Genomic DNA, 270,043 nt, shown 5'->3' on the forward strand with positions numbered 1-270,043 from the left:
TAAAATGCCCCGAACGTATTGGTGATCATAACCAAAATTGTATCGTACATGTTTGTTGTGGATGAGGTTCATCTCTTTTTTATGTACTACTGTACATTCAGTATCAACATCAGATAAGAGAATTGGCTGAAAACAGAAAAAAAATGACTTACATAAAATCGTAAGTAATGTCATGAAGAAAATGATACAATTATGAAACGATTATATGTTCAAACTAAAAAAATAGTCCAGTCGATTTCAGAATGAAAAATGCATGAAGATAAAGAACCAACAGCAACCCATGAACCTTCTTGTGTTTTTGTATTACACACCATTAAACATGTTACTGTTGACACATTCACACCCTCACACACACACACATCCTAATTTGTTTGTAGTTAGCAAGGCAATTTCTCCAGTCTCGTAACCGGGCAGATGGGAGCAGGTTGCCCCCCCCCCCGGCGGATTTCACTGGGAGAAAGAGGAAGAGAAAAGGGAAAAGAAAAGAAAAGGAAGAAAAAAGGGAGGAAAAGTGAAAGAAAAGGGGAATAGAGGAAGGGGAGAAAAGGGAAAGAAGAACGTAAAACAGGGAAAACAAAATGAAATTTGGGAAAAGGAAAGAAAAACTCATGAGAAAAAATAAATCGTCGTGAAATACTAATAGGCTGACCATGTGTGGTAAAAAAAGTCAAATAAATGACAAATTGAACATGAAAGAAAAAGAAAGAGGCAAAAAAAAGCGGAAACAAAGGTTAAATGGAATGAGCCAAAAGCTAAATTTGAAAATGAAGAAAAGGGACAAGAAAAAAAAAACAGACTTAAAACAAGACCGGTCTGCGGAGGATTAAAAACAAAGAAGGGAAGAATGTATGCCATATAAGTTATATTATTGTGTATGAAGTCTATTATAAACTTCATCAATTTAATGCAGTAATGGTCGAAACCAGGGCCTTGTAACACAAAGGCTAGCGATTAATCGCTAAATGAAATGGCCTATCAAGATCATCGTTGCATGCGCATTTTGCTCCCTAGACTGGCAGGAACCAATCAGAATTGTTCTTTCAAATTAGCGATTAATCGCTAATCTTTGTGTTACAGAGCCCTGGACAAATAAAGTCCTAGGCTAAGGTCTAGACACATCCTCCTATATATGTAATATATCCTTACCTATTAAGTAAAGCCTTACGCAGGCAAGAGTTACCGTAAAAAGTTTCTTAATGTCTTCAATCTCAAAAGCTACCGGGGACTTTGCCCCAGACCTCATGCAGCAGAGGCTGCATGAGGTCTGGAGGTTACCCTTTGGAGGTTACAGATGGAGATCTGTAAGCTAAAAGGGGCCCTATATAACGGGCCCCTGTATGGACCTTCCTGCATTGAGCTTTATGTTGAAGCACTGACGTATATGGGGTGCAGGGCTTGGTTCCACAGCCAAGGTTGGAAGAAAATAAAGATGACACGGACAGGAAATTAATCAGGGAAAAATGAAATAATTTTTTTTTCATTCATTTCATTTATTTCACCTTCATGTGTAAAACAAAAAAAGCATATATTTACAATCAAAATGTACAATTAAATTAGGAACTGATACATAAGGTGTGGACCCCTTAAGAAGCAAATAGCTTATCACCAGGGGCCCATAACAAGCATAAGATATGGAAAATAGTTACATAAAAGAGGAAAGAAATGGTACGTACAACTTAAACAATAAATGTTACAACTACAGTATGAGACAGGACATTTAAACAAACAACAAAAAGTTAAACAAAACATTAAAAATTAATTTATTTTGAAATTTCAAGGGTGCACCTATAATAAAGTAAATTGTTTATATTTATGAAAAAGTAAATCCTTTAGTTTTCTTGTAAAAGCAGTGGCTGTTGAGCATTCTTTAAAATCTTGTGATAAGTTATTCCATATTTTTGGACCATTAAATCGTAAGGATTGTTGAGATGTGGATTTACGTGCTAGAAATGAGCGATATTTTTTGCGGGTTAGATATGTATGGTGAGAGTCATTTGTTTTAAAGATGTTATTGAAAACGTCGGGAAGTGTATTCATTTTATAGTTGAACATAAATCTAGCAACACTCATATCTATCAAATAATTTATCTTTAAGATTTTTTAATTTAAAAACAGTTCATTAGTATAATTGAATGGAGCATTACAAATAATTCTTAACACTTTTTTCTGAGCAATAACTAACTTCTTTAAATGTGACTGAAATGTATTACCCCATATGACATTACAATACGTAAGATGTGGCAAAACAAGACTTTTATATAAAGTTATCATAGTATATTTTGGTAAAATAAATTTATCCTCAATTTGTGGTTTCCAAGAGAGAAAATCATTTATTTTTATTCCTAAAAATGATGTATTATCAACCATATTCAAATATATATTATTCATAAGGATTCTGGGAGGATTATCAGGTATTCTTTTGCCTCTTGATCGAAATATAATAAATTTTGTTTTATCAATATTCAAAGATAATTTTTTTGATTGTCACCATGAAATAACCTTTTTTAATTCAGAATTTAATAATGTGGCAAGGGAATTGTAGTTTTTATGTGATAAAAGTATATTTGTATCGTCTGCAAATGATAAAAATTTTAATAATGGAGAGCAAAATATAATATCATTTATATTATGATATATAATAAATAATTTTGATATATAATGTAAAAAAAAAAACTATCGCATAATTAGAATTTCATTTCAATTGGCAACAATTTCCCATATTTGCTATATGTGCCACCTCAAAATATTTGGTTTATTACGCCACTGCGTTGAAGTAATGTGTTGCGTCAATGGTATACCTGGGATTTTTTTTCTATAAGGTTTAAAATGGCTTTATATAAAGAGGTAACAAAGGGTCCGGCCCCGGATCCCACCCTCATATCACTAGCACACAGATTGAAGGGTTCTACAACTAAGAACAAAAAGAAAAGGATAGGAAAAGTAAGGATTTCATTCCAGCGTTCTAGTCCAATTTGGACGCCCCACATTGGGGTAGTCTGCCGAGGGGGGGGGGGGTGCCCGACTACTTAAAGTTTTTTATTTATGCACAAGTGAACTATTCAAAATGTTTTCCTGTTGACTTCAGTTGGTTACATTGCCAGCTGATCTAGCTAAATTTGGGAGGGGGCGGGGTTTTAGGGGCGTCTGCCGGGGGCGCCCCACCACTTAAAGTGTCAGTTAAGTGTCATTCATGTACAAGTGAACTATGCCGAACATTTTCCTGTTGGTTTCAAGTGGTTACCTTTCCAGCTGATCTAGCTCAATTTGGGGCCCCCAATTGGGGGCGTCTGCCGGGGGTGCCCCACCACTTACAGTGTCAGTTAAGTGTCATTCATGTACAAGTGAACTGTTCCAAACATTTTCCTGTTAGTTTCAGGTGGTTACCTTGCCAGCTGATCTAGCTAAATTTGGGAGGGGGCGGGGTTTTGGGGGCGTCTGCCGGGGGCGCCCCACCACTTAAAGTGTCAGTTAAGTGTCATTCATGTACAAGTGAACTATGCCGAACATTTTCCTGTTGGTTTTAAGTGGTTACCTTTCCAGCTGATCTAGCTCAATTTGGGGCCCCCAGTTGGGGGCGTCTGCCGGGGGTGCCCCACCACTTAAAGTGTCAGTTAAGTGTCATTCATGTACAAGTGAACTATGCCGAATATTTTCCTGTTGGTCTCAGGTGGTTACCTTTCCAGCTGAGCTAGCTCATTTTTTGGCCCTCTTTTAAGGGCCCCTACGGCCACACCCACCACTTAGGACACGGCAGACGCCCCATTCATTGCACTGTGTGATATAGGGAATAGCTTCATTAACATGAAAATTGTCTACCTTTTCAGCTATGCTGACCCCTCCTGGCTCCCGTACTATCAGTGCCAAAAGCGGATAATACCACAAACAATTTCCAAATAACTTGATCACTAGCCTACTATTCCAGTAAATATCACTATTTAAAAGTGTTAATGATCATCATAATGAAAAATAGGAAAGGTCATTTGAGAAAAGATGAGGCTAAAGAATGAACTGGTTTATATATCATGATGGTTTACTTCCTATTGGTCTAATGCCATTTCGTCCAATTGTCAACTTGTCTACTATCAATGGGTCTATCATCAAATCGTCCACTATCCACATGGTCTAAATTGCCAATTCGTCCCCTCACCATTTCGTCTAATAACCAGTCGGTCAAATAGCCATTTAATCCACATAACATTTGGTCTAATTGGGGTAGGTGTTATTTGTGCAAAATTAATGAAAATGAAATGGATATTAGGCCAACTGGTCATGAGATGAAATGGTCATAGACGAATGGTGATTGGAACAAATGGTTGTTAGACGAAATGTTGATGGGCAGAATGGCACTAGACTAAATGAAAGTAGACCATGTGATGAGTTGACGAGCTGGCAATAGACGAATTGGCAATTTACCATCATGATAACATTACAATGGATGAATGAGTGCTCTAACACTTGACAGGCTCATAACATTGAACATTTATAATAATTATAACACACATATTTTTTATAATAGCACATTCATGTGTACATGTACTACAATACAAAAGATGTAAGTACTTCCAAAGGGTTTGGCTAGCATTGCCATGTTATAGGTTCAGTAGCCATTTACATGTACATCAACTAGAACTGATATAGTTTTATTTGTATTTTAAAGGGATTTAAATAGATAAACTGAGAATGAAGCTGAGATATATTTCAATCAAGAACTATTATATTATAGTAAAGCTTGACTGGGAATAGTCAGATTTTAGTAGTTTAGTTACAATAGGTTAAGATGAAGACATGTACAACGTGAAAGTGTTGTATGATCCGTTCATCTAGTAATTTTTAAAACTGTAAATCAATCAGGGTAAAAAAACAAATGGTATACGACAAGAAGGAGGTATTTTGACTTATTTTTTGATAAAAAATATTCTTCATGATTGCCAGAAAATACATGAAACATTACAATTAAAAAAAACCTGAATGTCTAAAATGCAATAATTAGAGGTCTATTATTAAAAAAATACACCTTGGTAGCTTTTTAGAAATCTCAATAAAATAAAGATATTAAATATTTTAGTCCTCTTTTGAATGAAGAAACAGAAGAATTACACTGTGGACAGAATGCTTGATGGCGGGTTGTTTTGTTCTTTCGAAGATGTCGTCAATTTTAGCTCCAGGTATTGTTTTATACAATACTCTCTTTGACTTGGAGAGCTTGTTTGGTTGGATGGAGCGTACCATCAAGTCCCTAACGACGAGTATGTCTGCCTTGAACTTGTCATCGGCACTTATTTGTTTCTGTTTTCTTAATAAGCTCCTATCTGTTTGTTGTTGATTTGAGGTCTTTTTGAAGTTGACAAAACCTCTGTTGTTGGATCATTGGGTGGGTTTAGTGTAATGTTCTTATCCAGGCTATTCACAAATACCTCATCGATTGACTTAGTCAATGTTTGGAGTTGATTTTTCTTTGTGATTGCTCGATGACGTTCATTCTGCTTTCAATAGCGGGTAAGACGATCAGGAATTGCTACGCCACTCTCTGCATCTTTCTTGTATTGAAACTTGGGCTCCATCTCTATCTCGTACTCCTTCTTTTTGCTGTATGAACAGTAAAAAGAGAGACATGGGGGTAGAACATTCGGTGATTTCAAGTTCAGTGTTGACCTTTTTGGTGTTGGTGTTAAGGTCACTTTTCACATGAGCATAGAACCAAATTAAATGAAATTGGTCCCGAAAGTCACTCACTATATGTTGAGCCGTTATCTGTATCGTGTTTGGTTAACTCAGATTCTCAGAAAAGACAGAATAGGTTTTGGATGTAGGAAACACACTCCAAATTGTGCTTCCAACATCAACACCGGACTTGAAATCACTCATTCATTCAAAAATAACAATGTAAACATTAAAGGCCACAGTCCAACAAAATCGTGCTGAATGACACCCCTTAAAGAGCAAATAATCAGCCAGGTTGTTTGTCAAACTTCATATCATTATTGTTTATTTAGAATTCGTTTATTTTATAAACGCGGGTCTTTCAGTTTAATAGATGGCTTGTATGTTCATACTCACTAGCTCTACAGGTAGTTGGACTTTTCTAAGATATTTTCTTTGTCACATAGGACGTCAAACAGATGTGGTTTAACAATCAATTTGAAGAAATTGCCGTCTGGTCTGTAACACTATGTGAGTTTGTTAACCACTTTGTCTAATATTAGTGTAACTTCCAGCTGGTCTAATTCCTCTACATGTATATAAACATTTTTTTAGAAATCAATGCCATTTAAATTTCAATATCACTTGTATAATAAAGATCTATATCTGAATTATGTGATCAGGCAGACTGTTTGTCCTCATTTCTTGGTTTTCATTTGATTTTAATTCAAATATGCGTCACTTACAGGAAACAAATCAAATGAATTCCCGTAAAACCAAACACGATTATACCGATACATACATGTACAATAAAGAAATGGTATTTTCTAAAAAAAAAATGCAATATCTTACGTTCCAAGCAGTTCGCCTTCTTCTAGCGTCTCTGGTAGCTGCTCCCCACGAGTCTCGGGAAGGAGGAGGACAAGAACACCGGCAGCTATCGACAACACTCCAAAGATCAAAACAGGAATGGGTTTCCATGTTTTATCTAACAGAAGTATGATAGGGGCTAAGATCCCGGCAATACGAGCACTCATTGAACATATTCCAATACCTACACTCCTGTTAAAACAATCAGAAAAGAGAAATGACTTTTAACCTGTTTCGAGAATGTATACATGTATATCAGTGTACTAAGCTTGGTCACTAGTTCTCTGTTTGATTAGACAATGATAGATGGTAATGATTTCAAACCATTTTTTTTTCAAGTATGCTTTTGTCATTTTGCCATTCAAAACAAAATGTCGAAACATATAAAAGAAAAACTAAGTATCATCAAACAAATTGAGTTTTTAACTTTTGCGAAAAAAACATTTTGAGTACAAACAAAATCAATTGTATGGTGGTCAAAGAGATATTTGATAGGAAAATCGACACTGGTAAACACAATAACAATAAATGTAATGAAATTATAAATTTCTAAGGAGTCGATGAACTAGGGGGAAAAAATGAAATGGCTTGTTAGTTACCTGACAGGCGTGGGGAAAATCTCGGCGGAGAAGACATAGACGATCGCAAACGATGCTGAGATACCAAACTTTCCAATCATTGCTACTGTTGTACGCCATGGTCCAATAGCTAGAACGAATGGAAACATTCATTTTATATCAAATGGGGTTTTCTTGCATTGATTTATAATCATAATATGCACTCTATTGTATCGTTGAGTAGAAGTAGTGTAACGAGCAAAGCATATGTCTGGCAAATATGTTGGGAAGGAATTGGGGGAAAAACAGAAATATGAACAGTCAAGATTATAAATATTATGAAATGGTATTGTGTAGGTATTCCACGTCAAATATCCACGCAATAGCTAAATCAAATATCTACCCTGCAAATCAAAATAAAAATCGATAAATGAAATATTGCCGTAGGGAAGTCAAATGTCCGCTCAATAGAATAATGGGCATACTCTGCATTAACTCTGAATATAGTCAATGCTCTCGACAAATCTAGTCACCTTGTGGGTATTTTCCTGGACTACTCCAAGGCCTTCAATACCATCAATCATACCTACTTATATGGTGTGCGAAGGAAGGCCATTAAGTGGTGCAGGAGCTTACTTATTCAACAGACTACAATACGTATTTGTTAGAGATCACAACTCCAATTTGAAATATGTTAACTGTGGAGTCCCCCAGGGTAGCTTATTGGGCCCCGCTTCTTTTTACAATGTATATAAATGATTTATGTAGATCATCCAAAATCTTGTCCCTCATTCTCACCAGAATCCACAAACTTTAGTTGATGTTATCAATTCTGAACTTATTAATGTTACTGAATGAATAAGAGCCAATCGTTTATCATTGAACAAAACAAAATACATGTTATTTAGTAATTCCATAGACATGTTACCGATCATGCCGATGAATATTAGGTTTGATAATACCCCAGAAGAAATGGTACCAAACACCAAATTTCTTGGAATAACAGTTGACAGTAAACCTTCATGGAAACATCATATTGAAAATATTTCCAAAATAATTTAACGAAAGATACGTATTATTATTAGGCTAAAATTTTGCATTCCCTCCACATCATTAAAAATGCATTACTTATCTTAAATCTTGCCTTATTTTATTAGATAAATTGTTACTTTTGCAAAAGAAAGCACTTCGTATTATTCATAGTACAGCCAGGGAAGTGTTATGGTACAGCTTTCCGTCTCATACGGACCCACTCTTTCTAGATAGTAAACTGTTGAAAGTCAAAGACCTGTAGCTACTACACTTAGGGCATTTTATGTAGAGTTATAATAATAATGCACTTCCCCATATCTCTGATGTCATGTTCCCTAAAATCAATTTCATTATGACTACCCAACGAGACACTCTGACGAATTTCATATACCACTTTACAGAACTTTACTGGCCAAAAATATATCTCTATTCAACGATCCTAAATTCTGGAACTCCTATCAAATAATGTTAAACATGTTAAAGACAGTGTCTCTTTAAATTCATTCAAACGTAAACTCAAACTTGTCTCGCTTAATTCCTATAATTCTTCGCAATGGAACTAACACTTCATTATCTTAATTATCATCCTTACACTTTTTATTTTTATTGTTTTATCTTTTGTCATCTTATATTGTCCAGTTAACTCATCTTTTGTTATTTCACCAGATCAAGCTAGTTTGTGGTCAGACCTTTTGCTCCTTTAACATGTTTAAAATAATGTACTTATTGTGTTATTATCTTGTCTTGTACTGTCCTGTCTCTTGTCTTGTTTTGTCTTCTGTGTCTTGTCATTCCCTCTCTCTCTCTCTTTCTGCTATTTCTTCTGTCTTGCGCAAAATATCCTTCACAACGAAGACCTCTTTGTGTGAATAGCTTTGCATTAAGTAATGATGTTTATATATGATTTCGACCTTTTTGATTCTCTTTTTTCTTTCCTGTATGAAATATACGCATATAATGAATAAGTCAACTATATTTTCTTCATTTCCAAGGGGGATGCACACTTTACGAGCTTTGCTTTTTAGTGGACCCCCCCCCCCCTCATTTCAATTTATGCTCAATATTATCTTGGGTTTTTTTGCCATTTAAGAATGATCGTCTGTAAAATTGTACTTGGTTTGTATTACTTTATATTGCTTTGTAATATGTTTTGATTGGAAATTGGAAATTGAATTGAATTGCATTGATTTAAAATTAGATAACAAGCCGTCTACGTAATTCAAATAACGTACAGATGAATTATAATTCCTTTCCTAAATCATTCACCAAATATGCTATAAGAAAATTCAGATTGTATATACGAATTAAGATACCTGAGAGAAAAGTTATTGCTGATCAGGCATATTACTATGCAATGCCAATGAGTGGGTAAATCTTACCTGAATTGAACTAAGATTTTATGGGAAAGAAAGTGTTATCCGTGTGTGGATATACTATATACATATCCATGATATCGCAAAACAATCTTTAAGATTGTTTTAGATATTGTTTTTATTTTTATTATTTGTGATATTGTTGTTATTTATAAAGATGATGATGATGGTGCTGATGATGATTTGTTTTTCTTTTCTTAATTACGAACAATGAAGTAGGAGACTCACGTGTGAAAATGGTTAAGAGACACGCGATACCACCGCCGACCATGTAACCAAACATACTCCACTTTCGTCCAATATATTCAATAGCAAATATACAACTAAGATAGGCAGGAAACTCGACAGCGCCAGATATGAAGAAAGCAATGTAGACATTAACACCAAGGTCAGAGGTGCCCAGGGATAGTCCGTAATAAACCATAGTGTTAACGAACCTGAGAAAAATAGATTGTAAAGTAATAAGAACCAGTGTTAGATTAACACTACTTCCACCATTACCAACATCATCACCATTGCCACAATCGCCACCAACATGACCACAACCATGATCATTACCAATCACCACAAACATCCAACCACTACCACCAACCTCATACCCATCAGAATTAATATGATAGTGGACAGTCCAATATGGATGAATTATTTGCCCGGGGGGGGGGCAGTCAAATGTATTGTTGTACACATGCGTGACCACAAAAAACAGCGTGTTTTTCAGTTTTGGACGCGGGACGCGCGTGCACTCGTGCACTCGGTATCAAAAACACCATTTTTTTAAAGGTGGCTTTGAAAGACTGGTCCATCACTGTCCATGGTCAATCGCGGGCTCAAACGCATTTAGGGTAATTTTTTCCAAAGCTTTTTTTTAAAGACTAGTCTAGTCAAACGTGTTTAGGGTATGTTTTTTCCAAAAGATTTTTTTCTCCGGGGCTTCCTCCTCGTTTTTGAAAAGTGTTCGGGTTCTTCCCGATGGTAAGCAACGACCCTGGGAACTTGGCTGGGAAACGGAAAAAAGGTCGTGAAAGCAAGTAGACGAAACTTATTTCATGTATTTAGGGGTCATATTCTGATGATAACTTGTTCAGGAGCTAAAATTTGTTCAGGGGGTTATTTTGCATACAGAGAAAAACTAGTTTAGGGGGTGTTTGGAAATAATTTGGTCCCGCATTTGTACAGTAATACATTTGACTACCCCCCCCTCCCCCTCCCTGGATAATTTGTCACTGTTCCCTCTCAAAACCTGGGCTCCGTAACACAAAGACTAGCGATCAATCGCTAAATGAACTGACCAATCATTATCAATGTTACACGCGCACTAGGTTTAAAATTACTAACAAGGGACCAATCAGTACGGTTCTTTCATATTTGTAATTCATCGAAAACCTTCGTGCCACGGAGCCAAAATGTATTCATACCTTAACAATCCCAATTTCAAGTTATATTTTAAAAAAATGTAAATTGTTAAAAAAAATATATTGATATTGTACCACGTTAGAGATATTGTCTCTATGTATTCCACACACAAACTGCAATTGCGTTTCTTAATAACATTCATTAAGATTATGATAAATAATATTCCGCATTTATACAGCGCTTAACACAACGGAGCGATGCCTCTAATCGCTTTACAGATATATTATTACCCCGGTCATCGGATTCTTGCATGCCCTGGGGAGCATTCCAACAAGAGTTCCAAGACTCAATTGCTAGGCAATACTACATAGGCTTTCATATCCGACCGGGTACCCATTTAACAAGGTGGAGAGTGGCAAATTGTGGATTGACGTCTTGCCAAAGGACGCTAGACCGAGGTGGGATTCGAACACACGACCCTCTGATTACAAGGCGAGAGTCAGAACCGCTACACTACGGCGCTAACCACTGTCACACTACATGTAGAACTTTATATCATACCAATTAAACATGAGATTAAGTGTTCGAATCCTCAAGTTAGGAGTGCGGAAGAGATCGAGTGCTGTAGCCTGGGGACCACTTGCTGCTGTCTCCTGTAGAATGACGAATAAAAAAATTGGTTTGCAATTCCAAAATGAAATAAATGTAAAAGAAGATGTATGTAGTACATTTTGTTATTCAACACTTCATTGGCAAATCTGTACATTAAAGGAAATTATACGATACGCCATGGACACTTCCCTTTTGAGGTAAAAATGCAGGGCAATAAATTTCGTAAAATGGGGTTTATTAATGATATAAATATCTAAATATTTCATAGCGAGAGAGAGGGGGGGAGAGAAAGAAAAAAAGCCCCCCATAACATCGTTGCAAAAAAAAACTCAGCCGTTGTTTTAAGTTAAATGCTAAGCATCATCGTCATCTATTAGAAGTTAACTATATTTTCACGAAATGGTTTTATTTCGTGTGTAGAAAATTATCTTTGGTTGATTTATAATGTTTTTGTCGTAGCTGGCGATATTCCATGCATGCTTCGACCTTAATAATGACGTATATAAAAACATGAAAGTTTTGTACTTTGTATATTTTTTTGTGGAATAATTATTTCCTGGAAATGTTTAGCTGGTTAGTGTTGGACCACCAGCTTGAGCTAAATAAATGCTTTTATGATATGTCATTCACGAACATCCGATTTCGGAGAGCAAAGTTATCGCTGATCTAATGATTGTATCAAAGGTAAACTGTAACAGATATTATATAATTAATGCACGAGTACGGGGTGCATTGCACGCAAAGTATGCAGATCGATTTGGATTCGCTATCCAATTAATGAAGGCCCCCTCAAACCTGACTGAATGTAGGCGGACGAAGGGTGACGAATGGGGAAAAAATGCAGAAAATGTACGCTACGAATTCAAATTAAATGCTCATGCGATCAGTAACTATTGTCAAATTTTATCAACGAACGGTAAGCGAAGGATAAATATGACATGCGAAGGATCTCGATTTTTCAGTTCATTTCTTTGAGTAAATTGCAGCCGAAGGCGAACGAAAGGTAGATATATCAAACCATGGTTTGATATGGCTTGCGATTAGAAACGAAGAAGGAATACATCGGCAGATCCAGGGGGTGCGCAGGGTGCGCCCCCCCCCCTAATATTTGAGCGGCGCCAAAGGCGCCGCTCAAAATAAAAAAAATAAAAGAAAAGTAAAAGAAAGAAAAGGCGCCGCTTGAAAAATTAAAAATAAAGGAAAGAAAAATTATACACTGATATAACATTAGCAACAGTAAAGGAAAGTCTATCCCCAGCAAAGCGTAATCATATCATCTTCCTTATTTTTTCTTTTAACTACCCTTTTCCCAACAACTTCGCCGGTAGCAGTGCGCTGCCTGCATATAACTGGCGCCAATCAAGAATAATCAGCGCCACCTTAATCTAAATCGGCGCCGGACAAGAATAATCAGCGCTATTTAGTTATAAATCGGCGCCAGTCAAGAAAAATCGGCACTGCCAGAGTCTTAACCGGCGCCGATCAAGGATAATTAGCGCCACCTAAATCTAAATCGACGCTGGACAAGAACAATCGGCGCCGGTAAAGAAAAATCGGCGCTGCCTGAGTTCTTAACCGGCGCCGATCAAGGATAATCAGCGCCACCTATATCTAAATCGGGGCTGGTCAAGAATAATCAGCACCACCTGGTTAAAAATCGGCGCCAGTCAAGAATAATCAGCGCCTCCTGGTTCTAAATCGGCGCCAGTCGATTATGGATTGCCGCTGCCTGAATCTTACGTGACGTCGGTAAAAATAATCAGTACTACTTGTTTAAATCGGCGCCGGTCAAGACAAATCGGCGCTGCCTTTGTCTTAACCGGCGCCACCTAAATTTAAATCGGCGCCGGTCAAGAATGATCAGCGTCCCCTGATTCCAATAAATAAGCGCCGGTAGAATAATGAAGAAGGGCCTATTGCTAACCAAATCTAGATCGGCGCCGCGGTCAAGAATGATCAGCGGCATCTGGTTATACATTTTATTGTTGAATGGTCATAACGAATAGCAAAGCTTATCGCATGCCCTTACAGAGTGGACTGGGGCGGGACAGTTGCCCACAGATGTCATGAAATCTTTAATTTGTTATTTAATAAATCCCAGAATCATATTAAAGTGTAAATCAAATCCTTTAATTTTGATCTTATTTTCCAATGCTTTAGTAAGAAAACGTCAGTCACATTTCTTCTTTACACATTCCACATTGTGCCACCTCTTTGGCCTTTAGTGTAAGACAGCTACTATAGAGTTTTATGAAGATGATTCGATATTTTAGTCCAAAACTTCGCTAAACCCGTTGTTTTTACCGCGAGTGTATAATTCCGCAACCAGACGTATATTCGCTAAATATAATTTTCAATGTATAAATACAGTTTGTCAATACCTTTGTTTTAACGTTTAAATGTTTACGCCACAAAATTTGATTTATTTTCATCTTCCATTAAGTTAAATATTATTCCTCTGATCACTCTGGAAGTTTAAAACAAAGATAACGATACCTGCAAAAACTGGAGAACTATTTCCAAAGCTCTGTCTTGAAGGATCTCTTTCTGAATTCAATTCATAAGCATTGTATCCAGTTTCATCAAAGTAATTAGAAAAAAATTACTCATCATTTAGCATCACAATATACAAAAATACCAAATTCTGTATATAGGCCTATACATCATGTACATGAAAATGGAATGATGATATATAAACCTGGATTTGTGATGTATTCCAAATGATTCATGATGTAGCATCATTGTATATGCAGAGCCGTCGATCCTGGGGGGGGGGCTGGGGAATCGCCCCACCAATGAAAATATGGGGGGAGCACACATATCGTTTTGCCCTCCCCCAATAATTCCGCATGTGCAGAAATACAATAAGATGGTAATATTACACAGAAATCAGCAAACGAGATTGAGCTACACAACTCGTTCTTTATTTAAAATCGTGCTCAAATTATCCGCTTTTCAGATTGGAACATAAAAATTTTCTGCTCACGCTTCGCCCTCGCATCATTTCTGTAGCAAAACCCCATACTTTTCATGATTAAATAGGTGAATAGAATGTCCCGTTTTTAGTCCTGAACCTCAAAAGAATTCAATAATCTTATGTTGGATATAATCTTGTCCTTTATTAAAACGTACATTAAACTGTAATTTTTTCAGACCGAAATATCAAAATTTTAAGCTCGCGCTTCGCGCTCGCATTTTTTTTAGATACCCATCTTAATCATTGGTACCAAGAATGCTTAGTATATCAAGCTTTCTGGTCAGAATAGAAGTAAATTTCAGCTCGCCCTCGGCACTCGCATTATCTGTGTAGTGAGATATGTATCCTCCTCATGAGTTACTACAAACAGTCCTAAACAGGCACCTTTTTCCTGTTTTCAGGTCAGTATACACTCTAAATTACAGGGATTTAAAACAAGTCCACATGGACTGTAGTTAGGGACCAATCGAATTCCGGATTTAGTTTGAATCCTTAAGATTAATTTTTAAATTTCGAAAGATTTAAATTTAAATCATTTGAGATTTGAATGTAAGTCTTTAGGATTAAAACTAAATCCAGAAATCGATTGGTCCCTAACTACAGTCCATCTGGACTTATTTTAAATCCCTGTAATTTAGAGTGTACTTTAAAAATTTCAGCTCGCGCTTCGCGCTCGCATTAATTTGTCGGTGATATATATGCATGTGTGCGTGTGCGTGTTTTGACAGGGTCAGGCATTACCCCTTTTTCTTTTTCAACATTTTCTTTTATGGCGCCGGTGAAGTGCAAAAATATGTGCGCCGCTCGGCAGTGCGCCCCCCCCCCCCCTTTCGCCAAAAGCTGGATCTGCCTATGGAATAGATCGGGCGTTCTTGTACGTTTGTGTCATCGTGTTTCTTTCAAGATCGGTCCACTTTGACAAAAGCGCGTTAAGGGACTATGCGCGACAAGACGCTAAACGAACGATTACCGCAGACTATGAGAGATGCCAATTCAAACAGATGACCAACGATTTTTCAATTCGTCGGGAAATTTTAAACATGTTCAAAATTTTGGTAGGTGTACGAACCCAAACACGAAGGGTCAATATGGTTTACTGTCAGTTACCATTGAAAACGATTTTAAAAAATGTCTTTCGCCAGCCATCGCAAGGCATATTGTAGGCGATTTGGTTAGGTGTGAGGGGGCCATAACCTAATTACCTGAAATATGCCTTGCGATGGATGGCGGAAGTCATTTTTAAGAAGACGCTTTCAATGGTAACTGATAGTAAATCATATTTACCCTTCGTGTTTGGGTTCGTACACCTTCTGAACTTAAACGCTGCAATTATTCAAATTCGCGCGAAAAATTTCGACCATGTTTAAAATTTCCCGACGAATTGAGAAATCGTTGGTCATCTGTTTGAATTCGTATCTCTTATTTAGTCTGCAGTAATCGTTAGTTTATCGTTCGTGTGTTATTGTCACTCATAGTCCCTCATTGCGCTTTTGCCAAAGTGGACCGATCTCGAAAGAACCATTATAGGTCAATTAAGTCCACCCCAGGAAATGGTTGATTTGAATCACTAGAGAAAAATCAAACACAAATAATGTTGAAAGTAACGAAGCAACAGGATGACACACCCCGTCCCTTCATCAAGTTTCACGAAAAAAAAAAGAAAATTAAAGAAAAGGAAGAAAAAGAGAAGTGACAAATACTTTCTTAACATGTCAAAATCTATTATAAATTATAAAAGTTGCTCTCTCGGGACCTTAGAAAAGTATTCTATGTTTGCCCTCAACACCTTTATTGACACATTACGCCTCTGTACAAAAGGGGTTGTTCGTAATACCAATAGAAGACAAGAAGCAGATGTAGAAGCAGTTATGCAAAAGGGAATATTGCATGCGCTTGCGCAAAACAGATAGACCCTACTTCTTACGGCTATGCGCATGCGTTCCAAATCTAATTCATTCAATATCACCTTTAAATACCCCCTTACCTGTTCCTTGACGTCTTCTTGTGTGAATATTGGTTCAGGTAACTTAGCTTTGTTCACATCTGCTGCTTTCTTGATGATCCTAGTAGCTTCCTCAGTACGTCCCTTACTAATCAACCATCGAACAGACTCGGGAATAAACCTGGGTTAAAAATTACCGTCATGTAAGTGGTCATTGTAAGATGAAGATGATCGATACACGATTAATAAGGATGAAAGTACTTTAACAGATACATCATCATTTCTTATCATTACTATTTATATGCCATTTGTTTCATATTTAATAGATGTTATGTGGAGCGTAGTTTCCTTCAGCAAGAAATCTATGCACATTGTACTGCACATAACCCAGGTGAGGTGAATGGGTCCCTGGTAGGAATTCATTCCTTGAAATGCCGAGCGCTGGAAAGGCTGCTTAAGCTACAGCCGGGGTAAAAATATCCAAGTCCTTTAGAAGCGCATAGAGACGCTTTGTGCGCTATACAAGAACTTATAATTGTTATTATCATTACTATTATTGTTATTATTATTATTATCATCATTATTAATATAATGTATACAGTGGTGCTCAAAAGTTCGTGAATCCTACCAGAAAATGAACATATTTCAAGTGTTAACGTTCTGCCATGTTTTAGATATTTAGTTGTGAAGTCAGGTGATGATGATGATAATGATGGTGGTGGTGGTGGTGGTGGTGATGATGATGATGATGATGATTATGATGTAGATGCACAGCAATTTGTATATCGCTATATATCTGTCAAAGACATTCAAAGACTCTTTGGAGAAGCCAGCCAATCTGGTTCGCCGAGAAGGGCGCGCACACAGAACTGTGACCCGCAGGTCTCTCCTCCCGATATAACTGATTGGGAGAATGCAGGTGGACCACTACACCGGGGTTTCCCCCTACTCTTATTCGAATAGTGCAGTAGGTTGTTAACGTAAAAAGGTGGTGACTCTCCTCTACACGGGGCCTCCATTTAACATCCTATCCGAAGGACGGAGTGTTTTTCACTGTAGCATAGCACCCCCACTCAGTGTTATTTAGGGTACGCCTATGCTCGTTCCCTCCTTTGAAAGCACCCCCCTATCGAAGGTTTGCCAAAATTTCTGAACCCCCCTTTCGAGGGCTTTTCGCGGGCTTTTTCTGCCTTGTAGACCCCCCCCCCTTAAATCCTGAACACTGCTCAATGTATCCCCTATCTCAGATGAGCTCTCATTCCAACAAAATGTCTGTACTTTTCTTATCAAAATGAAATAATCCTGAATTATCTTTCAAAACTAGCAGGAATTTGTTCCCGGGATTATTTTTCTATGTTGTTCAAGATATTTCATAACCCCCTTTTAAAATTTCTGAGGAGTCCAAAGAGAGAGATAAAAACACCCCCTCTTCAAAGAAATCTCCGGGTGAAAATACAAATATACCCCCGTTTTTTACATTTCGCCGGTCGGACTTTTCCCGCGAAAAGTACCCCTTTACCGGACATTAAGGGAACACGCATGCGGCCCTCTCGACCCCGGAGGGGGGGGGGCATAGCATGCATCTATGAAACATTGGAAAGACGTTTACACACAACGCACTGGCTTCAGTCATCCGCTTGGGTTGAACTCGAACCCAAGATCTTTGGTTCGACAGGCAGACACTTTCATCAGGTGATGAAATATTACATAATATTTGATTTTGTGGGCTCTCCGAACATTGTAGTGTTGATGTTTACAGCATGAAGGAGTGCATGTTGTGGTGGGGTTTATTAACTTTTCATCACAACTGTATATTGTCTTATTCTGCACAGCGCATAGGGAGATGCTTCATCTATATACGCTAAAAATTGATCTTGATTATTATCATTATTTTTATTATTATTATCATTATTATCACTATTATCATAATTATTATAATGATCATCAACGTCACCATCATCATTCCTGGCTGTCCCTATTATAGTAAATATTGTATTGAAAGACGAGAAGAAAAATAACATGGGGAATATGTCATATACAAGGGCGGAGATCTCTCCCCCAAAGGTAGGGGTACCAGGGTCTAGAAAATTTGACAAGCTAAAAAACAGGGGGGAAAGGGTTATCACCCAAAATGTAAGGTCATTTCGACCATCAAAATAAATTTGACAAACAAAAAAAAAAGAAGAAGAAGGTTGTCACCCCAAATGTAATCATTTCGACCAAATAAATGGTTTATTATTTTCTATTTTGAACGATGTATTTCTTTCCATCATAAGAGACCAAACATAGTGTCCCCCCCTACTCAAAATAGTAGGGGGAAACACGTCCCCCCTGGGATTTCCGCCCATGATGTCATATAAAAAGAAGAGAAAACAAGTAAAATCGCTATATCTCAAATATAAGCACGCTAAGTGCAGGATAGATGCTGTGAAAATATTCCTATAAAGTTGTTCAACATAACGGGTAACAATACCACACTTTAAAGTAAAGTTTCAAGAGCATGTTTCATAACGACGCCGCTTGGTCGCTTCGCTGACTCACTCTAATTTTATTTCATCTGGCTTAAAAATGCGTATAGATCACTATGTTTGGGACAAACAAAGAATGTTACTGAATAAAAGTATCACTTACGGGAAGAGAGCAAACATGAGAAGAATAGGCGCAGTGATGACGAGTTGTAAGATCCACCAATCACGAATAAAATAAGCAAAAACAGCTAGAAGCATGTAACCAACGGAGAAGAACAACATTATCACAATACCTGCTATCACTCGCTTACTTGGACCAACAAACTCCGTTCCTAGATTGAAGCAAAATGTAAAAAATGAACATTGTGTTAATTGTTCTTTTATAGTTTATTGATAATGATTATTTGTATTATTTTTTTTTCCTCGTCAGCTATCAACCATTAGTTTTAGGCCTAGATTTGTGAGATTTGTCTTCAGGAGGAAAAAAAATATTCGTCTGTGCAGAAGAACTATTTCTTGGATTACATTAATGTTTTTCTGGCGAACTTGGTAGACTGTTTTAAACAGAATTTCATTATTTTACACGTTAATTCAATATCAAGCATGGACACTTTTATTTTTAACATTATCTTTATTGCCTATACTGTATATGGTGTCAAAAGTCTCTGCTTGCTTATTGAACACTAGGTTAGGCTGTTTTAGACGCGCTTATCTTCAACGTGTTTAACAATATACATTAACACTTTGACCATAACAATCTTTATCAATACTTAACATGTTTATTGTTTTATTAATAGTTAATACATTTAGAACACACTCCCATGCTAGTAGATTTCAAGAGATAACATCAACATCAGTATTTGTACACAATCATTTATTACCTTCCATTTCAGAGGAAGCTAGCTTGTTTTATTGTAAGGCATATATTGTACTTCTGGCATTATGCATGCATTGCATGGTGAAAATTAGTGACCTATCTAGCCTGTCTAGCTTAAAAGCCCCCTCACACCTGACTGAATGTCATGAATGTAGGCGGACGAACATGACGAAGGGTGACGAATGGGAAATGAACGAAATGCACGCGAATTCAACGAATTCAAATAACATTTCCGTCAAATCATGCGATCATTTACTATTGTCAAACTTTATCAACGAACGGTAAGCGAAGGATAAATATGACATTCGAAGGATAAATATGACATTAGAAGGATATCGAATTTTCAGTTGACATCTTTGAGAAAATTGCGGCCGAAGGCGAGCGCAGGGTTGACATGGTTGATAAGACCAACGAACAATGAGCAATGGTTTGATATGGCGTGCGATTAGAAACGAAGACGAGGGAATAGATTGGGCAATCTTGTTCGTTGTGTCATCGTGTTGCCGTAACGTTCGTTACGGGTTCTTTCGAGGTCGGTCCACTTTGGCAAAGGCGCGATCAGGGACTATGAGTGACAATAACACACGAACGATAAACTAACGATTACTGCAGACTAAATAAGAGATGCGAATTCGAACAGATGACCAACGATTTTTCAATTCGTCGGGAAATTTTAGACATGTTCAAAATTTCCGCGCGCCTTTGAATAATTGCAGCTGTTAGTTCAGAAGGTGTACGAACACACGAAGGTTAAATATGATTTCCTATCAGTTACCATCGAAAGCGATTTCTTAAAAATTGTTTTTCGCCAGCCATCGCAAGGCATATTTTTATGCAATTCGGTTAGGTGTGAGGGGGCCTTAATTGACGCATAGTCGAACCTTTGTCATACTGAAGCTTCAAAGTGTGATCGACTTGCGAGATGGCGAGAGTCAACTGTATGCAAGGTTGTATTCAACATGACATGGCATGCATATTGCGACAAAATATATTAGATATTTATCTACTAATTTATGGTTATGTGTATGTCAGGATGCATGTGTTTTACACGTCAATGATGCCAATAATGCCTTTTGTTCTAAAAAGCACATTTGCTCCAACAAAAGTGCTGATAATTTGAAACAGGCACATGATAAACCTCTATTTTTTATGTTTACACATTTAAAGTGTACCTTCTTTCTCTACAACCTGGCAAATTTTGATGAAAATGACATGGGTTTTGAATAAATTACAGCATTTATTGTATTTTTTGGAGATATGTTTTTGTCATTTTGACACCATTTTTTTTCTCGGATCTACTTCTGAATAAAAAAAATGTGGACATAAGGGTAATCAAGTATCACTGATCGTCTTGTTGATCACATGATCAAGATCAATGTCCTTTAGGGTTAATGAACATAGTATTTCATTTTCATAAGAATTGTGTTTTTTGTGAATAATTATTTTTCCATACTTGTTTTCAGAGTCAGCACTTTTACCATATTGAATCGCGTAATGCAGTCGAGACTGCCTTGGGCGTTCCATTTGTTAGGAATTGAAGGTGCTGCTATCCTTAAAAGTGCAAACGAATATGGATTATCCATCTTAAGTATACAATTCTGAACCACACTGTAAAAATTAGTGAAATTTACATGTATTTTTGACCGAGAAAAAGTGATCTCGTGAGCTCTAAAAATAATGTCAGATTCTTTGAATGCGCAATTCTTGAGAAATTCCAATTGGTTTAAGTAAAAAAAAAATCAAGCGGATGATCCCATGTTAATTTGTGCATATTAGGTGCTAAAGTTACTACCAGCAAAATTTTGTAAAAATGTCATGGATTTCATTGTAACTGTTTAACGTCTTTAATGCCAGCCACGCATGCGCATCCTCCCACTATTCTGTTAACCAGGCAAATAATAGTAAATGAAGTACACACATATATATCTGTATGAGAGTAAATAAGATGTAAATACCGATGACAAATGCAAGTAGAAAAACACCCGAATTTGCTGAAGCCAAGACTATCCGAAGTATGGTGTAAAACCAATAATTGGGTGAGAAGGCTACTGCCAACCCACACGCGAACTGCACCACCAATGCAACGAACAGAACCTTACGACGTCCAAATCTGTCAATCAATAAACATAAAAACATATGCAATATTCATTAACTTATTTACACATTCGTTCAACATAGAATCAGTTATTTTACCACGTGGGTGTTTCATAAAGCTCTAAAAATAATGTGAGATTCTTTTGAATGCCCAATTCTTGAGAACTTCCAATTGGTGAGAAGTGGTGAGAAGGAAACATTAATCATGTTCTGGGTGTCCTCAAGAGGGATATCCTAAAGTTCCAGCTAGATTAGAATATAAATAAAAATATGTCTAAATGATCCACAACAAATTTTCAAGCTTCATTTTTCTAAACGGTTTCCAATATTCTGATTTCGTTACATCTTTTATCTCATGCGTTATAAAGTTATTTATTTCAACTGTTTTCTCATTCTGGCACAATTATTTTAATCAAATATTTGTTCCTCCTGTTTTTCTATGGTTATGTCAAACGTAAGTTGATTCCTTTTTTGTGCAACCTACCTGTTTTATATTTTGTAACCCTATTATATGTAATGATCTTTTTTCACTCAATCGGGTGTGGGAGGGAAGGCCTGTGGGCCATGGCCATTAAGTTGACCTATTCCCTACCCAGGCTACCTGGTTGGTTGAGAAAGGGTCTAAAAACTATTTGTATTTTTGTAATATTTCTCAATCTTGCATTGTACATGCTGTCTTCTTTTCGATTAAGTGCCGAATAAAATGATAATAATAAAGCTGTTCGTAAGTTAAGAGCTACGCCATTATATGATGTGTTATAGCGCCACCTTGTGACGCTAGCCGGCTAGTTGATAAACACAATATTATTTCTCGCCCCTTTTCGGCGCCGTGTTGTAAAGACAATGTTTCCTCAATAAATGGTAGGCCCAAATGTAATTATTGTGATCGTTGTGTCATCCTTACTGTCGTGGTGGCAGCTGGATTGAATCCCTGTCATTCATACATAATATGTGCAGTAAAATGGCCACTGCTAAAACTGGCAAACGGTCGGTCGGGTATGACATTTCCCGTGATAGGTAATTGCTTTGGTGAATTGTTCTTTCTCACGGCTAATACAGTCCCACACATAGCCCATTATGTTGGCTTACCCGCGGTACTATTACCGCTATTGTCAACCTCGTCCCCAGGCCCGAGTGAATGGCCGCCCATTTTACGCCCGAGAGAGAGGCACAACCCCCAATAATTTCCCCTATCAGAATGGACTTGATATAGGTCCGACTCCTAGTCTAGGATCTGACATAGAATTTAGTTATACTCAAAGTGACAAATGCAAAACTGACACTAATTTCAGTCAAAATGAGTTTGAAAGAGAGTCAGAGAGCGATGATCATGCACACGATTTTGATGACATGAATCAAGAATGTGATGATGAAGAAGATGACCTGTGTTATTTTGATTACAAGCATGACAAGAATCATGGTGAAGGTACAGTTGGTTATGGTAATGTTAATGTAGACTCACAAGAATGTGTTGAAGGATATGAACATTATGAATCTGCTAGTTATTTTGATAACGGTAATCTAGAGGATAGTGATGGGAGTTGTGGTGATTACTGTAATAATGTAGACTTGCAGAAATTTAATGAAGAAGGATATGACATGAGTGATTATGATATTAGTAATCAAGATGATGAGAGTGTCGGTTATTGCAAAGATAACACAGACTCACAGGAATGTTATGATGAAGGAGATGAGTACATGTGGGATAGGGTTCAACCCAATTCTCTCTTCCATATATCACAACATACGCAATCAACATGCCAAACACAGACATATGCCGATACTACTAGTTCTGCCCATTCAAATCATGCAGATATAGATAACACAGATAAGTGTCCTCTGTGCTCTAGCGCAAGGGGTAACATTTCGTACCAACACCATATCAGTGTTTGCCCCTTCTTGCCCTTAGAAGATAGACTGTGTGTTATACAAGCCCGTCGTGTTGCAAAAATCCTTGGGCATGACGATATCCTTGATATAGACTTACAGGACCTAGACGGTTATTGTGATTCTGATCGTGACCTCTCAGATGATAAGTTGTCTGTCGTTGATGACGATATTCTTCCCACTGGATGCTACTCCTCCGCGTCGTCTTCAGACATTGATAGGCCTAGGACTCTTGGTCGTGCTGCTGACTTGTCAGAGATAGACAAGTCGCCTAGTTATTTGGGAGACACTCAAGGCTGCAGTGGTAGCTTGCCAGGGTCAGGTGAGCTCCACAGGATCAATTCTATGCCACTGTCTTCAAATGTGGCCAGTTCCTCTGGGGTGCCCAATCGGGCCAACATGACTCCTCAGGTCGAGTTTTCTTCTGGAAATGAGAAAGTCCTGGTTTCCTTTATCAGTGGTGCCATGAGGAATCTTATACGCTTCTCCACCGTCTGCAGACTTGGCGGCAGAGTCATATCTGCCAAAGACCACACTAATGGTGCTTCATTAGGTATTGTTGGTGAAACTTCCCTTGTCTTCACTATTGGTAGTAGCCAGTTTCTCTTCATTGGAACTGTTGTTGAGTCACTCGGTGTAGAGGTACAAGCAGGCATACCGTTTTTAGAGATGCATGATGTTACAATAAGACCTGCTAAGCGTCTGATTTGCCTCGGCAATGGACCTGCTCTTAAATATGGTCCATCCATGACGAATCGTCTGCTACGATCTCATACCAACGGTGAGATTGCGCCGGCACGAGAGCGCGACGTGTTTTCAATCGGCTCCGTAACCATAGCAACCAATACAAGACTCCAACCATCTCAGCCTCTCTCGTTGGCCCTGACACCTGATCAGCCTACGACCTATGCAGACTTGGGGGATCGTCGTTATCTTGGAGGATCCGAACACATCATCACTTTCACCCCGCTGCCCTCCGACAATGTCATGTTGTCCCCCTCTTCCAAGTCTGCTGCTGTACCATCCATACCTGAACTGCCGCCAGATATTCGCAATGATGTGTCATCCTCCAGTGTGGGTGCCCAGTCCGCTGTATCGTCTTCGGCAGTTACCCCTATTACATGCCCCATGCATGATAGCGCAGACATTGACCATCTTGACCCTACCGGATCTGACATGTTCACTACTCAGGACACAAGTTTGGGTATATCTAGTGAGGATCCTTGTTCCTACTTCGAACGTGAGAATCGGCCTGGTCCTTCCAATCGTTTAGTGCAATGCCCCACTGTTCTTGACACAAGGTCTTCGGTTCACCGGACCCAGGTTGCATCAGCCAACCCTGCCTACAGAACCTATCAGCGTCCTCACCACACTCTCGCTGACCCCATGTCGCCAACGGTTGTAGACAAGCTTGAAAGGACTTTGCCACTATCGCCTGTTGCAAATATTGATGATGACTACTGTTGCCCCCAGTCTGGGAAGTTGGACATACCTCCTAGCCGCCCTATAGGTGCCCAGATTGCTCCAGGTGTTATCTCCTCTAGAGTTCACGTGGGGCACACTCATCGCCATGGCAATAGACGAGCTACACCACCACCTGGTCGTCCCCCAGATGTCATGTCTTGTGTCCATGTTGTCTCTGCACACATACATCTGTCCTGGCAATGCCGTTCTTTCGTCACAAGATTATGGCCTCGTCCTGGTCGCCCCCCACGGTGCGTTTAGTATTGCTCAGTACTGTACCCGATGACCTCGATGGTGATGACGATTGGCATTCCTATGATGATGATGAACTCTGTTTACCATAGCTTTTGCTTTCCGGACTTGATATTTTATGTCCATATGTTTCTTTCCTCTTTCTGATCATGTCATTTTTTTTGCCTTTTGGTTATAATAATAGTATGAATTTTACAGATTTTTTATACCTTTTTATTTAATTTTGAATTATATTGAGGCATGTTCTTTTTTCAGCACCTATTTAGGATTGTCAGTCATTGCTGTATCATGTGATGTTTGTATTTTTTTTAATGAGCTATTTTTAGGTTGGTGCAGATTACTGTTAATTTTTGGACTGATTTTTATTTACTTTTTCATACACTTTGTAAATGAACAAAGACAAAGGTCTAGCACACATTTGTTTGTTGTGTTTATAATTGGGACAGTTACCTATTTTGTGAGTTATTGCCATGCAAAGAGCATTTGTTTTCTTTTCTCTTAAAGTGTGGTTTTAGTTATGTGTCGACAGTGTCATGATGATGATAGCTGAAATTTGCTTTTTGATTGCCATGCTTATCCAGATGATTTATTGATAGAATTGATTTGAGTGATGTGTTATAAATGATTATGTGTCAACCCACAATTTTGTTGTCATAAATTGGCAAGATTTTTATCATTATTCACATGTCACGTTTTTCTTTGTTTATAGTTAATTGAAATACTATTATGTTGAAGATGTTTTCTCACGTTTTGCATATATTACCATGTGAAATTATTGTATTTGGTTTTCTTGATCTAGTCTTTGTTTGCTGTTTGAATATGAGAAGGCTTTTTTTATACACTTTCTTATATCTCATTACATTTGGTAATTTCTCCACTTTGGTTATTAGAATTTATTCTGTATGTTGGCTTTGTTAGTCATTATTTACAGCCAGTGTAAATTTTCTAATACATGTACTGTGCTTACTTTAGTCTTTTTTTTGGATGTACCATATCATGTAAAGAAGTCAAAATCTTGTATATAACATTTTTATAGCTTTTTCTTAGAGCAATGATTGGGATGGGGGTCGTTATATGCATCACCTTTTTAACTTTTGATATGTGTTGTTATCATGTACCTTACTTGTGTCTACCTTTTTTTATTTACAGGAAATTGATATTTAGTTGTATTTACTATGTATTCCTTTTATTTAAGAGAAAAGGTTGAAGTAGTGTAATTACTAGAACAGTGTGGGTATATAATTTTATTAGTACAGAGTGCAGATGTTTAAATAGCATTGTGTGCTATTTTTGTTTTGAGTTATTTTTTGCATGTGTTAGTTAATGTAGATGCATGTTATAATTTTAGGGACTTTTGTTTACTGCTGATGATTTAGGCTTCTCCTGCATGTTTCATTGAATGTACAAACATGTTACAATTGTGAGGAACCTTTGTAATGGATGATGGTTTAGGCATACTTGTGTTGCTTTGCATTTTTTATTTTTACTTGATTGGTAGACTTGTTTCAAACAGAGAGATAAAGAAGGAAAGAAAGTGTCACGCCATTATATGATGTGTTATAGCGCCACCTTGTGACGCTAGCCGGCTAGTTGATAAACACAATATTATTTCTCGCCCCTTTTCGGCGCCGTGTTGTAAAGACAATGTTTCCTCAATAAATGGTAGGCCCAAATGTAATTATTGTGATCGTTGTGTCATCCTTACTGTCGCTACTTAAAGAAGCTGGTGATCCTTTCTTGTGGTAAATGGTGCACACCAAAGTGTTCATTGGCGTTGGTTTGGTGCTTAAGAAAGGTTACCCAGTCGCTCTTAAAGTCCATGAAACACTTCTGATCTTTTACAAAGAACTATCTAAGATTTAATTTATTTTTTAAAGTTTATAAAACAATTCGCTAGGAAACGAATGATGATTGTGGTAATGATAATGATATTATATAATAACAACAACAGTAATAATGATAATAATGAGAGTAGTAGCATTATATTAATAATACTAATAGCAATTACAATAATAATGATGATGATGATAGTAATTATAGCAACAAAAATAATAAGAAGAAAGAGAACGTAAATATAAAAGACAGGGGTACTTACATATCTGAAAGTCCGCCGTAGAGCGCAGAACCAATCAGAACTCCAGCAAAGAAAAGTGATTGTGCTAAACTATCACGATCTCCATAATTGCACACCAAGTCAAACTAGACGGAAAGAAAAGAAAAGAAAAATATGGTTTTATTCCAATGTTACAGGTAATAATAAGAATTGCATAAACGTAGTACGTTTAGAGCAGTTCTTACATAACTGCGGTATTGTTTAGGGTGTCTGTGCTGTTTTAAAACTAACAAGTTTGTAAAGTTATTACGATCCCCGAGTATTCAAATGTCGTGATTCATTTTGTTTCATTAGAAAGCGATATGTGTCCTTGTTATTCCGTTTCAATCTGGTTTACTTCTATATGTTACAAAATATAATCCAATGTAACATTCGACAAGAACGATCAATACATTAATAAAAAAAGTACATGATTCAATCGCAATAAGTCAGTAATGATAGCATATGATCATAGGCGGCGGAAGCGGGGGGACGTGTCCCCCAAAAAAAATTTAGGTGGGGGGGACGTTCCCCCCCCCCTAAATTTTTTTTTGATAACCTTTTTTTTTTTTTTTTTTTTTGCTTGTCAATTTCTTTTCCTGCGTCCCCCCTAAATTCACGTGGACCCCCCCCCCTGAAACGTGTGTTTCCCCCCCCCAAATTTAGGTTTAAGACTTTTTTTTTGTTTGTCAAATTTTTTTGGTTAGCAACCTGTGTCCATCCCAAAATTTCAGGTGGACACCCCCTAAATTTTTTGGCTTCCGCCGCCAATGCATATGATTATGCAGATTGGAGACGCAAACATGTGAAGCTATTTTAAAAGCACATCTTGTTCTTTACATGTAGTTTCCACATGAATGCCTCATAAATATAGTGAATTTGTTATTTAATCATCAATACACTGCAAAAACCCCGGTGTTGATTAACCTCCAGCCCGGAATCTATATGTCTACACCTGAGAAGTGTTTAACAACACCAATTTGGTTTTGGTCTAACACCCTGATAGGTGTGTATACAACACCAATTAGTTTTAAAACAGCATCGGTTTGATTCCAAACTATATATATATATTTTTTTTTTCTTTTTTTTTACATGACATTTATTAAATGGGTACCGGCAGGAAGTAATTCCTCAAAAAGCTGTGCGCACCAGAATCGGTAGAATAGCTTAGCCGGGTAATATAGGAGCGCCTTGAGCACCTAGCAAGGTGGATACGTGTGCTAAACAAATCCTATATTATTATTATCATTATATTATTATTATTTATCAGTGCAAAGTCACTCTTAAGAGTGAACGTCAAAATGTCAAAGAGAAAAATGTCAGGAACATCCAACATTTTTCTTTCTTTATACGTACGAAATCGTGAACATATTTAAGTTACGTAAAGTGCTTCCTAATCAATCTTATCAAATGTAATTAACTCTCTTTTTTAATCATTTTTGTAGACAACTTTTAGAAGGTGTCACGCGGATATTTCGTTATAACTTAAGTTTTGTCGAGCGAGGGAACCATTTCATATATTTCTCAGGGATCACTTACCAGCATGAAGATTGATTTAAAGTTTTGGGAAAAAACTTTAAAAAGGGTATATCGTTTGTTCTCCAAATGTCGGATCGCAAACAAATCGCGTGGTGTCCGCCTAGCAAGAAATAACGGGAATTATTTGGGTGTGCGTGTGGATGTGGGTAAGTGTGAAGGGATGGGTGGGTGTGTAACTGAGTATCTACATTACCTCAGAAATGATGGACGATTTGTACTGAGACGTATCATATACCCAACCATCGTTACAGCCAATCAGATCGGTGTCGTTATAATTCTCAGGATCTAGTCCTGGATGGAAGTCCAGTTCATCAGCGATAGCATATTTAGAACATTGGTAGATGCTACCATCTGCTTCAGTGTAGTTTAGACGTAAACTACTAGCGTTACGTTTTGCTTCCATGCATTGTTCCGCCGTGTAGTCCCATCTACTGCAATCCTCGTTCTCCCATCCAGCAACCTGAGTTAATCCAATTAATGAAAAGGAAAAAGCGTACTGAGTGTCACATACTCCAACTGCTACCCCCAGGTAGCGAGCCAACGTTGGATCAATGCTGGTACCCCAGAACCATTTGGCAGTTGAAATAATCGAGCAAGGATAAAACTAGTTTGTTGGAGCTTGCTCTATCTTGTAGCTTTTAAGGCAATCTGCGCGTTCCCTAACAGCTGCAAGTTAAGTAACGTATCCATATTCAAAGTATGAACTACGGGCCAATATCCCTGCTTTCCATCATTTCGAAAGTAATCAGCCACAGTACTTAAGAACTGTGCATGCACTTGAGCTTGCACCAGTCCTTTCAAAGCTATACCAGTTGTCCTTCAACAGAAAAACCATACCGTCTGAGTGGAAAACTGCCCATGCTGTAGCATTGCCCATGAAAGGGAACAAACAGGAAGCATAGAACTACGGGCCAATATCCCTGCTTTCCATCATCTCGAAAGTAATGGAGAGAATAATTGGTGACCGAATTCGAAAACATCTTGAAAGTCACCAACTTCTGAGCGATACACAATATGGGTTCAGGGAAAAGAGATCCACCGTCGACATACTTTCATATATCACTCAATGGTCATGATGGTGGAACGACTCCTTAGACTCTCAACAGGAAGTTAGGATCATAGCTCTAGACACGGGCCAAGACACCTAGAAAGCCTTTGATCTTGTTTGGCATCTCGGTCTTCTGTCCAAACTGTCATCCTTTGGCATACGTGGCGACATATATGGATGGATTTCTTCTTTCTTAGCCAATAGGCAGCAGGCTGTTGTTCTAGATGGATTCACTTCAAAATCTAAGACCATCACTGCTGAAGATGTACATCGACGATATGACTTCCCAAGTAGAACATCATCTTCACCCCTTTGCTGATGACTGAAACCTGCATATTGTTACTTTAAAAAAAATCTTGCGACAGAACCAGCAGTACTGAGTCTTCAATGCAACATGCTGAAAATTGGGAAATAGGCAACAGATTGGTGTATCACCTTCAATACAAGCAAGACAGAATAGATGATCATCAGCAGGAAGCGAAACCAGAATCACCCTCCCCTCTACTTTATGAATTCAGCCCCCAAACCAACAAAGAAAATCACCCTACTAATATCGCTGTCGCCAACATTTTGACCTGGGCTCCCTACGTCACATGCCTCGCCAAAAAGTTTGCAAAGAGGTTGTACATTCCAAACCGCTCAAGAGATATCCTTCCATTCAAGGCAAGAGTCACAATCTACAAAGCTTATATTAGGCCCTTAAAGGAGTATGCATGTCCGATTTGGGCCGGAGCTGGTGCCAGTGTACTCACCCTTCTTTAGGTTACAGCGGAAAGCACCCCGCCTCCTGAGAATTGAAGACCCTTCCAAAATTGGGCTTTATCCACTCGAGCACCGGAGAAATGTTGGATCTCTCTGTACCTTCTAACGTCACTTCTTTCTGAAACCATCTCTTGAGTTGTCTTGAATCCCCCCCCCCTGGCCCCGAATGTCCTTTTGACACGCTCTACTGCAGCTGTCCACCCCTACAGAGTCACTGTCCCAAAGTCAAATACTTCTCTTCATCAATCTTCTGTGGAATTAGCTCCCCTCCAACACATTCCCTTTAGCTCCCAACATGGACGGATTTAAGAATAGTGTTGATTCAAATTTGATTAGCTTAATGTAAAACCTTTTACTTTTAATTTGATTATAGTTTTTACGTAACAGTTATTGGCCACATTTCATCATTTTATGATGGCAACATCTGGCCCAAAGAACAATCTAAAAAATACTAATTACTAACTGTGTCTCACACAGTCATTAACTCGTACATTAGCTGGTGGTAAACTTTCATTGTGTTAACTTCAAAATAATGGAACGATTTGCCTTTAATAATAAGACAGTCTCTATCAATATTATTTTTCAAAAACGTGATCCTTGGGGGCACGCCAGGATAAATGATTGACTTGCAGGAAAGTTCTCTAATAATGGGAGTCCTACAAAAGTCCTTCTGATATGTAGCTATGGATGTATAACCATGATGTACCAGAAATTTCCAAAATTGCCTAATGAGATTGGTATTTTTTAGGCATCGGGAGAGTGGTAATAGGCGAAAACCATGTTAAAGAAATTGGGTGGGTGTCAAAAGAAATTCTAACGTTTCGGAAACCGAGGGTGTGTCATAATTTGAAGGAGAGGTTAGAAACTCTCATTGTCATCGTTACCGTCTTCGTAGATTTGGATAACCGTGAACCTTTTTCAATTGTGGTAAAACATAACACTTGACACAGATAGGTTGATGAAATAAGCAATATTTGATTTTCAAAATCCATGAAGCTCTTGAAGGTACAATTTCTTGTATTAATCAAGTTGTCTCTTATGTAATTTTATCGAGGCGCTAAGTAAGTGGACAACATGTATATTATAGAGAGTAAGTTGTGAAGCCATTGGCGGCGGAAGCAAAAAAATTAGGGGTGGTCCACCTGAAACCTGAAATTTTGAGATGGACAGGTAAAGAATTTTACAAGCAAAAAAAAAGGTTATCAACCAAAATTTTAGGGGGTATGCAGACAACTCAATAGATAAGGAAAAAAAGGGTCGTCAAACAAAATTTTAGGGGGAACCACCAAGTTTTTTTTAAAGCAAAAAATAGAATGTTATCAAAATCTTTTTGGGGAGGGGGTCGATCCCCCACCTCATATTCAGGGGGACAGGACCCCCCCCCCCCCCCCGCTTCCGCCGCCTATGTGTGAAGCACTATGTTCCTGCAACGACAACTGGACAAGGCGATAAACAAATACTCAATGAATTGGATTGGATTGGAAAGAGGCAGGTGAAAGCAAAAAATACCTCCAAAGTACTTCTCCCGGAAGCACTTCACTTAAATTCATCCCCAAGTCATCAATAGTCGACAATCTTACTAGATCCTCCGGAACACAGAGGTTACCGATTAGTTATAACAATTCTTATTGGTTCCTAGTCAGTCTACTTAGCGAAATGTGCATGCAAGGGTGATCCTGATTGGTCATTTAGCGGTTTATTGATAACCTTTGTGTTTCGGGGGCCCAGAAGATGAACTCGTACCACATGGCAAACTACCCCAAGAAAGCCTTATAAATAAAAATAAAACAAAATTGGATGTCATGTCTGCTCAAATCTTAGTGCTTCTCTTCGTCATACTTGATGCGATAATTCCTCTTGCAGCGGCTCCAAAAAGCCAAACTGGAATGAACTTTGCAATATGTCGTGAAAGATTGGTGTCATAGTGAAGATCTCAATTTTACAATAAAAGGAGAGTGCGATGTGCAAGTAAAAACCTGGATACATCATAAAGAACAAGAGATCCGGTTGGAGGCTGCAGATTTCTAATAATGGGAAGCAGTCATTTTGAATGCTGGTAGACCTGTTTTGTATACAACTTAGCCAGGCAGGTGGTTCCATATTCGGATTGTCTTTGGGAAGAAGGAGTATTTGTAGGAATGCTTCAGTTTGTCTTGTGCTTTTTATTTTCCTTCATTGCAAGTTCAATGACAATCATTGACTATTTTGGTTTACAACACTATTGTTCACTTCTATCAACAACGTAAAATAAATGATTCAAGTTATAAAGATTGTTTATGTATAAATTCTGTACTGTTTACTATCCGTGTATATTGTCGTTCAAATTGGGGTAATAAATTTACACAATCTCCCAATTCACATAAAATGATATATAAAATATTTAATATTGGTTTATATACCTATCATGTATTATGATTGTAAAAGTTTTCATGTCCGTTGCACTTTGTACCAGAGACGGGAATCCAGTCCGACTGTTGTAATAGGGCTCATCGAGGGGTCACTTAACGTGTAAATATACATCTGTTATCTTTTCCTTTTGTGATGTCATTTTATCGACAAAATATTTTTCTCGATCAATTATTTCACAGGTTTGGTTGGTTTTAAAATCGAGTTTTAATATCAATTTGCGAGGAAGAGAAAAAAGCTACCCAGATTGTAGTTTGGGTTTCAATATTGTCTGCCAAGTTCCATGAGTGTTGTAAGTATATGAGAGGCTAAACAGGCCATCATTTATAACTAAATGTTTGCAGGTGAACGATTGGAGAGATCGGGTATTTAGAGAAATTGCTTTGAATCGGTTTAGTTCACATGAGGAAAGTATTAAAGGGTCACATATCGATAACAAAATGGCTCTTTAGAAAAAGGATGCAAAATATGTTGTATTAATTCTCTTATATTATGTGGAAATGGAGGAATCCGCTTAAACTAAAACTTGAAATAACATTTTCTTTAGGTCAAAGGACAAATCTAGACCAATCAATCGTGCATTTTCCTCAATTTAATTTGTTGGCAACATTTGACCATTTCCATTTTAGCTCTATGGTATAACGTTTGACCATTTTCATTATTATCAGGATTATAAGTCAAGTTTTGTTGGTAAAGGTTTATCGTTATTTCTTGCAAAAAATCAAGCTCCTTAATTCGCTATACATAGATTATTCCCCTTCGACATCTCATATCAGATTGGGGCGATCTGACCTTTTGTCCTCGTCCTCTCCTAAAATCGCCGTACTGTTTATCTCCAAGACTTATTAGGTATATATGGGTATACTAGTGTTTCATGAAAGGATTTACCAGAAGTTTTATCCGAAAAGTCCTGTTTTATCTGACAGTTACTAAAGGAACTGTGCTTCTTAGATAAGATAAGATAAGATAAGATATTTATTCATCTTTCTGTCTGCACATACATTTATCTTACAAGTGTGATTTCACATTCTACAAATGAAAATCAATTAACCAATCAAAATCAAGGAAAGTTTTCACATCTGACGACTGATCAGACAATACAATTTGATGAAATGCTACCAGAATGGCGATATCATCGGTAACCAATTCCCCCCCCCCCCCATCTCTCCCTCTTTGTATCTCTCTCTCTCTGTCACACACACACACCTCTCTCTGTCTGTCTGTCTGTCTATCTGTTTACCCGGCTCCCTCTCACAGTCTCTCTCTCTCTCTTTCAAAGAATTATTCACGTTGATTTTCTTCCCGGATTTTTTTTTCTCCATTAGTACCTTATGATGTACATTAATTTAAAACATTTCTGGTTGTAAAGGGGAAAAACATATTCAAATAAACATTCATTTTCGTTCAACTTACATATTTCTACATTTTTCATAAACATTAATTCATACAAAAAACGTTTGGTTTATAGAAGAAGGTGTATACCCTAAAAGCATAGGCTTCTGGCGGGATACGCCTACAGACTTAGATACAATACAGTACACCGTGCAAAGAAAAGACGAAAGGCTAGAAAAGGGCAGAAAAATATTTAAAGAGAAGGGAATGGAACGAGAGAGGGAGAGGGGAGGCGGGCATAAATTATAATACCCCCATTACACCAACGCTACGTGCATGTAGTTCTCGCTACGTCAAAGAAAAATTGCCATGACGCAGTGGGAACTGCTGCAGCGTACTGAGAGCGTAGAGAGAACTGTTATTGACGTGGCAAAGTCTGCATGATCTCCGAAAACAAATTTTCCGCTACGTGGACTTTGAACATGTCCAAAGTCCGCGTAGCGGAAGCGCCGTCTAAACCGAGCGTAGTAATGACGCAGTAAAGACCTACCAACAGCTTCATAGACGTAGCGGACACCGAAAGAACGTGGCAACAACTCTGTCCATGTCTACTGTACTGCCACTACGCGGCCACCACGTAAACTCGGTTGGCTCTACGTCCAAATAGACGAAGGTACAGAAAGTCGCGCAATCTGCTGGATGTAGTCGGAACGTAGCGGGAACCGTTTCGACGCAGCATGGACCGGCTCTGCGCGCAGAATGAACTTTGTGGGCACACTACACACGCAGCATAAACGTCACATTAACGTGATGCGGACGTAGCACGCACGTGACAATTTCACATTTTTCGAGAAATTCAAACAAAGTTGGCGCCACGTCCCAGGGTTTCTTCTGAACTTCAAGAACGTAGCGGGAACTTCGTCTGGTGTAAAGGGGGTATAAAGTAAAATAGAGGGGGAATATAAATGCCGCAACGATAGTTGTAAATGGTTCATATTATCATGTTAAATTAAAGTCAAAAGGAAACGAAAGATAAAAGATATTCATATACAGGATGACAAAAGCATTTTTTATATACTTTAAGCTAGTTGTTGAGATTTTTTTATGTAACCCGGAATTTCGTCCCATATTCCAGATCATTTTTCTATGTTAGGGAATAAACATTTGATTATTTGTGCGGGTACAAAAGTGATGTATGTTTGAAACATACGTAAACAAACTTCACGAAATTTTGGTGGAAATTTTAGAATTTAAACACCTGTAGAGAAAATTACATTGTTAAAGTTTGTAGATGTCGTCTAATTTTAACAATTTTAGGGAATGAAACAAAACAAAATTTGCTAGTGGTATCTTGTCGTCTGGAGAAAAATACGTACAATTTCATTGTGAATGGAACATAATTTTGTAAGATGGATTTCGTCTGTGTAAGCCCAGACCAAATTACAGTACTAAAAATATGGCAAAATTAAAGAGCAATATAATGTACGCAATAAAGTTTTAGGCACGTGAAAACTAAGCCGATATATTATTCCATTTTTTTGCAACTTTGTTCTCAATTTCATTTATGTGATGCATGAAACCACTGGCGTAAATCTGTGTTGATGGGTGGGGGGATGACTGAAATATTTTGGCATTTTTTTTGCAATCCTGTTTTTAGATATGCAAGAAATTGTCATTGATATGTCCACAGTGGCGTACCATGGGTCACGGCAATGGGGGGGGGGGGCACCAGCAAAATTTTTTTATCACTGAGTGAGCGCGCTCAGTTGCCAGTTATTCTGACCTAGTAGAGACACTTTAAGGACAATGCCATTAAACGGATATGTATCTCACTAATCAAATAATGCGAGCGCGAAGCGCGAGCTGAAATTTTTTATATTTACACCGAAAAAGGGACATTATAATCAAATTTGTGTAATCATGATAGGTACCTGTCTCGCTAAACAATGCGAGCGCGAAGCGCGAGCTAAATTTTTCGTATATTTTGACCCCAAACAGCGAGATTTTAAGGAATTCATTTTAGAAATCCATTAAGAGTATGCATATCTCACCATAGTCATATAATGCGAGTGCCAAGCGCTTGCTGATTTTATTAGAATTACATCTAAACACATGAAACACTTTTTGTAGTCATTGCAATCATGATTATCATACGCATCTCACTAATCAAATATTGCGAGCGCGAAGTGCCAGCTGAAACTTTAGATAATTCAGACCTGAAGCGGGGCATTCTATGGTTTCTTTGTAGGAATTAACTAGGACCATACGTATTTCATTCACCAAATGATGCAGGAGCGCGAATCGCGAGCTGAAAATTTTTGATATTCAGATCAGAAGAAGGGACATTTTAAGGACTGATTTTAGGAATTCATGAAGAGCAGACATATCTCACCAATCCACTAATGCGAACGTAATCACGGACAGGAAATGTTTCATATATACGAAGACCCTAACATCCCTTTTTGAGTCATGAAAAAGAAGCATATGTCACTACATAACGGTGACTTGAAAACGGGATGTTTTAGTACAACAGGATTATGTATCTCATTAAACTGACAATGCGAGCACCAGGAACAATGAAGACGCGGGCCCTGGGCAAATTTTGTTTCATAAAGTTATGATAAAAATGTTTGATATGTAATGCAACATAACATAATTATAATATAATATTATAATGAATAACATTTTCTTCTTTCCCTTCTTTTCTTCATTCTCTTTCTTTCTCCCTCTTTTTTTCTTTTCCCCGGATTTTTTTTTCTTGGGGGGTGGGGGTCAGCCGATGGGGGGGGCACGTGCGTGCCCCGGGCCGGCCCCCCGTAGTTACGCCACTGTATGTCCATATGGCAAATACCTCTCCAATATTATTATCTTTTTTACCCCATGATGGTTTGATTAGGGATTACATTCAATTTTTATTGACATTCCATCTTAATCCCTTCCCAAAGACCCCAACATTGATGAATTGGAAGAAACGGGTGTTTCTCTTCAACGTTATGATAAGGACATAAGTATTTCGTTTGGAAATGGTGAACTGGCTCTTTATTTGCATTTTATGATTCAATAATATTGTTTTATTTGTTAAGCGGTAGGCTCCAATAAAACATTTATCTCTTGTGATTTTTTTTCATTTCTTTCGTAAAAAGAGGGGGATGTTTGTACATGCCACCCCCCCCCCCTCGTCGAAAAGTGGGAGAATATATCCCCCCCCCCCGGATTTACGCCAGTGTCATGCATCCGTGTTAAATTACTGTTTTCAACTCTGGGAATAATTCGGTTGTTTAAGTTAACCTCTACATATGCCTCATCAATATACCTTGTGGCGTTACGAAATATAATGTAATTGCATTTTTATAGTCTTGTTTGCCCAAAACGATTTACAAACATTAATTTTTTGTTAGTTCAGTATTTACAGCTATCTATCTATATACCTATCTATATATCTATTTATCTATCTATCTATATACCTTTCTATCTATCTATCTACCTACATAACTCTCTATCTATCTATCTATCTACCTATCTACTTATATATCTATCTGTCTGTCTGTCTATCTCTCCATCTATCTCTCCATCTATCTATCCATCTATCTATCCATCCATCTATCTATCTATCTTATCTATCTATCTATCTACTTATATATCTATATATCTATCTATCTGTCTGTCTATCTATCTATCTATCCATCCATCTATCTATCTTATCTATCTATCTATTTATCTATCTATCTATCTACATGTATCTATCTATATGTCTATCTATCTATCTGTCTACCTATTTATTGAATGGTGTTGATACTTACCTGACACCAGTGATTCATTTTACTTCCTATGAATACCTGAGCCATCTGATGCCATGCCACGGGTAATGACACAAAACAAACCAAGATATAAACCCATATTTGATAGCGACCAAACTCTCCAATAACTCCCAAAATATCATCAAGTTTCATCCTTGTAGCTTTTTATTACTTGGCTGTTGCTTGATCCGACTCTACCCACAGTAATAATTGATATGACTTAAACAGATATAACCTCAGCTATATAACAAGTCTGTCATGTCAGTCAACACTTTTCTTTTCTTCATTCCCATATTACAAACACATTGTGTAAACACAGTAAAAAAAACTTTTCAATTTAGTTCTTTTCACACCCCCGTGGCAAGGCATGAGGTTCACTTGTGTGTATGGACGGCAGACTGATGGGGCAAATATACCTGAAATTTGAATGGAATCAACCTAGAAATATCACGTTCGTGGATTCCAATGGAAATCTAAATTAATAAATAATCACTCCATAATTAATGTTACTTTCAGTGGCGTACCGTGGGTCACGGCATTGGGGGGGGGCACTAGCAAAAATTTGAGTCACTTAGTAAGCACAGAGATACGATCTTACGTATACGTAAGCTCCCGAAGGGAGCTAGAGAGGCAACTCTTTTCGCGCGTTTTTGATTTTCCATAGGTTTTGTACATAACAAACATGGCTGCCATTTGTCCAATTTGAAGGTTGATTTTGGAAGGTCAATGTTTAATTCATGAGTAATGACGTCAAAATACGCACAATGCACTTGTATGATTGGATAAAACGCTAATGTTTTATTCATGTCGTCATGCATTAAACATTTTTTTCCGTCCCACAATTCCCTACGATATCTGTGCGAAGTGTCGTTCTTTTTGATTCTGCGAAATTCAACTTTTTGAAATACAATAGCAAGTCTAATTATCTGTTTTTAGAATTGATGTTTGAAAACATGATTTCTGAGTGAACTTCAAAGGAGCAGAAAATCTTGGAGGAAACATTAATATCAATCTAATGACATTCCATAGGAATAAAAGTAAGTTAAGTTCAATTCCTTACTTTGATCTTAGTTGAAATTGTAATGTGTTTGCTGGGGTTCGGCGTCGCATGCATGGCTTTATGTGCAGTTTACAACGCAAACCACAATTTCCATATTTCCATTTCTTTTTCCTGTCCTGATCCTAAATAAGTCTGAAATATGACTGACATATTTTCTCAGAAAATAATATAGTTTTCGTAGAACTAAGTTGGTTAATTGAGATGCTTCATGTCCGCCCTTATTAAATCTGTATTTCAGTTCTAATTGTCAAATATCAGGGGTAGATGTGGACTTGTTTAACGGCAAAGCTGCATCAAAATTAAGCCAAATACCGATTACCGTACCGTATATAGCCAGAGCGGGATGCGGACTTTGATATCGCCGGTGCCAGCCGGCTGCGAAATTGCCGATGTAGGCTAGGTCATTAGGTGTTGGAAATTAATTGTCAGACAAGCTTGAGTTGAAATTTGAAGTTATAGGCCATGGGCCTAGTACTGATTTTTCGACACCGCTATTTCAATATAATTATCTGCATTTAAAATGAAATGAAATTAAATCTAAATGAACTGAATCTGTTTGGAATGATATTGGTAGATTTTTCCATGCTCATGCCATGGAATGATTTGAGACAGATGTTAACGTTTTTCTTTTTTTAAATAAAAGTAAGGCCCTAGGATAGGTCTAACTTAGATATAGATTTAAAAAAAATAAAATTCTAGATCTGTCTGGTTTGACTTCTTTTCTACAAAGATTTAAGTTAACTTTATTTTAGTTCCTGGCTGGACCATTGCCATTGGACTAAAATGTAATTAGCCTGGCAACGGAGTTTAATGATTCTTTTTTTTCGGGGGGGGGGCAACATTTCTTTGTCAGGGTTCAAACTGCTCAATTGTTTTTTGGAAGGGTTGAGAAAATTTATAGTGCCCTATTTTGTATTGTTTAAGTATAAGGCTAAGCAGAGAGAGCGGCTGATCCGATTGATTTATCTTTATTGTCCTCACTTGATGTTATTTGCGGTGAAAGGCAAAGGGTCATTTAAACCTGCCAGCAAGTGAGCTAACCCTTTTTTTAAATAAAAATCAAACTTAAAGAGGATATCACTTAACGTAGAGATTCAAATCAGACATGTTTATAGACGAGTGCAAAAAATTTAATGATTGTCTCGCACTGATGAATGAGCGAAAGCCATATTATCACACAAATGATAATTATCCTACATCTGTCAAAGCTGGCTTGGTGTATATATATATTGAAGATTGACAAAAGACCTCACTATAGTAGCACATGTATGCTTGAACCATTTAGTTTTTGGTCAAGACCTGCTTTTTTCTAGTTGGGAATTGTGAAAGCTGGAAACTCTGAAAAAATTGTTTTAAGAGAGGAATTTTGTTAATCACTTTTGAAATTTTTAACTGTAAAGTATTGTATGTATATCAAATTGCAGATCCAGTGGGAGTCAGAAGTACAAAGTCAATTACCATTTGCACATCACCAAGAGGTACAATCTGATGAGTAACATGAAATCTGATCTAAAAGCTTGCCAGGTATGCTTGTTTTCATAAAAATATAAAAAACCTATTTATTCTGAATCATGTTATCCCATAAAGTAAAGCTGCATGATGAGATAAAGAGCGTGTATAGTGACTGCACTTCGGAGTGCTGATTTGTCTAGTTCAAATTTGAACTAGACAAATCAGCACTCCGAAGTGCAGTCACTATACACGCTCTTTAAGAGCTAAATTAGCACTTCATTTTTTAGAGTGTATTCTTTTGGATTCAAATTCACCAGTATTTCCATTAATATCAATGCATACTTATTGTCCATGTCTCTTAGCTATATTAATCATACATAAAATCACTTTAAAACTCAGTTACTCTGAAGACAGAAATAAAAAAGGACAAAATATTTTGATATATATTTGAATGGGTTTTCACACTTAATAAAAAAAAGTTATATGAATAATGATCTATAATAGTGATCTATGATTTTTATCTGGCAACATAAGTTACTACATGTGCATTTTCTAAATAATATTGCATGGAAGAGTAGGGGCTCATAAAAAGTTTAAAACTTCTAAATAAATTGGACTAGATGAGTAAGAATAATTTATATCAGCAGCTCATTTTGTCCCTTTCTCTTTTTGTTTACTATGCAGGTTTCACAAGCTGTTTGAGTATCACCAGGGCAGATCAAGAAGAAATATGAAGGCCAGGTTCATAACAAGCAGTTTCTTCATTGCAATTACAGATTTAAAAACTTGAATGAATTTAAATAAATGTGTCAATACATATTGAATGCTGCTTAAACTACACATCTGTTGAAAAAAAAAATAATTGGAGTAGATGTTTAGGTCCATAGGTTTCACACAAGATTAAAATATTTTTCAAAGGGCACACTTATCCCCCCCCCCCTTATTAGTGTTCTAATCATCTACATGTAGTAATTATAGTAGTGAAAGCACTTTGAATAATATTAGTAGTTTTAAAGGGATAGGTTGTATTCTGGTAATCTAAACAATGCAGAATGTGCCTTTACTGAGGTCTTGGCTATGTAACATACATGCCTACAGACATATAAATGGTGATAAGAAATAATGGATTTTCATTGAATAAAATGTGCATAATAAAAAACAATGTGACAGAACAAAGGGCGAAGAAATCACTCTCAGTCCTGGACCCCAATTCATTAAAGGGGAAGTTCACCCTGAAGAAAACTTTTCAGGAAAATCCGTTAAAAAGTAAGAAAGTTATTAGAGTTCAAAGTTTTGGATTTGTGACGTCATAGACGAGCAGCTGCCCATGTGTTATGTGAAAACATGCATGAATTTCAAATTTTGTATGGTTTCTGATGACTTAATTTTGTTTTCTATTCATGATTGGGCATGAAATGATTTGTCTATTGATACACAAAAGGTAGGGTGAAAACCATTTTCAATTTTCTGAGAAAATGACATTTATTTGATTTTTTACCATTCGCTATGTGTGAATGCTGCTCGCATATGTCGTCACAAATCAAATAATTGAAATTCTAATAACTTTTAATTATTTGATGAATTTTTCTCAAACCTTTGGCAATATTTTTTATTATTTTTTCTGCTATTTTTACAATAAACTTTTGGTCAGGGTAAACTTCCCCTTTAAGACTAACCACTATTCTAACTTTGAAATTCTGGTAATTACTATGGAAACATTAAAGCAACAGATCAAAATTGGGGTTCCCATGCTAGTTGCTAGTTACATTTGGGGCCAATTTACCATAATTGAAGTTCTTATGAAACAAGAACCTCTATGTATTGCTGGACATTAAGCTGTTGAATTCATTTTCTGGGGGAAGTGAAAAGTTGCACTATTTTTTTTTTGTTTTTAATCTCTTTGTTTTTGTAACACTGTATTGTCGATGTCCCATATAATGAATTAGATTAGCTCTGCAAATAAAAGAATTTGCTGGAAATAGAACACAGCTCTAGCAGCACTTCACAACAATAGACAATAAGCAACTTTATTACTAATTTTCTAATGTGCAGATTTGGGAAGGCACTCTTTAGAGAAATGTGGCAATGTGCTCCCCTTTTTTATGAAGTGTCCCCAATTAGATTAGCATGCTATTTCTTGTCAGCAAATGCTGAAAAAAATTATTTGATATTTGAGTAACTGACTTTGAGAGAGAGGTATATCGATAATCTTTTTATTAATGGCATCCTTGATGCCCCCCTTATATTGACTATGTAAGGCTTATCAATAACTATGTAAGTGAATATACATACTTATTTTTTTCATTTTTTTTCTCTAGATTTTACAAAAAAATACATCCCCTCTCATGTAATATCCTTGCAATTTCTGTTGCACTCATTATAGGCATTTTGCCGATGTAATTTGATGCTTTGGTGAGAAAAAAGAGAAAAAATATTTTTATCATGTATTCAAAAATTTATTAATTAATAAACATTTTAATTTGAAATATTACTTTCTAATCTTGATATTCGTGATTTACTTAATCCACCAATTTATATTGCGTGAAAGATATGTGGTGATGATGTTATTGCTACCAAACTGTGTTGTGATGAAATGGCACTGAAGATTACTTCTATATGACTGGAATATGATGGTGCTACTGATTGATTGATTCTGTATGTCGGGTATCCATGGGTATAATACTAGTACAACAGGTATTTAGTATCAAAATAACATGCGTGGCAAGATAGCCCATAAAAGCCATTGCAACATGGCATACTGTGACATTCAGGTGCAGCCGAATTAAAGACATGAATGAGTTTGATTTAAAAGTGGGATAGAAATAAAAATGAAATGAGAATGATTGTTTGCTCGCAGATTATGTGGAATGTGTGTGTGTGGAAGAGAGAGGGGGGGGTGGAATCGATAGAGAAATATAGGGGGTGGGCAGGTACAAAATTTTTATTTTATTTGGAAGTGACCTTTAAGATAGCCTTGATGAGAGCAAATACATGGGGGGGGGGTACTGGGCTCTCTTTTGCTCCCATCCCAAACTCAGACTTTTAAAAAAAAATCTTCATAAGATTTGCACCAGATTGTTCATTTCAATTTCAAAATAAAGACAAAATGACCTGATTGCTCTCTTGCTCAGATTTTTCTAATCATTTTAAGTATTTACCCCACCCCCCAAAATAAACAAATATTTGTGGCTATTCATGATGTGTAATGAAAATAATGGGTAGTGATGAACACCTGATGAATAGAGCAAGCAGATCCCTAAGTTCAATCCTACTAATGAATCTCTTATAAGCTTCCAAAATGTCTTCCAGGGAAATATCTAGCAAATAAATAAGTGAATTAATTGATGTAGTAATAAGCGCGAAAGAATTAAAAATATAAGATGAATAAACAACTGAATACCTTGAGGGGGGGGGGTGAACGGGGGAATGATCAATGATATGAATTTACCAAAGACGCGCAGCGGCAGCTCTATGAATACCGGTACATTTCATATTCAATCACCTCGCGTATTATGCTAATTTGTGACAATTTGCTTATTTGCATATTTTTACGCTGTGCGCGCAGGCCAATTTATGACCACGCCTCTGTTTCGCTGGTGTGCCATGAAGTTGCGGTGTCCATAGCCTAGTACGCGAAAAATGGGAGCAGTGTGCACTTTTGACCTTCCAAAATTTCCCCATGTCTGACCGGATGCAGAAGCGGAGTTTCCACCCCCTGTTAGTAAGCGCGCAAAGTGCGCTCAGTTGCTAGGTATACTGACCTAATAGAGACATTTTAAGTACAGTGCATTAAACGGATATGTATGTCACTGATCAAATAATGCGAGGGCGAAGCGCGAGCTGAAAAGTTTGTATAATCAGGACCCAAAAGGGACATTATAAGCAATTTTTTTTATTATGATACGTACCTGTCTCGCTAAACAAACAATGCGAGCGCGAAGCGCGAGCTGAAAATTTTGTACATTTTCACCCCTTACAGGGATATTTCAAGGACTATCTTTTTAAGGAATCCATTAAGAGTATCTCACCATAGTCATCTAATGCGAGTGTCAAGCGCCTGCTGATTTTGTTAAAATTACATCTTAACACACGAAGCACTTTTTGTATTCCTAATCATGATTATCATACGCATCTCACTAATCAAATATTTCGAGCGCGAATGGCGAGCTGAATATTTAGGAAATTCAGACCTGAAGAGGGGCATTCTAAGGATTGTTTCTAAGACCATACGTATTTCACTAACCGAACAATGGGAGCGCGAAGCGCGAGCCAAAATTTTTTTATATTCAGATTTAGCTTAGAAAAAGGGACATTTTAAGGACTGATTTTAGAAATTAGAAATTCATGAAGAGCAGGCATATATCACCAATCCACTAATGCGAACGTAAGCGCGGACAGGAAATGTTTTATATTACGACCTTAAAATGGGGCAATCACTTTAAGTAGTCATGTCACTACACAAAACAATAATGACTCGAAGTGCGAGGAAATATATTTGGTGTATATTGACTTGAAAACGGAAGGTTTTAGTACAACAGGATTATATATCTCGCAATGCGACCACCAGTAACAATGAAGACATATGCCATGAGCAAATTATGTTTTATAAAGTTATGAAAAATATTTTTTATGCAATATAACATAATTATCATTATAATTAAAATGAATAATAATTTCTTCTTTCCCGCCACGTTTCTCTTCTTTGACAAGGGTATGCAGTATAAAAAAACAGTAAGTTATTGAATATCAACAAAATGATATTTAAATGAAAGTATTAACCAAAAGCATATCTACTATTATTTCTTCTATTTCATCTTATTTCTTTTTCACTTTATAAACAAATTTCATTATCAATTTGAGTTAGGTACATGTTAATATTTTCGAATATTTATTCAGATTTTGATTTCGTTCTGAAAGTGTTTGATTTGAAAGAGTCATTTTTGATTGAGTTTTTTTAAAATGAACTCTAGTTTTCAGTTTTTCTAAGACGTTTTGAATATTTAAAACATACAATTCATTTTGTCTTATGTCATGCACAGTCAGATCCGTTTAAACTAACTCCGGTTGATGAAAGCTATTTATGTTATTAAATCGGTTTGGGATCCATTTCGTTCCTATGACTCTAATGATTATTGTCCTTCAATGTTTTGTTTGTTCTCAATTTATTAAATATGGTACACTGTTTTTTGTTTTATTATTTATTTACTTTTGGATGAACTACATCGGTTGTCTCCTGATAGGCATTGCTTGGTTTAACCTGGATTAACATAGACCATACTTTGATGGGGGCCAGTTGAAAACCCCTCACCAATAAAAAAAACTAAAACTAATCAAATCCTGCTCCAAAAATATAAGAAAAATGAAATAAAATTGTGAGCAGGAAAATACAAAAAAAGTGAATTTTGCTTAGTTAATTGGTACATTATAATTGCTACGAATAATTATGGAACATGCATTATGAAGCCATTCTATGTAGAAGTGTGGTTTGAAATTTTAGCTTAGACTATAGGGTTAAACCTAGGTTTGATTTATCAGAATACAGTCTATTGTATTTGTAATTATTTTCATAAAGTTTGGTATACTTTTCATTGTTTTATAATGTATCGACTTTTTTTGGGGGGGGGGAATAGTTTCATTCTGATAACCATTCAGTAAATTATCACTAACACAAGTTGTTTAATTTTCATCATGATCATGTTTTTTAGGAACTTCCTAGATTTTAGCCGGAATGGTAGCCCATTTTCCTAATGAGTTAAACTGCTGTTTCATGACCTACATGAAAGATATGCTACACCGTGTGAAGATAATTAAAGAGATGGTCCGGGCTGAAAATATTTAGAGCTTGATAAATAGAGTAGAATTCACTGAGCAAAATGCCGAAAATGTTATCAAAATTGGATAACAAATAACAAAGTTATTGAATTTTAAAGTTTAGCAATATTTTGTGAAAATAGTCGTCATGAATATTCATTAGGTGGGCTGATGATGTCACATCTCCACTTGTTCTTTTGTATTTTATTACATGAAATTAGGTTTATTCAAAAATTTTCCTCCAAGAACTAGAAGAATTGGATTGACAACTGACTTAGTGCATTAGATATTTATTGCTGTAACTTATTTCATTATAAGGGAGACATGTTATTCACACAAGTATGAAATAATGAAAAAAAATTGATTTCATGTAATAACATAAGAAAACGGAAAGTGGAAATGTGACATCATCAGCCCATCTAATGAATATTCATTACGACTGTTTTCACAAAATATTGCTAAATTTTAAACTTCAATGACTTTATTATTTGTTATCCGATTTTGATGAAATTTTCGGCATGTTGCTCAGGGAATTCTACTCTATGTATTAAGATATAAATATTTTCAGCCCGGACCATCCCTTTAATCAATCGATTGTATTAATCTCCATATGGATGACCTTGGTCACTTCCATCTTACCATAAAATAAAAACGATACTGAATTTAAAGGGACAGGCCTATATACCATGCAGAAATTACTAATATTGAGGTAGAATAAAATTCAACGAGCTTATTAAACAACCCAATATTGTCAAAAATTTGATTACAAATATTGCAATATTCTGTGAACACAGATTGTGCATGCTGTCATGAATATGCAATTGGTAAGGAGACATTGCCATGCCCCTTCTTTTTTATCATTATCATGAAATCATAAATATTTCATATTTTTTAAACATGACTCGTGAAGAAAAAAAATGTCCCCATTGTAATAAAATCAGTGTCAGAAATAATTGCAAATACACATTAACTTATGTTTAGTTGACTACCTGTAATGTTTTTAAGAATGCAATTGTCTTTGACTACTACATTATTAAATTGACCATGCTATAGGGTATACTATTAACGCGTATCAATGGAAAATGATAATCTTAGAAGAAGGAAGGATTGTTCAGTTGGTAAAATTAATATGAGCAGAAGACAGGCTAACATGAAAGGGCTCGACTTTAAACAAACAGGAATGGCCTCAAGAAGAGACAAGATCATATGATACTATAAATGCTAATTCATTACCTCCTCAATATCAATGTTTAATTCCTTGTCCCTTCATTTAAAAACCTTATTCACCCTCTCTAGTTTTAAAAAAAAATCAAATCATACATTATGTCCAGCTTAATTTCAAATGTTACTGGTTCCTGTGTATTTTAATGACTCCGACTTGTAAGCCTTTCGGTTTTCTAATATGTATTATTTATATAATGTAATTACTTTGTCTATTTTTATCACTTGTATAGTTTTGTTTTTATGCTTTTAGTGCCCCTTTTAACACAAGCTTTTGCTTAAAGGGCACCCTATTGAAATACTGTTTAAATAAATAAAATGAATAGAAACTAAATAGAGGAACTATCTTTATTGGTGTCTCTGCACGACAAACATGGATCGCCATCACTGTATTCAATAATTACGTTGAGGGATAATTAAAAAAAACAATGAAAGACCTATTTCTATCAAATTATACATGTACTGGCTATTCAGCGATTCCATTAAGCCAGTGGATGATTAAGTATTGCTCAAAAGGGGTGCAAATTATTCACATTTTCCCCCCAATCGGCTGATCAGGAAACTAAACACACGGTGAAAAAAAACAAATTAAGAGATGAGAGATAGCACTGGTTTCAGTTTGAGAGTTGACAGAAGGCTGGCTTGAGTTGGAGAGATGAGAAAAGGCTGGCTAAAGTCAGCGAGTGGAGTTGTAGAACAGGAGCCGACTCATCTCTTTTACTCAACTTAAGCTTCTCAACTATTTCTGGTGTATAGTCCTTTAAAGGACTACAATCATTTCCTGAAGAAAATGGTAAATGGTAGATGATGATTTTTTTTTACCTGATTGCATGAATGCTTGGAAGCAAAGCAACAAGAGGACCGCCGTCTTAAAGTCCCCTGCTAGGTAAGTGGTAATGAGGATTAATGCCTTACCAAAGGGCACTGGCGCACCAATTAGTGGGAATCGAACCTGGATCACAGAATCTGAAACCCCAATCTACCGCGCTTCTACTTTCTAGCCTCTGCTTTCTAACCTCCACTTTCTCGCCTCTTCATTTCACTTTACATCTATCCAGGTGGGTGTTTCATAAAGCTGGTCGTAAGATACAAATGACTTTATGCACGACTGGTAGCCCTTTCTCAAGCCAAGTGATATATCCCTATGTAATTAGGACTTAAGATCAAGTTTCAGTTGTGCGTAACTTTACGATCAGCTTTATGAAAACACCCACCAGGTTTTAGTCCTTTCTATGACTTTACAACCACTTCCACGATTGATCATACACCATGTAACCCATCATTTCCACTCTTATTGCAATCTCTATTAAGAACCAGTCACAATGCTGTTCCAACTCATTCAAAGTTTAGTGACAGAAAGAGCATACTATTCACATATCATAAATACTCATTCAATGCTTTGGTGTTTATTTAAATAACTATTCTTGTTATTCACTTGAATAAACTCAAATTTATTTAGTTATTAATTGGAAACTAATATAGGTTCAGTTTGACTGATCATATTTGCTTCCACATGGTATTTTCCACAAGTATAAAATGACTGGACTATAGTTCATTTACAAGCCACTTCTTAATGAGCTCCAGATCAACTTCTTTAAAATGACCTTACATTTTTTTTAATTGGATAGACACAAGTAGTAATAAATTGTGATTTTTTAAAAGAAGATGCTATGTGGGTTTGCCTGGTATACCAATCTGCGATATTCAAGTCTTCTTAAAAAGTCATAGCACAGACTAGACAATAGGACTTGTAGCTTATATAAATCTACAATTGGGATATATTAACCACTTTCAAGTTCAAGTCGACCCCAGAAAAATGTTGATTTGAATCAATAGAGAAGAATAAAGCAAGCATAACACTGAAAATTTCATCAAAATTCAAATTCTACTCTGGAGGTGAATTCCAGTTAAGTTTCACTCAAATTACAGTACAAATTTTGCATGTAAAAGGCTTAACGTCCAAAACATCTTTTTTAGGGTGATCTTTGAAGCACTTTCGTAGATAATAATTGTCATGCACTCATCATAGTTTGTAGTTGCGATGCAGTGCTTTGACTGACAAGTCACCAATGACACATACCGCCTTCAAGCGAGTGTGTAAAAAGTCCAATGATTCTAAAGATGAATTGCAATCATCATTACAATGATGATTCAAAGTTTACATGTGAAAAGACCCTAAGTGTAATCAAACTAATTTGTGATTTGCAAATCTTTACATACAGTATGCTCCATGAATTTAAAACAATCAAGTTTGTAAAACAAAAAATCTTCCTGACCTAGATTTAATAATACATTTTTGCTATCAGAAAGTATAAACACATACACACAATGAAAATTGAACTGAATACAAACAGTAGCTTTTTAGTATTACACAAAAAATGTTATCTAAGCTGAATATCAATCAGGCTTTTACTCATTTTTAATTTGCCTTTGAACTGAATCATTGCATCCCATTTCTTAATGATCTTCTTCACCCCAACAATACATGTAATAAAGATAAAATTTTACAATATATAAATCTATAATACAAGTATCTACAAATTTCATTGAATGTATAAATACGGAAACAAATCCCATCAAGAGTACTGATAACATTAACAGGGTTTGCTAATTGCGATTCTGAAGGACTAATACATATTACTTAATGTAAGGCCATTTTAAGAAAACAAATAGCTGGGTGAAACAAAGTGCAACTATTATTTCTCCAGCTTTAGCCTAAGCTTCCACTTCATTCCAGTACTCTGTGCATTCAATGATTTAATAGAGCCAGGTAACCATTCAATTAACCTGCTAATCAATGCATACATGTACATCACACATTATCCTATAACTCACTAAATAAAACTTAAAATATAACTATCATTATATTTCTCTAACTTTTGAAGTGTTCATAACAAGTATAAATGAAACAATGGATTGTAACCAGTCTAAAACTGACTAATTTTGTCATTAATCGCTAGAGGGTATTCATTTGTCTCGCAATCTACTATGGTCAACAAGGAAATTCGTGATCACTCTCGCAAAAAGTGTTCACTGGCTTTCTAGGAAATTTGTGATCACTCTCGCAAAAAGTGTTCACTAGCTTACAAGTTCACGAGCTTTCGAGTGCCGCTGCAACTCTTTATCAAGTGAAGAAAATTGTCCGATATCGTACTCTATTTATACTAATCTCCAAGACCGTACGCACAAACGCGAGAACAATAGGTGGGCACTGATCCGTTGTGTGATTGGTCAGGAGTTATGCAAATAAGCCGGGGGTATATGCAAATACGCCGTGGGTCTTAATATGCAAATGAGACCAAAATTGGCGGGCTCGCTAGTTTCCCGTGGGCGGGGTTGATTTTATCATTATGTGAGAGTCATGATCTTCTATTTTTCTGGAAATACAATTTGGATTGGATCTGTCCTTAAAAATGTATGTCTTGGGAGAGTTTTTAGCTGACATATAAGTTAGTTTAAAATACTGCTGCACTTCAGAAAACCAATTTGGTCTTTAAAAAAGAAGGGCGGAGCTGAAAAGAAAGAATTCATGAGATGTCGCAACATGAGATTCCCGCTTCGAAATGATGAAAAAAAATAAACTGTAAGTTCATGACAATCATCTTGTTCGCACTATCACAATATTATCTCTACTCTGTCTGCATCATATGTCAATAATACCTGTATTGTTTCAATGAAACTTCATTTAATAGGCAATATTGTGTCGCGCCTATCACAATGAGTGTTAATGTGTCTCAGATAAATTAAACATTATTCCCATTACCATTCATATGAATCTTTGACCTTGCTTAAAACACTGCTTGGCCCTAATCTCTAAATGATGATGGTGTTTCATAAAGATGTTCAGAAGTTATGAATGACTTTGCGACTGGTGACCCTTCCTTAAGAACTAAATGTATACTCAACATCAATGAATATATTCAGATACAAAAAAGGATCACCAGTCATTCGTAAAATTACGTGTAACTTACAAATATGAAACACCCACAATGTGCGATAGTGTTCAAGGCATATAAACAAGGCATATTGTTTGTTATTTATCAATTACATAACATTTGGTAGCACAGAACTTTTTCATTTTTGTTGATTTTACTCAAAGAAAATACATTTATTTACAAATGATGCAGGTTATTCAGACTTGTGCCAATTTCAGCATTTTATTTTTAAAGTTAAACTCTCAAACTGTCATAATAAAGAAAATAATATCACGATTTGCAAGCCAGTTCCCAGTTAGCTTATGCACATGAGGAGTTAATGGTCATTTTGAGATAAACCATCAAGGTGATTTTCAAATTCACTGATACAGTGTAACTATCCATGATTTGATGATTCTTTATTTATTCCTTTAAAAAACATTTTGCTCATCACACCCACTGAAGAATAAAAAAGCATTAACAATCTTTGGTTTTGAAAAGTAATTCCATACACTAGTCAGTGCCAAAAGTTGGCAATACCAAAAACGATTTCCAAACTTGATCACTGGCCTACTATTCCAGCAAATATCACTATTTAAAAGTGTTTGTGATCATCATAATAAAAAATAGAAAAGGTCATTTGAGAAAAGATGAGCTAAAGAGTGAACTGGTTTATACATCATGATGGTTTACTTCCAATTGGTCTAATGCCAATTCGTCCAATTGTCAACTCGTCTTCTATCAATAGGTCTACCATCAGATTGTCCACTATCCACATGGTCTAATTGCCAATTCGTCCACTCACAATTTTGTCTTATAACAAGTTGGTCTAATTGGGCCAAGTGTTAATTGTGCCAAATTAATGAAAATGAAATGGATATTAGGCCAACTGGTTATGAGACGAAATTGGTCATAGATGACATGGTGATTAGACAAAGTCGCGATTGGACCAATGATTATTGGACCAAATTCTTGTAGGACAAAATGTTGATTAATAATAATATGCAACATTTATATAGCGCTTAATACAAATGTTTCTAAGTGCTGCATACTATTGGCAGAATGGCATTAGACTAAATGAAAGTAGACCATGTGGAGAGTGGACGAGCTGGCAGTAGACGAATTGGCAATTTACCATCATGATAACAGTGGATGAATGCGTGCTCTACCACTTAACAGGTTCATAAAATGGAATATTGATAATAATTATAACACACATTTCTTATAACACATTCATGTGTACATGCACTACAATACAATAAGTACTTCCAAAGGGCTTGGATATCATTACCATTTTATAGGCTCAGCAACCATATGTACATCACTCAAGCATTTCAAGGAATGAATCCTGCCAAGTCCCTATACATCATCTAGGTTGAGTGCAGCAGTATGGGTAATTTAACACAGAAAATGGAGGTATTGGTTAAGCAAGAAAAGTGGAAGATGGCGACTTCACCTTTGACATTCTAACCTCAAAATCAAAAGAATTCCTGGGATCTATGCTAGTATCATACACACCAAATTATATGAGCCTCGGCTATGTTAAACTGAAGTTGTCACATTTACAAGGACTGCAGAGGGGTAAGATGAAAACATGTCACTGTGACATTGACCTTTGACTTCAACATAAATAGGCTTCCTGGGATACATGTTTGTAACATACACACCAAATTATATGAGCCTGGGTTAAGTTAAAATGAAGTTATCGCATTTACAATGACTGCAGAAGGGTAAGATGAAAACATGTCACTGTGACCTTGACCTATGACTTTTGACCTCAAAATCAAAAGGCTTCCTGGGATCCATGCTAGTATTATACACACCAAATTATATGAGCTTAGGTTCGACGGACAGACGGACACCAAGCGTGATACCATAAAACGTCCCGTAGGACATGCGTATAAAAAATTGAGTGGAACCCCACCGCCCCCTTGCCCTAGTTTGGTGCGAACACGTATGTGCATTTGAATCCTAATGTGGCATAAGCATCTACGGCAAGACATCATTCTCCAGCCAGGTATTGTGTACCCGAACACCTTCATAATAGTGAAACACTCCCCAGAGAGTGGATGTGCATGTATTACTCTATGCAGATAGGTCCAAATACAATGACTGTGGTAATAATATACAGTACATGCATTAGTGAAGCACTTAGAGATATTCAGGTATGATACATGTGAGCATAATACGTGTGAAATATATTATAATCATTTTGCTATCAAATATTATTTGTTCTTTCTTTGACAGAGAAAAGTCCTGAGTCCACCAATAGTATCATTAAACTCTAGAAAGAAAAAAAATAATAATATAGCTTAGCCATTAGCCAATATTTTTAATATTCTGGTTTGGCAGATATTCTTGCTCACTTTCACATGAAACGGGCAGCACTGACAATGCAGATCAATGGTAATGGCAGTACACCTGAATACATTTTTCTTTGAAAGAGGCAACTTATTACATGTAGTTAATTTGTTGCCAGTTTTTATTCTACATCTTCAGGCTGGTTTCTATAGAATAAGCCAATTCACAGATACAATCTTAGCATAATGTATGCAAATGAACGGAAATTTTAATTTATAAAAAAAAAAGGAATTCAAACCTAGCTTAATCTTAGAATACACACAATTTTTAGTCCACTCTAATGGAATACTAGGTTTCATCTTATCTCTGCTACGATCATAGCAAAAATGATGCAACTAACAATTCATCAAAATTTGTGGTGTACATGTACTTGTATCACCATATTCCTCTTATTTCACAACATATTTATTTTTGGGCATAGTTTTGCCACAGTATTCAAATAATCTGTGCTTAGTGTTGACATCTGGCAATCCTTAAAAGTTTGACCAAATTTAACCACGTTTGAATCAAACCATTGGCTATTATACATTGACATGATACTGGATTGTGTGACATAGCAACACTCATGCAAACTGGATTCCAAACATCAAAAATTCATTGAGTATAAAAAGCATGAAATCATTATAGCTCATCTCTAGGTTCTCATAGCTGAAATGTGCATGCAGACATTGGTATGCTGTGCAAGAGTAGTCCATTGTTCACTCATAGTGCAATCCTTGTCATCCAGTGGGAGATATTCATTTTCACAAACAGGAATCACAAGTTATTCATGATGCACATCTGCTACATTGTGAGATCTACATGTAGGTGCACAAATAGAATTCTCCATGATTTAAATTTATCAGTGGCTATTACCGGTCGTTTTTATGACAAGATGAATACAAACTGCTCTGAACTGCTTGTTACTTTGCCATGATCTAGAAAATTCCATACAACCATCTCCAGTCTGCTGACATAAACAAATCTGTTAGGATGACCTCCAACAAAGATCTCCAAGAGTCTCTATTCTTACAACAGCTATCCACTACACAAGGTGTTCTAGTGTCCATTGCAGTACTTCCTACAGTTATCGGTTTGAATTCTTCAATTGATCTGTAGACAATATTTGGGAGAGGTAAGAGGGGAATAATTGAGATGATGTGTATGTGGTTTTACTACACACTAATTGAAATATTTTTGTAAACCATGACATGATATGTGTATAACCCTTTCAAACAGGGGCGTCATCCATATGATTTTCTTTTACATGTAAATGCATTAGATCTATACAAATTTTGAAAATATGACAAGACTGAGAGAAAAAAAAACAATGATATAGATAGAAGCAAGCTTGTCTAAAGCATTTATAGTAAAGGTTGAATGATATGATTCTGAAATTTATTGAACTATTATGCTATTATTCAAATAGTAAAGGACTTATCATTTTTCATCACTGATTCTGAGAGTAAAGCTATCAAGGTATACAGCCATGACATTATTATACATACCTGTTAGCCATTCAATACCTTCATGTAATCCCTCTCCAGTCAGTGCATTGCTAGCGCATATATGCCACGGACAATTGGCATTCTTTGATTCCATTTCCAGCAGTTTACAACACTGAACAGATGACAGGGAATCTCGTAAATCCATTTTATTGGCAAAGAACAGGATGGGTATTGATCTAGACTTGATGTCTGAAAAGGAAGAAAGGAATTATCAATATCAACTGCAAGAAGTAAACACATCCATTGTCCTTCCTAACAACTACATGTATCTGCAGTAACAGAGAAAAAAAATAGAATCTACAAAAAAGCTTAGACTTAAACAAGGTAGTTCCCATTAAAAGAATGAAAATGTTGAGAAACAATGCATAATATCGTCGCACGCACCGCCAACCGTCCTCTCTGCGCACTTCAATGAGAAAGTTAGTTTTGCAGAGAACGCATTTAAAAAAAAAAGGTTTTTAAAACCAGCAATAAGTGCACCTACAAGGAGAGCAAATCATTTACCGGTGTCTATGTTCGACAGTTCAGGTTCCATGGTTTCATCCCGTATCTTTACATTTTGTTGAAGTGAATTATTTACACCACAGTGGGCATCGTAACAGAGAGGACGGTTCGTGGTGCGTGCGAGGATATATTTATACAAATCATGCGAATGAAACAAGTTGTAATCTTAACAACAAAATGTACATCTACTAACAACAGCAAATATGTGAGGAAGGGGAAGGGGTAAAGTATATAGACATCTATTTCAACCTCATTTTGACAAATAAACCACCATTCACATACTCATTGAAATTCATTATAATTTGAAACATCTTCATCTGTTCGACCTACTAACAGCGTAGGAAACACTTGAGGGTGACGGGCGATTTCACCCTTAATGACAGTCCAAATAGCCCCTAAAATTCCTCGAAAATGCCTACTTTGAAGCGACTATTCTTTCTATAGTCACCCCAAGATCTGTCACAAGTAATATTCAAGATTATTAAGAAAATCAATATTCAAACTATGGCAGAATACTGTAATATTTGCTTTTCCTGCATAATTACTTGTTACATCTTAAATGTAGCCCTTAAAATCAAAGAATAGCCCCCAAAATTCTAAAATCACCTCGATGTGGAAGAATAAACTCTGAAAATAAAATCATTTTCTACCCTGCCTGCTAACATGCACAAATATGAAATACATGTAATGTACATGTAATTATTAAAACTAAGTTTCCATGGCTGTATTTATCTTTTCTTGTAGAATGTGTGTACATGTATGTGTGAAACAAAGTGAGAGTGTCGTGAAAGGAGATCAATTACCTGGATGGTTTAATAGCTCTTCCAGCTCTGATTTAGCCACCACCACTCTCAGCTTATCACTGCTGTCAATAACAAATATAATGCCTTGAGCATCTCTGCAATAAAACAAATGACAAATTGTGAGTCAACTTATCGTTTAATCCTGTATTCATTTTTAAAATAACTGCTTTTGGGAAAGGACCACACTGATACATTGATGACCATTTGCAAGTCAAAGACTATTATAAAGAGATAAGTCATTTTTAATGAAGACAGGTAAAGGGAGGATATAAATTCTTCTTTTTATTTTTGAAAGTCCATCGGGGGCATTATGCCCCACTCAATGCTTTGCATGAAAAAAATTGGTAAATATAAAAAGCATGCTCAGCATCCTCAATACATGAATAGATCTCAAATTGCTCAGTCCTTGTAGGGTTAAGGAATGAGGTTTTAATCACTGAGGTGAAAATAAGCTAAACAATGTAAACTCCCCATACTGGTTGTACAACAGAGCATAATAAAAGCCTGAAATTGAAAGTTACCTGGGCATGAAACCAGATAAAAACCTTACAACTGTCATCTATGATCTGTTTTATAGTCTGACACAACTATTGAGATGTCTAATATGGGATGCCAGATAATTCTACACTGTTCCTGCCAATACTGCACTCATTCAAGACTATATTTTCTTGTGAAATATCTCTGGTATCCCATTCTGAGTGATTCAATATAGTAGTATCATGAATAATATAATAATAATAGCAAATTTTTATATAGTGCTTTTCCCAGAATGGCCCTAAAGCCCCTTTTACACCTTCACGGAAGCAACACGGATCATCCCGGATTGTCAATCCGGGGTCATCCGTGTACAGTCCGGGACTACCGTGTACACTCCTGCTACTCATCCGGCGCCATCCTTGATGTACCGGCATGTCCGGGAGAAAAATTGAACATGTTCAATTTTTCATCCCAGAGTACATGGACTGATAATCATCCGTGTTCATCCTTGTAGCCTCCTTGTACATCCGTGTAGCTACCGAATGCACCCGGGAGGCTCCTTGTAAAAACCGTGTGATCCTTGTTGATACCGGCTTTATCCGGGGTCAAATGTTTGTATTGTTTGTAAGCCTGAGTCGAATCGATTTTAAAATCGGTGTTCGATCGATGTCATCGAACACCGGTGCAGATTTTGCAAAATCGGTGCATCGAAAAAAAATTACAAAAAATACGTCGGCCGGCCGATTCGTTTGGTTTACACAATCAATCATCAAAATATCAGTAATGTCCAACTTTACTACTACTTACTTAATTTCTATTGCCCCCAAAATGAAACCGATTGAGTAATTATGATGCTATTCACCATTAATTTTAAGTTTATTTCGATCATAGTTCGAGCTTACTCGTCTGCTCGTGCCGAGATAATTTATGCACGATGAATTCATGAATGGAAGTCATGGCCATCGATCGTGCATGCGCAGTACTGTTCTTTAATCAAACCAGAAAATGGCCGGAAATTGACGCGATCAACGTAAAATAAATCTTGCTTTCATGAACAATATTAATATCATGACCATAGAACATTATTTAATCGTAATATTTAACAATAATTTGCATATGATAATCATTAATATGAATTTAGAGCTTGATGTGAAACGTTTGTATTTCGTTTCAATTTTCAATGGCGGACATCTCATGACGATCGACTTGACTTCGAGCTATAGTGCACTTGTCTAAAAAAAATAATCATCACATCAGGATTGATTCTCGAACATTGTCTACATGCAAAAACTCTGTTCAAGTTCGTAATATCACCATATAATAACATTTTACATGAAAAAACAGAGAAAACTGCGTTTGGTTTTTTTTCCCATCAATTTGAAGCTAGTTTGTGCCCAACTTTGGGCTCTGATTTCATGAATGGGAAAATATGTCATACGTCATCGAACACGCATGTGCATTGTGCTTATTTTCTCGGAGCTTGGAGGAGACGTCCAGAGATGGAATAACAATAGAAATAATCCGGCCAGTATTAATTCTTCCATATGAACATAACATACTTTGCTGACATCGTCAATATTCTTAGTATGACCATAAAATCTTGTTAAATCGTAATAATTTAGATGAATTTAGGGCTCGATTCGAAACATTCGTATTTATTTTGATCGCATGCTCAATTGCGTCTAAAAAACTGGATTGTCATTATCAGGATTAATTCTCGAACATCGTCATAACTCATATTCCACAATCTTTCCTCACAATCGTTATATCAGCATTAAATAGCAATTCAAATGACCATCCAGAGAAAATTACGTATTTATTCCCATAAATTTATTTGGAGCTCATTTTGGATCCAACTACGCAATCTCAGGCAAGTTACAGCGCTCTCCGTTGATTGCACTTGTTTGCTGGCGCTGACGTCAAGCACGCCTGTCGTTTCGGGAGAGTGAGTGTACGGAGCTAGCTGCGGACGGGGCTGGTGAATGGACTGCGAATGCTAGTTGACCGAAAATCATTCGGATCGACTCTGCGTGATTCATGTCTTTATTATTGTTTCATTTTAAACTTATATGTTGTCATCTGCAAATATCATTGTTGAAGATGTTTGGGAAGAATTCTGCTTTGGTCCCCGGCCTTTTTTTGTGTGTTTTGTGATCATGGAAAATACAAACGAACTTTGCTGTCATCTGCTTGTGCAACGCTCACCCGGCCAACGCCAGCGCATACCGTCAGTGCGTAGTGCATATATGCAAAGCGCATCGCATCGACGCAAACACAAAAGACTAAATTTTCCCCGCCTTCAATATTCGATGCATCGATGTTCGATCGAATTAGAGCTGTCGAACACCGGTTTTCAAAATAATCGATATGACTCAGGCTTGTTTGCGTACATGAACAATAGTTCGTATTCATAACCAAGCACGAGCATGCTCCAGATGCTGCAAAAAGGGACGAAACTTCATTCTAGCCAGTACAGAATGTGAGCAACCGTTAAGGTCCGTGTAAAGACCCAGTAACATCCGTGATCATCCGGGTATTCCGTGTTGGCTCCGGGAGCATATCAAACAGGATCCCTATTGCTACCTTGCCTATCCTTGTAGACTCCGTACTTTTCCGTACATATCCGTGCTAATAACCAGTTAACTCCGTACTCACTCCGGGAATGCTAGGAAAATACAAATTTGGCACCCCGGATCATCACGGACTGAGATCCGTGATGATCCGTGTTGCATCCGTGAAGGTGTAAAAGGGGCCTAAGCGAATGGCCCAAACAGCATATTATTACCCCGGTCATTGGATTCATTTCAATCCCACACGAAAATTCACAATTTCCACTCCCTGGGGAACATTCCTTGCATTCATTCATGAATGAAAACATACATACATGTACTTACTTATAATAATGTGCCCATAGATCTCTATATCTTCCCTGACCAGACATATCAAAGACTGTAAAATGTACACTAGGCGAAGTAAACTTCTCAACCGTGAAACCAACTGTAGGTACTACATCTTCCGTTTTGGTCTAAAGTAAAAAAAAGACAGAAGGAAAAGTAACAAGTATTATGTAGTTATATTCAATGTATACAACAGGGAAAGGGCTATTTAGTCCCCAAAATTCTCAAAAGAGCCCTGGTTAATAAGGAGCCCTGGAGATCCCCATTCGTTGCAATGTTAAAGCTTATCCAATGCTGAAGATTTAAGCATTAAGTTGTGAAAAATAGCCCTGAAAAAGGAAAAAAAAGCTACTGGAGATACCTTTATTCAACTATTTGGAAATACATCACACAAACTATTGGGTTTTTTTATTTGTAAGAGAAAGAATGTGGTCACTTTGGGGATTGATGCCATTTTAAGCTTCTTGGATATCAAGCAATTTGCATCAAATTTTCATGGTATAATTCTTGAAGTTTGCACATATGGGTTCCCACAGAAATTTGAAAACAGAATTCCATGACTAAATTTCTGCTTTCCATGACTTCCTGTGATGTCCCTGGAGTTATGTAGAATTTGGGATGTGACAAAACTGGGAAAAATGGAAATCATGAACACCGATTATAATAGCCAAGAGGTAAATGCAATTCCATGAATTTTCACAAATTTTTCCAAATTCCCTGACTTTCCATACTGATGTATGCAATAATCTTCACTGAAACGGGAAACAGCATAACTTGTTTGACAACACTATAAACGGACAGGCTCTGCAATACATTTCCTGAAAAATTGTTTGCCAGATCATATGATTTTATAATTCTGTGCAAGTTTTGTTTAATTTTGTGAACGTTTCACCAGTACCAGATTTTATATTTAATTCTGATACATTTTACAAACCTCAGGAGACTTGAGTTGGTTGATAATTGTACTCTTTCCACTGTTGTCAAGTCCTACACAGAGAACATGAGCCTTCTTCTTACTGCTCCCAAACAACGATTTAAAAATATCAAACAGTCCCATAGTGACACCAAACTGGACTTCACTTTAATACAAGCCAATCTTGCTTTTTATCAGTCACTGGCCAATCTGAAAAGACAAACAAAAATAAATGAAGATGTAATGGGTGTTGGAGTGTATGGAAGGGGGTGCTATGTCTGCCCAACTAAAATTGGAATGAAGATTATTGCTTAATTTCTATGTAGCTTCACTCAATATAGGTCGACAACAATTTTGTTTGGATACTGCTTCTTAATCTTATGGTTATTTCTTTCTGGGAGCTTCAGGTATACCAAAGAAGATACATTACATTATTGAATAAGATAATGATCTACTGTACTTTGGAACCCCCCCCCCCCCTTAAATATGGCCACCAAGCTATACAAAAAAGTAGTTTATTTATATCAGTAAATGTGCCAATATCATCAAGTGCAAGAGCTAGTGCGATTTTAGCTGTCCCTATTCATTTTAACCCGCCCCCCCTCCCCCAAAGTACGTCGACATCCCATTACGAAATTACTACCCGTGCGTCAGCTTAAGACGGGAAAGACACAGTACTTAATTTGATGATAATGTGATGTGATGTACCGGTACCGTATCGTACTTGCAATGTACAAGAACGGCAGTGCTGTGTGTGAACACTGTGACTGTGAGGTGGGTGAGTGTGTAAGTGGCCAATATTGTCAGGACCTTTCTTTCTTGCTGTCATTTGTAGATGAATTGATCAAGAACAGCAGATTTCCTTATACCGGTTATCTCTTTTGATACTTTGAAATCTTTTTTTTTTCTTTTTAGTCCAAAGTTGGAAGTGCGGTTAATCCACGGATGCAGTTCATACATGTACATGTAGTCTGTTATTTATGGTAGCTAAAGAGGGCGCGCAAAATATCTTTATATTAAAGACATTTCAAGAGAAAGACAAGGCACAAAAACTATTTTACACAGAAATCGATGCAAAGCGTTACGCGAAGTCGGCAAAGTGTCCAGTCTTTTTACTGTATAGACTTTGGAGGAACATTTGTCAACGAACGGTAGCATTGTGGTCTTCATTCAAGGTACATAAAATTTTCAATTTTTTTTTATTTGTCATCGCTTTGAATGTTTTCCAAAACGTATTACCGTCAGCAAACATAATATAAAAAGTATATTTTTAAGTTATTGCATTTATTGGTGTCTATATTTTATCAAACAATCATGGGAATTGCGCATACAATGAATCAAGAATCTAGTTTTTTAAATACCCACAAGCTGAATTAAGGTTGTGAATCGTATTAGCGCCACTAACGACCTTCCTTTTATTTCCGTGGAAGAGACATGCGAAGCAACTTTTCAGATTTTCAGATTTTTCCGATTTGCGCGAGGTGTGGAAGGTGGGGTCGTATTAATCCAAATTATGTGTAAACAACCGAAGGACCCGTGACATAACAATAAAATATTAATGTGCTTGTTTAGGGGTTCAATTCAGGGAATATTTGCCAAGAGTATCCTTTTGTTTTCCAATATGGCAGTGAGTCCAAACTTCGCGCGTGTCCATACTTCGTGGACTGTCATTATCTAAAAAAACTAGCTAATATCCGAGCTAAAATTACCCTTTGGTGTAAGTTTCTTTAGGATGAGTTCAGTATTCATGAAAATATTGGCAAAAGATCAGCAAATCTGTCACGGTTAGCGCCCATTTTGAAGAAATCTGATATTCTCAACAAGCATCACAATATCACCATTTTGCAAGCAGAAATCATCAAAAATGTGAATTAAATGTGGTACTAACCAATTCTATAGCATTTCCCATCAATCTGATATATTTCACTTTTTTAGCTTGAGTTTTTGTTTAAATCTCCACAAAAACTTTGGTCAGCGAAGTTAGGTCACACTTTTTCTGAACTGTTTTCCAGCACAGCGCGCATTCGCCGATCGGAATAGAATTTTGAGATCGCGATACCGGCAAAACCCCTTGACCTACTTTACATTTTCGTCCATGATTTTATAGTTTATGATCTTGCCGTCAATGTGGTAACTATTTATTGAATTGGTTTTGTATAAATTATGAATATTTTGTGAAAAAAATAAAGCCTGATGAATATTTTTGAAAAGTGGACACCCCATCATACTTGTTAAAGGAGAATGAAACCATTGGAACAAGATAGCTTGTGTGAAAACAGAAAAATCAAAGAAACAGATCAACGAAAGTTTGAGAAAAATCGGACAAATAATGAGAAAGTTATGAGCATTTGAATATTGCGATCACTAATGCTATGGAGATAGCAAATTGGCAATGCGACAAAGATGTGTGATGTCACGTGTGAACAACTCTCCCCATTACTTTAGTATATATTTCACTAGAATTGCCTCTTTTATCACATCTATCCATAAATCATGTGTTCTGTTTACATGAGGGCATGTAATACATATTTTTAAGAATACATATGGATAACGAGTTTGTATCATCATAAGAAAAAGCAAAAAGAGACATTTTGAGGGTATTTTATAGTCCACCAAAGGGAAAGTTGTTCATCAGTGACATCACACATCCTTGTCGCATTGCCAATGTGAGGATCACCATAGCATTAGTGATTGCAATATTCAAATGCTCATAACTTTCTCACTATTTGTCCGATTTTTCTCAAACTTTCTTTATTCTTATTCTTTGATTTTTCTGTTTCTATACAAGCCTATTTGTTCCAAAGGTTTCATTCCCCTATAAGGGTAGAGTTTCACACGACTATACTTGTTAAGGGGTGCATTTTCAGAATATGGAAATTACCTGTTTAGGGTGCTTTTCGAGACCCCATGGTCATGCATGGTATCCACTTGTCAATGGAAGTGGCCCCCACTACATTCTAGGAGCTCAGCATTATTTTCTTGCTCGTTCAAACCACTTTCATCATCATCTTGTCAAAAGATGGCGTACTTTACCTATAAGTATATACATGAGATGCAACCTGTTGATTTTTGATTTCCTATTATGCGCCGATGACTTGAATCGAGACTGTTCGATAGGAAATGTTCGATAGGAAAAATTCGTATTTTGTTTGCGTAAATTCCACCGCAGTATTAAGGATCTGCTGACGGACCGGACGGAGTATCCTGGCCAAGATTTGGAGGTAAGCGTTAAAAATCATTTTTGTCTCACCTGCAAAGCAAAGTGAGACTATAGGCGCCGCTTTTCCGACGGCGGCGGCGGCGTCAACATCAAATCTTAACCTGAGGTTAAGTTTTTGAAATGACGTCATAACTTAGACAGTATATGGACCTAGTTAATAAAACTTGGCCATAAGGTTAATCAAGTATTACTGAACATCCTATTAGAGTTTCATGTCACATGACCATGGTCAAAGGTCATTTAGGGTCAATGAACTTAGACCATGTTGGAGGAATCAACATCGAAATCTTAACCTGAGGTTAAGTTTTTGAAATGTCATCATAACTTAGAAAATATATGGACCTAGTTCATGAAACTTGGACATAAGGTTAATCAAGTATCACTGAACATCCTACATGAGTTTCACGTCACATGACCACGGTCAAAGGTCATTTAGGGTCAATGAACTTTGGCCGAATTGGGGATATCTGTTGAATTCCCATCATAATTTTGAAAGTTTATGGATCTGATTCATGAAACTTGGACATAATAGTAATCAAGCATCACTGAACATTTTGTGCAAGTTTCAGGTCTCATGATTAAGGTCAAAGGTCATTTAGGGTCAATGAACTTTGGCCGAATCCGTTGAATTACCATCATAACTTTGAAAGTTTATTGGTCTAGTTCATTAAACTTGGACATTAGAGTAATCAAGTATCACTGAACATCCTGTGCGCGTTTCAGGTCACATACCAAGGTCAAAGGTCAATGAACTTTGGCCGAATTGGGTGTATCTGTTGAATTACCATCATAACTTTGAAAGTTTATGGATCTGATTCATGAAACTTGGACATAATAGTAATCAAGCATCACTGAACATTTTGTGCAAGTTTCAGGTCTCATGATTAAGGTCAAAGGTCATTTAGGGTCAATGAACTTTGGCCGAATCCGTTGAATTACCATCATAACTTTGAAAGTTTATGGATCTGATTCATGAAACTTGTACATAAGAGTAATCAAGTATCACTGAACATCCTGTTCGAGTTTCAGGTCACATGATCAAGGTCAAAGGTCATGTAAGGTCAATGAACTTTGGCCATGTTGGGGTTTTTTGTTGAATAACCATCATATCTCTGTTTATTGGTCTAGTTCATAAAAAGTGGACATACATGTAAGAGTAACCATGTATCACTGAACATCTTGTGCGAGTTAGAGAAGTATTCAAAGTCAGCACTGCTGCTACAATGTATATTGAACCGCGTGATGCAGGTGAGACGGCCAGAGGCATTCCACTTGTTAATAAATAATTTTGACTATATTTTTAAAATTAAGTCATTTTAGAAATTTTAAATTTACATAGTGAAGAAATAGTGAGAGTTTGAGAGTGTTTTATTCCCTCACATTCGTGTGATGAATATAAACGTCTAAATGCACTATGAAATCACATGCATTGTGCGAAGTTATACTAACCTCGCATGCTTGTGTGAGTGGGCCGAGGAAAGCGATTTTGCTTTTTTATGTGATTTTTAAATTTTATAAGGAAAAATATTTTTAAAATTGGAAATGAAACCCTTTTCACCAGAAAAAGCCCTGGGGGGTATTCTGAAAAGTCTTGTAAGTTTCCACTTAAATATCCTCATAAGTTACCCATTTAATGGAGCGCTAATGTACTTCCAAATTCGTATTCTGAAAACTCTATTAGTGCTCAATTAACTCCCTTTAGGCCACTCCCCTACTGAGCCGAATTAGCCAATCTTATTAAAATTGGGTGTACAAAAGTTATGACATTTGAGATTTTATAGTTGGGGAAAACGATGGCATCACTCCCTATTTTTTCTTATTTTGTATTTTATTCCATGAGGGAATATTAATTTAAATACTAAAAATAAAGGGGTTTATGCTTATTCTCTTATTGTTGGAAACAAGGTTTGATTCACCCCTGAACATTGATGCACCTACCGTAATTTGGCAATCTCACTATTGTCAAAATATTGTGCAAAAACAAAATACTTAATGATGCTAATAATTAAAAAAATATAGAAAAATAGTCGCACAATTCCTATTTCTTTTTCCCCTCTTTTCTAATTTCTTTATTACCAAATACACTCCCTATTCCTTATTTTACTTGTTTCTATATACTACCTTCTTCCCATTTATTCTATTCCCCTTTTGTACCTTTCTCCTTCATTCTCTACCTTCCTCCTAATTTTGGTCACAGTATTAAACCGATTTGATGATATTTACATGTATAAGAAATGAAAGCCACATTTAGCAAGAGGTGGTGATGAGACTGACCTCTTATCACAATTATCTTTACCCACTGGAAAGTCCGCTAATTGAGCGCTATGAGACTTTTCAGAATACCAAGTCTTGTAACTACTCAATGAAGTCTTTGCGCGGTCTATTGCAAGTGTGTGCAACGCAACCCTGCCAAATAAAGAATGGGCACTTACATTACATGTAAGTGATTTTTCAGAATACCAAAATGCTAATTGACCGCTAATTGAGCTTTCAGAATACCGCCCCTGGCCCACCCATGGGTTCAAAGCATCTCGCGTGAGAAGGAATATCAGTCGTATGCACGCGACACACACTACACTTCTTAAACTTTCTGGGCTTTTGCCCACCTAAAATATTACCTATAATTTTATATATCACATTCTGCTATGACACTTACCGAATCATTTAGATCCTTCCGTGACTTCTCCTTGAAGTTTCTTTTAAAAAACATGTATATTTTCTTGATCTTTAGTGAAGATTTTACGGAGATGAAAACTGATCAGCGTGGATATCAATTTTTGCCTAGAGGACGCGCGATTTATATTCATATCAAAGACACAAGGGAAAGACTAGGCACCTACACTATTTTACACGCAAATCGACGCAAGGCATTACGCGAAGTCCGTGAAGTGTCCAATCTTTTTATTGTATAGACTTTGGGATACCGTATACGTATTATTGACGTTCGTTAAAGCTTGTACTGCTAATTTCTTTCCAGCCACGTATATTATTTTCATTTTTTTTTATTAGTCATCTTTTTAAATTAATTACAAATACATGTTATCATCACCAATAATATTTAATTATGTTTTTGAAGGTATTTTATTTATTGGTGCCCATAATTAGTAAATTAATCATAAGGATTGCGCATTCAAAGAATTTAGATACAGTTATATAATTACCGAGGAGCTGAATCAAGGTTGTGAAATTATTAGCACCACCAACGGGCTTCCTTGTATTTTCGTAGAAGAGACAAGCGAAGTCACTTTTGAGGCCGTGGTAAGCGAAATTTGCCCTTTTTTAATGTTTATTATTTTTAGATTATTTTCATATTTATTTAATGTGTTGCTGCTTACTGGCAAGAGCCCCGGTGGGTAGTGAGGAGTTTCAGCAAATATTACTTCAGCAATGAAGCGATGTTTGCCGACTACTTCGAAATCCAGGGTCAAACACGGTCTATTGTACGAGTTCAGTACATATACTAACCTCGTACAATGTGTGAGTGCCCCTGGCCTGGTGACTAGCAGAATGAGCATGAGTTTCAGTTAACATTATTATGAAACGATAGTAACCGACAACTCTAGAATCCATTGCGTAAACACGTTGGTTGTGCGAGGTTTGTATTTCTAACTTCGCAATACGTGTGTACGGTGTAAGTGGCGACAGGTCTAACTTTTCCCTTTTTTTGAATTTGAGTGTCCGGTTTGCATGGTTTGTGCCTCGATCATCAGGATTCTGTGTCACTTTGACTTAGACTAAGTTAGAGTTCATCCATCATGTCCATATACCTGTAATCGAGGTAAGACTAACAGTAGAGGCGCAAAAACAATATTGGAGACTGTCTCCCATGAGAGAGATTATCTCCAATATCAGAGACTTTTGTAAAGAATTTGGGTATCCAATTTCAGAGACAGTCTCCAGTTTGGGAGACCAATTTCCTTTGTTTACATTTGCTGCAAAAGGATTACCTTGGTCTTGGCGGCAAATAAAAATGTGATAAGCAGATTCCTCATGAAAAATTAACCCTTTTCACTGTCTACTTTAAAAATTCACCGTCTACTTTTGTTTTGATAAGGATTTTTGTTGTCAATCACACACAAAACAAATGGGCTTCTGACCTCAGTCAGTGAGACAAAATTTGGGGTGGAAAAAATCATGTTTTCATACTTTTTGTTGGTGTTGTTTCTTTTGTCCTTTTGCAAAGCAAGTCTCCAATGTGGGAGATTGTCTCCCCTATTGAGTCTCCCATATTGGCCGTGCGCCTCTACTGACTAAGAGCATTAATTATTTGGAGTGCTAATGCAACCCCATTCTACCCCACTCCTTAGAGCACCCAGGCCATGTCTGCCTTGTCTTATGGTCAGTTCCCCCATGTCTGCGCGGTCTCCCAAGTCTGCGCACCCGCGTATCTGCGCGATTCTAGTAAGAGAAGATACGCAACGAGTACGAACTTTACACATGCAATACATAGACAGGTATTCATAAAAAAATCTGACTCAAAATGATGGGAAAATAATGAATTTCGGGCATTTCATGTGACGGCCTCAAAATGCAGCCTTTCTCAACAAAATCCCTGAATCGTGTGCAAAGTGAATGAGTGCGCAGACATGGGGTACCATTTTTTTTTTCAATCTGAAAATGACAGCCCGAAGTTTTTTCAAGAAAATCCTATATTTTCTTTCATTTTTTAATGAGAAATTTGGTACACTTACTCTTAATAATATAAGGAACATTATCAACTCAAAGATTTTGTGTAATAAGAAAAAAATCATGTTAAATCTGAACTCAAATTGTTAGGTGCGCAGACTTGGGGCCCACCATCATACTACTTTTTTTTTTTTTTTTTTTTTTTTTTTTTTTTACTTGCACAAACAGCACAATGTTTTATAAGCACCAACAAGTATGCACTGCAGATGAGCACCCAAGATATTTCCTCAGCACTACATCCTGACTTATGGATCCTGCTGAGTATCGTCGTAGAAGTAGAAGTACTAATACACAGACGCACTCACACAACAGGCGAGGTTAGTAAGATGAATCCTGCGGCCTGGCCCTGGGCACTCAGCTCAGGCAGCTCCGGGCCGCGAAGCGAAGCGCGCCGCCTGCCGGAGCTCCCTTCCTTACCTTGGTTAGTTAATTTGCAACGAGCCCATTTCAATTGCAATTGGCAATTCCCAAGCACGAACCCGGCGCCCTGAATTCCGCGGAACCATCATTTCACTTTCACTCACCTAAATAGTGGAACCGACGAATTCTTCAAAATTATACTGCTGGATCCAAAAATCAAGAAAATAGGCTTGGTACCAATAAATCTGTAAAATTGAAATGTGTCGAAAATAAAATGCAGTACAGTAAGTAGCTTCGAGTTGCTATGTGACGAATCAACGCTTAAGACGCGATGCTAAATCGCGATCGACGAGATCGACGGAGTACGTACACGTACCGACCTATAGACGATGCAAATTTTACCGTACTGATACATGTCGATGCTAATAAGAAATCATGCTAATTTCTGGTTGACAAAATCATTTGAGACAACCACCTCGGTCCCACGGGACCCGCCTTGCCTTTTAGTTTTAACCTTCTTTTTTGGGGGGGGGCAATGTCCCAAAATTGGAAAAAGAAAAAAAGGAAAGAATTAAATTACAGCCATTTTAAAGGCGAGGAGAGGAGAAACCAAGAAGAAAGAAAAGAGAAAGAAGAAATAAATGGAATAATTACGGGCAGGGAATAATAAAAAAGAAAAAAATCAGGTCACTTATTTGAAACCAAAAAATCCCCGCTTACTTCGTGCTCGAATCGGCCTGTTGAGTGATATAAGGATATTTTATTGCAAAAGTTTAAATTCTGCATTTTATTCACTGAAATCGATTTAAAATTGGCATCTTCATAAAATAACAAAGATATCAATGAATACATGTATACAGGTTTTTTTAAGTATTCTTTTATTGCTTCTTCCAGTGAATAAAACATAGACTTCATGTATTTCATAACAAAATTACAAAATGATAACTTCATCAATGTACCAGTAAACTCATGAATTCAACATGATTTTGCCAAGTTATACATAAATCTATAAATCAATTCAATTCAAAATTCACTGAAAGAAGTTAAAAATGATTATACAGAAAATAAAAATATAAAACTGACATCCCACACAAAAAATATAGTGGCGTAAACAGTGGTATATAATAAGTCTACTGAAACAGATTTAGCATGTGGGATAGTAACAGTTTAATATAACAAATATGTAGTAATAGCTCGAGTTATAGCCATATCCTTTTCATGTTAGTGTTCAATTAAAAAAAAATGCGCTTTTGCCCTCGCACATTGAAAAACAAAGTCAAATTATTGTTCGTATTGTGCTCGGGGCTCACATTGATAATTTTATTAGATATGTAGCACTTTACCAAAGGAAAAAAATGTTAAGAATGTCAGTTAATGTCGGAATATAAAAGAACATCACCTCACGATCATCTTATTTTTTATATTTTTTTTATTTTTCTTATTTTTTATATTCTTATTTATCTTGATCTTTAACTCGCTTTTAGAATGTTAAGTTCCTTGCAGGTCGGAATGTGTTTTTAATTTTAGCTCCCGCTTTAAAGTTTAATAGGTAATAACAAACATACCCTTTCCAAGTCCTTGCGCCTCTAACAAATAATTGTAGCTTTGCAAACAATCAGAATCAAATAGATTACTCAATGGATGACCATAAAGGGTAGAGGAAATGATTTTGAAGAGAGATGCTGCCTTGCTGGTTTTGGAAAAAAAAGTGAAAACCATTGTAATATGGGTTTTATTTATCTGTGTCGAGACAAGGAATTCAGTTTACTCTACCTCACTGCATATCTTATTTTTTGAGAAAAATAAAAAATAAAAGAAACCTAACCAACTCTGGAAAAAAATGGCCTCGAATTTCCGCAAGAGATAATATCCTGTATATTTTTACTGATCTTTGCTTCAGGAATTGAGTATCTGAATATAAAAACGGCCCATATCCAATTTTTGGAAAAATCGAGTTCGATAAAAGAAATTGTTCCTTAATTTTGACTCAGTGTATAAATAATAAATCCGAAATCATCTCAGAAATATGCCTTAAATAAAGGGAAGAAATGCTGGTCCCAAGTTTGGGCTTTTCTTACATCCAGGATTATTACCCTCTCTCATTACATTCAAATCTGTACAAACACTATGTGTTTGGGTGGGTGTGAGTCAATATAAATAAATAGCTCCTCAAAAAGAACAAAAAAATAATTCCTGCCATGATTTGCGTGTGTAGATGTGGGGCATGCAGGGACAGATTCAGGATTGATGTTTTCTAACAAAATTTGCTCAGCACAGATTTTTTCTTTTTGAGAATCCCCCCCCCCAAATAAAATATAAAAATAAAAGATATATAGGGACCATAGAACCCCCCCCCCCTATTCTTGAACTGTTGCATGTCTGCGCCTGGTGTGATGGATTGAGGAAGAAGAAGCACTATAAAACATGAATGAAACGTCATTTTGCAAAATCTGTTTTTTTTTTTTTTTTTATTAGTATTTGCAACACACACACGTCCTCACATTTAACATCCACACCGTCCCGCTCAATCGCTCATCCCAAAACACATCAGCTATGAAAAAATTCTTAATACAAAAAGATGAGGGGCACTTTTCGTCTGATATATAAAACAAATCTCTCGTGTATCATTTTTATACATTCGATCAGTACTTACTTTACCATGTATATGAATGTAAAAATGACCCAAGTCCACCAGAAAAAAGGCCCCGTCCACATTAGTAACGTAAATCTTCATCCGGGATGTTCATTGAAATATATACAAGAAGATGGTCCTGTGATGTCTTTTTTGCAAATTGCCAAAATATAAAAAAAAATCCCGATATTCGAATAGTGACCTTCTTTGGACTTGTGCCTTTTTTATATTCATATACTCATTTAAGATTCCGGGTTACATAAAACATTGTTTTTTTTTATTATTATTATTGTTTTAACAATTTTTTCTTTTCTTTTGGGGACTTGAAGCTTCGGCAACACCCTAATTTGCTGCCGTTGCTTGGAGAAGACAGACGCCATCCGTCAAAATAAGAGAATTTAAACCAATTTATTTTGTGCGTGTGTTGATTTGTTCAACATCAGAACGTCAGTGTTGAAATCATTGATTTTTCATGTAAGTAAATATGCATTTTCCTTTGTTTTTCCGGGTTCCAACGTGCCAATTTCAAACTAAAAGCCCAGGCACTAGCCACTAAAAGCACCGGCACTGCACTGCACATAATAACCCGGCCCAGGGTCAGGGAGCTCCGGCCCGCTTCGCGTGCCGGAGCCCAGGACTCGTCCGTGTTATACGAGGCGGACATATGCTCTCCAAAATGGGATAGAATGGGGTCGTAATAACACTCAAAGGGGGAAAATATAAATTATGCGTTTTCTATTGATTGAAGGTCGATCGTGAGACACAGACTTGACTGAATCCTGACATCGAGCCTCGAGGCACAAACTGGACCCTCAAAAAAAATGGAAAAGTTCTGTCTCGTTTGTTCTCCTTCTGTCAAAATTGAAAACAAAATGAATGGCTGATCGATACCGAGAACGAACGTGACAGAGGTCTAGCTTTTCCTTTTTTAGGGTCCAGTTACTGTTTCTGCCTCGATGTCTTCTGTGTCTCACGATAGACCTTCATTTATAGTGTTAAGTGCATAATTTATATTTATAATTATATGGCTTTATTCCATCAAATTTGGAGCAGAATCTAGTGCGTGTAATTGTCCATAGACATGATAGACATCAGTTTATTTAGTGAGTAGGGTCTGTGAGTCAAGACTAGTCAAAATCTCAGCTGGTAGATACTCCTTCTGGTGTCGGTGCTTCTCGCTAGCATAGCTGGAAGAGGTATTGACTAGTCTTGAGGACGCAATGATGATGTTTTTTATATACTGTCATATACTTCTTCATCATTGACATCTTGAATCCCTTTCCATAGAGCCTTAAGAGAACCAAGTAAATACAGATGGATTCCCCTTGGAAATCCATCTTTTTTATTAAAAATCACGTAATTGGTCGTGATTTAATTTATCTCTAGGCCTACACTAGAAAATGCGTAGGAAGGTTTTTAAAAAAAAGGTGAAAAACAAAGGTTTCTTACCAGACCGATGTCGTGTAGACCCCTCGATCCACATGTAATACCGATGTAAACAACGCAATGGCGTCGACCCTTGAACCGCTTATGTATTACTAGGTATGTTGCAAAAGCGCCCTCTAGGTGCATTCTGAATGAGGCATTGAGTGTGCTGGCTAGAAATGCAGGGCGACTGTGGGGGCATTGCTTTGTATTGTTTTTGCATGTGCAAGGAAAGGTTATTGCCCATGGCATCATTGTTTTTACGTAGTTGAATGTTTATAGCAGCACTCTAGACTTGAACAAAAAAAATCATTCGGTGATCTTGGGACTCTGTGTGCTACTGGAACTTTGGCCTTGCTTTCAACCTCTTGCTATTCACATTTACAGGTTTCATACCACTTTAAAAGGTATTCATACCGATAGAGCAACATTTTAACTATATTGTGGTGAAATTTTAATGAAATCTACCGACGCCAAGTGTGTTTTTTTATATCCCTGTTTCGGCGGCGGCTGTTATTTTTGGGAGTGTTTTGGGGCACTTCCATATGTAAATGCATGGGCATTGCCATTTTCTATTAGTGCACCTTGGTCCCTGTTAAGATCACAACTTTTGGTTTAAAAAACAAAGGAATACATAAGAATTGAATAGGCGATTTATATGACCTTAAAACTACAATAACTTTCTTATTTCTGGGGCTATTGAGATAAATGAGGTGTTAAGTTAAAGGTCTTGATGAGCCCTAAATGATGCCATGAAGAAAACACCTTATTTCTGAGATTTATTTTTTTTGCAACATACCTAGTATTATGTACTTCCGATGCACAATGCCTTTTTGAAGAACAATTTATAGATAAAAATATTATTTTACAAATAATAAAATATATTACGTGATTATAAATAATTAGCAGTATTATGTCAATTATTTCTAATCACGTAATATATTTTATTGTTTGTAAAATAATATTTCTATCTATAAATTGTTTTTCAAAAAGGCATTGGGCATCGGAAGTACGTAATACATAAGCGGTTCAAGGGTCGACGCCATTGTATTTGCGTTGTTTACATCGGTATTACATGTGGATCGAGGGGTCTACGTGACCTTGGTCTGGTAAGAAACCTTTATTTTTCACTTGTTTTTCCCCTTTTTTTTACCTTCCTATGCATTAGGTGTAGAAAGGTGTAGAGATAAATTAAATCACAACCAATTACGTGATTTTTAATAAAAAAGATGGATTTCCAAGGGGAATCCATCTGTATTTACTTGGTTCTCTTAAGGCTTTATGGAAAGGGATTCAAGACGTCAATGATGAAGAAGTATATGACAGTACTGTATATAAAAAACATCATCATTGCGTCCTCAAGACTAGGTCTTGACTGCAGATAAAACAAGGTGAGTTCGAGTCCCAACCAAGGTAAACAACAGTAAAAAAAAAGTGAATCTTAAGTGAATGAACCGGAAGTCTTCACAATCTTTCGTTATTTTTGGTGGGGGGTGCATATGGAACTCTTTCCGGATTGCGTCCCATTTGTATGCGTGTATCTCAAAAAGAACTGAAATTTTTGCCCCCGATATTTCTACTTCTAAAACATCTAGCCCAAAATCATGTAAATTGGATACAACTTCATTTCCAACATTTATGTGACATTGATTTCATTTTTAAACAAGAATTCATTAAAAAAAAACTAGCCTTGAGGACTCCATGATGATATTTAAAAATATTTTGACATATACTTCTTCAGCATGGAGCCTTGAACCGCTTCCCATATATGTATAAGAGACACATGTAAACAAAGATGGATTTCCCTAGGGAATCCATCTTTGAAGATAAAAATCATGTTAATGTTAGTGAGTTTATTCATTTTTACACCTTCATATGCTTAATGCGTATGAAGGTTTCAAAAATTGGTGAATAAAAAGGTGAAAAATTGAAGGTCTCTTACCAGACCGATCTTGTGTAGATCCCTCGATCCGTTTGTCAACAAAGCAAATACAATTGGTCAGACCCTTGAACCGCTTCGTTATGACGTACCTTGATTATCGATGTTACAAAATGCCGTTTTGAAGAACAATTTATAAATAAAAATTATTATTTAACAAATACTAAAATTCAAAGAGTGTTTGTGAATAATTATCATTATAATGATTATTTTTAATCAAGTTTCAAATTCTATTAAAAACTATATCTCTAATGTGAAATCTCTTTTTCATCTTTAGTCAAATACCGCCTACTAAGGAGCAATGAGCGATCCATCATCGAGTCTTAGAAAAAACAAGAAGACACCTTTGCCGGGTGTGAAGCAAGCGCATGGGTGAGTATATCTAATTTTGTTACTTGTAGATGGTGTACGTAATAGAACTTTATGTGTTGTAGTTTAAAAATGTGTTATAAGCAAAGTATGGTTGCATATAATGAAAAAAAAAATTATAATGGAAAATCAATTTGAACTAGTCTGGATCCACTAAAAAAAAGGAGTAAGGCCCTCCCTTTCCATTTCTCGGGGGTGGTATCCTGAAATGTAAGTTTCCTTTGGAGTAGGTTTTCCATTAATATGTCAAAATATCTGTCATTTCTTAAATATCTGTTGTGTTTCTTCTTTTTTTTACACCCACCCCCCCCCCTCGCCCTCTCAATCCCTTCTAGGCAAAGGGCTGTACCATTTAGGAGTCAACCAGCTGACTTTCTGGGTAAGTTATAATGATGATGGTGATGATGATGATAATGGCAATAAAAAATCTTTGTTTCAAGCAAGAAGTTTTTTATAACTGGTGTAATGATAAGGCTAATATTTGATTCAAGCAGGTTTCTATTTGCAACAAAATTTGTTTAAAGGTCAAGTCCACCCCAGAAAAATTTTGCATTGACTAAATAGAGAAAATTCAAACCAGCATAATGCTGAAAATTTTAATCAATATTGGAAGTAAAATAAGAAAGTTATGACATTTTTAAGTTTTCCAATAGTTTTCTCAAAACAGTGATATGCACAACTCAGCGACATGCAAATGAGACAGATGATGATGTCCCCCACTCACTTTATTTTTTGTTGTTTTATTGTTTGAATTATACGATATTTTATTTTTTATGATTTGACAATGAGGACCAACTTTACTGAACCATATAGTATTAAGGGAGGAATTATTCATTGTTTCACCTGACAATGAGGAGAAAATTAGAATATTTCCTATAATAAAATACAACCAAAAAAAGTGAGTGGATGACATCATCAGTCTCATCATTTGCATACTGACCAGGATGTGCATATAATTATTTTGTGAAATTAAGCAAAACTTTAAAATGTCATGACTTTCCAAATTTCAAATCAGATTTTGATGAAATTTTCTGTGTTATTCTTGTTGGATTTTTCTCTTTTATTCACACCAACTTGTGTTATATAAATAGAATACCGGTTTGTGTTTCTGCCAGTTTCATTGGAAACTGAAAGGCTGCTTGTGTTGAAAATATAAGAATAGCACACACCCTGTTTTGCAGAAAAAAAAACACATGATTGGAAATATAAATACATGTATCAAAGCTGCATTATATCCAGAGATTTGTTAATTGCTAATACTGATGGATTCAATTATTCAAAGTTACAGTTCTTCATTGTACAAAGTGGATGCGGTATTTTTGGCTTTAATAATTAGGCCTCCAGCAAAGAGCCCGTACTTCCAGCAAATGAGGAATTTATGATGAAATGTTATGAAAATACATGCTTAGCTGGTAACCATATTATTGTACATGTAGATCTAAATTGATCTGAAAATTATTTCAATGAAAATCCATATTTAATTGTTTGAAATAGAAATCCTCTGAAAATTCACATTGCCCAATTGATTGTGGGTCCAGCAGCCACAGAGCAGCCCCAGATCATAGTTGCTTTAATCGTTGAATGCCAAACAGGGTAGGAGCAACTCCCTTCTTTTAGCATCTTTTGGTCTGACGTGGCCAAGATCTGGTCCATTTACAGACCCTCTGTGAAATAATGGAATCTATAATTATAAGCTGAAAGTGGTCACTGTGATGATCACATACACTGATAAGCATACATGGGACAGTGTTATTATTTCTTGGAGAAAAGAAGATCTAACACCTGGCAAGAATGTCTTTGTCAATTTCTTTATAGCAGTTACACATTTTGTACCCAGAATCACTTGGCGCATTCATTTTAGACACAAACACTTTGCTGGGTCTTGTATTAGATTCTGTCCAAACTCATTGCTAGATAGATTCTTACACACTCAAGGGTTCATTACATGCCGCCCCGCACAGAAAAATCAAGCCATAGAAGTTGTGTGTTGTGGACACCAGAAGTGGGATCGCAGCACGCGCGACCCACTAGTTAGAAATCCACTGCCAAACGCGGTTCATGGTGTGAGGTACCGTTAGTATACTAAAACTAACCTCACAATACGTGTGAGTGATTCTTGCCATAACTTTTATGTTTAATAGCTCCATCTGACTTGGATGACTTTGAAGATGTTCTCAGCCGTACCTCATCCAGACTCTCCTCATCAGGTAACAAGGGTGATCTTGGATCAATTCATAAGGGCCATCAACTCCCAAAGATAACTCAGAAAGACAAGAAAAATCGTGAGTATAATTTAGTGTCCTTTGTTTAGTTTTTTTGCGATAAGGTAAACAGAAGTGATTTGGGTAATTCAGGAAGAACAGAGGCATTCAAGAAGGAGCAATTTCAAGATTTTGAATTATGAGAGATACAGCAAAAATCATGAAAATCTAAGCAGAATTTAAGAAACTAAGTAAGACAATCAAGCCTGTTAGCTGCATTTAGCATGTGTTTCCCAAGCTTCATCAGCATACTAGTACATGAATATGTAAAAACCTAACTTTTTTCTAGGATTTTCACTTTTGAAACTTCCTCTTTTATTATCTTTTATGAATAATGTCACAGACAATCACAATTTTTTTTTATTAATACAGAAGTGCACTCAGTTTCTTTTTATAAAGTGGAATACTAGGGAGTAGGGACATATAATGCCTGATTATTGTCACTGAATACTCAGTTATCTGTGAAACTTTACTTTGATTTATAATTCTTGTTGTTCATGTCTTCTTTCTTTATTTCTTTCTTTCATTCTTTCTTTCTTTCATTGCACCATGAGCTGTACATCTGCAGTAGATGTGGATCTGCAGAGTGGATTTGGCACATTATCATTATTAGAATGTTTGTTGTTTATTTTGCTAGCTCCTTCCGATATTGATCTGATGTCAAGTATGATGGGCCGTATTTCCAAGCTTGAGCTTCAAGTCAAGTACTATGCCAAGGAAATCATTGAAAAGGTCAGTGAATTTAAAGGACAAGTCCACCCCAAAACAAAAAAAATTGAATAAAAGAGAAAAATTCAACAAGCCTAACACTGAAAACTTCATCAAAATCGAATGTAGAACAAGAAAGTTATGTCATTTTAAAGTTTTGCTTAATTTCACAAAGCAGTTACATGTATATGCACATCCTGGTCGGTATTTGCAAATAAGGAGACTGATGACATCATCCACTCACAATTTCTTTTGTATTTTATGATATAAAATGTGAAATATTCTAATTTTCTCCTCATTGCCAAGTGAACTGATACAAATATTAATTCCTCCTCAACATGTGGAATTAGCATTGTTTAATACTATATGAGTCAGTCAAGTTGGTCCTTATTGTCAAATCTGTAAAAAATAAAATATTGTATAATTCAAACAATACAAAAGAAATAGTGAGTGATGAGGGATATCATCTACTGACTCATTTGCATATCACTGAGTTGTGCATATCACTGTTTTGTGGAAAAATAAGTGAAACATAAAACTGTACTAATTTTCTTATTTTACATCCATTTTTTGATGAAATTTGCAGCGTTATGCTCGTTTGATTTTTCTCTATTGATTCAAATAAGTATTTTTTCTCGGACGGACTTGCTATTGACTCATGTGATTCCCATATGCCCTGCAATGAATTTACCTGTTAAATACTGATAAGGTAATTGTCATAGACCTGTGCTATAAAGGAATCGCCTAGTTCCAGTAGGCGTATGATTAACCTTTTGACTTTGATTGTAAATGTGATTTCCATAGGTACAATTACAGGGATCATTGGTTCAAGGAGGCAATGCATTAGTTCAAAAGTTTACTCAATGATCAAGAAGGGTTTGAAAAATCAATGTAAAAAACGTTACACAGAGAAACCGGATTTGCAAAGGATGCGACAATCTGTCGTTAGAAAGTGATGGCTCATTGGTGTTTGGCATTGGCATGTTGAACGTTGTGCCCCAGTGGATAAGTCTTCTGGCTTTGAAACAGGGTCGTGGGTTCGAATCCCAGCCATGGCGTAATTTCCTTCAGCAAGAAATTTATCCACATTGTGCTGCGCTTGGCCCAGGTGAGGTGAATGGGTACCCGGCAGGATTAATTTCTTGAATGCGTGAGCCCTGAAAGGCAGCTCGAGCTAAAGCCGGGGTAATAATAACACCTTGCCTTGGAATAGAATATTTATAGATAGATGGCGCTATATAAATGCCTATTATTATTATTTATTTGAGCATCCTATCTGAGGGATACAGTGTTTTCCATTCTAACATAGATTGTGTTTCTGAAACTGGGGAAGGGCACACAATGGAAGCTTCAGTTGTCTGCTGCTGATTGATTTTAAACCCACAAACTTTGTTTCGACAGGTTTTACTAACTGAGCCATGTCGCTTTATGTCTTAACCCTACATGTATATATAGCCTGGGCTATTTTGAAAACGTTTAGCCCAGGAGGTCCCTACCTCAGATCTTGGTTGTTGATTGCAGGATCACGATGAACATTGGCACTCATGAGATAATTTCCCGGATTAGTTAGGGTTGAACATTACTTTGTATCCTCTGTAAAAGGTGCTATACAATTTTTTCTCAATATGTAACCATTATCATTTTTGTTACATGTACATTGTATTATTCTAATTGTTGTAAATTTGTTACTCCCAGCCATGTGGTTAATTTTTCAATTGAAAACATACACGGCCATCACAAAACTATTCCATCCATGCTTTATATTTCATTTTATTCATGAAGTCATGTGTTTTGACACTGCTTTCTTTTGTGTCCTGTGTTATGACACTGACTGTGCTTTCTTTTGTGTCCTGTGTTATGACACTGACTGTGCTTTCTTTTAATTTGTGTCATGTGTTATGACACTGACTGTGCTTTCTTTTGTGTCCTGTGTTATGACACTGACTGTGCTTTCTTTTGTGTTCTGTGTTATGACACTGACTGTGCTTTCTTTTAATTTGTGTCATGTGTTATGACACTGACTTTGCTTTCTTTTGTGTCCTGTGTTATGACACTGACTGTGCTTTCTTTTGTGTCCTGTGTTATGACACTGACTTTGCTTTCTTTTGTGTCCTGTGTTATGACACTGACTTTGCTTTCTTTTGTGTCATGTGTTATGACACTGACTGTGCTTTCTTTTGTGTCATGTGTTATGACACTGACTGTGCTTTCTTTTGTGTCATGTGTTATGACACTGACTGTGCTTTCTTTTGTGTCATGTGTTATGACACTGACTGTGCTTTCTTTTGTGTCCTGTGTTATGACACTGACTGTGCTTTCTTTTGTGTCCTGTGTTATGACACTGACTGTGCTTTCTTTTGTGTCATGTGTTATGACACTGACTGTGCTTTCTTTTGTGTCCTGTGTTATGACACTGACTGTGCTTTCTTTTGTGTCATGTGTTATGACACTGACTGTGCTTTCTTTTGTGTCATGTGTTATGACACTGACTGTGCTTTCTTTTGTGTCATGTGTTATGACACTGACTGTGCTTTCTTTTGTGTCATGTGTTATGACACTGACTGTGCTTTCTTTTGTGTCATGTGTTATGACACTGACTGTGCTTTCTTTTGTGTCCTGTGTTATGACACTGACTGTGCTTTCTTTTGTGTCATGTGTTATGACACTGACTGTGCTTTCTTTTGTGTCATGTGTTATGACACTGACTGTGCTTTCTTTTGTGTCATGTGTTATGACACTGACTGTGCTTTCTCTTGTGTCATGTGTTATGACACTGACTGTGCTTTCTCTTGTGTCCTGTGTTATGACACTGACTGTGCTTTCTTTTGTGTCATGTGTTATGACACTGACTGTGCTTTCTTTTGTGTCATGTGTTATGACACTGACTGTGCTTTCTTTTGTGTCATGTGTTATGACACTGACTGTGCTTTCTTTTGTGTCCTGTGTTATGACACTGACTGTGCTTTCTTTTGTGTCCTGTGTTATGACACTGACTGTGCTTTCTTTTGTGTCATGTGTTATGACACTGACTGTGCTTTCTTTTGTGTCCTGTGTTATGACACTGACTGTGCTTTCTTTTGTGTCATGTGTTATGACACTGACTGTGCTTTCTTTTGTGTCATGTGTTATGACACTGACTGTGCTTTCTTTTGTGTCCTGTGTTATGACACTGACTGTGCTTTCTTTTGTGTCATGTGTTATGACACTGACTGTGCTTTCTTTTGTGTCCTGTGTTATGACACTGACTGTGCTTTCTTTTGTGTCATGTGTTATGACACTGACTATGCTTTCTTTTGTGTCATGTGTTATGACACTGACTGTGCTTTCTTTTGTGTCATGTGTTATGACACTGACTGTGCTTTCTCTTGTGTCATGTGTTATGACACTAACTGTGCTTTCTCTTGTGTCCTGTGTTATGACACTGACTGTGCTTTCTTTTGTGTCCTGTGTTATGACACTGACTGTGCTTTCTTTTTTGTCATGTGTTATGACACTGACTGTGCTTTCTTTTTTGTCATGTGTTATGACACTGACTGTGCTTTCTTTTGTGTCATGTGTTATGACACTGACTGTGCTTTCTTTTGTGTCATGTGTTATGACACTGACTGTGCTTTCTTTTGTGTCATGTGTTATGACACTGACTGTGCTTTCTTTTGTGTCCTGTGTTATGACACTGACTGTGCTTTCTTTTGTGTCCTGTGTTATGACACTGACTGTGCTTTCTTTTGTGTCCTGTGTTATGACACTGACTTTGCTTTCTTTTGTGCATTATTTTGATTCTAGGATAAGAAGATTAATATATTGGAGGAAAAGATTGGCTTGATGAAAAAGTATCAAGGTGAGCGATTTTTTTTTCTATCATTTACTGTACATACATGTAGTCTTTGGCTTTTCCAGTTATCAATGTTACATTATATACCTTTGAATACTAAGACTACTACTAATGATAACTTTACCTGTCAAACTTTGTTTCACCATTATGTGATATTTAGCCAAATTCTCACATTGTATCAATATTTGATGAATGCTTCTATAGGAAGTACAACAGGAAATTGTATGTCTACTGACTTCAGCTATCATTTGAAACTCTTCTAGCCTAACCTATGACACACTTTCATTTTATGGATTTTTCTTCACTGCTTTCTTCTGTCCTACTATTATGATTCATTCCCACAATTTAGATTAAAAGGTATGACATGGTCAAGGAGGTTCATTTATTATTTATTTATTTGTTCATGTTTTATTTCAACCAAGTATCCCCTTTCAGTTAGCTAAGTGATTTACATAGGGGCCTTTAGTTGACCAACAATTGTACATGTAGAGTGTTGTCTCTTGACCAACTATTATAAAAAGGGCTTCTGAATTCCTGTCAGTTTGTCTTTGTGTAAATGAGGCTTAATTGTATGCATTTCTAATTACCTGAATCTAGTTTTGATTGGAATGGATTACCAGATCAGTAACAAGCTATTTATTTCCATATTTGCCTTCATGGAGGGGGGGCATCTATTGTAGCGTCCAACTCCAAACTCAAAAGAAATCCTCTGCGTTGATGCCCATGAAATAAAGAAATGCGGCATCATTACTTCCATACTCTGTATGCTCACAACAATATCACAAAGAACACACACATCTATACAGATGTCAAAAGATGGTTTTCTATTAAGACGTGAGATTTAAAAACTCATTTATATCATCAGCATTTGTCAAATTCTTCCTTTGTTACCTCTGTTATCTATACAGATGAACCTGACATTGAGTCGCAGAGAGTGAAGGAATTGGAGAGAAAATGTCAGAGTTTACAGGAACAGATTCAAGATATGGAGGTACATACATGCTTAGACAGCTTTGTCTATTTTCCATTTTCATCCCACATGGTCTAATTCTAGTTACTTTCAAATAAGTTTGTCTAATAGCAATGTGGTCTAAGTGGAGCATTGTGGCCAAGTGGATTAGTCTCCGGACTTTGAAACAGAGGGTCATGGGTTCAAATCCCAGCCATTGCATAGTTTCCTTCAGCAAGAAATTCATCTACATTGTGCTGCACTCAACCTAGGTGAAGTGAATAGGTACCAGGCAGGAATTTATTCCTTGAAATGCACTGAGCACTGTAAGGCTGCTTGAGCTACAGCCGGAGTAATAATGTCTGAGTACTTTGGAAGCGCATAGAGACGTTATTCATCATTGATACCTTCATAATGTATTATGCGATATAAAATAACTGTCTATTATTATGATTATGTACTGTTTAGCTCATTTATAATTTTGTCTGAAGAATTTTACAGGGGATTGCGATATTTGCAATTTAGAAAACTGAAAACTTTGTTCTCTATCATATCAAGTCTTTGTTCTCTATCATATCAAGTCTGGTTAATTGTAATGTAAGAAGGAGGTATCAATGATCAAATCTGGTTTGACTGATGAGGGTATTTTGTTTCCCTGCTCACAATATACAAGTCACCAAATAATGATCAGTTATTCAGAGTGTGTTTCAGTTTCTATGAACTCAGTTAAAATAGTCAAAAAGCAAGCTACAGACATGTGGCATGTTGCAAGAAACTGGCATTCATATTTAAATCAGTCTTAAGACCCCAAATCAAGGATAGTGGGTAGTTGCAATAAAGTTTAGCTGCAATTGAATTAAAGGACATTGACTTGATTTGGGGACTTACACTTGCTTTGTAATTGATTGTAGATTTCATGTAATGCCATGCTGTTGGAGTGATTAGATTGGCTAAAACTAAATTGGAGTGTGAATAGAGCTCAGAATCATGACCAATAATATTTGTTCCAACAACAAATCCCTCCCCCTCTTACATGTATCTGTAATTTTGGGGATATGTTTTGACTAGAAACATGGCTATAAAATAAGCATGATATATTAATATAATGTGAGTTTTCTTGAAGTTCAGCTTTTTGTCTCGCCCACATAGCAGAAGCAGCATAGATAGAATGTCAGAGATCCTTTTTTTAGATGTTCTCAGACTATTCATGGCCAGAACCACTATGCAAGAGACATATAGAGCATTTGTTGTGTAAACGATTATGTTTGTGTTTTAACTTCAAATAGAAATGGCATTCATATTTGGTTTTTGATGAATTTGTTTACAGGACTTTTTATCAGATTACGGCATGGTATGGGTAGGGGGTACCCATGAAGAAGATGAACCTAAGAGTGCTAAGGTGGATGGACTGTATCAGGAGATTAATTCTGGTATCAAGAGCCAAGAAGTCTGGAGACCAGGTATGATAGGAGGCCAGGGGCTATTAAGAGATGAATGTGGGCATTAAAAGCCCGGCAAAAAGTCACCGAGCGCTGGCTTTCTGGGCACCACTGGTTCGGGGGAGGGGGGGCATTGCTCAGTTGCTGTTGAAGATTTAGCTCGGAGTTAAAATTCCGGCGGCGACTGCTCACTTTTTAATCGCCACTCGATGCCTGGGTGGTCGCCATCCGGGTGCCGACCTAATCGAGAAGTCATCGTCAAATGATTTAGGTCAAAAATTGAACTTTTTGATCAAAGGCTGTCAAGCGCTCACCAGCCAGTCGCTGGCCAATCAGAGATAGGTCAATGATTTTGCGGCGATTTAAAGATCAGCCGGACGATTACTTAGATATAGGCTAGTGGATGACCGCCTGGGAAATGGTGGGTTGCAGTCGGTCACTGCTCAGACGCCAACAGAAAAGATCCCCTGATTTGATCCAGATTTGGCCTAGTGTATTGGGTAATCGACAGGGCACTGCTCGGCCACCGATAAGTCTTTTACAGCTCGCTCAACTTCCAAAACAATTGTTGGCGATGCCTTAATTCCAGCGGGGCCTTAGTGTGCTACTGAGTTGTGACTGAAGCCAAAAGGATAATAAATCTGGTGTGGAATGTATGGGGTCCGTGTCATAAAGACTAAAAACTTTGGTACCTCTGCCATTATGGCAAATTCCTTCGTAACAGGGCTCAACAGCTGAACAATCTAAAGGTTTCCATGGTAACAGGGCTCAACAGCCAAACAATTTCAAGGTTTCCATGGTAACATGGCTCAATAGCAAAATGAGTCCAAGTCATTGATGTCCTGTTGACTGGTCTAGATGACCTTGTTCTTCAATATTATCCCTTTCTTTTTTTCCAAATTTGTACTGTAATGTATATTATTTCCTGTAAAAAAAGTGGCCTTATCCTATGAATACTAAAATGTAAAGCCTGTTACTGCTATTTTTACTTCTCTCTTTAGGCTCATCATTGGTGTCTTCAGAGGACTGCATACCTAACTTTGACCTGCTCCTCAAGAATATCAAAGAATTAAACATCTTAGCCAGAGAAGGAGAAAAGAAGATTCAGCATACCGTTAGTGGAGCCCGTTTCAAGACGGTTGATAGTATCCCTCTTACTCTATATGCTAACGGGATCTTCATGTTTAATGGACCGTTCCGTTCTTATCAAGAACCTGAAACACAGGTTGGTATCCCTCTTACTCTATATGCTAACAGAATCTTTATGTTTAATAGACCTTTCCGTTCTTATCAAGACCCTGAACTACGTGCTAGGAGCATTATATTCACTTGCTTTACACGGGGTAAAGTAATTTGATGTACTTTCAGTTTGGTGCATTTGCTTTTGGGTATGCAGTCCAAATTTCACTAATATATCATTATTTTTCCTCTTACGCATTAAATCAAGTAAATTTATGTTGTGTATGATTTGAATAGGATTGCTAATTAATTCAATGAAGAGAAAACAAATTTGAAATACACCCAGATAATTGTAACAAAAAATACATAAGAAATTATTTGTTTTGTGCTGATTCGCTTTACTTTTATTCATCATCATGTTTTGTTTTATTTTTGTTTTGTAATGTCTCTCGTAATAGCAATGCATGGAAGATCTTATGGAAGGTTATTTCCCAACTGAACTGCAGACCAGATATCCTGATGGTGTGCCTATCAAGGTTAGTCTTATCACTAAGATTATCTCTTATTATGGTCATAACAGAGGTCAAGATTTGAATGCTATCTTTATTGTGGTAAATCCCCAAAGTTTATGTCACTATTCAAATTTTTACTACATTGTTACAATATTGTACGAATGTGTGTGTGCCCTAAAACGATTTTGATTGGAAAGCATGTTTTATTCCTCTTTACAATGATGTGTCATTTGTAATTCTAATGTTGTCATAGAGTGTAGAATGCACAGAATTGATAAATACGCAGCAACACCCTTCCTGAGTTTCATGTCACATGACCAAGGTCAAAGTTCATTTAGGGTCAATGAACTTAGACCATGTTGGGGAATCAACATCAAAATCTTAACCAAAGGTTAAGTTTTTGAAATGTCATCATAACTTAGAAAATCTATGGACCTAGTTCATGAAACTTGGACATCAGGTTAATCAAGTATCACTGAACAACCTGCATGAGTTTCACATTCACGTCACATGATCAAGGTTAAAGGTCATTTAGGGTCAATGAACTTTGGCCAAATTGGGGGTATCTGTTGAATTACCATCATAACTTTGAAAGTTTATGGATCTGATTCATGAAACATAATAGTAATCAAATATTACTGAACATCCTGTGCAAGTTTCAGGTCACATGATCAAGGTCAAATGTCAATATGGTCAGTGAACTTTGGCCAAATTGGGGGTATTTGTTGAATTACCATTGTAACACTCTATTTTATATGGATATTATATATAATTCTTTGATGGCAATATGTATAGAGTGTCACTTCAATATCACACTCCAAACAGAAAACACGGTTCACTCCAGTCATTTATAGTTAAATATCGTAGTTTAATTAATACTAGTAGAGATGATAAGTAGAGTATAGAACATTCTGAGAGTGATGATAATAAATGGTTGGAACCTCACTCGAAGGTGGAGAGGGACCCTGGAGAAAAGAACCCCGACTTATAAAAGGGTGGGCTTTTATACAGTAGAATGGAATGTCGGAATGTCATTAATGACCATAACGGACACCATATAAAAATCACATGTTACTGGGGTGATTGACCATAGGAAACACATCTCACTTGGGAGGCATAAACATGACAAGGATATATGTTTCTACCCTTGGGTTGTTAGGAATCAAAGTGTGGTTTATATCAAAGTACGAAGGAAATATTTCAAAGGGATTTTAAGTTGAGGGTTGTAATATTGGGTCTTACACCATCATAACTTTGAAAGTATGTTGGTCTAGATCATAAAACTTGGACATAAGAGTAATCAAGTATCACTGAACATCCTGTGTGCATTTTAGGTCACATGACCAAGGTCAAAGGTCAATTAACTTTGGCCATAATGGGGGTATTTGTTGAATTATCATCATATCTCTGTAAGTGTGTTGGTCTAGTTCATAAAACGTGGAAATGAGAGTAACCAAGTATCACTGAACATCTTGTGCGAGTTATATTAGTTTTCAAAGTCAGCACTGCTGCTATATTGAATCGTGTGATGCAGGTGAGACCACCAGAGGCATTCCACTTGTCGAAACATCACAGTCACATTATAGTTCATTTGATGTTAAGGTAAACAAGATTACTGAAAATGCTTTAAATGTTTCACATGTAAACATAAGATCCTTACAAAAAAATATTGATAGTTTACGATTACTATATGAATGTTCGTTGCAAACAAAATTTCATGTGATTGGGTTATCTGAAGTTTGGAATGTATCTTTTCCACAGATGTTAGGTTTACAAGGATATTCATTAGAAGTTCAGTGTCGAAAAGCGCCTCAAAGAGGGGGAGGTGTTGCCGCATATATTCATTCATCTGTACCATACAAAGTACTAAGTCCCAGCTTTGAAGTAAAACATACTGAATCCATTTGGATTGAAGCATCATTTGAAAAGCAGACATATCTTATTGGCATACTTTATAGAAAACCAAACACAGATGTATTAGAATTTCAGGAAAGTTTACTTGGTGCACTTGAAACCTTAAAAGTGGATAAAACAAAGTGCATTTTAATGGGTGATTTTAACATCAATATGAATAACCCTGGAAATACAGAAGAGGATTTTATTTCAGCTTTACAATGTATGCAATTTCAACAACTTATTAAGGTTCCGACAAGGGTGAATAATTTGTCAAGTTCTTTGATTGATCATGTGTATTCAAACTTCATTTCAAAATGTGTTTATTCAGGTACAATAAATACCGATATTTCTGATCATTTTCCCATTTATGTTATATTTGAAAATGAATTAAAGATGCAAAAGGTCAAACAGAAGATATTTAAGAGGAATTATAGGTATTATAATCAGGTCAGTTTTTGTGAAGAGCTCTCTGCTCAAGAATGGAGTGATATTGAAAATAAGACAAATGTAAATGATGCTTATGATGTATTCTTACAAACTTTTGGAGCCATTTGTAACAAACACGCCCCAATTTTGAAGTGTTCTGTTGTAAAGAAAAGGGCAAGGAACCCATGGATAACAAAAGCTATATTGAAATCAATCAAAACAAAACATAAGCTTTATTCTAAAATGATTTCATCTAACCACCAGCCACAGCATGTTGAAAAATATAAGAAGTTTCGGAACATCTTGACAAATGTTTTAAGAAAAGTGAAAAGGGAATATTACAGCTGCCTATTCATGACTCATAAAAATGACACAGGTCAGACCTGGAAAGTGATAAATGACCTCCTCCATAGTGGTAACAGTAGATCAAAGGTCACACAGGTTGAAAAGTTGTGCTCAGAATCAGATACCAATGGAGGGAGGACTCACGTTTCTTCTGCAGAGGAAATCGGACAGGTTTTTAATAACTTTTTTGTAAATGTGGGTCCGAAATTAGCAAGTAACATACAGGAAGACACTGCTGGTCGTAGCTTTAAGGATTATCTTTGTGATAAAAGTAAAGGTAAAATGGCTTTTAAACCAGTTACAGAATATGAGGTCCAATGTCAATTATTGTCTCTGAATGTAAATAAAGCATGTGGTCATGATAATATCCCAGCTAGGTTAATAAGGGATGCAGCAGATTTTATTGCTAGACCATTGTCTCATATTTTTAATCACTCACTTCATACAGGAAGAGTTCCAAATTCAATGAAAGTGGCCAAAGTCACACCTATCTACAAAAAGGGTGAAAGGGATAACCCTGGTAATTATCGTCCAATATCTGTCCTTCCATTATTTGCAAAGATTTTAGAAAGAATAGTAAATGATAGATTACTTGTCTTCTTGGAAATGAATGAAACATTGTATAAGCATCAGTATGGTTTTAGGAAAAAGTTTAGTACAAAACTTTCCTTAATTAACCTGATTAATGATGTTATCAAGTCGATAGACAATAGAATGGTTACAATTGGAATTTTCATTGATTTTAAAAAGGCTTTTGATACGATAGATCATACTATTTTGTTCAAGAAATTAGAACACTATGGGTTGGAAGGTATGCCCCTTCAATGGTTTATGGATTACTTATCTGATAGATTTCAGTTTGTAACTTATAATGGGGCACTCTCTGAGTACAGTCCAATAACTTGCGGCGTACTTCAGGGGTCTGTTCTTGGACCAACTCTGTTTCTCTTGTATATTAATGATTTACCAAGGTCAAGTAATTATTTCACTTTTAGATTGTTTGATGATGATTCCAATTTGTTTCATACATTTCAAGCTGGAAAATTTGAGATAGATCTGGGAGAAGTGACCCTAGAACTAAAGAAAGTTCTGAATTGGTGTAATGTCAATAGAGTTACTATAAATTTGTCAAAGACAAATTATATGCTAATTAGAGGGAAGAGACAGGCAATTAAGGTAAGAGAGAAAATTCATCTCATGGACACAGAGGTGCATGAAGTAGATGTTACAACATTTATTGGAGTAGACATTGATAAACATTTGACATGGAAAAATCATATTGCAAAAATTAAATTATGCATACGCAAGAAGGTTGGTATTCTATATCGACTGAGACACTTCGTACCACAAAGTATTTTGATTCTGCTGTGTAAGACATTCATACAGCCCCACATCACATATGGTATTGAAGTCTGGGGTGGAGCTAGAAAAAGTTATCTAGATTCTATATTATTAATTCAAAAAATGGCAGTGCGTGCGATAACATTCAGTACATATATGACAAGATCAGCACCATTATTCAGGGTTCTTAAGATACTTGACATTTACCAACTGTATAGATTATCTATCTGTAGTTTTATGTACGATCTAATTAATACAAATTTGCCACATTCACTGCTGCAATATTGTTCACTGATTAAACATAGATATAATACAAGGCAAAAGGAAGACGATAACCTGTATGTACCAAAAGTTAGGACAAGCTTGGGAAAAGAGTGTTTATCCTATGTAGGCACAACTTCTTGGAATGAGCTACCAACCAAAATTAGAAAGAAACCATCAAGATCAAGTTTTCGTAAAGCTATTGTCAAACATCTGTTGGAAAAATGAATTTTGATACCATCTATATTTTTTATCATCTAGATATCTTTCATATGTAAATACTGTTAACTAATTTTGTTAAATTGTTATGTAGTCATTGCTAGCGTGTACTAGTAGACTCACGATTTTCATTCTTAAAAACATGTTTCTATCTATCTAGACTAGAAGGGGCCAGACTTGACTAGCATCCATGCTATTTTCTGGTTCCTATTATCCTTGCTTTTCTATGTATTCATAAATTATTGTCTGTAAACTTGTAAAATTTGTATTATCATTGCATTGGATAATAAATTCATTCATTCATTCATTCATAGTACTCTAGCACTTAGTGCTGCCTGTGCTTGCGGGCAGTGTCGGCACCAAAGTTAAAATTTGGCCTGCTTGCTGCAACCAATAGATAGCGCACCATATTGTGAATCCACTGAATCGAAGATAAAATCTGTATGATGGTTTGAAACTATGGATTCAAAACACCTTTGTGACTTTGGGCCTGTATTTTTGTTTTCTCTCTCTCCTTTGTATTTCTAAGGTGGATGATCAGAGAGATGTTGTATTTAAAGACCAAAGAGATCGTGAGTTCTTTCCTGGTACTGGTTTGACTGTGGGTGGATGCAATGATGGACCATCCAGACTGGTACCCTCTAACCTTGATAAAGCAACCAGTATGAACAGTAGTGGACCACCAGTGAGCCAGGAACATTCACCACTCAAGTTGAGAGAAACAAGCAAGCCACCAGGTGAGTGTTTCACACAGCTGTTATACAGGCCTACTCTTGTATAAGGACTGGGTAACATAATAATTGGCTTACATCACAAGACTACTCTGCACAAAAAGTTGCATTGTGAGTACTAAACACAGCCAGATAGTAGTTGAGAATTTGAGGTGCAATTATTGAGGTTGCCTGTTCTGTCCTTTAGTCGTTATCTCAAAAGGTTAAGATTAGTTATTACTTATTATGCACAGTCAATGAGATATCACATGATGTTGGCCCGTTTTCTCCGCTTTACAAACCCTATGGTAAGTTCACTCTTTCGACTTTGTTTTTGAGGATTAATAGTTCATAAATGATTTTGAAATACATGTAATTAGCCCATTTTACATGTAGGTGTTCATTAGTGTTGTAACACAGTGGAATAGTCTTCTGATTATGAAGGTGACTTTTAACAGAGAGTTCTGGGTTCGAACCCCAGCCATAGTGTAAGTTTACTCCAGCAATAAATTGATCTACAATGTGCTGCACTCAACCCAGGTGAGATAAATGTGTACGAGCAAGAAGAAATTCCTCTTAAAAAGCTGTGAGCACCTTAATTGGTAGACTAGCTTTGCCTAGGTAACATAGCAGCGCCTTGAGCACCTAACAAGTTTGTTTTGTTCACTATACAAATACCCTATATTATTATTGTTATTATTATTACTACTTTTTAAATGTGTTTGACTTATTGATTAGACAAACTAAATTGATCTTTATTTTATCTATGTTTTCTTTTGCATGTAGTTGATCCTTTATCAGTTGATCAATTCCTTGGTAAGCTTCATCCTGTTGTATCATCAGATGGTAAGGTCATTGATGTCAGGTCTTCCGTTGCTGATTTGCTCAAGGTAAGCCTGTTATAGCATTATGGTTTGTGTGTATTTACAAAAGAAAAGGATATCATGGTTTACTATGTGGTTTGTTATACCAAAGTGAATACAACACATGAGTGCACTTTGGGTTTTTTAGCCCAGTATAATTCAAGGTGTAAGAGATTTGTTCTGTAGACAGCGGATATCTCTGTCCTTTTCCAAAGATACTCATAACCTATTCCAATATATTATGTCGGCATACCCTTTTTTTATACAAGGTACAATGAACACACTCAGTTTGAGTACCAATTTGAGTTACTTTTGCTTGAAAGGTTTTGACTCCAATGTGATTGATGTTACAAGCGTTGATTCAAAGTAAGCAGGAGTATTTGGTTAACGTGCCAGTACATGACATTTATTGATTTTAATGAGTATAAGTAATGGCTATGTGGAAAGCCCAGGGGCTATTGTCAAATGGACTATAGAGTACTCTTCCATATGGCACACTAACAAGTATTGTCCTGTTTTTCCTACCCTAAATAATGCCTCAAATATTTCATTTCCATGAAAGGGATGTAAAGCATATTCCCTTATTTGCTTATTTTGGCAAATTCTGTACCCTTTTCTATGTAGATGTGAAAACAACCCTTTTAATTTACTTGCTTTTGTAAACAAGCATGGTATCCACCCTGTGATGGCAGTCCCTCCACCGCCCTGCGCTTTCCATTATAATTCCATATTATATTGTATATAACTGGTTTCTAAGAACTTCATATTATTTTTACAGTTTGGATGTTTATTTTTCTTTTCAGGAGGAGACGATACCCAATGCTGTGACAGTAGTGGACACTCCGATCGTTCAGGGTATTAAAGAGAGAGCTATGTCAGGCAAGGCTGGTCAATCTAATCGACCGCTCTCTGCAAGGTCATCCCCAAGGAGTGATGTCGCCACGCTGCGTGTCAAATCAGAGAGTGGTGATCATACTTTCATCTTGAAGTTGAGATTTACAGACACCATAGGGGATATCAGGATGCATCTTGATAAACAGAGGTACATGTGGTTCCTATTAAAGGTCAAGTCCACCTCAGAAAAATGTTGATTTGAATCCATAGAGAAAAATCAGACAAGCACAATGCTGAAGATTTCATCAAAATCGGATGTAAAATAAGAAAGTTATGACATTTCAAAGTTTCGCTTATTTTTAACAAAATAGTTATATGAACGAGCCAGTTACATCCAAATGAGAGAGTTGATGATGTCACTCACTCACTATTTCTTTTGTTTTTTATTATTTGAATTATACAATATTTCAATTTTTATGAATTTGAAGATTGGGACCTCCTTGCCTGAAGCACAAAATGTTAAAATAATTGAATTCCACGTGTTCAGGGAGGAATGAAACTTCATTTCACATGACAATGACGATAAAATCAAAATATTTCATATTTCAAACAATAAAAAACAAAAGAAATAGTGAGTGAATGACATCATCGACTCTCTCATTTGGATGTAGCTGGCTCGTTTATATAACTGTTTTTGTGAAATGAAGCGAAACTTTGAAATGTCATAACTTTCTTATTTTACATCCGATTTTGATGAAATTTTCAGTGTTATGCTTGTTGAATTTTTCTCTTTTTATTCAAATCAAGTTTTTGTTGGGGTGGACTTGTCCTTTAATACATAAGACGTGTATAGTGCTTTTCCATCTTAATTACATGCTCAAGACACATCAGAGCAATATAGAAAGAGGAAGAAAAAAACTTACATATAATACATGTTTGAACTTTAACAATGAAAACAATCAGTCGATGTCTGTAAGAAAGCACTCTTATATAAGTATGTTTTCAGGTTTCCCCTGCAGGTGGTCACTGATGTCTGGATTTTCAAACTCTAGAAGAAAATTCCATACGGCCAGCCCTGCATGAGATAAGGCCCTTTCCCCCATGTTTTAGAAACTAGAATTTGTAAAGCTAAGGATCGTAAGGTTCTTGAGGATTGGTAGTTATGTATCAAAGACTTATTGTAACTGGGGTAAGTTCCATTGACAGTAAAAACAATAAGATCAAAAGTAGGATTTTGAAGACTATGCGTTCCTTCAGGGGCAATCAGTGAAGACTTTTCAATATGTGACTGTGCCTACTGAAATGTTTAATACAAAACACATCAAAGTTCTTGATTGCTAAACATAAATCCTTTAATGGGAACCAAAGTCTTTTAATCTATGTGCATTGACCTGTAATTCTGGTACTGGATGATATTTCAATAAAATGGAAATAATGCAGTATCTATAATGCGTGGAGGCGTCGTGGTGTAGCGGTTCTGACTCTTGCCTTGTAATCAGAGGGTCGTGTGTTCGAATCCCACCATGGCCTAGCGTCCTTTGGCAAGGCGTTAATCCACACTTTGCCACTCTCCACCCAGGTGTTAAATGGGTACCCGGTAGGATGTGAAAGCCTATATGTAGTGTGCCTAGTAATTGAGTCTTGGAACTCTTGTTGGAATGCTCCCCAGGGAGTGGAGAAGGTGCATACATTGTATGCGGGCATGCAAGGATCCGATGACCGGGGTAATAATATGTCTGTAAAGCGCTTAGAGACGTCGTTCCGATGTATTAAGCGCTATATAAATGCGGAATATTATTATTATTTAAAATATATTGAATGGTTTAAGAATAATGTTGATATGCCGTGGTATATGTTGATGTATCGCGGTAACACAATTTGATCAGAATGATGTCAATTATGTAAAGTTAGTCACTATTTATTGACCAAAAATGCTGTTCCATAGTGCTTTAAACCAATTTTGTAAGTTGGAACCCAATGCCAACCGATGAAAGCCATACTTTGTTTCCATCTTTGCTGCTCTCACAGAATTGCAGCTCATTATGAATGTATATAAGAAATTTGCAGACACGGCGATTTATCGTGTGATCAGTGATATTTTCTTGGAGAACATCTACTAACATTGAAATGAAATATCGAATACCAAAAGATAATCAGCCCTTTATTGTTAAAACTTGCAATCCCTATGGGAAATTGCCCTTTTGAATCGCAGGTGTACTCGTATTTCACAACTTTATTGTGGTAACTTTTCCTTTGTGTTCTAACTCTTTTCTTATGACTACAGGAAACCACAATCCCCGGACTACATCCTAGTTACAACATTCCCCAATAGGACATACACCAAACTGGATGCAACACTTGAGGAGAGTGGTTTGACACCAAATGCCACTGTTTTGATGAAATTAAACAGATAATACCTTGTATCCTTCTTGCCTTCATATATTTTGGAGATGAACTATGACACAATAAACACTGATAGCCAGTGGATGGATTTAATGCCAAAAGTCTTTCTTGTCTCAACTGGATAAAAATAGACAATGAAAAAGGAGAATATGGATAAGATAAACAATGTGTTGTGATGAAGCTGAAGCAAGAATATGACCAGATCTTCTGATTTAATTTCAAGGAAATAATCTACAACATTAATGAGGGGATTGACAACAACTGCTGTCTTATATGCCTCCGAACACTATAGCTTAGATTTTCCAGTTTTTTGTGATACAGTAAGTTGAAATCGTCCGTCGTCCGTCCACAATTTCAAAATGCTACTACTTCGCCATTTCAAGTCCGATTTCAATTCTGTTTGCTTTATGATAGCACTAGGTGAGGCATTCAAAACTTCTACACAGTATTTTGAAATTCATTAAATATGCTAATTTATGCGCATTTTTCAAAATTCACAAAAAATGCTACTTCTTCTTTATTTGTTGACCGATTTTGATTGTTTTGCTTCCATCTGATAGAGCTTCATGAGGTTCATTAAACTTCTACACAGAATTTTGAAATTTTGACCAGAACAATTTTTATGCTAATTTGTGCGAAATTAATTTATGCATATTTTTTAAAATTCACATAAAATGCTTCTTTTTAATATGTTGACCGCTTTTGATTTTTTTCTTCCATCTGGTAGAGCTTCATGAGGTTCACCAATCTTGTACACAGAATTTTGACATTTTGACTAGAACAATTTTTATGCTAATTTATGCGAAATTGATTTATTCATATTTTTAAAAATTCACATAAAATGCTTTTTCTTCTCTAATTGTTGACCATTTTTTACTTTTTTTCTTCTTCCATCTTGTATAACTTTATGAGGTTCACCAAACGTCTACACAGATTTTTGAAATTTTCATTAGAAAATTACTTATGCTAATTTATGCAAAATTTATTCAGAAATCACAGAAAATGCCTCTTCTTCCTCATTTGTTGACAGACTTTGATATTTTTTCTTCCATCCGGTAGAACTTCATGAGGCCCACCAAACTTCTACACAGAATTTTGAAAATTTTCAGTAGCAAATTTTTTATGCTAATTAATGCAAAATGTATTCATAAATCATCAAAAATGTTTTTCTTCTTCATTTGTTGATCAATTTCAATTTTGTTTGCTTTATATGATAGCTTGAGGTGGTGATACAAAATTTAAACATAGAATTTTGAAACTCATTGAATCTGCTATTTATTCATATATTTTCAAAACTCACAAAAATTACTTATTTGTTGATTGATTTTGGTTATTTTTGTTTCATCTGAGAGCTACATTAGCTTCACCAAGGTTCTACACAGAGTTAACAAACTTTGACTAGATAATAATTAATACTTAATTCATATGAAATTTATTCATAGATCTAAAAAAAAGGCTTCTATGTCATTTTTTCATCAATTTCAATATCCTCAGTTTATGTCACCAATATAATTCACTACAGTGTCAACTATGGGCTGAAATTAAAATTGTGTTAAATTTTGTTGTGAGATGCTGGATGAGCTCTACATCATTGATGTTATAGTTATTCTCTTTAATAGTTTCCTTATTTCGAGGTCAATTCTTTTTGTTCAAAATCGAAAACAAACCAACATCGGATTTCAAAACACAATATGCCTTTGAAAACTTGATTAAATATCAAATACAATAATTTAATTCCAAAAGGCCTACTTCAGGCAGAGCGGCTCTTAACGTAATATCACAGCTGCTGTTTATCATCTAACCCTAGCTCACTCTCACCTTGACTGCGGAGGTAAAATGTTACATAAGAGAGATTAAATTGATCATGCAGGGTTGAAATAGCTTTGAAATGAAATATCTTGGATCCTCTAACAAGATTTTTGTTAAGGGGTCATGACACCACAGTTCATAGCCTGAACTGCGGTGGGCTCCCCAACAAGGGTGCGACTTAATGTACAAAACACCGAGTGACATTTTCCTAAGACTTTCATTATATTAAATTGCTTTGTCATACATGCTATTTATAACACCAGGGGTCAGTTGCAGAAAGAGTTGCGTTTAAACGCAAGAAAAAAATCAATGGCAAGTCCCAAATGCGCGCTGTTGATTGGTTGAAAATCAAGTTACGCAGGATTTTTAGAGTTGCAAGAAAGAACACTAAATTTGCATTTTAGAAAATTAGAAAAAGGAGACCACTGCTGATGGTTGTTGGAGGTATTATATTTCCAGGTTGTCTGTCCGTCCGGTGTTTAATCTGGTGGTACATGTAAGTCAATTGATGTCACACTCACTGTTTGACTCAAACAAGTATGTTCCAAGTACGCAGATAGGAGTGATAATGATCTGATTAGTTTGAGGGATTTCAAGGTCAAAGGTCACATTTCTCATTATTATAAACATTGAAATATCTTGTTCTTCTTTTTTAATATTCGAGGAATGATATTAGATTTTTGGTTCAAAATGTTATTGTTTGAAGTTCTGCAAAGGCAGATCGAGGCATAGATTTACACTGCGTGCTGCCGGGAATCCATCTCTTTCTAATAAAAAAACAGATTTACACCAAAATGTCCTTCTTGCCATCATTCATGTGAAAGAAAAATATAGATACTGGAAGTAAGTGGTTCAGGGGGCTATTTCATAAGAGAGATTATTAACATCATTCAATTACTATAGAGCATTGTTACCATGGTTACAATTGGATGACAAAGTTACAATAAATGTAACTGCAGTGGGGTCCATTGGTCAATGCATCTTTATAATTAGGGTGTTGGATTCCTTCTCTTCCTTGCCACAAAATTTGACAAGCAAAAAATATAATAAAACAAAGTGGTCATAAATTTTTTTTGGACATTCCGTCCCAGAGAAATTGTATTCCTTCCCTGCCTGTATTGATTGCTTTGGAAAATTTGGGAGGTTGAATCAACCCCCCCCCCCCCCCGTATGGGTTTGTTGCTGCTCTACCAACTGAGTCAACACACCGGTCAAACTCCAGATGGTTTGAGTGAGGGCTCATCGATGTTCATGTTTGATTCTTTGGAGGTGGGGCATTATTGACATATCATTCATTCCAGTTACCCTTGCTGTTTATAATATATGTGTATGTTTTACATTATGAAATGCCTATTATGAGAATATTTATTAATATTTTATATAATCGAATTGTGAATAGGGTTGCAAAATTCCCGGGAATTTTCGAGGTGGAAACTTTCCATGGGAATAAACGGGAATTTATTGGGAATTTTGGGAATTTTCGGCAATTTTCGGGAATTTTCAAGAAGTGTTGGGAATTTTCAAGAAATGTTGGGAATTTTCAAAAAGTAGCAATTTTCTGACATTCATATACAGGAATTGAAAGGATTGCCCTGGCAGATGATGCTTGATTGTGCTTTGTCAGTAAGTTTCAAGTAAAATATAAAGATAAGATGGTTAGACAAAGCAGAATTTCAATGAATTTCATGTAAAAGTTGATTTACTGTATTACTGGTTGAATGGTATGTACGATGGCAGTACACGTACACTGCAAATGCTTTACACAAATGATATACATTGTTCATGGATTGATGCCTCTTGGATATTCTGATCTTTTTGCAGATGAGAAACATTATTAATAATTATGACATTGTTGTAATGAGCATTATATCATTATTATTATATTATCATTACTTTATTTCTCATTTATTTCTGCATAGTAGAAGTGATAACTTGGTGCTGTGTGCAGCATTAATTTGATGAGTATAAAAACAGTTTTCTGGTTAGAGCTTAAAGTTAATTTCAGTTCAATTAACCCTCTAATAGAAATAAACATTTTGTTCATTATTTTCAAAATACTAGATCAAATTAAATGAAACTGATATGAGATTGTCATTTAATATCACAAAAGATATGAAACTGATAACAAGTTTCTCAATCTCAATCAAGGTCAAAGGTCATTTGAGGTCAACAAGCTTTAATAGTGCATCTTTATTTCTCCCTTGGTGAAAAATTATTCATCTTGATTGTTTTCAAAGTCAGCCATTATAATATTGTTATTTCTTGCCCCCCCCCCTCCATTTTTTCGGGAGTGGAGGGCGGCATCAGAAATAAAGGAGTAATTTAACATTTTTCGTTCCTGGACCTGATTTTTCCCATTTTAAGACACAAGTCAGCGCCATAGCTGCTGGTGGGATTAGTCTGCTGTGCAAACCTAGTTTGGAGACACAGACCATGATTGAAAATTTGATCAAAAAGTGGGTCTCCATGCAAAGACTAGCTCATAAAATCTTGCTATTTCCTGAGCGAGAGGGCCTTCAGTTCACAAGGCATGAGTAGGCTGCACATTCAGACCCTTAACTCGAGTGAAGGCTTTACACAGCAGACTAAGTGCAAACCCTTTACTCGAGGAAAATGGTCAGAATATGCAGCCTAAGGTTTCTGCCAATGACTTGTGTACAGAAGGTCCTTTTGTTTAACAGAAAGTTGTATTTGTGCTAGTCTTGTGTGAAGTCCCACATGTGGATCAAAGTTTCAATAAGGGTCTGTGCATGCAGACTGCATGTAGGGGGCAATGTTCTCTTAACATGTTATTATATAATGGCAGGTTCTCACTTAAAAGACATTTACATTTAAAGAAAAATGAAAAAAAAAAGTGTAATGCAAAGGGTTTTTTCATGTTGAATTGAAAAGCTTCATTTTGTACATAATGCTCCATCATGTTACTGGATTCATATACATGTACATGTATTTATGTACAGTTTGATGAATATTTTATACCCTGGGCAATTTAAAGAATGAAGAACAGTATAAATACAAATGGAAAGTATGATATTTGAGGATATCTATTTATGATTGTTTATTTAAAAACATAATTTATCACTTTTGTGAAAAAATGAAAATTCCCAAAATTCCCGGCAGCTGAAAATTCCCGAAACTTTCCATGGAAATTTTCCAAAATTTCCGGAAAGTTTCCAGCCCTTTGCAACCCTAATTGTGAATGTTATTGTAAAAAAAATCTTTAGAGCAACAATGCATTTAATGTTTTCATTTCACATGTGTATTTTTTACAAAAAAAAAATAATTATAAGCAATGTTTTAAGCTAAACTCAAAGCTTTGATTTAGGCTTATTCTTGATTGATTACATTTGTTTCTGCTGAATGCTTTTATACATAGAAACTATTTGTTTGCATGGGTTGAAAATGCTTGTATTCACTCGGGCTGGTATACAATTCAATACTTCAGCCAGAGTTTAAGTATCTTACCAAGTATTCTGCTAGTTTAAAATACATATCCAGATTCATTAGTCAATTGTCTTTTTTTTGCTTAAATCCATGTCAGCTCCATATACCTGACTTACATGTGTGCAAATTACAAAAGTAAAACACTTCACAAGTGATATGAATGCAAGTATTTAGCATTTTGCATAGTCAAGTATAATGCTACATAATGTACTTAGTTTATCAGTGCTCTGAACTGATAGGTCTTTCTACGAGAAGTTGGTCTACTTCACAGATACATGTAGCCTAAACCCATTTAATCTACTATCAGTTTGATCTAATTTACATTTGGTACATACTATAAACATTTGTTTGAATGCCTGCTTATTCTAATTTCCATTTAATGGTTTAATCTCCACTCTTTTTGCTAATTATTTTGCATAATTCAACTGAAAATAATGATGTATAAACAGCTCAATTAAACCATATAGATTAAAATGGTGATTATATTACACAAAATGGTTAGAGGCAAAGTGGTAAATATGACGCTAAATGGCAATTTGCAGACTAAATGACTGAGATGAACTTTAAAAGGACCTACGATTAGACCATGTGAGATGCGACAAAATGAAAAGAAGATGAAGAGAGTTTTGAGCAATTGGCAATTTAACCTTCCCTGTGTTTTGTATGTTGATCCATTTCATTGAAAAATCTGGCATGCGACATATCTCTACTTTTATTTTATCATGGGTAATGCTTGGAATGGTCACTTTTGATCAGTGATTAATTAAAGGTTAAGAAAATGCTTATTAATTGTTGACTGTCAATGAAATAAAGGAAAATCAGTGTTTTACAACTACGTCCCATTATTATGATACTGCAACAAATAACTATGAAAATTTGGTTTTAAATTTGAGTTCCTTTTTTTTGTTACAGGAAATAGATCATACACTAAACAAAACAAAACCAAACATCTTACATGTCTTGAAGTGTCAGTTCTGATTATATTCCAAAGTTATGATAGTCCTGTATTAAAACCAGATAAAATCCAAGTTGGGTGGCAAAGATTCCATAGATTAAAAGTGATGGCGATGATGAAATTGATGTTGAAGCACTATAAATAAAAAGAGTCACTGTAACGAGTTGAAATGTCCGTGAAGACGATATTGATGATGATTAACAGTCAATTTCAGCAATCCATGGCTCGGAAAGCATTCATTAAAACAGGTCGATGAGAACTGAGAATTCCTCTCTCAAAGTGACTACAAACAGTTCATTGATGGCGTGCAAATAATTCCACAGAAGATAAATGTTGTATTCCAGTTTGAAATAAATTGTGCTCTGACATAAATTCTGGTGTGAAACTCTGAGTTCTTATCTGATGTGATGATGTCCTTGAAGAATCTACCAGCTTATATATAAATATTCACTATTCTGGAAGCTTCTAGTATTGTCTTTAAAAAGAACATCCTTCGTTCTAGAATAATCCACTTCTGGAAGACTCTTGAATGACCTCTTTGAAATTAACAATGTAACCAACATAGATATCCCATTGTCCCTTTTCACTGCCACTAGGAGCCTATTGGGTAGCAGTCTTGCATCTTTACATATTCCAGAAATAACAAAAATTACTCTCATTACTATCATTAGATAGGTGCCTAACAAATGTTAACTGAGACATTCTGGAATATTCTTAATCATTATGCAATGAATATCCTTGAAGGACAAGTCCACCCGAGCAAAATGTTGATTTGAATAAAAAGAGAAAAATTCAACGAGCATAACACATGTAAAATAAGAAAGTTATGACATTTTAAAGTTTCGCTTAATTTCACAACATACGCACATCCTGGTTGGTATGCAAATGAGGAGACTGATGACATCATCCACTCACTATTTCTTTTGTATTTTATTACATGAAATATGAAATATTCTAATTTTCTCCTAATTGTCAAGTGAAACAACGATTGATTCCTCCATGAACTAGCATTGCTTAAAACTATATGATTTAGTCAAGTTGATCCCTAGTGTCAAATCTGTAAAAAAATGAAATATTGTATAATTCAAACAATAAAAAAACAAAAGAAATAGTGAGTGAGGGACATCATCGTCTGTCTCATTTGCATGTCACTGAGTTGTGCACATCGCTGTTTTGTGAACAATAAGTGAAACTTTAAAATGTCATAACTGTCTTATTTTACATCCGATTTTTATGAAATTTTCAGCGTTATGCTAGTTTGATTTTTTCTCCATTTATTCAAATCATCATTTTCGTGGGGTTGACTTGACCTTTAAAGAGGAAATAACTAAATAAATGAATGTAATTGCTCTTACAATTCTTCTTAAACATAACACCATGGAAAAAACCTGCACCTACATTATACAAATTGTAAAATGATTCAAAATTATGAGTTTAATGAAAGTTGTAAGTACAAAACTCCTAATCCTAGGTTCTCATCCAAGACCAGTCTTGTCCATATACATATATTAACATACATTAAGCCTAGTCAGATACACGAGGAGCCATTTCTATATTTTTGTCCTGGCAATAATGGCAATAATCCTGAACGCTTGGTAAAATAAACAGAGCGATTTTTTTTTGTAAGAACAAAAGAAAGTTTATTTCAAAAAACATAAGTGATGTTCAAAATCTAGGGGCGGCGAAACAGAGGCAGGTGGTACTTGCCCCTCAAAATTTCTCGTGAGATCCCTTTTTGTTTTTGAAAATGTTCTTTTTCAAAATGAAATGTGCCCTTTTACTCAAAATGAAATAATAATAATAAATAATAGTAATATACAACATTTATAAAGCGCTTTATACATAAATTTCAAAGCGCTAAGAAAAGAGGAGAGAAAATAATACAAGATGTTAGAGAATAAAAGAATACAAAATATCTTTTCGGAAGTAACTCATGCAAGACTAAGATGTATACTTACACCATAGAGATATATACTTAATAACGTAATAAGTATACATCTCTATGACTTAAACCTAAAAGTCTTTAGTTAGAACTACCCCCAAAACTAAGACAAAAGTCATCTCTTAGCGCCCGATCGGGATAATTTGATGATTTTTTTTCGGCCCATGCACCCACTTTCTGGAAAAAAAATAATGTCGACAATACACTTTCTATACAACAAACAAAACCACGTCAAGGGAAGGATGTCCGTTTAACAGTGATCATCAGCACCAGAATTGACAACAAAACGAGATTTACAACTTCAAAAAATCTCCAAACGGCTCGCTCGCTGCTATCGCTCGTGGGATTAATATAGCCTAGATAAAATTATGTATCATCAATCAGAAATCCCTTAAAAAATGTTTTGCTCAAATTAATTACAACGAAATACACAGCTACTTCGAGGAGAAACGTAATCTGATGGTAAAAATATATGTTTGCACCCACGTCCATTTTGGCAAAGAAATTTCCTATTTTTACTCACTTGCCCCCCCCCCAACAAAAAAAAAACGGTCCGCCGCCCCTGACCTCCAATACTACTGTCTTTGAAAGGGAAGCCATGCAAATGGAGATGGTGTACCAGGCGTGATGCCATGTAAGCTTTTTTTTTGGACCGAGCTGATACAACGTATGATCCCAGAGAATGTAGTGACCCAGCGCGTGGCTCGAAACAAGTTAGTTGGAATCACGAAGTCTAAGTTCACAGGGATCATGGTTATACACCTGCATGTATTGTGGAAATTTTCCTCTTATAGGGTCATGCAAAGTCAATTAGCTTCAGGGTTATCATGTTCTAGAAAATATCACTTTAACCTTAGAAGCATCATGAGCTGTATAGTGACCGGGTAGAAAATGATAATTCATGTGATGAATGGGGGGGGGGAGAACACGAAAAAATAATAAAGCTGGAAAAGTTGAGTAATTATTCAATTGTTTATTGAATTTGAATTTATCAACAAACTTCATTCATATGGCATGAATATTTTGTTTTAAAATGTATAAAATTATAACATACTAACAAAAACATTCATAACTATATGTCGTATAAATCAGTAATACATCAATACATATATTTCCAATTATTATAAAGATATACATCTATATACAAAGAGAAATGACGAATTGAAATTTAACATAAAGAAATTGTAGCATAATGCAATATACATTAAGTTATCTAATTATCGAATACAAATCAGGAAGTAAACGTATAACGTTCGAGATATTTACTTCCTGATTGTTCTATTTTGACAAAGAAATGAAACTTACCCCCCCCCCCTCCCCACACTCAAAATACCCTATCGCCTCCCCTGACTGAATATCATGAACAAAAGATCAATGTAACAATCATATTAAACACTTGATCTGTCACAGTTTAAAAACAGGATATGAGTAAGGATTGCCATGGATATGGGTAAGTTTAAAGGGAACTCACCTTCAATTCAGACTTCATTGCATTCCAATTCTATAAACACGCAATTTACTATCACATTTACTATAAAACAGATAACTAAAATGACTGCCACTTTGATAATACACAATCATCGTCTTCTTCTTTGGGCAGCTTTAGATCGACGAGGTCTTCATAGATGTATGAAGAATTTGCCTATTCGGATGGTGCTATAGTCATTATTATGTTTCGTTTCCTGATCGTGAACAGTATGATTGCACACCACCAAGGGCATTGCAAACACTATATCCCTTTTGGGAACCATTCCAGCATTTCAACCGCTAAATCAATAGCGGTAATTATGTTGATGCCCTATATTTTTCATGTTTTGTAGGATATAGTGACGTGGATTATTGTTATTTGATAAATCTTCCTCATCTCAAATCAATGACAGGTCAAAGGCTAGCCAAGATATGACTGATCACGTGTTATATTTCATCCAATCACTAGAATATGAACTATATCATTTTATAAACACTTTTTTTGCGTTGTTGTCGTTAACAAGTTAGAATAAAGAGAAGTCTGTGCCATAAATGCGACTATATTTCAATTGAGAAAAAATATGACGTCACATTTTGCCCCTTCCCAAAAGGAAAATATACTGGCGCCTACCCTGAAAATAAGCAATTGAATATTGACACTCCATATAATTGCGGGATCTCATTCATTTGGTGCGTTATGTGACGTAAATCCGCAAATTTGATTACAATGGTTAATGTTTCCTCCGAATATAATGTTCTTTACTCTAATGTTCTCTATGTTTCCGTATGCATTGGTCTTGTCGAAGGTCGGTGCAGTAAAAAAAAAAGATCCCCACATCAGATTGCATTAAACATTACAGTACAGACCAATTCATTTTTTGTTGTGTTTTTATTTTAATTCGGGGGCGGCGATCTGGAGGGGGGAGGGGCACAATGCCCCCCCCCCCTTTGAAGTACTGAAAAGTGCTTTTTATGCAAGAAAAATGCCCCTCATTAAAACGTGTAGTGTGTCCCTTTCACCCATTTTAGGTGTTACTTTGTGCCCTTTCTCATGCAAGTGCGAATTTTACCCCCAAAAAATGCCCCCTCTCGAACGTCGTGTTGTGTGCCCCTTTTTACTGAGAAGGACCTGTTTTATGTGTTAGCAAGTGCCCCTTTACCTTCCTATAGGTGCCCTTTCTCGTATCAGTGCCTCTTTTTAACCAAGAAAAGTGCCCCTCATGTGAGCAGGACTCGTTTTATCACATTATTAACGAGTTCCCCTTTAAAAAAGAAAATAATATTCTCATTTTACCTATGAAGGAAACCGGGGAAGGAAAAAACTTGTAAGAATAATCCTATGTGCATTAAGTTCCATGAGTCATGAAATAACAGTGGCCTACAGATGGGGGGACTCATGCCACCCCCCCCCCAAAAAAAAAAAAAGAAGAAAAGCATAACCAAGAAAAAAGAGAGAAGGGTGAAATATGATATTGATTGATTGATTGAAAGCATGAATGCTTGTAAGCAAGTAACCAGAGGACCGACGGCTTAAGGTCCTCTCCGAAGGACCTGGTACTGAAGATTAATGGGCAATTAAAGGGCACTAGCGCACCAAGTGGGAATCGAACCCGGGTCACCGGAATACGAATCCCCCTCTCTACCAACTGAGCTATCGGGCCTTATTCTGAATATTGTGTCAAATTTATCACAAAATTGGATTTTCGTTATAAAAATATCTAAGTACATGTATTTTGGCGGCGGAAGCCCAAAAACTTAGAAGGGGTCTACCTGAAATTTTGTGATAGACACATGTAGAAAAAGTTGACAAGCAAGAAAAAAAAAGGTTTTAGAGGGGGGAAGAGACACTTTAAGGGGGGTCCACCAGAATTTAGGGGGGGACGCAGGAAACAAAATTGACAAGCCAAAAAAAAAAAAGGTTATCAACTAAAAAATTTAGGAGGGGATCGTCCCCCCACCTCAAATTTTGGGGGGACCTGTCCCCCCCCCCCTGCTTCCACCGCCACCGCCTATGGTTAGAACAATGAATTTCAATAACGGATTCAGTGTGGAGGAGTCTCTTACAAAATGAACATAGCAAAATAATATCATCTTTTTTTGGGGGGGGGTAAAGTTTACTTTCATAGGTTGTGTTTGCCCATAATCATTATGTTGCAACAATTCAAATAAGCAAGATAAGTGTAATGCATAGTCGATCGTCTTATTTATTGTGTAACCTGTTGGATATTGAAAGTGCTATCAATGTACAGTCAATCAAAACTCCCGCATAGGCCTCTTCAAAATCAGTTTTATTTCCAACAGAATATAAAGTATAAATACAAATTATTTTTACACATTTATTACAAAAATTTTCCATACAATCATTGATATTATTCAACTTAACATAATAATATGGTATAGTTTGTAGACAATTTATAATATATAATTCAAATAGAAAAGGTATATGTATAGAATATATATATATATCATATTTATATATATATATACGGCTAGCTGGTTCGTTTCGGCTGAAAAATACAAGCAGTTGGTGTAAAGTCCGTCTTTTTCACTTCTGACTATTTGCTCCTCAGTAACTTAGATTATGTCTCATAAATTTTAAAATATCCATTAATATCTCGGTCATTTCAGTATTCAGTATCTTCGTAATTTCAGTACTTTCAATATCCTCATTCATCTCAGTATTCTTAATTTAAGAACATCATGAGATAAATCTTTTCAGCTAAAACAATGTTAATTGATACTACTATTTAATATTTAAAGATACAAATCTAGCATAATTATATAGTTGTAGACATCGTTATTTCCCAGCAAGAAGAAAATACCCATGACCAGTACGGCAGTGCGATATTTGTACGCAATGAGCTGATTGTGGATAAGTCTAGATTCAGACAACATTTAAGCTTAACCATTGAACTTATGGGAATTTCTGTAAGTTCTATAAACCGCCTAAAGGCCTGGTCACACCCCGAGCGTTGTTGGAGCGGTAGGGAGAGAGGGTCGAATTTCGACAACGCTCGTCACCGCTCACGAAATTGGGGGAAAAAATCGAAAACATGGGCGTTGCTTTAGCGGTGCACCGCTGAAACCAGCGTAGCTTTAGCGTTGGTTGAACGGTGGCGAGCGGTCGCGAGCGTTGGTTTAGCGGTGACTCGAGCGTTGATAGAGCGGAGTTCTGCGCATGCGGGTGTCGGCTCGACGGGGTTTAACGGTATGATCACGATGACAAAGAGAGTGTACTATTTATGCAGCTGCTCATTGTACTCGCCACAATTACTCTGGTAGACAAAAGTACATCCCTTCATTGCTATTATTTAACAATGAATGGATGAATGCACCGTTCCAGCAATCCCGTGTCCCCTCGGAAAACGCTTACAACCGCTCCACCAAAGTTTGTGAACCGTTTAATCACCGGCCGGGCAACGCTGGCGAAGCAGCGGTTTTCCAGCGTTCAAGATGTCTGCGTTGGCCTAGCGGACCAAAGCGTTCACGAACTTTCGTCTAGCGGTGCCAACCTTTGTCTGGGCGTTGTTAGAGCAGCAGTCAACTTCGCTGGAGCGGAAAATTGCCCGCTCCTCACCGCTCGCAAGCATGGAGAAACCAACGGAGATGGAGAACTTGTAGAGAACTGGTCAGATGTAAATCAGTTGTCACTCATTCATGATGCAAAACTTCCCTCCTTATCTCCTTCACCAGCTGCAGAGGGAGAGGTGGTTACAACCCCGAGTTGGTCTTTGGATCAAATTGCATCGCCCAACGAGAAGGTTGTGCTTGACCGGCCCTATCCCGCATACTCAACATCGACCAATAGGGCTAAAGGTAAATTCAACCATTACATCACCCCTCGCACAGTTAATCCCTCCCGGATACGTTTCAACCTGAAAAGGAAGAAACTGGGAGCAGTTTGCCATAGATCTGGGCCCCGTCTTACAAAGAGTTACGATTGATCCGATCAATCGTATCTATGGACGGCCAGCAACGTCAACATCTATTATGCATGTTTGTTCAAAACATTTTCTAGCCATGATGTATATTCATGCATTCATTGTTTTCTTGAAAATTCACTTCGCTTCTTTTTGCATACAGATGACATTGTGCAAGTTTTTCGTAGAAAAAATTATGACACCGATGGATTTCCATAGAGTTACGATTGATCGGATCAACGTAACTCTTTGTAAGACGGGGCCCTGGACACATATCTCCAGAATCTCCGTACCCATTACGATACCTTTGTGAAGTTCCTGAAGAAATCATCAAGGAAGGATATATTCCACGAGGATGCCGTACAAGCCCGGAGTATAGCTTATACTCAGGGCTTGACGGATGACTCTAAGCTTGGTTCTGCACAATGAGTATGTTCTTGCAGCAATATAGAGGCGAACATTTTTGCACCTACATGGAGATACACTGATAATGATATAAATTTCTTTAAGTCATGCCCGGACCCCATATATATATATATATATATGTGTGTGTGTAAAGTTATACATGTACAACAGCTTTTGGGGCAACTCTTTTTATTTAAATATTGTAAAGAAATGGATGAAGAGAACAATAGTAGGCGTAGCTTAAATCAAGGTTCCCCAGAGCTATCTACCCCTTGGAAAAATTGGTGGTGCCGAAAAAATGTCTCTGCCGGTAATCGAACCCGGGCCCCCAGCTTTGAACGCCGGTGCCTTAACCACTAGACCACAGAGACGGGTTAGTGACTAGGGCGAACCAGATCCGATTGACCGTCAGATAGACAGATTTTCGACACCATACCAATTATAATTTCCTTTGTCGGGTGAAGGTGGGTTTAGAACAATGACAAGCCGTCATGCCTCAGCTGGATCAAAGCTATTGCTTCTCCCATACGTGTACTGTATCGAAGCAATAGCTTTGATCCAGCTAAGGCATGGCAGCTTGTCATTGTTCTAATCCCACCTTCACCCGACAAAGGAAATTATAATTGGTATGGTGTCGAAAATCTGTCTATCTGACGGTCAATCGGATCTGGTTCGCCCTAGTCACTAACCCGTCTCTGTGGTCTAGTGGTTAAGGCACCGGCGTTCAAAGCTGGGGGCCCGGGTTCGATTCCCGGCAGAGACATTTTTTCGGCACCACCAATTTTTCCAAGGGGTAGATAGCTCTGGGGAACCTTGATTTAAGCTACGCCTACTATTGTTCTCTTCATCCATTTCTTTACAATACATATATATATATATATATATATATATATATATATATATATATATATATATATATATACATATATATATATATATATATATATATATATATATATATATATATATATATATATATATATATATATATATATATATATATATATATCGAGCATATATATATATCGAGACAAAAACAGGAGAAACAAAAAAGAAAGCAAAGCAATCTCCAAAAGCATAAAATGCTAAAAACATTATGTAAAAAACCTTTCACAAAATAAAATAAAATGTGCTTTCTCGCTTTAACGGTTCTACAGTACCTTTGGACACACTTGCCTAATGTCATGTAAGTCCCTACAGATCGCTGTCATCAGACTCGTAATCATCATAGTCATCAAGAACCGTCCATTCTTTCCTCTTAAAGATTCGAATCTCCTTACCAATAATGACGGCCACAAGGTCATTGCCGTAATTCGCCATAACCTGCCCTTTATTGACTTCTACGCCATCGAGCTTATCGAAGATGTACTCGAGGACACGCCCATCATCTAAAGAATGCTTGGTGAGCGTGACGCTACAACTACCCCAGGAGGCGGACAGAACGTAGAGGGCGTCACTCTCCGTGCACGAGATGGCCAAGTACTCCACTAAAGGTTCCTTGACTTCATGCTGGATTCTCCCGTCTTCATCAGTGATTACAACCCCTTTCTTGTCCTCTCGAAGAAACGCCAACTGACCAGTCTTAGCCACCGCAACACGTGAAACCCCGAATGGAACTTGGAAGCTATTACTTTCTTTCTGAATTCCGGCGCTTGCTGGGTTTCCAAAACCATGAAAAACAGATAAATTTGGTTTGTGTCGGTTTACTGTTGCAGATCGCAATGAAAATACGTTAAAACCTGCGTTTTGTATCTTCTCATTTTGTGGTGAAGTCTTGGAGGTTTTCTTAGGGGCTCCCGCAACTTTCTTTCGTACAGCAGGTGACTTCAAACCTGAAAATAAGAACAAATATTTGTGAAGAAAATACTTTTGGAGGGACTAGCAGAATCTCCAACGAATTGGTTTTTTGAATGTTTTTTTTTTACAGATATAATTTTGTAAATCTTTTCGTTCCTAATTCTTTATTGTAATCTTTTTATCCATTTTCATGATTTTAACTATTATCTTGTATCAACTATAAATATACCGATGATTTCTTTTTTTTCTTATTACTATTATTATGACTATTATTGATATTATTATTATGATCATAAGTGTCATCATCATCATAGTAATTGATATCATCATTACAGTGATTAAATTAATTTTGTTATACAGAACATCAATAATGTATGTGTCCGATTTCTTTTCTGTCTTCCTGCAAATTTAAGACCTTTAACTCAAGGGGGCGGTACTTTAGATTCCTTTTTTTAACGAGCTTAGATGTTCGATCTGAACCATGCACGGTTCAACTTTATCTTTGAAGAAAAAAGAGTATTTTGTTTATATCTAACAGGGGAGTAAACGTACTCAGTGTCGGGCTTTTTGTTAGAGGTGTTGCTCCTGGTGATGGCCCGGCGGCCAGAGGGTTAGGAGATGTTGGATGTATGGTGGAACCCCGGGAATATGCAGTTGCTTCGTTGATCCTCTGCAATGGTTTAGGTACTTTAGCAGTGGAAGGGAACACCTGTGACATTTTCCCCAAACAGTTCTCCACAATTATGATTCTTCCTGAGCAATCGGTCGTCATCATTTCTGTGTCAGCTGACCAACATGGCGGTGTAACTGATCTCATCTGGTCAAAGGAAGAGAAACAATCATCACCACCTTTGATTTCAGAAATTCGTGCCATCCGTATTCCCAAGTCCACACTTTCTCGGAATGATAAATATACAGCCTGGTCTCTAAACGAAACAGCTACCCCTGCTACAGATCGGTTGTTCTGGACACTAAGAAGCCTGGCATCCCAGCGACCTCTCCCATCAAGCGGTCTTTTGTACAGGTTTTGTTTAGTTTGCAGGATGATGTGGTCATTATTGCAGAAAATTCGTACGGGGGAAGAATTTGGGTTCAGTTTGATTGTAGATTTGACTTGCCAGACTCCAGATAAAAAGACATCGGCATAGGAGGACATTGTCAATGCAAGATGATGACTCTGTATCGAAGTGCCTTCCAGTGCTAAGAATTCATCATTAGCAGCCACTATGCTTTCCTCGGCTAAGAGTTTTTCCATTTTGTCGATCAGCTCATCTGGAAAAGCACTAAACTCGGGTGCTTCATTTGCTTCTGTGATATTATCTGCTTCTGATATCATACGACTGATATTCTCTACTTCCTTTGTAGTATTCTCTCTGCTGATCTGGACATTTCTTTTAAATGCCTTTTCAAACATTCCTACTTTTGACAACAGTTGTTCTTCTGCTTCGTTTAGATACGTGGTTGCTGCAAGCTTGGCAACAGCAACACTTTCTCGCATCTCTTGAAATTTCTTCGGGGCACTAACTCTCCCTTTCACGTCAGCCGCATTAATGTCCCGTTCAATCGCTTCTTTTCGCTGCTGACATCTGGCCCGAAGACTTCTTACCTTCTCTTGCATACTGGTGTATACTTGTAGTACCGTTGTACAGTCATGGCCACCTTTAGTGCTATGTTCAAGGGCAACACAGTCTCTGCATACGCGTGTTTTGCAAGTTTTGCAGAAGTAGTTCTTCATCTCGAAGTCATGTTTGCCACACTTGTATTTGCCGACCTTCTTAGAGTCCTCCAGAAGTTCTACCTTCACCTTCCCGTTTTGGATGTCCGAGAGAAGAACAGTGCGATGGTTACGAAACTTCAGTTTCATCCTTTGGTGTGAGTCTGAACAAGATTGGCAGATCAACTGAAAGCAATCTCTGCAGTAGGTTACCAGTGAAGATTCTGTATCTCCACAGCTGTCACATCCTTTTTGACTTGAGTTCATTTTAGCCTTCAGTGTCTCAATCATCCTACATACGAGTGGGTTTGATTCAAAGCCGGACACACCCTGTTCTGGAAGGGAAGATGCTTTCCGGCACATCGGACACTTTAACTGCCGCGATCCCATCATTTCACTTTGAGATTTGAGAAACATTACCAAACATTTCTCACAGAATGAATGGTCACACGAACTGAGTCGTTTTGGACTGGTCAGAACCTGCATACAGACCGCACAAAATAGTTCCTTTTCAAGCTTTTCTACTGAATTCGCTGCCGCCATTATGTCAATCTTCCGAGACACTAATTGGTGGTTTAAAAATATCAATGTTTCTACAAATTGAAGACCTTTAAAAATTGGACGAAAAAGGTCTCGCTCCAAATAGTTTGGCACTGAAAATACAAGTTCAATATAACTGCATGAGAATATATATGGAATACATGGCATTGTTTTGTGGGGATTCCCCGCATAGTTCGTCAATTTATATTGGTATGGTAATTCCCTAGACCAGGTAGACGTGGGATGAGAAACAATCATTTTTTTTTGTATCGTTTAGGAATAATGGTCCTCATGAAATACTGAAAATAGGATAAAGTAACCATATCACATTCGGGCTACCATATGCAGCCTACTATTCAAATTGGAAAAATACAAATGACATCCTCATGCACTCGGTCGATGAAGACACCATCACAGTATTATTTTCTTTGTAAATATATATTATATCAATGATTGGCTTGCTTTAGGCTACGAGGTTCGAAACAATATTGCAAAAGAGAATAATGTTATGATTGTTACCATGTTTATTACTACCATGCCGACTATGATATAAACATACCAACCTTTACATATCTCAAACTTGCGTGTCACACAGGGTGATGTAGACATTGAGGAAACACTGGAAAAACCAAGTCAACATAATGCTTATTGTCCTTTGCACGGGCTCACCGTGCAAAGTCTTTGCTCATTGTACAAATTTTCTTCTCCAATTGATTTTTCGGGCGAAGAGAATAGCACCAAGAAAGGGGAATGATTAGTTATGAATTATGATCATGAATTTATTATAAATTTGTAGGTTTAGACTGCACGCTCAGAATAAACACACTCCGTCTTGTGGTGCTGGCACCAGGATTTTTGGTGTAGTTTAATGGGTATAAGAAGAGGGCAATAGTAATATGAAAATAATAATTGATGAAAGCAGCTATATAGGGCGGACAAAAGCAATCCAATGTTCCACAAAATCAAGTCCGAATCTTTTAATGACTTGTGGTCTGAGCATTACATCTGAAGCTATTTTAGAGCGTGATTACACGCGAAGCGAGGAAAATTGTTTTGTTTTTAACTTGAAGAGAGAAACTCCAAGTGGAATAATGAACAGATAAAGAAAAATCCATTTTTCCATCCAAATTAATAAAAGGTTGTAAATTTTGATAATCAGGTATGGCAAAAAATGGGGGTTTGTGACACCTATACCATTTACAATGATTCCCTGTTGCTTGTCCTCTATAGAGAGCGGAGCTCAATCATGTCAAGAGCGAAAATATTTGCTAATTTTAACTTAGTATTATCATGATTATGGAGCAGTTCTAAACCTATAACATCATGAACATGGGGAAAATTAAGAGTGAGGGGGCATCGTTCAATCTTCTGATGATATCAAACTTAAAAAGAAGAGTATGAGCTTTAATGACTATCTATAAGCAAATCAATGAATTAAATCCAATTTTTTGCTAGGCTTGTATCTACTTTAAGGAAAATGGTAGCCTTTTGTCGAAGAAGAGAACTGACCGGCGAATCTCTTTGGTGAACTCGAGATCAGGCGTTCATCTCACCCGGGTTTAAGCGATAATTCTTTTCTTGATATTTATACGCATTATTATCAGAAACGGTCTATAAAATTCAAGGGAAGGTGATGCTTTTTATAGTCTTGTTCTTGACCATTCCACAACAAACCCCTCCCTCCCCTGCCCCACGCTTCTTGCATTGATGGCGATGAAAATACATGTTCAATAAGAGTAACTTATTGCACATGGAATTTTCGCCTTATTAGTTTTTTTTAATCAAGCGATATAGGCTTACACATGCGCGCGAGAGATACAATTTTCAAGTTTTGAAGAATGTACAAAGTATTTTATAGAACTTTATAGTTTGAATTTGATGCGGACGTAAGAACATTTACTTATGATGTCACTATATCCTTTTCAAGTTTTTCGAGGGACACCCCATAACACCTTTGTGCCGCAACTGGACGCAATCAAGCACAGCGCACACTAGGCGATTCGTTGCGATCCGAATTTCAAAGAAATTGTAATAAAATTTTATATGAACATTCCGACCAATAGAGTATTAGCGATCAGAGTTCAAAATAGTGGAACGAATTGTATTGAAATTGAAATCCAGTCCAGTTCGTGCCTCTCTGTAGGAATAAAAGCATATCAAATTCATCATCGGCTGCGACTTGAAGCCGATTTTGACATAACTCCGAAGGCAGGGTTTGCTGCAAAGCAAACTTATGGTTTTATTAGTCCTAACATTATGCCACACTTCAAATAAAATAGTTTTAATGCTTGGAACGTTCACATTTAATGCGAATTGCGATTTATTATTTCTTAATGCAGAGTGTGCGCTGCAGAGTGTGCGCTGCATGGGCTTTCTGCAAGGACTTCAAACCAGTCCTAGGGAAATATACGGTTTCTCATAATTGTACTCCTGAAAAGGACTGTTGGGTATCTTTCTTGTTTGATTGCTAGCACTAAAAGAACTGTTAATCGGTGATTCAACAAGTATACTCTGGTCATCAGGATGGAGATACACTATAGTTTATTTATAGAATGACTTTAACTACGAAACGGCTTTCAATTGATATAAAACATTGAATGTGATCGCAATGAAATTTCGGTTATGCGAGGAACCAAGAGTATCAGTAGTAAATCTTAGATGGCGCTCTTACAAAACATTTCATAGTTTTTATAAATTATTACACAAAAAAACTAATTGCACCACTACAGCGCGATGTGGCATGCTAATTATAGGGTAAATGAAGGTTACGGTATGCCTATTATCAGATAATTCTTTTTTATATAATTTTGAAACGGAAAAGCAAAAACGGAATATTGAGCTAGAACTGATTCTGAATTTGAGATTTTAAACAGAACACGATACCAGAAATTAAATATGTAAAATGAAGCATTAATTTTGAAATAGAAATGTTTTAATTAGTTTTACCTTGTTCGTTAGATATATATATATATATATATTTATTTTTTTGCTTAATGGAAATCTAGCAACCTTTTAGAATTCATTTCTTTGTTGTTAAAATTGCATGATAAAATCAAAATGGATGAAACTAAACACTATTTACAATAAGTTTTTACTTTTTACTTTTCCTTCTCCCTCCCATTTACCACTCCTCTTCCTTCTCTCGTTTATTAAAAAAAAACGTCATCTTGTCTCCTTGCCCCACATGACATCGAACAAGTCGAATTGCCAAGTTTCAACTAACTTGTCATCTTTTCTTCTAGTTTCAAACAATTCGACTTGGTCATTTTTAAACAATTCAACTTTGTCACCTTGTCCGGCTGCATGTCCAAAACAAATCTTTCCGAGTTCCAACAACTCATCTTCTTATCATTTTACATGTCGTCTTCTCTGATTGGCACAACAATGTTCCATAAAATAAGGATTCTTCCTATGGAGAATGGAATGAGAGATATAACACAGCTTGAACAAGGTCAGAACTAATCAATGCATGTGATATGCCCTCAAGGGGTGGGATCTAATCAATATGAGTTATACCCCTCCTTTTAAGTTCTTATTGATTGTTACAGAACCATAATGAAGGTCTCGTTGGGTTTAATTTTTCATTCAGTTCTTTCTTTCCTTCTTTCTTTCTTTCTTTCTTTCTTTCTTTCTTTCATTCTTTCTTCTTTTTTTCTTTCTTTCTTTCTGTCTTTCTTTCATTCTTTCTTCTTTTTTTTATTTTTCCTTTCTCACCCCCCCCCTCTTTCGTTCTTTCTTTCTTCATTCATTCATTTCTTTCTTTCTTTCCTTCTTTCTTTCATTCTTTCTTCCTTTCTTAGTTTTATTTGTTTCTATTCCACCATTATGTGTGTCTTTTCTCCTCTCTTCACACAAATCATTCAATTACCAATGTTAAATCCCCTTAATAGGCCTATCAGTATTTATTTTTGAAAGAAGTTGTGTGCAATTCCATTATGATAGAACATGTAAACACACTTTATCAATACATTTACTTCCACACACGTAAGTCCTTATATTATAGTCACGTTAATGTTTCTTCACATGAACATGATCATGATAAACAACCTGCAATGACTCATTCTTCGGGGTAATTCTCGACCGGTAAAGTATCATTTACATACAATCTAATCTGGTTATTATCAATACAAACATCCAGACAGCCGGTACTTGAGCCGGTACTACGTGTTTTTTTCGTGTAATCCTGGACCCCCTCGGGTAATCTATTCTCTGTTGTTATGGCTACATGACGCTGGTATGCAGCACGTGTGCGTTCAACCGATAGGGGGTTAAAGGGTTTCCTCTTATACCCATATTCACAAGAGTAGATCTGTGAAAACTGTCATCCAGTCATGTAGTGATCGCATTCGTACCGTGGGTATATAGTTTCTGCCAGTAGTATTATGGTAAGTGATATCATAACAACCATTTCTTGCAGAACTTTCGTATTAATTTCTTGGTTGCCTATCAAAATTATAAGTACATATGTCTCATATACCGTAGATATATGAATTGTTTTATTTTTTGCGTGTGTGTGTGTTTCCTTTTTCTTGCATGTGTTTCTCTGTGAAGATCGACAAAGATCGAGTGTCACACTTTAAAACCGACTTTAACAAAATTGTTTACTATAAATTTGTTTTTTTTTTACCAGCATTAATGACCAAAGGATATACATTTTTTAGAACTTTGTAAACTTACTAATCCAATATTTTCATATTGGAAATACTCATTCTTCTAGGAGATTTTCGATCTTTTCCTTAGGGAGCCCTTTGTATATATATATATATATATATATATATATATATACATATATATATATATATATATACATATATATATATATATATATATATATATATGTGTGTGCGTGTGTGTGTGTGTATATATATATATTTTTCAATTTCTATAATGCTTTTTTGATAGAGGGGAGTCCAACATTGGCCATAAATTGTATGAGGGAGGAAAAACATATAAGAATAGTAAAATTTTGAAAGGGATCGAAACAATGAAGAAAGTTATTGTAAATTATAAAAACTTAAGAAAACTTTCCCTCATAAGTAGTTATCCCCACCCCCGGAGATGCAATCAAAATAAAAGACAAATAGCGTATTTCAACTTTGCCATCATAATAATCAACACTTTGATTGTTGGCATCAACGGAAAGACAAGACAAAGTATATGAAATAAAATGCCAGTTTTGTGTATTGGCCTGGGAGAGTATAGTATCCACCGTACATTCATATTGACATTCACCAATACGGCCAAATTAAAGTCACCACGACCAAGGTACGTAGGCAGTGATTACATACTTTCATAACTTGTAAATTCAAAACTTTCTGATTGTTCGTCTGATATTGTAACCTATCCTCTTAGTTTTCTACTCTACCCTATACGCTATCTACTCTTGAGTTTTCTTTTCCTCTGAAAACCATATTCATATGGTTTGGATTCTCCTATAGCCTTTGACGTTGTAGTGTTTGAGCAATATTGTAATGGCGGGTCCAGTATTAAACATGTGTCCAGGGGGTACGCTACTAAAAGAAAAAAAAAGAAGATCATCACCACTTACAAGGTGTGGATTCCCGTTAAAAAAAGAAGCGATGAAAGTTTTTTTTTTCATTTTGCCTGCCATGGGCTATACTCTAAAAAGAAATCAGTAAAAATGACTAGTTACAAGTCCACCCCAACAAAAACTTGATTTGAATAAAAAGAGAAAAATTCGACAAGCATAACACTGGAAATTTCATCAAAATCGGATGTAAAATAAGAAAGTTATGGCATTTTAAAGTTTCACTTCATATTACAAAACAGTTATATGCACATCTCGGTCGGTATGCAAATGAGGAACTGATGACATCACTCACTCACTATTTCTTTTGTATTTTATTATATGAAATATGAAACATTTGTATTTTCTCGTCATTGTCATGTGAAATGAAGTTTCATTCCTCCCTGAACACGTGGAATTCCATTATTTTAACATTATGTGCTTCAGGCAAGGAGGTCCTAATCGTCAAATGCGTACAAATTGAAATATTGTATAATTCAAACAATAAAAAACAAAAGAAATAGTGTGTGAGTGACATCATCGACTCTCTCATTTGGATGTAACTGGCTCGTTCATATAACTATTTTATATATGATATCGAAAGAGTCCAGAAGAGGGCACTCCGTATTATCTTCCAGGATCGATATCAAAGCTACGAGCATGCTCTCCAGATCTCGGACCTTCAATCGCTCAGTGAAAGAAGAGAAAACCTATGCCTACGATTCGCGGAATCACTCTACAGACATTTCCGTGATTGGCTGCCGGACATGCAAAGTATGAACCGAAAGTTGAGACACAGTGAGAGATTGAGAGACTTTAAATGCCGAACAGAAAGACTACGAAATAGCACTCTTCCTTACTTGGTTAAGACTCTAAATCAACATTTTACTTATTAGGCCCATGTAGTTCTTTCTTTTTGCATTTTATGTGAATCGAATGGACAGTTATCTCCATGTTATTGAATCTTCTTAGTACTCAAATATTAATAATGTCATTTTACTATTCATCAATTTTTTTACACAGTTGTGAATAAGATATTTATTTATATTCATTTCATGTTTCTTTGTATTCTGATCATGTGCAATATTAATATTTATTTCAATACAGGAGCATTCTTTAATAAAATTTGTAATTTTCAGTTAAATATTTTACTCGATATATTCCCAATTGCATATTTTGGTTAATCACTGAATTAGTACGATTTATAATTGATTACGTTTAATCATGAATGATTTTAATTTGATCATAATTTGAGTAGAGATTGCATGACTTTAGTTTGATTTTATTTTTACCATATATTCACCCAGATCATTCATTTTCATTTTAAACCTGTGCAATATCAATCTACAAACAACCAATTTCAAAATAAAGCATTCTTGTATAATAATATTGAATTTTAATAACTTTCGAGTAATATACTTCCTAGATTGCATTGTTATTCCCAGTGAATACACTTTTATTTCTCACTAATAATCGTTTCAAAGAGTACTACTTTCAATTATGCATGCATGTAATTATTTCATTTACTATTTATTTCTCGAACCAAATGTTTAATTGTATTAGTTATTTTATCCTGTACATACATTGTAACCATTGCAATTCAGTCTTTGGACTGCGAGAATGGATATTTTTTAATAAAATCCTTCAATCAATCAATCAACCAATTTATTAAAAATGAGCGAAACTTTGAAATGTCATAACTTAGTAATTATACATCCGATTTTGATGAAATTTTCAGCATTGTGCTTGCCTTGATTTTTCTCTATTGATTCAAATCAACATTTTTCTGAGGTGGACTTGACATTTAATGGGGTCAGCTGGGTGCAACTGTTATTCTAGTCATATTTAAATATTTTTGGTCGTATTTTACCAGAACAGAGTTATTTCTGACTAGAATGTTAGTAATGTGACTAGACATTTCAGTTGCACCAGGTTGACTACTGGTCTAGTCAATTTGACTGAATTGTTTTAAGAGTATATGTTCGTTTCCTATCACATTTCTTTCCAGCAGCCCCTAACATGCCTAACGACATATTTTCGTAAAATACTTAACTTCATTAATATGCATAAACCTAAATCATAAACAAAATATATAGTAATTAACAATGTCGTCAGCGCATGCGGTGCGGTGTTTGCCTAATTCTCGCATTTGCAATAGCAAGGTTGCGGGTTCGAATACGAGAGTATAGTGACTGCACTACGAGTGTTGATTTTCGAGTTTAAATCTGAACGAGAAAATCAACCCTAGTAGTGCAGTCCCTATACAAGCATTGTTAGTGTTAAATAAGCACATCATTTTTTACAGTGTATATTGCCCAACATTTTAAGAGTGTATGACGAAACGTTCAGAATGGGGGAGACGTTCTCTACTTTATCCCTCTTCCTGAATTTGTCAATATGCTAATAGTCTCCTTTAATTGTAATTAACATTACAAGATGGCAAAAAAGGCTATATACTGTCTAGGTTACACAGGTAAAAAAAGAGGTGTATAAGAACTTGCCTTTGGTCTGTTGGTTGCGCCGTATTATCATTTTATGTCTGTCGCATGACTCTATGCGTGCCGTTGCAAGGCAAACCATGCAAACATAACCCGTGTACTTCATCACTAATTTCTTAGATAGATAAGCACACAAGGCTTGGCAAAATTCTTAAAAAGTGTTCATAAAACCTCAACGTGCTGGTTATATAATAATATATCACATTAATACTAAGAAGGCAGGAAATAGCTAATTTGTTTATTACTATTTAGTATTCTACTATTTAATTGAAGTCATTCTCCTTGTTTTCTCTCCTAGGTTCCAATAGATGACAAAGATCCCTTTCAGAGAACAGGAGAAAGCGACAGATGTGATTACCATACTAAGGAGACATGAATTTCTGATTGAATGTGATTTCTGAATTAGCTACAGAAGACACCATGTCAGCTGATGATCCGAAATGCAGTCGAGAAGCAAAGAAGTCGAGTCTGATTAACGATCAAAATGAAACAAAATCTTCGTCACCAGCCAAAGCGGATGACTCGTTACGTGGTTCCAACTCATCGCTTCGTGACTCAACCAATGATCGTGTATCGGTAGCCAATGATAATCAGGCTATCGATGATCAATCCCTAAACGCTCGACCAGGAAGCAGTATGTCATCGAATGACCGACCGACAAGCAGCAAGTCACGAAGTCACGTCAGCGACGAAAGCGACTTCGACGACGGAACCGAGAATGATGATGGACAGAGCATACAGAACATGGATGCGCTCAAAGGAAACAGACCCAAGACAGGTCATCACAGGAGGAGACAGAAGGATGAACCTGACGTTGATGATTTCTCTGGTCTTGTGAGTGCTCTTAGACAGGAGACAGAGAATCTTGCTGCTCAGTTTCGTGATGGTCCTTTGGGGTCGATAAATGCTGATGATGATAAGGTTGAGACTGCATCTATTCATGATATCTTAGAGGAACTTACCGATTCGCTTCAAAGAAGTGAATCAAGAAGCAGTCAGGTAAGATTTAGCATCACCCAAAACTCAATCATCACGACTATCATCATCATTACCAAAATACTATACCATAAACAACGTATACCATAATGCATAATGTCAATGGTATAATAAACACAAATATAGAATGCAAATAAGTTTGATGTTTCTCTTTCCGCCAAGATACAAAATAGACTTATCCAATCGCATATTGTTCATTTTATTCAAGATGTAAATGGGGAAAGCCCTTAACTCAAAATTATTGAAAATACACGGTGTGTCAAGGGAAGATTAAGATTAAAGGGATATACTCCAATCTTAACTTAAAATAATATGATTTGAACAGATTAAGAAAAATCAGACAATCGAAACAGTGAAAATTTGATAAAAATCAGACAAGGGATAACAAAGTTACGACATTTTAAAGCTTTGGATTGTTTCGTTGCAGTTCTATGCATGTCTTCCCAAATAATCAATGAGCAAACCGATGGTGCCCTCTTATTATTTTGTTTTTTTTTATTTAAAACTATATTCATTCAAATTTTGTCTACCAAGAATGAAATAACTTGGACCGACAACTGATTTATTGCATTAGCTATCCATTTTTTGCAACTTATTTTGTTATAAAGGAGACATACAAACATGACTGTATGACAATACGCAATAATCATAATTACATGTAATAATTACAGAAAAGGAAAACTGAGGACATGGCATCATCGGTCCATATATTGTTTATTCAGGAGGGTGTGCATATTTTTTCACAAAATGTTTCTAAAATCTAAAATATATTAACTTCGTTATATCAGATTTTGATGAAATTTTCAGCGTTTATTATTATTTTTTTTTAATTTTCAGTCCGGAGGCAATTATGTTTTTCGTTCAATACTTGCGTACCCGGTTGTTTTGGAGGCTATTAATCAGTGTACAAATCTTGGACTTGTATTTTTTTTAGATTTTTGCTTCAATTTTCAATTTAATGGGTTTTTTTTTTTTGAAAAACCGTTCTAGGCGAGTCTGGAACCTGCGTCTTCATGCATGCATAGTATTATCCGGTTTGAACCTGTCCATGTACCTCCCATTAACCGTGTTAACGGTCTTATACAGGTTTCACTCTGTTTGTCTCTCTCGGATTGTCTTTATACCGTATATACATATTTCAATTCCTTTTAACAAGCTATGTCCATAAAGATCATCTGCTCATAATGCCGACCACTTTTATTGTATCCCTTAAAAGATATTGTAGGCTAACCGTTTCAACTGTCATGACTGTATTATAAGAACTTTTCCATCATAGAGACCATCTGCTTTAAAGACTAATTTCCTTGACTCCATGTCGAGTGTTTTGCAGGTTTACCAAGAACATATCCGTAGATATCTCTTTTTTTCCGTCTCCCTTGTATTCTTCATATTCAAGTTTCTATTGGTTTTGTTTTAAAGGTATGTGGTAGCATTGGTAAAGTACTGGAGGCCACAGGAGAGCTCCGAGACATACTCGAGGAGAAACTGAACCGGTCTGGATTACAGGTTGACCGAGAGAAATCAGATGGTAAGTATTTGTCATAAGTATTCCACAGTTGATCTACTGCTCATACACAAAATGTTGGGCAACATACTGTCCACTGTGTTGGGTAATGTTGGTAAAAAAAAAAATTCTGGGCAATTATTATCCAACTGAGCAAATTTAATACCCAATTATTAGTTTTTATAACCCAATTTGGACAGATTTTAACCAATAGTTGTATGGATAGTTTGTTGCTAAGGGATGGTTAAAAATTTGGCATTTTTTGTCCAACCATTTTAAGAGTGTAGTCTAATATCACATGGGATAAACCCGTTCGTTGTACCATTAATTTTGTATATTCACCGTTTCATAACTAAACGATTGGTCTAATTTCCATATTGTCTGTATGTAGGCCTATTTTTTTACTATATAAAATTAATCTTAGTGAAATAGAAAGTTCGTATAGATGACATGCTTAGTATATCACTAAGTGGTATTAGAGCATGCGCTAGTGAATATAAAAGTAAGTGGATACGTCCTACCTGGAAATTAGACTTAAAAAAGTGAATAAGCTTAATGATAATAAGACAAACTGATGAGAGGGTTTAGAACACTCGAAATTCATTTTTATCTCTAGATTTAAACAACAATTTAAAAACCTTTCAGTTTCCACTCCACAAAACACAAACTACCAATCACAAACGCTGTTAAAATTTATAATTGCGTGGTTTAAGTCCATCGCTCTACTAACTATTGTTCAAACTTTTAAACAGGTTTTTTTTAGAATTGTAATTTAAGAGTCTTAATATTTAGGTTTTAGAGCGACGGACTCTAACGTGCTTAACATTTAAACAGACTTTTTACAGTGTGAAAACGAGCTATACTTTTTATTTTATTCTATTTTTTTGCAGACATTCAATTATTTTCCAAAAGAGAAATACATATATTATAGTTTACAGATAATTACACAATAACCATAATAGATAATATCACGACGTATACAGTATGCCATAAGCTGAATTATATATTATTGAATGATAAATTACAGCTTATATCATATGCTATTTTCATGATTTCTGTGTAAAATTCGTTATTTTTATACAATAAGATTCGCTCAGCGATAATGAGTGATGCTATCAAAATTGATTCGTTAATCGATTGGTTGAATAGTTTTATTGATTGGATTCTTTTTCCACATGAAATCTCACAAAACATGCGGAAAATTGTAAACTTTGCAAAGAAAGAGGGCGAAACAGTTGATGACATGATTGATAGTAATAAGCGAAAAAGTTTTCTACAAAAGTCAGTGGTCTGAATTCGGATGTCCAGTTTAACCTAGACCATTATTTGACTCTGTGCTAATATTATGGTTAGCCAAGAATGCCAAAATTCTGTTCATATACATATTTTTTTAATACATTCTTTCTTATGTTTTAATGATGTATAAGAATTTTTAAGTTATTATTCATGCACAGATAGTTATTAATGAAGTGGGCACCGAATTTACTAACCATTTGAACCTCATACCATGCCTAGGTCTTGGCTACAACTTGTCTAGCTATACATGGAAAGTCCGGGGTTCGATCCCCGGGCAACAGCATCTATGCCCGTGAGCAAGGCATTTATAAATGCTCTTTCCTATATTCAAATAAATAGAAAGGCTATACGCATTATCGGTAACGAGGTGTGCACTAAAAAAAAATTGGGCAAAAGTTTGAATTATATCCCCTAAATAAAAATAAGGGACATACATGTATTAATATACATATATTGTAAAATATTCTTGATATACAGTATACCGTATGCATGTATATTATAAGCTTGATGAAGCTTGCAAGTTGCAACTAAGATCGTATACGCCTCTCCATCCATGCACTCCCAACTCAGCGGGATACGATGTTATACTGTCTTCATGACTGGATATACTTCATACTCAATCTACTTAGTGGTTCACTTTACACGTACTCAGGGCGGATGATATTTATATCTAAATAAATAGGGCAAAGTTCAATGCTGAAAATTTCGTCAAAATCTGATAACAAAATACTTAAGTTATTGAATTTAAAGTTTAGCGATATGAATTTAATGAATATTCATTAGGTGGGCTTATGATGTCATGTCCCCACTTTCTTGTTTCTTTTGTAATTCTGTGCAATCATAATTATTTCATATTTTCATACATGGGTACACAGTAAAAAAAATTATACGATGTTGTTTACTATATGAACCTCACAGTAACTGTTTAAACAGTTTAAACAACTGTTTAAATCTTAAGCAACAAAGTTTGATTTTCAATATCTAATTTTCAATAAATTAAACATGATTGTTTAAACGGTTAAACAAATACTGTAAGGTTCATATAGTAAACAACGTTGTATAAAATCTTAAACAGCGTTTTTTGCTGTGTATATGATATGTCTCCTCATGACAAAATAAGTTGCATCCACGAATATCTAATGCTTTAAATCATTTGTCATTCCAATATCTTTAATTATGTGAGGATAAAAATTAGAATAAACACAATTTCATGAAATAAAATACAAAGAACAAGTAGAGATATGACATCATCAATTTGCTCATTGAATATTCATGAATACAAGCATGGAACTGTTTCACCAAAATAATGTAAATCTTTCAAATATCATAACTTTGTAATTCCTTGTCCGATTTTAATTACATTTTCAGTATTGTGTTTGTTTGATTTAAATTTTCATTCCTCAGTACCCTTTTAGCTTTAGAGTGTCGTCTTTTTGTCTTGACGAGACAACGAGTCATTTTATCTCACCACGTCGAGTATTATGTCGACATGGTGATATATCTTGGCACGTTGACCTTCTAGTAATCATGGTAATAGCGTTATTATGTCGACACTTGACTTATAGAAAGTTGTAATTCGAAATGGTGAGCTTTAAAGAAAGTGATATCAACATTGAACATGTTGAAGATTCAGCAACCACGTATATCACCATGTCGACAACGTTTTAATAAGTCAACTTAGCAAAATAACGGTTTCTTTCTGTGACGACCTAATAATGCTAACAAGTCCACATATGAAGATGAAATATCTTCCCATTTTGTTAAGTAGATGGCACTTAAAAAGTACCGTGTTGAAGAGACCCAGTTGATAGAGTCTGAGTAAAGAGGGTATTGATCGAGGTTACAGAGATCTGAGTATACAAAGTTTTCTTTTTGTTCCGGCGATTGTTCATGTTTGGCACGCTGAGAATAGATGTAATGGACTATAATACAAAGGCGGAATAATGCATGAGATATTCCAAGGACCACCATCTGGCCAAAGGGAACTCTTTCACCAAATCATGACATTTAACAACTTTGCATTCAATTGCTTGTTAACATCAATCTAATCATGGTCCGTAACATTAACACAAAGCTTAGCGATTAATTGCTAAATGAAATGGCCTATCAAAATCACCCTTGCATGCGCATTTTTTTCTGTGGACTGACTATGAACCAATCAGAATCGTTCTTTCAAATTAGCGATTCATCGCTGATCTTTGTGTTACGGTGCCCATGGTTTCTACCTCAGTAGATTGGAATACAATATTCTGATTTTAAAGTCGTTTGAAAGGTCATTTGTTATTCATTAAACGTGTCATGAAACATCACCTTGATTTTGACCTTAAACAACAACAACAACAATATTCTGTTTTAATTATTGTGTTGTCTTACGCTTAAACAATGCATCCCCATCTTATCAGTCTTTATGATATGAATTCTAGATTATCATTGACTGAATCTATGGCATGGCAGCTTATATACATTAGCCTATATACATAAGCGTTCTTGTAATATTTCTAATGAATGTACTAATGACTATAGATCTATTGACCTGTCACGGTTTAAGATGAGTATGGTATATCCGCATTACTATTCTGTGAAATATATAACACGCGACGTGATTTAGCTCAGGCTTTCGAATAAAATGCCGGGCGTTTTATACTTGTTCCAAATCTTCCTCGTGTGTGTAATTAATAAAGGTATATAAAATGAAATACATTTTGTATCATTCATATTAGTGCATATTACTCAACCCGCACTCCAAATTACTGATTTTATGCTTCATATAAGTCATTGTAATCATTCATTAGCAGATTAATCCGATCAATGATCTGGTTAAGTGGTTGTGTTGTTTTTTATGTATTGTATAAGCGGGCAATAGAAAATTCGATCTATTTAGTGGTATTATTGCATTACACCAAGTCCAATAGTGTCGCATGGAACCACATCGAGCATCCTACACGAGTGGTAAATCCAGATACCCTTTCTTGTTATCAAAACACAATTAAAAAACTCTCACTTTGTTCTGTGTTTACACTCCATGTTGTATTTTAACACCAACTATCATCTCTTAACACCGGAATACACAGTAAAAACGCTGTTTAAGATTTTATACAACGCTGTTTACTATATGAACCTTACAGTAGTTGTTTAACAGTTTAATCAATCATGTTTAATTTTTTGAAGATTAGATATTGAAAATTAAACTTTGTTGTCAATATTTTGAACACTTGTTTAAACTGTTTAAACAATTTCTGTAAGGTTCATATAGTAAACAGCATTGTATAAAAATTTAAACAGCGTTTTTACTGTGTATGTCATTCTGAACACCGGATGTGTTGGGCCTGATTCTCTAACCTACCCCCCCCCCCCCTTCTAATTACTGCACCACCTTCGTCCCCTTCATATTTAAAATCACACCAAAACAAAATTAATTCTCCCAGTTTGCATCTGAAGTGTTTAGCTGCTTAAAATTTACCGATTCAATACGTCCACCTTTATTCAAGTCACTGAATAAATGCAGGAGTAGGTGGAATCCACTCACCCGCCCTCACCCCAACCCCGAATACACTATTCTAAATCAACATATTGAACAGGGGATGCGGAACGGCTTTAAAAGTGGGGAGGGGGGCTGACCATGCAAATAAATCACAACCGGAAGGTAATTTTTACGTTTTTGTACTCAGTTTTGAAAAAGTAGGGGCCAAAGCGTACAGCCCCCCTCCCCCTGTTTCCGCGGCCCCTGTTGAACACTTTTCTTGATTCCATGCTCTTCGGTAAATTAAATGAAAACACTGTATTGACCAATCATTAATCTTCAAGGTATACGCTATATAATAGACCTCTCTTCTTAATATAGGAGGTTGTTTAATCAGTAAATATTGTAAATTGGTGACGGCGCGGTAATATGTATTCTATTGGCTGGTTTAGCATAGTGGGCTGAACACACACAAGGATGACCACACTCTCTTATTATTGATATTAAGCCCTGATCACACTGAAGAAATAAAACAGCTGAAACGTTTTGAAAGTGGAATAAAAAATGAATTATCGATTGCTTGATTTCATTTTTGCATGATTTACAAAATAATGTCATGTGATATAAACTCCATAAATTCCTATTGTATTCTCTCGTAAAGGCTGAAAACATTCTTGTAATATAGAAGCATGTATGGATTAACATGATTAATGTGTGTGAATGTGATATCGAATGCACAGATAAAAACATTTGTAAGTTTTATAGAATTTGAGTGAAACTTAACTGGAATTCACCTCCAGAGTAAAATTTGAACTCGTGATTGGGATTAGCGTTCGTGATTCTAATCATGTTCTACTTTAGTTTTACACGTACTAGAAATTCGTCAGTAGCCTTATTTTTCACTGGAATCATCATTCAAATTACGTGTGAAAGGGCGATGATTTTTATCAAAGCAAATAAGGCGTTTTCGAAACTTTAAGTAAGGAAATAAATGCACTGAGAAGAGTCAGGCATACATAATGATCTCATAATTTAGGCCTGAGCATGTGATTTTAGACACTTACGTCAGTAACGACTTACAATTAAGGAATTTTTTAGATAGTGTGAACGGGTCGCTCAGAGAGCCATAGAAGGTTGGCCTGTTTTACGGGGTAGTTTTAGATTTGTGTACTTTTCTCTCTTCTCCCTAGTAACCGTACGCTAATACGGTCTGATATGATCACTATTACTGTATTCCAGTCAGCACTCTATCCAGCTTTCACATACAGCAACATACATGTACTTCATCACTTAGGATATTTCCAACTCATTCAGGCCCATTTTTGTGAACTTTCATCCAGGATTTAATGTGGTTTTAGTGCCGAAGTTCTGTATGCAATTATACAGGGACTTTAACTCGCATGAGGCGCCAGAGACTCATCAGGTAGTTATCAAATTTTACAATATGATAGTTCATTTTTGCAGTATACACAATGTGCTTCTGATACATCGGTCAGTGTCATATGAATATTGCGATGAATTAAAGATTTAGTTACTGTGTTCTATTATAGCTTTCTTAGCTAGCATCATAATATTGGCCAAAGTACATTTTTAAAATGACGATAATGTATACTGAAGATGGTGCATAATACAACTTATAGCTTGAAAGTACTGAAAAAACCCTGCATGAAACAGAGTTTAGAATTCTTCAAAGAATTATTTAATTATGTTTACCACTCGTGATAATGAAAGAAACCGATATTGTGTATTTTCCATGACGCAAAAGAATTAGACTTTATTCACAATAATTATGATGAGCTGTATTTAAAATCACCGGGTTCTTGAAATCCTCCTCCGAATAGGGGCTTTATTCATATTCATAACTCGCTAGTAAAGTGGGAGGTGGTTATACAAATTGCCGAAATCAACTTCTATCATTACTCAAAATCTCAGCAATCTAATTTTATGCCTTTTTTGTTCAATTTATAGATTCTATGTGTTACTAACTTATCCCCTAAAGCATTACTGTAAGAAAAATCATTTGTTTGCTAGATTGGATGTTCGAATCGTTTCAGGCTTTTTTTTTGTTTAGATATTTGGATACATTGTGCATAAAATAGTATAATTTTACCATGTTTATGTTAAAAAAAAAAACGCTTAGCACTTATTTATAGAGTGAAGTGTTATTAGATACTTTAAAGCTAGCCCTCTTTTTAATTATAATTTTAAGTATTTCTATGTCACTCTGTATGTGCATTGATAATTGTCTTTCCTGAATTTATCAAATATATAACTCGTGAAAAAAAAAACAGAAACAGAAAAAGCAAGGGACTGCAGAGATATCATAAATTCAAACTAACCACAGATAAAGGCGAAATTTATTCATGGCTGGTGGTGGAAGAGGTGGCAACTTTTATATATTAAAATAACAGAAAACATAGAGTCTCACGATTCATAAATTTATCTTTGGTACTCTTTCTTATATAGTTCGTGTTATTTCCACTTTCCCTTCCTCTTCTCGTTTCATCTTTATGTTGACAATTAAAGGGGGCAATAGATCCCTGTACCTCCACCCCTGCTCTGACCAAATATTTTGCAAATTAATATCCCCCCCCCCTTCCCCGGAAAATGTGATACCACCACCTTTCTTCTTAATCCTCAAAGCAACATTAAAATGTTTATAATGATAATGGCATAAAGAACATCAACACCTGCAGATATATGACGCAGTTTTAGAAAACATTAAAATCATTACGATGGCAACGAAACATGTTCTGTGGCTTTCATACACGAATGAACGTTACCATAGTAACGATTTATCACGATTAATTGATCCAATCGATCGACTTTGAGTAACATTCATCAATCTCGCGTTATTAACCATTCAAACTATGTGGGATGATGAATGTTGTTTCATTTCATAAATGTGATTGGGTGGAAACACCTAATCATAATGATGTGAAGAAGAAAAATAGATGTATATTCTACATGTACGTAGTGTTTGAAGGCTGTGAAAACAACAATATTAAGTTCCATGCATTTCCAATGCTTACCAGCAAAGTATTTTATCTTAAAAACTATTAAAAAATCGCGATTCTCGATATTGAGATTAATCATGTTAATTGTGCTTTTAACTTTAAAACGACCTGACTAATATGGCGTCATTTTGTTTTGTGAATGACAGGGGCGTTGATTCATGCTTCGGATGGCGGAGGGGGTAAGAAAATGGCCCAAAATTATGAAACAGAACATTGAAAAAAAATGACAATTATGTATGTTTAATAATACATTCAAGTTCAATGGTTTTATAGAGCTTTCCAATACTTTAAATTGAAGAATATATTTGCATTGAATATTGTGAATTGTCCAAGTTGTCAAAATTATGGGGAGCAAATCGATATACTTGCCCAAAAATATTTCCATGGGGTCGATCGCCCCCTGATCACCCCCCCCCCCCCCCCCTGAATCATCGCTTCTGGTGAATTGCATTGTGATTACATTGATTACATGCGTTTGTATGTAGAAAAGATCGATTATTTTTTTTATTATTACGAATTCGAGTTTTGATAAGCAAACCTATCATGATGATGAAAAATACTTCCTGCAAATTGATGAAACCTCTACAATTTTTGGCGAACTTTAAAAGGATACAATGGTTGTTATCGATTGATGTGATGGTATTAAACTGCAATTCGATCTGTCTTCATGAATAAAACATCTAATATCTCTATGAACCAACGAGTTTTACAAAATAATAACAATACGACATTCTGTTTTAGAATTTACAATGTTATCATCGATACCCACAATAATACCTTGATAACAATAGTCCTATTCTGAATCCAATATTCCATTCATCGTGAAAGTATAGCAACAAATATATAGAGTGTTTACGCGATTATACCAAGAAGTGTATCAAACACCTCAATTTTCTTATTTTATCTATCGTGTTTTGTTTTCTTCAACTTCAATCTCTAGCCAAAGCACATACATTCAAGAAATGTGTTGCTTTGTTTGGTTAAAACTGTTTCACATTGCTTTCTTCTGCAGCAAGTTCTAAGGAAAATTTAAATAGTAGTTGAATAATGTGCATACAATTCAGTAATTATTTCAATGTAGTCTGTATGACTGTTGGAAGTCCTCCCCCCCCCCCCCCTGCAAAAACCCCGGTGTTGATTTAACACCAGCTCGGAATCTACATGTTCACAGCAGAGAAGTATTGAAACAACACCAGTTTGGAATCAAACCGATGCTGTTTTAATACTAATTGGTGTTGTATAAACATCTATCTGGTGTTTGACCAAAACGAAACTGGTTTTAGACAAAAACGAAACTGGTGTTATTTAACACTTCTCTGGTGTGGACATATATAGATTCCGTGCTGGTGTTTAATAAACACCAGAGTTTTTGCAGTGCATATACAATACGCACATAATTTGGAATTGTATCAATACGGTTACAGGTACACAACTTTTATGCCTACTTCCATGCATGGGGTAACAAAATAAACAAAAATTATATTTAAAAAAAGCCTCAACAGCAATTGCATGCAATTAATTCATGCTTTTTATTATTATTATTTTCACTTCTTGATACAGATAACAAAAAGGGGAGCACTGAAGCTGTTGCTGCCGCTGCCGAAACACGAGCAACCCTCGCCAGACTAACAGCCGAAGTAGCCGAAGCTAACCGAATGGCGGCCGAAGCTGAAAACGCTGCCGCCGAAGCAAGAGCGAGAGCTGCCGAAGCCGCCGACGAAATCACCGAAGCCAAAGACAACCTTGAAAGCATCAAAGAGAAAGAACAAGTCGAAGAGAAGGATAAGGAAGAAGAACAGACACTTGCAAACGATGCTAAAGATGGGTCAGATAATAGTGTTGAAGAAGGGGAAAATGAGAAGACAGATGAAGCGGGGGAATATGACGAGAATTTTGAAGAGGAATCTGATGAAGATGTTGAGAACAAAACTGGCGACAATGATGAGAATACGAAGAAAGAAGAGGAACGTGATGGGGATAAACCAGGAAGAGAAGAAAGACGAACAGATGAACAAGAAGAGAAGGCAGACAATAATAAACGTGTATTGACACCACGATTATCAATGAAAGAGAATTTATTAGAATGGCCATATCATGTGTGAGTATTTATATTGGTAATCAGTATAATATAAATCATCATAGTATTCATAATGATAATAGCAATGATGATTATGATTGTATCATCATACGTAATACAAATTCAAATTCAAAAGTTTATTTATACAAAATCCTGACATTGAAGGATCATCATAAAAAAACGACAAGATGGATGAGACGAACTTTGGGCTGTTGGGGGCAGCAATATAATGACTATCATAACGATTTCGGCTTTGCTATACGCTGTATCATAAAATGCATTAATTGGGTGGTACCACGAGGAGGGGGTGTCGGGGAGAGAGACGGCCCCTGATTGTTCAGGCACTTAAAAAAATCAAGGAAAAGAAAGAAAGAAGAACATTAAACAGATAGATTCTCGGGTTGTTTAACGATATAACACCAAATTGAACATGTTGAATGTTATTAATTTCTTTTAATGGCGTTCTTATTTCGCCCCTTCCCAGATAAAAATACCGAAACCTCCTGTCGCTGGTATTGTGTTCCTGGAAATTGATATTTTCGCACAGCGATGTACGGATTATTCAAGAACATAGAAAACGTATTGCCTAATGCCCTTCATAACAAAGAACAACCAAGAATTCTTCGTCGTAAATTGGTAAATTAAAACTGCAGTTTAGTCAATGAATCTGGACAAACGACATCTTTGCAATTTTTCGTCACCTCCGAAACATAGGATGAAAGAAATGCTGTTCCGGTTAATCAATTTTCGAATAAGACCTACCAGCTGTACTTTGTCATTTGACTGGCATTTTCAATCTATTCACTGTGTTGTTGAATCCTCCATACGTCGCAGAGCAAAAACTCCCCCATAGCTCAAATGGAATGCTCTGGTGATAAGGTTTATTACTAGATGATCTGATTATTATCTTTCAGACTTCCCTTAAAAGTAAATGGAGAGGAAGAGGTTGGGTGTGTGATTCGATTTAAAGATGATTTCTTCCCGCCTCCTTCATCACTTCATCTAACCTGTCACCTACACAACAACCTCAGTACTAACGCCATGGATGACAGCGAAGAAATGGTTAGCAATGTAATCAGACTACGCCATGAAGACGACGATGATGACGATGAGGAGCATGACGATCTCGGGGCTCCCATCGTGGTAGCGATACCGTATACGGTATCAGCAAGGATGACGAGCACGAAAGAGTTCATCGTCAAGATGAGAGGAAGAAATGATGAGGATTGGCAGACAGTTGCTACCCTGGCAACTGAAAGTACATTTATAGAACAAAAGGTAATTTTTTTTCCTGTAAAAACAGCCATCATCTCAATAAGTGTTTTTATCATTTATTCATCATCGTCAACATTATTATCTTATTACCATTGTCAATTTTTACTTCCATCAGTGTACAGATTAAAATCTGCTCCAAGCTGAACTATTTATATCTAAATAAATAATGTAAATCTATAAAATGTCATAAATTTGTCATTCCTTGTCCGATTCCGATCAAATTTTCAGTGTTTCGTTTGTCAAATATTTTAAAAATCTGTTCAAATGATATTATTTTCAGCCTGGATCACCCCCTTAACAGTCAATAACAAGTCATGATAGAGGTAGATGCAAAAGCACTATAAGGCCGACAAATCCAATTGATATATACTTTCAGACAAGGCTGTCTAGAAATTGTAACGCAGGCTTTGAATGAACTGAAAGTCAGTGATAAACCTTTATAACGATTTTAAACAGGGTCCGTTTGCTGAAGTTAAGACAACCCGCCTTGCATCATTTGTAGTGGTTGCTAGGCTAGCAAGAGATAAACAAACGGTTACTAAGAAAGGTGGAACCTTGAAATCGTCTGCTGATCATCGAGTTACCATCACGTATCCTATGGGAGCATGCAGTCTCATCAGTGTTACTTTAGAGGTGAGGTTACATCCTTGTTCAAGAGCCCCATCTCAAAACCTTAACATGACGACCCCTGCATCCCTATCCAAAGGAGTGTTACATAAAATGAGTAACCATAGGAACTGTGTTTCTCAGCCACTCAAAATCAAGGGAAATTGTCAGATCTAACAGCTAAGGTTGCCAGCTTTGTTAATGAAATACCTGCCTGGAAGTTATGATTGGTACTGATGAAGTATAATCTAACATTGACCGTGCCACATTTGACCATCTGCAATGTAACCAAAAATCTATATACTTGTTTCACCATCTTATACGGACCATTGAAATCAAATGATGCATTATTGGTTTACCATATCACATACAGGTTCAACCGGCTGAGAATGTAGTAAGCGAGATTAAATCCCGTCTTCGTCACTGTTCAGAGCTTATAACAGCCAGTCCTATCATTCACCTGACCCATTCAACAAAGAAACACTTTGAGAAACCTGTTACACTAACCATACCATGTCCACCCAACCCACACAAGAGCAATGATGCTCCCGGAGGAGCGGGAGATTCTACTGGACCAGGAGGTGGAGCAGGAGGAGGGGGAGGGAAGAAAGAGAAATCTACCAGCAATATGGATCCTCTACATCCTGAGGGTGTGGTCGTCATCAGGTATAGAAAGATTTCTTTCGTCTTTTTTTATGATTGGTTGAGAAATCCTCCTAAGATTCAATTTTTTATTGATGAAATGCAACTTGAACCATATCCCAGCCATGGCGTATAGTTTCCTTCAGCAAGAAATTCATCCACATTGTACTGCACTCAACCCAGGTGAGGTGAATGGGTACCTGGCAGGAATTTATTCCTTGAAATGCGTGTGCGCTGTAATCTAAGTAATTACGGCTGCCAAGCTACAGCTGGGGTAATGGGGTAATAATATCCAAGTCCTTTGGAAGTGCATAGAGACATAATTCATAATGTGATATGCGCTATACAAGAACTATATATTATTATTATATACACACACATAAACTCAAACATCCAATCCCACTCATACTACGAAATGATATAAATAACTCAGAAGTGCAATGTAAATTGACCAGACTTCAGCTCCACCTTGCTTCATCCAGTGCTGATATCATTCGAGGAATATAAATACTCCACAACCATGAAGAGTGAAATTAAACACTTTTATCTTAATTTCACGATAGATTCTCTCCCATTATTATGTTTAAAGAGAGTGAAAAGAGTATACTCCTTTCAGGCAGAAATTTCATCTATCCTTTTTTTTCCAGATCAACCAAGAGTAGTATCTTCGGCGGTGATCCTTCTCAGGACGCCCTCTATCTGTTAGCCAAACAGGAGCAAACTTCACAATGGAATGAGCTAGATGATATACCTATCAGACAGATAAAGAAAGACGTGGTAGCCATAGATCTCAGTGAACCTGTTAGTAGGTAAGACTCCCTGCTCGTATCTATTCGTACCTGCAGCTCGATTGATAGCTCTCAATGCCGTATCTCAAAAACTAAGTCAGGGGTGGCATTTTTTTCTTACTACAAAACTTTACGACTGTTAACAGATTCTTCCATTACAAGTTTTTATTTTCAATGTATCGATTATCACTGATTTATAATGGCATTACCTTGCTCATATATTGGAGCAAAAGTTGTGATTTTAGGACAAATATATGTAATTTCTTCACATATCAATGCCCCTTTTTTTCTAATTCACCCACTGCCTTGGTCATCAACGATTACTATCGAAAATATCTAGCTAATTTTTGACATTTTACACGCCCCGTCTGCTACATCCATTATAGACCTGTTCAACTTGCTCGCTCATGTAATATTCCGAACCATTGCACTCATAAACATTCTATCCTATAGGTTGGTTATCTTAAGGGTTGCCCAGGAAGCTCGCTACCCTGTCAAGAGCATCGCCAATACCTTCGAACTTGCTCTTCAAATTCGATATGCTAAACTCGTATTCATACCCAAGGAAGACGAGCCTCACCGAGCAGTGGTTACATGTGTGCCTTCCAAGCAGTTAGACAATGTCCTCAGAAAGCTTCTCAATGATGGTTATGACGGATCACCGGATCATAGCGATGATATACCAATGACAGAGGGACAGGAAATTACACTCAGGTAAGGCCTCGAGCTGTTGCATCGGTCTAAACTTTCCCAATTAACTTTGTCATCCAAAGGTCACATCTATGGAATCCCCCCGCCCCCATTTTGATTGGCTATATATCATGGTAGTAATTACTGGATGGCAAAGTTACCAAGATATAGTTACTTTTATATAATTATATAGCATGCTCCGATAGTCATTTCCAAAGTTTAATCATATAGTGGCTGGCTTTAACATTGCGTGTGCCCCTCCTTTAAAATATCTTCACACTACTAGTATACTAACCAGTGATTGACTAGAGTGGTTGAGTTACTATGAAATTAGAAGGGAAAAAAGGTCCATTGCCAATAAAAAAGAAAGAAAAAGGGAAAAAGAAAGACGAAGAAAGGAAATGGTAAAATCTTATATTATATTATGCTGAATTTAATGTCAAGATCTATCACAATAATTATTTTTTTCATTTAAAAAATGCCAAAGTCGTGGCTTGCTCGCTTTGCCCGCTCGCTACTTTTTAGAAATTTTCCCCATATACAACATGTTGTAACCCTCAAAATATTTGATTCATTACGCCACTGTTCAGAAGGACCAAGAAGAATTCATTGGAATCGCATTATCTTATCAATAAGAACAAGTTCTTGAACATATTGAATCAAATATCCTTTTTATTATGTTATTAATTTTATCAGGTTCAATGGCAACGTTCAGATGGTAGACCGAAATGAATTGAAAATTAATTTTCATTCTAATCGTCGGATCTTTCACTACATCGAGTTAAAAGAAGTCAATCGATTTGGAAATCACAGTTCACCTGAGTACCGAGGATGTGCTGAGTTCTATGGAAAGGTAGTCTTTGTCTTATGGGTTTATCATTCATTTGGTCTGTAATTAATTGGGCTACCTCTAAGATTAGATAGTCCACTACCATATAGGCTAAACCCGTTTTGATCTGTATAATTGTTTTGAAATACACTACCAAACATTTAGCTTAAGCACTTAATCTAAATTAAGTTCGTAAAGATATCGTCTAAAATGAAAGGTCGGAAATTTATACTCAACATGATTCTATTCTGAGTTTTACTTTACCAGTAGATATGATGGAGAGTTGGATAATTATAATGTCATCTGTAATGTCATTATATAATGTATGTTTGTCTCATCTTGTTGCCATGGTAACAGGCTCGCATCACACTGGAAGACATGGAAGACCCTGAGGAAACTATGTTGAAAGAAGCAGAGGCGAAAGCAAAAGAGAAAAAGACAGAGAAGGAAAACAAACCAATTTCATTAAAAGATGAGAAAAAGATAAAGGATAACAAGTCATCAGATCAGAGCAGTTTCTTCAAGAATTCGCCTGACTTACTCTGCAAGCTTCATATTGCTCTACCAAAGGTAGGGTCAGAGTGCTAGACTTGTTTAAGATTTATTTATTTTTCTGTATTTGATTTGATTGTCTTTCTCGTTTTCCGCATTTCCTTTCCTTTCATTCCCTCTCATTCATATTTCTCCCCCGACAATTTCACTTTCTCTCAGTCAAACGAGGAAGATATTCTATATCTAAATGCAAATTAAGAAAAATAATCATATGCATTGTGTAGAAGAGGAAATAAATATATCATGCTAAGTGCTTTTTAGAATCGAGAAATAGCATGTTGAAATGAAGTGAAATTGAATTTAAGAGAGGGGAGATAAGAGATAAATATAGAATAAGACGCAATCATACAGGAAGGAGAGAGAGAGACGGGTGGTGAGCAGAGCCATATACCATTACTATAAATGGCTGTCATCGAATCTTTATTACTAGCCTGCTATGAATCATATTTCTATGCTATAGCTCATCATTCACAAAATTACTTTGTGCTTTACTGGTATAGCCTAGGCCTATGTTTGATAAAATATACTGTATTGAATGCATGACGAATTTGTTTTTGTATTACAGACTGAACCAGATCAACCGCTTCCTCCAAGCCGGTATAGGACTACGGCTATAGATGCAGGAGGTAAGATAAATATCATTATATATCCCTATATATATATATATCCCTACATCCCTCTCCTTCTTTCTCTGATGATGATGATGATAATGATGTTGATGATGATGATGATGATGATGATGATGGTGGTGATGATTATGGTGATGATGATGGTGATGATGATGATGATGATGATGGTGATGATGATGATGATGATGATGATGGTGATGATGATGATGATGATGATGATGATGATGGTGGTGATGATGATGGTGATGATGATGGTGATGATGTTGATGATGATGTTGATGATGATGATGGTGATGATGGTGATGGTGATGACGATGATGGTGGTGATGATGATGATAATGATGTTGATGATGATGTTGATGATGATGATGGTGATGATGGTGATGGTGATGACGATGATGGTGGTGATGATGATGATAATGATGTTGATGATGATGTTGATGATGATGATGATGGTGATGATGGTGATGGTGATGATGATGATGGTGATGATGATGGTGATGATGATGATGATGATGGTGATGATGATGATGATGTTGATGATGATGTTGATGATGATGATGATAAGGGTGGTGATGATGATGATGGTGATGCAGATGATGATGACGATGGTGGTGATAAAGATGATGACGTGTGTGATGATGAGGAGGAGGAAGAGGATACAAAATGGATATTTGATTCATTAGAAAAAAATTACGGTTTCCATAAAATTCCACTGGGCACTCGATCATAATAAAATGTTTGTGTATCTGTTTATGTTTCTATATAATCAACATTCAAATGTTCATCAGACTTCAGATTGGTTTTATGTTGTAGGTATCCATGCACAGCTGATCAGGCCTCGAGACAGAAATATGGTAGAAATCACAATATCGAAAGGAAATACTCCCCTTAAAACAAAATGATAAAAAATAATGCAAGACCTAAACAACCATTAACTTCATTGTATTTAATAGTAAATTCCCTACGATTGAAAGGTAATGATTATTTGTTTTATTAGGTATGGTGTGTAACTCCAACCTACGATGGTTAGCTAGTGAGCTTGGCAATGAATGGGAATCATTAGCTGGATACCTAGGATTGAAAAAGAATCGTGTTCAGAGCATTAAGAGAAACAATCCTGACGCGCAAGAACAACAGGTAAGTCAAACAATTTCATTTATAGGGGTACTCCAGACCCGGACTCCAGGCCCGTGACCCCAGGCTGAAAATGATAGGATTTGAACTGATAAAGAAAAACCAGAGAAACATAACATGCTCAGTGAGCCGGAGTACCCCTTTAATGCTTCCAGTTGACGACAACTACAAGTACAGAATCAACCATGATTCAAATCTTACAATTTAAGTAGTATTTTTCATTGATCAAGATTTCATTAGTAAAACAAGTTTCACGAAACGGGGTTAAAGACCCAAAACAGGAGCGGATCCAGGTGTTTCTGAAGGAAGTTCTTTTTGTCCCAATTATTTGACGAGCGAACCCCACCCCCCCCCCCTCATAAAAAAAGTTTTCACTCCTATATAAAGATAGTTTGGGTTATTGTTTTCTCTCTTTTTTGGGGGGGTGCAATTTTAGGTATGCACCAGTAATTTCACACTGCCCCCACACTCTAGATCCACTTCTGCATAATTCGTATATCACTGTGCCTTGTGTATATTATCCCCCTCCCTCCACATTCAACATTTTCTTAACATAATTAGAACATAATTTTGACTCTTTCTGTATCTTTTGTATTTTCTCTAGATCTTTGATATGTTAGTTACATGGAGGAGTAGCTTACCCAAAGCCTACAATAAGGATAGGAAGATATTATCTTCATTGACTCGCTGTGGGAGATATGATCTTGGCGAAGAACTACGATATCGAGATAGCGAACCAGACAATGAATACGCAGAAGATTTTGAAGATTAGGATAATTATATTTATTGTTTAAAAATATCATTATTTTTGTCTTATTCTTGATAATGATTAGTGAAATTACACATATTTCTAATTCTATTTTTGTTTTGTCTATATATGTCGTAAACAGTATGTTAGGTGCACGACCCCCCCCCCCCCTTCTTGTCTCTTATTGCTCTTGCTCTATTATTTTTCCCCTCACTCCTTCTCCCTCTCTCTTAGTCCATCTCTCCAACTCCACTCTCATCTATCCATGCCCCCCCCCCTCTCCCTCTATCTCTCTTTTTCTCTCTCTCTTATTTTTTTTTGCTGCATCTTGTTTTGAAAATGTTCACATATATACTGTATTATATATAATTTTATTTACATTAACAGTAATATACATATATGTATATATATTACTGTTTATGTAAATAAAAGTTTCGAAGTGCCCTTTTCCGGTAATTTATTTCACCAACTCCCACTATCACACAATTTCACGCAATTTTGTTCAATATAAATATTGTATTTCTTCATTAGACCAAAGCCTTGCAATTGTTGTGTTTTTATGTCTAAACGCCAAATAGTTTGTCTGATATCGACAAGGATCATGTGTATGAATTGTGTGTATGTATATCAACCACCGTTGATTGTATCAGTCTGTATGTTCAAGTTATGTAGACTATTGTAGTGCCGTCTGCGTTGTTTGTTTTAATTGTTCATTTATCATGTTGTATCACCCAGAGCTTTCAAACAAATCCTTGTTATCTGCGTTTTCTATATTGTAAATAATAATATGCTTGCAATAATAATGTTGTTTCCGTCCATTTTGCTGTAAAGTAAACTAGAAGTATATGTTATTTAGGGGTATGTCAATTGTGAACTTTGGACTCCAAGTGGACTTTAAGTGGGAAACATTTCCATGATCCTTGGACCTATATGATTGATTTGGATCAGTATTTTAGAGGACCATTTGATTCCAGGTGTGAAGGAATTCATCAAAATCATAATTTGTCAAAATCAAATTGAATATATTTTATAAGCGTTCTGTCTCGGTGAAAATTCCACAGTCGGGGTGAAAATTACAAAATCTCGGTGAAAATGTTCGGGGCAGGGGCGGCGGGGGGCATTGAATGGTTTCAATTTCTATGGTGATTATCATCGAAAGACAATATTTTTTAATGTATTTAATTTATTGCGTAATTTCATCAAAATTCTTTGTCATAATATATAGCATTTAGCGGTGGCTGTTGTACCACGCACCGCGAATCAATGAATAATGAACCTTTTCCCGGTGCAATTAAAATGAAACAGATTCTCCATGCGTAGTTGGTATCATGATTCGTAGATGTCATCATGGAGAAAAAAATACAATTAATTTACAAATGCATAATGAGTTGTCTGTAACTATATCTAGTATGGGAACTATGTAGATATTCTTCTCAAATTTTATTTTCAGAATGAATGAAAGATTTTCTTTTTGAAAATGTAAGTAAAAAAATGGTCGATTGCTTTAATTAATAGAAATATTCAGTCGTGGTAGTGACGATAATGCTGAATTATAGGCCCATCATCAAAACAAGAGCAACTTGATTCTTTACATTGATCTGAGAAAAGAAAATGCATTTCAACCAGTCCAGCATGTCCAGTGCAAGCTGAAGAACATCTCCAAAAGGCACTCGAGGAATCTCCAAATTGGACCCTAAATCCCATTTTTTTTTTTCAAATCACAATAATTTGTGAAAAAGTAAGGACATTTATCATGGTTATTGTCCAAAACTAGTTAATATGTTTTCGTTTGTTCACAACATACACAGCGTTTTTTTTTTTCAATGTAGTGAATACATCGGTTGAATTGCATATAGGAAATGCGCTGATGTACATTCTAATGATCTACATTAGATCGTATGCATAGAGTTGGATAAAGCATCGTATATTAGCATCATATTACTGAAAAAAACCAATCTTAGTGCTTTTTATCAAAACCTTCAAAAATCCCCAAATTTATTTTAATCCCCAAATAATATTTTCCATCCCCAAAGGCTTCTCAAAATTCCCAAATTTTCAGACTTTGGGGATGGAAATCCTCAAATGGCACAACTGATTTCAACCGCAGCTAAAAAAAATATATATTAAGCGTACGTTCTTAATGCGCTCCTTTAATTGGTTGAAAAAAGTCTCGTTTGATTTTATTTTCATTTACGTTTGATTGTGTCCGTTTCTGAATGGGCCCATGAGCGGAATTCAACTATAATGACTATTTGAAAAATAATCTTAGTAACGAATGGCGAGAGAACAATATTTAGATTTATATAGAACAAATTGTACAATCTGTGTTTCCGTTAATCTCCACAATCATCATAGGGATTATAATGGCAATTGAAAGTGAAGATTGACTGGACCTGAAGATTTTTGCGGGGATCGCTTGTATCTCCTTGCTATATACAATAAAAGATTAGATAACGATTAAAAAAAGAGCTTATTTGTAAATTTCATTATCATAAGATGAGTGAGAGAGAAGGGGAGATGGAAAAAAGGAGACAAACAGGAAGAAAGAAGAAGTGAAAGGGAAGATGGGAAGGTAAATCGTTGTGAGCGAGAAGAGAGGGAGGGGTGAGGGTGGAAGGATAAAAGAGGAGAGAGGGAGGGGTGAGGGTGGAAGGATAAAAGAGAAGAGAGGGAGGGGTGAGGGTGGAAGGATAAAAGAGAAGAGAGGGAGGGGTGAGGGTGGAAGGATAAAAGAGGAGAGAGGGAGGGGTGAGGGTGGAAGGATAAAAGAGAAGAGAGGGAGGGGTGAGGGTGGAAGGATAAAAGAGAAGAGAGGGAGGGGTGAGGGTGGAAGGATAAAAGAGAAGAGAGTGAGGGTTGAGGGTGGAAGGAAAAAAGAGAAGAGAGGGAGGGGTGAGGGTGGAAGGATAAAAGAGAAGAGAGGGAGGGGTGAGGGTGGAAGGAAAAAAGAGAAGAGAGGGAGGGGTGAGGGTGGAAGGATAAAAGAGAAGAGAGGGAGGGGTGAGGGTGGAAGGATAAAAGAGGAGAGAGGGAGGGGTGAGGGTGGAAGGGTAAAAGAGAAGAGAGGGAGGGGTGAGGGTGGAAGGATAAAAGAGAAGAGAGGGAGGGGTGAGGGTGGAAGGATAAAAGAGAAGAGAGGGAGGGGTGAGGGTGGAAGGATAAAAGAGGAGAGAGGGAGGGGTGAGGGTGGAAGGATAAAAGAGAAGAGAGGGAGGGGTGAGGGTGGAAGGATAAAAGAGAAGAGAGGGAGGGGTGAGGGTGGAAGGATAAAAGAGGAGAGAGGGAGGGGTGAGGGTGGAAGGATAAAAGAGAAGAGAGGGAGGGGTGAGGGTGGAAGGATAAAAGAGAAGAGAGGGAGGGGTGAGGGTGGAAGGATAAAAGAGAAGAGAGGGAGGGGTGAGGGTGGAAGGAAAAAAGAGAAGAGAGGGAGGGGTGAGGGTGGAAGGATAAAAGAGAAGAGAGGGAGGGGTGAGGGTGGAAGGAAAAAAGAGAAGAGAGGGAGGGGTGAGGGTGGAAGGATAAAAGAGAAGAGAGGGAGGGGTGAGGGTGGAAGGATAAAAGAGGAGAGAGGGAGGGGTGAGGGTGGAAGGGTAAAAGAGAAGAGAGGGAGGGGTGAGGGTGGAAGGATAAAAGAGAAGAGAGGGAGGGGTGAGGGTGGAAGGATAAAAGAGAAGAGAGGGAGGGGTGAGGGTGGAAGGATAAAAGAGAAGAGAGGGAGGGGTGAGGGTGGAAGGATAAAAGAGGAGAGAGGGAGGGGTGAGGGTGGAAGGATAAAAGAGAAGAGAGGGAGGGGTGAGGGTGGAAGGATAAAAGAGAAGAGAGGGAGGGGTGAGGGTGGAAGGATAAAAGAGGAGAGAGGGAGGGGTGTGGGTGGAAGGATAAAAGAGAAGAGAGGGAGGGGTGAGGTGGAAGGATAAAAGAGAAGAGAGGGAGGGGTGAGGGTGGAAGGATAAAAGAGAAGAGAGGGAGGGGTGAGGGTGGAAGGATAAAAGAGGGAGGGGTGAGGGTGGAAGGATAAAAGAGGAGAGAGGGAGGGGTGAGGGTGGAAGGATAAAAGAGAAGAGAGGGAGGGGTGAGGGTGGAAGGATAAAAGAGAAGAGAGGGAGGGGTGAGGGTGGAAGGATAAAAGAGAAGAGAGGGAGGGGTGAGGGTGGAAGGATAAAAGAGAAGAGAGGGAGGGGTGAGGGTGAAGGATAAAAGAGAAGAGAGGGAGGGGTGAGGGTGGAAGGATAAAAGAGAAGAGAGGGAGGGGTGAGGGTGGAAGGTAAAAGAGAAGACAGGGAGGGTGAGGGTGGAAGGATAAAAGAGAAGAGAGGGAGGGGTGAGGGTGGAAGGATAAAAGAGAAGAGAGGGAGGGGTGAGGATGGAAGGATAAAAGAGGGAGGGGTGAGGGTGGAAGGATAAAAGAGGAGAGAGGGAGGGGTGATGGTGGAAGGATAAAAGAGAAGAGAGGGAGGGGTGAGGGTGGAAGGGTAAAAGAGAAGAGAGGGAGGGGTGAGGGTGGAAGGAAAAAAGAGAAGAGAGGGAGGGGTGAGGGTGGAAGGATAAAAGAGAAGAGAGGGAGGGGTGAGGGTGGAAGGATAAAAGAGGAGAGAGGGAGGGGTGAGGGTGGAAGGATAAAAGAGAAGAGAGGGAGGGGTGAGGGTGGAAGGATAAAAGAGAAGAGAGGGAGGGGTGAGGGTGGAAGGATAAAAGAGAAGAGAGGGAGGGGTGAGGGTGGAAGGATAAAAGAGAAGAGAGGGAGGGTGAGGGTGGAAGGATAAAAGAGGAGAGAGGGAGGGGTGAGGGTGGAAGGATAAAAGAGAAGAGAGGGAGGGGTGAGGGTGAAGGATAAAAGAGAAGAGACGGAGGGGTGAGAGTGGAAGGATAAAAGAGAAGAGAGGGAGGGGTGAGAGTGGAAGGATAAAAGAGAAGAGAGGGAGGGGTGAGAGTGGAAGGATAAAAGAGAAGCGAGGGAGGGGTGAGGGTGGAAGGATAAAAGAGAAGAGAGGGAGTGGTGAGGGTGGAAGGATAAAAGAGGAGAGAGGGAGGGGTGAGGGTGCACATGGAAGGATAAAAGAGAAGAGAGGGAGGGGTGAGGGTGGAAGGATAAAAGAGAAGAGAGGGAGGGGTGAGGGTGGAAGGATAAAAGAGAAGAGAGGGAGGGGTGAGGGTGGAAGGATAAAAGAGAAGAGAGGGAGGGGTGAGGGTACGTGGTGGAAGGATAAAAGAGAAGAGAGGAGGGGTGGAAAGAAAAGAGGGAGATAAGAATACTGCATGACGGATTGGATGAAATAAACTTCAATCCCATTTAATGCTAGTACATGTTTGATGTTATAGTCAGGCAGGCGGTACCGGTTCCTTGGAGAACCTTTCATGAAAGTGTATCCGGCTAGACCTGTTTTTCGAAAGTTACCACATATACGGAGCTTCTCGGTCAATCATAATCGACGAAAGTTTTCAAATCTGACATCTACACTGCAAAAACTCCGGTGTTGATTAAACACCAGCCCGGAATCTATATATGTCCACACCAGAGAAGTGTTCGTTGTGGTCTAACACCAGAAAGGTGTTTATACAACACCAATTAGTATTAAAACATCATCGGTTTGATTCCAAGCTGGTGTTGTTTCAATAGTTCTCTGGTGTGGACATATATAGATTCCGGGTTGGTGTTAAATCAACACCGAAGTTTTTGCAGTGTAGTAAGACAAAACAATGTTGATGAAAGCTTTCCCGGGCTTCAGAGCGGCAACAGTATGAAAGGGGAAGTTCACCCTGACAAAAGTTTATTGTAAAAAGAGCAGGAAATATAAGGAAAACAATACTGGCAAAGGTTTGAGGAAATTCCATCACAGAATAAAAAAAAATTATTCGAATCTAAAATTATTTGATTTGTGACGTCATAGGTGAGCAGCTTCTCTACATATCGTCATTTTCTCAGAAAATTGAAAATGATTTTTATTGTAAATTCAGTTTTTCAATACTCAAAAGATATCCACCCGCTCCTAATAAAAATTATAAAAAACAATTCATCAAAAACCATTAAAAATGAAAGTTATACATTTTGTATTACATATCATATGGGGCGGCTGCTCGTTTATGACGTCACAAATCAAAGACTTTGTATTTTAATAATCTTCTATAATGGAAATTCCTCAAACCTTCACCAATATATCAAATTATTTTTTCTGTCATTTTTTTCCAACAAGTTCTCGTCAGGGTGAACTTTCCCTGTATACAACAATCCGGGGCCCCTAACACCAAGTTAGCAATGATCGTAGAACATTTTTTCTACGATTGATTCCATTGACTACAATGTACAATCAATCGACCATTTCCCAATATTTGTTGAAATTGTATTTGATAGAGTCTCTAAAGATAACAATATTAAACATACATTTCGTGACTTATCGGATGACAATATTATTAGATTTCGGGAGAGACTGGCATTGGTTGACTGGAGCGAAATATACAATATTCACGACGTTAATGTTTGTTTTGACAAGTTTATGGACATATTTATGTCGATTTATCAAGAAACTATACCACTAAGAAAATTTTCCCGATCTAATTATAAAAAAATACCCAGACTTCCGTGGGTTTCCAAATCGCTCCTGAAGTCAATAAATCGTAAAAACAATTTATATTGTAAATACAAAAAGAATCCTGAAAATAGTCATTTAAAACGAAAATATATTCGTTATCGGAACGTTCTTACATCCCTGTTACGTTTAGCTAAAAAACAGTATTTTGCTAATCAATTTGATAAGTATAAAAATGATGCATCGAGTACATGGAAGGTGATAAATAATGTTTTACAAACAAAGAAATCGAAGGAGTTCACTAAAGAAATTATAAATAATAATGTAACGGTTGTAAATCCCGCAGATATGGCTGACGTGTTTAACAACTATTTTGTCGATATTGGTGCGACTCTTTGCCATAATATTCCTGAACCTGACAAAAGATTCCAATACTTTCTAAAAAATCCCAACCCTAAAACCATTTTCCTTACTCCGATCACTGAATTTGAAATTAAAAATATTGTAAATAATTTAAAACCTAAAAAAAGTCCTGGATGCGACGAACTTACGAATTGTGTCATAAAACGTGTCATTAATGAAATTTTAACTCCCTTGACTTTTATATTCAACCAATCTTTGGTAACTGGTCTGGTTCCTCAAAATATGAAAGTAGCCAAGGTTGTTCCAGTGTTTAAAAAAGGCGATAAACGGATTGTCAGCAACTATCGTCCAATTTCACTCCTTACTTCCCTGTCTAAAATTCTTGAAAGATTAATATATTCTCGTTTGATAAATTTCTTATCTGATAATCATATATTATGCGATTCCCAATTCGGTTTTAGAAAAAAACATTCCACTGTACACGCCTTACTTTCTTTTATTCACAAAGTGGCAAATGCTATTGATAATTCTCTGCACACAGTTGGTGTATTCCTGGACCTTTCCAAGGCCTTTGACACGATCAATCATGATATTTTGCTTTACAAGTTATCACATTATGGTGTGCGTGGAAAGGCCTTGGAATGGTTCACGAGTTACCTAACTAACAGAAAACAATTTGTTTCAATAGAAGGCCATAAATCTCAAATGAAAACTATTTCTTGCGGTGTACCGCAAGGATCACTCCTAGGCCCACTGCTTTTCTTGTTGTATATTAATGATTTTAATAATTCATCAAATGACCTATCATTTATTCTTTTCGCGGATGACTCGAACCTTTTTTTGTCACACCGTAACCCTAATTTACTACTTACCATTTTGAATAGGGAATTGCGGTCTGTTCAGACATGGATTCAAGCAAATAAGTTGTCACTCAATGTAAACAAAACAAATTTTATGCTTTTCAGTAACTCTTTGAATTCTTTGCCGGACCATGTAATTATAAACAATGTTAATTTGCAACAAGTAAATTCCACCAAATTTCTCGGTCTTTACATTGATCATGAATTATCATGGAAATGTCAAATTGATTATATATGTAAGTTATCTTCTCGTAACACTGGCATTTTGAATAAACTAAAATATTTTTTTCCTGATCACATTTTAAAAACATTATATTCTACACTTGTTCTATCCCATATGAATTATGGAATATTGGCCTGGGGTAATTGCAATACAACCTTAATTGATAAAATATTCACGATACAAAAACGAGCAATTAGAGTGGTTAATCAAGTTGGTTTTTATTCCCATACAAACCCATTATTTTTCCAAAATAAAGTACTCAAAATTTCTGATATATATGCATTTCAAGTTGGTATATTTATGTTTCAGCTTTCAAGAGGTGAATTGCCTGATACATTTGTTTCTATGTTTCAAAGGAACAACCTAATCCACACATATCCCACCCGGCTAAGTGACTCCTATCACCTTCCGCGTACTCGCACTCTCCTTGCTCAAAGAACAATCGCATTTGAAGGGCCCAGGTTTTGGAACGATCTTCCCCATGATATGGTACAGAGTACCTCACTTAATATATTCAAACGTAAATTAAAAGCGATGCTTATCAATTCTTATAATTTCCCTTTGTAAACTTTTATATTCATGTACTTTGTTAATACGCTCTGGCTGAGTAATGAGTAATTAATAATAGTGATAGAGTGGCGGACTCTTTTTTACTTATATATTTTATTACTTTTTTGTATTCCTTACACAATCGTCACATTTTGGCATTACTTTGTTATAATCAATTTCTTACCTGTCCTCTCCTCATTAAGACCGAATTTTTTTCTGGATCCTGCAGACTTAACAAGCCTTGCTTTTTTATGCAGGTTCCCTCATATTTCACTCCTTTTATTTGTCTTTAATTCCAAATCGCTATTCTCTTTAATTTGAATTCATTGTTATGCCTTGTCTGATTTGTATTCTCATGAGTTTTCTGATGTTGTTTTCAAATTTTGTTTGTACTTGTGAAATATGTAAAATAAAGTCAAATCAAATCAAATCAAATCGTAAAAATAAGCTTACGATCAATTGCTAACCTTTGTGTTACGGGACCCAGGTAATGTAAATCGAAATGGTGGCATTGGAAAAGGACGAATCGAGACATAGCTCATCATGGTTGATGGAATTAAGTGTTGTAGCTTGGCGCCTTTCGAGGAAACACTGCGGACCATTGCTCGGGTTTTAATTTTATTGGCCTCGTCAGACACTATTTTAGGGGGGGGTAATATCTCCTTTTCGCAACGTCTAGACGAGGCTCACTGAGAGGCTAGTTTCCTCATCAATTGATCTTACAAAACTAAAGGTTAATCAATGCAGAGTTTTATATACGTCTTATACCCCATATGCCATATAAGCAAGCTTTATGGTGAAATATTCATAAGATATAGAAGTATAATATTAGAACTATCTTGTCGACTTTTTCGATTACTTTTCTTTTTTCTTTTTCCTTCTTCTTCTGCTTTTTCTTCTTCTTTTTTCTTCTTCTTCTTTTTCTTTTTCTTTTGCTTCTCCTTTTTATCATTATTATTATTATCATCATCGTCGTTGTTACCACCATGATCTTCCTCCACCTATTGTATAAACAGATAACCCCTCTTTTTCTATTTCTTTCTTCTTTGTGTAGGGGAAGTATGGTTAGCATAAAAGTTCATGTGCATTAAAAGAGAAAAAATAAACGAGCATAACGTTTAAAATTTCATCAATATTAGATGTATAATAAGAAACTTATGACCTTCAATACTTTTGCTTAATTTTACAAAAACATTCTGGTCGGTATACAAAATATAGAGTCCGATCACGTCACCCATTCGCTATTTATATTGTACGTTATAATGGGAAATGTGAAATATTTGAAATTTTCTCGTTATTATAATTTTGAATCAAATTTTGATTCCTCCCTGAATATGTGTAATAAGCCATTGTTTTACGATTTGCTGAAAAGTTTTGCACTGACAAACCTCTAAAAGTGAAATACTGTAATTAAAAGAAAAATAAAATACAAAATAAGTAATAAGTGAGTGAGTGAGTGACACAATCGACTCTCTAATTTGCATATCACTGTGATGTGCATATAACTCTTTCATGAAAAATTAGTCAATTTGAAATGTCGTAACTTTTTTAGTTTACATCCGAATTCGAGGAAATTTTCATTTTACCTGCTTGGTTGGGTTTTATTTTTAAAGAGTCCACTTTTTGTTGGATTGGATTTGATCTTTGTTTAAACTCTTAGCCTTTCGGACGATGTGCAATCTGGGTCAAGGAACCATATTTTCATACTCTACTTACTTACCTGACTTCATTTCAGTTAACCTCTCTATTTATAAAATGATAGACAGCATAGTTTAGTGGAATCAAATCAAACCTAAGCCATTGAGTCTAACGTCTTTAATTTTCCTTGCATTATGTCGGCAGGAGAACATTATTTTGGTAGACCTTAGCGATACATTGAAAAAGGGAAGGATATGGATACAAGCGTAATGAACCACAAACTATATACAACTGACCCTCGTATCACTATATACAACTGACCCTCGTATCATATCTAGGTCTATTAGACATATCTTACAATATACACAATCAATTCCAATTAAGATTCAATTTCATACGGCGCGGCGTCCCTACCGTTTGACCTATCAATTATCGCTTCCGAACACGGTTGCGAACCAACCATCTCGTATTATATTATATACCCCACATTATTACATCAAAAATTCTGATAGAAAATAATGGGAGGGGGAAGAGGCTGTTGCCTGGCTGTCATGGCAACACACCCAATTAACATAATAAGAGAAGACAACGGTCTTGATTAGTGCGGGTGTGATGTGCTCTCGTATTACAGGTGTATGCATGTCATTTCATTTTGTGTACACTGGAGCACGCAGACGAGATTTTTTTTTGTTCGCTTGGATGATTAACCACCGTGGTCGGTACCAGATCTTAGGCACAGATATGGTGAGTATAATTAAATTAATATTATTGCTATCAGTTAGACTTTTCGGGTGTAATCATTCAAACTATTAGAATTAAAAAAAATCGCTGACAAATTTCGTTCAAGCGCAAGCTTTTGTGATTGAATGGACCGAGAAAGGGTGGTGATACCATGTAATCCTATCAATTTTTTATTAGAATAACTAGTAGAACGTTGAAAGAAAATTGCGATCATTATTTCAAGTATATTTTCATTCTCTAAATCAATCATATGTCTTGCGATAATTGCTTAATCTGCTTCTTGGCACTGGTGTTGGCTCAGTTGGTAGAGCGTCCGTCTCACAACCGGGAGGTCGGGGGTTCAAACCCCGGCCGCGTCAGACCAAAATACGTTAAAAGATGGGAGTTGCTGCTAACATGTTTGGCGTTCAACGATTAAAAGGATAGAGCCTCGTCGATCTGGCGCTGCACAACGGCTGCCGCGCCCACGATATCAATTGGGAAAAGCAAATTTTCGGAGTATTTAATTTCGTGTCTATTTCGAACAATGAAATATGGATTTTTTTTTTTTTCATTTCATTTTCATTAAAACAAGGATTGTAATCTTATTTGCTTCAGCTAAATTTGATCTATTAGTTACAAACATTGCAACAGAATATTTGTAATAGATTGCAAATATTTTCTTACATCACATCCTAATTTTAAGAAACTATCACACCCTACGTTTAAGAAACTTGTTTTTGATGCACATAATAGGCTCTTATTTATTGATATTTGCAAGTGAAACATACTTTAACAGTTAATACGTATGATAGTAGTGGTATGCACAACAGAGTAATAATGACTCCCACTCTCGTCAGCCCAGAGTTACCCTTCCTGGTGGAGGAATTCAGGGAATGGAACTACAAGGTACAAGGTATGAATTCAGGGAATTAATGAAGCGCAAAATAAAAACGAATCTCTTACTTCAGCTTTATTCTGTAAAGAAAAAAAAGTATAAATAAGAGGTATTCTCATGTAAGAAAAGGTATGATAGGAGAGGTTACTCCCGTATCCCTGTTTTAAATTGCCAACTAATCCAGAGTACCATTCATTATCATCATACAGGGTTGGGCTTCATTACTTTCTTCAATTACGTAATGGAAGAAATGTTCAATTACAATTACAATTCAATTGCTTTCTATAAGTCGTAAATTAGATCAATTCATATTTTGTATAATATTGTAACACAACCCATTTTCTGCACTTCCTTATAGCAGTAGTGTCTCCTCTTTCCTCCCTATCATGGGAAAGAATACAGGTTCATGCAAGAGAGCACTATATAGCTATAAGAAAAAAGAGAAATAAGCAATCCCGAGTAAATTGAATAATAAATTAAGTATTTATGTAATTTAACTGAATGTAATTAAAAGTAATTGACAGTAATTTAAGTCAATTACAATTACTATTCCTTAAGAAAATTCAGTTACAATAACAATTACTTTTAAAAATGTAATTAATTACGTAATTATTGATCAATTACTTTGCAATTGAGCCCAACCCAGTGAATGGCTTCATGCCACTTAAAAATGAATTAAATTTTAAATTGTTGAAAGGAAGAAATTTTAACGTTATATGTAAACACAAAAGAGTGTAGTTCAGCTTAATAAATATTCCATCAAATATGAATGTGAAACTACAATTAGCAACAAGATACAAAGCTGGATACACAAAAGAATATTGAACCATATTTTCTTTTTGCAAAATTTATAGGGTGACGACATTCAATCGATCTCAGGGAGTAAAGGAAAGATCAATATTATTACTATTTGTGTGTTGTCGCCTCTCATGAAGAAGTAAAAGCGTGCAGTTAAGCATTTTATGATCGGAAACCTGTCTTTTATTTCCACCCTAATTTAAGCTCTTTAAATTTAACAATGAATACACTAGGACCTGACTTATTATCAGCTTACAGCTGAAGTGGATACTCTCCTTATTTGATAATATTTTTTTTTATTATAATTGATATCACTCTATCAATATGAATGATTTAAAATTCTAAATCAATGACACAAACTCTAATGTTTGTAATTATTCAATTACTATTCTATATACATGTACAATATGTTGAAACTATTTCTAATCGAATGAATTTAGAGTTATGGTAATATATCATTAGCTATGCAGATATGAGACCAAATGAGTTTAACAATAATGATCACAATTACGACTGGACAAAAATCTAAAGGATATATTGCAAGTAGGGGCTAGATGAAACGCCACCATTTTTTCTCTGTTGAATCTATTCTTTCTTTTCTACTTCTTTCCCCATATTCTTATATAACTTCACTACTAGGAAAACCAACAAAGTTGGCGCCTCCCCCCCCCCTCCTATGACGCCGCTCTGAAAAAGGGATGAATATCCATGTTTTGATGACCAGGGACGGATCCAGGATTTTCCAAGGGGCACATTTTTTCGATAAAAAAACTGACAAGCCCCACCCCTCCCCCAAAAATCAACTAAAATCGGAGGTTATTTCGTCCGCGGAAAATTTGAAAAGCCAAAAAAAATAAATAAACAAATAATGGTCCTCACTTTAATTAGGGGGCACACTTAGCTCTAAGCGGTGTATTTACATTACAATATTTGATTGTGGCTCTCAAAAGGCCACCCCCGATCCGCAAGTGTTGATGACCTTCCCGTTCCTTGTCCAGTGTTTGGGTCAATACCGCAAGTAATAATTAAAGACGTGCCACACCAACCATGCACTGTCTCCAAACTGACCAATGGTATGTCTTGTGAATAACGTAATATCTGGGGTCGAATTCACCGCGGTTCTGACTCTGTCATTATACTCTGGAATCCAGCGCAAACGTTAATAATCAATATTGGATGATACCAAGCGGTGGTTATTATTAGGCCTACACTCCAAAAAAAAGTAAAATAAAAAAAAATGCTCCATGAGGGTAATCATGTGTGCAACCAGCATTGGGCATTTCTTTTGGGCACTTTTATTTATCCAGTGCGATGAAGATTTTGCCCATACTAAAATGATTGCTGCTTATTTTCTAACCTTACTGGACAATATGCTTCCCGCATTGGGTAAGATACTTCCCCCAAATTGGTAGTATAATTACTCTCGTGCTGGTTATAGTTTTACCCAATATTTTTACAGCGTACTGCTGATAATAAAAAGGGATGTGGGAGGGAAAGAGTGAATCCGTCTATAGCTAATTTCAACTATACAATTTAAAAACATTATTACACGATAATAATTATTGATGCTTTATAATGTAAACAACACACGTTTATACATCGTCATTTGTAAAGGCGTGTTAACAGAGTAATTCACAAGTGAACCACAGGAAGGCTTGCAAACTTGCTCTGCCACCGTCATAATCGGAGTCAAATTATTTCAGTTTGTGTCTTACAATCTGAAATGATATGTCTCAATTTTGCCACCAACAATGTAAAGCATCAGCAACATGCAACATTAAAATCTATAAAACTTATACAAACGACACAGTAAACATACATAGATTTATGCCAAAAATCAGCTCTTTCATTTGCATATCACAATTATCACCTGTTTTACGAAGAAAAATCCTTTGTACTGGTTTTTGCGCTCACCTGGTCACGATCAAATTAATTCAAATCAATATAGTTCAATAAAAATCTAGGCATTCTGACCGACTAGTCATCTGGTCATGGTAGCTATTGTGCATTTATTATCAAGATCATGTTAAATGATCAGATTTTCTTGTGTGATATACTTTTGTATATCAAAGAGTGCTTAGTAAAGCAATACATTATGCTTGTTAATTAATATTGTAACCATAACCTTGGATTCTATCCAGTCATCATTCCATGACACCGAGCATTGATATACGCTACAGACTGACTAAATTATTTCACGAAACGTTCTTACTATGTCCAAAGTTAGTACTGGAACCACTTTCATCAGTATCTGTCAAGTTAGTACACAGTGACTGAGTAGTGACCGGAAGGGGACATGGACCCCTAAATATTTTCACACCTAAAAAAAATGAAAAAGGGAATGAAAAGGAAAGAAACAGGGCTGAAATATGATATGGTTTTTTTTAAGATTTTGTCAAACTCTATCACAAAAGAAGATTATAATTAAAAAAAGTTCAAATCTTTTTTTACTTTGTCCCATATGCCATGTCTGCCCCACTTATCTTTTTATTTCTGGTCATTAATAATTCTCAGTCTCTCAGTTATCATAATTACTATTTTTTTGGGGGGGGCGGGGGGGGGGGCTATTTACCTAAAAGGCAACACGGACTGTGGTTTGTGTTGAACACACTAAGAAGTTTACAAAATAACAACATGCAAATATCTTGTCGAGAAACAAAATGATTACAGCAGTGATGATACCAGGATTTCAAAAACGGGCAAGTGGAGGTCAAAGGAAAATGTTGAAGTCTACTATTGCCTTTTATTTTTCTACCTTTGTCAAAAATTCAGGGAGTAACGGTGGGGGAGGGGTGGGCGTGCAACTTCCCCCATGTCTTCCCCCATCAGCTTTATGATCCCTTGGATGTTGTCTCGTAGAACCTTGCAATGACACTTATTGGCACCATCTTTCCCGAGACCCTTTCCTCCTTTTCCGCGACCTGACATATTTATGAATAAGATGTAGGCCCTATGTATCGCCACTTTGTCACATGGGAATGAGGTATCGAGTCCGAAAATATTTTCATTATCACATTTTCGAACTTTTATTTCAGGAATGATGATATAACTGTATGTGTTGCATTTGTACAACATTACTTGTTGAAAACAATTACACTGTTTTTTGCTCTTTGAAATGAATTTCTGGTTTGTATGGTGACAATTGAAAACAAATGATATAAACATAACCATTAAAATATAGCGCAATTCGAAAACATGCGTGCCTTATTATTGTTGCACTTACCTTTCTTAGCGATTTGTGGCTAGTAAATTCCTTTACATTTGCTGTTTCAAGTCTGGGTATAAATTCAATGCATACCTGCTTTTCAATAATTTCAAAGATCATTTGATATCATAATGAAACAAAAAATCACAATATATTTCATTAATTTGTTTTAATAAATATTGCATCAAGAGCATCGATAAACAAATTGGATCTAATGGCACTAGATGCATTAAATGCACTTTCCTTTAAAATCTAATCACGAATTTTCTTAGAAAATAAGGAAGAATGACCTCCAGAACTTCAGATATTAAAAAAAGTCTTGATCACTACCTATGCATGTCCCTTGGTGGGTGGGGGGGGGGGGGCAGGGTAGGTGTGGTCACCCGTCCAAGGATTTTAACCATAAAGATATACTGGGCTATTTTTACGTATACATGGTATTAATGCCACCGAACACCATGTACATGTTACGATTAATCTGCGACCCGATTTTGTAATAAAACGTAGTAAAATTTTATGCAAGGTATTGAGAAATGGAATATAGTTGCTGTGTAATGTTATAAATCATATATATTCAAATATATATGTGACTACCCTACCATCCAAAGCCGTGGGTTTGGTCTCAAATGCATGCGCAAGACTTGAAAGGAAAAAAAAATCACGGCACAATGCGGCGCAAGCAGTCGCTTTATACAATTATTTTTTCACAAAAAAAATGTCGAGGGGATGTATTAGATCCCCCCCCCCTTCAAAAATGATATGAAAAGTAGGAAGAAATATTCTACAATACCCAGAGTGCTCAATTAAGAAAAATAAATGACGTCACAATTAGGAGCCCTTTCCCTCAAAATACCCCGGTGTCGCGCAGTTTGTACATGGCATAAGTCATCTTCATTTTGTAGACATTTCAAAATCTTGTCAAGTCGTAACCGCACTTATTTTTATGCTTCTCAAAATGCAGATCGCTCTGTAATCATTATATACTCTGCATTAAAGCATCTTCTCCCAAAGCACGTTTTACTGCGTTATGGTAAAGTCGAAAGGAGCAGAAGCACTCTGTTACCATGGTAGCGCGTGGGTTGAATAGCACCTGTTATACACGCATCAATAACTTCACGCCATCTTCAACATGTCTATTAGTTTTTAATAAAACCTTTTTCATGTCGTTCTTGAATGCAACACATTTTCCATTTTCTGTCTTATTACCCTCTCTGCTCCATATTCTCTTTCATAGGCAGTCGATATTTTCTAAGAAAAAGACTGAAAAGACAAAAATAGAGGAAACAACTCTCACAGGAAATTTATTAACAAAAATTCAATGTAGCAGAAACTGACATCTTTTCCAATAATTTTCGATGGCAGATATTAGCTTAGAAGTCATTGCACCATACTTTAAACGATAATTATTGATCATTAAAGAGATGCTAATAATTGTTTAAGCCTACATTTTTATATTTAAGTATGGATATGCAAAAGTGGGCCAAAATCTAAAAAAGGGGGAGGGACATAAAATAAGAGCGAATGGTGGGATATTTATAGCGAATTAATGTAAATATTTTGGACGAAAATGTATTACGAAGTATCCCATCCTGTATATGTAAAGAAAGGATAATAAGATTGGTAAAATAGCATGGATGTTAACATCAAATATCACGGGCTATACACAAAAGGATAGGAATTATTTGAGAAACCCTTCTGAGCATAATCACAATAAATATTAACATACCAAAATCGAGAAACAAATATAATTTGCACTTCTCGTAGAAGCTATTATTCTGAGAGATTCTACAGAGTGAAATCCTTTTTTTAGGAAATCTGTTATAAATGGGGGTTATATAATTGGCAAGAAAAAAAAAGAATCACCTACTGGTAATTTTACAACAAATTAATAGTAAATTCCGAAGACATAGCCCACTCTTTCAATTCAATTTTAAATATCTGACCTTACAAAACTTAGTAAACCAGATGAAAGCTTTACTATGATTCTCTCGGAACCTGTAACTTCTCCACAATTTTTTAAATCCTACAAGCCCTAATGAAAATAATAGAAATAACAAAACATTATTTTAAGTCAAGTATAAATCACACTGTTCATCCCCTCTGACTCAGATTTTCAATCTGTCAGTTAATACTAGGAAATGTCCAGAGTGCCTCAAAATTGCTAAAGTAAATCCTATTTTTAAGAAATACAATCCATATGAAATAAGTATAAATATAGGCATGTATTCCCCACTGCATAAAACAAAATCCTCCAAAATATTATTTACAAGAGACCATACAAGTTTTTGGATGCATTCATTTTCTTAAATTCATATCAATATACATGATGTACGTGTAGTTTCAGAAAAAAAGTCATTCAAACAAACTCGCTTTAGTGCAGTTACATGATGAAATAACCGATATGCCTTAGCAAATGAAGAAAACGTAATATTTACATCCGTAAATATCAAGGGCCATTTATACGCTAGACCACAAGATTTTACTTCAAAATCTTTACTCATATGGAATCCATGGTGTTGCTCTTTCCTGGTTTAAAAACTATTTAACCATTAGACAACATTAAGTGGTGGGTAATGATGTTTCTTCAACTTTTCTACCAATCCGATTCTTGGTATACTCTATTAATTAAACAACCGCAATCCTTGTAAAAGGATTATTACAATTAATTGATTTTACTGTATATCACGTATAACAATCTATTATGGGCTATCACAAAAAAAACTATGTTTGCAAAAGAAAACCCTCCGCATTTGCACTGGTTCACAATGTACAGTGCGTATCAAAAAAAAAAACGGGACAGATTTTAAAAAATTATAAAAAATTTTTGTTTCAAATTATGATCTCTATATTTTGGTGTCAATAGGTGCTCTGAGGTCTTATCCTTCAAATACCATTAAAATTATTTAGTTTCGTTCATGCTTGAGCGAGCACGGAATGTTGTTGTCTGGGGTTAAAAAGGAGGCTTGCGCCAGAATGGCATAAAACGATGAATATGATGATCGGAGTTCTTGCTAATCAACAGACTTCCTCTTAATCTTTTCACTATCTTTGCCATAATTTTCGAATTATGCGGTCAAAATTCATTTCCAAATTTACTTATTTGCTTGAATATTTCTGTTGTTGTTCCTTTTTTATATGTTCTCTTTTAGCTTTGAATATTCCTTCTTTATGCAAGAACATTTTTTTAACCGAAGTATGGGAGAGCGTGTTTTTTTTCAAATCCTTTCATTGCGTGCTAAAAAAGTTATGGTGCCTTTGAACAGTGGCATACTGATGGGTGGAAAGTGAATACTGATGGGTGGGGGCTCGGGGTGCTCCCCCCCCCCCCAAAAAAAAAAATCATGACCAAGAAAAAAAGTGGAAAGGAAAATGAAAGAAAACATAGAAAATGAAATATGATATCATTTTCTGAATATTATGTCAAAATCACAAAATTTGATATTTTAATAAAAAAGTGGAAACGTTTGCTTGCTCGTTTCACAACTTTTTAATACATTTTATTCGATCTGCCATATCTTGTTCCTTCAAAATTGACTCAATGAACCATTGACATTGAAAGATATGAATCCTTTCCTGTTTGTCCTGTCAAGCACATAATTATACTTGGTGAAGGATTCAATAACCCCTTGAAAATAGGATTTATGTCTTTTATAGGTACCATAACATAATTTGTTTCACATTATAAAAGGATTTGAATAATTACAAATTCTCCCAATTAATAATGGAAATCTTCTTACTTGGGTTGACAAAAAGTCTTCTTTAAAAAAAAGTCTTCTTTTCTTACTTATGAAAAAAAATCAAAGGTAAAAGAAGTTTAGATGAAAAACAAAATAATTCAGGTAAATAAATAAATTTGTAAATGAATTTTGACAGCATAATTCGAAAATTATGGCAAAGATAATGAATAGATTAAGAGGAAGTCTGCTAATTAGCCAAAAGTCTAATCATCAAATTTCTCATTTCTGCCATTTTGGCGCAAGCCTCTTTTTGAACCCCCGACAAAAACGTCCCGTGTTCGCTCAAGCATGAACAAAATTTATTTTTTTGAATGGCATTTCAAAGATAAGATCTCAGAGCATCTATAAACATCAAAATATAGATATAATAATTTGAAACAATTTTTTATAGACTTTTCAAAAATGTCCCGTTTTTTTATACTCACTGTATAACTCACACCAGACCATTATTTTACCAATTGAAAACTCTGACAGTATTTGACATTGATACACTACAAAGTTTTCTGTTCACAGTTTTCATTTAAAAAAATGTATACTTTTAATAAAACCATTCACGATTTCCCATCCCGTAAATCTTCTAATTTACAGTTAGTTAATCCAAAATTATTCATTGCCAAGAAGTCCACATGCAAGACATTATTGTCCTGACCTTTGGAATCCTCTCTCAGACAGCCAGACTCAATCCTATTGACTGTTCCCTTTATAATTTAAAGCGAACGTTAAGGCCGTGTACTAATGGAATATGCATGGCAAACATGGCAAGCTGTATGTGTCATAATCTTTTCATTTTTCACCACCACCACCACCACCCCCACCATCATCATCATCATCATCACCATCATCATCATCTCCAGTATCATCATCATCATCACCATCATCATCGTAATCATCATTACCATTATCATCACCATCATCATGATCATCATCACTATCATCATCATCATTATCGTCATCATCATCATCATCACCATCATCATCATTATCGTCATCATTATCGTCATCATTTTCGGCATTATCATCATTGACATTTTCTATTATGATTACATATTATTACAAGTGGTGGATTTTTTTCTTCCATTTTTAATGTTACTGTTTTAATGTTTCTTATTCATCAATTCTGCTCATTCAATATGATTTAGTATATGTTTTGGTTTATCTTATTCTCAATCATCGTTGCTTACAATGACAATCCATCTTCTGCAAGTGATTTTATGTGCAATGATGTGTATTTCTGATATTGTCAAAACGTCTTTGTTATATATATGTTTCTATATTATATTGTTATGCAGAAGAAAAAAATAAATCAAATAAATTTTCAAGAATTTTATGGAATTCAACCAAATGAACATAGAAATAAAGAGGCGGATAAGCGAATCGTCATCAATGGTGATGATAAAAAAGGACATTCGAATTTACAAGTAATATAAGTTTGTTTTATTTACAGGCATCTCAAGGGAACGATCAGGTCAAATGTGACGAACCGGTTCAGATGTTTAAATTAACTGCAGAGCAAATGGAAGGTAAGTCACATATAAATACTACATTATTTCTACTACTATACTACTATACTACTACCACGCTACTTCTACTACTACTACTATTACTACTATTACTTCTTCTATTACTACTACTACTACTACTACTACTACTACTATTACTATACTACTATACTATACTACTACTACTACTACTATACTACTACTACTACTACTACTACTACTACTACTACTACTACTACTACTACTACTACTACTACTATACTACTACTACTACTACTACTACTACTACTACTACTACTACTACTACTACTATACTACTACTACTACTACTACTACTACTATACTACTACTACTACTATACTACTGCTACTACTACTATTACTATATACTACTACAACAACCACTACTACTAATACTAATACTTATACTCCTACTTAGCTACTATACTACTACGACTACATTGCTATATTGATGTTATAATGACGATGATGTACAAGACCAGATGACTGTATAGATTAATGATAATAACATTGAAAATAATAATCATAAAATTAGAATAATCATTCTGACAATAATAGCGATAACATTATTTATAATCTTTGTTATAGCAACAACAAACTCATATGATCAGGTTATGACTGAACGTCCTATTGTCTGTTTTCGACCCACCATTATTTTCAATCCTTTTAGATATCTTGAAGTAGGCTAATTATTCTGCAATCATATTGATTAAAAATGGTTAATAAAACCGCGTTATATTTGCATAATTGACCCAATAGCCTCATATTCTACCACATTAAACCACCTTCATGTTGAACCCACAAAGTGAGTTATTGGCATGAATAATGCCACTGTCAGACCGGCCAAATCGACAGCAGATCGACAAAAGCTGCTAAAGGTCAGGTCCACCCTATAAAAAATTTCATCAAAATCGGATGTAAAATAAAAAAGTAATGACATTTTAAAGTTTCGCTTATCACAAAACAATTATATCCACAATTACTGACATGCAAATGAGAGAGTCAATGATGTCTCTCACTATTTCTTTTGTTTTTTATTGTTTGAAATATAGAATATTTCAATTTTTACAGTTTTGACATTAAGGACCAACTTGACTGAACCATAAAATGTTAAGGCGATGGTAATTCCACGTATTCAGGGAGGAATGAAACTTTGTTTCAAAGAGAATGAGGAGAAAATGGGAATAAATCATATTTCATATAATGAAATACATAAGAAATAGTGAGTGAGTGAGTGAGTGATGTCATCAGTCCCCTCATGTGCATACCGACCAGGATGTGCATATAACTGTCTTGTGAAATTAAGTGAAACTTCAAAATGTCATAACTTTCTTATCTTAAAATCGATTTCGATGAATTTTTTCAGTGTTATACTTTTGGGATTTTTCTCGTTTTATTCAAGTCAACTCTTTGTTGGGGTGGACTTGTCCTTTAATTTCAATAGATCGGGTTGGAGTAGGTTTCGTTGGTGTGTTCACTAATTCAATCCGGATCATAATGGAGGATTATTGGGATAATGAATTCTTCCTTGCCGTCATTGCTATAATGTGAAAAGACCTGAAATTGTCATTTTACCAATATCTTTAATTCATGAAACTCATGGTCACGTTATTAAGAACACACTTATTTGTCGATCAATTTGCTGTTGTTGTAAGAGGCTTGCTTAGAAGTAATATATACACTCTTGTTCAATTCGTTTATTTCCATTACCAACGACTACAATATATTGTCCCGTTCATCTTAATATATAATTGGGAATAATACACATGATAAAAACAGGTTGGTTGTGGAGGAGGCTGCTATAGAGACGGGGGTTGTACAGTGCTTTTATTATTTTAAAAGTATTAATTCTTATAGAGTAAAGACAAAAAATAAGACCTTGCGTACTTCAGAAAATATATCTCTGTCACCGTACATGCTATAGAGATTGAACTTAAACACATATGGATGGTGTGGTATAGTGGCTAGAGCAGTGGACTTTCAACCGTAGGGTTGTGAGTTCGAATCCCCGCTCTGCCATTGTCTCCACTTTGATAAAAAGACCCGAGAATAATTTGTGTCGTCTATAAGGTCAGCAACTTTGCCTGATTAACTTAGACCTAAAATGTTTTATATATTTGTTATGTACAAGCTTCGGGCATTACACCAGCAAAAAACCGTGTTGCCGAGTTCCTACTGTATTTTACCATAACAGAAACAAAAGCCTCTGTTATGTTCATGACATGAAAATGCTCCTCAATGTGGACATATTTTTCTGTATTTTGGGACATCGAAGAGAGATAGATAGTACACACAGCACGTATGATTATTTTCAATTCATAACCCCACTACGCTCTCATAAACAATTCACAAATCAATTCTGATATTACTTCATTATAGAAGCAGGTCTCTTTCCTGTCCTTGAGAATGAAGCGATTTATTCATTAAAAACCTTCGCATATACCAGCAAATACCACCTTGTAGAATCAAATGTATTAGCGATTGTAACGGGGGGGCAGGGGGCAGACTGCCCCCCCCCCCCCACGAGTCACAACTCATGCAGGGGACGTATCCCTGCCCCCCTGACGAGTCACAACAGATCCAGGGGACGTACCCCCCCCCCTTGAGAAGCCAAATTAATAATATGTAATGTAAAAATGCAATGAAAATAAACGTGTGATCCCTCTTTTGAAACTAAAAACTTTTTTTTTTGCTTGTCAAATTTTTTCGCGGACGAAATATCCTTAAAATATTTGCCCCCCTTTTGGAAAATCCTAGATACGCCAGTGATTCTACGGCTAAAAATAATTCCATTACGTTTTACCTCGATATTTGAATTTCATTAAACATTATTATCAAATTTAATCTCTGCCAATGCACGGGCATGGTTACCATGGTAACTAGTAAATGGATTGTGTTGCGTTGGCAACAAAAAAGAAAATCTCTAATTATGATATAGAAATGTCAAGATCATCATGAAAAAAGTCAAAAGATGTTTTTTTTTTGTTTTTTTTTAGGAAAGCGAATGGTATAAATCGATTGCTAAAAAAAATTAAGACTTTATTAGAGTTTTGCTTATTATTTGAAAAGAACCCCCAATATTGATTTATATTTTGTTTGTTGGCGTTGATGTATTTTGGGTTGGAGCCATATGATTCATTTTCAAGTTTAATTTATTTAACCAATCTAAGATAACAAATGGATTTAAAAAATCAATGGAAAGGACAGGAAAGAGGCAGAGTTTTGTAATGATTTAAACAGTTAAAATAATGGGCATAATAACTACATAAATAAATGTAAAGGGTGTTTTGTGAGTGCTTTAACATTTTATTCATTTCTATGTTATCATTTATGTGAAAACATTTGTTTATTTATGTCAGGGGCCGCGGAACGGGTTTCAAAGTGGGGGGGCTGGCCATGCAAAAAAATCACAATGCTATGGTAATTTTTACATTTTGTACACGGTTTTTTGAAAAAAGTGTGGGGCTGAAGCCTCCCCCCGCCCCCTGCTTCCGCGGCCCCTGTATGTTATTAAAGGACAAGTCCACCCAAACAAAACGTTGATTTTAATGAAAAGAGAAAAATCCAACAAGCATAACACTGAAAATTTCATCAAAGTCCGATGTAAAATAAGAAAGTTATGACATTTTAAAATTTCGCCTTATTTCACAAAACAGTTTAACTGTTTTGTGAAATAAGGCGAAATTTTAAAATGTCATAACTATATATGAACACCCTGGCTGGTATGCAAATTAAGAGACTATGACGTCATCCACTCACTTTTTCTTTTGTAGATTATTATATGAAATATGGAATATTTTAATTTTCTCCTCGTTGTCAAGTGATACAACGATTAATTAGTCCCTGAACATGTGGAATTAGCATTGTTTAAAATACTATGCTTCAGTCAAGTTGGTCCTTATTGTCAAATCTATAAAAAATGAAATATTGTATAATTCAAAGAATAAAAAACAAAGGAAATTGTGAGTGATGGACATCATCGACTGGCTCACCTAGTTGTGTTGTATTGTATTGTATTGCATTGTGCGTATCACTGTTTTGTGAAAATTAAGCGAAACTTTAAAATGTCATAACTTTCTTATTTTATATCCGATTTTGATTAAATTTTCAGCACTATGCTAGTTTGATTTTTCTCTATTCAATCAAGTCAGCATTTTCCTGGGGTGGACCTGACCTTTAAGCATTGTCTAGATAATGACTCAGTATTTTACATGTTTAATATTGATGTAATTTGTTGTATTTTGTTGTAATCTTGATTCTGATTTTATCAGGTGATTAATGTTTTTGCTGAGCCTTTAGTGAATAAATATATTCTGATATATTAATGACAAATATAATCAAATATAAAACATTCATAAAAAGATATTACATCAGGGTGGTTTCATTATATCATGTCTTTGATTCAAAGGCAATTAAACACTGATTTATCTATCATGGGCGATGTACTCGTCGGGGGGGGGATCCCTCAAATTTCGAATCTTGCACAGCACCTTATGGGAGAGCAATGTCCCGCCCACCCCCCCCCCCTGGGGAGGCAAACTCTAACGAAATCACTCCCACTATAAACTAATACTGGAATTAGCCATCCTGACAAATCATTACAGTATCATGTTCTTTGCAAAGTTGTCAAATTTCATAAAAATATTATATGAATTATATAATTTATCTGATTTCCCCCGTCTCTTTCCCTCCTAATTCTTTTATCTTTTCTTCTCCCTCCCTCTTCCTCCTTGTCGCTTTCTTTGATTCCCCTCTTAACTCTCTCACATCATCCGTTGACTTCGATCGTCTCGTTTTCCTATTCGACCTCCAACATCATCGCAGAGTTCAGAGAAGCTTTTAATAGTTTTGATCGCAACAATGATGGCGTCATATCCGTGGATGAGTTTGGTGATGTCATCAGGTCACTAGGTCATAAACATTCCAAGAAAGATATCGAGGAAGCTATTCAAAGATTTGATGAAAATAGTAAGTAACAACTGGAATCATAATCATAGTTACAAGCATGTCGCTAATGATGATGATGATGATGAAGATGATGATGATGATGATGATGATGATGATGGTGATGATGATGATGATGATGATGATGATGATGGTGATGGTGATGATGATGATGATGATGATGATGATGATGATGATGATGATGATGATGATGATGAAGGTGATGCTGGTGATGACGATGATATGTGATGATAACTGGAAGCTTTGAGACAATTCCTTTTTCAAATCAAGAAGGCTACTTTTATCCTAACGAATTATTCAAGTCATTATACGTTTTCCGATCAACACGATTAATCCAAATCATGTGACTGTTCGGATTTTTTTTTCTCTCCAGAAAATGGTACAATAGAATTCGACGAGTTTATCAAGATGGTTGGACTACTTCCTACGAGTGATAAAGAACAAGACCAAGAAGAACTAAAGAAAGCATTTCAGTTATTTGACAAAGATGGTAACGGTTATATCAGGTTAGATTTTTTCTGTTTCTCTACATCTACCTAATAACCTAAACCTAAAAATACTTGTCAGTTGTGATTATATGAATCAGTGAATTATCAACAAATGACCTATTCATCAAATCATGTATAATTACAATCAATAAGCATCATAGCATTCGGTTGCCAATGGAGAAAAATAATTATCGAAAAAAAATCAAAAAAATATTTGGATGTATAGATAAGTTTAACGGAGTGATGTTTAGTGATAAGTTTGATAGGAGCAACTGAAATCCTTGAATCTGATTGGTTTAGATCATTCCTTTGGCACAATGCACTAAAATGGGTTTCATGAAACATTCCCTGTGCATGGGATGGCAATAACTTTATCCTATCTTTAATCAGTCATCACAAAACCAACATTAAGTCACCCAATGTATAAATGTTTTGAGATTCTATATGGCTAAAAAAAAACACATAATACGCTCTTTTTAAATGATATGTAGCTTGTCAAATCTGATCGACAATAACCCAGAGAAGTATTTCATTGAATGAAGAAGAAATTCGATAAGAGTTTATAAAAGTAACAAGGGAAAACATCAAAACAACTTTGAAATTCTATGTTCACTCAAGCATGGGATGTTGACACTGTGCAATATAATTTATCTCGGTGAAACTCCCAAGCAGTTCATAAAATTGTGTCAAAGAAAAAAAATTATATCGTCTTCGTTTTTAACTTTTCAACTTCGAATTTTGACATTATAGAATAGTGGAATTACATTTTCAGATAAGCTTCTTCTTTTTTTTCATTTAATAACAATTTATAATTAGGCCTATTTATACAGGGAACCTTCCCTGTTGACTTACTATTGGTTTGGGTGGCTGGTTACATTAATGATTTGATGCAAAAGTATTTAACTTATCAACTAGAATTATGTGGATATTCATATAAGATCCTGGTTCGATTAGATCATCTTATGTTTGGGTCATGACATCCTTTTATTTTAAGTGGCTTTGAAACCAATGCATTAGAACGTTTTTTACTTATCATTAAAGCATAAAAGACTAAAGTTTTTATTAAATAGCATAAAAATCCAATAACAATGTTCACTTTCAAATATTAAATTCTTTAACTGGCATAGCTGAGTTGATGACTGTTGTTTAAACTCTCTTGAAACTCTGTAAATTCATGGGGTGAACCAGGAGGTATGTAAAGTGTCAAAATTAATTTGAGACCCATTCCGAACTGAATATGAATTGTTTTTGTGTTTATGAAGTGCTGCTGAGCTGAAGTTGGCGATGACGACACTTGGTGAACCCTTAACGGATGATGAGGTTGCAGAAATGATTGCCAACGCAGATATTGACCAAGATGGAAAGATTAATTATGGAGGTAGGAATACATGTAAATTCTTTCGTAAGAGGGTTTTGTCAATGGAATGAACATGAATATTATCCCCGTGGCGGTTGTGGTATGAATTATGCAGTACGTATTAATCATCACCACCACCAACATCATCATCATCATCATCATGATCACCACCACCACATTATCATCATCGTCATTATAATCTCCATCATCGTCATCATCATCATCAACGTCACCATCACCACCAGCAGTATAAAGCCGTATTATCGACTTTGTGAAATAAAATAGATAAATAAAATAGAATAACAACTTTATTATTTATATTGATAAATAGGACCTCCGTTTTGTTCTTATCATTTGAGTGGATGCGATCTGGGAGTTCACATGACAGCTCAATATTGGCTTCAATAATGCATGCGATTGGAAATAATTCGTTATTCATTTTTTCTTTCAGAATTCGTTGAAATGATAATGCAATCTTCAGAGAATTCATGAGACACACACACACAATGGATGAACGGCGTCTTCATGTCTAGACCACTATCGAAGTACATTATCAATAAAGAGATGTATTGTCTGATATCCAGCATTGCTCTATAGGTATAAACATTTTTGAAAATGTAATAAAGGAACTATAAATAAATACCGTATTGGTTTATAACTCCCTTTTGATATGCCTACGAAGATCTTAAATTAAAAGTGGAATCGAAAATAAATGACAGGCTCACAACTCCTCAACTAAGGAAGAAGAATGGGTGTCGTAAGTATAGGTGTTGATCACCGGAGGGGTGGGGGATATCCACATATGTCAGGTAGGGGGTGGCCTGTGTTATCATCTCCCAATAATTTACGGTCGACCATCATAATATGTACGATGACAAGTATGATCACGGTGTTAAAGAACAAGTATGAGATGATCATGATGATGGTAGTATTGATTGTTGTTTGTCTTATTCATACACAATGATGATCATCAATCGAAATTTTCTTATGTTAAAATGAATGTTATTGAATGAAACAATTCCTTTTAAAAACTGTTCAAGTCAGATGGGTGGAGAAAGAAGAAATTCCAGGATGAAATAGAATAACATTTTTATTTTAAAAAAATACCCCTTCCCGCGAGTGCATTGTGTGTGCCCCGTTTATTTGATCACCACTCGGAATGTCACTTCATTTTTGTTAGAAATATTTATCCCGGTTTAATGTAGAATAAGTGAAGAAGATATAAAAGAGATGAGAATTTAATTTCAAAAAGAGTTTATAGAAATGGAAATTACGATGAAATCTGACAAGAGTTTTTTAAATGGCTCATTATCAGGAAAATTCTTCAAAAATTTCACCTCGCGCTTCGCGCTAGAATTATTGATCTCGTCCTTACGTATACGTAGTTCCCAGTATTGTTGTAGAAGTAAAGCTAACATATACTTTAAAAAAACGCCCTCTCTACCGCTGATGTACAGATGTGGGGTTTAGGAGCCACGGACCTCCAACAAAGTTTCAAGAAAGAAGTAGAAAAGGAATAAAAGAAACGGGGAAAATGTGGAATATTTCACATTTCTAAAATATCATATCAAAATGTATCACAAAATTAGATTTTAAAAAACGTCAAAATTTTGAACTATTTTTAGAAGTAGCAGTAGAAGTATAGTAGTAGTAGTAGTAGTAGTAGTAGTAGTAGTAGTAGTAGTAGTAGTAGTAGTAGTAGCGGTACACTATATATCTTTCTTTGGCAAAATTATTTGTCCTGAAAAGGACCACCCAATCTTGACGTCTTTAGGAGAATGCTCCAGGAGAAAGCTTTGGATGGTATGATTGTCAAAAAATAATAAAAATATGATATCGCCTATTGCTCATTATCTAGTATTATATAGGTTTGTTGCGAGATTCAAATGTGTTTTTATACGACGCACATTATTATTTTAATTATAATTTACGAATCATGATTGGTTAATATCACCATGTTATCATGGTTATTACAAGCTTTCTTACATTTACCTGTTTTAACTGATATCTAGTCTGGTGTAATTGATGTATATCTGAAAGTGTATAATTGTAAACGGTGTTTATGTGTATTGTGTAATACTAATGAAGCTTGAAGGTTTGGTTGGTAGACATGGTGTAATACAATTAGGATTGATTTATTATTGTTTGTCAAGTAGTTTAAAGGGTAACATCTACTCAATGTATGTACAACAGGAATGTCAATGAAATGTGTTTGATTTGAAACTTGTTCTGTCCCCCTCATGATTTTCGTTAATTCAGGGATCGCGAAAGCGGAGGGGGGGGAGCTCCCACTTTTTTAGCTTCTTCTGATTGTGTGTGTTGATGTTGTTATGTTTTTTGCCTGGTCACCCCCCCCCCCATCCACTTTCGGCTTTTGTCTCCACCTTTTTTCCTGTTCTGGTGGAACAGAGTTCCTGAAGACGTCAAAAATTGTATCTCTGTTGAGTCCTTCAAAAAATGTTCTTAAAACCTTTCTGTTTACTTCTTAATTTCTTTATGCGCCTTGAACATTCTGCAGAGTGGATTTGGCGCTTTATAAGTAACAATTATTATTATTCATGTGATATTGTTCTATAACTAGCAGTTGGAATCGTGGTTCTACATGTATATTTATTTTGTGGGGGGTTCGGGTGGGCATCTCTATCATTTTCCCCTAAATGAACATATAAAGATCCAAACAATTCAATGGCTTGTCAGTTGCATTTGAATGTACCTGAGAAACGGGCCTGCACTCCCAAGATTTTCCCAGGGGTGCTGCGTGTATTATTTTTCAGAGGCAGCACCCCTGGAATTCTGGAAGGTGTGTCAAATGGGAGAAATGTATGTAAAATCACCAAGAATATGTGTTGAAACATCTTTTTTTTGCATGTCAAATTTACTTCAGCCCCCCCCCCCAACAAAAAAAACCGTTCTCAGGGTCCTGCCCCTGTGTATTTGTCGCGTTTTATTTCTTTTTTATGTTGTTAAGGAGATACAGACTAACGGCCTTGTATTTGGCACCACAACTGTAGTTATGTTTCCAACTCATAATGCAACTCTCTGAGTAGAGCAGACTTTATAACCAGGCCCAAATTGAATGATAAAACACTCATTCACTACACAATACACTAAATGTCTCTATATCTAAATTTATGATGTTACATAAACAACGATCTTTCTCTCAAAAACATTCTTTTTCTTCTCTAAACCAATATACGAATAACGTTTCGGACTAATTTATTTATTTCTAGTCATTTCGAAAGTTTGATTTGAGACTATACACAATGATGGTGAGTCCCCTCGACCACCCCCCTTAATCAGTCAAACTCTCTAGGAGATATGTTTGTAAATACACGTTTTCTCTTTGATTTTTTTTCATTAGAGAAATGGTCAATGCCACTTATGAAAATGTGATAATACATTTCACTGGATAGTTTCACGAGTGATGTTAAATGTGTTTATTTATTAAAGAACAAAGATTCCGAAAAGAAAATAAAGTTTAAAGATGACTCATCTCTTTTGTACAAGGTTTGCCACAAGCAGATAATAGCGAGTTTTCGCAACACAAGGCACACACTTTCTAGAACTTTGAGAATCTATTGACAATCACCGTCAAATCACATTGAACAGCTTTATGATCGTAGTCAAAATTGGTGAACCAGGGGCCCGTCTTACAAAGACTTGCAACTGATCCGCTTCATTAGAAAGCCAGCGAAGTCAACAAATAAAATGCATGTTTGCTCAAAAAAATTCTCTATGCATAATTTCATTGATATTTTCTTGACAGTTCAGTGTGTTATCCTTTGTTTACAAAGGACATTTTGCACATTGCATGTAGACAAAATTATGACACTGATGGATTTCCATAGTTACGATTGATTGGATCAATGGCAACTGTTTGTAAGACAAGGCCCAGGGGCCCGTTGCAGAAAGGGTTGCAACCATTGCAACTCTAACAATCATGCGTAACTTGATATTCAACCAATCAACAGCGCGCATTTGGGACTTGCGATTGATTTTTTTGCTTGCATTTAAACGCAAACCTTTCTTCAACGGGCCCCTGTACAGCAGATAGTCCTGATGAGATTCGGAGATGACAAAAAGTGCAAATATCGTTCCAGAGCCCCGACATTTCTGGTTTTATTCACATATTTTCGACAAAGTCCTCTTTGTGATGAAGGGCTTTTTGACAATAGATTCTCTATGTTCCAGAAAGACTGTCTGCCTAGTGTTGCAAAATCTTACCAGTGATAGGACGAGATGATGACTTATGGGAGAGAAAATCGTTATGTACAACGTACAGTGATAAATAGGAAAATGAAAGGTAAGAGAGGCGATGAAAGGAGAGGGAAGATAGAGAACGGGAGGGATGGAAGTTGAGAGGGACAGAAAGAGCAGGGAGAGGTTGTCAGAGGGAGGAAAAATAAAAAGATAGGGAAGACGAGAGTGAATAAAATAGGATAACAGAGGGAGAGCGGGATGCTAAATGGGGATAGTGTCAGAGAATAAGAGTGAAGTATTAAATGAAAACAGACAGAATAGGAGAGGGAGAGAAAATGGACAGGGGGTCCAGTGCCCTGTTGGATAAAAGTTACCATTATTGTCACTTTGCCATTCAATGGTAGCTTTCATGGGAATCCTTGATTTTGATTGGCTGTTGATCAGCGTTACCATGGTAGTTAGTGACCGTAATAGTAATCTTTAGGCAACAGGAGAGGAAAGAGAGTAGGGTTACATATCTGTTATTTCTTTACGTTTACTGGAAAATCGCAGGCCGGTTCAAGTTCAGTTATGTAAATAACACATTTTTCCCCCTTTCTCCTCAAATTGTTTATGAAGTTAACTCCAAACCGACTAATGGGATGTCTGAAAATAAAGGATCTATCCGGGGTCAGTTTCACCGGTATACAATGTAGCTGCATGTTACTCTTCTTCCTAAAAGGACAAGTCCACCCAAACATAAAATTGATTTGAAAAAAAGAACAAATCCAACAAGCATAACACTGAAAATTTCATCGAAATCGGATGTAAAATAAGAAAGTTCTGGCATTTTAGAGTTTCGCTTGATTTCACGAAAAAGTTATATTCACATCCTGGTCGGTATGTAAATGAGGAGACTGATGACGTCATTCACTATTTCTTTTGTATTTTATTACATGAAATATTCTATTTTTCTCCTCATTGTCAAGTGAAACATTGATTAATTCCTCCCTAAAAAGTGGAATTAGCATTATTTAATACATGGTTCAGTCAAGTTGGTCCTTATTGTAAAAACTGAAATATTGTATAATTCAAACAATGAAAAACAAAATAGTGAGTGTTGGACATCATCGTCTGTCCCATTTGCATGCCACTGAGTTGTACGTATCACTGTTTTGTGAAAAATAAGCAAAACTTAAAATTTCAACTTTATTTTACATCCAATTATGATGAAATTTTTAGCCTTATGCTAGTTTCTCTTTTTATTCAAATCAACATTTTTCTTGGATGGACTTGTCCTTTAAATTACATTCAAGCACAACTCATTAAATAAAAAAGTTTCAAATACTTGCTAAGATTGAAAGTCTTGAGTTATGTTTGATTGTAACTCCTCCTGCAACGACTCCCTTTTCATCACATTTCCATTTTAGTATACTGTGGAAAGATGGTGCACCCCCCCCCCCCCCGGCCACATTAACCAACCTACCAACGGTACTAACCACTCTCTTTCATTCAATATGAACTTCCTCACCTCCCATATCATCCTTCATACACAAACCAGTCCCCTTTACTCAAGCCTCCTAACCTTATTTGAGCTTCTCTGTATTCACCCCATCACATTATCATTACTAAAATCATTGTCAGCTCCTCTGCCACTATCCCCCTATCCCCCCTCCATTGACAGACATACTCAATCTAGGTTCACAATGTCCCTTCAAAAGATTGGCTTGTATGGTTTGTCCAACAAGTTGTAGTTTCATTTGTGCAGAATAAGTCCATCATTATTCTGGGGAAGGGTTTCATGAAATAAGTGGCTAGTGATTTTCACTGACAAATTTGCCCCGAGTCAATCATTTGCTATAATTCTGGTAGCTTATAATGTCTAATTACGGACTACTTGTTTCATGAAATGTTCCCAATTTTTTTCCAAGAAACTAAATGCATAAAAAAGCCTAATGATAGTCTGTAAGCACAGACCCTGATTTGAAATTTGCTCAATAAGAGAGCCTTGACACAAAGACAAATTGCAATTGAAATTTAGGACCTTGTATAAATCATTGGCAGGGAATTTAGGCTCCATATTCAGACCTATTTCCTTGACAAATTGGTTTACACAGCATACTAGTCTCAACTCAATATCTGTAGATTACAAGAGTCACGAATATAAGAAACAAAGAATGTAAATAACTAATTTTAAAGATGTAATCTATTCAATACACACAATAAAACATAGTATAAGCAAGCTCAAATATTTGATAGTTCAGAAAATCATGATCAAGTCATGAATTGGGGATTTCTCGGCTGAGACATTGGGAGTGCTCTTCTGGGTGGAAAGCTGTTGAAAACTCATGTTTATATTTAAAACAAAAAGATTTTTAAATCTAATTATCAGGTTTCCGTTTTGATTGATAAGGTTGACGAGGCTGTCCGACTGGTTTGGATGTTGACAAGGGAACGGTGATCTCCATGAAACAAAGTATGGAATTCCCTGGGAGAAAGTACACTTGACTTGCAGACAAAGATAAATTCTATTTATAGTTCATGATGTAATGATGACATCATCCATTGACAAGATTTCTTGGTTTCTTCCATTTTCCAGACTCGTACATCTCCTCTGTGTATTTCTAGATGTAAAAAAAGAAGAAACAAACATTCTAAAAATATCATGTTGTGCACTTCAAATACAAAGACTTGTAATATGAAAAACAATACGAGTTTACTGACAGCGCCATCCAGTATAATAAATGAATTAATGAATAAATCAATAATAAACAAGATACTATGAATGAATTAAAGAATGAATGAATGAATGAATGAGTGAATGAAACTTATAGAAGGTCAACTTACAATACGCAGTATGTACATGTACATTGTTTCTTACTTTCTTTTATTTCTTTGACCCAACTCATACTGAGTTCAAAAAGAGAAGTTTTCAAAATTTCATTACAATTCATTAAATTCAATATTTAGATCAATGTGAGGTTTAGAGGTGAAACACATATTGGGGTGCTATTGGATTGTCATTTTTCTAATGAATCTTAATATCTCCAAATACCAACTAGTGGAGAGCAAACTTCTATATTTTTTAATAGACAATGAAAGTTTATTCATAAAAAAACATTGGAGAAAGCACAACAATTTGAGAACAAGATATTGAGAGTTCCTACAAAAAGATTCATTAATGCAACATAAACAATTTGATCAATACTTGACTACCTTCAAGGCTTTCTCCTTTTGTTAATTTGCTCTACGAAGTGTGTGAATTGCCATCCTTTATGAACTTTCTCTAAGAATTTGTTTATTTTGCCACTTCAAGATGCCAGCTTTGATGTAAACTGCCAGAGGCAGGATGATACATGTAGGTGGAGTTAGAGGAGAAAATCACAAAAAGGAGAGTCTCTAGCCCTTAAAACTTTCCACAACCTCCTTGCCAAATTTCTAAACTTAATTTTATTTCCTTAAGTGTCAGTGATCTAATTTTTCAGTCAATTAATTTTTTATTCTTTGTCCGATTTCTTTCAAACTTGTTTGTCAATATTCCTTATATGCTTAAATCATTTATTACTACAGAGCTTGAACTTCCTTTAAGATCTGAGCCACTAAGGATGAAAGTGAGACACTTACCCTATGCCTATAGAAGAAGTAGATAAGTCCTACTGGAATAGCTACTCCCATAATGGCCCCTGCTATCGAGGTCAATTTAGTAGCCTTGAAGTAATTATATGAGTTATGCCGAGCATAGTTCCATCGGAAGTAGGCAGGATCAATCTGAAAGAGAAAAGAAAAACATATTTTAAATGGCTTATCAACAGAGAATCATGAAGTGTTTTATAATGCAAAGAAAGGGAAATGTGCAATGCCAAAACACCTCATGACATGTGTCCAACTACATGTATGAATAGCTTATATTATCTGCTCTAAAAAGTGGTTGCTAACTTCAGGTGAGTCATCCTAGCACATTACAACATATTCTTGGTTTTTATAGCCCACCCCCCCCCCTCCCCAGTCCCCCAGCCAGGGCACTTTGAAATGGACGGAAGAAGAGCAAAACCATTTAAATAATTCATACTTTAAAAAGTGGGAGACAAAAAAAATTTAAATGACTTTTGACTTTGACCTTTTATTCAGACCACAACATGTGTGATATCCAATAACCATCTCAAACAATAATCATCTAATTTGGTTGAATATACATGTACTGAAAATAATCTTTAAAACATGATCAATTCTGATCGAAGTAAACTGATCTGCAATGACATTGAAAAGATGAATAATATTTAAGCAAGAAATATAATAACATTATTCGATACTAAAATGACCTAAATGTAAATGTAAACCTCAATTTAAAAAAAAATGTGTGATTCATTTAATTTCATTTGTGATATCCAATAACAATCTTCTACAAGTTTATTTAATGATTAAAATAAAATATTCTACAAAATGTTAATCCAAGTTAATTGATCTTAAACCTTTGGTCTTGACCCAGTAACCTAAAATTAAACTCACCTAGTTTCCATTACCATCATATCCAAGTTTATTAATATGATACACTCTATCGTGCGAACAGTTGGCCTGATCACCCGCCAGACAATTGAATTCAATCAATTCATGCATTGTTTTGATTGTCTACGTGTACATGCAGTTGAGTGTTTATCAAACCATTGCTTTCCATGACAAAAGCGAGTATTTCAGCTGTATATTCCTACATGTAGCTTCTAATGGAGTGTTGCAAGAAACTTGAAATTGATTGCAAGTCAATTATAGGTCACAAAATCAATTGAATGTCACAAACTCCATCACATGTCATGCATTTCACTGGAAATTTACAATTGATTATTAATCATAATGGTCGATGGTCTGCTTATTGCAACAACAAATTGCTTCAGATAAAATTGATAGATCTACCACTTCCCACTTGTATATTTGCATCTGAAATTTGCAATTGATTGAAAATAGTTTCTTGCTACAACCCCAAAGGATGCCCGAAGTCCTAATATGCCAGGCCATGACAACGTTAACAAAAAATTAAAACCTGCCACAGTGCCAGATTTTTATCAAATCTGCAAGTGCAACAAAAACAGCCAACATGTGATTAAAAATTTATGTCAAAATTAAATTATTTAGTATTTTTAGACTAGACTCTAGTGAACATTTTCACAGATATGATGCTTAGTCAAATATGGTAGTCGATTAGGCGTATAGTCACGTATTGTATTACCGGACACTATCATATTTCCGGACGCGCATAGTACTGCGTACGAAATCAATTTCGTACCGTAAGACTTCCGCAGTTCAATTTCACAGATCAATTAAAAGAACAAGTTTGCAAAAACAAGGCGAAAAAATCCAACTTTTACCTTATTTTTCTCTAAAATGACAGAAAATGCTTAAAATATCATATGACATAGTTTTGCATTAACAATTGATCCCAATTGATCTATTTTCTGATGGCAATACGGACCTAATTTCGGGCCTGATTCGCCGAATTTTAATCTCGTCCGCTCCATCGATCAGATCGTCGACGGCGGCTAGTTCTCAAGGTATATATCCCGGCCGTCCGTGCGCGAGGTAGAGAGCCGTCAACGATCGTCTGCGCATCGATAGAACTTGACTGAGGGCAGGGTCACGATATGAACGAGCATAAATACTGGAAAGTGCCATATCGAACACGCAATCAAAAAAATTTTTTAAAAAATGAAATTAGTTAGCAAACACCAATTTATTACAAAGATCTGCTCAAAATCGATATAAGAAAGCAAACCAAAACTTAGAATTTACTCATGAGATGATATATCATGAAAAAATCACACCAACTTTTTCTTACACCATTATATTTATAATTAAGAATATTTTTACCCGTCCGTGGCGCGTCCGGAATTATGATGTAATTTGTCACACACAAAAATAATTGTTTTTCGCGGAGGGGTATGCGGCAAGTGCGGTGCAAAGAAAACGGTTGGAAAATATAAAATAATTTCATCAAATTCATAATTTTCAGAATATTTGGAATAGCAAGGTATAATTTTTCTTCATTGTATTTCCTCTAGTTGTCATTTTTAAAGCACTGAAATAAGGTGTCCGGCAATAGGATACACTGCCATACATGTAGTTGTACTTGGTAATTGGTATCCCTTTTTTTTTTAGTTTCCAGACATCGGACATCCTAATTTTCCATTAGCTCATCCCACGACGCGAAATCGGTGATTTATCTCGTGTGCAATTTCAACGGACACACCACAGAATCGTGATATCCGCATTTAACTTGCGTGCGTAGCTAATCGCGCGCCTTGACCGAAACAGTTTGACATTCACGAAGGCAAGTGACCTCAATGATATTTATTGCAAACAATCTGATGATATTTTAACATACCAAAGACTCTTTGAATGCTGGATTGTTTATCTTCCGTTGGTAGTCATTCCTAATCCTCGCGCGGATTTGTGATCGCTGTAATTCTGCCTGCTTTTCAGAAGCTGATATTCCCCACTCAGTAGACGGAGCCATTTTTCGGACAAGGTCTATATCCTATCTCAAATCTGTCAGAAGAGGGCGTTTTGGATTTCAAACTGGATGATGACCACAGAAGCCTTGGATGACGATTTTATTAATCCTCTCCATCCGCTTTACGATGATAGACATTTACGGGAGGGGGCAGCCCGGGGGGGCAGAGGGGGAGGGGAGAGAGAGGGGCTGCATGAGAGCGGGGAGACGTATTCTTTTTTTTTATTTGACTTTGCCGAAATGGGGTCAGGGGAAATTCCCCCTACCTGCAGCCACCATCCCCACCCTAGAGTACTTACATTGATATTTATATCCGATAGTCGTATAGAATTTCTTTTCAGGGAAGGGGTGGGGGGGGGTTGCAAGATGCATTTAAAAAACGAAAGTGACCGAACTTACCACGTGGATGCATTGAATAGGGCCCTGTGGCCCTTTAACAGGGGCACTAAAATTTGACATCTAACCAACAGCAATGTTTTTTTACTACAAAATGAAGGTGATATTGGTCTAGGAAAAAAATTGACAAGAAAAAAAAGTTTTCAAAAACCAAAATGACCATAATTCTGTATTATACAGAATTATGGTCATTTTGGTTTTAGATTTCCGCTATTTATAGCATATCTATATATAGATTTCCATGACGTGCTTGCTCTGGTGAATAATACACGGAGCACCACCCAGGTAAATCTTAGGACGTTGCTTTAGCACCCCTGCTTCCTAGGGCTATGGTTGCTCTACATTTTCAAAAATAAAATTGAAGGATTTCGTACACTTTTTTGGTGAATTTTGTATAAAAAAAACGGTAAAATGTTTCAGTTTTCAAAATTTCGGCGGTGAGTGGGGCAATTAACTGCCCCACTGCCTATATACTACTAAATCCTGGATCGGTGCCAGGTAAATATGGCAGAGGTAAAATCGGCAGAGGTAATAATGGCAGAGGTAATTATGGCAGAGGTAAAAATGGTATAGAGGTAATAATGACAGAGGTAAAAATGGCAGAGGTAAAAAATGAAAGAGTTAAGGACAGAGGCAAAAATGACAGAGGTAAATATGGCAAATGTAATCCCGGGTGGATGGCCAGTCATGCATGACCCCCCCCCCCCAAAAAAAAAAAACGCGTGTTTTTTTTTGGGGGGGGGTCAGTGGGGTGTAGTGGGGTTTCTTTTTTTTCAGTTTTAGACGCGGGCCGCGCGAGCTCTCGGTATCAAAAACACCGCCTTTAATCAAAAGAGGTGGTTTTGAATACTTTTCAATTACGGGGTCAAATGTAGGGTATTTATTCCAAATATTTTCTTAAGACTGACCAAAGGTGTTTAGGGTATGTTTTTCCCCAAGCTTTTTCCTCCTCGTTTCTGAAAGTGTTCGGGTTCTTCCCGATTGTACGCAACGGGCCTGAGATTAATTCTGGCGCCCGGGGGGGCCACTTACATTGACGAGTGGATACCATGCGCGACCAAAAAAACACGTAAAAAGGATGTCTTTTTCACGATAGGGCACGTTACGTACGTAACGTGATAAGGGTGTCAAAAACACAAAAATAATGAAAAAGGGTATCTATTTCGCCAGGAAAATTACGTGTTTAGGGTCGAATTTGCGGGGATGATAAAACAAAATTAAAATGTTTTATAAAGGATGTCCTTTTTGCCTCAACACTTGCGCGAGGTGTAGACGGTTGGGTCGTACTAAACTAAATAGGATAAAGCCGACGACCAAAGGACCCGTATAAACAATAAAACATTCCTGTACTTGTTTAGGGGTTCATTTCAGGGAATATTTGCCAAGAGTATCGTTTTGTTTCCAATACTTGTTAAGGGATGGGTTTCACACACCAATACTTGTTAAGGGGTGCATTTTAAGAATATGAAAATTACGTGTTTAGGGTGCTTTTCGAGACCCCATGGTCGCGCATGGTATCCACTCGTGAATGGAAGTGGCCCCCCGGGTTCTGGCGGCAATTTGTTTAGGGGCCAAAATTTGTACATGAAGCCCGCGAAAACTTGTTTAGGGGGTTATCTTGCACACAAAGAAAAAAGGTGTCTGGAAATATTTTAATCACGCATGTGTACAGCCAAAAAATATGACCGCCTTCTTTGGGTTTTGCTTTGTAAGTGGTCTGTAATGCTTATTTGGTATCTTATATGCTGCAGTATTTATGTTTTGGTGTTTTATGTGTTTAATTATTATTCATATCACTATTGTTATTTATTTTTGCTGCTTATTTTTTGTTACATGTATATTGATTCGATGATTGTAAAACTTTGAAAAATCAATAAAACATATAAAAAAAAATATGACTGCCTTCGGGAGGATAATGGTAGTGGTAAAAATGTCGGAGTTAAAACTAACAGATCGAGGTAAAGGTGGCAGAGGCAAAAATGAGAGAGGTATAGATCATGACATGCTAAAAAATGTTCAGGAGTGGATGTGAAATGATTTTTATGTTGATATATTCTTATAAAGATACAATAAAACCCATTTTCTTTTTTTTTAGAACATGACATTTCATTGATATTTTTATTACACCATATATGGGAAAACCTGCTCCCAAATGACGTCACCATTAAAACATACAATTCTAATAGCTTTTTAAATCTTTGATGGATTACCTAAAACACTTACCAATATCAGTTTAATTATTTTCTGCTATTTTTACAATAAACTGTATAATTATGTCAGGGTGAATTCCACCTTAAATGAATTAAGTACAACACTTGGGATTCAAGCTTCAAATTTGAATATTAGAAGAGCGATTTGACATGAAAAGGCCGTATGTAAGTCCAGGAAAAAAAAAAGAAATACCAATTAAGTATTATTAATTTGGTGCAGAAGATCGAAAGTATGATTTTAAACATGTTATACCATTTCCATATTATAATTCTTACTTTCTTCATAGGACCTTTATTTTAATCTACTGTGCATGGAGGGCTTTTTGACTTTTTGGCATGGGGGTTTAAGACTGGCCATTTATACCTCTGTAATTTTTACCTCAGCCATTTTTACCTTTGCCATTTTTACCTCTGCCATTTTTACACCAAGCCCCTGGATCTTGGGCCCCGTTTCTGTAAACCAAGTATACGTCAGCTTTTAATTGTCACATCTCATTCGCCAACAGATCTTGGTATAGTCTACTCTTATATCATGAATGCGCGGCATGAATGAAAATTGTTTTGTAATGAAAAAGGTAGGCAAAACCCATGTTATACAGACCTCAGGGGCCACGGAAGCAGGGGCCGGGGGGCTTAATTCGTTATGAGGATTGCTGCATACAGCGCAGGTGATCACTCATGTTCCCTGAAGTGGTCTTGTAGGTCGGGACACTACAAGGCCATAAGGTGAGGGAGAAATATGTCTTATCAATGAGTGCTATTTATATACACTATCCGAACCATCATGAAGATACCATACGACGACACCAATGATTAAATAACATTCCAAGTGGTATTCAAACAAAATGTTAAGCTTCTTGGTAAACACGGGCCGACAAGCGAATAGCAAACTATACAGTGCTAACAGCTCGCAGAATCTTATACTTCTCCCTCTGTAAAGTCTTAATATATCAGTACATGTAATTGTATTAGAAATTTAGCCATGGCAATGGAAATCGCGAAAGATCTGCTCGCACACGGAAAAGTAATTTTGAGGGAATCTGCAGATTGGTTTCACGCCGCTTCTCTCCCGGTACAAGTTGCTGTTGGTACCGTAGGTTTCATAGCTGCTTCGTATGGTTTATATTGTGTGTGGTTCTATGGAGGTACAAGACGTGTGAAGAGTAGTGTAACGCTCAAAGGAAAAACCGTGATCATAACAGGTTAGTACGACTAGCTAGTCTGCCGTGCAAATCCCTCACGGGGGGGGGGACACTTCCATTGACGGGTGGATACCATGCGCGACCATAGGCGGCGGGGGGGGGGCTGTGGGACCTCCCCCCTGAATTTGAGTTGAGGTGGGTTTTTTTTTTGCTTGTTAATTTTGTTTCCTGCGTTCCCCTTACATCCTGGTGGACCCCCCTTCAAATTTTGTGGTCCCTCCCTAAAATTTTGGTTGATAGCCTTTTTTTTTGCTTTTCAATTTTTTATCTGTGTCCATCCCAAAATTTCAGGTGGACCTCCCCCCCACAAATTTTTTGCCTTCCTCCGCCAATGTGCGCGACCATGGGGTCTAGAAAAACACCCTAAATATGTATTTTCCATATTCTTAAAGTGAAACAAAATACCCTTTAACAAGTATTAGAAACAAACGATACCCTCGGCAAGTATTCCCTGCATGAATTTATCCCCTAAACAAGTAGGGGAGACCGGGGTTAGTTGGCACATGCCATGGGGTTTCTTTAACGCCTGTAAAATAAATTCATGCAATACTGCCCGAAATTTATTGCAATAATAATTCTACACTGTTGTATTATTAATAGCAATAAATTGAGGGCAGTATTGCATAAATTTATTTTACAGGCTTTAAAGAAAATTACAATGTTTCAACTTACCCCATGTTCCAACTAACCCCGGTCTCCCCTACAGTGATATTTTAGTTATGCCATGGACGTCGGTCGCGGTCGTCGGTTTTACCTTTACCTACTTCATTGGGTATACGATCGCGCAAATCGGACTCCAAACACATAGTGTTGACGGGGCAAAAAGTACATCCTTCAGTCTTTTTTATACCCTTGCAAATTCGACCCTTTTTACACGTAGCTTTCCTAGTGAAATAGATACCCTTTTTTCATTATTTTATCATTTTTTACACCCTAAACTTTATGTTACGTACTTAACGTGCCCTATCTTGGTTTTTTTTTTTTGGTCGCGCATGGTATCTACTCGTCAATGTAAGTGCCCCCCCCCCCCGGGCCCCTCATTCGATTGAAGGGTCTGAATGTGCAGCCTATTGATGCCACGTGTACTGAAGGCTACTCAAACAGCAAGTTTTGCATGTGCTAGTCTTTGCTAGGAGACCCACTTGTTGATCAAAGTTTCAATCAGGGTCTGTGCCTATAGACTAAGTACCGTTGATGTTTCTACGCACAGTTATGCAGGAAACCGGGGTTATTATTTCCGTCTAATTTTATGATTGTTTTCTCAAAGGGATCTACGAGCTAGCTGAAGATATTTATATCTAAATATTAAACATGTTAAAAAGAGTAAAATCGGATTACAAATTATTCAATTTTAAAAATTTGCATTATTCCGGTGAAACAGTTCTCGGAATGTGTTCATGAATATTCATTAGGTGGTCTGATATGTCACATTCCCTTTTCTTATGTTATTACATGAAATCATAATTATTTAATTTTTTCATAAATGTGTAAATGATGTGTCTCCATAATGATGGAATAAGTTGCAGCAATAAATGACGAATGCATTATGTTGTCAATCGAATTCTTTTGGTTCTGGTAACATTTTTTAATAAAACCTAATTTCATATGATAAAGTACAAAAGAACAAGTGGGGATATGGCATCATCAGTGAGCCTACATAATGATAAGAACCCGGGGGCAGTCAAATATATTGCTGTACACACGCGTGACCCCCCCCCCAAAAAAAAAAAAAAAAAAAACGCGTTTAAAGGGGTGGGGGGTTTTCGAGGACGAGGGCCGCGCGTGCACTCATTAAGGGTATCAAAAACACCGATTTAAAAAAAAAGAGTGGTTTTAAAAGACTGCTCAATGGTCAATCGCGGGGTCAAATGTATTTTGGGTATTTTTTTTCCCAAAGCTTTTTACCCGGGTTATTTCCTCTTCGTTTCTGAAAGGTGTTCGGGTTCTTGTAATCAACGATCCTGCATGGGAACGGGCCTGGGAAACTGGAAAACGGTCGTGAAATTTGTCAAACTTGTTTAGGGGTCATATTCTGGGGACACCTTGTTTAGGGTCAAAATTTGTAAATGAAGCCCGTGAAAAACTTGTTAAGGGTGTTATTTTGCACACAGAGAAAAACTCGTTCAGGGGGTGTTTCGAAATACTTTGGTCACGCATGTGTGCAACAAATACATTTGACCCCCCCCCCCGGGGGATAAGAAGACATGCCTAGAACTGTTTCACCGGAATAATGCAAATCTTTGCAATTTAATAACTTCGTTATTTGTTATCCAATTTTGATCAAATTGTCAGTATTCTACTTTGTGAACTTTACTCTATTTAATGAGATATAAATAATTTGAGCCTTTCAAGTCATATTCATTAGGATTCACAGGTTGCACGGGCCTATTTACAAGGCAATATATTCATTAGGATTCACAGGTTGCACGGGCCTATTTACAACGAGAAGGCAATATATTCATTAGGATTCACAGGTTGCACGGGCCTATTTACAAGGCAATATATTCATTAGGATTCACAGGTTGCACGGGCCTATTTACAAGGCAATATATTCATTCGAACCAGTCAATTCTCTCTTCTTTTTTTAATGTAGCTCATTGACAAAGTGTATTTAAATGATTGTCCATCTTACACTGAATCTATGGAGGGTCACTACTAAACTTCCTTTTCCCAAATTGGGAAGAAATATCACCAACTTTGGAACTATATATATTTGACTGGCGGAATGATTAGGTGTATTTAACTGTTTCATGTGATGAATTTGATCCCTGAAAGGGATGGTCCGGGCTGAAAATATTTCTAAATAAATAGAGTAAAATTCACAAAGCAAAATGCTGAAAATTTCTTCAAAATCGGATAACAAAATAATAACGGAGTTATTGAAGTTTTAACTTTATTTTGTGGAAACAGTATATGCACATCGTAATGAATATTCATCAGGTGGGCTGATGTTACATCCCCACTTTCCTTCTTATGTTATTACATGAAATGCCTATACGACCATGGGCCAAAACATTTTTATTGATGTATTGTTTGGATAATGATATATATTCATTTATTTGGTTATTTCATAAATCATAAATGAAAAATATTCTCTCTCTCTTAAATTTACAAGAAAAAAATATAAGTTTCCCCCTTTCATATTGATAACACAAAATTTCCATTCACAAATGGAGGACTTTTCGTCCCCCGAAAAAATATTGATAAGCCCCGACCCCCCCCCCAACAAAAATGTCATCAGTCATCATTGTTTCTAACAGTTTTACGGGTGTGCACCCCCCCCCCCCCCCTCCCCCTTCTGGTCGCTCCTGATGATGGTTGTGGTGGTGATATTGGTTGGTTAGGGCATGGACCTACTAGAGAATCTTGAGGAAAAATTTAGCTCTCACAGTCAGAGAACACCCGTCTCGGTAGGCATTGCAGGAGCGAACTCAGGGAAAATGGGTAGGGATAAATCGTTTAAATTCACTATTTTGAAAAAAAATGGGGGGTCGAATCACCTGTTGGTGTTTGGGGGTTGTAAGGTTGCTATTAATGTAAATATCTCAATATTTGGAATCGTCGTCTTAATTCCACTTTAATTTGGTTTACCTGTTGATACTCGTCGTATAGGAGGCAATTCAGGTATTGGTCGTGAGACTGCAGTTGATCTAGCTAGCCGAGGAGCTCGTGTCATCTTAGGATGTAGAAACCCTATCAAGGCAGAAGCAGCAGTAACCGAGGTCCGCAAGAGATCTAATAATCAAAATGTCATCTTCAAGCTAGTCGATGTATCTGACTTAGAATCGGTTAGGAACTTTGCAGAAGAGATACTAAGAGAAGAGAAGAGACTCGATATTCTCATCAACAACGCAGGTATGAAAACTAATATTAGTAATGATGAATCCCAAAATGGTTTATTACATAAGTCGATATTAGAAATTCACACAATCCCAAGATGGTTTATATTATCACTTCTTTCTTTTTTCGTATTCGTTCTTATCTTCTCGTCATTTCCATTTTTTCCTAATCAGTTTTTTCCTCACTACTTGAAATAAACAAGTCGATGAATGATGAAAAAAATTAAACATACGAAATTGTTTGAAATTCCAGGACCGGTTTTATTGTATAGATTAAACGAGCTGCACTGCAGACCTAAAAGAATTCGTTTCCAGGTTTCATGTTTCGATTATTAAGCAGTATGAGCCCAATAAAAGGCGATTAGTCATCGAAAGAAGTCAATTATTATATGGATATGAGAGCAGGAGTATAGCGCCAAAGGGAGTGAGAATGTACGTTTACTCTGTGTGATATAAATGTGGACGAGAAAAAGAAGGGGAAAACAATAATAAATATGAGTGATCTGTTTTGGTGTACTAGTACTATTATAAATCAATCATTTGGGAAAGGGATTTAATTGTTAACCCCCCCCCCCCCTTCTCTTCATGATACCCTTGCGTCACCCCTGAATATGAGGTTCTCACCAAGAGAATTGAAATTACCGTTTAACGGAAAACATCACATTGTAATTAGGACTATATTTGAGAAATTAATATTTCTTTAAGACTTATGTTTCTTCAAATTCGAGTCGATCGAGGAATGAAAAAAGTAAGTCGAGCTTTCTTTGTTCCGATCAATCTCTGGTGAGAGTCATGCAGCACCCACACTCCCCTCGAAGGGTTTGCTCGTCCTGAAATCATGAACACATTGCACATTGGAAGCACTTATACAGTGTTAATTTTCACAGTGCGTTCACATAACGTGAATGTGAGTTTCACACTGTTCAATTTAAGCATTTTGATAAAGCGAAGTTAGCTTTACCTTTACAACCAAGATTTGGTATCGCATTATGTCTAAATAAACAATGCTAACGTAATAGTTGAGCTATATATAACCCTGCAAATTAAGACGTTTCGAGCTCTTTTTCATGTTTTGGCAATTTCGGTGATCAGCTAGAATGTCCTGTTAAGTTTTGACTTGACAAACAATGCGAGCGGAAAGCACAAGCTGATTTTTTTTTATTGTATACGTATTTAGGCCTATATCAACCATGTGAACTGGACACAATTGTAATTGGGAACATGATACATTTTTCGAGTGCAATATACGAGTTGTAACTTATTTGTATATTGAGTGGGAAAGAGGTGACATTTAAGCTTTTTTTTACATACGACACGTTGTCAGTAAACAATGCGAACGTACGTGAAGCTTAAATGAAGTTGATACCTACTGATCTGCAAACAGGACATGGATTGCATGAGTGTCACTGATATTGGCCTAAGGCGGGCGCGAAGCGTAAGCTGAATGGTGTTTTATATAGGGGAAGGCGGGGTAAGTTGTGACAGTTTTTGCTTTTTGCATGTTAGAATTGATATGATTAATAATCTTGTCGAAATAAGTACCTTGCCTTGAAATTCAATTCTTCTGAAATATTTTCCACCTATATTTAACTTTCTATCCCCACAATGAAAGTCATCGTGACCTTTGAAAAAAACGATGTCAAATGGCTCAACTTGCCCCATATATGGGGTAAGTTTGAGCCACCTTCTGGGGTAAGTTGAGCCACAAAAACTATGTACAAAATGTATGAGAGGAGAACCAGCATGTCAATTTTTTGTTTAAAGTCTTTTCACTTGCTAATTCTCTATAAATACTAACATCCTTTAAAAGGAAAAGAGCAGTCATGTAAATTTGCTCCTTTCAGCCAGCATTTCAATCGATTTTTATGGTTTGTTTGTTTTTTAAGATACATTACCATAGGAATTACCATGGCTCAACTTGCCCCATGCTGTTTGGCTCAACTTACCCCAGTCCGAACTTAGTGCGATAATTTTGTATCCACACATTTATTATGCATCCATCATATAAAAGACTATGACAAGAATGAAGATCCATACCTGGACTAATAATGTTGTTATCATGTCTTTATTATATTTAAAGATGTGTGTGTTTATAAAGCACTAATCTATTTCACACTCTTTTTTACTTTTTTGGCTGAAATCCATATTTCTCCCTCTAAAAAACTACTTTTTGTTTCAAAGTTGAAAACAATGTGGTGGGGTTAGGGGTTATGCTATGGGTCATCAATACATGACAACACCACAATGTCTGACTCATTCATTATTGGCCTGGGGCTGGTGGCTCAACTTGCCCCTATGCTCAACTTACCCCGCCTTCCCCTACTGATCAAAAAGGAATGTTTTGAAGGCTGCTTTTTAGGAATTCATGTACGTGATACTTTTCCCATTAATCATTCGAACGCAAAGCATAAGTTGAATGTTATTTCAAAACAAAATAATGAACGCGCGAAGCGCAAGTTGAAATATATTTTGTGCATTGACTTGAAAACGAGCCATTTTGAGCGCAATGAAGACCAATGGATCGAGCACGATCAGAGAACGAACGGATATTGTAATGTATTTGATAAAATAACCTGCATTAATTCTAATTTGCCCATTTTTCTCCTCGTTATTTTCACTTTTATTCTTGCTCATATCTATTTATTCTCTCCTCGAGTTCACCATTTTGAAAAATAATGTAAGGGTTGTTTCATAATGAAAGGCCGGGTTGCTTGATTACACAGTCCATTGCGATCACTTAGTCTGATAGATGATAGTTATAGCCCGGATCGAACGGTTATACATCTATATAAGATCAGGGACGGTGCCACGGGATGCCCCCTATTTTTCTTTCAAGTAGTGAAAATACGATGAGAAACGAGTGAAAAGAGGAAGAGGAGGGAAGGAAGAAGCATATAAAGAGGAAAGTTCTTGGTCATGCAATTTCATAATCATTATAATAGGCCTACCCCTAGAATTCATTCGAGAAAATGTGATGTCTACTTAACGTCCCCCTCCAACCCCCCGCCCTCACCCATATCAAAATATCTCCTATGCGCCAGAAGATTTATCTTGGTTATTATTTGTAATGTTTGCCTTAACTATTTTGTATGTCCGAAACAAACTATATAGGTATCGGTGGAACCAAATATAGGACAACACCAGAAGGATTTGATATTGTCATGGCAACCAATCACGTGGGCCACTTTGTTCTTACATTGACCTTGATTGACCTAATCAAGAAGAGCGCCCCCAGTCGGATTATCAATGTTTCATCTCTTTTACATAGTTCAATCAGCAATATTGATTACACCAATAAGTCTGGAAAAGGTAACACATTTTGCCGATATTATCAGTTTATTCGGGATTACAACTTCAAAGTTATTCATTCCATCATTCAAGATGATAATATTCCATTTAACCCATCTGGGCTATTCATTATGGTTTTCTAAGAAAGCCTGAATTCTTATGTTTGGCCACTTTGCATTGTTCGAACTTGTGTTACATTAACATGTTTCCCTTTAACATAAATTACCCATCAAATAGAAAGATTTTGTACAGAATGATGTTTGCATCAAGTTATTAAACATATGGTGTAATTCAACGAGTTAAACTTTATAAAAATTATTCTTTTTCATTTGTGTCATGCTTCGGCTGATGAATTACTAGTCTGGGCCCTCCATCTACTTGCTTGGAAAATTCATTTGGTAAATTCGTCTGTAATGCTGTAGTCAGTAGGCCTACACCGCAAAACCATCTCATCGACCGAATCTATTCTTTTATTTCGATCGGTTTAGAGTCAGTTTCATTGGTTTGACTGTAACATGACGTCTCTCGATGACATTAATAATATTTCTCAAATCATTTAATTATACAGGAGTGAAAGGAATTGAATTCTACGGTCGAAGTAAACTGGCCAACGTTCATTTTGCCCGAGAGTTAGCCCGCCGCCTCGAGGGGACTGGTGTCACAGCTTACTCCCTTCATCCAGGGGCTATCTATTCCAATATATGGGAGACCAGCTGGGGATCGAGCGGGACAAAATTTATGTATTATCTCTTCCTACCCATTCTCATGTGAGTTTTAACCCTTCTAAAGCCCGCTGCATGCACTCTAGAGCCCGTATTCACAACTCGGCTTTACTCTGGTCTAAAGTTGTAGTGTAACTTTGGATAGGTAAAAGTGACTTCAATCTCTAACAGTAAAAGTTCAATTTATGAGCTCACTATTGACTCTCAGATCATTCATAATTGTAAGGAAACAATAACGTTATTGTTTCTTCATTGGTAATGCATGTTCAAAGAGCATGAAAAATGAAAGACCAAATAATTAAATCAAACTTTTTACATTTACAGCTTCCCATATGTTTAGTACAGAGCTAGACCATGCATGGCTAAAGTTAAACCAGACTTGAGAATACGGGCCTCTGTAGTGTTAAAACCGAGGTTTTAAACAGGTAGTGTCCCCCGAGGATTACACCCTAGTGTGTTAAGATTGCACCCTAGATATTGAATACAACACTAGAAAGTGTAAAAGTCACAACCAAAGATATCTTGATAACACCCATAGGTGTTGGGCTAACACTACAAATTAAACACCGGAGTGAAATGAAATGAGAGGTGCTATATCCTCAGTAGACACCATATAAACACCAGAATTGTTACCTTGTCTGTGATCCTACCAATACCAGATAATTGAACAGATCACAACTTTCATTCAACTTGAAATTTAAAAAGAGTAAAAATTATTTTATTTCAAGTTTGGAATAAATTCGCTTTACTGCAAGCCTTTAAATGGTCTTCCCTCTTTTCGAGGGAGTCTATACAATTTCTTCTTTTGTCTCACTTTGTGACGATGGATCTGGCACGTCGCTTATTGAGTCAGATGACATACTTTCCATTGTTACCCAAAGTTTTTATTGCATTCATTGATAATGTTCTTTTACATTAAACATTGTTTTCTTTTCATTGATAAATAAAATCTTAAAATCATATCATTAATTACACTTTACTTGCACAATGAGAGAGATAAAACTTTCATAAAAGAATACACATTTATTATACAAATAGACATATTTCCTTTCAAATAAACCATACGTAATCATACGTTATTCCAATAAACCATACGCAATGTGGGGGTATTTAATTGTCATTTGTGTTGACCTCTTGTAAGTGCTGAACATTTGTATATCCTAGCTTTACAATGATCTTCTACCTTATAGGTTCTTTATGTTAAGTGAGAAGGATGGCGCCCAGACAACCATTTACTGCGCTATTGACGAATCAATCACACATCTTTCTGGAGGATACTTCTCTAACTGTCGGAAAGCAAAGGAATCCAAACTTGCTCGAGATGACAAACTGGCTAAACAACTGTGGGATGTGAGTTGCGAAGCTACAGGAATCAGTCCGGATGTACTAAAAGCCTAATGATAATAGCCAACATGTGAAGCTGACTATTAAGACCGACCATGTCTGTTCGAAGACGTACCATCGGGCGCTTTAGAGTTAGTTTCTTGTAACTGGAACACGGCACTAGCTATGTTCGAATTGGGCAAAAATACACATAAATGAAAATTTGCCGATTTGCAAGCACTTTATCATCTTGCAAGATAATTCGATTGAAGATTTCTATTATCACGGTATACATTTTGATGCGATTTGTGCTATCATTATCGATGAATTCGATTAAAATTATCCCGCCGAAATAACGAACCCTTGATCCATCGACATTTCACTGTTGAACTTAGCGTACAATGTCTGTAAAAACCACCACAATTAAATATTCTACTTTGTTTTCGATTGATAGAATCCATTTACACTTTGTTATTCATGTTAAATTATTTTATTGCTTATAGAATTCGAATACCAACCTCCCATAAACTGCTGCATTAACAGACAGTATTTCCATTTTTACGATATCTTTCAGTAACAACACAATAATGAAACTGTATGAAAGGTTGTTACAATACTGAATAACGCTTATTCAGATAGGTTAATTAAAGCACTTATCATACCGTGATTAAATATAACGTCTTAATGGCAGAATATATTCGTTCGTGAAAATAGTAGTTTAATAACTGTGATATTCTAATTATCGAGACGAGACTTTTGCTACTTGCGAACTTAAATTCAAGGTTATTTTTTCTGCATTGTATATGATTTTATTTACAAATGAATGAAATACGGAAGTGAAAACAAAATTCGATTGCTTTTTGTTATTTTGCTTCTTAAAATTCAAGCAAAATAATTACACCTATTTTCGATGAAAAAAATAATATGCAAAGTGCACAAATAAGAACGTTTTTATGATGAAATAATAAAGTCATTGATATTATCATAATGGTTATCATATCACTAAAATTCCATTGCATGCTTTTATCAAGTAACAGATGGCCAAGTAATATGAGCCAGTTATAAACCTAGGCCTCTATGCTGATTATCATAAATACCATTTTTTAATATTTGATTTGATTTTTTTTCTTGTGCATTTTTACATTGGTACATTTTACTAGACTCTCAGTCATGGTCACATCAAACGAACCGATACAGACCTTAGTACATTTATGACATTCGTTCTGTAGGTTTGGGTCAATTTCGTTGGCGTGACTAATAATAGTATTTGGTTTTGACTATATACATGTAACTTGTTTTCACTATATTCTTGGCAAGTCTTTTCTTTTTTTAGAAGTTCATAAAGAAAAAAAATCAAGATGATTTATGAATCTAGAGAATTCTACATGACTGTGTTCATGTTCTTTATTGTCATTCCGTCCGCTTTAAAACTCTCCAAAGATGCAGCTGGATTTCTTTTCATACGTAATCATGTTGTGGTTACATTTTGGATTTGTTTGAAATCTGTTATTTTGCATAATTTATGACTAATTGTAATTATATGATTGTGTAATAAATTTCTTATGATTCTTATTCACAACTTTCATTATGTCTCATTTAGAGTCACAAATATAGTATGCAAATATACCGTATACACTGTTTAAAAAAAACGTGATTTTACTGAAAAAAAGAAGATTTTGCAGAAAGCAATAAGATTCATTCTGTAGATTCATAAAACAGAAATTTTTCTGCAATTTAACAGAACAGGTCTGTTTAAAATGGGAAAAGGGTGTTTTCTGTAAGATTACGCAATCTGGTAAGATTACAGATGTTTCCGAGACTGCTGTAGGATCGAACTTCTTTTATTTTAAGGATAAATTTTCTAACAGTGTATACCATGTATACTGGACCGATCCAGGAGATGGGAAGGGGGCTCCCCTGATTGTATAAAGGACAGTATAGGAGGGGGCGTTGTGAGTTGATTGATGATTTTTTTTAAGAGACGGGAACCTTTTCAAGATAGAAAAAAAACGAATAAAGAGGAAAGATAGAAATGGTGACCTTTGATCGCTTTTTGCCTCTCATATTTTTAAACGAAAACTATAAATATATACATGTATAACCATTGTTTATTATGCATGTATGTATATAATGTATATAACCATTGTGTGTTATGAATGTATGTATATAAGTTATTCATGATTACAAAATCATGACCCCTCATGCTCCTAAAGTAATATTGTTATGATTTTTTTATTTACAATGAAATTCATATGATCTACATGAATAATAGAGAATGCGTGTGTATTTTATGGACATTTGTGCACACTAAACCAATTGTGACTATAAGAGTTAACGAGCCTGATAATTGATATGAATACTATATACATGTTGGTTATTGTATCCGACCGCGTATACCATTTAAAACCTGTATGGGTGGAGAATAGTAAATGTGGATTTGACGCCTTGCCAAAAGGCGCGCCTACTATAAAAAAAAATAGGCCTAGATCTCATTTGAACTTCATTTTGGCTGGTAGTCTGGTAGTCTCGGTGATCTAAAAGGGATGCTCCGGGATAAAAAAAAATATTTATATCTAAATAGAGTAAGCTTCACATAGCAAAATGCTGAAAGTTTCATCAAAATCTGATAACAAATAGCAAAGTTATTGAATTTTAAAATTTAGCAACATTTTGTGAAAACAGTTATATGCACGTCGTCATGAATATTCATTTGGTGGGCTGATGATGTCACATCCCCACTTTCACTTTTCTTATGATATTACACGAAATCGTGTCTTGTTTTTTTCATTGTTTCATACATGTGTCATTAAAATGTCTCCCTTGTATTGAAATAAGTTGCAGTAATTAATAACATGCACTTAATCAGTTTTCAATTCAATGATTTAGTTCTTAAAGGGAAAATATTTAAATAAATCTAATTTCATGTAATGAAATACAATACAACAAGTGGGGTTATGACATCATCAATTTGCTCATTGATTATTCATGAAGACAAGCCTATAACTACTTCAACGGAATAATGCAAAACTTTAGCTGTTATAACTTTGTTATTTTTCATTTGATTGGTTTGTCTGATTTTTCTTTATCTGTTCAAATCATATTATCCTCAGCCTGGGGTATCCCTTTAAAAGCGCTCTTGTGTTGCTTTCAGAATGTCGCATCGGTCGTTCAAGGTATCATGAGCCTTTTGTAATTCACTCATCCGTACATCTCTTTTCTTCTCTCTTTCCAATAATTCTTTAGATAATTGATCCATTTTCCTCAGCATCTCCTCCATCTTCTCATGTGTTTTACCAAATATCTCTTCCCTCTCCTCAGCCACAGAGAAATCCTGTCAAGAGAAAAACAAATCCCCTAATAACCTATATCACATTATGGAATGTAATAAAGAGTGATCTCTTTGTATAATTGTAACTCGACTGGGAAAACAGATGTAAACGTGTAAAGTGAAATTCTAAACAGGTTTCTTGGCAAATTTTTATCATATTCATATAGGCCCAATTACTGTCTGCTTCTTGTCAGGCACTGATCGGCACATCAGGGGAAACACATTAATATTTACATGATTCTGGGCCCGTAGGTTAGCCTGCTGATGGCTACTATACAAATCTATTACTGCTTTCTAAACACAATTGAAGACATGATTTGTGTAGAGGAGCGTTTAAGTAGGTCATGATTGTTACTGTGTAGTAAATCTTTATTATCCTTATAGTGGCTGCACTATACAAATTTATCATGTTATTATTATTATTGCCGTGAATATTCGATCTTTATCTTCGTCATCGTCATTATTGAGTTGAGCGTAACTCTGGCCATATTTGGGGTGACGCGGTACAAGAAATGCGATTATGTTTTTCATAGCCACTATGATCCTTCATAAAACACAATCAGTTGGGCAAGTGATGTTTACCTGTTGAGAACCACCTATTTCTACAGCACGTTCTAGTTGCTTCCTAACGTTGACCAGACGCTGAAGCCATTTCTGTATCTTGATATCTCTTAAATGAAATGTCTTCTGTCGGATGATTGATGAGCGCCAAACCCAGAATGGAAAGTTGGTCTGCACCCCCATTACTGATTCCACCTGATTGATGATAGAGAAGAAAAAGGAAAATGACTGAGATAATATACATCATTATGTATTGTTTAGTAAGTAAGCTTAAAAGCGCCGACCAGATGGTCTAGTAATCATCTTGTTATGTCTAGAACAAGTGACCATATGATTATCTTGGTATCATGTCTATATCCTTTTGGAGAGATGATCAGATGACATTAAGATCATGGATCCAAGATCTTGTCATCTCATGGATCAAACCTCTCTCAGACCTTTAGTTAAATCATGATGCGTGTTCATTATGTTTAAATAATTATCAAAGAAGTATTTCTTTTTATATGGACAATGAAAATGTTTTGTTGATTGTACTATAATATATGGGGTTTTTTGGAGAGAAATAAAACATTACTTTAAAAAGAAGATCGTATAATATACATGACGAGATGACTACCTGAACATAGTTGGTAGTACTTGTTGATCGTGGGCTCGGCAGCCGATGTGCAGCGCCAGATCACCAATATTTTCAGCCATGTCACCTATAAAGCATGGAAGCTTACATCTGGATAGCATTGTAAGCTTCCATGCTTTAGGCGACATGGCTGAAAATATTCATATGAAAATTTTTGCTAACCATAACCACTTTTTATTGTTCGCAATAGACATGAAATAAAATGCTCTGAACATTTTCTTCGCCCCATTGATCGTGGGCTCGGCAGCCGCTGTGCAGCGCCAGATCACCATCTTTTAACGTCTTTTGGTCCGTCGCGGCCGTGTTTTGAACCCCCGACCTCCCGGTTGTGAGACGGACGCTCGAATTTATCGGATATTCGGATTTATCATATAGATAGATTGCAATAAGGGACTATTGATGTTGCCATTGTTCTTTGATATCTCAGAGTTCAATTTTGAATGTTGGTGCTAGAATTCAATCAAGAGGAGTCAAGATTTCATTCTTTGAAAGAAAGTTCATGTGACAGTATAGGTGTCGGTGTTGCATCTGAGCAGCTCTTATTTTAGCAGAAGGTAATTCAGTATGCTCAGAACTGTGTGTAGTTTCCAATATAACAAAGTAGCAACTTGATCAAAGATGATCCACAAAGGAACAATTTATACTCTTTCGTGGGACTTATCTGAAACATTATTCCAAATCATGTCAAAAAGGAATTTCAGGTGTACATCATTTTTTTTTATAGTTGATGATTTTTTTAATGAGTGTACGGGTCACAATAATGAATAAATGAATGATAGCTTTTTTGAATAATAATGTGCTATATAAAGCAGGATAGACCCATTACTTTTAATTTTTAATTGATAAAAACAGATTACCTGCAGTTTGAGGCGATGAAGGTTAGCTTTCTTTTGAATTGCTTGGATATCATCAACTGCTAATCCAACCTAAAAAAAAAAACATTTTGCACAACTTTTATTATATTAGATTGAGTGGACCAGTGCTTTTGTCTATGATAAAGACAATATACGTTTACGATTTTAATGCACGTTTGAAATCTTACAGCAAAATAATCCCAGTTTACCTTAAATTCTAATATGTACATCAATAAGGGGTCAAAGGTACAGACTCACATTAATAATCTCAAATTAAAAAAAATGCAGACTAAATTGTACCAGTACCAGATTCTTAAACAAGAAGGTCCATTCAAACTCTTTCAAATCTCTCAGGTGAGTTTCACTAAACGTTTTAATCTGCAGCTTGGTTGTTTCAGTTCAAACTCGTCGTATTAATTGACTCCTAATACGTACATTCTAAGCTTTTCACGAAAACGTGAACTATTCATTGAGCATGATAAAATGGCGCCACTATAGGGGCCTTTTCACACGTAAATCTTGAATCATCATTTTAACTTCACACGCTCACTCAAAAACTGTGATTTGAATGGAATGGAACTGGAATTCAACTCCGGAGTAGAATTTGATTTCGTGATTATAATTAGCATTCGTGATTCTAATCATGTTTTAGTTTGGTTTCACACGTGCTAAAAACTTGTCATTGGCCTTCTTTTTTCACGGGAATCACCATTCAAATTACGATTTTGTTTTTAACATGTGAAAGGGTGATAAGAAAAAAATCTTTGAGATTTTTTTTTTATCTTTGGCCAAGATTTTCAAAGAAATTCCATCAGATACAGTATATCGAATCTTTAAAAAATAACACCCTCCTTTATCCAGAGATTGTGCAATTATTTCAGAGTGAACTTACAAGCATGTTCATCATTAGAATTGCCATGACAACGAGAAATGTACAGAAGAATACATAGGTAAGTCCTGTGTAGAAGATAGCATTCAAGAAATATGTATCATCGCCATCAGCTAGAGTGTTTTGAGTTCCAAGGTAGTCTTGAGCAAAGAATATACTGGCATAATCGAGCTCACCGATCATCATCACAAAGGTCTTGGCCAGGGAGTAGCCTAGTCGATTGAATGGATTCTAGAATATATCGTTCAAAGATAATTATCTTGCTTATATTAGATTGAATCTCTTGCTGTGCAATAGAATATATTCATGTAAATATTTTGCCTATAAACTAAAATAGGATTGTAAAATATATTATACAATTACATTATTCATTATTATTGTTAACGTTGTTATGTTGTTATTATTAATATCATTAGTATTATCATTATCATGACTATATTTATTATTATTGAATTGAATTGAATTGAATTTATTACCAAATATCACCGTCGGGTACAATTACGAGGAATAGTGCATCACATATAAACAAAACATTTGGTAATTGGAGCTAAAATAATAGCAAGATTATCATCATCATTTTTATTATAAGAAATGTCGTTCAAACTCAAAGATATCTTGGTAAGATTATATTGAATGGGGTTTTTTGCTGTATAAAATGATCAAAGACATTTCAAAGGAAAGTTTAAAATAAAAGCTTTGATTTTAGCCAGGAAATTATTCTCCGACAATTAATTTTGTATGGATTCTTGGTCTGAAAATGAAATTTATAGATTTTTTTGTCAGAGTATGCAGACATGTCATGATCATTAGACATGTGCACTACCGGGAACTTAAGACTTTCAAAAATATTAGCAATACAATTTTAAAATCTTATTAAGTTTATCGAAAGAACCAACTTGTAGCTGGCTTTATTCTTGTCTCTTTGTTCAGGATTTTTATGTGTATCTTCCCTTTATTACCTGATTCATCAAGAGAGCGTAGAAGGCCAAGCCGAATGCCATGATGAACAACACCAGAATGATTGCAAACTTGAGGAATGTGCATATGATATCTGTAAAGGAATTCAACGAATTGACATGTCAGCACCGATAAATGTCTCTCTTTCTTCGTTGAGTTAAAAAAATGTAAGGTTGACTGGACAGTACTAAAACGATAATAATTTCGGTCATCATTCTATAGGATTCTCTGATTATTTTCTGTAAAGGCTCCTGTGGGCAAACCACGCCAAAACATTTTTCATCAGAGTCAGTATACTTTTGGAAATCTTTCTGCCTGTCCTTTGGCCATTCAGAACTTAAATATTTTAGACCTTTTCTCTGTTTACGTCCAAAATGTTTCTATAGTTACCATGGCAGTACACGGGGGGCAATGGTCCCCCAGAAATTTCGAAAAAGAAAATAAATTCCTAATGCATATAACGAGAATGGTTAAACTATATGGCAGTGACTATATGATAATGTTAAGTCCAGTTGGGTTTTGCTCGTTTATGTCATTGTCTTCCGTTACAGTAAATTCTACAAAGTTGTGATTTCCATCGTTTTGTTTAGAATTCTTCCAAATTTACCAATGAACATGATGACGTAGATCCCAAGCTTAGAGTTTCCACGAATGAAGAGCAAAAGATTTATCCAACCAAAAAAGCCTGCCACAGCTCCACACTGCCACTGCCAGTCCTAGAATATCAGGTGAATTGATTTGAATTGATTAATAAAATGAGGTTAAAGATGGTAGTCAGAAACGTAAACGTGTTTTCTTGATTTGGTTTAGTTTAATTACCAGAATTCAAAAACTTCAAATAAACTTATTATTGCTTAGGAAATTACACGATGGTTGTGAACGGTAATGCCATTTAACATTTTTTTTTTAACAAAGCATTATAATCCGTGTAAATTAATGACTTATCTTTTTTCTTCATTTATTCTATTTTTGGCGGTGGTGGGTTATAATACAGAGAGACGAATTACTACAAAGCAAAATTAAATAATAAAATGTATACATAGAGTTATTATTTCTAACAAACCTTCTTAATGTGTCCACTGTCTACATACTCAACCTCACTAAATGGTAGAGCAAACAAAATGGCGGCGATGTAGAGAAACAACTCAAGATAATTGTCCATGTTTTTGAAGTAGGCCAACCTTTGAAGAACCATTTGTATAATCTACGGTAGGATAGTTGGTAGAAAATCAAGACAGGTTTATTTATTATAATAATAATATACAACATTTACATACATGTAGCTCTACTGTGCTGCATCATTTCCCCTGCCATGACACGGCTACTTTGATCAGGCGCTTGAGCTTTCAAGAAATTCCTTCTCATTGGATCCAATTACGACACCGCGGTGGACAATGGCAATGTAGATCAAAGGACGCGAATGCTGAGTTGGGATTTGAACCTCAGGTCTTGTTGTTCAAAGTCAGGAGACTTATCCACCTAGCTACCGCAGTTCTACAAAACTTTAGGTTTTATGGGTATTAGACGCATAGAGACACCCATGGGCCGTTACAAGCAACGTCGTAGTATCATAAGGCCTTATTGTTTATAGGTTTGGGATAATGATGCTAACAACATTGTCTACTGTAACCCTACTTTAAATTAGTCGAAATAGATTGGTACTTTGTAGGTTTTGAAAGTGCAAAACCAGTAAGTTTAGTAACTTTAGTCTGGGATTCAATTTTTTTTTTTTGAAAATCACTCACTTAACTGCTTATTCGATTTAAATGAAAATCCTTTGAGTCATACCTTTCACGCAAGAATGGCATGATAAGAGGTCAGTTATTCATTACTACTTCGCTCTAACATTTATTTTAGAACATGAATAGGGTCCCATCATGTAGCGTCGAGAATTCTACAGACAGGCACGGACCGCGCACGCTGCTGTATGCGCCAGACCACTCAGGTGATCATTGGTTCGGAGAATCTCAATTAATGACCTTGAAGATCGTTGATGACTTCCCTCTATGATAATAATAATAATAATAATAGCTGGATTTATAAAGTGGTTTTTGCCTGAGGATACAAAGCAATGCTATTATTACTCCGGCTTCAGCTCAAGCTACCATTCACCTCACCTGGTTCGAGTGCAGCACAGTGCAAAATAAATTTCATGCTGAAGGAAAACACACCGTGTCTAGGATTCGAACCCACGACCCACTGTTTAATAGGCAAGAATCAGAACCACTAGACCACAAGCCGCCCACATAAAGTGTCCATGTAATGTGGATAAGAAGATGTGGTGTAACTCTTGTTTCTTAACAAGCATTTTTGCTTTCAAGAAAATTAACTTATCCCTCTAAAAAATTACTTGAATCGTAATAATGGCAATGGGAGTTTATAGCCAAAGGATCGAAATGTCAGTCTTACCTCACGAAAAAGGTTGACTGCCGAGAGAGCGACAATGACAGCTGGTCCAAACTGATCGAAGAATACCAAGGTAGATCTCTGGACTGAATGAACCCAACGCTCCTCTCCATCTGCAAACCAGACTACATCAGGAGGGTCAATCGAACGATTTGAAGACTTCATGTAGAAGTTTGGAGGCACAATAGCTATGTACCCAGTCAACATGCCCAGGAAGAATAGATAGAGAGATAAAGATGATAGGAAGACATAACGAGCTATCGCGTTCCATTTATGCTGTAGGAATGTAGTCACCAGTGGGTGATCGAGAAGCTCCATGTGTTGAGATGACACCTTATCAAGAAAAAAATATACGGTATTTTATTCACAGATGAACTTTCATGATTTTATTCACCTTGTATACATACACAAACACCCCCTACACACACACCCACCCACCCAAGTGTGTGTGTGTATATATAAACTAATGATAGAAACTGTTAGATAGAAATGATACCTTGTTTTCGACTAAATTCGTGAAACCTTCAACAATAATTATATTTCTACAAAATACATGTACATCTTTCCATTTATTACTTGAATATATTAATATGTACGCCTAAAGTCGATGTGATCTGAAGGATGTCAAAATTAAAACAAAATATGTTTTATTAAATAGAAATAGTAATAATTTCATGTTTAATTCATATTGATCGGGTATCCGATCTAAATACAATATCGATGTATCTATGTCTTGTAAAACCCGTTCTCAAGCTTGGAGTGGGCTGAAAATTTCAGGATTATAATCTTCATCTGTAGCCTTCACAATCAAATTACGAAATCTTTAAAGTTAATGCTCAAATGGCTATTTTTAAATAAGAATATTATAAACATGTTCCAGACAGAGCGCTATATAGATCCCAAGATTGACATGATCATGATGATTGAGCTCCAATTGCTGGAAAATACCAAATTTGAATTACAACGACTGGAAAAAGCATTTAATGATTTTGTAACATTTTTAGATGGTACTCGTCGGAGTATGATTCACATTACTGAGCCGTGACTCCCTTTGGAAAGGCTGAGGAGTGACAGGATGCTGTAACTCCTCGGCAATTTTCTATCCTTATCGTCTTATGTGTTTTAGAGTGTACACATTAAGTTTAAGACGGGGTTAGACAGGAAGAGAATGAAAGTAAACTATATTCTTACCATGAGAAATAGAGGATGGTTGATGGTTTTTTCTGTAGGATCTGTGATATATGACGTGGCATCTTTCTTAAGACGATGATCGGAGTCATATTGATCTGTTTCTATGCTCTGATTTGATGTTATAGGACGGTAGACACGACGTAGAAACTCATTTACTAGTCCATCATCATCATTATTGTTCTCTTCACTTTTCAAATCTTCTGCAATTTCAATGAAATGCCAATATGAAAGTGAATATTAACGCTCTATCTTTCGCAATTCCACTTACTGGTTTGTTTTATTTTGTTTTGTATATAATTAGAGCCCCAAGCAAATACATACCAAAAATAAAGTATTAGTAGATAATTTTTAATTTTTTGTATTTTTGTTGAAAACGAAATTATCTTTTTTTATGCTGTCGATTATTTTTTTCGTGATTCGTGTGTTTTATTTGGGGGACTAGACATCTACGTTTTCCATGAATTCCGGGTTCTTCCCACAATTCTTACATAAAACAATTTTAAATTGTTTGATGAAAAAATTTCGGGAGTCACGAAAATATATTTAAAAAAAAACTGAAAAATTCTTTCGTTATCCGTATGGTACAAAATTTGGGACTCTAAATAAATTCACATAAGGAATATAACTACACCAACCATTAAACTTTGGATGATCACCTGTTTGTTGGGATGGCCGCATCCATGTCGAATAGGAATCCTCCAAAAATTCATAATAGAATTCGACATCAATGTTTCTCTTGTCTTTCTTGACTGTGATACATCGATCAAGAACCAGTCTTGCCATACCTATAATTTTACATTTAGAAAGGCATTTAGCTATCATTCGTTTGAGGAAAATACATCAAGCAAATCTCGAATAAGGATCAAATCCAATAAGGTACAATCTTTAAGAAAGAATGGACATGTTGAAAGAGAATCACACTTGTTATTTAGGAGTTCGTATGCCTAATAAATACGGGAGATAGCTAAGGAAATCAGAGCAAACATTATTATGACACTCATTCCAGTATCTGACCACAATCCCTTCCAACTTTCCACGCCTAAAAGTGGCGTCTGTCGCACGTCCCCATGCTTGTCCCCCATTGGCGGCGGAAGCCAAAAATTTTAGCGGGGCGCAGGAAACAAAATTAACAAGCAAAAAAAAAAAAAACAGGTTATCAACCAAATTTTTTTGAAAATTTTTTGAAAAGCAAGAAAAGGTCGTTATGATATACGTCATGCCTTTTGGGGGGCAGATCGATAGATGATGGCGGGATCGCTTCACTTTTTTCAAATCATGGTTATATAGTCTTCGTCAGAGTGGTAGGTCCATGGTCCATGTAACGTGTTGGAATTCGAAGCTTTACACATCTTTATTGTTCTTAATAATATCCTTCACTTGACTATGAAACTTCATTAATGTTCTTAAAAAGTTTGTAAATGCTTACCTGGCATATGATTGATGAGTTTTCTCATGGGCGTAGTCCGATAATTAGTCTCTTTATCCAGACTCGATGCCTTCATGACCTCTCGCCATCTTTCATGTTTTATTATCATCCTCACGACTTTCCTACACAAACAGAATGAGAGATGGGTAGTTTGTTCCTCTGCACACACCAAACAACATCAATAATAATGCAGCATGGATCTATGAATTTGATAACATAATCTTATTAAAAGAAAAGAGAATGTATCTTTGTTTTATCAAAGTGCAATGTATTCTCTGAATCCGTAGATCATTCAAAAGTGCAAATAATTGATCCATTATTCCACCAATGAAATAAACAAAAACATCCTTATGCCTTCGTATAATCCAATTTGCAACTGAGGCATGCAACCTATGAAATATCTGACAGCTGTCTGACAGCGCTGTACCGTTATTTCATATTCTATTTGTACTGAGATTTTATAGCATATAATACCAAGATGTATCAATCTTCTGAATTTGCAACCTAAATGGAGTGTCGGATCCCGGGGGGGGGCACTTCCATTCACGAGTGGATACCATGCGCGACCATGGGGTCTCGAAAAGCACCCTAAACACGTAATTTCCATATTCTGAAAATGCACCCCTTAACAAGTATTGGCGTGTGAAACCCTACCCTTAACAAGTATTGGAAACAAAACGATACTCTTGGCAAATATTCCCTGAAATGAACCTCTAAACAAGTACAGGAATGTTTTATTCGGTCGTCGGCTTTACCTTATTTGGTTTAGTACGACCCCACCTTCTACACCTCGCGCAAAGGACATCCTTTATAAAAAATTTAATTTTGTTTCATCATCCCCGCAAATTCGACCCTAAACACGTAATTTTCCTAGCGAAATAGATACCCTTTTTTCATTATTTTTGTGTTTTTGACACCCTTATCACGCTACGTACGTAACGTGCCCTATCGTGAAAAAGACATCCTTTTTAAGTGTTTTTTGGTCGCGCATGGTATCCACTCGTCAATGTAATTCCCCCCCCCCCCCCGGGTGTCGGATATACATGTATTATTGATGAATGAAGAAAAATCTTACTCATGGCCGTTATCAATGGCGTAGTCTAGACAGCTTTCTTCGGATGCATCACAGAGGGTTATATTTGCTGTTTGTGTGACGTCACTCTTTCCAAAGAGAAGCAATTCCACCACCCCTATGTGACCATTCATGGAAGCAAGATGAAGTGGGGTTCGCTAAAAGAGAATCATTCAAAGAAACGAATATTGAATGCATACGATTGGACTGACACCTTTTATATATAAATATAATAGTATGCACACTGTTGGACTTGATATGAGGGAATTTTCGTTACAGTTCGGTAACATACGTATACAACAGTCACATATAATAATTAAAATCCACACAGACGCCCCCTTCCCTTTAATTTAGCTTTTATCAACTATTAAACGAAAACTCGTGTTCCAGTTTCCCAGGTTCTGTGACAACTATTGTTCAAAGAGTTTTAGGTTATAGGGTAAGACGTATGTGGAGCAATACCAGAAAAAGAACGAAATGTTAAAACATGACTCTCCTGACCAGGTGAGACTTACATGAAAGAGATCTGTTTGATTGATGTTAGAAGCTGAATTGAGAAGAAGATGAACTGCTTCTACCCTCCCTTCCGATGCTGCCATATGAAGCGGTGTCTGCTCACCTTCTAATACACAATTTCTTTAAAAGTTGTAAAATGAATTCAAACACATTTATAACAAATCAATTTTATGTAAATTTGTATAATGTTCTTTGGTGGATATTCGCTATAGTTGATTAAAGTGAGCCCGTGCAGGCTAACTTCAGCCGATTGGCTAATTAGCCTACGCATTGTAAAATGTTTCGTCAGTGGGCTAAACTAGCTCACAGTGGATCAATGCAAGACACACGGCCCCAATTTAACCTAAGCTAAATGAGCTAACCTTGGGGCCAAAGTGAAAAAGATGATGAAAGTATATTAATAAAATAACTACAAGAGATAAATATACTAGATGGCAGAACAAAAGAAGAAGCAGACGATGAAAGGAAAGGGGGAGAATGTAAAGAAGTAAAAGTAGTAGAAGAAGAAGAAGTAGCAGAAGAAGTAGAAGTAGTAGAAGTCGTAGTAGTAGTAGTAGCAGCAGCAGCAGCAGTAGTAGTAGTCATATTAGTAGTAGTAGTAGTAGTAGTAGTAGTAGAAGTAGTAGTAGTAGTAGTAGAAGTAGTAGTAGTAGTAGTAGTAGTAGTAGTAGTAGTAGTAGTAGTAGTAGTAGTAGTAGAATAAGTAATAGTAGAAGTAGAAGTAGTAGTAGTAGAATAAGTAATAGTAGAAGTAGAAGTAGAAGTAGTAGAAGTCGTAGTAGTAGTAGTAGCAGCAGCAGCAGCAGTAGTAGTAGTCATATTAGTAGTAGTAGTAGTAGTAGTAGTAGTAGTAGAAGTAGTAGTAGTAGTAGTAGAAGTAGTAGTAGTAGTAGTAGTAGTAGTAGTAGTAGTAGTAGTAGTAGTAGTAGTAGTAGTAGTAGTAGTAGTAGTAGTAGTAGTAGTAGTAGTAGTAGTAGAAAAAGTAATAGTAGAAGTAGAAGAAAAAGTAGATAAGTAGAAGTAATAGAAGAAGTAGTAGTAGTAGAAGAAGTAGTAGTATAGAATTAGTTGAAGCAGATACATTTGGGGAAGAGAAAAGGGATTTGTCCAACAAGGAACATAATCCACTTGGGGGAGAATGCCAAATTATAGAGCTTTATGTTACTGGAGCATACTAGAAGAATGTACAAACTATAGATTATAAACGGACGTTATTTTAATCACTTCTACATAAGATACTCAAATTGATTATTGAATGTTATTACTTAATCAAAACTATTAATTTTTTAATTGTGTATAATTCACTTGTGTTCTGAATGTGACGTATGAATTAGTAGTGTTATTGTCAAAGAAAAACAACAGTTGAAAAAAAATCAAATCAAATTGTATCAGGATACTGATGATTCCATTCAAAAGAAAAAAAATGTATACTTACTTCACATCAACGGGTGGTTTTGCTCTTAGAAGTTCTTTTATGATGTCATTATACCCAGCATCGGCTGCATAATGTAATGGAGTATTTCCAAGTTTGTCTACACTCTCGACGATAGACCGCTTCCATCTCAACATGACTAGAACAATACTATTAAAACATAGTTTGAACAGGATGCAGGATTTACTTATTTTTAGATAAGATACAAACAGAATATTACTACACAAACTTATGGAAAGCAATACGTACATTGTGAAGAGATGTTATGGATTATTTTGTACTAATTACCTCATTACCACATGTCTAAAAGTATCATTAAACGTCAACAGCAAAGATAAAACAAAACTTATGTTAAGATGCTGCTGTTGATGATGATGGAATTGATAATGAAGGTGATAATTATTAATACAATAATAATAATATTGATAATGATATTAATAATAATAATGATGATGATGAGATGACGTTTTATTTTTAAATCAAAATTCACATGATATGCTAAATTTACCTTACACTTTATATCATAGCTCGATTTTCCTTACATGAATCAGATATTATAACCATTCCCTAATTAATACCTACTCTTTGTAATTGTTCTTCACGGCGTCCATCATGAATGACGTAAGCATTGCGTCATCGATTTCATTTGGAATATGAACTTCGTGATGCAAAAGCTGAAACGAAATTATACTGAACGTTTCAATTAACAAACAAATGAAGGAATTTACATTTTTCTTCACCTTATCGCGCATATGGGGATATTGAAAATGTGTTGAATTGATTGATTTTTGGTTGTGATTGTATTGCTTATCAATTTTGAGGTGTGGATTAGATAATAACATAATTATGTCTCTATTTCATGGTAGAATGTGAATTCAAATTAGGAAGTTTCATAATACTGTTTACCATTTTGAAAGCCTGTGCCTTATTCTGCTTAGCAGACCAGATGAGGACATCTTTGGCTACATGCGATTGAAGTCCAGAAGTATTGAGTATTATCATAAGAGAGTTGAAACTATCGTGATTGACTGCCAACTGGAGAGCATTCAATCCAGAGTAATCTTCTAATGTGACGTCACAACCACTAGAAATGAAGATTGAACAAGAGTCAATAAATCATTACTTGTATAATCATGAAGTACTTTTAGTTTGTTGTCACTCCATCTTCTTTGCCTCCATGAATTGATTGAGATATGTAGCTCCTGACTATAGGTTTGGGGATTTATTTGTTTTGCTCCTACTTAGGACTGGATTGCTATGTCAGGAAAAGACTCACATAATAAGAATAGATACTGAAGTGGAAAGCTGTCCCAAAGTAGGCGGGAAAGGAAACATGACAAAAACTAGTCCAATGCTTAAGTTCATACAGGAAAAGTTTTTTTTATGATATATTGATGTGAAGTAAAGAAAATCAAATGCATAATCTTGAAAGGAAAATATATATATATATTTCTCTGTGTACGAACCTAGATTCACAACGCTTCTTACACAGGATGACGTCACCGAATTCAGGCCGGTGAAAAACAAACATTCCCATTTCGAAGCCCGATAATTGAGAGCTATTCTCAGGCAAAATACTCAGCTGACAAGCCGTGAAAATGCATAAATCTTGTATTGCTGTGTTTTGTAGTTTACTAGCATTCGAATGATATACAAATAGTTTTAAGAGTTGATGCAGAAAAAAATACTTTTATTGGATGAACCCGCGGGAAAGTGGTGACGCTGAAATGTAGTATGTATATACAAACACAATACCATATCATCATTATTATTGTTGTTTTTACATGTATGTAATCAAACAGAAAACGTAACACCCCCGGTAACACCTAGAACTAAATATCAAGTGTTTTGGGATGGGGCATAATTAATGATGTTGAAAAGAAATTGTCTTATATTCAATTCAATTCTTTTATTTCATTTTCATTCAAAACATAATACAAAGTAATAAAAGCAATACAAATCAAGTACTTCGTAAAATAGAAAAAACAGTATAATAGAGCATAAATTGAAATATACATTCAAGTAGCATGACATATAAAGCAATGAATTATTTAAGGAACATGACAAGTGCAATGTACTTTCTCATTTTAAATTGTTTGACGAGCCAAAATGTTATCCAACTTACTGTACAACAAGAAACCGTGCTGTGTCTCCATGGTCCCCTATACATGCTAGATGTAGGGGTGTGTGTAGGTCCTTGTTCACACAATTTACCTTAGCACCTTGCTGTATCATTGACTGAACCAAATCTATGTATCCGTGTGAACACGCTACATGAAGGAGAGACTCTTTGTTCTTATCTGTACACTCCAAGATGGCGAGACGATCCATTTCACTTGACACTAAATTATTACACCAAAAAAAAATGAAATTAGATTATCCATTGATTCCAATAGAAATGCGACGAAAAATATACAAATATGATTGAAATGATAAGTGCTTATTAGAGCAAATCCAATGTTACTCAAGTTATTGGAACATTGACTCTTTCATTGAGTTATGATACATGTTCCAAAAACAGTATCACGTTTGCGCATAGTCACGATAGTAGTCAAGTATTATTTGGGGGTGGGACAGCAATAAAATGAAAAGATGGTAAATTTAAAACAGTCCTACTCTGACGTATTGGTACAAAAAATATATAATAAATTTCACATGACTTTTATTTTATGGAAGTACGAATTGAAAAATCAGAAAAAATATATTATAGTAAACCTGCATGTGCTTAAATATTTTTGGTCTGCAGTACATGTACAATTTCAAGGATCTTCAGGGAATCATTGAACACAGAAAACATCATTCAGTTCGGTAGACCTTTATAATGCTAGGTATAAATGATGTAAGGCACATTTCTTTTTTATACCTTTGCCCATAAACATCCTTACCATAGTTAAAGCACAAGTGGTAAAGTTCTGTATTGCCATTCTTCACAGCACAATATATCGGTATAAATCCACCCTTGTTATGGCACATCAGCATCTGATACAAAATAAATATGACTGTGATTATTATTCTTAATTCATTAATTCTTCTTTTTTTTCAAATAAAATATCGATTGATATCAGAAACTTTATCTAGATGAAACGAGTGTCCATGGATTGTCAATTATAAATGGCTGACGTTTATTTTTAACTAATTTACATTTAACACTCCAATTGTTTCATGTATTTCGTCATTTAATAATTCGTCGTGTTTCATAGCAACAAACTCGACAACACATCTCTTGCCGAACGTGATATTGACATATTTTTTTTTATTTTTATCTCTTTTATTCAAAACCATGATTTCCTTTCTATGTTTGGGACGTTTTAAAAGTGCCAAGTCTGCATAACGTCTCAAGCAAGAAAGATGCGATTTTACGGCGATGTAATTGAGTAGCCTGGCTAGTTTTAAGTAGAACAAATCTAATGGTCGGCTGTGCTATCATGATCATATTATGAAAGAAAATCACGTTAACAAAATATAGCAGAATACCTTGGTGATATGTCCATCACTATGGCCAGCCTCTAGCAATGCCTTCACGATCTCAGTATGTGAATGCCGTATTGCTATATGTAATGGTAGATCTCCATGTATATCAGTAATGAATATATTTGCTCCTTCCTTGATTAGTAGCAGGACACCATCCTTGTCACCAGATGCGCATGCGTAACACAGGGCTGTAGACCCTCCCTTATCTTGTTTCTGCACGGGAAAAAAAATCAATTGATCAATTTGACTGCTTTTGATTCGTCGAGTCGCAGATGGTCGGTTCCAATTTCAAGTCCGAAATAAATAAATTGCAAAGCAATATTTGTATTTAAAAAGAGATCAAGAGTGTTAAAGAATAGAGAGGGGAAGGCCTGTGATATGGAGAAAGGAAGAGGGGGAGAGAGAGGGAGTAGGTGAACCCAACCCGCACCCGAATGCCTACATACCATAATTGACAAGACTGATAACGATATTAAACGTGTTAACTAAGGATTGTCAACTATTTCATCCGAACATGAGTTCCCAACTCGAGTATAATTCATTTGACTTAAAGGGATACTCCAGGCTGAAGATATTCATATCTCAATAAATAGAGTAAAACTCACAGAGCAAATTGCTTAAAATATGATCGCAATCGGATAACAACTAACAAAGTTATTGAACTTTAAAGATTTGCATTATTCCGATGGTGTCATACAGGCGCGGATCCAAGAGGAGGTCGAGTCGGCCCTGCCCCCCCCCCCCATATTTTTTGACAACCCCCCCCCCCCAAAAAAAAAAATGTCCTTTTTAATTTGAGAGAAATGCTGAAAAACAAAGAGAATTTACGGCCTTGCAACGGTCAGCCCGATCCCCATAGGCTTACTCGATTGCAGTGGCACCGCATTATGTTGGTTCACATGTACACAAACCATGTTCTACATAGCAGGATTACCATTTGCGGAAGACAATATTACACAAAATCCTCAAAATGTCCAGTTTTCAGGCCTTAATATCAACCAATTTCGCGTTCTCATTAATATCAAATTGAAATATAAGATAACAGTTTCATGAATTCCTATAAATTAAATTGTCTCTTTTTTCAGAATGGAATATCGACAAGTTTCATCTCGCATTTGGGAAGAGGAATAGAAAGATTCATTTTCATATGATGACAAAATGTCCTTACAATGTCCCGGTGTTAGGTCTAAATAATAATCTTTAAAATCGGCTCGCGCTTCGCGCTCTAATTGGTTGAGTACGATATATCCACTTCACAATTTTCCTACACAGAGCATGAAATAGTGCTCAAATTGGCCCTTTTCAGATTCATCTCGCGCGTCATTGATTTTGATAATAAAAGAAATGTATTTAGAATGTCCAGATATTTTGCTCTAAATCTAAAAAGCACGTGCTTGAACCATCCAGTCTCATATCAGAATATTTAAAAAAATTCTTCTCGCGCTTCGCGCTCGCACTATTAATGTTGGAAGATACCCAATTACTCAGCCTCTTCAAAATTGACAAAACATGAATATAGAATGTCCCGTTTTTAGGTCTAAATCTCTTTTTTTTCCCCCGCTCGCCGCGCTCGCATTTATTTTTTTATTTATATACCTATCCTGTTCACGATTACAAAAAGTGCTTAGAATGTTGAATTTTTAGGTCAGATTGTCAAAATTGTTCAGCTCGCTCTTCGCGCTCGCATTATTCGATTGTTGAAATAAGTATCGTTATCATGGGTAACTGCATGTCCTTAACAGATCCCTTTACGATCAGGCAGAACGTATAGGCCTATTACAAATTTCTGCTCGCAATTCGCGCTCACAGTAATTATTTAGTACATACACATCTTGTTCACGATCACAAACATTGCTCAGAATGTTCAATATTTTCAGAACAAAATACATGAAACTTAAAAATAATAGCTTCGCGCTCGCACTATTCGATTAAAGCTTTTATGATCTTATTATTTATTAATGTTTTGTAAGAATAAAACAAAAAGTGACTGTTAGGACTACCCCTTCAAAAAAACAACAACAAACAAACATCAACTGTGAGCGGCCGATTGGGGAAAATATGGGGTTTTTTTTTCGCCCCCCCCCCCCCCCCCCTATTGGCGAAAGCTGGATCCGCCCTGTTATATCCCCACTTGTTCAACCATGATAGGATATTGTTTGGAAGAGTTTTTTAGTTGTTAAGAATTGCATCTGCTTTGATTCACTCTAGCTACGTTTAACAATTGGATAGTTATGGTGATTATGTATGCTAATATCTTTGACAAATGACAAGTACATCTATGTTGTCTCATACATTCATATAATATTGCATTGTTGATCTCATTGCATTGTTTTAATTGGGTCATGTTGTTGGTTTTACATTGCTTTGTTGAGGTTTTGGCAAGAGTCAATTATTTTGCAATTGTTTGTTTACATGCTATTAATTGCGTGATTATGCAAACTCAGCATGCCGCAGATGTATTCGACTTTCATTGTCAATCAGCCATGATCAAGAAACGATGATAAATACCATTGCACAATATTTAACGTTGTTTATGGTCTATTTAACTTAATCATGAATTATCTATTTTTGCTTTAAAGATGTCATCATGAATTCATTACATTATTCTAGCGGAACTAATACTTGCAAACTTCTGTAGTATAGACACAAAATGTTTATTCGATCGGAAGATCTGTTTCCACGGAAAATAAGCTCCACTATTCCTTTATAATCACTAATTGAATCAAAATTGTTAGATGAAGGTGTATTTTCGGATTATAATTAATTTTGATAAATTGTCAGTGGTGGAAAGACAAAAGTATAGATAGAAAAGGAAATAATTCAATAAAAATAACAGGAAATGGAATGTAACTGTTATTTCCAGTAGTTTGATTTGTTTTCTTAATATTGAAAACGACTGGATTAATGAGAAATGCGATCAGTTAAACGAAGAATGTCAAAAATAGTGAATTTGTAAGCACATCTATTAGACACATGTTAGAGGGAGGGGTGGTGAGTGAGGTAAATTGCCAAATCGTCTACTGCCAATTCGTCCACCACCACATAGTCTACCTTCATTTATTCTTATGCCTTTCCGCCCATTAACACTTCGTCTAACAACCATTTGGTCTAATAATCATTTGGTCTAATTATCATTTCGTCTAATCACCAGTTGGTCTAATTATCATTTCGTCTAATCACCAGTTGGTCTAATATTCGTTTTATTTTCTTTCATTTCGTCCAATTAACACTTAGTCAATCAGACCAAATGGTAAGGACTAAATGGCTATTGGACCAACTGGATATTAGACGAAATGGTGAGTGGACGAAATGGCAATTAGACCAATTGGATAGCGGACAAACTTATTGTAGACCGAATGATAGTAGACGAGTTGGTAATTGGACGAATTGGCATTAGACCAATTGAAAATAATCCGTGAGGGGCGCCTTTAGTACTTAAAGGGCTGGTCCAGGCTGACTGTATTTATATCTAAATAAATAGAGAATTTTTTTACAGAGCCAAATAGAATTTGATCAAAATCGGATAACAAATAACGAAGTTATTGAATTTTAAAGATTTCCATTATTCCGGTGAAACAGTTCAAGGAATGTTTTCACGAACATTCATTAGGTGGACTAATGATGTCATATCCCCATTTGTTCTTTTGTATTTTCTTGTATGAAATTAGCTTTATTCAAAAATTTTCTTCCAAGAACTAAAACAATTGGATTGACAACTGATTAAGGGCATATCTCTTTATTGCTGCAACTTAATTCATCATTATGGAGACACATCATAACACATTTATGCAAAAATGAAACAATCATGATCTCATGTAGTAACATAAGAAAAAGGAAAGTGGGAATGTAACATAATCAGACCACCTAACAAATATTCATGAAGACATGCCTGGAACTGTTTCATCGGAATAATGCAAATCTTTAACATTCAATAACTTTGTTATTTGTTATCCGATTTTGATCAAATTTTCAGCATTTTGCTCTGTGAATTCTACTCTATTGATTAAGAAATAAATATCTTCAGCCCGGAGTATCCCTGCGGTACTAAGGGCTGAAAATGAATATGAAATGAACAGATAAAGACAAATTGGACAAACAAACCACTGAAAATTTCATCAATTTCGGACAAGGAATACCAAAGTTATAACATTTTTCTATGCATACATCTTCATGAATATTTTATCAGCAGCAGAATGTCACATCCCCACTTGTTATTTTGTATTTTATTACTTGAGATTATGTTTAATCATATTTTATCCTTCAAGAACTAAATATGTGGATTGAAAAATGATTTAATGCATTCAATATCACCCGCTACAAATTATTTTATTACAAAGGAGATATACCATAGACAAATGTATAAAAATATGAAATAGTCATGATAATTTTGAGTACATCTTATAACTTAAGAAAAGGGAAAGTTTGGATGTGCATCCGCCTACCTAATGAATATCCATGACAACATGCATAGAATGGATCAAAGCTAATAAACTATCCCTTAATCTCCAAAAAAAAAACAAATTATATGCTCTTAAGTAATATCATAGATGAACTTCCAGGTAATATAATTTTTGAAAATACTAATTTACAAAGAGTTGGCAGTACTAAATTTCTTGGGGTAACTATTGATAATAATCTATCCTGGAAAGAACACGTAGATCACATTTGTAAAATTATTTCGAGAAATATTGGTATCATAAACAAGGTAAAATTTTTCTTTCCCACTCATATACTATTTAATTTGTATTCAACTTTGATCCTGCCTCATTTAAAATACGGTATAACAGCATGGGGGAATTGCACTGACTGCCTCCTGAACAGAATTTTACTTTTGCAGAAAAGTGCTATTCGTATTATTTGTCATGCAGATTTTCGTTCACACGAACTTTTCTATAAATATAATATTTTGAAGATTGGTGACTTGTATCGATACAGTCTCGGAAAATTCATGTATAGTTTAGATAAAAATGAACTTCCAAATATTTTTTATTCCATGTTTACTAAAAATGTCGATATTCATCATTATCCTACTAGGTCTGCCGGGCTCTTTCATCCACCAAGAGCTAGAACCATCCTTTTGAATAAAACATTTATTTTTACAGGTATCAAACTTTAGAATCCCCTTATAGAATCATTACGTAACAAACCAACACATCTAAGTTTTAGTCGAGGATTAAAGAAAATTCATATCCTTGGGATCCCAGAACTCAAACATTTCTATGTAAGCAGCTACCACCTATTTTGTTCTTCTTCCATTCTTATTTTCTTCCTTCTTCTCTTTCCCCCTCTCCTCTCACATTTCTTTTCTTTTCTCTCTCTCTCTCTCTCTCTCTTCCTATCCTCTTAATGTCTAGTTCTATTGCTTTTCTAATCTTCCTGTTTGTCTATGTTTTGTAGTGTGTTTTGTTTCTTTTCCTTTTCTTTTTTTTTGCTGTCTTATCCTGTTCTGTCCTTTTTTGTTTTTGTTTGTGTGTGTGTGTGCCTTTTTTGTTTTTGTCTTTGCTTTGTTTTTAGCATTCGTCCTGTCTTGTCCAGGTGATTGTCTGTTCACACACTCCTGAACGCAAGGGTTTTTTATACAGCAGGGGTATGATATAATATTTTTGTTGTTTATTGTAATATAGTGAGTAGGCATAAAAATCTTGACCCCACTAGTATTCATTTTCATTGTACAAACCTTTTTAATTTACGAATAGAATTTCATTGATCAAATATACTTTAATTAATAATTTATTGCAGGAAAACCATACTAACAAGCTTTGCTTTCTTTTGGGTTCCCTTTTGTCATTTCTGTATATTATATTTTTGTGTTTTGCTATACATTGTAACTTTTGTTAAATTTTGGAATGAAAACGAATAAATGCGATCAATCAATCAAAACTATTTTAACAAAATAAAATTCAATAACTTCGTTCATTGTTATCATATCGTCGCGTCGTGGTCTAGTGGGTACGAATCTTGTCTTTAACTCAGAGGACGTGGGTTCGATTCCTTGCCGTGTTTTACTTCAGTAAAAACAGCACCCACATTGTGCTGCACTTAACCCAGGTGAGGTGAATGGGTATATATACCCGGCAGGATTAATTCCTTGAATGCACCAAGCACTTCAGCAGCTGGAGCTAGAGCTAGGGCCGGTGTAATATAGTGCGCCATTAAATATGCAAATATGCAAAGGAATCGAAGCCAGTAAAAAAGACTACTGGGAAGAAAGAGAAGAAAAAAGACACCAAAGAAGAAAGTCCCTGCCAAGAAGTCGACACCCAAGAAGGCGACCAAGAAGGCGGTAGCCAAGAAGCCAAAGGCTTCGAACCCCAAGAAACAACTCGGTAATCTGCGTCTTAGAAACGTTATAGGCCTATATTTTTATTATATAATTATCTTTTTTTTTTAATTTCAGCCTTTTGCTCGGTGAATCTTATTCTCTTTATTTAGATTCAATTATGTTTAGCCTGGAGCAGTGGCGTAACTACGGGGGACATGGAGGAACGTGCCCCCCCCCCCCATTGACTGACAAAAAAACGAAGGGGGGAAGGAGAAAAATAGGGAAAATGAGAGGCATTGAGAAAGAAGAAACTAGTGTATATTTCATTATATTAAGTTATATTACATAAATATTTTTTTCATAAATTTATGAAACATATTTTGCTGAGGGCCTATGACATTGTGTTCATCATTTCTGGTTTCCTGGTCATTTCTGTGAAAAAAACATGAAATATATAATCATGTTGTACTAAAACATCCTGTTTTCAAGTCAATATACACCATAAACATATATTTCCTCGTACCTCGAGTTATTGTTTTATGTAGTGACATTCTTCTCTTTCATGACTACTTAAAGAGATTGAAAAGTCTGAATATAAAATATTCCCAGATAGTGCTTACTCTATCAAAAGTTTTCAGCTCGCGCTTCGCGCTCGCATCATTTAGTAACAAAGATACGTATGGTCTTAGTAAATTTTTACAAACAAGCCTAAGAATGCCCCTCGTCAGGTCTGAACTTCAAAAATTTCAGCTCGCGCTTCGCGCTCGCAGTATGTGCTTAGTGAGATATATATCATATTCATGATTACATTGAGTGCAAAAAGTGCTTCATGTGTTTAGGTGTAATTCTTACAAAATCAGCAAGCGCTTGACGCATACATTAGATGACTGGTATGCTCTTCATTAATTCCTAAGAACTAATCCCTTGTCCCTTTTTGGGGGTTAATATATATAAAAATTCAGCTCGCGCTTCGCGCTTGCATTTTTATTAAAAAAATGATATATATATGTATGATTACACAGTCCTTAAAGTGCTTTTATTAGGTAAGTATGCCTGGCAATTGAGCGCGCTTCGCGCGCCCAGTAAGGGACTCAAAATTGTTGCTGGTGCCCCCCCCCCCCATTCCGTGACCCACGTTACGCCACTGGCCTGGAATAGACATTTAATGGGACGTCATCAGCACCATCATCATTAGTATGTAGTTCATCTAGCACTTATCATTATATTTGTTTATTACTTTAGGATGAAATAATTGCAAAAGACATGAAAGTCGACCACTTAACAGCTTTAAGTATTGACGCAGTATAATACTGTGTGAAAATCAGATACAACTTAAATGTCTTTTCCAGAGAAAAATATTAATCAATTACAACAAAAACATCTCCTTACAGTGCGTCTTCTTCACGTTATTACCATTTAAATTGTATCTTTATCATGTTTCTAGGACCACGCATCACGAAACACTACTTTTTATAATTCTCGTGCAAAATGCCATTGGCTCACAAAGGATGACTAGGAATGAAAAATTAAAGAAGTGTGATATTTTGATATTATGTACTGAAACTTACAGAGTGATTATAATTTAACGTATATGGCATTTCATTAGCCTAATGATTAAAATCATGAATGATAATTTTTATCATTCTTACCAGGCATTCATCATCCCCATCCCTCTTCACAGAAATAGACGATGTTCTCATTAGTTGGTAGTCGTGGTTCATCTCGACATGAACATCGCCTAACGATGTCGATAGTTGGTTCAGCTCAACCGATCCGACATCGCTAAACCTGGTTGGCATGAAGCCTCCTTCTCCCTCCATCGTAATCGCTAATAATGACTTCCCTCTTTGGTTGTAAATATGAAACTGTCAACAACACGTCGTTCTTTTGTTTCTTACCGCACGCTGTATTGACATATAATTATTAGACCATAAGGCTAAACAAAGGTGGTATATTTTGTTCATATTTGAAGTTTTTTTTATGATTGCTCTCATGTTTTACATTTTATGTCTGATAGTATGAAAATCATGATCGGCGCAATAGCAAGAAACAAGAGACATCGCCAGGGCCCTGGGAAAAAATTTTCTTCTTCTTTTTGGGGGTGTTGATGTAAATTTGAAAAGAAAAAAAAAAGGTTTCACACGAAAATTTGTACACCTTCCAGAACTCCAGGGGGTGCTGCCTGTGGAGAATAATAGACACAGCAACCCCGTTTCCCAGGGCAATGCACCTCGCCTCCATCTCTATCAATTTTCAAATCTTGAAAATCATTTTTTTTACTTGAAACAAAAATGGGAGAAAGATACAACGGGCGCAAATACACGACATCACTCGATCGCTATTCAAATCGGGGAATGACACAGTATCACCCCCCCCCCCGAACAATAGATTAGTTGATTCAATTTATGCGAGTAAAAGAATGCCGGAAAGAATGAAAATGAGGAAGGAAGTAGACATGGTAGATGAGTATAGAGGCATGTGTCGTACTCGCGTCATGCAACTGAAAAAAATGACGTCACATTCAATTCGCCCCCCCCCCCCCAGCAAAATACCCAGGCGCCGCATCTGGGAAAAGGAAATGATTCATGTAATATCGTTGAAAATATTCAATATTTCTAATACAGCTGATCAGGGGCGGATCCAGGATTTTCCAAAAGGGGAGTCACATTTTTCCGAGGAATAATTTTCGTCTCAGAAAAAAAAATCGACAGGCAAAATAAAAAGGGGGCTTCACTTTTAAGGGGGGGCACACTTCTATTTCGACGGCATTTTCACATTACAAATTTAAATTTTGCTTCTTTTTATCTTCCAATATTTATTGAATAAATCAACATCAACCGTTAACAAATAATTACAGATACAAATATGCAAATCAAAGGGGGGAGACAATACACAAAGCAAACGGGAGTGAAACATTAACATGCCCTTAATGGATTTCTAAATTGTCGTAGCTGTTGCAGGGGTGTCGATCCGTGGTGGGGCAGAGGGTTAAGCCCCCCCCCCCCCACACACACACCTTTTGAAGCACTAAAAGGTGACCTTTTTACCCAAGAAAAATCCCCCTTACAAACTTGTTCAGTACCAACCCCTTTGTATTAGGGCCAGTTTTATGTGTTAGACAGTTCCCAGGTAAATGCTAGTTTTGGTAACGATATCAAAATGAGTTCGTACAGAATCCAATGAAATGACCACTAAAGTGTCTGTTTGTATAAATAAAACGCATGTCCCAAAGGATTCTGGAAGAAATTGTGTAATTGCTGAGAAATCAGCAAATAAGCACGGGATTCGGGTAGGGCGTCGGGCCCGACGCCCTGAGCAATAATTATACATTGTCCCACGTGCGCTTATCTGTGTTGGGGATTTTCGGTGTGAACATTTTTCAGCGTAGATTTCAAGATTTCACAAAGTCCAGTTAATGTAACTGTACCAGATCTAGATCCCCGATGATATACTTGCAATCAAGCCTTGTTTTACAGACTTTCTCATGAAATCAGTGTTAACTGCAACTACTGGAATTTCTCTTTATTAAGTGTCCATACAATCTCGTAGCAAAAATGTTCATCTTTTTTATTCATAAAATATTTAATTTTGCCATGATATTCATCATATTTCAACCATTTTCTTTTCAGTTTCTTTCTTTTCTACTTGTTGGGGATAGTGCCCTGAAGTCCTACATAATGTAAGCCAACGGGGTGGGGTGTAATTCTCAAGTAGGTACTGCATGCATTATGTAGGCCTATACATGTAAGGGCTCGATAAAAAGTACTCTCTCCTTATCCTGTTTATCATAATGATCATAATTATATAGCTTTGTGGCACAATTGATTAGTCTATAATAAGGAAACAGAGGGTCATGGGTTCGAATCCCAGCCATGATATAATTTCCTTCAGCAAGAAATCTATATGCACAGCTCATCCCGGCCCATCTGAAATATTGAGGGGATAAACCTCACCCTCCCCCCCCCCCCCCCCCCCGATCAACACCCGTGCTCTGCTTATTTTCCCACTCTCTTCTTTTCTTCCGCCTATTAGCATGTACTATTTTCCACTCCTGTATTATGAATTATATATGTCGCAAAGGTTTTTTAGTGTTCATAATTACCTTTAATGTCAAATTTTGTATACCAGGTTGTGGCAAATGGTATTCTCGTCCTCCTATAGTGACAAAAATATGAAATTGTTCTAATTGCCATTTAGCACAAATTACAACACAACTTTTGTCTGAATTTTGAGGGGTAAATGTTCCCATCTCCGCCTATGGATCGAATGGTTAGGAGACGATAAGGATAGGATCATAACTCACTTCCTCATCTTGATACTCTTGAAACTCCTGCATTTACCGAGACTAAATGCACTGAACTGTGGACTCATCAATAGCACAATCAATCGTGCAGACAAATGGAAGCAAATAAAGTAAATAATGACATGTGCACTTCGCGGTACATGGTTAACGTGTGTAGACTTTCGTACGAAGGTACTGTAGATTGGCCCGAGACGTCTAGACTGGCTTACTTATTTTGACACAATCGCAGTGAAGGCATTGAATACATAAATAGGCCTACATGTATAAAATTATATGGTAAGTGAAATTATTTTGCAGTGATGTTTATTTAATAATTTCTTAATTATTTGTGTGTGGGGTGGGTGCATGTGTATGAAAGTGGGAGATCGAGTAATCTAAAGGTGTGTATATAAGCCTAAATATATATATATAGGTGTTTTTATGGATGAATTCTTCACGGTTTGTTTCGGCATGCTGTCTATATAATGAAGCATATTAATCATGTTAATGGTTCTCTCTGGGAGTAATATCATCAGCATGATCAAGTTGGTCTGACAAGGTGCACTTATATTGAATTGAATTGAATTTATTCAGACCAGTCAAAATGAGAGCAAATTAAAAAAAGTAAAAGGTTACATACAGTGGCGGACCGTACGTGACCCCGAGGAGACAAAGCATTGGGGGGGGGGCACGGCCTTGTTCACAAACAATGCAGTGCCCCCCCATGCTTTGTCTCCTCCGGGTCACGGTCCGCTACTGGTTACATAGTAAAGAAACTGAAAAAAATGACAGGTTTAATTGGGACCTCAACGAAGCACAGCTTGTAATCAGTGAGGGGCCCTCTATTTGACTCAAACATAGAATAACTATGAGAACTTACCAAATATTTACAAGGTATTTATTTAAAGATCCCAACAGAAACACCCACACGCAAGCGTACGCACACTCACACAGATCACATAAAAAAAACTAATTAGGCCTAATGTGGGTTCAGTAGCTAGCACGTACAGCACGTGATTCTGACTGCATGTAGGGCTTACAGAAAAAACATGATGTCGAAATAGCCAGCATGTCAGTCTATAGCTCACACTCTGATTCCCCTGCACCCAGTAGCTGTTGATCTTCTGAATTCGAGACCTCGGTAAATGAGCTATGTGCGGCCATTGAAACCATGGGTTGTGGGTTCGAATCTCAGCCATGGCGTAATATCCTTCAGGCAACCTGCACGACCCTGCACTAGACCCAGGTGAGGTGATGAAAACCGACAGGGAACAATTTCCCCCCCCAAAAAAAAAAAAATAAATAAATAAAAAATGTATACTCTATGTTATTGTTACCGCACAATGAGTTATATGTCCGAATATTTAAGTCGATCAAGCTAAATGTAATTGTTTTTTTTTCTTGACATTATTTTATGAAAAACACAGGAAATGGCGGGAAAAGAGCAAGAGGAATCACTGGAGCGGTTTTCAGATCGTCTGGGTCAAATAATTGAGAATGGATTGACATGTCTATCGATTGCCTTTGGTGTTAAATCAGGTCTCTTTGATGTACTTGTAGAGAACCACCCCACACCGATGACGTCACAAGAATTGGCTGATGCTGCTAGTATGAAAGAAAGGTAGGAATCGAATTCAATGTCATTAAGCACCCTGATGTTACTCTGTGGGACCGTCGGTCGATTTTTTTCTGTCTATTCTTTCATCAGAAAACGGAGATGACAAAAAAATTCAATAATGTTCAAATTAAAAAAAAAAATAAATAAATCATCACCACCTATAGTTGAAGAACGATCGAGTCAAAAGTCAGGTACAGAAACACGTGACCAGGATCTTGTTAATAAATCACCCATGAGTAGTGGATGCATCCCTTGTCCTCTTATTAGGGGATCTCTATGTACATGATGTAAGGGAAGTTAAGCAACATTTCTCTAGACTACAATCATGTATTATTATACACCTGTTGAAAAACATCGGCTTATGATTGGTAAATTCTATATATTCTTGCTTTTTGGCAAGGATTTATGATAAACCATTCAATGTTTGGCTTGTGATATAGCAGTTCCAAACTTGATGGCGCCTAAATAATTGATGTCAGGTTTGAGCATGAGATCAACGAAATCTAGCTAGAAATTCAGAGTTGTGTGCAAATCATTTTCTTGCAGGTCCAAATCAACTAAGTCCCAAATCATTTGTTACAAGTATTAGTTCAAGTCATCTGTTGCAAGTCCAAAGTCAGGTGTGAAATCATTGTTGCCATTCCCAAGTCCCATGTCTTTTAGCAACATGACAAACCAATCCAAACTCAGTTGATCATGCATATCTCAAGTCCATGCAAGTCCAAGTCAAGTCCTAACTCTGAAATTTGATACCCCATAGGTATGTTCGTGAATGGCTTGGAGCAATGGCAGGAGCTCGCATCGTTCTTCTGGATCCTGCCACTCAACGCTTCCACATCCCAGGACAAACACTCGACGCCTTTAAGAAATGGACCCCTCAGAATCAGCTTGTCCTTGCTACCAAGGGCATACCTTTCCTCAGTGAGGTCTTTAACGACATGCTGGAAGTAGTTAAAAAGGAAGGACCGATTGGTAAGTTCACAGTAAAGTTCTAGTAAAGAATGAAGTCTACCTAATTGTAGACCTATGCTGGGTTTTTTAATGCGGCGATTATTAGCGCCTTCTGATCCACCACTTCAGCTAAAGACGTCAAAGTGACACCTCAGTGAACAGTATTACATTGTCTTTTCAATTTATCTTACAACCTGTATTGTCCTTGCCACTAAACTGGAATGTGACTGTGATAGGTTGAATGTCATGATCAAGGTCACCCAGTAGTGAAATCGCGTCGGATAAATTGTCATCAGACAGATATCCACTGCTCACTTGTTTGCCATTTCTATTGCACACTTTAAATCCAGTCTCTCTACCAATTGAGGCGGACAATCAGTTAAAGCAATTCAATACCATCATGCACATACATAAAAATCCCAGACTGAAAGACCATTGTGTACTGAAATCGAACGCAAGAAATGAACACAGAATAGGCATCATTCGGTTTGATATTAATTTTGATGCAACTTAATCAGTGTTGTTGATATCTTGCAGGTCTTCCATTTACCAAGGCCAAGTCGTTCACGGAGTTTGAAAGTGATGCGTCAGGATGGTTCTACAAGAAACAACTCATTCAGGTTTTCATTCCATCCATTCCAACGCTTCAAACTAAACTAAGTAAGATATCTTTTATCGTCCTAATTCAAGGTAATTCTAGTATTTTAAGAAAGTAAGAATATTATCTTTCGTTCATAACAGGAATTAAAATGCAAGGTTGTTTCATTATTCTAGATCGCAAAATTGCCAACTCAACTGCATCTGGCGGTAGTCTACCACTTGTCAAATATTTTCACCAACTACCGCTTTTGACTCTCATTTCAATAGAATCTGCCGCTTTTTCTAATACCTAAAACGAAAAATACATTTTCAAAAACTGTAACTTCAAATATTCTGTCAATTGTGTTCTCAGTATTCTTTTAAGATCTAATTTGGATCGTGATACTGATTCTCTCCCAGCGGTCCGTGTTAACACCATGATTGATGATAGAATGTCGAACAGGGAGTGGCCACTGTGACGGGAGGTATGGCAAAAGTAGTTGAGAGCATCACTAGAGATCGAGAGTAGTTCAAAATCACCTGCATATCACATAGGCCTACAGTGTGGTGAATTATATATAGCTTCAACATTTATAGAACATGCCAGTATTTCTTCAAACTGTTGCTTTTTAAGGCACATCCGAGTATTTAAGATTAATTCCTTTTGTGTTAATCATGATAAGAAATCCCTAGACATCGCCCAAAGAAATCGCCAGTATGGCAAGCCCCCTCCTAGGCCCTCCCCGCTTCCTCGCCAATTCTATTGCTTGTGCATTCTTCCATTTTGGCAAATATGGGATTGGGATGTTCTAATCAATGGATCGTGAAAAATATTATTTGAAAATAAAACTTTTTTTCGACAATTCCAATAGTCCTTCAATAGTCTTTATTATCTAAACCAAAACCAAACAAAGATATCAGACAATGGATATCGTATATTGCAAGAAAGTCTACACAATTAAAAATATATATTAGTGAAAATTTGTAGGCAGCTATGTTTTGTGTGTGTTCGTGAAGGACGGGTTTGGAACTGCAGTCAGTTTATGATAGCTCACATTGATTTTACGAATATACTTTCTAAGTCATCTCTTTCTTGTGGTGTGGACGACTATTTTTTAAGAAATAAAATTCGTTTTCAAAGGGAAGATAATGACTTAGAGAAACACATCGATTAGGAATAATTCTTGACACCGACTATGGGAAAATTGGAGGTCAATCGATCTTCTACACCCTATATAGTATTTTTCGTGCTCACAGAACCGTTACAATGTTAAAGGGATGACCACCAAGAAAGGGGTGCGGTGTGCTTTTTCACATGCCCATGATAAATAATAAACAATTCAATGAAAATTAAAATAACAGATTAACAATATTTTTACAAATCAAATAATTAAAACGATAATAGCTCAGGAAATGTTTTAAAGTATTTACCTGCTTTTGTTATTTTCTGCAGGTGAGGGCATAAAGATGTTGGATGTAGGATGTGGTCGCGGAGTGGCTACTCGAATCTTAGCCGGGCAGTTCCCTCGCAGTCAATTCGTTGGCATTGACTTCGGCGAGGATAACATGAAGATAGCACGCGAATTTGCTAAGAATGAGAACCTGAAGAACGTCGAATATCACAACCTCGATGCAGCAAAGCTTCCTGAAGAATGGACATGTACTTTCGACTACGTGTTCTTTTACAATGTCCTCCATGACTTGGCACGTCCAGATTTGGTTTTGAAGGAAGTCAAGAGGGTAATGACTTCGGAAGCTCTGATGTCAGCTCTTGAAGTCAATGCGAGCTCAGACATGGCAGACAACATTGACTCCCCAGGAGGCGCTGGGTTGTATACTTACAGTCTGTTCCATTGCCTACCCGTGTCCTGCAATACACCAGGGAGTCTTGGACTAGGAACAGCATGGGGAAAAGAAGCTGCCACAGAGTTCTTGAAGGAACATGGCTTTAAGATCGAATCTATCACCGAGTCACCAAAGCTACACTTTCTATGCTCTCTTTCACCCAAGTGACTTAAAGCACGTGATTTCGATGAACATTGAATGTGGCTTTACAACCGGATGCCTCGATTCTCGAATGCCTTAACCCGCCGATTAGTGATTACTTAATTCTTTATAGGTTTTGTACATGAAAGTCTTGCTTCTAGTGGACAAAGAGCCAGAGGGATCTTCGATAAATAAATAGATAAGTGAATAAATAAGTGAATAATAAATGTATAAATAACCAAGTCGATTGATTTACATATCCAAGTATCTTGTAGATAAGCCTACAGTCACCAAGAACAATATGAATGCTGCCTTTAAGTGTATCCAGATATTACGCGTCTAACATCTCTGACGGAAGCAGATAGGCAATGCAGGAGTAGGGTGTCAATAATATAATTATAAGCTGGTCATTAGGCCGTTGTATCATATCGTATTTTCTCTCTTCATTTCACCTAAACGTTAGACAAAGCCATCATTTTATCCTTTCCAACAGTTGCTCTTACCATGGTAAAAAGTCAAAATCTTGATTTGGTTCTACGTCAGATGTTAGATTTTATATGCTTCTGTCCAACAGGCCAACGTGCATTTCGAGATTCGCATCCATTAAGCTCAAGCCATCGTTTTTCCGCTATTAAAAACATGCCACACTTGGAAAACTATGCCCAAAGACTCTTTTCAATTCTTGGATTCTCAAATAGACAGTCTTTAGATATGAATTGCCGTGACTCTAAAAATGTGTCAGAGGTGGCCGGGTAGAGGGATGCCATATAAGCGGATACTGGGCGTTGTGGTCCCAATTCTCAAGGTGAAGGGTGATTCCTTGAGCTGTGTGACATATTGCGAGGGTGAAGTTCTAGTTTAGAACATAGAATTTTAGAAATATGATTGACGGGATAGATTTTGAGTTAATGGCAGGGAAGGAAGTGATTCGTGCTTCTCAGGAGACTTCGGGAAGAGTACAGACATGACAGATTAAAGGGAAAGAAGATTTGTTCTGTTGATTAAGAGAAGCCAATTGATAGAGTCCATGGGAATGTGATAGAGTGGTAAGAAAGAAAGGTATACCGAAGGCAAATGTAGGAGTGATGATGAGTTTGTATGGGTCGGGTCAAATTTATCCAAGCAGTGAGGTGCATCGAAGTTATGTGTTATCACCACTGAATTTTGCAATACTTATCGATAGTCAATCGTTATACTACAAAATTACTTTTTGTCAAGTGTATCTTACAAAATTAGAATGGGACATCTATATGAGCGAGTTTCGATATGTCACAATTCATTTTTTTCAGTGGCGTAATGTGCCGAAATGTGTTAGTAAGTACAATATGTGGGGGAAATCGTTTTTGAAAATTCATCAAATAGTCAAAATTAAACCCCTTTTCCCTAACATTTTCTTATGTTCTTCTGTATCGTCTTTCGGGGGAATCCCATCTCCAGTCTGTACGCCAATGACCATTTTGCATAAGAAAAAATAAATAACTATGAATAGCCAGATGCATATTGCTTTTGCTTGGCTTTTACTTGTTTCCGTATTGATTGCAAGCAAAAGCTTTTTCTAGTAAGCTCAAGAAAATGCTAACTTCATGCTAAAATGCGTATGCATATAAAGTGAACCCTTTGCTTGTGCGTTTGAGAATTAATTTGGGATAGGGTTAGGGCCAAGCTCCGTCATAGCTTCTTGAGTATTTGATTAATCTAGAAGTTTGTGTTTCATCATCGTGTTATGCACTTGAGAGAGAAAAACTAATGGTGGACAGTGGCCAAAGTGTTCTTCCTCATAATTGCAAACTGAATAAATAGGTTAAAGAAACAAATTCGAGGAGTAGGCCTAGTTTCACGTCTATAAGAAAAACATATGTTACAAGGGGAAGTGGTATATTTTGCACTGCTGCCATGTCAGGAAAACTCTCTGCATTGTAGGTCCCACCTTCGCTCTCCGAGTATTGCTTGCTAGTATTTGCTTTCTGAAAGCAAGAAAATTGTTTAAACACAAGGAAAGTGTAATGCATATGAAATAAAGCAATTGCTAAGGCTTGATCTTTTGTTTGGCTAACGAGAGCTTGTGATTAAAGCAACTGCATGGAAGCAATTGCTATACTTTTTTATGCATTAACCTAAAATGTCCCAAGTTTTACAACGCTGAACTAGTTCTAGGGTTAAGTGCGTCCCACAAAAAAGGAAACCCATTTTCAAAGATAGATTTCACAATTATCAAACTTATTTTTACTGTGAACTTGTTACTTATGGGAAGAATGGAATCTCATCTTTAATTTGAGACCAACAGCTTAGAAAATCATTCATAATTAAAGCCTGGCATATTACAATAAACGTCGAGGCCAAACAGAAACGATCTGCGCAGAAACCCACCTGTTAATCTAAATTTACTCTCATTTCAGGGATCATTGAGAGAAACTCAACAAAGAATACAAAAGAAATGCTAATGAGTCAATCGTCGAATCAGCATGGTTGTCATATCACGAACCAATCTTGTTCAGATTTTCTGCGCAAACTGATTTAGACATTAAAATTTCGAACTCGTCTTGCTCATAAATGCGTGAAAAAAAGGTGAAAATCCATATTTTATTTTTCGAAATAGACTTGAAATTAAATACTCCGAAAATAAATTGATCGTGGGCCAGATAGCCGCTGTCACGGGAGCTCCAGATCGACGAGGCTCTATCCCTATAATCGTTGAACGCCAAACAGGGTATGGCAGCAACTCCCTTTTTAACGTTTTTGGGTCTGACGTGGCCGGGGTTTGAACGGTTTGAACCCCCGACCCCGGGCCCCGACCTCCCGGTTGTGAGACGGATGCTCTATCAACTCAGCCAACACCGCGGTTCGTCATTGTCAGTGAAGTGTTCGTCACATGATAGGTTTCAAAATGTAGAGGGATAATTGAATGTGATGATGATGATGATGAAATCATGGATGAAAACATGGTCATGATGGTAAATGAAATGTCACAATTATTTGCCTTTTAAGAAAGGGACGCACTGTATTGATCTATTGATCCGGCCCCAGAGCATGTAATTCGTTCAATATAAGGACTTTATTATTTAGACGGTCATAAATTAAATCCCGTCTTCATTTTCACGGGATATTAATGACGACATACCCATCACCGCTTTGTTTTTCCAAAAGCTTGCAAGAAAGATTACACGAGTAAATGTTACTGGGTCAGATGCAGAAAAGTATCAATAGCTTCAATCACAACCAATCGCAAGCCAAGCAAAAGATCAATCCTCAGCAATTGCTTTATTTCTTATGCAAGAAGCGTTTACTAAATTGTGCTCAAACCCTTTCCTTGCTCTCAGAATTTTAAAAAGCAATTGCTAGCGGTTTGAGCAATAGCGGTCGACGTCACGCTGCATGGTGCGAACACGACTCGCAGAACAAGGGATTCGTAGTGCAAGGTTTCCTTGTCTTGGCAATGGAACCTTCTCATGAACCCTAGTTTCTGAGGCCCGGTGTCCAACTACTATCCCTCTAATTCGTTTAAAATTAAGAAATGTAGACCAATATAGTTGGCATTCAGTTCGCCCACACTAGGATGAAAACATTTTCATGTTTGGCCAATGTATACCAATTGGGGGTTCTCATGCAGGTTCATGATGAGAACTTCTGGATAAGTGCATGCTCAAGAAGCAGCAGCTTGAAAAAAAACAAGCAATTGCATAAATGCACGTATAAGCAAAGGGTCCACTTTATCGGACCGACGCTCTGAAATCGCTTAATCGTGAATCAAAATGCCGGCTTTCAGGGAGTATATCATTTGCTTGAGCTTATTATATAGTAAAAAGCAATTAAACTCCCCGCAAGCAACTAATTTTTATGCATATGGAATCTAGCAAAACCCTATCAAAAGCGATTGCTATTTTTTATGCACGCATTTGACCCAATGTGCCGTATAGTTTGTTGTAGAAATTTTTGCGAGCTAGAGAAGTCCCCCTCCCCCTCCCGATCCACGTACCCTTTAAACTATCGAAAACCTATTTTTGTAATGAACCCGCCCAAAACCAATCATGGGTACGCCCCCTGTCCTTCACCTCCCTTTAGTTCCTGTACGTGTGTACCGAATACCGATCGTGTCAAAAATTATTGAACTGTAAGCACATAAATTATTGATAAACACGTACTTGTACACAAATGAACGAACATCATGTGGACATCGTGGTAGGCGTATATCGTGAATGTATGGTATATCTTCAACATGTACTGAGAGGTCAAGTGGGTACATTGCAGCTACATGACGTATTTCTTTATCTGTGCAGACATGCAGACAGAAGTATAATAGTAAGTGCATTCACATTTAGTTTTACAAAGTGTGTGTACATATAGTACGTACCAGTAGCCGATGACAATTATCATAGGGTCCATGCTATTATCAATTGTGTACGTATGTTTGCATATTGATTGCCTATATCGTCCATTGCAAAATTTGATGGTGCTGCTATACATGTACAGGAAAACTATGCTTTCACGACAGCTAGTTAACTAGCTTGTCACATAAATCAAGCACCCTAAACACGTATTTTCCATATTCTGAAAATGCACCCCTTAACATGTATTGGCGTGTGAAACCCTACCCTTAACAAGTATTGGAAACAAAACGATACTCTTGGCAAGTATGTCCTGAAATTATTCCCTAAACAAGTACAGCGATATTTAATGCTATGTCACGGGTCCGTCGGTCACCGGTTTTACCTTAAATTTACTCACCATTTGGTTTAGTACGGCCCCACTTTCCACACCTCGCGCAAATCGGAATCTAAACACGTAGTGTTGGGGCAAAAAAGGACATCCTTTATAAAACATTTTAATTTTGTTTTATCATCCCCGCAGATTTGACTCTAAACACGTAGCTTTCCTAGGCGAAATAGATACCTTTTTTTCATTATTTTAGTGTTTTTAACACCCTTAATTCGTTACGTACGTAACGTGTCCTATCTTGAAAAAGACATCCTTTTTACGTGTTTTGGGGGTCGCGCATGGTATCCACTCGTCAATGTACTAGTAAGTGGCCCCGGGATAAATTGATATGTTAATGAAAATCAATCACAGTTAGGTTTATGAAAATCATAAAGTTACAAGTTACATGTATACTCATAACAGTGTAATGTAGGCCTTATTGCAATAAACATGATAAAGGCCTACATAGGGATGTATATATTCTTTAATCACAAATGCACGAACCAATAGCCAGCTTTAGAGCACTGCATAATTTAACGTTAGGTATATGGCTGGTTATGAAAATATGAAAAACCTTAAAAAGTATACAATTACACATCAACAAATTATTTTTCTATAACATTTCGTCATTCTGAATCTCTTACGAAAAATGAACCTTGGAAACATTTTTTTAAGGATTTTTATTTATTTTGTTTGGCGTCACCTGAGAGGCGAAAAGCGAACTGCATCACTACACTAGCCTATATACTCTCCTCTCCCGATATAACTGATTGGGGGAGTGCATGAAGCTAAGATGGACCACTGTACACAATGAAGTGGGTGACACTGCTTTACGTGCCCTCATTCCAAGGGATCGGATTTTACCACTGTATTAGTGGTTACACTTCGTTATTCCGAAGGTTTGTAATTCCGAAACACGTAAATTGCCTGATCGTTAATCCGAAAACGTAAAAGGGTTCGTTAATCCGAACAATTAGGTTCCATAATCCGAAAACGAAACAAGGTTCGTAAATCCGAAGGTTCGTTAGTCCGAAAACGAAATGAGGTTTGTAATTCCGAAGGTTCGTTAATCCGAAAACGAAATAAGGTTCGTTCTTCCGAAGGTTCGTTAGTCCGAAAACGAAATAAGGTTCGTTAATCTTTACGTTTATCATTACGTTTTCGGACTAACGAACCTTCGGAATTACGAACCTTCGGAAATACGAACCTTCGGAATAACGAATCTTCAGAATATCCGAACCTTCGGAATTACGAATGTATGCGGTATTGGTTGTAGCCTGCATATCTGGAAAAGGGGAAGGACACGTTTGCACACAGGGCAGGCTTCAGTCATCCGCCCGAGACGGACTCGAACCCATGACCTTTGGTAATTCGACAGGTAGTCGCTTTAATAGGCCTACCGATTAATGCTTTTGGAATTATATGTATAGACATATTGTTGATAGTTATTTCCACTATTATGGCATAGATATGTTCCAATGACATTTAATGTTCATTCTGACTCGCAACAACAACTTCATAGCTTTCACATAAAGTTATATTTTAACATTTATATAAGATCTCAGAAATGTTTTTAATTCAATTTTTTTCAAAATGCTTTCATAAAATTAAAATAGTACATTGACTTTCCAAAGTGCACTACCCATTTTAATCAAATGATCAAAGTTCTTTACAGCAAATTAGAGAAAGAAAAAAATAGATACAGGTCCGATCTTTACGAATATACGATTTTCCGTCCAAAGCACCAATATATGTCTCATACTGGTAGCAATATAAATTATATTTCTGTTATTAATGTTAAGTCCAATATATTTTTTCAATTTAAATAAATTGTTCGACTTTTTTATATTTAAAAAAATATTTTAATGACCTTTTCGATATAAAACATAAGAAAGCAACTATTTGGATAACAATTTTGAAAATTATGGCGAAAGGTTTATACACAAATATTTTCTTAACTATATGAACATAAATTTTGACATTATAAAAATGCTTATTTTTCTTTTTTATAATATACATGTGTTAGCTGGGTTATCGGTGATACTATTTAATGAAGGGATAAACGAGCCTTTGCTGTGGGATTTGCGCTATAAAACTGACTAAAATTAAGGTAAAGTTACACACGTCGATGATAGTCGACACCATTTTGAGAGCAGCCGATTATGCACCTTTCGCCCTTTTAAGTCAAATTTCTCCTTTTCGAATTTATTTATGTGGTGATCGCCTTATTTTGAAGATATATTTTATCCCTGTCCAAATAGGTCAAAGTCAATTTTTAAGAACTTTATATAAAATTGATTCCTTCCCTATTCTCTCTCAAATACAGCTTGCACTTCAGTAGAAATGGCGGTTCAACAAGAGTCAGAGGAATCTCTAGAACAGTTTTCAGATCGTCTGGGTCAAATAGTTGAGAATGGATTGACATCTCTATCGATTGCCTTCGGTGTTAAATCAGGTCTCTTTAATGTACTTGTAGAGAACCACCCCACACCGATGACGTCACAAGAATTGGCTAATGCTGCTAGTATGAAAGAAAGGTAGGGTTGAAAATCAATGTCAATCAGGAGCGGTGTCTTGGGGATGGCAAGATAACGCGCTTGAACTTTGGTAACAAAATTTCTTAATTGATTAAGCTGTCGAATGACAGGGGTAATAGATCCTAGGGGGGTCTGACACTATACGAGGAGGACACTGTGCTCATGGTGCTCTTACATATTGGCCTTCAAAATTGACCTATAAACGAGTAATTGTGGTCCAAAGCCAGGGTCCAAAGTCAATCTCGGAGTATACGCTTAACAAGTAGGCCTATTTTGTCACCAAAAGAAAGCTATACATTTTAAAGTTTCTCTTTTCTCAATACGGTTTTATTCGCAAAACAAGTCGCAAGTAAAGTAGAGAAACGATGACGTCACTCTCATTATTTTGAGGTGTGGGGAGAATCAACCAAACGTTAGTACAATTCATTGTCTGATATTTTTTCTCTTTTTTTTGTTATTCTTTTTTGTAAATTGCAAAATAAAATATTCGGGAGTCTGGTGCATTGCAAACCGACATACCTTATTCCCGCTCGTAACTCAGATCCTTTATAACCTGGTGCAAAGTGCGCTGGTCTGTCTCTGTATGTAGTTTTGGTCACTTTTTCTTTATTATATTAATAATTTTTACCAGCCCTTCCACTCGCCCCTCTCAAGTACGCCACAGGCTAATCGACTCCAGACTGTCAAAATCCATGAACTTATTTCCCCAAAAAAATATAATCTGTCGGTTTGTAGCCATTTTTCCTCCCTTACCTTCTCTTTTCTACTTTTCCCGTCTTTCCAAAAGATGTTCCATTTTATCATCAACACCTTCCCTTTTCTTTCATTATCTTTAATACCCAATAGGTATGTCCGAGAATGGCTTGGAGCGATGGCAGGAGCTCGCATCGTTCTTCTGGATCCTGCCACACAGCGCTTCCACATCCCTGGGCAAATCCTAGATGCCTTCAAGAAATGGACCCCTCAGAATAAAATCCTCCTTTCGACAAAGTCTATACCTTTCCTCAGTGAGGTCTTTAAGGACATGCTTGAGGTAGTTAAAAAGGAAGGTCCAATTGGTAAGTTCATCATGCACATGATCATTGCTATGCTTCTAATTCGACTATAAGGACTGTCAATGCGCATGACATATTATTAACCGTGAATTTGAACAATGAAAACATGAATTCTATAATTAAACACCGCTTTAATTGATTATGAAGGCTGGCCTTAAAAACTTATTTAATTAAAAGCTTCATTAAAAGATTCTCTTTCTCCTCCGGAACCCATACTAATATTGATTTCTTATATCGTTGAAGGTCTTCCATTTTCCAAGGCTAAGACATTCACAGAGTATGAATGTGATTCATCAGAATGGTTTTACAAGACACAACTCCTTCAGGTTTTTATTCCGTCCATCCCTCCGCTTCAAACTAAACTAAGTAAGAGATTTTAAATTGCTTTTCTACACAGCAAAAACTGTGGTGTTAACCGGTTTACATAGAGGACCACACCAGCTATTTTACACCGGTGTTAAACTAGTGGTGTTAGTTTTACACCTATAGGTGTTATTACAACACCTATGGTTGTTACATTTACACTCTTTGGTGTAATGTTCAATCTGTAGGGTGTTATTTTAACACCTCAGGGTGTGGTCCTCTATTAACACCAATTGGTGTCAGTTTTAACACCACAGTTTTTACAGTGTACCGTAACAATTACCGTAATACTTAACGAATTTTTTATTGGAATCATTGATTATAATAACACAACCATGCGAGGCAGATCTTTGTTGAGATAATATTTTTTATTCAGAATCGGCATTGAGAAGTGGTGAGAATTAATTCACTGAAATTCCAATACACCTGACAGATTGACGCCGAAGAAATTGAAATTCATGAACGTAAATATATTGTCGATAATTCCTCTTATATGAATATCATAAAATACATATCGTGTGTTGTCGCACAGAAGGCATATAAAGATATTGAAATAAATGTCAATTTATTTTGTGTATAATGTATCAATATTTACTTGTGTGTGTGTTTAATTTTGATGGGATGATGTAAAGGGGTAGCGGATTTTTTACTACTTGAACACGATGAAAGCTTGTTTAAATTTTACTTTAAATTCATAATTTCTTTGTGAAGGTGATTTGTCACGAAGAAAATGTTTTCAAAGAAATAAAATAGTTGAAGGGAGGATTTTTTTAATGGATATCATTTTAAAAGGGATGATGTTAGCTTTGCAAAACATTATTTTTACTGAGTGTGAGAACACTTCATGAACTTCATTATGCATAACATAGAATGATTTTGCCTTAATATAATAAAGATCAAGAGCAAAGAGTGCGATAGAATTTCCGTATGCGCAGAAAGAGCGATGTTCAGTTTATATTATTTACCCGTTTACCATGCTTGTTAGATTTCTTGGGTCCCTTGTTTCGAAGGTTTGTTCCTGCCCCCGCAAAGCCATCATTAAAATGCCATTTAAGAAGTTAACGAAAGTGTAGCAAACAATTTGAATTCAAACAATAATTCAATCTTAATGTTAAGTATTTTACCTGCTTTTGTTTTTTTTTCTGCAGGTGAGGGCATTAAGATGTTAGATGTAGGATGTGGTCGCGGTGTGGCTACTCGAATCTTAGCCGGACAGTTCCCTCGCAGTCAATTCGTTGGCATTGACTTCGGCGAGGATAACGTGAAGATAGCACGCGAATTGGCTAAGAATGAGAACCTGACGAACGTCGAATATCACAACCTTGATGCAGCAAAGCTTCCTGAAGAATGGACAAACACATTCGACTACGTGTTCTTTTTCAATGTCCTCCATGACTTGGCACGTCCAGATTTGGTATTGAAGGAAGTCAAGAGGGTGATGGCTTCGGAAGCTCTGATGTCAGCTCTCGAGGTTATTGCAAGCTCAGACATGGCAGACAACATTAAGTCTCCAGGATGCTCAAAGATGTATACTTACAGTCTGTTCCATTGCCTACCCGTGTCCTGCAATACACCAGGGAGTCTTGGACTAGGAACAGCATGGGGAAAAGAAGCTGCAACAGAGTTCTTGAAGGAACATGGCTTTAAGATTGAATCTGTCACCCAAACATCAAGACAACAGTTTCTGTGTAGTGTTTCTCCTGAATGACTTGAAGGTTAATAATACAAGTGCATGAGAGTGTGGCTGTTTGGCCGATCACATTGACTCTCAACTCAAAGATTGATAGCCCAAGTCAGCAGAGCTCTTTGTATGGTTACCCTGGTTTCTTAAAGATACAATCTGCACGACTAGAACTTCGTAATAGTTTAAACTGAAAGCTTTAGGTTTAGAATAAAAACTTGCCTTGCTATGTCAAAATGTTTATCATCAGTTACCATTTCAAGCACTGTGAATGAATACACGTTTCTTTGTTTAGTAACAATACAAAAGAGTATAACGCTTCTTTGTCCTTGATGATCTATAACTTTCAAAAAGTTTAACCACAGTCACATCGGCGAACCCAACTCCAGGGGCCCCGGAAGCGGGGGGCTGGGGGAGGGGGCTTCAGCCCCCACTTTTTTCAAAAACCGTGTACAAAAACGTAAAAATATCCATATGATTGTGATTTTTTTGGCATAGCCAGCCCCTCTCCCCACTTTGAAAACCGTTCCGCGGCCCCTGAACTCTATTACGTTATTCCCAGTGTCATCCCATCAGTTGAGTCGGGTTCGTTTGTGTAACTGTGTCGTTAGTTATTCGGGGATATTCCTTGATCTGTTGACATCGTATCATATGCAGTAATGATAAAAATAATAATATAGTTTGGCATTTTGCACAATCAATACATAAAGCAAATGTCAATGTATTTCAGTTATTGGTGCATCATACCGGGGAGCCTATACTCGTGGAAAGTGCCAACTAAATGGCATGACCAATAGGTCATCTTCCTCGAGCATATTCTGATGCAAACTGATCACAATGCACAATACAGATATCAATAGATTATGAAACGCAACTCTGAATAATATATTAGGACTTTACGAAAAGAAAGGGTAAAATGGAAAACAAAGCATAATGTATTTTTTTCTCTCGCCGGCTAGTGAAAACGGCCGGTATAAGACTGACTGAAGAACTGCAACTTTACTTGCCACAGCCCAGGACAATGCTCTTTGGAGGGCAGCAGTGTACACAAGCCATGACTTCATCCTGTCAAAGAAAAAAACGAAATCCCGTCTTAATATAGATTCATTCCCTTGGGGCTACTGTGGCTGACTGACTTTAATGTAGACTTATTCGGACTTGGGTTAGTCGGAGTAAAATTCTATCTTACCTGGATTAATATTCCAAAGATATTTATCTGATAATGACCCAGACAAATACTGTTTTGGTCAGAGGAAGCCCAGTTGGAGGAAAGGTTGAAGTAGTGTTCATCTGGACAGAGTTGGACATTCCAAGATCCTCCTACATCCGACTGGACTATCTTGGTGGAAGGTAGGTTGGAGATGACGACTCCAATATTTTATTTTCTCATGATGTTAACCAACTCGTTATCGTAAGTTCTAAACTAGCAAATGTTACACACTGGATCAAGGCCAACAAGCCTTCGCTTAACCCTTATTAAACTGGGAGGTCAATTTGACCCCCCCCCCCAGCTCCCTCGACAAATTTCGCCGCTACGCCGCAGCGCAAATTTTTTTGACCGCGCCGATCTCTGAATTTTTTTATACCCCCATCACACTATATAGATTCCGCTGCGATCGTCAAAAATCGACAAAGCGTGGTATATCGTAGCTTGAACGTGGCTTGATCTTTTCAATCTTCTCCGTCGTACCTTGATCTTTTCTGAAGTGGCAAGGATCGCCACCATCTTCCTGGTCGCCACAAAATTTTGAACATGTTCAAAACTTACGTAGCGAGATCGCGGAGGTGCTAGAGCGCATCATAATCGAGTCAAGAGCGTATTACAAACGACATATTCGTAGCTGCGACAGAGCTCCAACGCATAAAGCGTAGTAGAAGCGCATTAAAAGCGACACCGATCGCCCGTGTTTTCAGGCCCGTTCCCAAGACAATTCTGCTACGTTGCTTCCGTTTACGAGGCGACTGCCTTGCGCTCGACACGCTTCACACCGTTTCCACCGCGACGCCTTCCCTTTGGGTGGCATGTGTCACACGTTCTCAGCCCGCTGCAGGCACTCGCGTTGCGCTTTTGCTGCGCCGCTGATGACTGGCCCACGATTGAGCAGCGACCGTCCGCGCTGCTATAAAACAACGTGCCGATGGTGGCGGATTATCACATTTTCAACAGATTACGAGGCGACACCGGGACGTTTTCAAATATACCTCCCTGAAAAAGGACCAAAAAGGGAAGCTGCCAAATCTGTTATGCCGGCGGTCCAAGAGGAAGAACAAGAGGTTATGGTGGTGGTAGAGGAGGAAGAGGAGAGGGGTCCAGTAGGAGGATGAAAATCTAACTGCTGAGCCAGCTTGAAAGAGAGAAAAAAAAGACGCTCGCATATCTTGATGACGAAATGGGTTACCTCCGCAAAAATATATAAATTGACTATGTTTTAAAAATAGAATGAATTCTAACTACAGTGACAGTAGACAATATTAAAATTTTGTTAATGATTCGATCACTGATGTATTGATTGGGAAAGCACACTTTATCGGGATTCTGGCATTGTGCCCCCGCCCCCCCCCCCCCCATGAGTGCTCTCACATCAGTAGACTACTTCTTGTAAGCAAATTTGAAAGGAATTTACCTAACAATTTTGAAAGACAAAAAAAATAAACAGAATATCAAAGATTTTAATGCTCTTTTATGAAATTCTGGATGCATCCCTCATATTAACTATTAGGCTCATCGACATCTTTTGAATGAAATTTTAATAGATATTGTATATTATGACTTAAGTGACAGCCAGGATCTGACCCAGTATCTTTTTGGCCTCCTACTGTCCTCGTATCAGGTCCTCGTATTCAACTTCTAACTGATGTTGTATAAGATGTATAACTCCAACCAAATTCTGGACATCCATCTTCAAGTTGGTCGAAGGTTGGCAATCGACTGAAAAATGTCTCATGTGCCGCGATTGATATGCCGATTGCTTGAAATCGTTTCAAGAGCCCATCGCGAACGTAACACAATCGCTCCATTCGTAGCACCACCGTACCGAGGTCCTAATAAGCGTATGGGCCTCGTTGTACAGTCGCTTTGATCGCAGAAGCAGCGCATCACATCTGCCTCAAATCGTGGCAAGAGAGTGGCAGCGTCGTACTATCAGCGTATATTACCATCGCCTTCAGCGCAGGTCCGTCGCAGTGAAGTTGTAGTGCAATCGCCTCGCAGGCTAAAATAAAATTCGAGGACGATTCTGCTACGTTTTGCGGGATTAAGACAGATCGCCATGGTCGCCATTATCGCCATCCTAGTGAGATGGGGGCCTTAAGCCTAGCGCATCTTTTGAGACCAAATTTGTAACGCCGGGGTATGCGGTTCCGAAATTACGCGATATTTTGTAAGCGCATGTCGATCCCAAATTGCTCAAAAACGTCTCCCCCCCCCCCCCCCCTAATATATGTTGATCTGAAATAACCCAACAAAATAGATAATTTTACCACAGGGGCCGCTACTTTTTTCCAAAACCGTGTACAAGAACATAAATATGACCATATGATTGTGATTTTTTGCATGGTCAGCCCCCCCCCCCCATTTGAAAACCGTTCAATAATATTATACATGAAAATAAAGTCAAAATCTGAGTCAAAGATAACAGTGCTTGGTAACATTTTATTTAAATGATAATATGAAGGATGTAAATCTCCCCTGGTAATGTTTTATTTCGCAAAGTATGCACTTATCCCCCATTAATCATCAAACAAACTTTATTCTGAATATCTCCTGACTTTCTCAACATGCTCATAGGTTTATGATAATGATAAGCCAGGATAGATCAGGGAAATTTTCCTGCTCATCCTGGATATGGCCAGTCAAATGCATTGCTGTATACACACGCGTGGCCAAATCATATTCCAAACACATCCTAAACGAGTTTTCTCTGTGTGCAAAATAACCACCTAAACAGGTTTTTCGCGAGCTTCATTAACACATTTTGGGCTCTAACATGTCTAAGTTGTCGTCAGAATTATGACCTCTAAACAAGTTTTGTCTTATGGCTAACAATATATTTATATAATTGTAAATATAATTATAATTGTAAATATGAAATTGAAAGTGGAAAATAAAACAATTGAATTAATTGAATTGAATTATATAGACATAACTGTATTCATGGGTATACCCGCGCCCCCCATTGCAATTAGGGTTAAAATACCACTATCAGGAAGAAACTGAACACTTTTCAGAAACGAGAAGAAAAAAGCTTGGGGGGGAAGAAACACACCCTAAACACCTTTTTGCTAGTCTTAGAAAAAAGCTTTAAAAATACCCTAAATACGTTTGACCCCGCGATTGACTATTGACCAATCTTTCAAAACCACCCTTATTTTTGAAAATCGGTATTTTTGATACCATTAACGAAGTTTTCTAGTTCTGTACAGTATTTTAATTGAGAATATGCTACCACATTTTGGAATTAATCCAGCCATATTTCAGAGGGGCATTTATTGGACGCGTACGTTGGGGGATCGGTGCATACTTTGCGAAATAAAACAATACCAGGGGAGATTTACTTTATTCATATTATCATTTAAGAAAATTGTTACCAAGCATTGTTATCTTTGAGTCAGATTTTGACTTTATTTTCATGTATAATTCTATTTTTGTTGTTCTGTATGATTTCAGAGGTCATTGTTGAAAACAGTTTTAGGCTGATCTTTTGTACCTGAATGAATATGTTCTAATAAATAAATAAATTACAGTGAATTGACCTAAGTAACTGAATACAGAATTACTAATAATGAAAGCAAAAATACACTTGTTGAAATAGAGCATGAAGCAGACATGGCGTATTGCATCAGTGTGCATTTTTATAATCAAGCTTGAAATTGACTGTCAAACACTGCCCATTGTTTTTCTGAACATCATGCTCAAGGTTGTGATTTATTGATCCTGGTTAGATCATGGAGATTCCCCTGGTCAGATTATGGATGGTCAAAGAGATTGATATGCTAGAAAGTGCAGAATACAAGCAGTGCTGCATTCAAACTTTGAATGGGCCGAAAAGAACCACTGTTACATATCCACTGAAATGAGACCAATAGATATTGTTTTCAGAAGTTAGAACATCATAGGCGGGTCCAGGGGGGAAGCCCCCCCCCCCCCCCATTGGCGGAGCAAAAAAAGGGGGAAATAAAGAAAAACAGAAGGGAAAGAGAGGAGAAGGAGAAGTGGGAACAGAGGGGGAAGACGAGTGAATAAATAAGATGAGGGGAAGATGATAAAAAGATCTTTCATGTCACAAAAACAAATTTCGCACGCGCTTCGCGCTCTCATTACCTTTAAGGTGATTCACACATCTTGCTCAATATGTAACTTAAAATATCAAATTTTGAAGTCAATATACAAAACATATTTCAGCTCGGAAATCAAGTCATCATTTTCATATAATGAAAAAAATGTTCTCAGAATGTTCCGGTACTATGTCAAAACTCAAAGTAATAATAATAAAACATATTAGCTCTTTTTTAACTGTGATCCATATCACAATTTTTCTACAAAGTGCTTTAACAGAGCTTAAATTGACCCTTTTTCAGATCGGAATATCAAATATTTTAAGCTCGCGCTTCACGCTCGCTTTATTGATTTTCATGATGAAAAGGTATTTAGAATGCCCAGATTCTAGGTCAAAATCTTAAACACGAGTGCACATGTTTATTCAGATACGCAGCTTGTTCTCTAATTTAAATCATCCAGTTTCTGATCACAATATCAAACATTTTCTGCTCGCGGTTTGCGCTCGCATTCTTAATGTAGGAATTAAAGATTTCCAATTCATCATCTTTTTCATGATTTACAAAACATGAATAGAGTGTCCCATTTTTAGGTGTAAATCTCGAACTTTTCCGCTGGCTCTTCGCATCAATTGTTTAGTTAAATATACTTCTCCTTTTCATGATTAGAAAAAGTGTTTAGAATTTCCATTATTCCGGTAGTAACGTCAAAATTTTCAGCTCGCGCTTCGCGCTCGCATTATTTGATTGTTAAAATATGTAACATCTTCATGGCTAACAGCAAGCACCCGTTAACATATCCTTATTTAAACACATCAAAACGTATATAAAAATTTCTGGTCGCGCTTCGCGCTCGTAGTAATTATTTAGTTTGATCGACATCTCGTTTAGAATCACAAACATTGCCCAGAATGATTAAATTTTAAGACAAAATACATGAAATAATAAAAGTTGGATGTTTGTGGTCTATATCATGGCTGTTTCACATTATATGTTTGTCATTTTGCCTCCGACGAAGATTCTGCTAGGATCGAAAGCTTAGGCCCCTTTTGACTCTCTGAAATAATAAAAGCTCCGCTTTGCGGTCACACTTAGAAGTGAGTATTAGGACTACCCCTTCTAACAAACAAAAATCAATTTCTAGAGGCCGATAGGGGAAAATGTGGCTGAAAAAAAATCCCCCCCCCCTTATTGGCGAAGGCTGGATCCGCCCCTGAACATGACGTGACCTTTCTAGTTCCACACAATGATTTTTTATTCAGGCGTATACGTAAAACAATTTCTAAAAACATTGGAATCATTAATAAACTCAAACATTTTCTCCTTTCTCGAACATTTTACAACACCCTTATTTAATTAAAGGTCAAGTCCACCCCAGAATAATGTAGATAAAAATCGAACAAGCATATAAAGCTGAAAATTTCATCAAAATCGAATGTAAAATAAGAAAATTATTACATTTTTAAGTTTCGCTTGTTTTTCACAAAAACATGTATATGCACAAGTCAGTGACGTGTAAATGAGACAGTCGATGACGTTCCTCACTCATAGTATTTATTTTGGGTTTTTTTTATTGTTTGGATTATACAACATTTCAATTTTTACAGTTTTGACAATAAGGATTAACTTAACTGAGCCATAAAATCTTAAAACAATGGTTATCCCACATGTTCAGGAAGGAATTTTTACTGGACATGGGGAGAATAGTTCATACCTAAAAGAATGCTACAATTCCACGTGTTCAGGGAGGAACTAATCTTTGTTTCACTTGACAATTTGAACTTGACAATTGTGTTCGATCATAGAGATATATACTAACAACTAATAATATATTAATAACTAATAATTAGTAAATATATATTTATGGATATGATGACTGACGTACACAAATAGACAGATCCTGCCCCCCCCCCCCCTCCCTATTGGCGGGGCAAAAGAAAAAAGGGGGAAAGAAAAAAAAGAAGGGAAAAGAGGGGAGAAAAGGAAAAGAAAACTAAGAGGAGGGAGACGAGTGAATATAATAAGATGAAGGAAGACTTGAAAATAAAAATAAAAATCATGTCACTATATAAGATTTTCGCTCGCGCTTCGCGCTCGAATTGCCTGTTCGAATGATCCATTTCTTGTTCAATAGCCTGATGTATAGCTTAAAAAATCAAGTTTTGAAGTCAATAATAGAAAACATATTTCGACACAGACATCGATCTTTCATCGTTTTGTTTGATTTGCATTTTTTTTAAAGTGGTTTGTAACGGTCCGTTTTATTGTCTGAATATCAACATTTACAGCTCACGCTGCGCGCTCGCATTACTTGATTTGTCAATCCCTTTTCAGGTCTGATTGTCAAAACGTATCATCCAGCAACTATACGCCCCGGCTAATACGCTGCGCGCTATAGCATTTGAATTGACATGATTGAGTATGTATACAGTCTATATTAATTCTATAACAAACTTCTTCAAATTCCCTAATGACAGTTTATCAAGAATTTCGGCTTGTAATTTGCGCTTGCGTCAATTATATATTATTATATTAAATAGTAACCCATGCATCCTATTCATAACTAAGTGCTTAAAATGTCCAGTTTTCAGGCCTTGATATCAATAAATGTCGTGCTCTTATAGGCTTATTAGATTAATAAATAAGATATCATTAAAGTTTCCTTTTTTTTCAGAATGGAATATCGGCAAGTTTCATTTCGCGCTAAGGAAGAGAAATAGGAAGATAGTCATCATTTTCATATGATGACGAATGATCTAAAAATGTCCCGGCCCTAGGTCAAAATAATTGATTGCATTGTTTATTATTAAAGTGCGATCCCTATCGGCCTATCCACAATGAACGAGCCAGTTACATCCAAATGAGAGAGACGATGACGTCACTCACTATTTATTTTGTTTTTATTGTTTGAATTATAAAATATTTCATTTTTACGAATTTGACGATTAGGACCTCCTTGCCTGAAGCACAAAATATTAAAATAATGGAATTCCAAGTGTTCAGGGAGGAATGAAACTTCATTTCACATGACAATGACGAGAAAATAAAAATATTTCATATTTCATAAAGTACAAAAGAAATAGTGAGTGATGTCATCAGTTCCTCATTTGCATACCGACCGAGATGTGCATATAAATGTTTTGTTGAAAATAAGCAGAACTTTGAAATGTCATAACTTTCTTATTTTACATCCGATTTTGATGACATTTTCAGCATTGTGCTTAATAAAATTGTCTGATTTTCCTCTTTTTATTCAAATCAAATTTTTGTTTGGGTGGACTTGTCCTTTAACAATAATATATTTACTAGCATTTGAATGCAGGATAGAAGAGCACTGTCGTTTGACGCCTAGCTCAAACCCTGGACTTTCAAACAATTAATCAGCTCAGGCGCATTTCTTCGACCAATGGGCCACCTCGAAGGTATTGATTTTGATTATCTATTTATGATTTATGAAGTGAGAACAGAACGGATGGGGGAAAGTCTACTTTGATCGATACTCTATATCGATATCAATCTATGTACCCACAATCCTTTATTTGGCCTTTCTTCCGCTAAAGCCAAGATGAAGTAAGAATGGAAGTTATCATTGAATGAAATCCCACTTAATCTATTAAATTAAAAAACCAAACATGTTTTTTTAGTTGTTTTGTAAAAATTGAGTATGTGTTCATTCAGAGTAATATGTTTATTTTTTATTTCAGGGTCGAGCTGTGTAATTTCAGTGGGCTGAAAATCCACCCTGGCCATGGCCGTCGGTATGCCAGAATCGACGGAAAGGTATGTGTAACGTAGAGCTACGTGAAATTCAAGGATTTGCAACTGAATAATGAGTGTTAATGTAATCCAAAACGTGAAAAGGGTCACTTCTATCACATGTATGTGCTTTGATGATGTAGAAATTCAAAGCAACATTGAGCAAGGAATTGAAGTACCGGTAGATGTAAATTAAATGGGTTCGGTCAGATTCTGTTGCTGTTCTGACACTGACATTGGCTGGTGCACTATCGCACTAGGCCATGCCTACCGACGAACTGCGGCAGCGCAGATTTACATGCAGCGTGCCGTACCATCGACGTCGTAGTACGGTACGGTGCTACTGCTAGCCTGTTCACGTTCACTGGCGCTGAGCAGGGGCCGCGGCTAGCGGCAGACGTACGGTACTACTAGTATGAGACGTGCATGATATTCGTTGGGTACTGCACTGGGTGCGAAAGCGCACATGCATCAATCCACTTGCACTGCAGTCTATTGCCATTGCATTGTTCTGTCATCAGTCAAGGGTTCATCGGCTCAGGCGAAGTTCGTGCAGGCTACACTCCACCTAGGGCTAGACTCTACGTCTACCCGAACTTAGCGTCGGGACTAGACCAAAAGCTTCGGTCTCTGTTGTTATGTTGGTTGTTCAGCTGAACTCCGTTGGCTTCATCACCAAATACAGAGACCGAAGTTCTAGCGCGATCTGTATAGTGAGTGATTGTATTACCGACCGGCCTTCTATTACCGAACACGCGCATCAGATGCGTCAGAAAATAATCAAATACGCTCAAATCAATAGCTCTATGCTCAAACCTTTGCAACTTCCTTCCAAAGGGAACTTAAATAGAAAAATTATGAAAAATTATCAAAAACACAATTTCGAAGTCTTTATATACTCAAAACAATAAAAAATGGTCAAAATAGCTCATCAGTGACTTTGTTGTTTTCCCAACTTTTCCCATAGAAAACACACGTTCGGTAATACGATACCTTTTCAAGTGACCAAAATATTTCACTTTCGAAGAGGGGTCCGATTGGAAGCTTATGTCGTAAAAAGGAAAAACAATTTCGGCAAAATTTCTGCATATTTATATTTTGTAGGTATTTGTGTATTTATGGTGAAAGTTTGGTGAATTTTATTGGAATAATGTGTTTGATATGATCAAATTCATGAAAAGTGTTCGGTAATACGATCCACTACCATACCAGTAGAGGCGCTGGTCCAAAAATTGGGATTGTCCCAGAAAACAAGGATATCCTCATAAACGAAGACAAATCATGTCTTGATAAATTGAGACTGTCCTTGTTTATGGGGACGTTTTTTTTTCACTTCCCCCTATGGGACAAAGACAGCAATTACGGAAATTGAGAGTGCTAAAAATAGATTCAGTGACCTCAATTCCCCCCTGTTCATCGTCTATTTTTCATGACTTACGGTCTTCCAATAATCTGGTTATGAAACCTGATATGTTTACATTGACTAGCACACTTGATTGGTGTCGGCACTTGACAGGTGAATGAACTTTCCTAGATTTCTTGTGTGAAGAAATCCTTATGAACTGAGACAGTCCCTGTAAACTGGGACGATCCCAATTTTCTGACCAGCGCCTCTACTGTGTACAGGGGAATCAATGGCCATATGTTTATGTACTTAAGATCGGACAAAACGGGGAAGTGAATTTGCGTGACAGCCGAGGTAAGTCACTGTTTTTGTTCCTTTTAACTTGATTTTCTCCGTTTTGGTGCAATTAATGCCAAGAGGGAATATTAATTTGCATGTTGGTCACAATAATTGTCAATTTTTTTATTCATTAAAGACAAAAATTGAAGAGCCCCGACGGGGAGATTTTGCATTGCAAGTCCCCTAATGGTGCGTGCATGATAGCAAGCCGTCTGTGTACGAGGAAAAATTGAAAAAAAAAATGTTAAAAAACTCGTCGAAACAGACGGTTGCCAGCTGTCTACGTCGGGACATGCGGGACAGTGAACTCGATCGGATATTCTGAGTGACCATGGCATGGTGACAAAGGTGGGATGGAAATGTTATTTATTGTAAAAAATATAGAAAAAAATATACATACGGAGAAAGAAATACAGCTTTAACAATTTCTTAGTCTTACTCTTCACCTTTCACGTCGTGTCGTGTCCATCCTTCGGTTATCCTCAAAATTAGTGATTTTGGGCCAGTATCAATTTCCTCACACTATTATTCTTGGCCGATTTCAAAACATCGGTCGCAGGTCTAATATTTATGCTGTTTGACTTGCGACCGATCGCATGCAATGTTTTGAAATCGGCCGTGAAGCTGAAGAGGAGCCTGCACGAACTCCGTGTGTGTGTGTATTTGAGTTTTGTCAGACATGTATCAATCAGATATGATTATTTACGTCTGGGACCGACCTTTAACGTCACCATCCGAAAGACGTGACCAGGGCTCGAACCTCTGCATCAATTTGTAACTTCCCCACAGCTTGGATTACAGGCGCACGCCACAACGCCCACTCCGCCTGAGGTACGAGTAGGCTTCATTACATTAGAAAATCAAGCCATTTATGATTTAATACCTTGGGCGAAGTTCGTGCAGGCTCCACTCCACTTCACTACACTCCACCTACCTGAACGTCGCGTCGGGACGGTGAACTCGATCGGATATTCCGAGTGACAAAGGTGGGATGGAAATGTTATTTATTGTAAAAAAATATAGAAAAAAAATATAATGAGAAAGAAATAAAGCTTAATTTCTTACTCTTCACCCGTATTTCACTCTGTGTCCATCCTCCGGTTATCCTTAAAATTAGTGATTTTGGGCCAGTATCAATTTCCTCACATGTATTATTCATGGCCGATTTCAAAACATTGCATGCAATTGGTTGCAGGCCAAACAGCATAAATATTCATATTGTATTGGATGGCTCAGAAAATATCAGAGTTAGGGAAAATATTCCGCTGATTCTTGGAACATTTTTTATTTCATTTTTTTATATTACAGAACACAAAATTAATTTTATTGATGACTATCATGACTTTAATAAAAAGAAATTGTAATTGACAAAAGTAATAGGTAATTGTAATAAAAAAAAACAATGTAATTCATTGAAAAGTAATTATAATTGAACATTTCTTCAATTACGTTATTGGAATGGTAATTGTAATTCGGAGGTCACATGGTAAGCTCAAAGGTCATTTTCAGGTCAACGTTAAAGTTTACATGCAAGACTTTCTTATGACACCTGACTCCGCAACCGTAAGTCACTTTCAACCAAACTTGGATGGTAGATGGACTTGGGGGACCTGCATGTTATGCTGCAGTCGTAGGTCATTTTCAGGTCAGTGTTAAATTTTACATGCAAGACTCTTCTGACACCTAACCTCGCAACCGTAAGTCACTTTTCAACTGAACTTGGATGGTAGATGGACTTTGGGGACCTGCATGTTATGCTGTAGTCGGAGGTCACATGGTAAGGTCAAAGGTCATTTTCAGGTCAACATTAAAGTTTACATCCAAGACTCTCTTATGACACCTAATTCTGCAACCGTAAGTCACGCTTCAAACAAAACAATATTAGAAGCAATATTAGAAGGTGGAGCGAAGATGCCTATCATTTTTGATGGAGGGATGTTAGGGTTAGGTTTACAAAATATATCCAGATTACTCTATAATTTCATTCCCCAACAGGTGATTTTGGACAATACTCTAGGTTCTGCAGAGTCACACTTATTGTCATCAAATTTGGTACCCATAGGCAAAATGTGGGCAGCTTCCTTGTCTTCATAATGATTGTATTTATTTGTCAAATTTCTGTGTGTCTATATATCACAATGACGCGATGGGTTTGGGGGATACATGCGCTCAGCTGCGCGACCCACCGAGCATCTCTAGTTGAAGAAAGTAATTGAGCCCAACCTCAACATTATTCTTTACAAATATGAGGTTATGGGAAGTAATGTGGTCGAATCGAATAGTTGTGATTCTGCCCCTAAAGTGAGGATCTGTGACCAGTTCGAATCTCGCCTGATTTTTTTTTTCTCATGTTCCATGTCTATTACCCTTACTTTTTCACAGGACTTTTTCATTTCCCGTCTTTCAAGAGTATGTTCTTTCCATAATAAAATTTCAGTTTTCATTATGATGATCAAGTTTATCTGCATGAACATGGTGATGATGATCGAAAATTAGATCGTTGTCATGACAATCACAGATCACCTAATTCGTCCCCATGATGATTTAAAATCGTCTAATTGTTTCTAAATTTGTTGTATGCACGATTCCTATGACTGTTTGATAAAATATGGACACCAATAAAGGGAAAAAAACATACTTTTAGATATTTATTGCTGATAACACTTTTTGGAAATCATTTTAAGTGACAACAATTTTTTTTTAAATAGGAAAATTCTATGTGCCTTGAACAAAACTAGTAGTGTGAGCCTTTGTTCGTTTGTCAACAAACGGTCCACCAGTCTATACAATGAATAGACTGGATTTCTGTCCATACCCATTCACCGACCATTATTTGCCTTATATTTAGGACTCGTTGTGCCCAAAATCTCATAAATATTTGAAAGAAATATTTATGAGCATTGAACATTCAATGTGGCCTTAGGTATTTGCCCCATCGAAATAGGGCAAATAAGGCCCCTTCAAAAAAAAAAAAATTTGTGTTGCTACATGTACATTTCAAATAATAATAGTTTAGTTGGTTTCATACAAACGCCAAACATTTACAAGAAGCAATCACAGGAGCAATATTTAATTATTTTCACAAAGGCCCCCATGTCGGGATTTATTTATTAGTCCTATCCAATATTATGTCTGAAAAAAAATGATTGTTGGATTGCATTTTCAACTGTCACAATTATCAAAACACCAGAATCGTGTGCAAACATGGGGCACCATTATTTTATCAATCTTAAATAAATATGACAGGCCACTATTTTTTGTGAGAAATTGATATATTTTATTCAAATTTTGAGACTTTCCACACCCTTGCTCTTTAGAATATAAAGAGCATCATTAGCTGACAATTTTGTTGAAATTGTAAAGAAATTCATGGTGTTTCTTAGGTTTAATTTATTAAATGCACAGACATGGGACCCCTTCATAGTACTTAAAAACTGCCTGTGCCCAAAAAATGAATAAGCATTGACCACTAAATCAAGAGAAAATAAGCAAAATTGTTCAACCATTATACCTTGGTCACATTTGCTCTACGGCGAGTCGAAAACAGCCGTTTTATTCAAACAAAAAATGTGAAAACGGCTGTTTTCGACTCGACATACGGCCGCCGTAGAACAAATGTGACCATGGTATTACCTACATGTACATGTACCTTATTTCACCACATGGGGGTAATACTGCAGTGGAAGAGATCATTTAAAATAAAATGTCATTTATGTAAAGCTTATTTTTCTCATTGTAGCTCACACTCTCGGTCTTGATGAGAAGTTGGCAATGAAAATTGATGCATACATTATATATGGTGTTTGCCCACTAATACATTTGGGCTGGATAGATTATTGAAGTTAAACAATCCACCTCAAAATGTGGGTTCAATTCATTGAAAATTTACATTGATTAATATAATTCTCTTGCCCCTGTTTGTTTACCGAATGTTACCTTCTGCAATGGAAGACTTTCAAAAGAGCTTTTAACTCATCAATTACTCTCAATTTTCTTCAGGTCTTCAATTTTATCAATGGCAAGTGCAAGGCCTCCTTCATGATGAAGCGCAACCCACGTCGGGTGAACTGGACAGTGCTCTACCGTCGTAAGAACAAGAAGGGTTCCCAGGAAGAGATCACCAAGAAGAGGACACGTAGAACCACCAAGTATCAACGTGCCATTGGTAGCGCCTCTCTTGCTGACATCATGGCCAAGAGGAACCAGAAACCAGAGGCTAGGAAAGCCCAGCGTGAGCAAGCCATCAAGTAAGTACACACCTCCTGCATTATTATTATGCTTGGCCATATGCTATAAATGTAGATGTTAAGGAAGGAAGGGGTAGAAAATGGGGGGAGGTACAAGTATATACTTGACAAGGATATAAAGCAAACAAATACTGCAATATGTAGCTTTGTCCAAATCAGTGTGGGTCAAAAACACTAATGTAAAAAAGAATTGGTCCTTTGATTTATTCCACTGCTACATGTATGTTGAATTTGCAAATTGGATTTGTAGAAGAATCAGGTTTTTGAGCAATTGGGGTCTGACATACACTTGCAAAATGAAGCGTAAATTCTGAACAGTGTACCCTGCAATTTTAAATTTGGTTTCAGAGTTGAACAAGTCTTATAAAAGAAAGTCGTGATGGCAACACTGTGCAAGCTTTTAAATCTATTTCAACAATTTTTTGGGGGCAATGAATTAGCACCAGAATTTATCTACTTTTTATTTCTCTCCATTTAAGTTTTGAGAGAGAATAGTGATATCAGCCTGTCAGTGATGAAATCATCTCACTGTTTCGAGTAAAAAACAATGAGAAAACTCTCTTTTACATGCACTACCATCTGAGATGGGCTGAATTTCACTCTTTCAATTAATTATACTCATGAATGAGATTCAGAAAATAGACCAGAACATTATTTCAACTCTCAATAGACCTTTTACATATGACATAGCTGCCGAGTAGTACTGATTTTCAGTATTTAGTACTGAAAAATGAGAAGAATACTGATGGTTTCATACAAAATACTGATTTCTAAAGTTCAGTTTTATGTCTTGTCCTATGGCATATCTTTGAAAATACTGATTTCCTCACCAAAATACTGATTTTCGGCTTTTAAAATACTGAAATGTACTTGTTCGGGTTGGCTGCTCTGATATGACATATTCTCATAGCGCCCTCCCTCAGAGGATATAGGAATACGCATATACAGATTTGTCAGAGGTGCGCCAGCTGCAGATAACCAACGCATGCAAGGTTCTGGCTTCATCCTCTAAGATGGTGGCATGATTGTGTCAATGTATACTGTAAGGTCGAAATCATTAGTGATCTCAAAATTCAAATTCTCGTAAATTCTTCCAAACCCCCTTTGGATTACAACTTAAAAGTCAATAACAAAATATTTATAGAGGACAGAAGATGTGATGCCATTGAGTAACATTATCTATGCATTTTTTTTTCTCAGGGCTGCCAAAGAAAAAACGAAGGCAAAGAAGGCCCTGAAGAAGGCTGCAGCTCCACCCAAGGTAAGAATTCATTGTTTTCAATAGCAGCTATTAAAAAGCTACTGAAATCTCATTGGATGAGATCAATTGAGAAAGTCCCCACAAGATATATAATGAGACAATACCCAGATGTTTGTATGGTAACCCTAAAGTACCCAGTTTTCCTCCCGATAGTTTTCAGGGATGAATACATGAAAAGCAAATCAAAATTCAATAATACAAAACTGCATATTCTGCTCAAAGCTTTTTTGCATTGTTTATCATGTGTTGACCAAGCATCATCTACATGGTAACTTGCATGTTTTGTACATTTCACCGTAGAAGGTGGAAAGGGATGTTAAGAACCATGGAGAACAAGGTATTGTCATGTTTGAAAACTAGGGTCTCTAGCTAACACTACATATAGTGAAAACAAAATTTTTAAGAAAAAACAATTTATGTAGATAGATTTGGGGAGGAAACCTTATGGCAGCAATATTTATGAGAAATATCTACGTCAAATTGTTGGTCACCTTGGTAGGGATCAGAATAAAAAAAATCACAATGTATATTAGGGTTGAGTAAACCCGTTCAAACATTTTTCTCAATCTTTTGACTGGGGGAGGACCTTCCCAGTAAGTTTGTGAAATTTTACATTTATGAAATGGCCATCTGTTTTCAGATTTCCTTGAAATTATTTTGATTTAGTTGGAAACCATCAAGAAAATGAAAAATATTCAATTTTTCTTTACTACTCTGAAAGATCCTTGTCAGTGATGTCACAGTCTTGTCAACCTACATGAGAGTCCTCATGTGGGACTACAATAATGGCATTATTGGAGCCCCCACATGTTTTATGACTTAATGATTTGTAACAAACATCTACAAAAAAAGATCTCTCAACTTAATTTCCTGTGTATTTTATTTTTTCATAAGTTTCTAATATGTACAGTTGTATTTGGGTGTTTGTATTTTGCATTTTTTTTTATTGCCTTTAATGAACTTTGGCTGGGACCATTTTGCACACATAAAAAAGCATAAAACAAATCTATCTAAACCATGAAAATATGAAAATCATGAATTTTTAATGTTTTGTACATGAAATTTTGGGGTTGATTTGCATGTATAATAGTCGCGCAGTGTCGTGGTGTGTGCAATTTTCACAAAAAATTGTCTCAAAAGATGCGCAAGACTTGAAAGTAAAAAATAAGAAAGTGATCAGTCACCTTTCAGCAGCGTTATCACAAAATTCATCACCCCCCCCCCCCATGACTACAAATCCAACACATAGGTGGTCATTTTATTAGAATTTGAAAATTTGATCTCATTTTGAGAATGTGACTTCAACAAGAGTCCAACTTTTAAACACTTATAGGCAAATATAAACAAAACAATGTAGTCTGTTGTGAATCAGAAGATTATGATGGTTTTAAGTTTTTCTTTTATCTTTTCATTCCACAGGCGAGAGCAGGCACAAAAGGCAAGGCACAACAGAAGGTAAAATCATCAGCACCACGTGTTGGCGGAAAGCGATGAGGACACTCTAGAGAGGGTGGCATTAAAAAAACTGTACAGATTGCAGGAATGAATAAATGTATTCATATGCAATGCAGCTAATACTTTGTTCCAATCATTTCTGTGGTGTGTACTTCGTTCCTGTGACGTTTGCCTGATTTGTATGTTTCATAATACATGCCCCATCAATAAGATGACTGACCTTGTGGCTCAACCAGCTTACTTTTCCCTATGTAGGCCTATAGCACCAGGGAAGAATAGGATAAATCAGCTGACATACAAGTGAAATCCTAGGAAAACTAGTATTTAAATGAGGTTTCCATCACAAAGTATTGATGAATGCATGGTGTTAAAGGACAAGGCCACCCCAACAAAAAGTTTTCAATGAAAACAGAAAATCTAACAAGCATAACACTGAAAATTTCATCAAAATCGGATGTAATATAAGAAAGTTATGTTTTTAAATTTTGCTAAAATCACAGAATTGTTATGTGCACATCCTGGGATGAATGCAAATGAGGGAATTGATGACATCAACTCACTATTTCTTTCGTCTTTTATTATGACATATTCTTATTTTCCCCTCATTGTCATGTGAAAGAATGTTTTGTTCCTCTCTGAACATGTGGAATTACCATTGTCTTAACGTTTAGTGGTTCAATCAAGTTGGCCCCATTGCCAAATTTGTAAAAATTGAAATATTGTATAATTCAAACAATAAAAAACAAAAGAAATAGTGAGGAACATCGACTCTCATTTGCATGTAATTGACTTGTTCATATAACTATTGTGTGAGAAAAAAAAACGGAACTTTGAAATGTCATAACTTTCTTATTGTACATCCTATTTTGATGAAATTTTCAGCATTATTCTAATTGGATTTTTCTCTTGATTTAAATCAACATTTTTCTGGGGTGGACTTGACCTTTAAACCCATGTAAAAAGTAGCAACCTTACAAAAAGACTGCATCTTGTGTGCATGTATTGTAAAAAGCACAAATCGGTTAACAAGCATCTGTTAATATTCAAGATTGTAGGTGTTTGTTTGACTGATGTAGGTAATGGGGATTACAGAGATGATGATTATAGTTAAAGTAAGGGCAATGGTGATAGTTGATGATGAACTGATGGTGATGGTGATGATGATAACGATGATGGTGATAACGATCATGATGATGGTTGTGATGATGGTGATGATGATGATGGTCGTGATGATGGTGATGATGATGAAGATGATAATGATAGTTGTGATGAAGATGATGATGATGGTTGTGATGGTGATGACAATGATGATGGTGATGATGATAGTTGTGATGATGGTGATAGTTGTGATGATGATGATGATGATAACGATGATGTAGATGATAGTTGTGATGATGGTGATGGCCAGACCGTAAGTGTGCATATGTGTAAGAGCATGGGGTCTACGACCGTCCACTTTGTAATGGGGGTGAAAAAATTGGCAAGGGGCAAAACGGAAGAAGTAAAAAAGGAAAGGGGTCAGAATGAGCGAAATTGACTTGCGTTGTCTGGTTTTTGTCGGCGACATAGGATTTGTTAATTTTTTTATTCATTGTAGGCCTGTTCTATATTACTTTGTTGCAATTATCAATTTTGTTTTTAGTTATGGTGCTGACGATTTTTTTTTCATATTTAAAAAATAAGACCCCTCCTGTCAGTTTTTTTTTTTTTTTCTCCTTGTACATGTAGCATTCCTTCAAAAACAATTTACCCCATTTATGTAGGGAATGCAACGGCTTTGCTTTGGCATTTTGGTTACATGTAAGACCTAAACTGCGTTTATGATTTTTACACCAAATCGTAATGGAAGTACCTACCCCTATATATTTGAACTACTGAAATCTCATAAATTAGTTCAGTGACACATATTTAACTTGGTTGGGTGGGTATCAAGTTGTGGCCCGATTGAAAAGAGCTAATTTTACTCACTTTCATAAACATTCATTAAAATTATGTTGAAATAAACGGGCTCATTATTATACATCATGTAGGGCATTAGTAAGAATTTACTCAGATGGTATCTTTTTAACATTTCTAACACACACGAGTCATCGCTGAGGGCGTTTGAACGGTTTCTAAAGTAACGAGTGTACGTACATGCCCGAGCTAAATGACACGTCATCCACATCTCCAAACCATGACCGGTCAGTCATTGGCAAGTTTTCTTATGGCTAAAATAAATGAATGTCAGCCCTCTCTCTCTTTCTCTCCCCCTCTCTCTCTTTCTCTCCCCCTCTCTCTCTTTCTCTCCCTCTCTATAGAATCCTTTCATGGATGATCATACATGCTCTGATCTGTTTTTCTCTCCCTCTCTCTCTTTCAACATATTCTGAATCTTTCATCCAATTTCCTGAGATGTATGATCGGAATGACTTTTTGACAGGCCGATTTATATTCCAGACCTAAATCAATTGAGATTTTATATTTGTTCACAAATACAGTACGATCAAAGTAATATTGCATTTTCAAAAGATCACGAAGAGTTTACTGTTCATGGGCTGTGGAAAGTGGGGGCGGGCCTCAGCCCCACTTTATCCAAAACTGTATACGAAAACATAAAAATGACCATCTGATTGTGAATTTTTGCATGGTCAGCCCCTTGCTTTGATCATGATAATGCATAAAAATAGAAGAAAGCGTAAACGGGTACTGATGTGAACAAAAACTATGCCAAAGATTAGTATTTTTTCTCATTTCCAACAAAATGGCAATAAAATTTTGGCTTGCCCAATTTAATAAACTTGCTGATTTGTCTAAAGCAGCAAATGTTCTTCCATTCTCAAGAATTTTTTTTCGGCAAATTATTACAATATGAAATTGTCATTAGTGTAATAATAATTCTTTTAAAAATGATAATGATTATAATAACTGTTATTTACCCAGGGTAGCCACTCTCAGCTGGAAGCTGTTCTGCCAGCGAGCCCTGTATAACATAATATGTTATTATTACCCTTCTCCATTCTCATACGTTGAGCGTCTGACAAGAAGGCAGAAGGTCCCACTTTTAACTCTGGTATATTTCGACCGGGGATCGAAACCAATGACCTCCCTTTCATGAGGCGGGCGCTCTACCACTAAAATTATTTTTTTATATTTCCAGAAAAAAGGCATAAGCCCCTATAAACAAATTTGAGCCCCCTTCAAAACCCTCACCTTTTTGCACCGCTACCCTCTTCTGCACATATACCTCCGATGTCATATATTTTTTTTCAGTATTGCAATTATCTACCGTGCGAGTCAGTGATTGACACTGATTTCATTGCGAACGAATCTTATTCAAACATGTTCGTTGACAAGATAATTGCAAAATAAATTATAAAGCACATTAAATCACCTTGACGGTAGCAGCAGCTGAAAGAAACGCAGCTATGTTTGTATAATTTGATTCTTTGGATTTCACCTCGATGCATTACCTGTCAGAATTGAAAAAGAAAGAAAAAATAGAACTCCACGATGACAATTTTATTACGGATGGAAAGAAAAAGCAAGTTGAGAGACTAATGAAAAAACAGACCTTAATATTCAAGTTGATTGTGGATTTTTGTAGACGACAAAGAGTATTGTGACAAAAGAAGATAGATTTATATGTCTATTTTTTTTAAATAGGATAGGGTCCCTCGCCCCTCCCTCCCACACTGTGTCAGCACCTCCAGCAGATGTACTATAGATTAGCCTTTAATCATTCACATGATCATGTATACATTAACAAATATAACAGATTGATATTGTAACGAAATAAAAGCTTTATTTAATGTTCAGCATGGTTTCGTAACAGTGGAGAGCGTGGAATAATTTTAATCCATATATATTATATTTGCATAGGGAAATTCAGTAATCGTTTGGAATCGATTATGTACGTATTTTCTTTATTTTACATTTAAAAACCATTGGCTGAGAAATAACGATGTTTACAACTGTATGATCATGTTAGATATTTATCTTTGATTGGTATTTACTGTTCTGGTATAAATAGTAGTGACAATCACCATTGCTGCAATTGAAAGACGTATTTTATAACCCTAACTGTTTTTAAAAGATCATTAAATTTTAATGTCCGACAATCTCCCTCAAGTATTGGAGCGTGATCGAATTCCATGCTCAATAAGGAGGTGCCGTGGCCGAGTGGTCTAAGGCGCCTGGCCATACATGGAAAGTCCGGAGTTCGATCTCCGGCCGCGGCACCTATGCCCGTGAGCAAGGCATTTAATCTACAATGCTCTTTTATCCTACTTTCAAATAAATGGAAATGCTACATGCATTATTGGTAACTAGGGGTGCACTTGTTTTAAAAAAATAAAATAAAAAATAATGAGTCATGCAATAAGCTTGGCAGTAAGAGGTTTTTGAACGAAATTCCTGTTCAATTTTTCATTGGAACCTGCTATGCTGCGACAGGATAACGTGAAATTTCAGTAAAGTCATAAAGACTGAATGTCTTGCTTCCTGCTTGTCGTATGGATCCGCAAGTATACATGGTCGGAAAAGCAGAAATACTGACTAGAGGAGTGAGAATACTTACTTTACTGAGATACGGAAAATACTGAATTAACCAAAATACTGAGATTACTGAGAATATTGAATAAGGAGATGAGTGACGATACTGAAAGTACTGAAATTACTGAGATAATGGAGTTTTGGAATGACGGAGATGCTGAAATTCATGAGATATAATCTAAACAGCCGAAACAAACCAGCTCGTCAGGAGAGAAAGTCGGTTCGGCTACAATATTATAACAAATACACATTAAATCAGACGGTTATTATACGAACTGATGATTGATTGGTTGATTGATTTTATTCGTCAAGAATATCACAGGTGATATGAGCTACAATGAATTTGAAGAATACATTCACAGGATAGTCCATGAAAGCCGAAAGGCTTATTTCCTATGGGGTCCTATGTATAAATGGTTATCCCATTAATGAAAATTAGATGAAGTGACGAGATCGTTTGGGTGTTAAACCAACTAAGTTAAGACACAATTAGACCAAATGATGAACCAAATCAGTATTAGACTAAAATTTAGTGTTAGGCCAAATAGTAATTGGAAGATGTAATGACTAGACCATCTAATTATTAGACCGAATGATGTTAGAACTGTTATCTTAGTCCAACAGGTTTTAGACCAAGCGACAATAAACCGACCCGGTCGATAGCTTATATGGAATGGCTGTTTCAAGGTTTCTTGGGTGTCCTTATTGACAACAAATTATCTTGGAATCCTCATATTGATAGTATATGTAAAACAATTTCCAGAAACATTGGAATTATTAATAAACTCAAATTTTTTCTCCCTTCTCGAACTGTGTTAACATTATACTACACCCTTATTCTACCATATATTAATTACGGAATAATTGCCTGGGGATGTGCAATACAAGCACAACTAAATAGAACACTACTTCTCCAGAAAAAAGCTCTAAGAATAATTTTTCAAACACACTTTAGATCACATACTGATATCTTATTTTTTGAAAATAACATTCTCAAAGTAAGTGACATATATCTCTTTGAACTTAGCCAATTTATTTTCAAATTAAGCAAGGAGGATCTCCCCACTATTTTCTCAAATATGTTCCATAAAAATGCATCAGTACACTGCTACCCAACACGGCAACGATATCACCTTCCTTTAACAAGAACTTTATTTGCAAAGAATTAATTTGTCTTCTCCGGGCCTGCCTACTGGAACTCTCTGCCTCAAGGTTTTAAAGAATCCCCTAATATACATATTTTTAAACGCAAACTGAAAAAAATGTTAATTTTGCAATACTCTGTGCAAGCAGGTCATGCTGAATAACTGTTTTTTTTTCTTTCTTTATATTCTCGGCGTTTATGTATATGTGTATTGTATGCTTTCATATTATATACATATACATGGTATATGTAGGTAGTGGGTAGTGGGTATACTTAGGTAGTGGGTATACTTAGGTAGTGGGTAGTGGGCTTCGCCCACTACTTCAGGGCGTGACGACCCTGCCTGACACGAGTCCCGGGCTCAGCTGGCTCCGGCTGACAGTACCCGGTATGGGCCCCTTATCCAGGGTTACGGATACCCCACTGCCTTTGGGGTCACCTAATTTGTTAGGAGAGGCTACGGTCTGGAGATTTCGCTGTTGCTGTTCTAGGACACTAGACCAATTCAGATGAACTCTAGATTTAAAGGGTGGGGCCAGGCTGCGCATCCTGTACTCCACCTTAAAACTTCAGTGCGCAGGCAGGAAGACTCAGCTTCAGCTTACTGCAACCAAGAAGTCCTGCAGCGATGAGAAAGGGGCGAATCCGGCAGGTGTAAGATGACGCTGGCAGCCGCAGTTCCAATCTTACATGCAGGCGGCATAGGATATTGGTCGTCTCGTTGTTGACCCGGAGATGACAACATCACCCGGCACACCCTATGTGACCAAGCAGCCCTGTTTAGGGAAAGCTCTGCTTGCTCCAATCCGGAGAGGGGCCTAGAAAAGGTGGCCTAAAGAAATGCTCATCTCCAATATACCCAGTTGGTTTACCACGGCCAACGGGCATCTTACCTTGTGGTCGAAATCAAATGAGAGCAAAAAAGTTATCAACAGACTCTAAAATGAAGAACATGAATCTTGCTTGTTGGAATGTTAGGACCTTACTAGACAACAATGCTTCTAATCGCCCACAACGAAGATCTGCACTCCTAGCCCATGAACTTCGTAGACTTGATGTAGACATAGCAGCCCTTAGTGAGGTTCGCCTCCTCGAGCAAGGTAGCTTAATTGAACAAAATGCTGGCTATACACTATACTGGTCTGGCAGACCGTCAGGCAGTCGTCGAATTCATGGCGTTGGCTTAATGATCAAGAACTCTATCGCCTCCAACCTTTCAAGTTTGCCAGTTGGCCACTCTGAACGCATCATGTCTTTACGTCTGCCTCTGCTCGGGCAGGAACATGCAACCATTGTGAGTGCTTATGCTCCAACCCTCGATGCCGATCCATCAGACAAAGACAACTTCTATGCAGACCTCCGGCTTATCATTGAGCGTACTCCACCAAAGGATAAGCTCGTGATTTTAGGTGACTTCAATGCCAGAGTTGGCAAGGACTATCAAACCTGGAAGGGAATCTTGGAAGACATGGTGTCGGCAAATGCAATGACAATGGCCGCCTGATGCTAGAACTCTGTGCAGAAAAGCAACTGACTGTGACAAATACCCTCTTCCAGCAAAAGGATCGTTACAAGACTACATGGATGCATCCGCGTTCTAAGCATTGGCACATGATCGATTTCATCCTTGTAAGACAACGTGATGTGAAGGATATCCTACACACCAGAGTCATGCGCAGTGCTGACTGCAATACAGACCACAGACTTGTTCGCAGCAAAGTGAGGTTCCACCTGAAGCCCAAGCCCAGAAAGAGAACAGGTGTTGTTCCATCACATAAGCTCGACGTCAATAAGCTTCAATCACCAATGCATAGAGAAAAATATCAAGAAGCACTACAAGATTATCTTGGAGAATGCGATCCAAGCCTCAACAACGATCCTGAACAGATGTGGGAACAGATGAAAAAGGCAGTCCTTCACACTTCCAATGAAGTCTTGGGACCTTGCCCCAAAAGAAGTAAAGACTGGTTTGATGAGAATGATGAGGAAATTTCCAATTTGTTAGCTAAGAAGAGATCAGCTTTTCAATCCCACCTGGCCGATCCTTCATGCGACAGAAAGAAAGCGGCGTATCGTCAAGTTTGTAGCTTGGTCCAGCGCAAGCTCCGTAATATCCGAAATAATTGGTGGAAAGAAACTGCCAAGAGAATTCAACTCTACGCCGACAACGGTGACACAAGAAACTTCTATGAAGCACTTAAATCAGTTTACGGACCAACTTTTCACGTGCAATGTCCCTTAAGAAGCGCTGATGGAAAATCTTTATGTACAGACAAGGAGTCCATCCTCAATCGTTGGTCAGAACACTTTGAATCACTTTTCAATGCCAACAGGCAAGTGTCGGCAGATGCCATAAGTAACATCACTCAGCAGCCTCTCCAAGAAGAACTTGATAGGTACCCATCTTTACAAGAGGTTGAGAAGGCTATCAACCAAATGAAGTGTAACAAAGCCCCTGGAGTTGATGGAATCCCTCCAGAAGCCCTGAAGTATGGTGGCCCTGCTCTCCACTCCAAACTCCATGAACTTTTCAGGGTCTGCTGGGAGCAAGGCAAGATTCCTAGTGACTTAAGGGATGCTGTAATCACCACCCTTTACAAAAATAAGGGCGAAAAGGCAGATTGTTCCAACTATCGTGGTATCACCCTCTTATCCATCGCTGGGAAGGTTTTAGCCAGGATTCTGCTGAATAGGCTTCAGCCCACCATTGCAGAGCCAAATCTTCCAGAGAGTCAGTGTGGGTTTAGGGCAAACAGGAGTACCACAGATATGATATTTGTTCTGAGACAACTACAAGAGAAATGCATCGAACAAAACAAAGGCCTATACGTAACTTTCGTTGACCTCACTAAGGCCTTTGATTCTGTGAGCAGAGAAGGGATGTGGAAGATTCTGGAGAAACTAGGTTGTCCACCCAGATTCATATCCATAGTGAAGCAGCTGCATGTGGGACAACGTGGGCAAGTGAGGTACAAGAGTGACCTGTCTAATTCTTTTGTGATATCCACAGGAGTGAAGCAGGGTTGTGTCTTGGCTCCAACCCTCTTCTCAATTTTCTTTGGTATGATGCTGGAGCAGGCCATGAGAAATATACATGAGGGAGTATACATCCGTTTCCGTGCAGATGGAGGACTCTTCAACCTTAGACGCTTTAAGGCTCACACCAAAACTCGGGAATATCTTGTACGTGAACTGCTTTTTGCAGATGACTGTGCTCTAGTAGCACACAGCCAGCAGGATTTACAACGCATCACTACATGCTTCTCGGAATCAGCTCAGTTATTTGGCCTATCTATCAGCATGAAAAAGACTGAGGTATTGTTCCAACCTGCACCTCAAGCGGAATACTCTCCTCCGGTCATATTCATTGAGGGTTCAGAGCTAAATGCTGTCAAGCACTTTACGTACCTGGGAAGTACTATTTCAAATGATGCTAGACTTGACAAGGAAATTGACAATAGACTCTCTAAAGCAAACAGTGCTTTTGGCAGACTACGAAGGAGAGTCTGGAACAATCATCACCTTAAAACAGAGTCTAAATTGAGCGTCTATAGAGCTGTTGTCATCTCAACACTCCTGTACGGGGCAGAGTCCTGGACTTTGTACCGCCGTCACATACGCCTCCTAGAGCGTTTCCACCAACGATGTCTCCGAAGCATCTTCAGGATTCGCTGGCAAGACCATGTGACAAACGTTGAGGTTCTCAAAAGAGCAGGCTTGTCAAGTATCGAAGCCATCTTCATACAATTGCAGCTGCGTTGGGCTGGGCATGTCTACAGAATGGAGGAAAACCGCCTTCCCAAGATTTTGCTCTTTGGTGAACTTTGCTCCGGCAAGCGGAAGAGAGGTGCACCTCGTAAACGCTACAAAGACTCTCTAAAGTGCAACCTGTCCTTGTGTAACATCAGCCATGATATGTGGGAAGCGCATGCAGTGAATCGAAATGCATGGAGGCAACGCACCAAAAAGGCAGCTGCTTCCTTCGAAGCAGGACGTCGTGCAGCCTTAGAGGAAGGACGCAGAAGGCGGAAGACCCGTATTTCCACTCAGGACGCTGCCCCCCATGAGCAAGTCCATCCATGTCCAAGATGTGGGAGAGTGTGTCTCTCCAAAATTGGACTTTATAGTCACAAAAAGTCATGTAAATCTTCCTAATCTTCGCTTGCGAAGTTCAGCCATTATGACATATACATGTATAATTTGTTATTGCTTTTTTCTTTTTTAAATCGCAATTAGCCAAAGTACCTGCTCCTTCTGCCCGCTTTCTTTCTACGTTATGTACACTGCACTTCTCTGTCCCTCGTCTCTTCTTCCCCTAACCCCCCCCCCCCCCCCCACCTTAATGCTATAAAACAAAATTTTTTTTGCATGATCCACCTGTTACTTTTTTTTCGTAAAGTGCACCAAAATTGTTTGTATTTATTTGTAAACAAAAGCTCTATATATCCATGGGTTCTAGTAGGATCCATGATATATCATTACGACCCAGTGTTTTTTGTGTGTAATGAAACTAAGTTTATTTAGGGTCTTGCCTTTTGTACAAGCTTTGCTTTTTTCGGCAAGACCCTCCGTTTTACTTTCAAATACAAATGTCATGTTAGGTTTTTTTTATTTGTTAAATTGTGTTCCTTAAAGTCTAAGATTATGTTGTATATATTTTATTATGTTTTGCAGTATTTTCGACATTGTCATGTTATATTTATCATTCTTATGTTGTGAAACGGAAATCAATAAAATCAAATCAAATTAAAATTAAATCAAGGTTAGATATATACCCATTCAAAATTCGGTAACATTGAATGATGAGAATGGCGTATTAAAAAAAATCAATTTATTACTCAATATTTTATGATTTAAAATGTATAATCTTTTATATAACATTATAGTCCCAGCACACTCTTTCGTCAAAACCGGGTGAGGGGGCATTAGATGAAGGGTGGAGATCCTGTCATGGTCAGGGTCGTCGCTGAAGGGGTTGGGGTATACCGCACCGGACTATTCCGGATATCGTCTGTAAATTGGCGCCCCAGTCGAATAACGAAGACAAGGGTCGAGAGAGGGGAAAGAGAACATTTAAAAAAAGAAAAGAAGATAAAGAAGGAAAGATAAAAAAAAAAAGAAAATAAAAAAGGAGAAGAGAAAGGCAAACAGAAAGAAGAACAAAAGAGTGAAAATCGATGGAAAGATGAAAAAAGAAAGAGAACGATTACTGGGCAGACGAGGTTTTGAAGTAACCTGATAGGAGTCTGAGATGTTGTCCATTGGGAAATGTTTCTTAGGCAATTGCAGGATTGTTGAACTAACGCCGTGTGCTCCAAATGCGTCATGTATAGACCTATCGCGTTCTTGCTCGGTCTTGCACCATCCTTTTGTTAAATTGCACTCTTTTATCGCTAAATTGTGATTGTGAGAGCTCTCTTTACCGAGAGTGATTAGAATTTCCCAGTTTAGGTGCAAATCTCCAACAAATGACATCTGGCTCTTTGTGGTCACATTGTTTATTGAGATTTTTAACTTGTTCTTTATTTATATTAAAAAAACGTGTTAAAATGTTCCAGATTTAACTTATAGTCGGATTATGAATTAACAGTTCGCAGCGCTTCGCGCTCGTTTCATTCGTTCAGCATGATACCCTTCTTATTATTAAAAAAGTGCTTAGAATTCCCCAATTTAGGTATAAATCTGAATAAAAACAGCTCGCGCAAATTGTTCTTAATAAAAATACGTGCTTAAGAATGTTGTAACATTTTCAGCTCGTGCTTCTCGCTCGCATTGGTAATTGGTGAGATATACTTTATGAGTCGCTGCAAACAGACCTAATTGGGTCCCTTTTTAGGTCAGATTATAAACAATGTCAGATCGCGCTACGCGCTTGCATTCTTTAATTAGATACCCATTATATTAATGTTGGCAAAAAGTGGTTATAAACTTTCCAGCTTTCTGTCAGATTCCCAAGAATTTAAAGCTCGCGCTTCGCGCTCGATTCATGATTGCAAAACGTGCTTAGAATGTCCAGTTTTCATATCAGAAAATAAAATTTAAAATCCAGCTCGCTCTTTGCGGTCGCATCAATAAATTGTTCAGTTATACAGTGCGTATCAAAAAAAAGTTTACACTTAGAAAAAATCTTGTAAAATTATGTATTTGTAATATCCTGACGATTTTTCCACATTTTAGCATTGGTACAGATCCATTTAAGCAAATGACGATATAACTGTCGAAAAATATTTCCGCTTGAGTGAGCACCACTTAGTTTTGAAAAGTTGGTGAAAAATGATTTGCGCAGAACTTTGAAATAGTTATGCGAATAAAAGTAGACCTTAATCATGAAGAACACGTGGAAATTAGCAAGTAAAATTGATATGAAGATAACTTTTACCTTTTTAAACTTGTTTCCTTGCCCAAAACACTTCGAAGAGTGCATTGCGCCCCATCCCACTCCCCACACACCGAGTCCATCGTAACGATATTTGCTTTAAACTGAGCTGTGATTTACATGAAATGGCTTAGGCTTGATTTTCATTTTGTTAATCTTTGCCAAGCTTGGGAAAAGTGTGGAGAAAAAAATATTAAATGAAAATGAAATGTAAACCAACTTTAAATTATAAAAACTTAGTGAAAAATGCTGGAGATGTCTGATAAAAACTTGTTCAGATTCAGTTATGTCCTCAGATCCAGCTGGCACAAAAAGGGTAAAGGTTGTGCTTACTAAGTGTTGAAATTTCAAATTTGGGAGGCAAAATTGTTACAAAATGCTTGAATGTATCCGTTTTATTTCAATTGGCTAAAAGTGCTAGGGAAATTTATGAGAAATGCTTCACAGGGTAAGTTTGATTTCGCCCTTTCCCCTTGACACAGCGTGAAAACAAGCATTTCTGCGCAAACAGATTTCTGCGAGCTTTACAAAAATGGACAGTGCTCACTCAAGTGTAACATTCTGTCAAAACTTTTACCTTCATTGGATAGATGAGACCCAAACCCATAATTATATGTGAAAAAATTACCCACATGTTGTATATTTTTTAATTCCCAGGGCTTTTTCAAAGTGTAAACTTTTTTTTGATACGCACTGTATACCAATTCTGTTCATGGCTATATTGCTTTGATTGTCCGGTTTTAGGCCGGTCTAAATCTATAGTATGAATTTAAAAAAAATCAGCTCGCGCTTAGCACTCCTATATCGTGTTTCTTTAATAAAAGTGGACTTGAACTATCCAATAATAGGTCTTTGTGCGAGCTTCATTAAAAACGTGCTTAAACTGTGTCCAGTTTCCAGGCCAGAATAGCAAAAAGATTTTTTTTTTAGCATTCCAGAATTTTCCGCTCGCATCAATCGTCATATTATACTTTCCTGTTCATGATTCAAAAGGTGTTTATGACCAACTTTTAGGTCGGAATATCATAAAATTTTAAATATGCACCTTGTTCGTAACAATTGCATAGCTGTTCAGAATGTTACTTTCTCAGGGAAAAATACCTGAATTATCTAAACAATTGAGTTCGCGTTTTGTGCTCGCGGTATACATTTAGAGCGCATCAGATTGTTTTAAGAATACAGTTAAAATGTATTCAAAAAATGGGGGAAAATCCTTATATTCAAGCAACGGAAATCAGATTCCGACGGCTGATCGGAGACAATGTGAATAAAAAACATTTTTCTGGACCCACTATCGGCGAAAACTGGATCCGTCCCTGAATCTAATCCTGTGTTCTTTCTTGTAATGAAAGTAATAAAGTCAGTGAACCAAACCATTAAACCAAATTTCTTTAATGAGATATTCCCCGGAGATAAGTGGAGATAAAGATGGAAAATGGAAAGCAGATAAAAAGAAAAAAAAGTCATCCGGACAAAGAAAGAACAAAAGGGAAAATGGTGATGTCCCAGTGTTCCGTACAGGCAGATAACTACAGAAGCACAAGGGGGAGAAAAGGAAAGATGGGATATTATAATTAGAAAAAAAACGTGACTTAAAGGGATGGAAAGAAATGGACAATAGAACGACTTTCAGGTAGCTTTGGGCCTATGTAAAACTTTCGCTCGCGCTTCGCGCTCACATTGACTATTTAAGGAGATGTGCCTATAATGTTATCCTGTTC

At 36.5% G+C, this 270,043-nt stretch overlaps 12 protein-coding genes and 1 non-coding gene across 13 annotated transcripts; 8 read left to right on the plus strand and 5 right to left on the minus strand.

Moving 5' to 3' along the window:
• Positions 1 to 4,384: 4,384 nt before the first annotated feature.
• On the minus strand, positions 4,385 to 38,570 carry LOC121414290 (organic cation transporter protein-like). Its single transcript, XM_041607418.1, has 11 exons — positions 38,378 to 38,570; positions 29,223 to 29,489; positions 27,494 to 27,597; positions 21,657 to 21,811; positions 18,988 to 19,156; positions 16,399 to 16,537; positions 11,387 to 11,478; positions 9,701 to 9,909; positions 7,110 to 7,218; positions 6,493 to 6,702; positions 4,385 to 5,586 (listed from the first exon to the last, which is right to left on the minus strand). The coding sequence occupies exons 1-11, from the start codon at positions 38,525 to 38,527 to the stop codon at positions 5,487 to 5,489; spliced, it is 1,704 nt and encodes a 567-aa protein (XP_041463352.1). The 5' UTR covers positions 38,528 to 38,570; the 3' UTR covers positions 4,385 to 5,486.
• Positions 38,571 to 54,781: 16,211 nt separating this feature from the next.
• Positions 54,782 to 69,816, minus strand: LOC121414292 (ADP-ribosylation factor-like protein 6). Its single transcript, XM_041607419.1, has 6 exons — positions 69,705 to 69,816; positions 61,296 to 61,484; positions 60,359 to 60,489; positions 56,988 to 57,082; positions 55,681 to 55,869; positions 54,782 to 55,285 (listed from the first exon to the last, which is right to left on the minus strand). The coding sequence occupies exons 2-6, from the start codon at positions 61,416 to 61,418 to the stop codon at positions 55,260 to 55,262; spliced, it is 564 nt and encodes a 187-aa protein (XP_041463353.1). The 5' UTR covers positions 61,419 to 61,484; positions 69,705 to 69,816; the 3' UTR covers positions 54,782 to 55,259.
• A 2,691-nt stretch (positions 69,817 to 72,507) lies between these two features.
• Positions 72,508 to 96,480, plus strand: LOC121414293 (UBX domain-containing protein 11-like). Its single transcript, XM_041607420.1, has 14 exons — positions 72,508 to 72,646; positions 75,814 to 75,908; positions 76,241 to 76,284; positions 78,047 to 78,187; positions 78,804 to 78,898; positions 82,658 to 82,712; positions 83,615 to 83,697; positions 84,983 to 85,115; positions 86,096 to 86,319; positions 86,732 to 86,809; positions 91,803 to 92,010; positions 92,770 to 92,873; positions 93,650 to 93,888; positions 95,965 to 96,480. The coding sequence occupies exons 2-14, from the start codon at positions 75,838 to 75,840 to the stop codon at positions 96,092 to 96,094; spliced, it is 1,605 nt and encodes a 534-aa protein (XP_041463354.1). The 5' UTR covers positions 72,508 to 72,646; positions 75,814 to 75,837; the 3' UTR covers positions 96,095 to 96,480.
• Positions 96,481 to 111,136: 14,656 nt separating this feature from the next.
• Positions 111,137 to 114,231, minus strand: LOC121412745. The gene is made up of 2 exons (XM_041605513.1): positions 112,375 to 114,231; positions 111,137 to 111,857 (listed from the first exon to the last, which is right to left on the minus strand). The coding sequence occupies exons 1-2, from the start codon at positions 114,077 to 114,079 to the stop codon at positions 111,220 to 111,222; spliced, it is 2,343 nt and encodes a 780-aa protein (XP_041461447.1). The 5' UTR covers positions 114,080 to 114,231; the 3' UTR covers positions 111,137 to 111,219.
• A 4,124-nt stretch (positions 114,232 to 118,355) lies between these two features.
• Positions 118,356 to 142,373, plus strand: LOC121414294 (death domain-containing protein 1-like). The gene is made up of 14 exons (XM_041607421.1): positions 118,356 to 118,461; positions 122,400 to 123,100; positions 124,517 to 124,625; positions 133,935 to 134,472; positions 135,366 to 135,729; positions 136,183 to 136,359; positions 136,706 to 136,998; positions 137,622 to 137,783; positions 138,216 to 138,476; positions 139,149 to 139,305; positions 139,639 to 139,851; positions 140,399 to 140,459; positions 141,463 to 141,602; positions 142,204 to 142,373. Exons 2-14 carry the CDS (start codon positions 122,522 to 122,524, stop codon positions 142,369 to 142,371), a joined length of 3,222 nt encoding a protein of 1,073 aa, XP_041463355.1. The 5' UTR covers positions 118,356 to 118,461; positions 122,400 to 122,521; the 3' UTR covers positions 142,372 to 142,373.
• Positions 142,374 to 153,122: 10,749 nt separating this feature from the next.
• LOC121412746 (calmodulin-A-like) lies at positions 153,123 to 171,696 on the plus strand. Its single transcript, XM_041605514.1, has 6 exons — positions 153,123 to 153,248; positions 163,307 to 163,382; positions 168,206 to 168,349; positions 168,720 to 168,852; positions 170,097 to 170,212; positions 170,643 to 171,696. Exons 1-6 carry the CDS (start codon positions 153,144 to 153,146, stop codon positions 170,681 to 170,683), a joined length of 615 nt encoding a protein of 204 aa, XP_041461448.1. The 5' UTR covers positions 153,123 to 153,143; the 3' UTR covers positions 170,684 to 171,696.
• A 4,862-nt stretch (positions 171,697 to 176,558) lies between these two features.
• On the minus strand, positions 176,559 to 180,917 carry LOC121414295 (NADH dehydrogenase [ubiquinone] 1 beta subcomplex subunit 4-like). The gene is made up of 3 exons (XM_041607423.1): positions 180,741 to 180,917; positions 177,995 to 178,138; positions 176,559 to 176,994 (listed from the first exon to the last, which is right to left on the minus strand). The coding sequence occupies exons 1-3, from the start codon at positions 180,870 to 180,872 to the stop codon at positions 176,929 to 176,931; spliced, it is 342 nt and encodes a 113-aa protein (XP_041463357.1). The 5' UTR covers positions 180,873 to 180,917; the 3' UTR covers positions 176,559 to 176,928.
• Positions 180,918 to 184,281: 3,364 nt separating this feature from the next.
• Positions 184,282 to 195,421, plus strand: LOC121414296 (retinol dehydrogenase 12-like). Its single transcript, XM_041607424.1, has 5 exons — positions 184,282 to 184,677; positions 188,290 to 188,532; positions 191,628 to 191,825; positions 192,373 to 192,571; positions 193,717 to 195,421. The coding sequence occupies exons 1-5, from the start codon at positions 184,458 to 184,460 to the stop codon at positions 193,922 to 193,924; spliced, it is 1,068 nt and encodes a 355-aa protein (XP_041463358.1). The 5' UTR covers positions 184,282 to 184,457; the 3' UTR covers positions 193,925 to 195,421.
• Positions 195,422 to 196,528: 1,107 nt separating this feature from the next.
• LOC121413060 (transient receptor potential cation channel subfamily A member 1 homolog) lies at positions 196,529 to 220,668 on the minus strand. Its single transcript, XM_041605821.1, has 20 exons — positions 220,498 to 220,668; positions 212,590 to 212,799; positions 212,001 to 212,094; positions 211,241 to 211,457; positions 210,022 to 210,199; positions 209,698 to 209,789; positions 209,119 to 209,265; positions 207,683 to 207,803; positions 207,171 to 207,325; positions 206,096 to 206,217; positions 205,326 to 205,454; positions 204,670 to 204,869; positions 203,482 to 203,811; positions 202,136 to 202,276; positions 201,680 to 201,788; positions 201,075 to 201,166; positions 200,119 to 200,346; positions 199,230 to 199,298; positions 197,760 to 197,933; positions 196,529 to 197,180 (listed from the first exon to the last, which is right to left on the minus strand). The coding sequence occupies exons 1-20, from the start codon at positions 220,666 to 220,668 to the stop codon at positions 196,974 to 196,976; spliced, it is 3,186 nt and encodes a 1,061-aa protein (XP_041461755.1). The 3' UTR covers positions 196,529 to 196,973.
• Positions 220,669 to 223,196: 2,528 nt separating this feature from the next.
• LOC121414297 (uncharacterized S-adenosylmethionine-dependent methyltransferase Rv2258c-like) lies at positions 223,197 to 228,910 on the plus strand. Its single transcript, XM_041607425.1, has 5 exons — positions 223,197 to 223,427; positions 224,558 to 224,751; positions 225,509 to 225,720; positions 226,237 to 226,359; positions 227,732 to 228,910. The coding sequence occupies exons 1-5, from the start codon at positions 223,425 to 223,427 to the stop codon at positions 228,289 to 228,291; spliced, it is 1,092 nt and encodes a 363-aa protein (XP_041463359.1). The 5' UTR covers positions 223,197 to 223,424; the 3' UTR covers positions 228,292 to 228,910.
• Positions 228,911 to 232,310: 3,400 nt separating this feature from the next.
• Positions 232,311 to 238,901, plus strand: LOC121414298 (uncharacterized S-adenosylmethionine-dependent methyltransferase Rv2258c-like). Its single transcript, XM_041607426.1, has 4 exons — positions 232,311 to 232,560; positions 235,283 to 235,493; positions 236,340 to 236,551; positions 238,060 to 238,901. The coding sequence occupies exons 2-4, from the start codon at positions 235,300 to 235,302 to the stop codon at positions 238,617 to 238,619; spliced, it is 966 nt and encodes a 321-aa protein (XP_041463360.1). The 5' UTR covers positions 232,311 to 232,560; positions 235,283 to 235,299; the 3' UTR covers positions 238,620 to 238,901.
• An 8,447-nt stretch (positions 238,902 to 247,348) lies between these two features.
• Positions 247,349 to 256,384, plus strand: LOC121414299 (60S ribosomal protein L24-like). Its single transcript, XM_041607427.1, has 5 exons — positions 247,349 to 247,436; positions 247,571 to 247,646; positions 253,306 to 253,553; positions 254,754 to 254,814; positions 256,234 to 256,384. The coding sequence occupies exons 1-5, from the start codon at positions 247,432 to 247,434 to the stop codon at positions 256,306 to 256,308; spliced, it is 465 nt and encodes a 154-aa protein (XP_041463361.1). The 5' UTR covers positions 247,349 to 247,431; the 3' UTR covers positions 256,309 to 256,384.
• Positions 254,058 to 254,142, plus strand: LOC121414578. The gene has a single exon (XR_005969881.1). It is a non-coding gene; the product is annotated as a small nucleolar RNA Z195/SNORD33/SNORD32 family (small nucleolar RNA).
• Positions 256,385 to 270,043: the final 13,659 nt, after the last annotated feature.

This window comes from Lytechinus variegatus, chromosome 4, assembly GCF_018143015.1.
Source record: "Lytechinus variegatus isolate NC3 chromosome 4, Lvar_3.0, whole genome shotgun sequence".
NCBI classification, from domain to species: Eukaryota; Metazoa; Echinodermata; class Echinoidea; order Temnopleuroida; family Toxopneustidae; genus Lytechinus; species Lytechinus variegatus.

What these genes read in the sequence shown, in the direction of transcription:
- LOC121412746 (XM_041605514.1), top strand. Translation starts at nt 153,144, where the DNA reads ATGTCATTTCATTTTGTGTACACTGGAGCACGCAGACGAGATTTTTTT. An exon ending in AGATCTTAGGCACAGATATG is followed by an intron (nt 153,249 to 163,306) that starts GTGAGTATAATT and finishes TTTTATTTACAG; the next exon opens with GCATCTCAAGGGAACGATCA. An exon ending in TCAAAGATTTGATGAAAATA is followed by an intron (nt 168,350 to 168,719) that starts GTAAGTAACAAC and finishes TTTTCTCTCCAG; the next exon opens with AAAATGGTACAATAGAATTC.
- LOC121414292 (XM_041607419.1), bottom strand. Translation starts at nt 61,418, where the DNA reads ATGGGACTGTTTGATATTTTTAAATCGTTGTTTGGGAGCAGTAAGAAG. An exon ending in AGAGCTATTAAACCATCCAG is followed by an intron (nt 55,870 to 56,987) that starts GTAATTGATCTC and finishes CTTCCTTTTCAG; the next exon opens with ACATCAAGTCTAGATCAATA. An exon ending in AGGTATTGAATGGCTAACAG is followed by an intron (nt 55,286 to 55,680) that starts GTATGTATAATA and finishes TATTGTCTACAG; the next exon opens with ATCAATTGAAGAATTCAAAC.
- LOC121413060 (XM_041605821.1), bottom strand. Translation starts at nt 220,668, where the DNA reads ATGGAGGGAGAAGGAGGCTTCATGCCAACCAGGTTTAGCGATGTCGGA. An exon ending in AGGCACAGGCTTTCAAAATG is followed by an intron (nt 209,790 to 210,021) that starts GTAAACAGTATT and finishes ATTTCGTTTCAG; the next exon opens with CTTTTGCATCACGAAGTTCA. An exon ending in ACCATCCTCTATTTCTCATG is followed by an intron (nt 203,812 to 204,669) that starts GTAAGAATATAG and finishes TTTCTTGATAAG; the next exon opens with GTGTCATCTCAACACATGGA.
- LOC121414293 (XM_041607420.1), top strand. Translation starts at nt 75,838, where the DNA reads ATGAGCGATCCATCATCGAGTCTTAGAAAAAACAAGAAGACACCTTTG. An exon ending in AGAAACAAGCAAGCCACCAG is followed by an intron (nt 92,011 to 92,769) that starts GTGAGTGTTTCA and finishes TTTTGCATGTAG; the next exon opens with TTGATCCTTTATCAGTTGAT. An exon ending in CCGTTGCTGATTTGCTCAAG is followed by an intron (nt 92,874 to 93,649) that starts GTAAGCCTGTTA and finishes TTTTCTTTTCAG; the next exon opens with GAGGAGACGATACCCAATGC.
- LOC121414290 (XM_041607418.1), bottom strand. Translation starts at nt 38,527, where the DNA reads ATGAAACTTGATGATATTTTGGGAGTTATTGGAGAGTTTGGTCGCTAT. An exon ending in TCTACTTGCATTTGTCATCG is followed by an intron (nt 19,157 to 21,656) that starts GTATTTACATCT and finishes GCTTCAATCTAG; the next exon opens with GAACGGAGTTTGTTGGTCCA. An exon ending in GAAGGCGAACTGCTTGGAAC is followed by an intron (nt 5,587 to 6,492) that starts GTAAGATATTGC and finishes CTGTTCATACAG; the next exon opens with CAAAAAGAAGGAGTACGAGA.
- LOC121414294 (XM_041607421.1), top strand. Translation starts at nt 122,522, where the DNA reads ATGTCAGCTGATGATCCGAAATGCAGTCGAGAAGCAAAGAAGTCGAGT. An exon ending in CTCAGTGAACCTGTTAGTAG is followed by an intron (nt 137,784 to 138,215) that starts GTAAGACTCCCT and finishes TCTATCCTATAG; the next exon opens with GTTGGTTATCTTAAGGGTTG. An exon ending in TACGGCTATAGATGCAGGAG is followed by an intron (nt 140,460 to 141,462) that starts GTAAGATAAATA and finishes TTGTTTTATTAG; the next exon opens with GTATGGTGTGTAACTCCAAC.
- LOC121414297 (XM_041607425.1), top strand. An exon ending in GCTGCTAGTATGAAAGAAAG is followed by an intron (nt 224,752 to 225,508) that starts GTAGGAATCGAA and finishes GATACCCCATAG; the next exon opens with GTATGTTCGTGAATGGCTTG. An exon ending in TAAAAAGGAAGGACCGATTG is followed by an intron (nt 225,721 to 226,236) that starts GTAAGTTCACAG and finishes GATATCTTGCAG; the next exon opens with GTCTTCCATTTACCAAGGCC.
- LOC121414296 (XM_041607424.1), top strand. Translation starts at nt 184,458, where the DNA reads ATGGCAATGGAAATCGCGAAAGATCTGCTCGCACACGGAAAAGTAATT. An exon ending in AAAAACCGTGATCATAACAG is followed by an intron (nt 184,678 to 188,289) that starts GTTAGTACGACT and finishes CTCGTCGTATAG; the next exon opens with GAGGCAATTCAGGTATTGGT. An exon ending in TATTCTCATCAACAACGCAG is followed by an intron (nt 188,533 to 191,627) that starts GTATGAAAACTA and finishes CAAACTATATAG; the next exon opens with GTATCGGTGGAACCAAATAT.
- LOC121414295 (XM_041607423.1), bottom strand. Translation starts at nt 180,872, where the DNA reads ATGGCTCCGTCTACTGAGTGGGGAATATCAGCTTCTGAAAAGCAGGCA. An exon ending in CAGCATTCAAAGAGTCTTTG is followed by an intron (nt 178,139 to 180,740) that starts GTATGTTAAAAT and finishes TTTCTCTTTCAG; the next exon opens with ATTGATCCTGCCTACTTCCG. An exon ending in ACTTCTTCTATAGGCATAGG is followed by an intron (nt 176,995 to 177,994) that starts GTAAGTGTCTCA and finishes TTTTACATCTAG; the next exon opens with AAATACACAGAGGAGATGTA.
- LOC121414298 (XM_041607426.1), top strand. Translation starts at nt 235,300, where the DNA reads ATGGCGGTTCAACAAGAGTCAGAGGAATCTCTAGAACAGTTTTCAGAT. An exon ending in GCTGCTAGTATGAAAGAAAG is followed by an intron (nt 235,494 to 236,339) that starts GTAGGGTTGAAA and finishes AATACCCAATAG; the next exon opens with GTATGTCCGAGAATGGCTTG. An exon ending in TAAAAAGGAAGGTCCAATTG is followed by an intron (nt 236,552 to 238,059) that starts GTAAGTTCATCA and finishes TTTTTTCTGCAG; the next exon opens with GTGAGGGCATTAAGATGTTA.
- LOC121414299 (XM_041607427.1), top strand. An exon ending in ATGCCAGAATCGACGGAAAG is followed by an intron (nt 247,647 to 253,305) that starts GTATGTGTAACG and finishes AATTTTCTTCAG; the next exon opens with GTCTTCAATTTTATCAATGG. An exon ending in AGGCTGCAGCTCCACCCAAG is followed by an intron (nt 254,815 to 256,233) that starts GTAAGAATTCAT and finishes TTCATTCCACAG; the next exon opens with GCGAGAGCAGGCACAAAAGG.
- LOC121412745 (XM_041605513.1), bottom strand. Translation starts at nt 114,079, where the DNA reads ATGGCGGCAGCGAATTCAGTAGAAAAGCTTGAAAAGGAACTATTTTGT. An exon ending in AACAAAAAGCCCGACACTGA is followed by an intron (nt 111,858 to 112,374) that starts GTACGTTTACTC and finishes TCTTATTTTCAG; the next exon opens with GTTTGAAGTCACCTGCTGTA.